This window comes from Chrysemys picta, chromosome 7 (assembly GCF_011386835.1).
Source record: "Chrysemys picta bellii isolate R12L10 chromosome 7, ASM1138683v2, whole genome shotgun sequence".
Classification (NCBI taxonomy): Eukaryota; Metazoa; Chordata; order Testudines; family Emydidae; genus Chrysemys; species Chrysemys picta.
The window spans coordinates 74,780,715-75,030,420 of NC_088797.1; the positions used below are offsets into that span (position 1 = coordinate 74,780,715).

Here is a 249,706-nt window from a genome sequence, read left to right on the forward strand (position 1 = left end):
TTATTGGAAGAGATGCATAGTATTAGAAAGATCTACACACATACCCAGGTGAATGCATTCACACACAGATGGTTTCCACCTTGGAGCAATAAAAATTAATAATAAAAATAATTAAACCTTTGCAGCCTCCGAGCACTTGGAAGCCTCAGAGTCCCAGTGTCAGATGCTGTTGGAAATGCAGCTTCCTCATGAGAGAGATTTGGGTTTGGCTGTAGGAACCATTCAACTGCACTGATCACAACACTAAGTGATAGATTATACAATGGTATCGACCTCCAATTCCCTGGGTTAATTCTTTTAATTGTCTCTGCACATCTTTTCCCATTAGGCTGATATAACTTGTTTAAGGATACAAGAATTGATTTATGACAGCACTGGGGATGGCAATCAGAATCCTGGTATCCAATTAATGCACTTTCTGTAAGAGATACATAGGACAAAAGTCTCCAGCACAGGAGTACTAAATTTTGGTATTGAAGTCAAAGGGAGATCTGCACAGGAAGAGCAGAACCAAGACTGTGCAGAGGAGAATTTTACCCTAGCAATAGATGGTAGAAAGGCAAAATCACTGCCTCCTCTTCTTAATTCTCAAGTGCCATCTTCAGAAAGTGGTAGAGACATTTTTAAATAGATCAGAGAAAAGGAGAGGACTCATTAAAAGTTCACTGCTAGGAGGAGATGAAAACCTACTGGATCTCATTATGGTCCTTCATCTCACCAGGGTGCAAGGGTGTCCATTAGCACTGATCTCCATTTGTCTCTGTGTAAAAGGAGGCATCCATTACACCATATGTTCAACATCCATTTTATGCTCCCTGCAGTTCTATTGTAATCTATATACTATAATGATGAGCATGGCAGGAATGTTCACTGAAACAGCCCATTTTAAGAAAACATTAAGAGGCTGTTCACAAATAGTGAATTTTTAATTTGTAAACATAAGTCAGAAATCTAATAGTAAAATAATGCTCTTTCAGACAGGGAACAGAAACAATATAAGGCCTGTGTCCAATCAAACCTAGCCAATGCAGCACATAATTCACATTTCAGATATTGAATATTTGCAGCAAACTGTGAACAAGCTACAGACCAAGAATGATTCACAAAATTCTCAAATAACGAATGTGAGGCAATTGCAAAGCAACCTCAGACAATTCATAAGCAGAGAATGAAGATAAATTCATCTAATGTATTATTAATTATGAATTATTCATTCAACACTATTCAACAGTATCAAAGGCTGCTTTGATAGATCTAAAAGAACCAGCATGTACACCTGACCTTTGTACATCACTAGGAAGGGCGCATCAGCCAATGAGAACTGCACATTCTCTGTACCATATGCCAGTCTGAAGCTGGATTGACAGTTAGAAAAGACTTAACCAAGACACTTGAAATTACAAAGGGCAGAGTGAAAAATGCTCATCTCACTCTTTTTACCTTATCTAGAGATATAAGAAAAAGGGAGTTATTTAATCAAATAAAAGGGAAGTTTAATTAAGAACAAATAAAAGGAAATATTTTTTCCCACACCATATAGTCAACCTGTGGATTTCTTGGCTATAGTAGGTCATGGAGTCAAATACTATGCCTAAATTTAAAAAAAAAAAAAAAAAAAAAGAATGCTACCAGGGTAGATTGATTTAAATAAAAGTCATTAAATCAGTTATTTAAATCAAGGTTTCTGCTTGATTAAATGCGTTAAATTAAACCATGATTAAAACTCGTGATTTAAATCTTGTTTTCCATTTGTACTTTTTAGTTACTTTCCTAAAGAAAAGTTGATTCCCACTGGTTGGTAACCACGTAGATTTGCAACTAAATGTAGCCTTTATACTAAATTTGATACTATTTTTTGCTAATCAGGAGGATACACATTTATTTAAGCAATCAAATAACTTAGACATTTATTCAGATTCTTAATTTCTACATTTTTGACTGTTAGAAAATGGTGAATGATGCATTTCTTATTTATTAGATAATGATTAACTTTTTACTTATGATTTGTGTCACGCCCTGTTTGTTTTGAAAAATTGGAATTCAATTAAATATGTGCAAAAACAGCATTTTACTTTTTTATTAGTTAAATAAAACTATTTTAAATGTACAGAATAAATAAGGAAAATAAAAGTTTATTAAAACATGTTTTGTATTTATAACTAACTGATTTATTAAACAAATTAACATTATCTGTAGCTAGTGAATCAAAGCAATTGTTTCTGGTCACCATGTCCTTCAAGATTTTAGAATAGTAGATCTCAACCGCCTACATCCAGTTTTTACTCATAGATTGGATGAGGCAAGCAAGCTTTTTCAACCCCCAATCAGTTTCTTAGCTTCGAATGAACTAGTCATTGAACTGAACTAGTTGAATAAACTGAAATGAAGATGATATTCTCTCTGCACCTGCAGAAGAAGCTACTACTGTCAAAAGCTGGTTTAGCACTACCAGTTTAGCTTAGCCAATGACTTCTGCCTGTTCAGTGGTTTAGCTTTCTTTAAAACTTTGGCAACAAACATGGATTGATTCATATGTTTTTTAATTTAATTAAATCATTTGTATAGCTTATAATAAGTTTAGGCCCTAACACAGGCAGTCATATTTCAAATTTAATTTTAAATAGGTTCGCTTTTAAAAGAAAAATGTATTTCATTTAAATTTTAAAAATCCAATCTAAATTTTAAAAGGTTTTTTTTTAAATCATTGATTTTTATCCACCCTGAATGCTAGTACCATTTGTGCAAGCTAAAATGAGGGACAATAAATCTTGTGCTTAGGGGCATAACATGATCACCTAAAAGGTCAGGAAGTAATGCACAATTCATCTGCCCCCAGTGCTCTTACTTGCTGCATTCTATTCTGTCATGTAATGTTGATAGAGCAAGGGAAGAAACTGAAGCAAAATGGTGGATATTACCCCATAGACTGAGAATCTTTTCTCTGCCCTTTTGCAGGGCTGCCCGGGTGGGGGTGGGCAAGTGGGGCAATTTGCCCCGGGCCCCACAGGGGTCTCCATGAGAATGTCAGAGGCTCCCCCCTGACTCCTCCTTCCCCCATCCCCCGGCGCCTCAGCACGCCGCATCCAGGAGCGGCCTTGGACAGCGCTGCAGCCACATGGCCTGAGCTCCTCCCGCTCAGAGCCGTGTGGTAAGGGGGCAGGACTCCGAGCTCCAGACCGAGCGGCGGGAGCTCAGGTCCAGTGGAGCCACGCCGCTGCAGCGCTGTCCAGGGCCGCTCCTGGATGCTGCGTGCTGAGGCTCCGGGAGAGGGGGGAGGCGGGAGTAAGCAGCATGGTAAACCTCTCTGAACTGAACACTCCCTTGACCTCTCCCACAGCCCTGACCCACAGCTCCGAGCCCAGCCCTTCTGAGCCAGGCACCCCCCTGACCCCACCTCCCCACAGCCCTGACCCCCAGCTCCGAGCCCAGCCCCTCTGAGCCGGACACCCCCTGACCCCATTCCCCCCACAGCCCTGACCCTCAGCTCCGAGCCCAGCCCCTCTGATCCGGGCACACCTGAACCCATCCCTCCACAGCCCAGACCCCCAGCTCCAAGCCCAGCCCCTCTGATCCAGGCACACCCGACCCCATCCCCCACAGCCCTGACCCTCAACTCTGAGCCCAGCCCCTGTGAGCTGGGAACCCCCCGACCCAGAGCCCAGCTCCCCACCCAGCCCTGGGCAACAGCAGCGCCACCCCCAGGCAGTGACAGCCCATTGGCACCAACCATCACCCAGCGACAGCCCATTATGTAATTGCAAATGTATACATGCCATTAAAGCATTTAATGTTTTTAAATAATGTATTTCGTGTATTTACAAATTATTAAAAATTAATTTTGAATATATATCACTGGTTATTTTTTATATTTCCAAATACATTTACTATAGTATTGCAACTTTTTTTTATGGAAGGGGCCACTGAAATTGCTTTGCCCCAGGCCCCCTTAATCCTCTGGGTGGCCCTGCCCTTTTGTTATTCAAGTTTACAACCTTACAAGTCAGTTAAATTTTTAGATTATTAAGCAGTCCAGATAGCAGCAGTGATGAAGAGTGCTATTTTCCACTTACCCTAAGCTACAAGTCTGTGACCATTCTTTTCGGACGCTGTCTTCATCACAGTAACCAATGCCTTTGCCATCTCCAAATGAGACTATCGCAATGTGCTCTGCTTGGTGCAATATTTGATGAAAACCCACAAATTCCAGCTTATGCAAAATGCAACAGCCTAGTTACTTAGAGGAACTTTTCACAGGGAGCAATGTTGGGGGCTCTTAGGCTGGGAATGTTCAATGAGGGGTAAACAACTCTGAGATTCAACCCTCTGTTGGTCCAGCAGAGTCTGTTTGCTAAGCTTCTGGTCATACTGCAAGGCACGTCTCTTTACCCAGGCTCTTACTGGAGGGATGGTTTAAAAAGGTTTGTGGGGTTTTGATGAGGGAGATAACACATTGTATTAATTAATATAATCATTTAGATGTCATTCAAAGATCTTTGTTTATACAGTAAAAATCCCTACAGGCTGCTCAATAGGCTTATTTAATGCATAGAAAAAGAAGCAAATTGCTCATTACTTGATCAATACTTTAATGGCTTGAACATAGTGTAAAGCAGAAATATTTGGTTTGCATCCAAGATAAAACAGCCCCATGTGATGCTAGACAAGATTGTCACACTTTCCCAATGTTTATCCTAACCCAAGCCCAAGTTCCTTACTAACCCTAAACCTAGCCTGGATCCATTAACTGTCCCCAACCCCTGCCTAAAACAGCCCCAAACTGACCTGAGTCTGCCCCAAACTGACTAACCATTATATTTGGCCTAATGCCAGACCCCACTCTAAACTTAGGCTAGGCCCACAATCTGGCCCTTCTCTTCTACCTAGCCCAAGGGCTTGAAATGGACCCCAGCCCATATCTAACGTTTCACCCCTAAACTGGCACAACCCTGAATCCTTGTTTGTGCCCATGAACAGGCCCCAAACCCAAATGAGTTGGTTTTATTCGTAGTGGGAAAAGGGGCCTTTTTCCCCACTCTCCACATTCTTAGTGTTTTATTCAAACTTGTCATACACAGACAGGGCCAGCTCCAGGCACCAGCTTGTCAAGCAGGTGCTTGGGGCGGCAGCTCCGGAGAGGGGCGGCAAGTCCAGGTATTCGGCGGCAATTCGGCGGACGGTCCCTCACTCCGCCTGGGAGCAAAGGACCTCCCGCTGAATTGCCGCCGCAGATCGCGATCGCGGCTTTTTTTTTTTTTTTTTTGGCTGCTTGGGGCGGCCAAAACCCTGGAGCCAACTCTGTACACAGAATATTTATTCTGAAGCAGAGAACAGCTATGGAAAATTTCAGCTCAAAGATGAACATTTCGGAATTATGAATTACTGTAAATAGGGAATTATAATGAAAATGTATAGGCAACATTAGCTGTAGATCCACATATAGCATATGCATATATTTAACATACACACACATACAATGTATGCACACAAGTATGTGAATTTGTATAATTATTTCTTGATGATCTAGTTTTACCTTGCATTTTTGACCAATGAGTCATAAAGGAAAGCATTTTTGTCACTCTAAAGGTGCAAGACAACATTGTTATGTTTATCCCAGGGACATCAGGGCCCATCTATTTATGTTTTATTCATAATTGTGTTTTTAATTGTAATTTTGTAGTAGAGCATTATAAAAATCACTGTGTGTGATGCTTTCTTGGCAAAAAATGATCTGGACAAACTGGAGAAATGGTCTGAAGTAAATAGGATGAAATTCAATAAGGACAAATGTGAAGTACTCCACATAGGAAGGAACCATCAGTTGCACACATACAAAATGGGAAATGACTGCCTAGGAAGGAGTACTGAAAAAAGGGATCTAGAGGTCATAGTGGATCACAAGCTAAATATGAGTCAACAGTGTAATACTAGTGCAAAAAAAGCAAACATCATTCTGGGCTGTATTAGCAGGGGTGTTGTAAGCAAGACACAAGATGTAATTCTTATATTCTACTCCGTGGTGATTAGGCCTCAATTGAAGTACAGTGTCCAGTTCTGGGCACCACATTTCAGGAAAGATATGGACAAATTGGAGACAGAAGAACAACAAAAATTATTAAAGATCTAGAAAACATAACCTATGAGGGAAGATTGAAAAAAATGGGTTTGTTTAGTCTGGAGAAGACAAGACTGAAAGGGGACATGTGTGACGTTATCTGATTAAAATATGATCATGTAGATCATTGTTGCTACCACTGTTATATAATTGCAAAAAATCTTGTCCAAGTGTGACGTAAGAGGTCTGTGGAAGAGTTATGATTTGCTGAATATGATTATGCTATTTGTATACAATATCATTTTTGTATCTGAAGTTATGAATATTAATTATGTACCTGTATTTCAAATGTTTGCTCATGTGGTAATACCCATAAGGTATTTAGCCTGCACATCCTGAAGGGACTATTCATGTTAAATAGCCCATCAAGAAACACTTAACTCATAATGGCCCATGGGAGATGCCTATAAACTTGTACTACTGTGGGTATTCTAACCAAGAGACTGAGGACCTTCCAATGATTTGGAAGCAACGAGAGACTTAACAAGCCAGCAGTTTATTCCATCACTGCTACAAGCCTGAACCAAGAACTTTGCAATTGTTGTATGTATTTGATTCCTTTAACCAATTTTAACTCTCACTTTTCTTTTTTCTTTTATAAATAAACCTTTAGATTTTAGATACTAAAGGATTGGCAACAGCGTGATTATTGGGTAAGATCTGACTTCTAGATTGACCTGGGTATGTGGCTGGTCTTTTTGTTTGATTAAATTGGTTTTAAATAACCACTCTTCATTAAGTCTAGTTTCTGGGTGTTCAATCCAGGACTGGAATACCTAAGGATGCTGCATTTCTGACTTCTTGTCACCCAGTGTGGTGAGACAGAACAGAAGTTTACTTTTGTTGCTGGTTTGGTATATCTCATGGAAAAATAACCACCAGTTTTGGGGTGTGTCTGCCCTATTTCTCAGCAGTTTGTCCTGAATTTGGTATTCTCAGTTGTGACCCATGGAGGCACGGTGACAACATGATAACAGTTTTCAAGAACATAACAGGTGGTTACATGGAGGAGGGCAAAAAATTGTTCTCCTTAACCTCTGAGGATAGGACAAGAAGCAATGGGCTTAAATTGCAGCAAGGGAGGTTTAGGTTGGACATTAGGAAAAACTTTCTAGCTGTCAGGGTGGTTAAGCACTGGAATAAAATGCCTAGGGAGGGATTTTTTTGTTTGTTTTTGTTTTTTCCTGGGAGGTGGGAGGGCACAAGCCCGCCCACTTCTAAAGGCCCCTCCCCGAGCCTAGTGGGAGGGACCACTGGGCCTGGGAACCAAATGAAGATGGGGGACAACTAATGAAAAACAGGTACAGGAGTGAAGGTCACAGGTTCAAAACTAGGGATCCAGAGGGGGGACACCGAGCAGAGAACCCTGGCCAGCGCCCACTGCTCCTCAAAGCTGTCAAGGGAGCTAGCGGATGCTGCCCAGTGGAAGTCTGTCCGGAGGCGTGAGACCAGGGAGGACTGGAAATGGGCCCCACAGTCACAGAGCACCCTCTCGTCTAACATCCTCCCCCTGGTGTTATAGATGGTGACTTTGGCCAGAGCCAGGAGGAGGTTGACGATGAGGTCTCGCAACTTTGTGGGGCCATGGATAGGGTGTGTGGTTGTAGAATCTCCATCATTGAAGATTTTTAAGAGCAGGTTAGACAAACACCTCTCAGGTAATACTTAGTCCTGCTATGAGTGCAGGGGACTGGTATAGATGACCTCTCAAAGTCCTACGATTCTATGATTCTGTGAAAAGGAAGCTTCAATTTAACAACTTGAACAGAAGCTGATTGGTACCATGCACACTAGAATATATTGCATGAAGTATGTTCTTCAAGCACTGGAATGCTGTTCATTTTCCTTTCCAAGACATTTGCCTTTCAGTTTGGGAGGACGAGCAATTCATATCCGAATTGTTCTCTCACTTCACTGATCCCTAATGTGACATTCTGGATAGCTTCATCTAGATACTCTTCTTATGCAGAAAGCATGGTGCAAATACGTAGCATATTGAAAATTTTCAGGTAAAATGCCAGCAAAGCGGATTGTCAAAATGCTAAATACAATTTGTAAAACAAAAACACTCTTGACATTTCGTGTGTGTGTGTGTGTGTGTGTTTTCTTTGAGAGACCAAGTGAACTGAGAAAGGCACTGAAGGAGGAAGAAAGAGTCCTAATAAGAAGGAATTTAATCCGAGTGGGAGTACAGTACTAAGAGGTGAACAAAGCTGAGCGTTCAGCAGAGATGAGAGTTAGAAACAATGTCATTGAAGCATTTGCAGTCTTCCCATTCACACAATTTTTCCAATAAAATCTGTCAGATCTGGTCACGCTCCCCCTCCTGGATACTCAACAGATTGCTGTGAGGGGATCCAAATGTTGAATCCCATGTGCCCTTCCCTTTCGAGGGCTGGGCAGAGATTAGATGCTGTCTCTCTGCTTTTGGGCCACTAGAGATGCACTCCAAATGCAGGCCTCGTGTCTGACACCCTTCTTAGCAGGGGGGACCCCTCAGTCCAATTGCTTAGGTCCAGAACCAATGCAGTCTCCACCAAGCCTCCATGACAGTTCTTGGATGCTCCCCAGAATGAACACCCAGCCAATCAGAGCCCCACCCTCCACCCTGTGTCCCCGATACCTCATTGCACATACACACACCCCGGGAGGGGTGCCCCCACAGTTTGAAAACCAGTGATGTAGAAAACAACACCACACTCCCCCCTTGAGAGTCACCCTTCCCTTGAGAGTTCATCTGTGTTCAGGTAGGCAGGTTTTCCCTGCCTCATCATCATGCTTTTGAGCAGCTTTCCTCTGCTTGAGCTGGTGAAAATGGCCAAAGACTCAAAGCAGGGCAGCTTCTGCCCTTTAATAACCTTCCAATCTCCTCTGTTATAGGACCTCCTGATCAGCCTTAACAGGTGACCCCAGACGCCTACTTCAACAGGTGACTTCCCTGCCAGGCAACCTCTCCCAGTTCCTGGGCAGGAGCTGGACTTTTGTCTAGGATGATTTTATATGAATAGAGGACCATCCTGATTTAATAACCCGCTAGTATTAGCCCTGTGTCACTTCCCCTTAGAATTCCAATCCAACATGGAGAGCTCTCAAAGGCAAACAAACCGCATGTTCAAAATGGAGTCTGCAGTCTGACACAGATACACATAAAAAGCACCCAACATCTAACAGAATTAATAAGCTGTGCATAGACAGAGTCCCCAAATCATCACACCATTGGCAGTCTTCCTGCTCACTCAACTCCTGTTTACTCCAATCTGTTCAGCTGCTGGCCTCTTACTCCTACTCCAGATTTAATTCCTTCTTATTAGAACTCTCTTCTTCTTCCTCATTCTGTGGCTTTCTCAGTTCACTTGGCCTCTCAAAGCTAAAGAACTTAGATATGTATCTTCTACACAAACATGCACACATATGTATTCTTGAAATGTCAGAAGTGTTTTCTGTTATCTTAATCAGATGACAGGTGAGTTCTTGCGCAAATTATTATTGAGGATAGATTCTGTATTTTTAGCATTGAATGGCTGAGAAAAGAGGACTTGGTGAGGTTGATGTTTTTAGAGCTGGTTGGGGAATCTCTTTGACAAGTTTTGTCAGTGAAGTGAAGGGAGATTTGATAGAATAAGGATGACAGTGGGGCCTAGAAAGAGACTTGATGGTGGGAATGAGCAGATGATCTCCTTGAGATCTTGCTGATGCCATGTGTAGCTCAAGGAAAGAGAAGACTGATACAGGAGATCAATCAATGGGTATGCCACTGGTGTAAAAGGCATGGTTTGTGATTGACAGAATAAGTATTTGAAGGATGTAAAAACCCAGGAAGGGAAGGAGATTGTTTAATGTGATACAAGGGAATAGAACTAGGATTAATGGGATAAAACTGAACAAAGGAAGTTTAAGGTTGAATATCAGGAGAATATTCAAGCAGTGAGCCCTATTAGACTGTGGAGTTTTCTCCCAGAAGTGGTGCAAGCCAAGTAGCTTGAGCTGTTTAAACTAATGTGAACAAAATACTCAATAATATATTGTAGAGAATAACCCTACTGTTGCAGGGGGTGAGTAACAATCTAATCGCTCTCTTCCAATTTCAACTCTGATTGTATTACCCACAAGTATTAACAAGAACATCAACAGTCACTAAACTAACACAAACTTATACCATAATTTATAAACCAGGAGTTTCTGATTGCCTGTTGTCTCCTATTTGTCACCTGTTTTACTCTCTCTCAAAACACTATTTGCAAAAAATTCAGGAAGTATGATAGCAGTTTTCAAACTATATGAAGTACGCAGTATAAAAAAATTGATGATTTACTACTGTCAACAACTAAGCAGTAACAGTATTTCCAGAGATAAACGATACAATTTAAACACTGGTTTTATGCAAATAGTAAATATGCTATAGTGTAAAGCCTACCTCTCTGATTTCCACTGTATTTTGCCTGAAAATTATCAGGGAATTAAAGTTACCAGTCCGAGGATGCATTCCAAAAGATGGGTGTAAAATGATTACTCTGATTAAGTCAATGGCAAAACTCCTATTGACTTGAATGGGATCAGGATGACACCTTAGGTATATCAGTGATGCAAGGGAAAAAATATTATTGGCTGATGCAAAATATTTGTATTTACTCTTAAATTCTGCATACAAAAATAATATACATCCTTCCATTGTTTATCATACAAAGGGATACTTGAAACTGAGTTTACTGAAAAATTAACTTGAACTCTCCTCCCTTTTTTCCCTGCTCTGTCTAAACAAATAATACAGTATTTGGCTAAATAGGTGAGGTTTCTCTATTTGAGAGAAATAGACACACAAATCTTGGTGAAAAATTATCTAGAAAAGGAAACACATAATTTGCTCTGTGATGGGTGCCAAAATGTATTGCCAAGTCCTTAAGAGGATGAGCTCTTTATTACAAATATTAAGTACTAGGGCTATTAAGGGGATTAGTTTTTTGACGATGTGAAGTGGCTCAACCTTCTGAGTCATTGTATTTAGTCTCCTTATACCAAGAAGTTTTTCTGTTGTGCAGATTCTTAAACACCTTATAACTATCTCAAATCCATTCTTTACAATACTGTCTTATCAAAAGTCATTTCTCTATTTATAAATTTGCACTAATATTACCTTTAAAACAACTCTTAATCCAAAGCACAAGTGTTTTCTTTGAGTCACCAGTAATTCAGTGAGGTGAGTGCAGATTTTGCAAGGTCATTGCCTCTGTTTTCCTATTAGAATATGTAGGTTGAAATTTTTCATTTTCAGACATTCCTAAGGATTTTCACTTCTTACTTTTACTGAAGTGAGTGTTACAAACCTGTGGGTTCTGCTACAAGTCACTCCCACTCATAATCAAATCCAACTTGTATTCTAGCCTTTTGTGTGTTTATTTATATGAATGTGTTAAATTCTCTCCTCTCTGGAAATCTGATTATCCTAAACATCACTTCCACTAATTGTTTTGATTTTTAAAAAATCACAACATTTTGTCTTACAGATTTTGGATTGGTCTATCCTAAAAAGTGCATCAGTGAGGTAGATACAATTTTCTATTATGAGTATCTGGAAACTGAAAAGCCTAGGAGATCTGAAGGCCATGAGAGCTGGAAAGCTCATTAGACATAGAAAATATAGGTGATGAGAAGTCCGGTGTTTTCCTGATTCTTACCCCTTATGTAAGTGCCAAGGTGGATGGCAATGAATAAAACTATGATAAAATGAATATAAAGACTCTTCAACAAAAGCAGCCTTTTTCCAAGTTCCTTCAATGTCAGTTTGCCATTGAACTCACTAGGAGGACAGAATGCTCATTGCAGGCTTCCCTTCCCTTCATCTACAACCTTTAGAACAAAGGAGGTAACTAATCCTAGCCCATACCATTTCATTCCCTTTACAAATATAGAATCTTCTTACTTCTCTTGATATCCATGGTAGTTTTCCAAAGAGCTAATGTACTGCAATGTAGGACAAGTGAAGGACATCTGCTTCTCAGCATTTTCCCCTTCAACCCAAAGTGAGTGTGCACACTATTGTCTTTTGGGCTTTGGGAAGAACAGAACCTAGGGACAAAGGGTTTTCACCTCACCTTACCTTAGAGTTCTATTTATAATGTATTATTAGTTTTTAAACTGACCTTGTGGAGCTGCTTTTTACTTCATTTCACTGTAGCTCCATTAAATTTGACCATGTTTGAAGGTACATACTCTGCCTATTAGTTCTGTCTAGTCATTGAAGTTCACGTAGCTATGACGCATCTGTCGTAGATAAATGAATCAACTGATTTGATTTACTAAGAAGGCTAAATTTATTATATGACATTTTACAAGTATAATTCAGCTTACCCTTGATGGTAATAAATGAGATATCAGCTCCCCTGAGACAAGGGAACCAGTCTCTGAATTTCCCCAGCCAGATTCCATTTTAGAGACGGGAAATGGCCATATCTTTGATTAAAAGGGAACCTTTAATCAAATAAAGTGCATCATCAAGCAAGAGCCAAGATTCCAATACTCTTGACTATAGCACAGCAATAATCCAAAATCAAATCCCCACCACACACACAACCCATTACCACTTGGTGTAAACGTGACATCCATCACAAGTAGGGAGAATGTCCTTCAGCATTTTTATTCTTATCCTTAGATTCATTTCTCTCCTCTCCCTCCCCCAGCCCAGTTATGCTTTTATACATTCTTAAAATCCTCCTCCTCAGCCTGATCCCCTAGGGTATTTCTGTGGAAGCCCCAGTCTAAATATTCTTTGTCCAAAGAGCAGTGTTTCCAAGGGGAACAACTGACCTGGACTGTGCATCCAGGAGCAACTGCAATGGCCTTTAAGTAACTTAGTAGTAACTAGTTTTCCTCCTGGCTGCTTTCTTTTCATTCTGAAAATAGTCATTTTGACTAATGTTACATCATCCGCAGGGTCTCTGTTTGGGATCTTTATCACTAATGTTAGTGTTACTGGATAGAATAAAATAAATAAATAATAACAGTGAAAGGGTATCATTTTACATTTCTTTTGCTTCTCCATTTCTGTATATGCACAATTGCATCTATATACCTCTCTCTCTATGCAGGCACTCATCTTAAGAGTCTTTCTGGTCATCTAGACTGTTTTGTTTGAATAGTGCAAGACACAGCAACTGACAGAATGAATGACTTTCTCTTTGGCCTCAGAAGCCCAGCAGAGTGCAATGCAAGCAAATGAAGGCGCCTTGCACTCCATATCAATGAAAAAACCATTTTTCATTCAGTTGAGAGGTCTGATTATTTTAAACAGCATTTGCAGAACTATCTCCTTGGATTAGTCTACACATAATTCTGCTATATGGAATGTTTGTTTATTTATTTACTGTATGCTCCCAACTCCACAGGGCACAATGGGGAGCAAGGTCTCTGCTACAAGGAGTGTATCGTTGAAGTAGTAATTCTAATTGTATTTGTTTTAAAACCTAGTCTAAAATGTCTGAAATCCATATATTTGAATAAATTTCATTTTTCTGGGTATTTATCAAAACTGGTAATGTGTTATATACAGCATTCAAAAAAGACTTTGCAGCCTTAGTATCTCTACTTCACTGATTAAAAATGCAGGAAATTTACACATCTAATGTATTTTTCCTCGTTTATTCTGTTGGTTTAGTTTTTGCATTTCTTTCATTTTAGGCAGTGAAAACAGACTAGTCAATTTCATACTGCTCTTGGGTCAATTTCACTTCCCCTCTTCTAAATTAGCACAAGGCTGCAGTGTTTATGCTGTAAACACTGCAGGAGAATGTTTAAAATCCAAACAAGCTTTTCTCTGAATTTTAAAATAGTCATGAAATTGTTTCTCTTGACTTTAATTTTCTAAAACGTCTTGTTATTAAAATCTAAACTCGAACTATCCCTGACAGTGTCCCTTTCATGGATGGGCTCCCAGAAAGTTACCTGTTTTAAGGGCTGCAGGGTCAAGCGCTTTTTCAGTTATTCTCTCCTATTATTCAGGCCAGATTTAATGAAATCTGAAACAGATTTTTAATGTAGAAAGTTAATCCTCTTTTAGTTGTTATTTGAATATAGAGTATTTTTGTTTTCCATTTCAGCAAAACTAAATTGCTCAGACAAAGGACAATCTAATAAGAACCAGCGGCGAGGGGATTTTCAAAGCATGGCACAAATTGTTCAGAAAGTGCCTCCCAAATGTCCTTCTGTACCTAACTCGGGGGTAGGGCCATATCGCGTATGGTTAATTTATAAACAAATTTAGCCATTCTCGCTTATACTAAAAGGAGTATCAAGAGACGGCAGAGCCTGCATGAAGCATTGCCGGGGTATCATTCGCTCCTATTTGAAAAGGCAGAGAGTCAAGACGAGCTCCTTAGGTATGTTGTTGGGGTGGGTGTGAGGATGTAGAAACTGTGTGAACGTGCCAATTCTCAATCGCAATGCTCTTTCCTGTCATAAGTTACACCAACATGTGGCGCCTAAGAGATCAAGTTAATTCTTCCGGAAAATGACAACAAAAGTCAGAGCGATCTGACAGTCGGCACAAAGCTGAGGGGGAAATCGTTTTACAGATGACACAGCACAGGATCCAAAGAGTTAATCCCCTGCTACCTAGCACCGTGCCTGAAAGCCGAAAGGAATCAGCGCTGCTGGAGACTGGACTGAGCCCGAGAGCATCTCTCCTAAGCAAAGGCAGTTTCAGTCTGGCCATATGAGCATTTCACCTGCTGCCCCTCTAGGGAAGCAGCACTAATTAAAACTCCGTGAACAATCGTAAGCCCTGTTTGGAGAAAGACTGCTGACATTTTAGGGACAGGATCAGTGAGGTCTTAAGTTCTGCTTCTTCCTTCTCCTGTACCTCAAGCACAGAGGATCCTGTCAGAGAAATTATTTAGAAATGGGCTTATTTAGATAGCGAAATGCCAGATTCCTCAAGCATCGGGAACGTGTCAGCCCAGCCCTCCCGCTCTGCCCAAATGTTCGCGATTGGACTTGGGGATTGTAGCGTGTGCGCTTTGAAAGTCTCCGCTGGACGGATAAAACGGGAGATAAAACAGAGTCTGTTCCTCTCTATAAGGTCTGTGCCCTGTTTGTTGCTCTCCCTTGAGGATCTGAACCCACCTACATAACTGGGGGGAGACAACCCCTCTTTCTTCCTTTGGGTTTGGAATAAACTAACGGCATCCTTCATTTACATTGCCCAAGAAGTGCCCCGAGACGTGCCCAGCTCGCAGAGTTCAGTGAATGAAGGATCAGATTTAGCCACACTCGCTTACACTTTACACGGCCCTGCTGCTAGATCTGGTTCGTTTTACAACTGGGTTACTGCTGCGTCTTGCAAGGTCCCGTCCCAAAAACTTTCTGGCGGATTCTTTGGCTTCCTTAGCTTCAGGGCGTAGCAGCGCAGCGCTGCCTCCTCTCTCGTGGGCAGTGTGCTAGTCCCTGAAACGGGGAAAACTCCATTCCGAGGGGCTGCGCTCAGGAAACGGCTCTCTCCTCAGTAATTGGCCACGGCTCCTCCATGTGTTATATTAGCATAAAGAGACGCAGCTGGCAAAGTAACCACTTGGGGGCCAAAACGGACTGTGCGTCAGAGCCCTGGCTGGGGAGGGGAAACGGGATTATTTTGGGGGAAGAAAAAAAATAAGAGTAAGACTCGAGAAGCATGCAAGTCAATTTGCGCCAATGGCCCCCAAAGCCGGCATGCCTGCGCTGGGCTGAGGGCAGAGCTACCACGGGCTGGCTCGCGAGCGATGGGACTGAGACCTGGAGGCACCCGGCTCTCCGAGGCCTTCTGAGCTGGGGAGGGGGGGGGGGCGTTATTATTGCTGGCCTCGCAGCCTTGGCAGGGATGGTCGCTGCAGACTGGGAGTGAGCTACGGGCAAAGCCAAGCGAAGTGAGCGGGCGCTTTGGCAGCCCGTCCGTCAAGGGGTGGCGAGGCAAAGGGGAATCAGCTGCCAGCGCGCGTCCGGACCCCGCGCCACTGTGAGAGCCGCCCTGCAGCTTTCACTGAAGACGTGAAAGGCGTCCGGGCATGTGAGGAGCAAACGAGCAAGAGCGCAGGGCACAGCAGAGCCGGGGCGAGAGGAAGGAGGGCAGGACTGGAGGAGGTGTGTCTGGAAGGAGAAGGGAAGGAGCCGTGTCAGCAAGGAAGAAGAAGGCAAGAGGGAAAGGCCGGAGGAGGGGTGTGTGGAGGAAAGGACCGGAGCTTCAGCTTTCTCTGTCCTCAGAGTGATTCTCCCCCAGCGGCCCCTCATGCACAGATAGCGAAGCACCCGCGGAGCGGAGAGGCTGAAGTTTGAGGAGGGCAGAGGCTGTGTTGCCGGGCGCAGGAAGGGGTGTTCCCCGGATCGGAGGATGGCGACCGAAGGGGGAGCCGGGCTGGCCAAGTCCGCCGTGGAGAAGCTGTCCGATGCCATGGGCGAGAAGACCAAGCAGCTGGGCACGGCCATGCAGGACGTACACCGGCAGCGGCGGCTGATCCTGGTCATCGTGTGCGTGGCCCTCTTCCTGGATAACATGCTCTACATGGTGATCGTGCCCATCATGCCGAGCTACCTCGCCATGTGGGAGGCCGAGATCCCCGCCCGGGAGAGCAACGCCAGCGGGGCCAACGCCAGGGGGGCCAACGCCAGCTGGGCCACGTCCGTGCTGGGGCCCGGGTATCCCCCGGAAAACGAGGACATCAAGATCGGGGTGCTCTTCGCTTCCAAGGCCATCCTGCAGCTGCTGGTGAACCCGCTGAGCGGCACCTTCATCGACCGCGTGGGCTACGACATCCCGTTGCTGATCGGCCTCACCGTCATGTTCCTCTCCACCATCATCTTCGCCCTGGCCGAGAACTACGCCACCCTCTTCGCCGCCCGCAGCCTGCAGGGGCTGGGCTCGGCCTTCGCCGACACCTCCGGCATCGCTATGATCGCCGATAAGTACACCGAGGAGTCGGAGCGCAGCCGGGCCCTGGGCATCGCCCTGGCCTTCATCTCCTTCGGCAGCCTGGTGGCGCCCCCTTTCGGCGGCATCCTCTACCAGTTCGCCGGCAGGCGGGTGCCCTTCCTGGTGCTGGCCAGCGTTTGCCTGCTGGACGGCCTGCTGCTGCTCACCGTCATCAAGCCCTTCGGCAGCCGGACTCGGGAGAACATGCTCGTGGGCACCCCCATCCACAGGCTCATGATCGACCCCTACATCGCCGTGGTGGCCGGCGCCCTCACCACGTGCAACATCCCCCTGGCCTTCCTGGAGCCCACCATCGCCACGTGGATGAAAAAGAACATGGGCGCCTCGGAGTGGGAGATGGGGGTCACGTGGCTCCCCGCCTTCTTCCCTCACGTGCTGGGCGTCTACATCACCGTCAAACTGGCCGCCAAGTACCCGCACCTGCAGTGGTTCTATGGGGCCCTGGGCATGGTCATCATCGGGGCCAGCTCGTGCACGGTGCCCGCCTGCCGGAACTTCGGGCAGCTCATCGTCCCGCTGTGTGGCATTTGCTTCGGGATCGCCCTGGTGGACACGGCCCTGCTGCCCACGCTTGCCTTCCTCGTGGACTTGCGCCACGTGTCCGTCTACGGCAGCGTCTATGCCATAGCGGATATCTCCTACTCCGTGGCGTATGCCCTGGGGCCCATAGTCGCCAGCCAGATCGTGCACTCGCTAGGCTTTGTGCAGCTGAACCTAGGCATGGGGCTTGCCAACGTGCTTTACGCCCCGGTCCTCCTGTTCCTCAAAAACGTCTGTCAAATGAAAGCCTCTCACTCCGAGAGGAACATCCTGCTGGAGGAAGGACCCAAAGGGCTCTATGACACCATCAAAATGCAGGAGCGCAAAGGCAAGGGGAAAACCCCCCATCCAGCAGGGGGGATGGAAGGAAATAGCGTGGACTCTTACCACAGAGACCTGACAGGGCCCTCGGAAGAGGACTCTTCAGACTATGAATACAGTTAGGCTACACGGAGCTGGCAGAACAAAGGTTAAAATGGGCGGGGGGGTTGTGAAAACATTATTGCCATCTGTTTATGTACCAATGTGCACTATATACAATTTAACCTTTGTCATGCTGTAATGGCTTTCGTCTTCTTCTCGACTTGTTGTAAGTTGGTATTTCCTTAGACACTGGCAGGGGAAAAATCACAAAGAAGACTAATTGAATGATGTATTTACATAAATCTGTGGTGGTCCTTCCAAAAACTTTTAGCTGAGGTCTCTTGTGCAAAAGTTTTCTCGAGTTGAAACTCTGTGTGGCATACTGTATATCTCTGTATTAGGGAAGTTTGTAATAAAATTCAGATTGTATATTCAGGGACTTAAATTTACTAAATCTTGTATATATGTACTGACACTTTCACTTGGTTTCATATTTAACAACAGCAACAAAAATCACATCGTATTATTTCTTCTTTGGGAAACAGCTGAAGCGCTGTAATATTTTTTCTGTTGTGCTGCTACCTGGTAAATGCAATATACTGTATCATGTGTAAGTCCAAATCTACAAGGATAATATCTGAATAAATGAAGTTTGAGGGGTCCATGGTCTTTGTTTCATTGTTTTTGAGAGCAAGGATATTACTCTAACAAATATCAAGAAATTCCCTATAACATCAACCTCGTTTATTTCTTAAGACCGATTCAATAAAGATAAAACCCTGGGGTGGAATCTCTGTCAATCTTTGAATTCTATGTAAAAATATTCCGACAGAAAATGTATACTGAATTGCAAACACGGCATCAAACATCGCTGCGTACAGTGTCTTGGTATTAAGGTATTGGGGTTTTTTTGTTTGTTTTTTTAAACACAGCACTTTTCCAATAAAGACTTTAAATACTCAGATGCTTCCGAATTTTGCATTTTCCGCAGGTAGATTTACGGTAAGGAAAATGTACTTTGCCCAGAATGTAGTCCCGTCTATATCACATAATTATAATCTATGGGGATAAAATACACAATAATACCTAGCTCTTATACAATGCTTTCTATAGATCTCAAAGCGCTTCACAAAGGATGTCAGTATCACGGGCTGAAAAGGGCGCAAGTGATTTATTCAAAGGTATCCGAATGATAGAACCCTTTGGTCCAAACGCAAATATGAAACCTAAGTTTACATTTTTTCCCCCTATAAATTTCCCCCTGGCTTATAGGTCGCTATAATACATCGTTTATTTAAATGTCCATCCATCTATTAGACAAAACAAACGGCTTCTTTTCTAAAAAATAAAGAATCCACTATGAGAGTGTATATTAACTGATGTAGTTCCTTCTAGGTTCCTAGAAAAATGAAGAAGAAACATAGCAAACCATTCATCAATTTCACTTGGTCATCAAGGTCTCTGATTGACATAGGGCGTTATGATAGCAGCTTTCGGAGCCTGAGAGTCCCTGCTCAGAGGAACAAATAATGAAAACGCTGCTTTGTAGTGGCATTTCGGTTTCGGTAACAAAGAATCAATAATGACCGTAGGACCAAGTTGAGTCCCACATTTATAAAATAAAGCTCAACTTTGGCAATTGCCAAAAAGAAGAAGATTTAAGGATGTAATAAATCTTTTCGCTCAGAGTCAGATAACTGAGATTTCTCTGGCATCCTTCCATAGTGCTATTGGTAATAGAATAAATCTTATGACTTTTAGTTCCTGTTACTGAAAACTTACCTTCTTTACAGTGTGCCTAGATTCAAATGATCATTTGCGTGTGTGTGTGCGGGTAAGGAGGTTCAGCCAGTTTAGCAATATTTACAAACCCAGGGACTGCACACTAATCAAACACCCACATTCTGATTTCATTTTAAACCAGCCGAAAAAGAGAGGGCTTACCTTTTTCAGGACAGATAATTCGTAAAAAAAAAAAAAAAAAAAAAAAAAAGCGCCCGCTGACTTGTCCCGCTATGACCCAAGGGGATCAAATAATTTCTCTACAGAACTCCTATTCTTATTATTCAAAACCCTTTGATTAACCATCTCCATCAATAGACTAGTACTACTTTAAACACTGGTGCAGAGGGTACTTAATAAGCTCTTTCGAAATGCACTGCCAATTGCTCCTTAGAATGAAACCCGCACCCCCGGGGCTAGCGGGCTAGAAATTTAGAAATAAGACGTGACTCCATTCTAACGAACGCGGGGAATAAAGACCTGACTTGGTCAAAGGAGAAGCGTAGGGTGACCAGATGTCCCGATTTTATAGGGTCTTTTTCTTATATAGGCTCCTATTAACCCCCACCCCCGTCCCGATTTTTCATATTAGCTGCTATTGTTTAAGGGGTGGGGGGCGGAAGAACTTGCATTACAACTGAATTAAAGGCAGAAAAAATGGGGAACTGAATTTTTCCTTGGAGTCAGAGCTGTTTATTTCCCTCCCACTCCCCTACCCCCAGTAAAACCGTTAATCATATAATGAACGCCAAAGAAAAGAACTTTAATTAAAGCTTGGAAGCGTTGCCCAGGAGAGGCGCTATCCTTCAACGTGCTCCTTTAAGGGCTGGAGAGTATTAAGGATTCCCAATGGGGCCGAGGAAGCAGATCAGGAATCAGGAGGGGTCAGTGCACATGTATATTGCGTACCCAGTTGCGTGTCTGCCCTTTTCCCTTCCCAGACAGCCGCACGTGGCAGGTTAATCTGCGATCCAAGCAACTAATGGCCTAAAGAAAATGTGGCTTTATCAAAGTCAGCGCAGAAGGGGGACCCTGCCTCCCCTGCACCAGTTTTCCACTCGGAAAGAGGCGCCCTCCGTTTGAAATACACGCCACGAGGCGAGGCCCAGTAACTTCTGACAACAACCCCCTCCCGGGCACTAGTCGCTGAGAGAGGCTAGTGCCATGTTGCTTTTAAATGCACAGTCTGCTGCTGGGCTAGGGACAGCAAACAACGCAAAACCCCTGCCGCTGGCCCCGGAGAGGAGGATGCTCTCCTCGTGTCCAGCCTGTAGGAAAGCTGAACTCTAGCTGGAGGATGGTTTGAGGTTGGGTTGGGTTGCTTTAGGGGAGGCCACTCAGACTGCACGAATAGGAAGGGAGGGAGGGAGGAGTTAGCCAGGCAGACCTGGGGAGGCTGAACGAAGAGGTTCTCCCAACGCCAGTGTGTGTGTCCAGAAGGAAAGGGAGACATGAAAGTACCTTGGACAGAGCAAAAGCAGGCTCCAAAGCCTCCACATTGCCCAGAGCGCTTCTGAGCCCGCAAGAAGCGTTTTGAAGCCTGAAATATCCACCCCCCACGTTTCCCTCTGCTCCTGACATTTGTGTTTGAGACTTTGACTTCAATCAACTCGCTGGAACAGGTAAGGGGTGTTCAGCCGCTCGCTGGCACTGATGCACTCAAGAGCTGTTCGCACTCACGTCAGGGGTGCGTGTCAGAGGCTCTTTAGCTTCTGCCTTTTCCTACCTTTGCACCAGCCAGATGTGCCTTTCTCACACCAGTGTGTGTGCGCGCGCGTTGTAATCATTTTGCAGCAGACACTGTTCTGTAGAATGACACCCTGCGAACAAACCCAATCTCCAGTCCCTGCAGAATGGCCGGGGAATCGGCTAAAGACATTTGAACCAGCTCGTTCATTTAGCCGGGAGGCGACTAAAACCAGAAGAGGGGGAGGAGTGGGAATATTTACATCCGTTTTTACACGTTGTAGACGCCTCCAGATTATAATCAATTTAACACCTCGAGCGCAGAGCAACGGTAAGGGGAAGATTTGACTTTTATTGCTGTTATTAATTTGCTCTGCTGCTAACCATTTATTATGTTGGTGTAGTTGGCAAGTTCCATTAATCCCTGTCTATTCCAGCGCGTTAAACCATCTCCTCAAAGGGGCTGGCTGCAGGCAGCATCTTTGCTGTCCCTTTAAATATTTATACAGGCTGCCTCCTCCCATCAGAGCTCAAGAGCTTGGAAGATCGGGAAGATTGTCAAGGTGTCCGAACCAGGGCTGGGTCTATAACTCAGTGCTCCGCCCTTCCTGAGCGCTTCCTTGGGGACACCAGTGTCTCTGTGAATGGGTTTGTAACAGACGAATCCGCCTCCAAGTGGTGCCAGCCCCAGAGGTGGCTGCACTAACACCACCGCGGCGAAGAGGAAAGGCTGGGACCAGGGGCGGGTTCTGGACTCAGGTGGAAGATCCAATCTCGATAGCAAACCCTTTCCCCAGGACTCGGGGCAGGTGGGAGTTTGCCTGGCTCCCGAGCAATTCCAGGCTTTCCGCGCCCAGCAGACACAGTCAGTGACAGCAGCTTAGTCCAGTTACTTTCAGCACAGCTGGAGCGCAATAACTTTTTATTCACTTTAGAAACTCAACGAGGGTGTTCTGCGCCTGCCCCCGCCAGCGCAAAGCCTAAGGTTTATCTCCTGCTTTCCGCGGTCACCCATTGCTATAGCCTCCCTCGGGATCGCCTAGAAAGAAACCGGGGAAGGAGGGTGAGAACCGAGAAGGGATGGACGCAGAAGCCCAATGGATGGAAAGGGGATCAGCCAGGGGCAGGGCCAGAGAGGCTCCAGCGGAGATGGGAAGGGGCAGAGGAAGGAGGAAGCAGGATAATGCCGGCTGCGGGCAAAGCGAAAGCTAAAGGTAACCGCTGGCTTGGGAGAGCAGCGAGAGATCCGGGCTCCAGGGGCTGATCAGCTGGAGCGGCCCTCCGCCCTGTAACCCGGAGCGGTCACCCGCTCCCCCTTCCAGTGCCCCCTGCGGGAGCCCGCACCCCTCACCCGCACCGCCCCCTGCCCTGGAGCCCAGCCCAGCGCGCAGCCCTCTGCAGCAGCCCGAGGCACAGAGCTCTCCGCCCTGTGCTGTCCAAGGGATTGAGGCCTTTGTGCGGAGACCTTCCAATGCCTCCTCTGCGCGCCTACTCCCTAGCCAATATTCCCTCTCTCGCTTGCTCTCGGGCAGCGGCAAATTTGCTGTTTGCCCCACTGCCTTCCCCAGCCCAGCGGTGGCTGCACCCCAGTAGCGCTGGGCAGCTTGTCGGGATCCCACCCAACACTGCCAGAGAGGAAGGTTAGATGCTGGGTTCGCACTAGTAGCTCTCATTCCGTCGTGGGTAGGTATTCCACCCACGGGCTATAGCCCTCGAAGTCGTCTTTCCCCTCCCCAGCTGACTTCGCGGATCCTGGAGTTGTTCATCTGGCATACCCTGGGCCTGGCTGCGCAACCCTTGAGAGGCCTGGTTAGCACGCTAGAAAACAGGGCCTAGGAGTGCTGAGGGTCTCTCACAAAGTGCTGAAAGCCCTCAATCCCCATTGAGGTCATTGGGAGTTGAAGTGGATCAGGACCTTGTAAGAGACACTTGGCATATTGAGGGATCAGGCCCATTGCTCATTGAGACACATTGTAAAAGACCTACTGGGTCAACTTGATCTATCTCATAGCAAATCCAGGATTGTTGCCTGCCTTGTGTACTATTTCTTGCAATGTAGCTATAAATGTCTCAAGGGATGAAAGCTTAACGACTTCACTCTTCAATTTCTCCTAACATGGTGCCTAAATGTTCCCCTTCATAATTTCATCCCAGTACTTATATACCCTTCCACCACATGAAATAGTTAAAGAAGTCTAATATGAAAAAGAAGAGCAAAAGATTTAATTGTGATTTCGTACTAGTCATCATATATCAAGCAATGGCCATATGACTGGCTGAGACTTAAATTAGGCATTAAATAGCCCTGACTTTAGCCTTTCCAAACATTTAACAAGCCATAGTAATGCATAGCTCAAAGTGCATACTCTTGATAACAAAGAGACTAAGCATGATTGGTTGTGAGCTGCTTGTGTAAAACTACCACTACAGTATAAATTGCAAGAAGTAATTTTAACTGATAGCTAAATCTTATCTATTGACTCCAATAATGAGTTGGAAACAAATCCAAATAAGTGGATTAGATGGGTCAGTCTTTCTCTGTTATCTGCTAAAGAAGATGTCAGTCCTCTCTGTTGTGGATTTTTGCTGCTGTTTTGAAGTACGATGAACGAACACTACATGATTCCTGCAAATGTCAGCATCCTGCTGAAAAACATGGAGTTAACTGAAGGAACAGTGTGAGTGTACTTCAGCCACCCATAATCAAAGACATGAAAATTAATTTTTGGTCCAATAACTTTGACAATGTTCCTTTCAATCAGAGAGAGTAACTATAAAGTCATCTTGCTTTTCTCTGGGATTTTCCATCATTGGGGCAACATTTGTCTTCTTTGTACAACAACATTTAAGTGAAGTCAGGATTTGTGAGAGATGCTAGATTGACAGCATTTGCGACTGAAAGTGAGACTCTATCCACAGAAGAGACAAAACAAAAGCAACTACAGTGTCAGCTTTCCCATATTACTCCAAGTCCTTGTACATGATACATATTGTTCTTCATGTCCACTGAAGGAAGGACAAGAAGTAATGCGCTTAATCTGCAGCAAGAGAGTTTTAGTTTAAATATTAGAAATAACTTTCTAACTCTAAGGGTAGTTAAGCACTAGAACAGGCTTCCAAGGGAGGTTGTGGAATTCCCATCACAGGAGGTTTTTAAGAACAGGTAGGACAAACAACTGTCAGGGATGATCTACATTGACTTAGTCCTGCCTCAGTGTAGGGGACTGGACTTGATGACCTGAGGTCCCTTCGAGCCATACATTTCTATGATTCTATGATTTTATTAACCCCAGGGGCTTTGCCTTTGCTAGATTTTTCCACAGACAAAGAACAAACATGTACTTTGAGATTGCATGACATTTATTTCAACTTAAAGGAAACAATAAGGAAAGAAGGAAAGTCTATCTGCAAGAGCACCACGTGTGTACATCCTCAGCACAGGCTGCAGCAGTTTCAAAGATAAACTGGCTGCTCTGTCTTTGAACATAGGTTTTTACGAATTTAAAGGCAGTACACAGAGAACTAAGGCATCACAGTTTCACACGCCACAGACTTCAGTGAGCATTACAGAAAGTTTAAATTCTTTTGTTTTTCGAGTTTATGTTGTTCGCTTAATGGTTCGCAAATACTAGGGAGCTGAGTGGTACTGTGGGTTAATGCAGCCTTTCAAATCATAATATCTATGATAAAGCACATCACAGATCAAAAAGAGTTTGATATGCTTCATTCCAGTGCCCTGTAGAGATCCACCAGTGTTTTAAAACCTATCTCACAATACGGCACATGTGTCAGTCTGTTCAGCAAAGGCTCTCGACTGGAATCACAGAAAGGGATGCAAATGACACTTTTTTGGCAGAGCTGTGCAGAGGCCAAAAGACTGGAATAGCAAAGATGACATAGAACCATCGGGACCTCAACAGGTCATCAGGTCCAGCCCCTTGCGCTGAAACAGGACCAAGTAAACCTAGACCATCCCTGACAGGGGGTTGTCTAACCTGATCTTAAAAACCTCCAGTGATGGGGATTCCACAACCTCCCTTGGAAGCCCATTCGAGAGCTTAACTACCCTTAGAGCTGGAAAGTTTTTCCTACCATCTAAACTAAATTTCCCTTGCATAGAGCTGTGTGAGGGAAATAACCCCAGTGCCTTCCACAGCATGCCCAGTTATTCATCCCTCACTTTCATACACAAAAATTCTCCTACCAATTTTTTTAAAACCCCATTGTAGCAATAATGCCACTACCTTGCATTTGTATAGTCACAAGTATTTTATAAACATTGAAAGTTCTCTATCTACTTGATCAACATCTATTTATTTTACTTGTGGGGTGGCATCAGAGTTTAGGCAGCTTTGCAAATGCTGGCTGGCAGAAGTCTAGGTGTCCAAGGGATTTAGGTGCCTACCAGGTTTGGCAGCTGCTGAGCAGCAGCTTTGAAAATGTCAGTGACACCTGAATTGAGAGGAAGCATCTGGGCCTGTCTGCACACAAAAGTTGGACTACCTTAACTATACCACTATAGCTAAAGCAGCCCAATCCACTAATGTGGATGCAGCTATACCAATATATCTGCTTATATTAGCATAGTTTATTCCTGAATGGGAAGGAGAACAAGCTATACCGGTATAAGGCTGTGTCACAGGTAAAAGAAAGGATGGTCCAATGGTTAGGGCACTCACTCGGGGCTCAGGAGGTTCAATTTCCCGCTCTGCCACAGACTTCCTCTGTAACCTTAGGCAAGTCACTTGACACTTACTTACCTCACAGGTGTGTTGTGAGGAAAAACACATTAAAAGAGTGTGAGGTGCTCTGATACTGTGGTAACAGGGGCTCTGGAAGTACCTTGGATAGAATATACTGGCATAACTGCATCCTCAATAGGGGTTGTACTGATATAACTATGTCAGCAAAAAGTCACACCCCTGACTGACATAGTTATATTAGTACAAAAGTTGTCTGCAGACCAGGCCTAACTCTGAAATGGGGTGACATACTCCGAAGCAAATTAGACCGACAAAATAAAGCGCATCAAACCTGGCAAAAGAGAACCCGTTACGTGCATGGGATATTTCTATAAAAATGAATTTATAGAGAAATGCAACAAATTGAATGACAAAGTAATATCCAAAGGATTCGATTCAGTTTACTTTAGATATTGTAGTTCTGTTTCTCTTCAGTTTTGCATTCTTAAGCTTCAGTGTATGTTTGCAAAGGGAACACTATCTATTGTGCACATTTTGGTAATAACTGTCACCTACTTGGCTTTAAATCTTTTCCATTTCCAGAACCGAGGTGTGCTGTTCTGTAAGTGCCCCCAACTGGCTTCAATTTCTGGCCTCAGTAAAAGATATCAAAAGAAATGCAAGGATGCCTGTGCTAGAGAAACCCACACAGAAGGAAAAAGGTGCATGCAGCAAAGATGAGACAGTAAGTGACTGTTTTTGGACAAAAATAAAACAGAGTTGGATTAAAGAAAGATGATTTTTAATTATTATCAATAGGAGCAGTGTTATCAGTGAAACTCAGTGGTAAATACAAACACTATTCCTGACCTCGTTTCTTGATTTTTGGAAAACAATGATCACTTGCAACAGTCTAGTATCAAGACCTTAAACTAGTCTTAGCACTTTTCGTATTCAAAGTGCAAACAATTCATCCTCACCAGGCCCCTGTGAGCATTACTAGGTAGTTATGTATTATTATCCACATTCTACAGATGGAGAAACAGAGACCAACAAAAAAAAATAGAGCAGATTCTTTACAACAGAGTCTGAAATGGCCAATGTTAATTTCTTACTACAGGCCACCTATCAGTTTCACATACAACTCGTCTGTGAGACAGATGAAATATGAAAAATATTAAAGAGTTAATGCATTGATCTAGGGAGCTTAGGCCAGTAATTCAGATGAGTATGCCCAAAATTAGTTACCTAAGTCCATCAAGTGTGAAACTTTTGGCCTTAGTAAAGACGTGGAACTAACAGCAATGTTACTTGGACAAAACACGATGGAACCAGAGTATCTAACATCATCAGGACATAAACATTTCCATGCCCATTACCACTGAACTGCTCAAATAAATTCCAAAGGAGGTTGTATGCCTGTATTGTGCACCAAATGGACAAAAATCACAGTGAGACCGCTTAATTACTTTTTCACTTATGATGTATATAGATGCATTACAGGCTGAACTGGCCCTTCATCTTCATCAATTAATTCATCCCATCACATGTTTCATGGGTAGCTAAGTATTATCTCCATTTTAGAGATGGGGATATGCTCAGATGAAAGCCAAAACAAAAGAATGAATAGCTATTATAAGAACTGATCCACACAAACATCCCATTGTATGAGAAATACTAATGGGTGGGTATGGATGGTTTCACTAGGTGAAAATCAATTTCAGGACTCTGAGGCCATCGTACACCTTTCTGGGAACTACACTTGTGCTTTCTGATAGACTCAAAATCCTTCATATTTTTCCATCCTTCCATGGATCTCCACTTTATTTGTCCCCTCCACCATACTTCTCTGCTCTTTTTATTTTTAATGAAAGCTCATATTTGTTTGGCTTAATTCCAACTTATAAAACAAAGTGATAATGTCCAAAAGTAATGCATGAGAACACTAAGGAATGCTGTTTGAGAGCCACCATTGGTTCATTATTGCATAGACAACTAACTATGCTCTTCATCAGAGATCTTACACACCCAAGTTATCTTGGGTCAACATCATCACTGATCCAACTCCACTAAAGTGACGCAGTTACACCCACAATGTTCAAAACAACAACTGCTACGAGATACCGCTAATGTAAAATATACAAGGATCCCATTGGAATTCATTGATACTGCACATGGCATGCAGATTTATTAGAAAGATGAGCCAGACATAGACAGTAGCTACTAAAGGAATCTCCCCAGGAGAATTAAAGGGGTCCAAAAGGGAAGTTTTCTTAAGGTGGCGGAAACCTTTTCTAGAGAAATAGGTCATGTGGTCCTCCAATATTTCCCCTTTTAGTCGCCCTAAAAGAAAAGCTCTGTGCATGTATCCCTGAAAATCAGTCTGCATGTTGAAGACAGCACCAACTAATTCCAAAGGAAACTCTGCATATTTTCAGATAAACTTGGTAAGATTCCAGTGCCATCAGGAAGGCTTCCCTTAAAGAGAACTTTACCTCTTCCTGGGAGATTTCTTTAAGCATTGCCTTCATCTGGCTCATCTTTCTAATACAAAGAAGAAAAAACATTTTCATGCTATTTCTATAGCACTTAGCGCAAAAAAATGTGTGATAGAAATGACATTTGGGCAAAGCTAGGAGTATGGGCTTGGTCTCAGATAATAACATCTCAAAACCAAGATCCAATCCAAACCTATATATTCCTCTAAAATATTCACATCATCTGTTGTAACTCAACCAAAACCAAACAAATACTACAAATGCATAAAATTATTTACTGCTCCATCTTTTTATGATTAGACACTGCCCAAGCTTCCAGTGCCTCCACTGCAACAGACCTTGCACATGTACCTACAATGCGTGAAACACTTGATTCCAGAGGAGCAATTTAGGAAGACCAAGGCCATAGTAGAACGATTTGGAGGTGCAGGAGGCCTAGGAGAATCCTTACAGCAAAAACTTCTAGATAGAAGGGAGAAGACTGGAAACTGGGTAAGCAAATGCACATTAGAAAAAGAATGGCTTGTGTGTGAGGCTGCTCATTTATAAGTTATTTGTGATGTCCTACATGATTTACATGAATAACCTTTATATCAGGTTGCTATAAATCAGGTCACCTTTTTGGATCAAGTCCAGGAGTCAGACTAGATTAAAACGTGCTCGTGCTTTTACTCAGCTTCTATCCACAATCCCAGAAGGTTAGACTGGAATGTTTCTAAAATGACTAGCCACTGACATAGTTAAAAATGTAGATATTTGCAGTGCCATCATTAGATTTCAGGGTCAACAACTCAGTAGGATGGATGAGGGCAGTTCACATCTCTCAGGGCCATCGTTTTAAGCTATTTGCACACGCAGGCAGAGAGCGCTATATCCCTTTTGGAAGGCTCTCTGGACAGCCTTGTGCACTAGAAATTTTTTATTTAAAAAAAAAGTTTAAATTCTTCACAAACTGATGGGGCTACAAAAGGAATGTGGGCATGGTGTACTATTGGGTACCATTTCCGGCTGAACTCTGATCAAATCAAATTATTCTGGGCTGTATACATGGGGAACATGGTTTTAAAGAAAACTATTATTTGCTTTTCTGTATAGTATGTCAAAAGGTTTGCCTAAAATACCCTCTCTGCAGAAAAAAAAATTGTATGCTCCATGCTGAAGGCCTCAATCTTTAAACAATCTAGGTTTCTGCTCCCTAAAGCAGGAAAAGTTCAATACGTTATGGATAAATTGTGTTTGATCTTTGCAGACAGTTACAGGCCATCCATTCTGAAGCTGTCTCTACTGGCCAATCTGAAAAATGGCAGTAGTGACAGCATATTGGATAATGAATGAGTGACAGAAATTGTAACTAAATGGTATGTATTAAGGTTTATCCATATCATCTAGGAAGAGGATGAAATCCTGGTCCCACTAAAGTCAATGGAAGTTTTGCCCTTGATTTCAGTGAGGCCAGAATTTCCCCCCAGCTTTAGTGATATGATGCACATGAACCTTTGAACAATTAAAGTGTTCCTATATTCAGACCTAGATTGTAATGATGACATGACAGCTGGATTTCAAAAGCCGACACATTCCAAGTAAAAAAATCTCTCCCTGCTGTACAGACTACACATAGATATCATCTGCAAGTTGCACTGAATGGTCAAATCTCCTTTTGTTATTCTGTTCCTAAAATAATAATTAATCTTCTTGGTTGGAGAAAAAATACATTTATTAAATAAAAAAGTGTTTCTAATAACTATTTAAGGAGGGAGCTGATCATTCAAATAAGAAATGTGACCCGCCTGAAGGGTACAAGAATTATAGATGAGCCACATATAAGGCTTTTCTGAAATATCACAACATCCAGTCTGTCTAGTAAAAATAATCATTCAATTGTTAAGACAAACTAGAGTTATTTTAATTTGGAATTTAACTTCCCAGGAATAAAGCTTTGGCCTCTTCTCCTGAAGACTCCAGGGAATGTGGGGGAAGGAGTTATTTTCCGCATCTGTTCCAATAATGTTGAAAAAAATCTCAAAGGAAATCTTTTTCAGCAGATGCATAAATTCATAATTAGTTTTGCATAATTTCTCTGTTTATATTTACTGTACTCAAAGTGTGTCTGCTAAATTCAGACAGACAACTTGATTTTCCAAACAACTCTCTGTCTTCCAAAACATGGTGATCAGCAACAGCATGAAATAGTGGCTGGGGATATGAGAATGTCTTTGTTGTACTTTCAACTTCTGTACACAAATGCTTAGGAGGTCATTACTTGTGCTTGTATGGGCCAAGTACTGATAACAATCACACTCCGACATGCCAGCAGTTGATGTGCTTCTCTCCCTACCTCTCAATGGCATAATCCACCTACAAATTTGTTAAATTAAAAAACAAGCAAACACGCCATGCTGGAACTGCTTTGAAATTTTGACCTTCACATGGTCACGTGGACATAAATTTTCAAATGACTGGTGTTTTAGATGACTCAGTTTTGGAGGTTCCCACTTCAAATAGTCCCGATGATCAGATAATGCTAAGTACCATCCCCCTCTTAAAATCAGTCCCTTTGAGGTTTCTTACATTGGGCATCCAAAAACTCAGGCACCCAGAATCACTAGTCACTTTTGAAAATTTAGGTCCTGTTGTTGTTTGTTTTTAACTACATTGCCTGTCTTATTTGGGCCCTGATCTTGCAACTGATGGCATGTAAGTGGACTGCTGCACATGCATGAAGCCCCATCGACTATTATAGGGTTCTGCGTAGGCTCAGAATTCCACCCATCCACTATTATCTGCAGGATCTTAGATTATTAAGTTCGCTGGCGCTATGTATATCTCTACATACTGCACAGCAGTAAATACACTGAAGGTGCTTGATAGATAATAAAAATAGCATCTGGGCAATATCAACCAACATTTGTACCAACTATCTGCAAAAGGAAAGCCTACACTGGTTAAATTCTATCCATCCTTGAACATACAGTTGGTGTCATTAAGAAATAAACACTTACCATTGTTTCTTTAAAAATACTTTGCTGTGAACAAATATATAGGTAATAATACAATAAACTTGTTTATTTTTTTATGGTGCACCCTGTAAATTACCATAGATTGAATGATAGGATAATGGATTTGTGGCTGATTTAGAGTGAGCTGAGACCACTGAGCCCAGACTGAAAATGATTAATGGCCCCATTAATCAAAGCCCACATTTGATGCATTGTGCCACCAACCACTTACACACACACACACACACACACACACACACACACACAATTTTACTTGGCTGTAAGATGTTTCCTCCCCTTCCCTTAGGTGTTTAACTACTGGTTGGATGACATGTACCTCAACAACCGGTTGGCTCTTCCAGTCAATTCCAGCCCTGCAATTATCTTTGCCCGTCAACATTTCAAGGATGTGAATGACCAGCTGAGGTAATGTATTAAAGACCACAGCTTTTGCCTCTGAAAAAAACCCTTTAAATATGCTACTCTGGCAAACAAATAACTAGCTTGTTTAAACAAATGAGGGTGCCAGTCATTAAACCGTTCCCTATCGTATATACTGGCTATAGGCAGCTTCTAATTTCACTCACGCAGAAACCTTAAGTTAAGAATTATACTTTAAATAAAAAATTTTGCCATCACATTTATCATTTTAGACAAAATATACTGGTGGAACTTTTAAAATTAGGGATATCTGTGAAGCATCTTAAACTTCTCATCAGATACTTCCCCAAATCAGAGCTCTTTGCTGGGAAAAGAAATCCTGACTCCATGCACGCTGTTTAGAATGGAACAGTCTCCAATATGCTACAGTTACAACTCAGCAAGCTGTAGCAGAGCCCTACACGTCAGCCACCCTAATTTGAGGTCTTTGTGCCATGCAGGAAAAACATTTGTGCTCAGTTTAGCATCTCCTGGGAACTGATGAGTATAAGCCCCAAAGTTAGTATACTGCCCAATCTCCCACCCTGTACCCCAAGGCTGCACAAGTGCTGGAAAGTGGGCACTAACTTTGCTAGTGTCAAAACAACCTGAAAGTGCAATGGAAACAACTGGGTTACCAAGAACTAGTATAGAAAAATCAACACCCTCCGACAATACAATAAAATTCATTCTAAAACAACAGTCAGTGCTTTGTTGTCATTGATCAGGATAACAGATTAATGGAGAAGACTGCCGCAGAGCCCAAAGAAAAGAACTTGGAGATACAATATTAAAACATGAGCTAGAAGAAAAACATTTCTGGGACTCATGAAGAATTAAGCTATGTACAACCAGAAGAACAGATAAGAAAACAGGGTTGGGGGGGAGAAGGGTCCCTTTAACAGACAGTGTTTTCAAAAATTACTTTATATCAAAAAGTAATTGCATTACTCCTGATTATACCTGCTGCTGCACATATAATCAATGAATTCTGGAGCCCTGCTGCTAAAATCACCAGCATCCAAAGAACATTTTTGGTGTTGACCATTTCCCTATATGGATATAAGGGTGGCTAAATTTATTTTAAAAAGTGAAAACATAAAGAATAAACAAAGTTTATACAAGCCAAGTACACAATATACATCTCCAGATGCTATTAAAAAAGTAAGCTTCCAGTTCTCAACCTTTGCCAAATCATTTCCCCCTTTTTAAACAGCAATACAAAGCAAATCTACTTTCAAATATTGCAGATTTCCTCTTTGCTTTTAGCACTTTCCAGCTGCACGTTGTTGAAAGAGTAAATTGCATATGAATTTATGCTATTATAATTAAAAAAAAACGGCCAGAACCTTGAAGCTGATCTGTATTATATTAAAATTTTGCATAGACAGAGCACCATGTCTTTTTTTAAACCTACTCTAAACATTAGAATAAATGTGCTTCCTCTTGTTACTGAATAGATTCACTGTGCACATTCTGTTCTATGAAACTACGTTTTGCATTTCTCTAATGCATATGACCTGTAACAAACAAATACTTTTAACATAGAGAATCCCATTCAGAAACATAGCAAATGGGCGGTCTGAGGAAATAATGTTCCTGCCCCACAGCCATGGAGCAAGAGTATATATTTCAGGACAGCAAGTACTTCAGTACACCAGGTAGTACTTAAGCATTTATATTGCTGAGACTCCTATCAAGGATGCAACCCCCATCCCGTTCTGTAAACAACTACTTCCAAGTATCCAGTCTAATTTTGTTTAATTGTTAAATAAGGATCATCACTACATGATTGTAAACTCTGTGGGGCAGGGACTATCATTTTGTTCTGTGTTTGTATAGCACTTAGTACAATAGGGTCCTGGTTCATGACTAGGCACTATGCTCATAAAAATACATAACACTAATTATATACACTAGTCAACTAATTTTTCCTCTGCATGTGTTTGTTAAAATTAATCATAGTTTTTTTCCCCGGTTCTTGCCAAGAGACAGACTCTGTCATGCTGTAGAGCAGAGGTTCTCAAACTGTGGTCCGTGGATCACCAGTGGTCTGCAAGCTCCATTCAGGTGGTCCGCGGATAGTTCTCTCTAAAGGTGCGCGCCTGGATGGCTGCACACGAGAGAATGAAGGGTCACCCACCTAATTAATGTAGCCAGGCAGGTGTGGTTCCACTAATTAGGTGCCTGGACCCTGGAGAAGACACACATGTAAGGTGAGGTGGTGGCCTTGGGGGGAATAGAGGGTAGGTGGGAGGGGGCAGTTGGGTGAGAAGAGGGGGTGGGGGGAATTTGGGACATGCAGGGCTGCAGCGGCTAGAGAAAGAGGCAACTTTCCCCAGCTCCAGGGCTGTGGCTGCCGGGGAGAGATGCCCCTCCTTCCCAGCCCCACCTCGGGGGCTGCTGTGGTGGGGGAGAGAGGGAGAGACCCCCCTCCTTCCCAGCCCCAGATCGGGGGCTGCCATGGTGGGGGAGAGAGTGCACATCCATCACATTAGAAAGGTAAGACTACTGATATTAAAATATGAGTTGTGTGCTTTTATCCAAAGCGCATTACAATAGTTAGCTAACGGTACAAACAACATTTGGAAAGATCATTAAGTGGTCCGAGACCCTCAGCAATTTTCAAGTGATCTGCAGAAAAAAAAGTTTGAGAACCACTATTGTAGAGCATAATTGATCTTTATAGGCCTTCTTGGGCTCAGACTGAACTCCCAGAGTGCATGGCAAAAGAGTGAGGTTATTTCTATGTTTTACTTACAGGTTTGCTGCTAATCTCATTTCAGGAGTGCTGGATTATAAAGCTTTACTGGATGGGTACGTATTTTGGAAATAGAATCACTGACTGACTAAAAATATAAAGAGGTCTGATTAGGAATGCTTGGAGGTGTCCAAAGTCACGCTACATTAGGCCATAATTCATTGGACCACTCTAATGTTAGGAACTGAAATGGTTCAGGAATGGTAGCTTTGGCAACACCATGGTAGCTTTACATGCTTCTCCTTTATTACTACAATATGAGGTGCCAGATGAGGATTCTTCATAAGTCATGTCAGTCATCTGTCAGATACACAGTTCAATCTACAATACAACATAAAAATCTGACTAATGTGACTGTTTCAGACCTACCTAAGGAGTCCATCCTCTCCAACTGCAGATCAATGTGTGGCAGTGTCATAGCAAAAATAAGGAAGAGTCCTTGTGGCACATTAGAGACTAACAAATTTATTTGAGCATAAGCTTTTGTGGGCTATAACCCACTTCATCGGATGCACGGAGTGAAAAATACAGTAGGTAGGTATAAATATACAGCACATGAAAAGATGGGAGTTGCCTTACCAAGTGGGGGGTCCGTGCTAACAAGGCCTATTCAGTCATGGTGGATGTGGCCCATTCCCAACAGTTGACAAGAAGGGGTGAATATCAGAGGGAAAATTACTTTTTGTAGTGACCCAGCCACTCCCAGTCTTTATTCAGGCCTAATTTGATGGTGTCAAGTTTGCAAATTAATTCCAGTTCTGCAGTTTCTCAATGAAGTCTGTTTTTGAAGGCTTTTTGTTAAAGAATGGCCACTTTTAAGTCTGTTGTTGAGTGTCCAGGGAGACTGAAGTGCTCTCCTACTGGTTTTTGAATGTTACAATTCTTGATGTCTGATTTGTGTCCAGAGACGGTCCGGTTTGGCCAATGTAAATGGCAGAGGGGCATTGCTGGTACATGATGGCATATATCACATTGGTAGATGTGCAGGTGAATGAGCCCCTGATGGTATGGCTGATGTGGTTAGGTCCTATGATGGTGTCCCTTGAATAGATATCTGGACAGAGTTGGCAATGGGGTTTGTTGCAGGGATTGGTTCCTGGGTTAGTGTTTCTGTTGTGTAGTGTGTCATAGCAAAGTTTGCCAACACCCTTGTGTATTACTTGAGAACCACCAGTTTGGTAAACTCCCTCACAAGTATCTGTATAATTTTCCATATTTCTGATATTTGCCTCTCCACCATGGTTAATTTGTTAATAGACATCCCCTACCCCATCCCAAAACAATAAACCCCACAAGAGGAAGCCTAATCACACCCAGGTTCTACTGCTGGTATTTAACCAAAAAAGTTGTAATCCGTTTTTCCTGTTGTACATGGAAAATGTAAATGTAGGAAAATATCTCCAGCAGTCCTTGAGAACTGTACTATTAATAACAGTATTTTACATATATAGCACCATTCATCCAAAAGAATTTCACAAACTACATTCCAGCAGTACCACTGAAATGCATCCACCCAAAGAGTGGAATGTGGCAGACAACCAATGCACAGTACACTGCACCATAGTGGAGGAACGGAACATTTTCAATCATGGGATAATGAGAGCCCCCTTGTCACGCATCCTGACCAGCATTCATTTGGGCCAGGAAAAGGCAAAGTCGATATTTAGCCATCTGAGGTCTCACCTAGGGTGACCAGATAAAAAGTGTGAAAAATCGGGACAGGAAGTGGGGAAGGGGCAATAGGTGCCTATATAAGAAAAAGCCCAAAATATTGGGACTGTCCATGTAAAATCGTGACATCTGGTCACCCTAGTCTCACCACCTGTGAATTGACTATAAGAAAAGAAATTGGAAGGAGTTGTTGGATTTTTTTACTTCAAAGTCTGAAACTATTCAAAAACTTATCACACTTGGTTGCTCAGGAACGTGTGCTTTTGTCTAAGATAAACTATAGAACTGTATGCCATATCTGCAGATCTAAAAATACAGATGTTGACATGTTATAAACTACTTTGTCACTACATCTTTACATGACAGCATGGTATGCATCTGTGAAGAGCTAGGAATACATATTGCTTAGCAAAGTTGTAACATTTTATCTTTAATATTTTGACCTGGGTTCCTTGATCTAAAGAAGACTCGTCACAGTATTCCTAGCCTCACTTTAATAATTATTTACTCCCTTTTCTATAAATTCTACTGTTGTTGCTCACCTTTGGGTACCAACACTAATATTTCCTCATTATAACTATTAATATTCCAGTATCCATTGTTGCCCTGTTACAGCCGTAGGATAGTCAATGTAATCCTAGCATCTTTTGAATCACTACATAGGCAAACACAATAGGCACAAAACTAGTATGCAAAAGCAGTTCATAACTTTCCAAGGTACAGTAAAGCTTTGCTACCCGGCATGTTGGGGGAATGGTGGTGCTGGTTAGTCAAAAATTCCGGTTACCTAAGAGTTATACTTACCAATGGAATACCAATTTTCAAAGACATAGAATACAATAAAATATAAAATAGTATAAAGGTGCTGTACTCACCAATCCAGTAGTAGTAGTGCACAGCAGAGTGGTTGGTTTTTTGAAGTACTTAGGTGTATACAGGTAAAGTTTTCTATACAGTAGGTTATCTTATGACACAACATATCACTATAAAACTATACTGAACATAATTTAATCTTTGATGATTCAGAAGGCACTTCAGGATCTTGCAGTGCCTTGGCATCATCATTATCAACATCAATTATCATTGTAGATGTAGAAGGTGTAGGAGATTGGGCTGAATCTGTAATGACCCTATGACATACCCTGGACGCTGGTGTTTTGAGTAAATTCCTGGTATCAGTTTGCTTACTTGTCTTCTGCCTCTTTTGCATAAAAGTAGAGTGCAGAATGTGCAGTTGCATAACCTCATAGACTCATAGACTCATAGGCTAGGTCTACACTACCCGCCTGAATCGGCGGGTAGAAATCGACCTCTCGGGGATCGATTTATCGTGTCCCGTTGGGACGCGACAATCGATCCCCGAATCGACGCTCTTACTCCACCAGCGGAGGTGGGAGTAAGCGCCGTCGACAGGAAGCCGCAGAGGTCGATTTTGCCGCCGTCCTCACAGCGAGGTAAGTCGGCTGCGATACGTCGAATTCAGCTATGCTATTCACGTAGCTGAATTTGCGTATCTTAAATCGACTCCCCCCTGTAGTGTAGATGTAGCCATAGACTTTAAGGTCAGAAGGGACCATTATGATCATCTAGTCTGACCTCCCGCATGATGCAGGCCACAAAGCCGTCCCAACTCCTGGGCAGTATACTAGTCCCGGTTATTAGATTGAAGATTTGTATTGGGAAATATCAGAAATGCCGGTTAATAGAGCTTTCTGGTTGATAAAGTGCCAGATAACACAGCTTTTACTTGTATGTAGTTTTAGCTATGTAGATAGCCCAGTTGCCTAGTTAAAGTATTTCAAACAAAGCCTAACTTAGACAGAAATATATAACACAAGAATATAGCTTAACATATTAAATCAGTGCAAGTTTTGTTGTCAGAACAATATAGTATAATGTCCCCTTTCTAAAATCATTATAATCACGGGCTTTCTTATCATCATTGTTATTATATACTATTCTTGTAAAAATAGGCGCAAAACGAGAGTGGGAATCCATTGGGCTTTGTACTACATCAGAACATAAGAGACTGTCTCTGGCCCAAAGAGCTGACAATCTAAATAGACAAGACAAAGATGGAGGGTGGAAAGAAAGGAAGTATTATTATCCCCATTTTACAGATGAGGACCTGAGGCACAGGGAGATTAAGTGACTTTTCCAAGGAAGTAAGTCATACAGGAAGTCTATGGCAGACCTGGGAATTAGAGAACTTTCTCTTGGTCTAGTATCTTAACCACAAGACCAGCAATTTCCCTTTGCCCCCCGCCTACAATGACAACTACATTAGTTTCTACTGCATTGACAGTACAATGTCCTACAATTTATAATCAGAAAAGAAAACATTCCACAGCAAAGTAACCAGATTTTGTTCTGGTCACTAAAGAGGCATTTTAGTGTGTATTGTTGCCAGACTCCTAGCAATTAAAAAGGATCCAGCTGCAAAATTTCAGCATTTACTTCCCCCATTTGTCACTCTAAGTGCCAAAATTGTTTGGTAGGATTAAATTAACTCCTCACTGTCCAGATGATTCCCCTCCATCCTGCCCATTCTACTGATTTCCAGAGATGGAGATGTTTCCCTTAAACATTCTAAGCAACTCTAGCCTGGACTTCCAGTACAAAGCACACATGGCCTTCTATGCATGTCAGCTTCAGATGTTCAACTGATTTTCATTTATCCTACAGAGTTTTGAGGGTCCCTTCTAAGCAGGCTCCCTACTCCTACCTCAGGACTCTTGGTGGAAAGCAGGCTTTTTTTTTTTTTTTTGGATGGGCAGGGGATACATATGTGAAAGATTTTATACTCGATGATGAAAAGTGCAAGTGTACCGTATATTCACAGATGAGGAATATATGTTGCAGTCACTGATTTGCATGCCCTGCTATTGTTTGAGTCTCTAACACATATTCATTGAATGCAAATACAATTCCTTAATGAATATGCATGAATCTGCCAGGAATGATGTATTTAACTTTGGTATGGGAATTCATCTATTTCCTTACACTGTAATCTTGTTTTTATTATTCCATTTGTATTGCACCTAATCTAATTGTAACAGAACAAAGGACAGATTAGATTTCTTTTTCTTTCTGTCTCTCTCTCTCTCTCTCTCTTTCTACTTTTCTCTGGCTTTGTTTCTCTCCTCTCTCTCCAGCAATGCTATACCTGTTGATTTTGCTCGTGGACAGCTGTCTGGTCATCCTCTCTGTATGAAGCAATACTATGGACTCTTTTCTTCCTATCGTCTTCCAGGCCATACCAAAGATACTCTTGTGGCCCAGAAAAGCAGCGTAATGCCAGAACCAGAGCACATCATTGTTGCTTGTAACAATCAGGTAAGTAGGCATTTTGTTTTTAAACCTTTTCCTCTTTCCTTCAGAAATCGGGTATGCATAAATTTGCTTGATAACAATGTAATACGATCATTGCTCCAGGATCTCACTGAATGTACAATAGATGATGGCACTGAACTCAGTCCTGAAGCCCATACTCAGTTCTTATCAGTGATGTGCTGCCAACATTTTAACAAGAAGCTCCCATAGTTTTTTTTCCCCTTCCTAGCCCAGCTTACATTCTGAGTACACTGCTACAGCGATGAGAGATGTGGGACTGGGGAAAATACTAATTCAGTTTCCATTCAGATAAAAACACTTATTAAACAGGGAAGCAACACCACAGGCAAAAAAAATTATACGAAGTACATTTGCTGAAGTGTTTATATTTTCACCTGAAAACTCTATTGGATATATTGGCATACCACATAGTGTTCAGCCTGTATAATTTAGAGTGAGGGTGGGAGGAGAAGAGACCTTGTACAGTACCCCTTCCATACAGCATTTGTTTGCAAGTCCCTGACATTTAGTACAATATGGTGCATTCCAAAGGCAAAGATTTTGCTTTTTTTTAATGTATTGTAAGGAGCAGAGCTGGTCATAAAACAGCATTTCTCTTCCACAGAAATTTCTGACATTTTGACATGTTTTCTTTCTAAATCGAGATGAAAAGCTGAAGTTTCAGAATCATTGGCAATGTCATGAGAAATCCTGTACTCATGAAATTTTCTGGATGGATTAAGGCATCCTTGGAATCCCTGCCTGCCAGCCTGTGTGGGCTTAACAGAACAACAAGCCAATCAAGAGTAATAATCGGAGGGCAGAAGATTAAGGAACCTATGGGTAGTGAGAAGAGTGAGGAATGACATGTTATGGGGAAGGAACTGGCAGTGAAAGTCTATTTGTGGGGGCAGAAGAAGGATGATAAGAGTCAGGAATCAGAGGGAAAGAATCTGGGTAATCTTTTTTGTGGTGTGGGGTTTTTGTTGTTGTTGTTGTTGGGGTTTTTTTTTGTTTTGTTTTGTTTTTTGGCAGAAGGAGAAGTTCTGGTAGATCTAGGTCCCAGATGGTCTTAATCTGACCCTGTCAGTTCCTCTATCAACATGGTTTGGATTAATCTGGAAAAGCATCCAGACACCTGGCTGTTTATCCATCCACAATAGATCACTGAATCTTCTACAGTTTACTTATTGCTAATGGTCAGCTTTTGAATGCTGGCAAAACTTTAGAGAGCAAGCAGCGTAACTTAGCACATAATAAATGGGTTATAAAAAGCTCTGTGGGTTCCCCACGTAACAGTATTGTATATCCCTATGCTATTTTTAAAAGAGCTGGGACTATGGAAATTATTAACATGCTTCCTAGTTTTAATTGCTCAGGTGTTTTTAATCTTATTCAAACAATGTAAGCCAGACTGTGAAGAACTTCAAAAAGATCTCACAAAACTAAGTGATTGGGCAACAAAATGGCAAATGAAATTTAATGTGGATAAATGTAAAGTAATGCACATTGGAAAAAATAACCCCAACTATACATACAATATGATGGGGGGCTAATTAGGCTACAACTAATCAGGAAAGAGATCTTGGAGTCATCGTGGATAGTTCTCTGAAAACGTCCACACAGTGTGCAGCGGCAGTCAAAAAAGCAAACAGGATGTTAGGAATCATTAAAAAAGGGATAGAGAATAAGACAGAGAATATCTTATTGCCCTTATATAAATCCATGGTACACCCACATCTTGAATACTGCATACAGATGTGGTCTCCTCATTTCAAAAAAGATATACTGGCATTAGAAACGGTTCAGAGAAGGACAACTAAAATGATTAGGGGTTTGGAACGGGTCCCATATGAGGAGAGATTAAAGAGGCTAGGACTTTTCAGCTTGGAAAAGAGGAGACTAAGGGGGGGATATGATAGAGGTATATACAATCATGAGTCGTGTGGAGAAAGTGAATAAGGAAAAGTTATTTACTTGTTCCCATAATATAAGAACTAGGGGCCACCAAATGAAATTAATGGGCAGCAGGTTTAAAATGAATAAAAGGAAGTTCTTCTTCACACAGCACTTTAACCTATGGAACTCCTTGCCTGAGGAGGTTGTGAAGGCTAGAATTATAACAGGATTTAAAAGAGAACTGGATAAATTCATGGAGGTTAAGTCCATTAATGGCTATTAGCCAGGATGGGTAAGGAATGGTGTCCCTAGCCTCTGTTTGTCTGAGAGTGGAGATGGATGGCAGGAGAGAGATCCCTTGATCATTACCTGTTAGGTTCACTCCCTCTGGGACACCTGGCATTGGCCACTGTCGGTAGACAGGATACTGGGCTGGATGGACCTTTGGTTTGACCCAGTATGGCCATTCTTTGTTCTTATGTTCTTATTCTGCTCTCACTCCAGTGTAAATCAGGAGCCACTCAACTGAAGTCAGTGGAGTTACACTGGTATCAAACCCAAACATAGGTGAGAGCACAGTATCAGGCCCCAGCATGTTAGCAGACCACTTCCCTCAGCCATGTAATTCTCACTGTGCAGAGCTGCAGCACCTCCAGGCAATCCCACACTGAGCGAGATGTTTTCTTACAGAGTTTAGTATAATCTGCCTGTGATCCTTCTGACTTTTATCATTTCCCTGCAGTTCTTTGTTTTGGATGTTGTTATTAATTTCCGCCGTCTCAGCGAAGGGGATCTGTTCACTCAGTTAAGAAAGATAGTCAAAATGGCAGAGAACGAAGAAGAGAGGCTGCCTCCAATTGGTTTACTGACATCTGATGGAAGAACTGAGTGGGCAGAGGCCAGGACAATCCTCATGAAAGGTTAGCAGCGGCAACCCCAACCTTCTCGTCTTCATCCTCATCATCATCACTGGTCCTTGATGGGAGGTGATCCTTAAAGCAAATAGATGGCTAAAATATCAGACCTATTGTTGAATTCCTCTAGCATGAGGAAGTTCAATTCTTGTAAGCATTCAGATGTATCATCACACAGAGGAACCGAAAGTATGATTTTGAGCCAGCTGTGTAACTCCAGGGGCAATACCATGTAGCTAGATTTCATCCCACGCTTTGTCTTTCCTCTGATAAATTCTGAACATGCCATCAAAGTTTGTGATTTGTCTATTTCTTCATGGTCAAACTGTGATAATGAGTACAATGCATCCATAGGCTTTAGAAAGTGTTGGATAGTCTAGCACTTTATGTTTTGCACCATGTTCAAACTGAAGCAAGGTAAGAGAAATTTTCCTATTTATCTTTCTCTCTGAAAAATGCTAAATCATCCCTTTATCTCTGGCTCAGAGATATTAGGAAGAATAGTATTTGTGCTTTAGAAATGCACCAGAGTTTACCAAACAGGTTGTCATTTCAAAATATTTCCCCAGAGGAGTTTCAGAGTAGCAGCCGTGTTAGTCTGTATCCGCAAAAAGAAGAACAGGAGGACTTGTGGCACCTTAGAGACTAACAAATTTATTAGAGCATAAGCTTTCGTGGACTACAGCCCACTTCTTCGGATGCATATAGAATGGAACATATATTGAGGAGATATATATACACACATACAGAGAGCATAAACAGGTGGGAGTTGTCTTACCATCTCTGAGAGGCCAATTAATTAAGAGGAAAAAAAAACTTTTGAAGTGATAATCAAGCTAGCCTAGTACAGACAGACAGTTAGATAACAAGTGTGAGAATACTAACAAGGGGAGACAGATTCAATGTCTGTAATGGCTCAGCCATTCCCAGTCCTTATTCAAACCGGAGTTGATTGTGTCTAGTTTGCATATCAATTCTAGCTCAGCAGTTTCTCGTTGGAGTCTGTTTTTGAAGTTTTTCTGTTGTAATATAGCCACCCGCAGGTCTGTCACTGAATGACCAGACAGGTTAAAGTGTTCTCCCACTGGTTTTTGAGTATTTTGATTCCTGATGTCAGATTTGTGTCCATTAATTCTTTTGCGTAGAGACTGTCCGGTTTGGCCAATGTACATGGCAGAGGGGCATTGCTGGCACATGATGGCATATATCACATTGGTAGATGTGCAGGTGAACGAGCCCCTGATGGTATAATTAATGGACACAAATCTGACATCAGGAATCAAAATACTCAAAAACCAGTGGGAGAACACTTTAACCTGTCTGGTCATTCAGTGACAGACCTGCGGGTGGCTATATTACAACAGAAAAACTTCAAAAACAGACTCCAACGAGAAACTGCTGAGCTAGAATTGATATGCAAACTAGACACAATCAACTCCGGTTTGAATAAGGACTGGGAATGGCTGAGCCATTACAGACATTGAATCTGTCTCCCCTTGTTAGTATTCTCACACTTGTTATCTAACTGTCTGTCTGTACTAGGCTAGCTTGATTATCACTTCAAAAGTTTTTTTTTTTCTCTTAATTAATTGGCCTCTCAGAGGTGGTAAGACACCCTGTTTATGCTCTCTGTATGTGTGTATATATATCTCCTCAATATATGTTCCATTCTATATGCATCCGAAGAAGTGGGCTGTAGTCCACGAAAGCTTATGCTCTAATAAATTTGTTAGTCTCTAAGGTGCCACAAGTCCTCCTGTTCTTCTTTTTCCCCAGAGGAGGATACCCATTTCCCTTGCAGATTACTGATAATGGCTTTTCACACAATCCACCCACCCTCAACCCTCATTACAACTAAACAAGAAAAATGGAATTTAAGCATTAACTTTTCTATAAGAATGCATAGTATAGAAATGATGAGTTTCTGGAGACCTTCTATCTATAAATTACAGTGTTAAGTATAGATTGGAAAATTCTCTATCTTTCTTAGAATCAACCTTATTGAAGAATTATTGGGCTCATTTCTTATAGTGTTTTCTTCTTATTCAACCTGATCGTCAACTGGTGTGATCAGTGTAACTCCATTGACTTCAAAGGAAGTTAAGCCAATTTTAATCAGCTAAGGGTCTGGCTCATTGTGTTTTCATCCACTCAGGATCCCCAGAACATTGCCTTTGTAAGAGGGCTGACTCTGCAGCTCACTGCAGCCTACCCTCTGTTACAGCAGTGGTATCTATTCTGTGGATAGAGAATATCTGTATCAAGGAAGTGCCAATCTGATACCATTGTCCTGCACTAAAATTACTTGTGCTTAGGAATGTCATCTTCTGCAAATTCTACTGGGTTGGCAATGTGCCAGCTTGTTGGAATGCCCAAAGAGCTAATGTTCTTGGCTCTGATTCGATACTTGGATATTCTGATTTTCCTTTCAAGTCGGCTCAATACTTTTGGCTAAGTATTCAGTTGCTTTCATTGTTGAGTCTTGTGTTTGCAACACCCTTTCACTCTCTGAGCTCCATTCCTACAAGTTCCTGAGCAGCAAGCAACATTTCTCTTGATGTGGTTTGTAAATAATCACTATGTAAACACAGGTTTCAGAGTGGTAGCCATGTTAGTCTATATCAGCAAAAACAACAAGGAATTCTTGTGGCACCTTAGAGACTAACAAATTTATTTGGGCATAAGCTTTCATGGGCTAGAACCCACTTCATCGGATGCATGAAGTGAAAAATACAGGAGGAGGTATAAATACATGAAAGGATGGGGGTTGCTTTACAAAGTGTGAGGTCAGTCTAATGAGATAAATCAATTAACAGCAGGAAACAAGGGAGGAAAAATAATTTTTGAAGTGGTAAGAGAGTGGCCCATTACAGACAGTTGACAAGAAGGTGTGAGTAACAGTAGGGAGAAATTAGTATTGGAAAAATTAAGTTTAGGTTTTGTAATGACCCAACCACTCCCAGGCTTTATTCAGGCCTAATCTGATGGTATCCAGTTTGCAAATTAATTCCAGTTCTGCAGCTTCATGTTGGAGTCTGTTTTTGAAGTTTTTTTGTTGAAGAATTGCCACTTTTAGGTCTGTTATTGAGTGACCAGAGAGATTGAAGTGTTCTCCTACTGGTTTTTGAATATTATGATGCCTGATGTCAGATTTGTGTCCATTTATTCTTTTGCATAGAGACTGTCCGGTTTGGCCAATGTACATGGCAGAGGGGCATTGCTGGCACATGATGGCATATATCACATTGGTAGATGTGCAGGTGAATGAGCCCCAGATGGTGTGGCTGATGTGGTTAGGTCCTCTGATGGTATCTCCAGAATAGATATCTGGACAGATTTGGCACCGGGGTTTGTAGCAGGGTTCCTGGGCGGTGTTTTTGTTGTGTGTTGTGTAGTTGCTAGTGAGTATTTGCTTCAGGTTGGGGAGCTGTCTGTAGGCAAGGACTGGCCTGTCTCCCAAGGTCTGTGAGAGTGAGGGATTGTCCTTCAGGATAGGTTGTAGATCCTTGATGATGCACTGGAGAGGTTTTAGTTGAGGGCTGTAGGTGACGGCTAGTGGCGTTCTGTTACTTTCTTTGTTGGGCCTGTCTTGTAGTAGGTGACTTCTCGGTATCCTTCTGGCTCTGTCAATCTGTTTCTTCACTTCACCAGGTGGGTATTGCAGTTTTAAGAATGCTTGATAGAGATTCTGTAGGTGTTTGTCTCTGTCTGAGGGATCGGAGCAAATGCGGTTGTATCTTAGCGCTTGGCTGTAGACAATGGATCATGTGATGTGGTCTGGATGAAAGCTGGAGGAATGTAGGTAAGTATAGCGGTCAGTAGGTTTCCGGTATAGGGTCGTGTTTATGTGACCATCGCTTATTAGCACTGTAGTGTCTAGGAAATGGACCTCTTGTGTGGACTGGTCCAGGCTGAGGTTGATGGTAGGGTGGAAATCATTAAAATCTTGGTGGAATTCCCATCGGTCCAGATGATGAAGATGTCATCAATGTAGTGCAAGTAGAGTAGGGGCGTAAGGGGACGAGAGCTGAGGAAGTGTTGTTCTAAGTCAGCCATAAAAATGTTGGCATACTGAGGGGCAATGCGGGTACCCATAGCAGTCCCACTGACTTGAAGGTATAAATTGTCCCCAAACCTGAAATAGTTGTGGGTGAGGACAAAGTCACAAAGTTCAGCCACCATGTTTGCCATGATGGTATTGGGGATGCTATTCCTGATGGCTTGTAGTCCATCTTTGTGTGGAATTTTGGTGTAGAGGGCTTCTACATCCATAGTGGCCAGGATGGTATTTTCTGGAAGATCACCAAAGGATTGTAGTTTCCTCAGGAAGTCAGGGGTGTCTCGAAGATAGCTGGGAGTGCTGGTAGCGTAAGGCCTGAGGAGAGAGTCTACAGAGCTAGATAATCCTGCTCTCAAGGTGCCAATGCCAGTGTATTTCTGAGAGAATTCTCTGGGCTAGATACCAGGAAAGAGGTCCATTGAAATCAACAGAAAGATTCTCATTGGCTTCAGTGGGCTTTTGTTCAGGCTTTTATAAAAATATCACAACATTTGAGGGTACAAGTTTGCATACAACAAAATGGTGGCTATTTTTGTATGAATTTGTAGAAAGAGAACATTTTCTTTAAAACATTCCTACTTTTTTTCTGTTTTCCAAAGTTCCTTTAAATCCATTTTTCATTCTGCTTTGCAAATGGTCTGCTCCTTGAATTTCTACTTGCCATACATTTTGAGCCTGTGCTAGAAGGAAATACACATTTTACTTCTGCATGTATGCAAGGGATATAAGTGTACATATTTGATGCCCTCTTATTGCTCCCCTCTCATAGCAAATAGCTTATCCTTTGATCAGAGTATGCTTCTAATAAGAAAAAAAAAGTGTGTCTTGTGTTTACAAAGGATACCAGATTCACAGCACTGGAAACTGAAGTCAACAGATCAGAGACAGCATAAGATGCGTCAATAACTTTCTCAAATCCCCAAGCTATCAACCCATGCTACATTCATACCAGTAACTTTGACATGAAAAGTTTTCTATCCCAATACAATTATCTGAGTCTGTCGGTCTCATAGATCTCAATGTTCTAAAAACAAATAAAATATCAACATGGCCATGGCACTCTCATGCTGTTGGAGTTTGGCTAGACTTTCAGGAAACACCTTCATCCAGTATCAGAGGGGTAGCTGTGTTAGTCTGGATCTGTAAAAGCAGCAAAGAGTCCTGTGGCACCTTATAGACTAACAGACGTATTGGACCATGAGTTTTCATGCATCCATGCATGCATCCGACAAAGTGGGTATTCACCCACGAAAGCTCAAGCTCCAATATGTCCATTAGTCTATAAGGTGCCACAGGACTCTTTGCTACTTTTACCTTCATCCAGGTGAGTCAAAGCAGATGTTGAGATATAATAGCATTAAAATATGCTTGCGGGGTTGACTTTGGACCCTTACAATTTTATTGCCACTAGTGGATGGAGATCCATAGCTGTACTGATGTCACGGGGAAAAAAATAATTGAAGGGACATAAAGATTAATAGTTAGATATAAAAAAAATCATAGCTACTGAATTAGTGAATTTCAGCAAAAGAGGAAAGACAAACCAGTCAGCTGAGTTGCTTCAAACATTTGCAGAAAGAGCTAGTATAGCTTATCCTGATTTTGTTATTTTAAAAGTAATTATTCCCATTTTCTGGAAGATAACAGAAAACCGTATCGTCAATCCCAAACATTAACAAAAAAACATGTCAGACCTCAAAAAAAGTCATGAGATTGGCTTAAAAAGCATGAGGTTTAAAAAAAAAAATCTTTGCCTTCTGGTTACTGAGCCTGTAGAGTACACTCATACCACTTTTTCAGGCTTTTCTCTGCAACCATGAGGCCAGAAACTTTTTTTTAAAATGAAGCTGAGAGTTTTCAGCTAATCATCTGTTTCCAGGAACTGTTGCTTTAATAGTATAATAATACCTAACACTTAGATAGAGCTTTGCATCTCAAAGAATATGACAATCATTAATGTATTTATCCTCACAACACCCCTGTGAAGTAGGGAAGGGCTACTGATATGGTAAGTCATTGCTACAGATGGAGAACTGAGGCACAGAGAGGCTAAATGACTTGCTCAAAGCCACAGAGGAAGGCTGTGACGGAGCAGGGAATTGAAGCCAGGTCTCCCAAGACCTAGCCTAGTACCCTAACCATATTGCAAAACTTGCAATAAAAACACAATAGTTGGCAACAAACTCATCTAGGCACAGGTGATGGTCTACAATGGGAGATGGGGCAGACTGAAAGTGTCAGCCAGTGGCAGTTCTTCAGTGCAGGGAGCAAGGGAGCGAAGCAGCAGGAATGGGTTTTCTACACTGGAAAGGGGTATTGTGAGAATAAACATATTAGAGATTGTGAGGCATTCAGATATGATGGGAATGGTAAATGGGTATTTAAGAGGGTGAGGGTACAAAGGAGCTATAGGGTGTCATACTTGGACACCAGTCACCATTGTTATACACACAGTCATTAATTGTGAGTTCATATTGCAAAGCTAAGATACAGAGGTCTAAATTCAGATCTGATGTAAGCAAGTGCAAATCTACTAAAGTCATTAGAGTTGCAGTCTCACCTACAGTGTCTAAATTAGGCCCATGACTCCCTTCCCTTCTTTTCCTATTAAAAAATAGTTCCTCTAGAAAGATTGATTTACCATATTAAATGCAATTCTGTATGTTAGATAAGGGGGTAAAAAGAACAAATTGTTCATGCAGTTTTTGTTCTCTGCTAGCCCCTTGTTTTCATTCCTTCTAGATTTTTTTCCCCATCCCAAGTCAAGGTACATGAGTTCTTGTTCAGTTCATTTTCTGCTTACATGATAAACTTGTCAGTGTTTGACTGATTGGTTCTCTGGACATGTTCTGGTTCATTTGTAAGGGCATTTTCCCATTGCTTTGCTATTTCTAGCATGGGAGTCTCATTTTATTCACTTTAAAAACCGAGGTTATCGCAGCCCTGAATCCATATGTCAGAGTGAGGGTTGCTGGTGTGTAGGCAGCAGCTGTAATAAAATGTATAAACCTGTGAGGTAACATAAGCAAAACATTGAACAAATAGTAAGCAAACATGGACAACAGTTTTGTAATTCACTATGCAACCAGTTTTTGTTTCCATAATATTAGGAGCATTCTGTATACAAATAACAACATTAATCATTTATATAGCATTTTCCACCTTAAAGAATGCTAATGGATGTAACAATAATGCACACATAGCACCAGTGAAATATAGCCATCTCAGGACACCTCAAAATGGCACGCACTGGTGAAAGAAGAGCTGCACGGGTAAGGACACTGGGACAAGACCTACTCTTATAAAAAGCGCTGTGGTAGCTTTAAAGCCAATGCCCAGCAACAAAGCACTCTGTATTTATGGCGTACCATGCATGCTGCAAGGGAACCAATTAAATTTAACAGAAGCCACGGCTTGTAATCTAAGAAAGATAAATGAGTTCTTCAAGCTCATCTTATCTATTAATTTACAGGTCCCCACTAAGCCCCCACTTCGGACTAAGGTACGCAAATTCAGCTACGTTAATAACGTAGCTGAATTCGAAGTACCTTAGTCCAAACTTACCGCGGGTCCAGACGCGGCAGGAAGGCTCCCCCGTCGATGGAGCTGGAGTACTGGCGCCGACTGCGAGCACTTCCGGGATCGATCCGGGATCGATTTATCGCGTCTTAACCAGACGCGATAAATCGATCCCAGAACATCGATTGCCTGCCGCCGGACCCTCCGGTAAGTGAAAACAAGGCCTAAGTGTAGGACCACACAGGAATTCTATGAGTCAGACTATGAGCCCTTTACTTGTACTGGTGAACAATAGGTCTGCTCCTGTGGGTAAACTGAGGTCAGTGAGACTACTCCTGTAACTGTTCACTGCAGCAAGCAAGGGGCTCACAACCTGGCCCTATTCATCACTTTAAACCAATGGATCCCAACTATTTCTTGCTGGAGCTGCCCCTTAGATTGAGCTAGTGGAGGAGTGCACCTCCTCACCCAAACTCCCAGAATAGTTCTTCGCTTTCATTTTCTCACATGTCCTTTTCTGTTTGTTTTCTTTTCAATCTCCCATGTAGCCTTTTCTTTTCTGTGCATTTTCTTTCTCCTTTTCACTGCACGGTGACTGAAGAGATAGTGTAAATGACAACATCCCCCACATGAAGCAAGAGAGCAGAAGCTAAGCTGTGAAGAGAGATTTTAAGGCAGTGTATGAAACTGTTTTTTGTTTGACTTTGAGAACAACCATTTAATGTCAATCACTGACTAATATACCTTGGAATACAAGCACAGACTTTGTTAAAGATGCCACACTTTTATCTTTTCAATTAAGGGATTAAGAGCTAACAATAAACATTTCTGACACTTCCTACTGGCCTTCCCAGGGAAGACTAGACTTTACATTCCTAACGTTTTGGAGTTAAAACCCATACAGAAAATAAGCAAAGAAACCATTCATGCCTTTATCCATCACCAAGAAGAAAAAAGGAGCGCAAGCCCAACTGTTAAAAAATCCTATGCACATCACCTTTGAGTGAGAGAGAGACAGACAGACATACAGAGACAGAGACAGAATCGGGGAGAGAAGCATGGACTGAAAACCAAAATAAGTGCATTTAGTTCAAAGTGTGTCAGAGACAGAAAGGGATGGAGGAGAAGCGGAGCATGGATTACACAATAAAATGTTCATGAAACAAACCTCACAACCATAACTTCATATTTTTCCATTTTCAAATTATAATAATACATAGCTCTTATCTGTCATTTTTATCAGTAGATCTCAAAGTGGTTTGCAAAAGGGGATAAGTATCATTATCCCTATTTTATAGATGGGGAAACTGAGGCACAGGAAGTCCTGTGACTTGCCTAAGGTCCTCCAGCATGCCAGATTTGGGACCAGAACCCAAGTCTCCCATTTGCCAGTCCAGTGCTCTGTCCTCTAGATAGTGATTTGAAACCAGCTGAGCACTCAACTGTAGAATTATCTTCTTTATTGACATGAAGCTGGCAAAGTTGGAGACTCTTTTTGTTTTGTTTTTTTACAAGAAACTTGAGTTTACTGACTAGGCAGATTCTCTTCAATGCTCCCAAGTTGAGAATTTTCAGGCTAAATGAGAGAACAAATAAATGTTTCTTTGTTCCAAAAGGATTTTTACTGTGAAAACTACTTAAAGAAAGGGGGTGACGCTGAAGAGATCCAGTTATTTCATCATGGAATGTTTGTCAAGACACATCTCAGGGGTCACATCTGCTTTGATAAAATCTAGTTGCACATGTCCCGCCTGGAACTTTTGTCAAGCAAAAGCCCAGTTTTACTACACATGAGACTTGGAGTGAAGAAGCCCAAAATGGAAATTCTCACCATATAGGACTAAATATTTCTTATGAAAAGCAATGTGATAGGAATAAAGCTAACAGATGTCATTTTACTGCCCAAATATGATGTGATGAAAAAGTCCAAGGTGAAGTAAATTGGACCTGAGTTCCTACATGGTTACTTCAGGAAAACCAAAGGCCTGACTTTGCCCCATGAGTTATGGTAAGGTGGGTAATTTTTGGAGATTGATACTATTGAACTACTGTAAAAGAAAGACAGTTATATTGCAAAATTAACACAAAAGACTGAATTCTTTGGAGTAAGAATTGTCCTCCTACTCTATACATCTGATCCTTCAATGAGTTCTGATGGCAACAGAGCTCTGCAGGACAGAGGAGCCCTTCTGCCTGGAGCTCATTGCAGGATTATGGTCTATAGTTGCACACCACCTCCTTCTATGGAGCCCTCTAGGTGCTATTGTAATGCAAATAATAAGATGCAGTTGTAAATGTGTCAATGTTTTATCCATAGACTCTACTAACCGAGACTCCCTGGATATGATTGAACGGTGTATATGCCTGGTGTGTCTGGATGGCCCAAGTGGGGTGGAACTCAACAATACAAATATGGCTTTGCAACTTCTACATGGGGGAGGCTATGATAAAAATGGTGCCAATCGCTGGTATGACAAACCCATGCAGGTAAAATCTTACTGTACTTGGACATGTAATTGCTCTGATACACACTAACAATGACATACTCAAGTCTCATGTGTCAGGGCTGATCATCACAGGGGTCCGGATGGATACCCATCTGCATTCCATAGTAGGCCACGTACATCACAGAGGGTTTTCATTTCCTTTGGAGTATCAAACATAGACCACGAGCAAAGGCAGGATAGTCAGATGGGGAATCAGCAGAGTGAAGGGGCGGGGGTCATAGCAGCATGTCAAGCAAGAGGCTGGGAAGCACTGGCACTGAGACCAGAATGGCTTCCTGCCCATGAGTGACGGCAGACAAGGGAAGCAAGACCTACTTGGGGAATAGGAAGTGTTGCAGTGTATAGTGTGTCCTTTTTAACACTTAATCACTTGCAGAATTCATAATGCTACTTTTACCCTTGCAGCTGAGAAGAGATCTATCTCATCTACATTCCAGAAGTGTCTTTACCCCAGACTAAAAGAAAGAAAAAAGGTTAAATTAGGAAATCTAGAACAAGAAAAAGGATGAGAGCAGCTGATATTTCCTCTCCTTTTCAAGTCTTTCACTTTAACCTCAAGCTCTCCCAACTCTGGTCCTAGTGGACCTCTGGAGGTAGCAGGTTCCAGACATGTGCAAATAACACAGCAGAGAAATAACAATGTCATCCTGCTATGTTGCTGCCATCAGCATATTTGCTTTTTCCTATCCAAAGCACAGTGCATTCAGTACATTATCCTATGCTTATTATTTATGCGATGGCATTTCCCTTGCTAGTTTGTTGTGGGAAGAGATGGAGTCTGTGGCACTGTGTGTGAACACTCCCCTTTCGATGGGATCGTCCTGGTACAGTGCACCGAACATTTGCTCAAGCACATGTGAGTCCTCTTTCATTATTAACTTAACAGGACAGCATCCAGGTGTTTTTTTACTCGAATGCATTAACTGGGCCTCTTAAGTGTTAAAAGAAATGAATGTACCTGAAAACAAAAAATGCGGTATCTGCTCTAAACATACTGGGATCCTCTTTCAGAGTGAAATTCACCCCTATGGCTTTAGCCCCACTTCACGTTTCCCACCCCCGCCCCCCCGGAACAACTTTCACACTCTTAATTATGGTTCTTTATAACTGGAATCGCAGTTTGCACATTAGAAAGCATTGAAACAGTTTAGGACGTTCATTTTCCTCCGCTTTTGTTTAACGGACCAAATCCTTGATATCAGTGGGAATTTCACCCTTGGCTTTGCCCCAACAAGTGGAAATGGACCCAAATAAAAATCATGTGTCTAAAGACAACTCAAACTGATCGGCTCTTTGGAGTTACTCTTGCTTTACACTGGTGTTAAGTGACATTAAAATTAGGCCCATTGCATTTGTGTGTTTTTCCCAGCAAAACAGAACATCTGTAATATCAGAGCTTACTCTGGTTTCTCCAGCATGTCAGGAACTAATGATTTACCAAGAAAACGGCTATCACACCATTCGTAAGAAATAGGTTGTTACCATGTCCTTATGTATTTTCTCTGATATGTTTACAGGAAGGAAAGCTCTAAGAAATTAGTCAGAGCTGATTCAGTGAGTGAACTTCCTACTCCAAGGAGATTGAGATGGAAATGCTCTCCAGAAATTCAGGGACACTTAGCATCATCAGCAGAAAAACTTCAGAGGTACGGCAGATTCCTGGACTTTTCTGAACTGCTTCAAGTTGTGAGCCACCTAACAAACAACTAATTTATTATACAGCTCGATCCCACCCAGTGCTGAATATCCTCAACTCCCATGAAAACAAAAGGTGCTCAGTGCATCACAGGATCAGGCCTATAAGGCTGTACGGTTAATACAATGCAGTAGGAACTGCACTATCATTACATTCCTTTCATGTAAATATAGGAGAAGCTAATGATAACTACAAATACCACTGGAAATAATTTTGATATAGCATTCATTATTTACATAAAATGCGAACAATGGCCTCTATTTGTACAGGTATATGGTTTGATCTGACCCAGACATAGCCACGCCTGTGGGGGAAATATATTTAGGGGAATTGTAAACAACTGGTTTGAATAGACAATTTGAATTCAAGCATTTAATTTGCTTGTACCTACACTGTTACTACAAAGGCCAGTTCTTTGGAGCTGGATTTTCTAGATCACAATGGATATGCACAGAATTTTTCACGGTGACTTTGAATGACAAAACTTTTTGTAGAGATATTTAAGCTTATTGTTTAATTTTCATCAGAAAATTAACATAATGTACACATGACCAATTTTAAATCTTTGCCTATTGTGATCCCATTAGGTAAGGCAGCACTGGTAACAAAGTGTTTAAAATCTAAGATCTAATATGAGAGGCATTAGCTCAGGCCAGATACCAAAAAAAAAAAAAGATTGGTTTTGTTTCTAAATAAACAAAAGGTGACATTTCTTTGAAATGGGAGTTCATAATAAAATTAGGGCCTGCATTAGACTTTTAATCTATTCATTATTTAAATACAGGTGCTTCACTGACATGTAATCTAGAACAAAGAAGAGCATGTTTAACCTTCAGGAGCAGAATCGCTGGGAAAAAAAGTGTTGAACTCAAATGAGCACAACTACATGAGTGTCACAGCTCATAAGCAGTGCTGAAGATTAAAGTTGCATGTTGAATAGTGCATGATTAGAGACTGCTAGTTGAGAACAATTTACTGGTTGCCAAGTGCCAGACATTAGACTGAAAACGTCTACCCAATAGGTGCTAGTTGAGATATGTGGTGAATAGTACATGGGAAAAATGTTTTCTAAATATTGCTTGCAAACCACATTATATGGGAATCTTGCATTTTCCTCTACAACAAATGCCCCTGCTTGTTTTCTAGGATAGTAAACAATCTAGATTTTATTGTTTATACATTTGAAAACTATGGAAAAGAGTTTATCAAGAAACAAAAGACTAGCCCCGATGCCTACATTCAAGTAGCACTTCAGCTGGCATTTTACAGGTATGTTTATCAAATCATGGGATTAATATATTGTGAGCACAGATTTACAATTAATCAGTAAAACAAAGGGCTCAGTTCTGCACCCAGACAAACTTCCATTGGCATAAAGGGGTAGACCTGCTGGATGGGGTCCTTAAAAAGCAGGATGGAAACCCATAATAGTAGTCACTTTGTTCTGACATATAGCACCCTCTCATATGGTACATGTTTGTTTTACAATTATAATGGAACTTTTAAATCAGTTAGAAAGGTAAGCAAAACATCCACCGTTACTGCAAAGTTACAGGGCCTATAGTTTAAAAAGCTGAAGGGAAGCAAATTCTCATTTGCAGATAAATCAGAGAATGGTTACAGCCTCTTGTCTGTCTATTATAATCCAAGTTGTAGCTCAGATTCAGCATATAAAATGTAATGAAAACAAACTCAGTCCTGGGCTTCTCTAATAATGGTGTGTAATTACAGGTCACAATCAAGTCACCCAAAAGCTTGAAATGAGTAAGCACATGACTGAGTAGACTCTTTAGCATAAAGGAAGTCCTGGGGAAAGAGTACAACCTGTCTAAATAGGCATAGGCAGGCTGCAGCTGTTAATACATAAACAAATGATACAGACCCTGCCAGGAATAGTAGACCCAGGTGCCACTCCCCTTCCTATATGGGTTTGGGCCCAGAGTTTCTGTGCAGTGCACACCAACATCACTTCTAATTTATTTTTCTGTGCAAGGAATCAATGACTGATTGAGTCATAGTTAAAACCCATGAGCACAATCTATTCCCCTCCCATCCCCTCGCCTCTCCATCTTATTTTACCACTCCTTCTCTCCTCATTCATCCCATACCCCACATTCATTATTGCCTTCTCTCCACCACTCACAGTCCCCCTTTCACTCTCTGTCTCTCTCACTCTCTGTTTCACTTTGTCTGCCCTCTCTCCCACCCCTTCCTCTCCCTGTCCCAAACAACCTCCCCTCCATTTTCACTGTGTCGGGGGGCAGCAGAGAGGATGGGCATAGAATGTGGCAGGAGCTGCCCACCCCTCCATAAGTGGCCAAGGGAAAGTGAAGCCCTAGACCTCTGTTGGAAAGCAACAAACAGTAAGCACCTATCTGTGCATGGCATCTGCCGGTAGGGGGTGCAGCTTGAAGCACACTGCACAACCTGCCATAATGCCCTCAGTTCCCCATCCACAGGGAACAACAGAGACCTTCTGAAGAGATCTCAGCAGCATATAGGGTTGGAGCTCCACTGCAAGGTAGTAGTTACTGTTTATTTCCCCCTGGACAGCTGTTGTTGGGCTTCCCCCAGGCAAAATGGGCATCCCAGGGTTTGACACTAAGAGCTGACCTTGGTTGCTCTTTTTACTCTACTAATCTCCGTGGCATTCCCATTGTCACAGGCTCTCTTATGGACTCTCAGGACACTTAATGTCCCAGGGTAGTGACCACTTGTGGGGTTTCTTACAGTAGACCCATTACACCAACAATCCCTAAACTTATCATATTACATCCTGAAATAGTCTTTCACGTGACCAGATGCCAAGCTTGTTTCACCCACTTTGTTAGCTGAAATCCAATAATGCCAACAAAGGACTGTCTATAGCCTGGTTATGAGAGCATGGTGGGTCCCAACTATAATACAAATTTCAACTCTGCTGCATAGATTGGGGGACAACTGAGCTATAAGACAGCCCCTGATTCAACTGTAGTATAGACAAGCCAAAGTAATTTGTAAGTTATTTTCAGTGGGGATACCAGTAAGTTCACTGGTTGCAAAAGCAGGGGACAAAGGACTGTAAACAGATGGTAACATGCTAATTTCCATGTAATCTGCTTGTAATCTGGGTTTTCACCTTTGGCTCTAAATCTGAAATGGCATTCATTTCCTCTTTTAATTTTCTGTGACATACACACACACACAGAAAACATGCAATGCATTTCTTTCTTGTTTTAAATAAAACATGTTCCAATCTTGTACGTAAATGATTAATCACACAATTATTTTATCATGTGGCACTAATAAAACACTCCTTGAGATCTTTCAGTAAATTCTAGTTTTATTAGCCTTGTTTTTACATACCAAGTAATTTTTTACTAGCACTCCATAAATAAAATATATTCAACTGTACACAGCTCTTTGTATTGAAAGGGCCATAGTATCCATCTTTTGGCAATTTCTTATATAATTCTATTAACATTAAAATGAAATATTACACAAAAATAAAATCAACCTTGTAAAAATAAAACGTACTGAGCCTATTTTTCTTTTTGCCGTTATGATTCCCTGAAACAATTACTCTCTGCTTTTCCTATTTCATTCTCTCAGATGCCACAGGAGACTTGTTCCTACCTATGAAAGTGCTTCCATACGCCGATTTGAAGAGGGAAGAGTCGACAATATTAGGTCTGCAACCCCAGAAGTTTTAGCTTTTGTAAAAGCAATGATTGATGACAAGTCATCTCTACTGGTACGTTAATCTCTCTCTTTTGCTTTTATTTAAAACAGAACCAAAAAAATCACGCTTCTCTTACCTATAGACAAAAATGTAGACCTCGTAGACTATAGTCAGGTAGAAACTCATTTCTGTGAGAACCAGACCTTCGTGCTAAATATGAATATTCATTTTATTATTTGAGCACCCAAAAGCATGATACAGATAATTACACCATGAGAAACAGAATCTGTCTCTAAACTTACTTAACAGAATCTTTTGTAATTTACACCCGCAGAGCCAAATTCAGCTCTTTGGAGGATTTCACACTGAACTTGAAAGTTCAGGGTCATATACTGCACACTGGATTTTAGTTGGTTTGTTTGTTTCTATAGCCATGCTTCTGCCAAACATATATAGTGTTTATCTAATATGCCCAGTCAGGCTAAAACTTCTGAGATTAGATGTTTATGTCTTGGTCATGCTTAGGAAACAGCTTTCCATAATGCACTGATAGCCACTTTCTGGAACTGCACTCTTCAGCTGCCTCATGTGCAGATTCCTCCTGCACACACTCCATCCGCCTACCAGGAATATGAATAATTTGCACTGGCGGGTGGGTGTGTGGCGAGATGCAATTGCCAGGTCAGGGAGTGTACATGCACAAACAGGCTTACCCTAAGTTTTGTCCCAGGCTCTCCCCTTTGCAGTCTGCAGGAAAGCCTCTCTGTACATCTCTCTGCAGGTTTTGTACGGGAGTCATCCACCTCTGCTGTGCACAGATTTTCTGGTGGGTGCCTGTATGTGTCACTCTGCCAGAATTTGGACATGTTTGTACAGAGCCTCTTCTAGCATGTGATAATCAGGGTAGCTGCTTCCAAGTTTCTATCAAAACTTGAATAGAAACATTGCAATGCAATGAGGCATGGTGATTTAAGAAATCTTAGTATAGTACAGACCTGGGTACAAAATTTCAGAGGCTGCATGAGAACTGTATAAGGAGGTGACAGTTTCCATTCCCCCACCACATCTTCCACCTCTGTAAGCCGTCCAGTTCAAAACCCATCTTGTGCTGAACAGAGCTCTCAGAAACTCCATGTCAAAAATCCACTGACAACATGAAGGCTGAGGTGGTTCCTGAACAGGACATAACTGTGTGATAACTCTAGGAAAATGATGACTTTTTAATGGTAATCACTATACTTTGGCCTGAGCTCTCCTCCAATCTGGCCAACCCATCCTACACAGGACTCACTGTCATGCTGAAAATGGCCTCTGCCTACCGGTAACCTCTCTGGTGATACAGTGCTACTGTCAACAATGCAGCTTGCCTGGGAAGAAGATGAAGTTTGTCCAGAGCGGGCAAGCCCTGAGGTACTTCCCCAGAACAGTCCTTTCTCTGCGCATCAGTGCCTGCCCCTGGAAAGCACGCAGTGCCTGGGCGCCACACCAGTGCATGCTCTCACTCTTTCAGAACCTCTAGTAGAAGATAGATGCCCCAATCAGTTTCCACCCCCAAGTTCTCTTGCCCCTTTGAACCACTGCTGGTGGCTCTTATCCCTACCTTTGTCCACTCAGATTCAACCATCTGGCTTCTCCAGCACTTGCAAAGCTTCATCATCTCCCAGTACTTTACTGCCTCAGCTCTGAGACAGTGTACCCACCAGTGATATCCTAATGGTGTTGCATCATGTGAGTGAGCAAGGGAATGTCACATGTGACCACACAGTCCTCATTTCTCTAGAACCACCTCTGCCAGCCTGTGCCTCATTTTGTGTGCTCCAACCTTCCAAATCTTTATCTCACCCCTTGGCAATAATAAATATGGAGGATAATGATGTCATTATTCCATCTAAAGAATCTTGTAAACATCATGCAGTTCTGCCCAATGGAATTATGGTTTTCCTGGAGATTATAAAGTATGCATATTTTGTTAGAATATCCATTTGGAAAGGTGCAGGTATCTGAATTACTCTGTGGCTATTTCACGCATAATTTTTGGAACACAAACATTTGTTCAGATATGACCATTCCTTTCCAATCTAGACCCATATATACTATAGTTACAAAATGAATTAGAAACAGGATTCCCTTAGCTGACCTACACTCCACCAATGGAAGGAAAAAGGGGTGTGTTTTTTGGTTGGACTAAAAGACATGTCTTTTGATTTAAGTAGTCTTGAATTCTCTGAAGTATTTTTTATTAGTAGCCATTAGTCCAAATCAAATCAGAAAATATTTTGCTTCTGATACCAAAGAAAGTGATTTTCAAATGACAGTTTGAACAGTCACCAAAGATTGAGTCTGAGTCAGATTGATTATCTAACACAGGAGATATATATCATACACTAGACACCATCTTCACAGGAAAGAACCTCTGACACTGCAGAGAATGCTTGAGAAACTGTAAATCAGATTTAAAGACTGCATTTTGTAATGTAATCTACATAAAGGACCCGGCGCCTGGCTCTAGTCTCATGAAGAGATATCAGATTCTGTGCTGTGAGGGTCTCTGATGATGCCCTTGGATTGCTTCTAAAATGAATTCTTTATTCAAAAGATCATTCATTGTCCATGCAAGCTGAAGCTTCCCTGTTCATTTAGAACTACACAAAAGAAGCCAGTAACTTTTGGCTGTTTCAGGATCTCCCTAATCTGAAACATCTCGCTTGATATGCAGTAGCAATTCTGCCTAAGATTGATCCCATGACCTAAAGTCTGTTATTTGGCAGGAGACAAAATTTACAGTTCTGTAACCAGAGATGTGAAGTAACTGTAACTGCAAAAGTTAAAGCAGTCCTCGAAAATTCTAGTTGCCCATTCACTCAGGGGAATGATTTTCTTGAGCAGCTGGTAAAATATCAATACTTTTTTTCATTAACATCACTGTCATTGTCATCATGATAAAGGACGCTCAACAGATTTAGTGCCTGGTCTGGTAAATTTCCATGATGGTTTTGTAAGGCTGGATTTAACTATGCAATTATTGTACCTTTTAAATTTTAATTACTCATACCTTCATCTGTTGCAAACTTTACTGACTGCTCACAGGGACCTACATTGACTGACCCTGTGTACAGTTACTGAGAATTTTCTTCACCAGTTCATCTCATCTCTACTGATCAGATTTTAGTTTCAGTAAACTGGTTCTGTTCACTAATACAATACATGTAATGGCACAGTTCATTCTGCTTTTAATTTATTAAGTGATACCTGCTGCCAATCAGATAAGAGTATGATTAAAAATATATTAGGCATTATGTTGGCTATGGACCTGATACGAACTCTATTAAGTTAATTGAAAGTCTCTCCATGACTTCCATTGGCTTTAGATTAGGTCCTATGACCTATTTGATCCTAAAAAAATAAGGCAATACCAATGAGCATAACTTTGAACCATAGTGGCCTTCCATTCATTCAGAATGCCCACAACAAAGTAGGAATTTTGGGGTAACCGGGGGCATTTGGGTGTACTGACTATTGGTTGTTGGCTCATTGCCAGTAGAAGTTATTTCCTGCAGAAATTTTCAGTAATAGTTATGTTTCTATTCCACCAACAGGAATCTGAGAAGATGCAACGATTTAAAGATGCAATCGCGGCACAGACTAATTATACTATTTTGGTGAGTAAAATGTTGTTCTGCCTGGATGAAAACCAGTCAGTTTTATACCAAAAACATGAAGACATAATCACTAAGTACATGAACTTCAAAAACTTTAGATGCCTCTGAATATGGAGGACCACAGTGCCTCACACTATCTTGTTGACTACCTGACCTATCATCCAAACAGCCATATGGCTCCAACTTCTATGATCTCACTTCAAGAAACACTTTCCAGAAGCTGATATTGCAAAGTTAAATGTCTGCATAAGACAGTGCTCGTTAACTTACATAATAACCTTTGGCCATAACACTCTTGGACATAACCTGTCTAAATATGTTAGTTCTTATATAGTGTTGTCACAGAAGATGGCCTTGTGTAGATGACCTCTCCAGATGGACACTGGGCATTTGTGTGACACTTATTATTAACATTGTTATTAATTATTTGTATTGCAGTAGCATCTAGGAGTCCCAATCCTGGAACCTATTGTGCTAGGCAGCGTACGCACACAGAACAAAAAGACATTCCATGTCCCACAGAACTTACAATATAAGTATACAACAAGACGCAATAGGTAGATACGGACAGGCAGGCAGATGCAAGAGTACAATGAGACACCTACCTATATTTCCTTTATTCAGCACAGTATTTATTCTAGTGTCCAAAAACTCCATGAAAAGGTCTGTTTACTTTTAAAACTTTAGACCAAGGGAAACCAAGTGATAGCAATATGTAATGTGCTTTTGTAACTTCTCTTTTTGATCATCAATAAACAATAACCATGCTGACAACTGGGGAAAGGCAGGGGGCGGTGGGGTGAGGAAATGGGGCACACTAAGGCTACATCTATATTTGAGCTAGAGATGTGATTCCCAGGTCACACAGACATGCTCGCAGTAGCTCTCTTCGAGCTAAAAATAGTAGTGAAGCTGCACTTAGATGGGCAGCGGCAACCTGGGCTAGCCACCCCAGGTATGTACCCACAGGGTCCAGATGGGTTTGTACTCAGGATGGCTAACTCATGCTGCTGCTTGTGCTACCATAGTTACCCTACTACTTTTAGTGTGCTAGCTTGAAGAGACCGAGAGCAAGTATGTCTACGCGAGCTGGGAATCACACCCCCAGCCAGCTTCTAAGATAATGTGGTGAGTGAATGTTAAAGGGTCTCATAGGGAACAGAAGCAAGCATGCATAAAAGCAATCAGCAAAGCCTTTCTGTAGCCCTACCCCCTACACCTACACACCTACACACACGGATGGAACGGCAACTGCAAAATTCACATCTCTCCCAGAGTTTACAGGGATTTAGATCCAAGGCTTTTGTTCAAGAAGGTCTCTACTATACCAGGGGTTACTTTTCTAAAGCTGGCTACTGATGTATTTTTATATTACCCCTTGGGGGAAGCAGCTATGACTTTAGAGCCCAGTCCTCCACTGAGATAAGTGAGCACACTTTTATTGACATCAATGGAGCTGCATTCATATACTCCAGCTGAGAATCTGGTCCTTAGAGTGAAATGTATTCGAAACATTGACCTAGAACTTGCATGGTTATTAACAGCAAATGAATGATTGTATGATACTCCCTTTAAAAGATTATTGAACGTGCTCGACAATAAAACAAGGGGAGCCCCCCAGTGAAGAAATCACTTTACTAGTAAAACAACCCATTTTCTGTTGATTAAATGTGAAGCAGCTCAGTCTTGGTAACACTTCATAACCTGCTGCGTCAAGACAAAGTGCTGACTTACAATACTAATAACTTACTCAAGTCACTCATGATGTTAATAATTGTTAATAACTAGTTTTGTTGGAGAATTTACCACCTTTAGTTTTGCCTTAGTCCAATGCCTAACAAATTCACTGTAAGCTGCTGGGCATAATCATTGCTGATTACTGCTTAAATAGCAGTAATAGACAAAAAAGCATTCTCCACTAGTACTTATCCCAAAGCATGTGCAGAGTGTGAAGGGGAAGACATGTAAAAGGAGGTATTCTTCGGACTGTGGAATGAAGAAAGGGATGAGGAATGACCGTTTGTGGTGAAGGCACTGCACTGGGACATTGGGGGATCAGATCCTGGTTCTGCCACAGATTTTTTTTTTTCTGATCCTTAGTTCTCCATCTCTAAAAAGGGAATATTAACACTTCTTTTATCACATTCTGGGTCAATCTTTGTTTATGCAGATTTTAAGCTCTTCAGGACAGGGACTGTTTCTCACTGTGAGTATGCACAGTCCCTAGCACAAAAGGGCCCCAATCTCAGTGGGATCTCTGGACACTCCTTTCCCTAAAATTACCAAAAATATGCAGTAGTTCATTTTCAGTCTAATGAAACGTTACAAACATTAGACCTTTGTGTAACCCGTGGGGCAGAGCTAAAATTGCTTTGGGAACTTTAATTCTGGCTTTCCTAGCTTACAAGAAATTTAAAATCTCAACCTTAATATTTCATTAGCTCCCCCCTCCCTGCTTTTTTTGAGGACAGCTTAATATTAGCATGCACTTGAAGAGACAACGAAATTCAATTTTAGATGTAAAAGTACTCCACCTAGTTTTGATAATTGGGCATTCCCTCATTCTCATAAAAACATAATGTAACTGATGTGCTTTAAACTATGGGAAAATTCAAGTGAAGATTTACACAATCTGACTAAACTGTATATGTTACAGACTGAAATGTACCAGCCCTGAAGAAAATAAAACATCCACCTCATAACACAAACAGCAGTTTAGTGTGATTTTATTTTCCCTAGTTAGGGCTTACCAGCAACATTGCTATCTTAAACTTGGAGCCCTAAAATTCAATTTAGCACAATTTTTTCCTACGTGTTGACTCACAGTTTATTTCGTTAGCCTGTCTCGGTCTCTCTTCAGACATGGCATTGATCTATGTTGCAAAAATGTCATTGTTAAGAGCCTTATAAATCTTGTGTAATAGCAAAATATGTCCTTTGATCATCAAGTCAATTTCCCTCGATAGGAAAAACCAAGGTAATCACTGTTATGTTGCACAATCCTTTCTCCAGTGTTTCTGAACCATGTGTGCTGATGGGCGTACAGACCATTGACCAAAGGGTGCGTTCTCCTTCATGAGCCAGACAAGGTTATTTACTCCCTGCCCCTTGCATCATTCATCTTAGATATTGGGACAATTCTTTTCTTGAGAGAAAAAACAAATTGCTGCCTTCTTACTCTTCTCCTTCCCTTTTAGAGCATCTTGTCTTAGCTATCGGTTCTATTTTAATTGCCGTTTGAACTTTCTTGTTCTACATCTAAATGATCTGCCCTTCCCAAATGATTTCATCAGAGACGAACTCTAGCTTTCTGTCCCAGATAAAGTCTACATATTCACCAATTGATTCACCAGGAACTTGAATATGTACCAAAAGGGTTTTTGACAGCATCCATGGCTGGCAGTTGTGGTGAATAAACTGAAGGAAAAAGTTAGATTTAAATGTGTCTTTTAATCTGGAGTAACCTTCCACCCACTTCAGAATAGCCAAAACCTAGGCTGCTGTGGCCAAGATTTTTTAAAATAATTTTAAATTCGATTCTAGTCTCTTAAAGCACAGGAAGGTTGGAACAAGTAAGTGGTTATGGTTCTTAGGGTTATCTCTTCAACATTCCTGATAAGGACTTTGGAGCAATCAGAGGAGAGCTGACCCTAAGAGAATTCAGCCCAGGCCAATGCATGGCAGGATAGGACTTTGGAAGTTAAGTCAGTGGTCGCTTCAAACACTAAGAAGCAGAGGGAATCCCCACCACCTGGCCCCATTCTTCTCAAGTGACTGGGAACCCTAGATAACTCTGTGGATATAAAGTCTGTTGGACCCTAAGCCCCTTATCAGCCCGGACCCAGATCCACAAGCAGTGAAATTTCTGAGAATAATCTGCTACCGTTTGGAGAGGTTTTGGAGCTTCCTAGAAAATTTCCTTGAAACCAGTAAAAGTACTGTGAAGTAAGATTTTCACAAGTGCCTAACAGAGTTTCATTGGAAATTGGATGTCTAACTTACTTCGTCTCTTTTAAAAATCCCGCCCATGATACTTACAGGACCTGATTTTCAGAGATAACGAGCACCCATAACCCCAGAAGGAGTTGTGGGTGCTCAACATTTCTCAGGATCAGGCTCTTACATAGCACTTAAAAGTACCTTATGAACTTTTATTATTGATTATCCACAATGTATATACGCTGAGTAATTTTAAAATACATTTGGGCCTTATTCCACACAAAGTCCCCCAAGTCTAACCAAGGGAAATGACAGCAACAGTTGGGAGTTCTGTAGTTCTGCATACTGTCAGTAAAACCGTGTGCTTTCTTTTATATTTTGCTAGGCCATTACTGGAATGGCAATTGACAATCACTTGCTAGGGCTCAGAGAGACAGCACGGGAGCACTTCAAGGAACTGCCAGAGATATTTACAGATGAAACATATTTGACAAGCAGTCGATTTATCCTCTCAACCAGTCAGGTGAGTGCTTCAAATTCATGGGTCGTCTTGTAGCAAGATTCCCTGTTACAGAACTAATTCATTCCTAATCAGTTGATGATATAGTTCACAATGAGAATGGTGGCTTTGAAATATTGTGACAGTGACACTAACCGCCATGCAAAATTCCTGATTTTCATTCCACAGTATTTTTCTCTAGTCAAAATACACATAAAAATTGGCTGAAGCCATAACTTCCCTTCTCTATCCCAAAGCTGTACCCCAACTGACAGACAAACTTTGCGAAGCCTAGTCTTGAATACAGAAACAAACAACAAAACTTGTATGAGAGCCTTGTGCTTCCTTCCCTTCCACTTTAGGTCTCCCTTCCTCCCTTGCCCTTCTGAAGGTATTCTACAGGTATCCTGTAGTAATTCTGTTTTCCAGAGACAGCACAGCCATCAAGCCAGATGTGGTGACATTGTGGAGAGAGAGGTCAAGAAGCATGAACAAATATTTCTTTTTAAAAGCAGCTGTGTTTGAAATTTCAGGCTAGTGCTAGCTTAGGTTTTGCAAGGACCTATGCATGCTACTAAGAGGTACAAGGCCTTGCGCAGCCTTTCCTCACCTCTGAATACCCCCACCTCTTCACACTTAAAACAATACTGACTGGCTGTTACATGACTGTGACACACTTCCCGTATACCTGGTTGCAAGACTTTAGTCTACAGTCTCTGGAATATACCAGATGGGAAATTCTACTGAACAGTAACTTAGGAGAAAGGCAGCAGCAGAGAAACACATTCAAGAGCTTTAATCAGAAGGTGAGATGAAAACTTGTCAAGACAACAACTAGAAATGAGGGTGTGCTATTCAGATCCTGTGACTGGTGGGTTGGATATGTGTGGAGCCCAAAGGCAAGCTCATAGTTGGCACAGGCTAGGACCATCACTGGCTCTGCCTGTCCAACATGTACAGGCAGTAATAACCTGAACAGATTAGGGAATGTAGAGTGTAAATATCCTAACTGTAGCCTTATTCATCCTTCGAATAGTCGCAAAAATTGTCAGAGTTGCAATTCCTGATGTGCAAATGAGCTTTTGCATTTACAGATGGTATATGCTGGTAACAAGATGATTAGCCACACCAATATTTCCTAGATTCAACATTTTGAACGATAATACCAGGGTCATCAAAACTTACAAATTAAATGTTTCTCTACATACAGTAGCAGGTTTAGTGAAAAAAGAAATCTACATAGTAATTCATTTACTGACACTCTACCGCAACTATATAGGACTGGGACTGTGCAATAAAAAGGACTGATAATATTGTGCTGAAGCATAAAAACCTTAATAAGTAATTTGATCTGGTCATAATGTTTGTGGGCTTTCAGACATGAGTGAATGTAGCCAGAATACACTACATAAATTCTCCAAGAAACCATCCATGAGCAAAAAAGTGCTTCTGAATAGCTTTATGGCCTTCGGCTGTTGCACAGCAAATTTATCTGACAATTCTATGACTCTATTAGCAGGACTAATGGCTTGTTCTATGCCATTAAAAAGCCAAATGTCACTTTTGAAGGCTCATGTACACAAAGTCTGAAACATATAGATTTCTAACAAATCTTAAATTTCCTTCAGTAGGAAGTATTTTATCCAGCATTATGTCACAATTAAATTTGAAATGTAACAGAAAAATTGTTTCAACTAATAACTGAATGATTTAAAATATACTGTTTTTTTTCCTGGCCTCCTGATAATAAATGTTAAGAGCTGCAAAAGTAATTAAACTTTGCACATTACAAGTTTAAATTAACATTGAGATAAGCTGAGTGAAATCTTAGGGGAATTTTAGGCAGCATTATTGTTGATAGGCATTCTGTAGAAATTGATAGTTATTCTGTGGAAATCAGTATGCAAAGCTAATAGCCATTAAAGGTCTATTTAAAATGGTAGAATAAGTGAAATATATGCATTTCAGTCTTAGACAATGAGCCCAGTTTTCAAATATAGCCAACTGAATAGAACATCCAAAATCTGCATTTGGACACTAGATCAGTGTTTAGAGCCATACATCGCTGTTTTATCTGCCAAAATGCTGATTTTGGTGTCCAGCTCTGTGCTCCAGACTTCCTATTAAGGCAACCATATTTGGTAAGGGGATCCTCTATGTTTAAAATGTTTGGGGCTTTTAAAAAAATAATTATTTAATGTTAACTAGATTTCAGTGGCACTGTTAAACTTGAAATCACTCTTTCCCTTTCCCCATCATCAGGTTCCAACCACCATGGAAATGTTCTGCTGTTATGGGCCTGTGGTCCCCAGTGGTTATGGTGCATGTTATAACCCACAGCCAGAGCATATATTATTCTGCATCTCAAGCTTTAAAGAATGTAAAGAGACCTCCTCAGTCATGTTTGCTAAAGCTGTGGAAGAAAGTCTCATGGAAATGAGAGATTTGTGCAGCAAATGCAACTCTACTACGACAAAATCACTGTCTAAACAAGAAACAGCTGCAAAATCTCAAAATGGACGCAAGCTCTAACTGTCTGTGTGACTTATTTTCCTGCAACCTTTCCTTTCCCCCACTCTGCAAATCCTTATGAAGAAACAATGATACAACTGTTCAAAGGCAAGGTATAATGAGAAATATTTTATTGTAGAACAAAAATGCAGCTTGTTTTAGGTCTGAGTATCATTTATCAATATGAAAGCTAGAATACTATAACACTGAAGTATCAGAGGAGTAGCCGTGTAAGTCTGGATCTGTAAAAAGCAACAGAGAGTCCTGTGGCACCTTTAAGACTAACAGATGTATTGGAGCATAAGCTTTTGTGGGTGAATACTCACTTCGTCAGATGCATGCTCCAATACATCTGTTAGTCTTAAAGGTGCCACAGGACTCTCTATAACACTGAAGTTTCAGTTTTTTTGCTCTAGAGTCAGCAATAACGATTGGTTTAGTTGAACTGAAGATGGCAATAATATGGAACCATACTGTACCACCATTCCTATCAATATGCAAAAGTAGTTTTAACATCCATCTTTATTCTGACCTTGACTAGCCCCAAGCACACATCTGTTCCTAGTAAAGCCAAGAATAATCTACATGGGGTCTTTGCATCAGAGGAGCTCCGCATGCATAGCAGTACATCAGAGTCAAGTGAAGCAGAGAGAATTTTGCCCTAAATTAATTCATGTACTTATTTCCTCCTCTTACTGGGTGAAATACATCCCTTTATAGAGGCCCAGCACAAGGCTTATATGCCTGTCCCACTAAATCCTTTTGTCAGCTTTCTGCAGAGGAATGAATTTCAGTCACATGACTAACAGTAGAGCTGCATGCAACCATAAGAAATTCAAGAGTTACAAATACCTGGAGTAGAGAGGTAGGCATTTAAATGTGCTCTACAAGATGCAGAAGTCCTCACTATAGAAGTAACAGACATGATCCATTTTTAAGAATACTTTTCACTGGTTCTAACCTCTGATTATCCCGTTTGTTTTGTTTTTAGATGCAGACAGTAGTGATTCATACACAATAGATACTGTAGAGCATTTTAGTCTTGCATTGAGTATGTGTCTTAAATAAACCATTTGCTTCAATGTTATTTAATATAGTTAACTAAATGGTAAGAACAATATACCACCAGTACAACTTTTGGAACAATATATTTTGGGAGTGGGGGAACCTGAGCCTCTCCCCCCCTCCATACTTTCCATGTCTGTTTCAGTGACTCTCTGACTGAAAGACACAGCTAGTTCAGCCTAGAGATTTTCAATCCTGATTCCTACCCAACTCTCAGCGTAATCAATAGAAAGACTCTTGTTAATTGAATTAGGAGCAGGAGGAGACCCATAGTTAGCCAGAAAAGTCACTCTCAGGAGTTTAGCCAGGGATGTTTAGTTGGACAAGAGGGAGTAGAGATCTGTGCTTTCTCCTCCCATTGAAATGAATGCCTGTTCTCATCATTCATAGCCCTAAGAGCATGGGACCAGATATGATTCTGTACATCAAACTAACTGGATAGCTGTAAGGATAATTATAGTTTATTTAATTAAGTTTAGAAACCAACCCAGTAAAGTGCATATGCGCATGCTTAGCTTTTAACATGAGCAGTGTCATTAACTTTATTGGAACTATTCATGTACTTCCAGTTAAGTACATGCTGAGGTACTCCGCTGGATGAGGGCTATAAAGGGCTCTATTACATTTAAGCACTGTGGGCCTATTCCTCAACTTGTGTAATTAATTTACAGTGGCTGAGGATGTGGTCCCATATTTTAATGCGTATTTGCTGCTTAAAAAAAGCAGTTTCATTACAGCACAGAACTGCCTTCAGTCAATAGTAGAAAGGGAGACTATTTTTAAAGTATTAAATAATACTATGGCATGATTTTGCTCCAAAATTAATATAACAAAAATTACATTAACTATGTAGCAAGTTTGTTGTCTAGCAATTAACCTTTTTTATTGTTTTAATTTGCTGTTTAAAATGTGACTTTACATTTTGTTTTCATACTGCTGCTATGAGAATTACCTTGAAACATTCTCAATATAATCTTGCTTTGTTCTATGTCACTATGAAGGCAGTCTGCACTTTTAATACAAACTTGACACCAAAATATCTTGATTTTTTTATCACAAAATTGTCTCTGAGTTTTTTGAAACTATGACCATGTTCCAAGTTTGCTAATTTATAGAAAATGTGGTTATGATTATTTCTGATTAGAGATATTTAAGATTGAAATCTGTCAAAATGTAAAATAATTTTTCCAATGTGTATTTCAAAGTATTACTTGTACACCTTTTTTGGCACAAGCAAATGCCATAAAATAGCTCAGACTAATTATTATGTACTCAGCATACAACTGTATGCATTGAAATTCAGATTGGATAAAAAAATCATAGCACTTTATAATATTCATTTACTATTAATTGACAGGCAGAAAAAACTGACCACAAAAGTATGCATCATTCATCTGCAGATGCTTTTATTTTCCTCGCTGCAAACTGATTAACAATGGAAGGTTTTTTCATCATCCTTTCATTTGAATAAGAAATCAACAGCCACCAATATTTACTGATTGCTGAGTACCACCAATTACTGAATGATTCCAGGCTTAGATATATTGACCTGTTTTTCCTATTCATCTGCTTTTCACATCACTAAATCCTTATATGCCACCATGGATGATGTAGCAGAGCATTTAAGTACATACTTAATATTAACTACTCATATGCTTAAAGTTAATCATGTACTGAAGTACCTTACTGAATCAGGGTCTCTGTGCACAAGAAATGCAGAGTTTGTACTTAATGTATGCAAATTGGATAAAACTTCATAGCAACTGTGATGTTACAGTCCAGCCTCTCAGTTAACTAATCACCATGTTCTTTGAAACTGTGTTGCAGTGGAATATTTTGTGGCTTTCAGGAAGTGGTTAGTTTTGGTTAATGTATTTAAAATTAGTTGTTTTAGACCAGTAGAATAAAATGTTGTTCTGCAGCTTTAAAACACAATCTCAGCATATGCATCTATGCAAAGCAAACCAAAAACTATTACATATTATTCAACTACAAAGCTGTGAATAGATCACTCATACCAAGTATTTTGAGAATGTTGTTTGGCAGGATCAATTCAATATAATTACATTAATATAACAAGTGGCAATGATTTATTATAAACATGTTGATGACACTTGAAATCCACCTGTTAACTGCAAAATGGTTTAGGATGGTAAGGTTTCATGCAATATATACCAACATATACTGTATATAGGCTTGGCAAAATTATTTTTTAAATAATTTTGATTGATATCTGCTTATTTTAAGCATTTTGTCACTATTAATTTAAATTTTCACAGTTGCACAAAATTATGGGTTTTAAGTATTTTTAATTTTTATCTATTTAAATTTTCAGAGTTGCAGGAAAATGGGGGAAGTCAGACAATTATTTAATGACTGTAGAAACAGATTCAAAAAGTTAAAGCTATATAACGATTAAAAAATAAACTGTCAACATCAAATGTCAACATATACAAAATAAATATCCATAAATCAAACTCTAACAAGTTCTCAGCAACGTTTTTCGTCCTTTGCCTATATTTAAATTTTGATTCTGATCATCCATGGAAATATTTTTTCATCAGTTTGTGTGTGTAAGGGGAAATCAATGTTTACTGATAAAAATCTAATCCTCCCAAGCCTATACACATGTTTACCCACCCACTCACCCAATGCTGGACTGTGCTCAAAGATATTTATGGACTGATATCTCACTTAAAAAGAGGATTCTCGTGAATATAAAAATCCACAATGAACAAACAGAAGTGGGAGAAATCTTAATGGCGATGCATTTGAAGGGATAAAATACTGCTGGCATTACCCCTGTGAGTAGTCTCAGTGACACTATGCATGTAAGTTCAGCAGGAAATGGCTATAACAATGTATCTGAACCTTTTATGGTATGTGAATTACAAGAATACAAAATTAATATTTTAGTGACATTTTTATTTTTATAACATAGTATAGATTTATGGCAAATGTAAATGTGTATTTATAGCATCTTAATTTTGTTTCTGTTCTAAGTTTTATGCTTTAAGGAAACAAATATCTATATCTAGATATATATATATATAATTGAAGTAAACTGTATATTGGTACTATGAACTCAGAATATTTAAATAGTAAAAATCTGTGTCCAATAAAAAGTATTGCAAGAAAAGACCTGATTGTGTTTATTTAAATCATACAGACAGCAGTTATTTTAGCCTCATTTCTTACTTAAGCAAATATGTTAAAACTATATGCTATGATGTCTTCATCTTTTCCATCTGACGTACTTTCAGTGCTGCCAAGGTATGTGAAATATCAGACCTCTTCTATGTTAGTCCCAGAAAGCGTTATTGGTGTTTCTTGTTGTGTGTTGATTCCTTGGTTCTAGTTTTCTCGGTGTTGATTTTGAACCCTACTAATTGTGCATAGGCTTGGAAAGCATTTGTTTTGGCTTTAACGTCTCTATGGATATGGGATAGCAAATTGATGTAATGTGCAAAGTCAAGGTTGTCAGGAATCAGGGCTTGCAGCCAAGCCTGGGACCAGCTAAACACCCTGATTGACCACACTCCCTGACTGACTGAGAGGCATCACCAGGCTTGCTCTTTAGCCCAGAAGCAGCACCAGGCCAGCGGCTGCTCAACGCTTATGCCTGCCACTGTGATTGCTCCAATACATGCCTTGCTCCTGTTCTGCTCTGTTCCTGACACTGATCTGACCCTTGGCTCTGATTGCGGCTCTGATCCTTGGTACTGTTTCTGGCCTCTGCCTCCAATTCCGACCACTAGACCTGGCCGCCCACACCCCTGTCTGTGACAAAGGTCTTCTAACTTCTGTGTAAAAGTTCATTGTATGCCCCTGGGTTATTCATAGAATCATAAGGTTAAAAGGGATTGCAAGGATCATCTAGTCTAAACCCCTGCCAATATGCAGGATTTCTTATGTCTAAACCATTCTATAGTCTCTCATTACCTACTTACTACCAGTAAAAAGATCATGGGTTAAATAAGACATCCTTGTCTGATGACAGTAGTAACCTCAAATGGCTTAGTCAGTTAACAGTTATGTATTACTTGGCATGCCATGTTTTCATAGAAGCTCTGAATGAGGTTTACAAATTTCTGATGGATTCCATAGTGGTTTAGCAACTTCCATAAAACTGTTCTTTCCACTGTATCAAAGGCTTTTGGAAATCTATAAAATGAATGTAAAGTGGTGACTGGTATTCGATTGGCAGTTCTGTGATGATACACAGGATTACTATTTGATCTATACATACATAAAAATATTAAAGCCAGAACAGCGATAGCCAGACATGCCTTCGTAACTTGAAAGTGGATCTGAAGAAACAGACTTAGTCTCCAAATGAAACTTTGAATATTGAATACCATTCAAGAGTTGGTTTTACTATACAGCACTGAAACTTGGAGACTTATTAATCCTTATTATCTAAGCTCCAAGTTTCCATAAACAACTGCCTTAGACAAATTTTCAATATTAGATGGCCAAAAAAAGCCACAAATGAAGAATTATGGAGAAGCAAAACCTATGGGACAGGAAATTACAGAACAAAAATAGAGATAGCTAGGACATATATGGAGATAAGACCTGCATAACATAACACAGGCATTGGACTGGAATCTCCAGGGCAAGAGGTGACGAGGTAGACCAAGGATAACATGGAAAAGCACAACTGAAGCAGAACTGAAAGCTATCAAATTGACATGGGAAGAAGCTGAGATTGCATCAAGAGACTGTCAAAGATAGAAGGCAGTGAAGGCCCTATGTTCTGTATGGAAGGTAGAGACCTAATTTCAGTCAGGTTAAGTGACTTGCCCATGATCACCTCCCTATATAAGTAGCAGAGCCAAAAATAAAACTTGGAAGTGCACATTCTAACCACTACATGGTACTCCTTCCCTTATAGGTTTCAATCCTGCTCCTACATTCCAGCAATACCAGTATAAAATACCGACAATATTTCCATTGGAAGCCCTTATTTTCCTGTCTAGGAAACGTTAGAGAATTCAACTGCTATCCCAGACTTTTCTTTCCTTAAATAATGTCTCAAAACAAAATTACCTTTATAGTCAACATGACATTAGTCAGTAATGAGGACTGCCTACTTCTCTGTGTTTGTCCAGTGCCTAGCATTGGACAATGGGTCCATTTTTGGTCAGCCCTTATGCTCTACCATAATAAACACGATAAAAGTGTGTTTCAGAAATAACATTTTAGCCTATGGCATCAGGACTGCAGTGCTTTACACAAGTGCACGTTTCATTTATTCCGTAACTGTATTTTCAGAATGTGCTCCCATGTGGTTATTAACATGAACATTCATGTTTATTGGTTATAAAAGGGAAAATGACTGCAAAATACACAAGGCCGGGAAACCCCTTTTTCAAATGAAAGTGAAACCTGGTCAGACATGCCAAACCTGCAAAAAACCACTGCAATTGAGCTTGGTTTTGGCTTAATTGGCTTGTGAGTTGCTTGTTGGCTAGTTTTTGGCTCATAGCTCCTTGCTTGTTTGGCTTGTAGCTTCTTTTTTGTGATCAGCGCCCGGCAAGCAGGGGGGGAGGGAAGCGGGGGGAAGAAGGGGAGAGAGTCAGGGGTGCACAGTGGGCCCACCAAAGTCCCAGACTGCAGGGGGGGCGGAATCTAGTCACATAGAATGTTGGGTTCTTAGTAGGGTTACCATATTTTAATTTTTAAAAAGGAGGACACTCCATGGGGCCCCGGCCCTGCCCCAACTCCGCCCTTCCCCGCCCCGGCCCCACCCCAACTCCGCCCCCAGCCCCGCCCCAACTCTGCCCCCTCCCCTGAACGCTCTGCCCCCTGCTCCTCCCCCTCCCCTGCTTCCCGCGAATCAAATGTTCGCTGGAAGCCTGAAACAGGGAGGCAGCAGGTAAGATGGGGCGGGATGCGGCCCAGCTCAGTCCGGCCCCCCTGGCCGAGCGGCTCCCTTCGGTGGCCGGCCGGCCCAGGCCAAGAGGCTCTGGCCCCGGTGTCTCCCGCCCGGCTGGGGCCCCGGCCCCCGGCCAAGTGCCCGCACCCCCAGCCGAGCACCGCACCGGCCCCCGGCCAAGTGCCCGCGCTCCCGGCCCGGCCCCCGGCCCAGCACCGCGCCGGCCCCCCCTGCCCAGCACCACGCCGACCCCGGTCCCGGCCCCCGGCCAAGTGCCCGCACCCCAGGCCCAGCACCGCGCCGGCCCCCGCGCCCCCGGCCGAGCACCGGTCCCGGCCCCGGCCAAGTGCCCGCACCCCTCGCCGAGCACCGCGCTGGCCCCGGCCAAGTGCCTGCGCCCCAGGCCCAGCACTGCGCCCCCGGCCGAGCACCATGCCGGTCCCGGCCCCGGCCCCCGGCCAAGTGCCCGCACCCCCGGCCGAGCACCGCGCCGGCCCCCGGCCAAGTGCCCGAGAACCGCGCTGGCCCCCGGCCAAGTGCCCGCGCCCCAGGCCCAGCACTGCGCCCCCGGCCGAGCACCGTGCCGGTCCCGGCCCCCGGCCAAGTGCCCGCGCCCCTGGTCAAGCACTACGCTGGTCCCAACCCCGGCCAAGTGCCCGCGCCCCCGGCCCGGCCCCCGGCCGAGCGCCCCCGGCCCGGCCCCCGGATAAGTGCCTGCGCCCCCGGCCCAGCACCGCGCCGGCCCCACACCCCCGGCCGAGCACCACGCCGAGCCCGGTCCCGGCCAAGGGCTCGCACCCCCGGCCCGGCCCCCGGGGCGGCCCAGCTCCGCGCCGGCCCCGTGCCCCCGGCCCCAGTCCCTGCCGAGCACCGCGCCGGCCCCTGCCCCCGCACCGCCGCGCCCTACCTCCCTATTTTCCCGGACATGTCCGGCTTTTTGGGATTTCCCCCCGGACGGGTATTTGAGGCCCAAAAAGCCGGACATGTCCAGGAAAATCCGGACGTATCGTAACCCTAGTTCTTAGGGATTCGCTTGTTTTGGCCTTGTTTTAACATGGGCTTAACTTGATTTTTGGCTTATTGTGAAAGTCGGGATGCTTATTTACCATGTGAAAATTGACAACTGTGAACCTGGGGGGGAGTGTCCCACAAACAGTGCCAGGCTCTGTGCTGGTTTCAGCTTGCACTTGAGTGACACACAGACTGTGGCAGGCTGTGTGTAACTGTGTGCGACGCACAGAACCTGCCAGGCTGTGTGGGATTGCGTGGGACCCGCGCGCAGACCGTGCCACTGCCAGCCACGCTGTCACCTGCAGCCCGAGCCCGACGCCCAGCCAGCCCTTGCCCTATGCCAGAAACTGGGCTGCAGCCAGTGCCCGGCCTCGGTGAGGCAGGTTACGGTCCCCGCCCGTCTCCACACGCCGCCGCTGGGGAGACTGGAGCCCGGGCGCCCCACCCAGCAGGGCGGCCCCACTCACGTGACCCGCAGTTCCCTGCCTTAGCAACCGCCCGGCGCGGCGGCTGTCGCGGGGCCGGGGCTCTGCGCTCGCCATGCCCCCGCGCGCGCTGGTGACGCTCCGGTTCGGCCCCTACCGGAGCTGCGGGGTGTTGGAGCACAGGCCCTTCCGCCTGCAGGGCCTGCAAGGTGCGTGGGCGGCTCCCCCGGCCAGGCAGGGACCCAAGTCCGGCCCAGGCACTTAGCGGGACTGATGGGGGTGGTCAGCTCTTACTTCCCCCCGCTCCTCCGCGCTCCTGCACCAGTGTGGGGAGGGGGAGCCGAGGGGTCCGCGACCCGCCCCTGCCCACGCCTCGCGCAGCAGCTTTCACACGGAGCCTGCTTTAGGTGTTAACCTCGGTTACAAAGGTGGCGGGAGATCCCCGCCGCCAGCGGGGCAGTGCCAGCCCTAGGCGCCTATTTAAACCTCTGCGGGGCCTCCCCGTCACGTCAGCCGCTTCTCCGCACACCCCTGAAGTGCTCGGTCCCGAGTTAGGTTCAGATCTTTGCAGCTGCTCTCCCTTATCTATCCCGTGTACGGGCACCAGCCGCGCTGCCCCGAGGAAATGGGATAAGGACACAGGACAAGCAGCTGCAGCAAAACGTTTCCAGCGGGGCGAGAGGAGGAAATGAAATCCCCTGCTGGAAGGCAACTGGAAATCCAGTTAGTTAAAAAGAAGTTGGACTAGGTTCATGTACTAGGTGGATCTGAGGCCCCGGGTCAGTTTCTGGGGTTTTACATCAGCTCTTCCTGTTTCTTTAAAAAATGCTTTGTCAGGGCTGTAACTATGTTACCTAAGTTGTACAAGTGCTAGCAGGATTGGGGCCGAGATGTCTATCCACAAGGGACTGTCAACATACAAGAGAAGTTTGAAAACCCTGAAAAATATTTGTCTAAGTTTTCGGTTATAGTTAACTTACATGTTCTATATAACACTAGATAAACAGTGTTCACATAGAAGTGTGACTCTTAAGTTGATCATCCTTCAGTAACTATTCCTCAGTTTTAAATACACACCTTCCACATCTCACCTCCACTAAACTTGAAAGCAGTGATGGCCATTATAGTTATTTGGTCACTCACTTGAATACAAACACCTGAAAATTACAAGTATACATATATAAATCAAATTTAGAGTGAATATTCCTTTCATCCCTATTAATAAAATACAGCAGCAGCATTTACATTTTCAGTTCACTGCTTGTAAACACTGAGGATAGTCTGTTTCTATATATGCCAGGGGAAAAAAATCTTTCTGCTTTATTCCTGCAGTTCTTTACACAGTGCAAATGGTTACAAACTACCACTCCAATCATCAGATTTTGTTTTTTGGGGAAGTTAGAATAATGGCTCAGTAAGATAACATCTCATAACATCTATGTAATTAATGTCAACTGGCTGTCAAGAATAACTTCAATTATTCTCTCCTTTGTTTTATACAGTGATTTATCAGTTGATCTACCAAATACATGTATTTGACATTTAAACTGGCCCTCAAAAATATAACACCTTAATTCAACTAAGGCACATATTAGACCCAGTTCAACCCTCATGTAACTGTTGAAATCAATGCAATTAGGCATGCAATTTCCATTATTGGAAGTTATATAGTGGTTCTCATCCTTTCCTGATTACTGTACCCCTTTCAGGAGTCTGATTTGTCTTGGGTACCCCAAGTTTCACCTCAGTTAAAAACTACTTGCTTACAAAATCAGATATAAAAATACAAAAAAGTGTCACAGCACCCTATTACTGAAAAATGGATTACTTTCTCATTTTGGCTGTATGAAATTTTAGTTTGTACTGACTTAGCTAGTGCTTTTTATGTAGCCTGTTGTAAAACTAGGCAAATATCTAGATGAGTTGATTTACCCCCTGGAAGACCTCTGTGTACCCCTGGTTGAGAACCGCTGTGTTGGAGAACAGAGTAGATCTTTAAGTCTGACGTAGTAAGAATGACTACTTAAAATCCTTTCTAGCTCATAAAGTAAGCAGAATTGGTAAGTTATGTTTATTTCCATTAGGGTTACCATATTTCAGCAAGCAAAAAAGAGGACGGGAGGAGCCCCGCCCTAGCCCCGCCCCCTCCCACTTCCCGCCCCCCCCAGAACCCCCAACCCTTCCCCCGTTCCTTGTCCCCTGACTGCCCCCTCCTGGGACCCCTGCCCCTAACTGCCCCCCAGGACTCCACTCCTTATCTAAGCCTCCCTGCCTCTTGTCCCCTGACTGCCCCAACCCTTATCCACACCCCCACCCCCAGACAGACCCCTGGGACTCCCATGCCCCATCCAACCACTCCCCACCCCCTGACAGCCCCCCCCCCCAGAACTCCCAACCCATCTAAACCCCTCTGCTCCCTGTCCCCTGACTACTCCGATCCCTCTCCCCACTCCTGCCCCCTGACAGCTCCCCCCCAGAACTCCCAGCCCCCCACCCCCCCGCTCCTTGTCCCCTGACTGCCCCCTCCTGGGACCCCTGCTCCTAACTGCCCTCCAGAACCCCACCCCCTACCTAAGACTCCCTGTTCCTTGTCCCCTAACTGCCCCCTCCTAAGACCCCCCCCCAACTGCCCCCCAGGACCCTACCCCCTACCTGTACCCTGACTGCCCAAAACTTTCTCCACTCCCCCCAAAAAGCCCCCCCCTGAACTCCCGGCCCCCCCCCGTTTCTTGACTGCCCCCTCCAGAACCTCCCTGCCCCTTCTCCTGCCCCCTGGCCCCCTTACCCTGCTGCTCAGAACAGGGTGTTGGGCTCTGTGCGAGCCGGACATGTGGCTGCGCTCCCCAGCACAACAAAACCCGGTCCCTGGCCCTGCACAGTGCTGCCGGAGCCGGGCTGCAGGGGAGAGCTGCCGGCTCAGAATGCAGGGCGGAGCTCCTCTACAGCTGCTCCGGAGTCCAGCCCGTGACTTTCCTGCAGCCCTCCCAGCCGCTCGCTCTGCTCTGCCAGGGGAGGGGGGAAATCCCGGACATTTTGAGTTATTTACAAATTCCCCCCGGACGCTATTTTTAGCACAAAAAGGAGGACATGTCCGGGTAAATCTGGACGAATGGTAACCCTATTTCCATGGTTTTTATTCTTATAGTTTTCCAGTTACACAAAAATCCATTAAAAACATAAGCTTTGCTAAGCGTGAAATAAACTTAAATTCTATGTATTTTCATAGTTTACATAGATTCATGATAAGATAGCTGTAAAATAAAATACTTGGAAACCAGCAAAGTAATCTTATTTAGTCTTCCTTTTAACAGATCACTGACAACTCACAACAACTAATAGAAAGTAGACAGAAGGATACCTTGAGGCTAAAGGTGAAATTCTGGCTCCACTGTAATCAATGGCAAAACTCCCATTTATTTTAGTGGAGCCAGGATTTCACCCTCAGTACATAGCTGAGACCTCTGAATTGGGAACTGAGCTGGAGGTGCTCAGTATATTATGCTTGAGATGTAAATAGTATAAAGGTAGCAAAAGAAGCTTTTAACCCTTTAGTGCAGTGCTGAGAGAAGTAGAGTAGAGTTGTCTATGGCTAGAAGAGTTATGTTTAGCTGTGGGAAAATATATTCATTTCAGTGTCCCAAACAAGAGAAGAATTGTAATTAAAATGATTTATATTAATATGGCTGCAAAACTCTTCTCTGATGTACACGAATATTGAGTATTGTTATTTCTATTTACAATAGCTTATACACAAAAAAACCCTCTGCCTATCCACACCTGGAAATGCACCTAAAATAAGTTGTCGTATAATAAATTGTATAGCTATTTATTCTATTGCAATATCTTTATTTAAACAAAAGAAAAAATGAACATTAAGGGTCTGATTCAGCAAACTCTTACTTGTGTATGTTGTGTTTAATAATGTAAAGATGTCCACTGAAATCAGTGGAACGTGTAAGAAACACACATGGGTAAGGATTTTGCAGAATCAGATCCTAAACTAATGAAATTGTTTGAGTATGTCCCTCATTGAGCTCCATGCCTTTCAGAAATTAATTTAGAGGACATTAGATAAATGGTGGAGTGGACGGTACAGAAGTGCAATACCACCTGCTGCAAGTAGTTTATATTTTGTAAATATGAACTTTATAGAGCTAATTATCACAGATGACCATTAAAACTCTCCAGAAAGCATTCAAAAGTATCTAATGAAGCCTCTCCCAAACTGTCAGACTGCTGGAAACTCAAGGAGCACTACCTTATTAAGTGGACTCCTTGCTGAGCCACTTTCTGTAATTTCACAAGAAGTTACATTAAAATTCTGTAATCATATTTTTCACAGTTGGCTCTAGTTATGCTAAACTGATTAAACAATGAAGTGGACACATGCCAATACTTAAAAGTCATAACAACTGTAATAGTAATTAGATGCAAAAAATTGATACTTCTCTCTATTTTTCTGAAAGAAACATTGACTGGAACACTGAGCTGAAAAGGACTGTTTTGCATTAGTCTTAATCTTAATATTAGCTCAAACTCTTTTCGTTTTCTACTGATAAGTAATTAATGGTACACTGCTACAGGATTTTGCTTAGACTACCAAAAACACACACGCACATAGCGTAAGATGTCATTTACAAAGCATATGAAGGTCCAACCCAGAACAATACATTAATTATGAATTGCTAGAACTATATTAATAATCAGTCCTCCTATTTCCTCAGTTTTGCTGAATTTAAGTCAGCACTGTACAATGTGCTGCAACAAACTAGTTCCCTCCTACTTTGTGAAAGCAGGTGGCCAACATGGATCAGTCTGTTCAGAATGGATCTCAAATCGAGTTTTGGAAAAACATACAGAGGACATGTTTGGTCAGATTCTCCAACTACTTTAGAAAATCTCCAAAATATTAAATTATATTCAGAAATAATTCTCTAAGCACTCTTTCAGAAACAAGATGAATGTGTGCGCCAGTCAACAGTACAGTTAAAGGTTGATTGCCTGCTGCTCCAGTTGCACAATAGCACTGTCTTAACGTTTTATTGGAGATTTCTTTTGAAATTACCTACAAATTAAGTGTGTTCCTCATGGCTGTTATGCCAATTAATAGCATATTTAAGTGCATAGTGAGCTTCTTGCCTTTCTTTTAATGCAAGACTATAATAGAGAAAGAGTGGAGTTTTTCAATCAAAGCAGGCCCATTACTGTAATAATAGTGAAGCTACAAATTAGAATAGGTAGAATTTTGTGGGTAATCTTGCACAGTGCTTGCCTGCACTGTGTCTTATTATCAGATACTTGCTCTCATGAATTCCAGAATTTAGAAATACTAAAAGTTCATGGAAAACCAAGCAAATGCTCTTTTTCTGCTCTTTTTGTAGCTGTGTTGCAAGCGGAGGGTCACCAACTTATTCTAGAAAAGATACCAGATTGGAATAATGTAGAACTCATAGTGAATGGAGAGACTGTTTTCCAGTGCAACATTAATGACCTGGACTTTGGTAAGTATAGGAGTTTCTTCACTGTATCTCCTCTTTAAAAGCTATTTAGTTTTGAAATAGTAGCACTTCCTAAGGCATAGTAAAATTTCTGACAATTTTAACATTAATACTTAGACGTTCTAAAATGCCTTATACATGAGGCATCTTAAAGTGCACAGTAAGAAAAAGGATGGCTCAGTGGCTAGGGCAGTAGCTTGGAGCTTGACGACCCAGAAGAATATCTCTGCTCCATCACAGGCTTGCTGTTTGACCTTAGGTAAGTCACTTAGTCTCTCTGTATGTTAGTTCTCCGTCTATGAAATTAGGAAATAGTACTTTCCTATCTCACAAGGGTATTATGAAGAAGAACTTCATTAAAGACCTGAAGAAGAGCTGTGTGTTAGCTCAAGGCTTGTTTCTCTCATCAACAGAAGATGGTCCAATAAAAGATATTACTTCACCCACCTTGTCTCTCTGCATTAAAGATTGTGAGGCTCTCAGAGTCAACAGTAATAGGGCCATATAAGTATGATACATAGTTAATTTATCCTCACAGTTATGTGAGGTAGGTAAGATGATATATAACAGGGTCATTTCAGAGTAAAGCCGCATTTGGTGTGGGGCACAGCAGGTTAGGACAAAAGGTGAAGCGTGTCTCAACTGAAACTGCACGTGGAATTTAGTATACCTGCATCTAATAACCTATACTGGAGTTTGGCCAGAACACTAATTAATATTAGAACTGATTGGGAGTTTTCAGCACATGATTTTCTAACAGAAACTGCCCTTTTTGCAAAATTTAAATTTTCCCCATCCAGTTTTGTCAAAATGACACCTCCCTGGTTGCTCACCTGGAAGGTTCTTGCCAATTTCACTTTCAGCCTGCAGGGAGAAAGTGAAATTGGCAAAGCCTTCCTGGGAGTCTGACTTTTCACCTCAATTTGGGACTTTTTTCCCCCAAAAGCATGAATTTTTTTGCCATGAGGAATTTCCATTTTCCAGCCAGCTCAAATTAACCTCTATCTGTTCAAAAATGTCATAGAATCACTATCGATTACATGTGGCAAGAATTTCAGTTTTTTTATCTGAACGATGTCACTGCCAACAACACTTAATTCCATGCTGGTGCACTGATTAAATACTGGCTTATGGAGAGGAGGGCTATCCATCTACTGAATCATCAGCAGTGTACATCCATTGCCTGCAACATATCTGTATTCTTTGAAGTTCTTCACTCCAAGTACTGAGTCCAGTGTCATCAGATTATTCAGTTCACCAAGATCTGTCCTGGTTGTTACTTGTGTAGGGATCCCGGGAAAACCCAGATACTACCATAATTCCATGACATCAGGATTTATGGTGGTCTGAAGATTTAACCGCCTTTTTGGGAATCCTGTCAGATATCACACAAGAGGCAGGGTTGAGTTGGGTTCCAGTACTTGAATGGGAGAACTTAAAGAAATATATGAATGCTATGACAAGGAGGAGGAGCATGAGATGAAAATTTATTTACTCTGCATATCCTTTGTAAGTGTTATCTTTCTCCTTTAGGAGGTGATGGCAAATTGGATCCACTATGTGAAGAAGCCAGAACAGCCGTGCTAAATGCCTACTGATTAGCAGACACATGTTCTCTCACACTGGTTTACTGTAGGCCAAGGGATTATATTACAATGGCATCAGAAATGCCAGGATAAAGGTCGTTCTGTACATTTTCACATCTCTTAGTATTTCTCTGCATAATTTAATAAAATATGGTCATGTCAAATAAACAAGAATGTATTACCTTCTTACAGAATCAACTATATATTCATTTAATCTTAAATATATTACAGATTCATATGTAGTTTCTATATGGTTTTAATAAATTCTTTTAAATTACAACATTGGTATTCTAGAGTTTAGGTTTAAGTCACCTTTTCTTTCAACACATTACATCATCACTGTGTGTAACTATTTCTGCCATGAAGAAAATCTAGGGAGAAGCTTTTCAAGTTAAGACCATCAGTTAAGAGTTAAGGTTAATTTTAAAAGAAACAAAAACATTTGACAGTATGGAAATGTGGTTAAGACACCTAAATGATAATATCTCTGAGCCATAATGCTCTCCTAAGAAAAATCAGAGTCCATACTAAATAGTTAGTTTTATCAGTGACCACAAAACTAGGATCCCATACTCACTCATACAGAAGTTGTGCTGATTCTAGCCTCCTTTGTGAAGTAGTACTTCCTTTGGTTTGTTTAAAATCTGATGCTTATTAATTTATTTGGGTGATCCCTGGATCTTGTGTTATGTGGAGGAGTATATAATACTTCCTTATTCACTTTCTCCACACCATTTTATAGACCTCTATTATATCCCCCCTTAGTCGTCTTTTTTCCAAGCTGAACAGTCCCAGTCTTTTTACTCTCTCCTCATATGGAAGCTTTTCCATACTCAATCATTTTTGTTGCCCTTTTCTGTAATTAGACAAAAGCTGGAGTATTTAGCAAACATCCTAAGGGAAGAAAGATGAGAGAATGTTATTATCATGAGGTCAGGGTTAATGTTGTTTGGGTAACCTTAACTGCTTATTAGCATACTTTTAAAATGTTTGTGCTTCTTAAAATTTTAATTCTGAATTTGCTGGCTCTCTAATGCTCTAACTCCAGGGTTTTTTTATCCTTAAGTTATTAATACATACTGTCAACCTTAAGGGAGACAAAGTAAGTGAAGTAATATTTTTTATTGGACCAACTTATGTCCAAAGGTGAAGTGGCCTTAAAATGTGTTGACTACTTATGCTCAAAAATCTATTCCACCTTGTATTTAGCTGTGACACCCTGAGTAGCTTTCCCAGATGTGAAGAAGAGCTCTGTGTAGTTTAAAAATTAGTCTATTTCACCATCAGAGGCTGGTCCAATAAAACACATTACTTCACCCATCTTGTCTCTCTAATATGTTGGGACCAACATGGCTACAACAATACTGCAAGCAACTGTCAACCTTAAGTCCATTTTAACAATTTTGCTCAGGTTAATGCAGTAGTTTGAAAATTATCATTTTGCTGGCATTTTTAATAGCTTATTCAGTTCAGGTCTTGGATACATTTTTCAAAAATGATAAACTGGAAACTGATCACTTCTTTCCTGTGAAACAAGAAGACTCCTTGGGTCAATCTTTGCACCTTAGTGCCACTATTTGAACGAAGGAGCACGGTGGTAGTTACCCTAAAGTAGTTTTAGGTAGTACAACCACAATTTCTAACAACATGTCTACAGGAAGACAAAAGCTCACCGTTATAGAGCAAGAGATAATCAAACGCTACCCCATAGAACATCTCCTATCAACCATAACCTGCAGGGAGATAGTTTCAATTACAAATGACCAAACTGCATTTACTGCAGCATGGATCTGAAGCAAAGTAATGAAACATTGTCAGAATAATACCATCAGTATGCCCTGCTATGGTCTCTTACTAATAAGACAAGAATGCCAGAGGCGTTTAAGAACCCATCTTCAATAAGTGGGAAGAACTAAGCATACCAGTAGCTAAAATTGTGTGAAGCAGGAACTTTATTGTCCCTTCAGAAGACTGAAACAAAATAATAACTTTTTTGCTTTCTTCAAATAGAATGCTTCCTGACTTACTCTCAGAGTAAAAGAGGGAGTAGAAATAGCCTTCTCTATATAATTTTATCTGAGTATTAAAATTAACATTTACACCAATGACAAAGGTGTGTTCTGCACTTAGAAATGGTCCCTATTGAATACAAAAGACAAGGACAGAGATTCTCACCCACTCTGGTTTGTATATGTTGAGTAAAGGGACCAGAGCAGCATAAAGGGCTCTAAAAACCCCAGATAATTCCCCCAGCACAGGAACTGAGGAAGACAGCCACAGATTGTCTTCAGAGGACTGTTTTCAAGCCCCAGCATAGGGATGTGTCAGCGTGAAGCAGCAGCACATAGCACTGCAGGGATTCTAGATAGCACAGCTGCTCATAGCCAGCCCTCAAGAGCTGTATTAAGTTATGCCAGAGACCATTCCAGCCCCTGGAACAACGCAGAATCAGGAGAGCTCAGTGGAGGCTTAAAACTACTTGAACCCTCCCCCTCTGGGCAGCAAGTTCTGTGTTGCACCTCTTAGATTGATCGATCTAAATTAATGATTTAAGCCAAAATTAATTAATCTTAATATTGGGAACATTTTATATCCAGGAATGGAAGACTAGGGGCCCGTTAAGTTCTCTGTATCTGGAATGCCAACTGAAGTCAATGGAAGAGATATGCAGAGAGCTTGAAGGAGTGAGCCCTATTTCTAAACAAATTTAAAAGTTTTTAGTTTATACCAGGGGTGGGCAAACTATGGTCCATCAGGGCTTTGGATTGCCACCCCTATGGCGCTGCAGGCCCCACACCACTCCCGGAAGCGGGTAGGAGCCGGGGCAGAGGGCTCCACGTGTTGCCCTCGCCTGCAAGCACTGCCCCCAGCAGCTCCCATTGGCCAGGAACGGGGAACCACAGCCAATTGGAGCTTCGGGGGAGGTACCCACAGGCGAGGGCAGCACGCGGTGCCCTCTGCCCCTCCTCCCCCCAGGGGCTGCAGGGACGTGGTGCCAGCTACTTCCAGGAGCGGTACAGGGCCAGGGCAGGCAGGCAGGTAGGGAGCCTGCCCTGGCCCCAGTGTGGGCCGCTGCCACCCCGGAGCTGTTCCAGGTAAGCAGCACCGGGCCAGAGCCTGTACTCTGAACCCCTCCTGCCCCCACCCCCTGTCCTGAGCTCTGTGCTGCACCCTGATCCCCTTCCTGCACACCGCACCCCCTCCCACACCCTGCACTCTCTCCCGCACCCGAACCCCCTGCACCAGCCCTACATTCATGGCCCTGCATGCAATTTCCCCACCCAGATGTGGCTCTCGAGCCAAAAAGTTTGCCCACCCCTCGTTTATACAATACACAAGGACATGACTTCTTTTTAATTTCTTACAAAGAACCTCTCATATTTGAATGAATGTATTAAATCATTCAAAATATTGTACTAAATTCAAAGTTGAATAGAATGCCTCTGATCGATACTGTGATCCTTCAGGAACATGCAGATGTGAATGATTTCAGAAGATACTCACTGTTAAGAATCTATAGGAACCCCAAAGTTATTAATTAAACAGTTGGTCAGGAGCTACATTTTTTAGATAAAAACTCATAGTGGGTGGCCTCACCAATAACCTGCTGAGGGTCTCATTCTGCATTCTTTGCACACCCAAATCTAGGGTGAGCAGATGTCCCGATTTTATAGGGAGAGTCCCAATTTTGGGGTCTTTTTCTTATATAGGCTCCTATTACCCCCCACCCCCGTCCCGATTTTTCACATTTGCTTTCTGGTCACCCTACCCAAATCTCCCATTGATGCCATGTGGCCAAATTCATCTCTGCTATTAGCAGCCACTGCTCTCATTGACATTAATAGAAGCTGAGTCTGCTTTTGCCAGGATAGAGTTTTGGGTCTGGAAAGAATGTGGGATAAGAGTCTGAATTTTGAATTCAGATAGAGGTAAATCTTCCTTTGGGTTAGAGCAGTGGTTCTCAACCACAGAGCTGTGACCCATGTGACATCTTCAGGGCCATACAGGTAGTATTGGAGGTGGCCCATATAACACATTCCAGGCCGTATATGTGGCCCACAATGGTAAATAGGTTGAGAACCACTAGGTTAGAGTAATATCATCACTGTTCTGCAGCACCTCAAACCAAGAAAAGATTCACTACTATCAGAACGAGTAAGACAAAAACTAAATCCATTGAACCCTTAGGCAGCCTTGTTAGAACTTATTAGTCAGATCTTAGGCCCGATTTGCTTAATTCTGCCCCAGCATGTGTGGTGTCTCCTCTACTGTTTTATTGTTACAAAAGGAAAAAATAATGTTTAAAATACAAATTTAAAGTACTACTTTGAGGATTTCAACCCCTCCACCCAAATGTTAGTGGCAATTAGTTGCCATGGTGTCTTTAGATTGCTAAAATCCAGTGCAATAGGATATCCAGCCAAGAGATTTAATGTTTAAAAAAGTTTTAAAGTGACTACTGTAATTTCAAATCTTCATGTTTAGCATGTCCTATGGTTAGAGCCATATGGGGATGACTGAACAAGGAAATCTTACTTGTAGATTCTCTCTACAGTGACTTCCATACCATCTATTGTGAAAGTCAAATCATAAGGAACACTAAATTGTACCAGTAGGAGCCCAAACTAAATTGCTATGCGGCCTTTATGTCTTGACTAATTGTCTCATTAAGACACATTTCTGATCACTGAAATGGATCTCAAGTATTCTTAATCACTGAAGAAATTGCCATTAGGTGCCTTTCTCCCTTCTGTCCTCAATACTATTTACAATGGAAAACACACAAAGATCCTTGTTGATTGCAGCCCCTCTGTTGCACAGTTGGCAGTCAAGTGGTACTAATGGCAGAATAACACAATATAACTAAAATAGTTTGCCTATTAGAGTAATAATCTTGTATAAGATGATTATGCTGTATTGCATGATTTTCTTTATACTTTACCCATGCTTCCAAAAATCTGACTATTTTCCAGTCATTTTTTAACAAGTGGAAAGGAGGGAACAACCAAACTGTCGGTTTTCACATATTTGTAGTTCTGAAAGAACTTAAAGACATTTCATAAGTTCTTAACATTTGGTAAATAAAGGATTAAAACAACTGCAGCAAGCATAGATCACAATAGGGCTATGGTTCTGTGGTACCCATGCCATTCCTTTTGCAGAATGGACACTAGGAGAGCAAATAATCTGAGTCTTTTCAGTCTCTGATGGGTGTGTGATGTTTTTATCTATAAAGCATTACATAGAATGTGCACCTGAGCTCCCATTTTAAAAAGTGTAATCTAGCATCACACATTTGCACTGTTAGGTCAAAGTCCTGGCTATTATTTCCAGTGGCTGCATGAACCATGCCTTGATACAACACATTTTCTTTGCAAGATCTAAGAACTGCCATGAGCAGTTTTATTGCATATATGACAGGATGAAAAAGAGAGCGACGCTCTGCAGGAAGAGTAGCCAAATGGATAAAGCACTGGTCTGGTGTGCAGGAGACTTGGATTCTATTCCTGGCTCTGCAACTAACTTGCTGTGAGACTTTGGGCAGGTCATGTCACCTCCCTGTGCCTCAGTTTCACAGTCTGTAAAACAGGGATAATGTCACAGCTGTCCTTTGTAAAGTGCTTTGAGGTCTACTGATGGAAAGTGCTATATAAGAGCTAAGTACACTTCTACCCCGATATAACGCGACCCGATATAACATGAATTCGGATATAATGCGGTAAAGCAGCACTCCGGCGGATCAAAGCAAGTTCGATATAACACGGTTTCACTTATAACACGGTAAGATTTTTTGGCTCCCGAGGACAGCGTTATATCGAGGTAGAGGTGTATCATTATTGTTATTTCACTTCATTTTTTTCAGGCTGTGAATTCTCAGGACTCTATCACAGCCATGGCAAGAATAACCACTGGTAAAAGAGTGTAATTTAATGGAATTCAATGACATGGAGAGGACTAGCAAAAGGCATGTGCACCATTTCATTGAGATTTACGCGACGCATAGGCCTTGTGTAAAGCAGTAAATATCTCCCCACATGGATAAACAGAATATATCTTGTTTGCTCACAAGCCTCTTCTGCTTATTTTATACATTAAAGTTATAGTATCCCCCATGATAATCACTCATTTCCCATAGGTGCCACAGTCAATTATTTACTTGGAAGAATAAAAATAAAAGGCTGATGCTAGCACAGATCTGGGAATACTGTTTAATCAATAAGAGGTCCATCAATGGGTATTAGCCAGGATGGGCAGGGATGCTTAAACATGCTGCCTCTGTTTGCCAGAAGCTGGGAGTGGAAGAAAGGATGGATCACTTGATGATTGCCTATTCTGTTCATTCCCTCTGAAGCATTGACCACTGTCGGAAGACAAGATACTGGGATAGATGGACCATTGGTCTGATCCACTATAGCCATTCTCATGTTCTTATAGGGACACTTGTCAGGATGTTGTATTTTTAAATGGTCTGTTATCTGTTACTAACAGCACCTAACATTATTAAAATCCAAAATAGTAAGAAGTCTCATTTACTTTTCACCATGTATGTTGATTTAATATTTATTTTTTGTGCTGCACTTATCTAGGCAGTGAAACTAGAAAAGGCTGAATGTCAGTTTTATTCTTTTGTTTCTCATGCACTAAACCTCTCTCTCTTTCCCCCTGCCCCATCTGAAATGGAGATAATCCTCACCTACATCATAGGGCTGTTGTGAGGCTTAATTCTTTAATGTTTGTGAAGTGTTTTGAGATTCTCTGATCAAAAGTGCTGTAAAAACACATACTACAGTACTGCAATAATCTGGGTGCAAATACTGCAAGGGAATGTTTAAATAGAAAAGTACAATTTAGTTTCACAGCTTTTAACCAATGAACAAATGTAAGATTTTTGTGCTTTAACTAATATATTTGAAGTATCTCTGTAATTGCTAATAATGGTTTAGGGTTATTCTGAGATGCTATATTTAGAATCTTGGAGAGCATTCCCTATCAAATTATATCTTTTTTTTTTTTACTGGAAAATAACTTAACACAATATAGAAGTCAGATTTTTCTGTTCTGGCAAGGAATATATGATTCAAGATAGCTAATTACTCCAAATAGGCTCATGCAAGAAATGGTGAGCTGCTTTACTAACCTGCCAACTGAATGAAAAAATGTTTAACTTTGTTACCTTGCACAGTATGTTAAAGATAAGGAACTATTTCTCAGTCATACATACATGTATGCGCAGAGGCACTAAACATATACAATGTTATATATACATATGCATGTTACTAGCAAGGAAATTTGAAGTACAGTTTGAAGTATCATGAATTTGTAAGGTTGGTCATGTGCTTACTGATTAATGATAGGGCATAGAACATACCAGAGAAACTCAGTTTGCTCTCTCTTGGGTTTCATAACAAAGACAGATACCATAAAATTACTACAGTTCTCTGCATAAATATATTTATTGAGCTCATGAACTTTCTAGTAGTGGGTCCACTATAACAAATAGTATTGTATTAGTATGTCTAATAAGGGAATTTCATGGTCTTTGAAAGAAGACCTAAAAATAACCACCCCCAGTCTGGAATTTGCATCTCTTTTTTTCTCGTACAAATGAAGATCACAATAGTGGCACCCAAGAGAAGGGGAAATATCCAAAGAATTTGATGACAATCTCTGCAGGAGCAGTTTTATTTATATGGGACCATATCCTGATATCCATACTTAGGTAGATCTTTCACTGAAGCCAGTGGAAGTTTTGCCTGAGCAAGAGCTTCAGAATTTGACCCATGTATAACAAAAGAAATCTCTTGCCATTATAAAATCTCAGTATATTGTAGTGTAAAGATTCTGGGTTATTGTTAAATAAGAATTGATAGAAATGAGCAAAGATATTTTTCAAATAGCAGTATTCACATTGTAAGAGAAATTAGTTACCCAAACACTGCATAGGAATCTGTCTAGCTACTGTTTGAAACCACTGGAACAGTGTTAAAATGCCACTTCCTCTATTTGATTAGTCAGTACACTATTATCAGAGAAAAAAGAATCTGATTTAAAAGCATCAGAAGGCAACACATAGCTTCAGCTCTGAATTATCTCAAACCAGAATTAGAACTGTGTCAACAATAATTTGAGATTTTGACAATACAATACATTTTCTCAGAGTAATTTAACAGTATATGTCATGCAAAAATTCCTGTGAAAGGCTACTTGATTAGTAAAGCTGCAAAATATTTATGACTCTTTTGGTACCTTAAGGTGGAAAATAAGGAAATAGTCTTACACCATTTTTGTATTTCACATATGTGTATTTGTCAGATATATTGCACTGAAAAAAACAGACAAACTCACACAAAGACTGCTTTACAATTGATTGTTAGAATCAGAGAATATCCCAGGAGTCATATGCAACTCAGCCATATTAATAAGATATTTCATGCTTTGAAAAGCTATTCTGCTTCAGTCCAGATGCCAAATTGCTGATCTGATGCCAGCATCTGTGCCATAAAACTCAAGAGCAACTGTCAACTGTTCACAGTGCAACACCACAGACTGAACATTGTAAATATTGTTTAATTAAAAGAGGACTGAATGAAAGTTACATTATTTTAGCACCAAGAACCACCGACACAGGAAGGTTTAACTGCACAAAAATCCAAAAGGGATCAACCTTGTTTGCCCCTCCCTTTTTTTAAATTATTCAATCACTGCTGTAAAGCCTTAATTAATGTATAGTAACAAATATTGCATCTCTAAAATGCCTATTGGGAACAGTTTGTTAAACATTTCTTTCCATTCGTTGGGGGTTATGTACCACCATTTTATCCAGTTGTATTCATTATATTGTTTCAAGAAAACATGTTATTTTATTTCATCCTTCTGAATAATAGTATCAACAGAAGTGAAGCTACTCATCTGAGGAATAAGCATAATATAGACTGGAAATTAATGTTAAAAATAACTGGGTTATTAATCAAGTTTCCTTGTAAAGATCTGGCTGATCTACAATAAAATTATACATATACTTAACTGTGAATGAAGATAGTGAAATGACTTACCATAGGTAAAGTATCAGAGACATAATTGCAAATACAGTGGAAATTACCTTTGCAGTGACATACAATATAATCTTCCAAATCCTATGGTATAAGAGTTTGTATCTGACCATTCAGAATCCTCAAGTTATAGATGAGTGATCAATATTTATCTATTGACACTATATAATCAACAGAAATAGGCCCTAGACTACCATTCTTTCCCCATGCATAGTTATCACAACTTGTATACAAGATGAAGAACTTCTTATGTTGTGTTGAAGGGGGGCTTAATAAGGACTTTGTGGAGTTCAGATGTCCACAATCTCCTGTGTATTGCGGTGGGTTGCTTGTGGAGATGAGCAATGTGGAAGTAAATGGTGTGGGTATTGCACATAGTATCTATGATAAATCCTTACCTTGCGCTAAAACACACAACAACTTAATGCACTGGTGAGGATGCAGGCTTAAAATGCAGAGAGTTACAAAATGAAAAAGTTGAGGTTCCTACAGAAATGGTAACTTAGCCACATTGCATACATATAGTATTGCATTTAATATTGCTACTATTCCTGGTGTTTAGTTAACTGTGTATCATATACGATAACATATATAGGACGTGGGTGCTAAATCAGGAATATCTCCCAACTTATTGGCAACATGGAACGTAAAAGCCCTGTGCTTACCTCAAACAAAGTCCAGTTGCTCTGCTAAACCTGAGGAAAACTAGGCCTTTGTTGGGGTGTAGTTTGCCTTTCCACTGGAGGCGGGTGTCTTGTCACTTCCTGTTTACAGAGAGGCATGTCTGGACTGGAACTAGAAGAATTACTCTACCTAAATACACCTACTACTTGGGATAAATGGGCAGTTCCTAAAAAAAAAAAAAAAAGCTTGGTCTTTTGGTGTGGGTCTCTGGAAAGAGCAGACCTATGGAGACTAAGTCTTCATTATGGAGAGAGGTTGAAGATAAAGAACATTTCCTTGCCTCCGCAGCAGGATGAAAGGCTTTGCTATCAGCATGTTGCTATTTTTGATTTCAATAACCAGGAGGAGACATTTAAAAATAAGTACATGGGAGTTATAGGTTATAACTCTAGACTCAAACAATCTTGTCCTTCAAACCCCACAAAGGAGGATCCCAGTCCAGGATACAAATTGCTGTAGGAATTTTACTATTTACACTCTCTTTTTTATTTTGACTGTACAACCTTAATGTTTTACGAAGTGAAGCTTTTCCAGTTAATACATATTTCATTCCTGTATATAATTCACAGGTCCAATTATAATGTAACTTACTGAAGATGGAGCCAGGGATGGTGCATGGCCCTTACTTCCAAATCTATGTACGCAGTAACATTTGGAGTGTGTATATTGTGCCTCGTAATATTAACTGGGCTTTAATGATCTTTTAATGTTTTCTCTCTATTCACTCACAAAATAATTCAGTTGAAAGAATGAGAGTACTCAGGAGGAGTGAAATGAAGATTAAATTTAGGAAACTATTACAAATTTACTTAAAACTTTACAGCTACCCAATCAACTTTAGTTGCCCACATGTATCACCTTCCTGTGAATATCAGAAAAGATTGTGCTGGGGTGTGCATGCCACAGCAACCCTGATAAGGTTAACGAGGGCCCAAGAGCCAGGGCACCAATTGGGGGGGGGGGAGGCTGGGGAGGGCAGAAGTTTCATACAGGAGGTGTGCAAGCTTCCAGGTGGAGCTCTTAACTATAGCACAGCATTAGTATGAAATGTAAGTTCTGCAGAGGAGAGGTGCCCCTGGGACAGGAAGTCAGTATTTGGTTTACAGATGCAGGGTGATTAAGATAAAGGGCTGGTGATTAAATTAAGGATATAAATTAAGGATATAGCCTCTAAAAGAGGAATCCCTCTGTAGGGGGGAGAGGGAGGAGGGGTTGTTTTAGAGAGAACATAGGGGTCTCAGAAAAAATACAGCAAAGCACTGAGCCTAGGTTACATTCAGAAAAGGGGGACATTTGGGGGCATAGGTGAAAAGAAGGTGTCAAACCCAGGGAAGAGCTAGCAGTGTACAGAGAAGTTCCCACACTACCTATGTGGCTCCCTCACCATAGTATCTGAGGCTGCACCTCACACACAGATTTCTCCTCGGTGAGGTAGAGCAACGCTATTATCCCCATTGTACAGATGGGGCACTGAGGCACACACAGATTAAAGGCCAGATTTTCAAAGGTATTTAGGCACCTAGTGAAATTTTCAAATGCACTTAGAAGGTTTGGCGCTTTGTAAACCCTACTAGATATCTTTGGGTGCCTAAAAACCTTTGAAATTTTGTCCTTAAAGCACTGGCCTGGGGTCAGACAGGAAGTCCCTGAGGGGAGTAGAACCCAAGTCTTTCAGGGCTAGCTCCCTATCCAGCAGACCAGCCTCTCTCTCTGGTGCATGCTGCAAAAGAGGACTCTGTTAGATGGGAGCAAAACCAAGGCACCCAGTTCTCTGAGATTCCAGCAAAAGGTCCCAAGATGGATGTCATGGTTGACAGCATGAAAAGCAGCACAGAGGTTAGGAATGATGGAGAATGAGCGTCAGTTGAGAGGGGATCATCTAACTCCCAATGGATGGCAGGTTCTGTCCCATGCTGGGTTGTAGAACAATGGCTGCGGTGCAATTTTACATTTTAACTGAAAACCATTTTGTTCGGTCATTTTTTGTTCCAAGTTTGAGAAAAGGAAGGAATGAGAAAGTGTCATATAAGTATCAGATGTGTTTATGCCTCAAATTCTTAGGGTTTCAGCTGTATTCAGGCCAATTCTAGAACAAAGAAAAGAAACTGAATCCACAGAGTCCATAAAGTTGACAATTATTGTCATGATTTGCATTATTCACTGGGCACCATCTGTGTGCTCAGCACTGTTCAGAATATGCCAGAAAATCCAGTCTCTGAACCAATGCATATAATAAGATGTGTAACTCTGGATAAGATGGCTCAGATATTTAACTATGACGTGTATAGTTATTGACCACACATGTTATCACATGTTCACTGTGATGTTTATATCTGTGAGTGGCAATAGACGTTTTTAGTTGATTAAGGACTAGAAGATTTTACCCTCCAATTTTCTTTCTAAAGGAAGAGCTGCCCAGAGCTCTTGTGCCTCTTTATTTTCCTTTCCTGCCTGCAGTGGCCCTGATATACCTCAGAAGTCTCAGGTTTTTTTTCCTCAACTTTAAAATACAGAATTTTCTTGGTGTTTGGTTTAAAATAGTCTCCTGTGAGGACTGCAACTCAATCACTGTAGTGTTGTGTTTAAGACCCTTCTGGAAAGTAACTAGCAGTGTTGCTAACAGAAGTAAAAGCAGTGTTGCCAACTCTCATGATTTTGTCATGGGTCTCATGATAATTATTGTTTTCCTTAAAGCCCCAGTTCCTGGAGCCAAGTGGATATGTGATGATGTCAGCCTTTGTTCTTAAAGAAAAATGAAGTTTCTAGTCCTCGTGGCTGTGGAGAAAGGTTCAAAATTTGACCCCCATGCACCCTAAAGGCTCAAAGGCAGAAGGCAAATAAAATACCAGCTTTGGGATTATTTTTTACATAATTTCATGATTTTAAAGCCAATCTCGTGATTTTTGGTGAGCCTGATACATGATTTTTGAACATTTGGGATTGGCAATACTGTGAAAGTGACTTGAAAGTGTCAGTTTCACTCCTGTTTAAAGTCAGTTTCTAGTTTATTATTTGTAGTGAGGTGACACCTCTAGAGCCCGAGGCAGGTGCAGTATAAACTCATGGGGCCTTGCCCTAGTAGGATGTTTCCAAAGTTAAATGATCTATTCCACGCTTGGTGAACTGCAAAAAAGTGATAGAAAGTAATCTAGATTTTTCTACAGTTGTTTCAATTGTTGTATTCAAGAGTTAGTAACAAATATACATTAACATTTTAAACCTAGCCAGTGTTACTTAAGTGATTTGACACAAGATGTGAGAACATGTTAGTATTAGGAGCTGAGTGGGTCTAATATTTATTAAATCCTCTTTTTTTATATATAGGAATTAGGTACAGTGCTTCTATCAGATAATTTCTAAGTTATCTGGAAAAAAAAGAAAAAAAAAACCTAGAGTTTTCAGGTGCCTAAGTAGTCCTTGGAATCACGGTTAAAGTTGCCCCTCCCCCCAAATCTGAAATAGGGCCCCTGTCCGAGAGGCCAGTTAGGTCACTTGGCATCATCTGAGAGAGGGAAGGCCCAGGGTTAATTGAGAGTGAAGCCCAGCTGGGGAAGGGCTGGAACAGCACTGCAAAGACAGGAAGCTGAGAGCAGAACAGGGGTGCAGGGGAAAGTCTGTTGTTGCTCCCTGGGGGGCAGTAACAAGGGGAAGTCCGGGGGAGAGTAAGTCCTGAGAACCTGTCCTAAAATAAGGAGTCTGGCAAAAGAAGCTAGAAGTGGGTGAAGTAGCCACAGGGAGTAGAGTAGGTGCCCATGGTAAACCCAGAACCAGGCAAGAGACAATAGTGAGGCTTGGTAGGAAGGAGCACAGGGAAACAAGAAGAGGGGCCTGGATTTCTAATTATGGGGTCCCTGGGCTGGAACCCAGTATGCCAGGTGGGCCTAGATTCCACTGGCAGTCACTGGTAGAGTGGCATAGAACCCTGAGCTGCGGTTAAACATTGTCTGGAAACAGTATTTGGACAGTTGTCCTGCTGGACTGTAACCCTGGAAGAGGTGGACTAAATGGTGACCTGACCAGCAGGCCACATTACCAGAAGAAAGACTACTGCAGAGCAAGTAATGAGCAGCAAGGGGGTACCTGGAGTGGCAAGATGGTACCTGATGCAGCAAGTGCTACATTCCCAGAACAAGATGCATGGAGGTGGGCTAGCAGTTAGGGGTAACTCCATTACAAAGACAAAGCAATTTTACACCTAACATTTACCAATTAAAACAGAAAAACATATCCTGAAAATTTTGCTCTGCCTCATATTCTAGAACAGTGGTTCTCAACCAGGACTATGTGTACCCCTGGGGGTACACAAGGACTTCCAGGGATACATCAACTCATCTAGATCAGTGTTTCTGAATCTGGGGGTTGTGGGATGGGTTTGGGGTGAGGGGTTGCAAGTGTAAGGCTGGTGTTAGGGGGAGGCAAGCAGGGCAACTGCCCAGGGCACCACGCCATGGGGGGCGGGGCCCACGAAGATAAGTTACATGACTCAGTCTCTGTAAGCAGAAGATGCATGAAGCAGGTACATGAGGGCATATACCCATTTGGAGTTCAGCTTTCAGACTGGCTCAACCATCTGCAATGACAGAAGATTGCTGTCTACTACTCATGGAGCTAACCTACCTTTCAGGTGTCACAGATGTTGCATTTTGGATGTTTATTCTCCCTGTTGTGCAGCACCACTGTCAGGTGATGTTCTGTGGACACAAGTAAATTTAAAATCTTCCCTATAGGCTATCCTATAGCCTAGGGGGAGGGTGCACTGGTCCAGGACCCAAAGGTTTTTAATTCACCTCTTTCATACTGACTACTGTTTAGTTTTGATGCACTTCACAAGCTAGGCTACTGAGAATGTCCTCATATCTCTACCTTAGGAGGGAGGCAAGCTGCATTCTTCCCATTTTACAAATAAGTTAAGAGGTTGCACAAGCTTACTTCTGGCAGAACTCAGGTCTCTACTATGGCACATCCAAGTTTCATCCACAGTGCCTCTCAGACAGCGTGTGCCAAATGTATGTGCTTATAATTGTTCTAACCACTAGCCCACACTTCCCTCAGGGCCAGGAACAGAACCCAGGAATACTGTTCTTCAGTCTATCACAGTTTAGCAAATAGTTGTATAACAGCCTGGCAAAAAATGTGTCACATCCCCAGTAGTGGCTGATCCCCACCCCAGTAGATTGAGTGAAAGAGGCTTACACTGTGGAGATGAGGGTCTAAACACTACTGGTGACCTGCTGGGGTGTGAGCATATGTTTGCAGGTGATGGGATTTCGGGTTTTCCCCCTTTTAAACAACTGATTTACTTAATTCACAAAGCAAAGAAAACAAAGTTAAAACTCTTTAATCTGGCAGGTGTTGCACAAATCAGACATTTGAAAATAGATTTCGATTGCTTCCGTCACAGATGGGTAGGTTCAAAGGTTGAGAGGAAAGACAGCAATTCCTATAGGTTCTGCTAGTTATTCCTACATTTGCAGGAGTCTAGAAAGTGCCCTTTTTCTGTGGAGAAAGAGAATGCTAATCTGCTAGGAGCAAAGTTAGTGGAACACAAATTTCTCCTACTCCTGAACATGGGTAAAGGGACTCAACATATTTATGGGCCACCTAATAGGGTGCGGAACTAACAGGATCCCTGCAATAGAAATTCTGTTTCTGTTTTATTTGAGAAGGTATCTTCAATGATTATTAAAACTGGTCCCGTCTCCCCAACCCACCACCAGAGAGACAAGATCTTAATTTACCTTTAATGACTACATCACTTTTAAATAGCTCAGAAAGCAATTGACCGATGCACTTTATCAATAATTAAACAGCTTTTGAGAAATTCTGCAAAACATTTTCAATGCAAAGCAACTAACCCAAACACATTTTCCTTTCCTGTATAAATCCCTCTCCCCCCCCCACATTTTTTTTCATCCTCTCTTTTAGGTAATAAACCACATTTTAAAATAATGGAATGACAAGATTTAAAGCTTCATCTGAACTAAGTGTCAGGAAGTGTTTAAAATCAAAAAGGTTAAAATAACAAACGGGAAACTAATGTCAAGTGTCAGTATGTGAAAAAAAACCGCTCTTTGCTCATTGCAGACAAATATGTTCATTTTGTATTTCAGTCTGCAAGGGATTTCCGCTCTTATTTTTTTCTGAAGACTAAGGAAAGTTAACCGAGTCTGTGTCCTTGATCTTTAATTTTACCCTGTTTCTTAGCCAGAGAATCAGCCTTATATAATCCATGGGCTCCATCAAACCAAAATTCCTGGTGCAATGCAACACCCTACGTGCTGAAATACAAAATGACTGAGGGCGGATAAAATAACACTTAAGACCTTTGATTAAAGTGGGTAGAGATCTCTAGGATTTCAGGCAGTGAGATTTAAGGCATTGTAAGACACATGTAATTTCTCTCCTGAATTGGCCTTTGCTACTACTACACCTAAAGAAGTGGCAGAACGGGAAACAACGTACACAAGGCACCAGACTCCGCTGCAGCGATTTCATTAGTCTACGTGATGCATCTGAAGAAGTGGGGGTTTTTACCCACGAAAGCTTATGCCCAAATAAATCCGATAGTCTTTAAGGTGCCACCGGACTCCTCGTTGTTTGTGTGGATACAGACTAACATGGCTACCCCCTGATACTAGTCTACATGTTTTTCTGGTTTTGGAATGAAATTGGTGTTTGTGAAAAGTGCTGGATCAGGAGTCCAAGATCTGAAACCTTTTGCCTACAGAAAATAGGCAGCCCAGAAATCAACAGTGCAATCTTCCCTTGCCTGACCTGCTGCCATGCCTCATGTCCCGTAGGGACCACTTCAAGGGCCAGGGAAGACCGGTCATTCTTAGCCTCCTCCAACACAGGTGCCACTGGGGATAGTGGAGTTTTAATAGGTTTTATGGAAGTGCAAATTTTTTTCTCAAAACACTCTACAAAAGGAACTTCAGCACACTCACGAGGTAGGTAGCACTATTTTACAGATGGGAAAACAAACACAGAGATGTCTTCTGCATGGCCACACAGCATGCAGGTGAAAAAAGCGATACATAAAACCTGAGTGATGAAATCAATTAAGCTCCAGGGGGGTGCAGTGATTTGAACTACAGGTCAAATGAAATGTTTTGGATATTTGTACCTTTAAAAAATAAAATTGAAGTAAGATTTATAGAAGTCATTTTAAGCTGAAACATTGAAATGTTTCAAAAATGCCAAAACAAAATGTTTAGACTTTTTTGGGTCCCTCTGAAATCAAACAATTCAGTGAATTGACACAAATTCAGTTAACTTCTGCTTCTCCCTCACCCGAGCTAAATGCATCACCCAGCTGTGTGTGTAATGCGAAAGCATGGTGTTGTTCTAGTGAAGATTATCACCATGTTTGCAATATCTCTCAAGTAAATAAAGTTTACAGCAGATGTCTAAAGGAAGTCTTTTCTTCCTCCAGTTATTTCAGAGACAAGGTGGATAAGGTAATATCTTTTAAAGAGCTCTGTGTAAGCTCAAAAGTTTGTCTCTCATCAGCAGAAATTGGTCCAATAAAAGATATCTCACCCACCTTGTCTCTCTAATATCCTGGGACCGCCATAGATACAACATTCTAGCTATTTGAACAGACCTGCTACCAAAATGGTTTGTGTCCTCTTTTCAGGATTAATGTGTATATATAGGATTTAGGATACCTTCAGGATTTCATGTGCATACATAGTCTCACACTAGGTTTGCTATTTGACTACATTCTAGTCAAATGTGCCAGTAACAAGTTGGAAAAATCAGGGACTTTTAGCTTACTGAATGACACTTGGATATCATTAGTTTCAAAGAAAGAAAGATAAAAGTTGTTGGGTTTTGCATAGTCTCTTCTCTGGATAGTTCTTGAAAAAATCACACACCCTAAAATAAAGATTTTTAGAGGGGTGGGGTTTTTCTGTGTTTTGGGAGTTTGTTGTTTTTAAAATAGATAATCAATCAACAGGCTCTGCCATTTCTTTTCCAGTCATAGATGTTACCTCCCATTGCCTTAGGATGAGTGCAAACAAAGTTTGAAAGGTCCCATCATTCTAAGAAAGTGATTTTCCTTTGTTATGGCAGATTGGTGATGCAGACAACATAGAAGGCAAAGCAGAAAGGACTCATTCAGCTAACACTGTTAAAAATAATCAAACTCTTAATTTTCTTTATTACAGACCAGAAACAAAAAATCCATATCACAGGCTGTTCACCCTAGCAATCTGCTGTGGATACACATGGTGAGAGATCTCACTGGCAAATATGACACACTGGATACATTCTTATGCTGTGGTGGTTTGCATTTTTCCCCTCTTAATTGAGTGAAGAAACACCTTGATATGTCACTTAATAATGACTCGGATTTCAAATGCACAAGATTTGCAGGATGGCGCCTATAATACTTGACCTCTTTCCAAGCACTATACAAATATTAACCACTTCTGTTTTACATAACAGATATACTAGCCAAAATACTGCATGTATTAACAGCCTTCTGTTTCAAAGTTTTCAGGGAGCCATCTAGCTTATTTCATGTATTTAAAAAAGAGTGGGAAATGTCAACCCTCTGGCTCTCAGTGGAAACTTGAGTTTGGAATTGATGCACAAGCACGCATTTTTAGGAGCCTTCATTCAAGGTCCACAAATCTTCTTTTATTCAGAAGTCATGTTCCGGCACCGCAGCAGCATCATATATTAATTAAACTAAAACAGAGCTTGGGCAGTACTGGCAGGATTTTAGCTATTCATTGTCATGCTTTATTGCAAACTGTGAATCTCAACTGAGAGTTTTGAAAGTTTACTGTCCAGTGAGTGGAGCCAACAGCAAACGCCTAAGCAGTAGAGACTCTCTAGGTAAATAACCTTTTTGTACCAAAATGTACTCCCAAGAGACCTCTAACAGCTGTTTAAAAGAAGGCTCTGATAGTTTATAAATCTGCTTTAAATTGGCACAGAGTGATGTACTCATTTAACTGCTCTAATTTTTTTTATTAGGTAAATATTTTATTTTATTTTAACCTCAGTGTCATGCAATTATTTTTAATCAGATTGTTCAAAATCATCTACTCCTTTACTTTTTTCTACCTTATCAAATGGCCCAATTCCTTCCCTTTTACTAAAGTGAAATGACCTCCACTGAGGTAGAAAACAGACAGAGAAAGCAGAAAAAATGAGAGATGCCAGCACTTTTATGAATGGGATGCTAATACCAATCCCCAAAGGAGAAACTGTCAAAAAACAGCCATAAGAGAATTTATATATTTTTTACATTCTTGGATGGATTCTTTTTTTAAACCATAATGCCACAATCTGAAACACAATGAAAATGGAAACCTGTCATTCACTACTTTTATTTCTATGTTAATTTTGTTTTCTACTTTTGTGAATACAGAGCCATGCGTGCATCTATCACAGAAATGAAGACTGAAATATTTCATGTTGTACTGAGATGGCACACAGAGTACAATAAATAGTCCCACCATTATTTAGCTGCACCCAGTTCTTGCCACTGAAATATACATTTATAACAGCATTGAAATAACAGTCAGTAGCCACGATCCAAAGCAAGACTAATCATGTTCTCAGCTACAGGAATGAACAGGAGACAAATTTGACTAGTTTAAACTTGCAGTAATTTCACAGCATCTATAAAGATTGTTAAACTTCAAAGACTGAATCAACTATAATGTTTCAGAGGTGAGAGGAGAACAAGCAGCCCAATTTAAAAGGGACACTAAGGCTCTTGAATGTACTAAGCTTGGTTTTGGCTGCCAGGGATAGGTGAGCATCTCATCACATTGTCCATCTGCTCTGGCAGATGGATCATTCCACTAACCTGCTATCTCGCAGGCAGAGGGGACAGATAGGAGGAGATATACACCCATTTGTGATGCTGAAGAAAGCTAGTGTCCTGGTTGTGTTCTTGGCTGAAACTCACAGCTGCAAAGTTAAGTTTTAACAGGGCTACTGCTCACTTTGAGGAGATGATGGACTTTGAAATCTGAAGGACAGTTAAACATCAATCAACTATTTAAGAAAACAGTAGGATAAAGTCTGGGCCATCAATCCTAGTGACAACACAGGCCAAATGGCAGCAGCAGCAGCAGCAACAAAGGGGCAGACCTTATTGCCCAAGGACCAAGCACACCCCAGCGCCGCAGTACACAAAGGCTGAGTAAGCATGCTTTGGACAGGGAATCTAAGATGGGTTGAGGGAAGAATTCCTTCAATTTGCTTCCCAGTGGCTTGACATGATGTGACTGAATAACTGCTTAGCTGCTACCACTGCAGCCCATGGACTGTAGCAGCAACAGGGAGGTACAGTCATGTGGTGGAATCACTGGCCACACTTCCTCTCCAATATATGATGCCTGTGAAGTACCCCATACAGCCTGTGGCCTCCTACCCCGCACAGCTTACTGTTCGGATATAGATATTCAGGCCTGTCTGTAAAGACTTTAAGAATTTAGGTATATGTTTATCATTTAGCTAGTTATAGAGGTATAAAAGAAAGAATCAAAATCACTGTCTGCCTGAGTAAGGGCCTTCTCTCACTGACAGTCTGAGGCCCTGTTCTTAAGAGAATTATGTTACAATATGTTAGGATTGGTTAGATAGATTTCAGTAAAATGACTGGTTAAGGTAGGGTGACCAGATAGCAACTGTGAAAAAAAACAGGACAGGGGGTGGGGGATAATAGGCGCCTATATAAGAAAAAGTCCCCCAAAACGGGACTGTCCCTTTAAAAACGGGACATCTGGTCAGGGCCGGCTCTGGCTTTTTTGCCGCACCAGGCAAAAAAGCCTCCAGCCGCCCCACCCCCCAGGGAGCATGGCAGGGGAGGGCGGCGAGCCTGGCCACGGCCCCACTCTCCCCGACTGGCTGGAGCGCCGGAAGGAGGGCGGAGAGCCCAGCCACGGCCCTGCTCTTCCCGGCCGGCCGGAGCGCCGGGGAGAGGGCGGCGAGCCCGCCACGGCTCCGCTCTTCCTGGCGGCCGTAGCGCCAGGGGGAGGGCGGCGAGCCCGGCCGGGGCTCCGCTCTCCCGGACCAGCAGGAGCGCCAGGAGGAGGGCGAAGAGCCCGGCCGCGGCCCCGCTCTCCCCAAACGGCCGGAGCGCTGAGAGGAGGGCGAAGATCCCAGCCGCAGCCCCGCTCTCCCCGGGTGAGCACCGCCCCCCCTCCAGGTGCCGCCCCAAGCACATGCTTGGAGGGCTGGTGCCTGGAGCCGGCCCTGCATCTGGTCACCCTAGGTTAAAGTATAGCTGAGAATATTACTATATAAATTAGGGGCAAACAGGAAGTAAGTTGGGATTCGAAAATAAGGAAAAAGGAACTTAGATTTAAGCTTGCTGGAAGTTCACCTCAATAAACATTGAATTGTTTGCACCTTCGAACTTGAGGTATTATTGCTCTCTGTTCATGTGAGAAGGACCAGGGGAGTGGGACAGTGACGGAATAAGCCCTGTAACACTTACTATGGTGATTCTGCAGCTGTCTGCACCTGCAGGAGGAGAGGGCTGCATGTGGCCCAAGGAAGGGAAGATTCACTGCCACTGCAAGACCTTTAGGGCTGGAAAATAACAGCTAGAGTCCAGCAGAGGGACAAGCCAGCCATAGTTGCCAGAGAAGAGGATGAGTTGTGGTGTTCCTAGGGAGATCAGCAACTTTCATTATAAAATCTTGCATGTGAAACTAGCTCACCTGAGGTTAGTCTGCCTGCTCCAGATAACTCACTCTGTAGGTTTCCTTAGAGCTGCTGGCCCAGGGCAGGAAATAAGGTAGAGGAAGCCAGGCTTCTGATACCACTAAATCCTATGCTCTAAGAGAGAACAGGAGACGGGGCAAGACATGACAAAGCAGGGATCAAATATATTTTCAGTAGCACTGTGGCAGATGGTCTAACATGCAGGGTCTTTGTGGTAAAACTAGCCACTATTTCCCCAGAGGTGCTCCCCAGGGTTTGACTCTGGCCGGCCAGGCTGGCTCTATCAACAGGTGGTTGGTCCCCTGACCCTAACAAGGTCTTCTAAGGACAGCATGTTTTCCTTTCTTTGGCCACAAGAGGTGCCTATGACAGCAGAAGCAGCAGGGGCTTATTACTACCAGGAGAATGAGACAAAACAGAGGGATCAAATATCTAAAATAAACTGACACTGTTTTTCCTTCTGAGCTATCTAGGTATCTATACTGCACTAATGAGTGCCTTACAGGTTAATTAAGTGTTCAGAAGGTTCTTCTCTCTCACCTGTAGCTTCCCCCCCACACCTCCTCCCTGCTCTGATTCCCCCGTCCCCTCACCTCTTCAATGCCCTCTTTCATTCATCCAGCTTTAAAATGAGGGGTCAGGAAAGAGTCAGTCCAGCTTGAAATGCAAAAGTGAAACTCTGAAGCATAGGACGTAAAATTAGGATGGGTAACATTCTTTGCAACTATCTAATTAGAGCCACATGCAATTATTTTGCCAAGTTGCTGGTCAACATTTTTGTGATTTCACTGCATGTGATTTTGTGCCTTCAAAATGTTTTTTTCTCACAAGGCTTTGAGAACTAATTTTTTTGCAACGCCATGTTGGCATATGAAGTGTGTCTTCATCTGAATACTATTTTGAATTTCAAAACTGGATTATTTATCTGAAAACAGGACTATTTTTTGTATGAACATGAGCCCATTGTCTGCTGAAACTGCATAATGTGCTAACATTAGCATGCAACTCCATTTGCAAGTTGAATCAAGTTAAAAATGTCTGCAAGAAAAAAAGGGATCCTGTTTTCAAGGTAACAATGAAAATTTTTGAAGGTTTTGACTAATTGGACCATTTCCTAAAAAACCCCACAATCAAACTGTCACCAATGTTTTCAGACTTCACTGCAAGCATTTTGTACAGCCCCAGTTTTCACTCTTGGGTATTTGTAATGATTTCAGGTACCTACAGAAACCGAGAAGGAGCACACACATTAAAAACACAAGGTTCTACCTGGCAGCATGTTTCAATCACATCATTTCAGCTTCTATTCCCCTAAGCTTGTAATCACGCTGTATATTAGCTGTTTTAACAGAAGATCGGCCTGGCTGTTGGAAATGGCTAGTTTTTACATCCATATTTCAGATGTCAAGGAAGTCAGTATCTGAGGAGGCCGTTAAAAAAATGAAACAATTACAAGTCAATAAAAACTCAAAAGCCTTGGGTCAGCGAGCAACAGCAAACCCACCAAACTTCAAAAAACAAGAGGCCCAATTCCCTTCTCATATCAGTGTAAATGAAGAGTAACTCCACTGCTGTCAACAGTTACTCCAGCAAAAGTGAAGAGAAGCAGGGTGGAGACTTAGCATTGCACAGAATAGGGAACCATATAGAGAAAACTGACTTTCCATCAAAAGTGAATAAAGGGCCAAATCTTTGTTCCCCTTACCCCAAGTGGGCATGAAAGCACCTAGGAGATAGAAAAGCCACATTCTGGCAGTAAAGTGGAAGAATGGGCTTGTCCAGAAGCAGAGAACCTGCATAGAAAGACTCTGTACTATTTTCTCTGCCATGATGCTTAGAATAGTGGGCAGCCACAGGAGTGGAAATGGATCCATGCATAACCAGCTGATTTCCTTTAAAGTCCCTTACTATCTTCTGCTTCACTGCCTTGTGCTCTCTCATGTCTCTCCAACTGCTCTGTCAATTGTCCCTTTGTGCTGACTCTCTTCTCTCACTGCCAGCATTCCTCAAGGTTCTGTTCCTGGTCCCGTTATGTCCCACATCTACCCCTTAAACTCATGTGACCCCATAGCTTCAATTCTACATCAGAGACTCCTAAATCTACCTTCCCCCCCCCCATCCCTGACCTCTCCTGTTTTATCCAGTCTAACCAGCCCCAATTTAACAGAAAAATTGACCTTATCTTTCTGCCTAAACCCTTTCCCCCCTTTCTCCCTGCTTCACTGCGGCAAAGGGCACCCCTATCCTCCAAGACACTCAGCCTTGGAGTCAAATGTAAACTCCTCTCTCCAGAGGCCATCACCAAAACCTAGCTGGTTCTCTCTCTACATCATTCCCTCTATGGCTTTGCACCTCCTCACCACCCTCCAATGTATCCAAATGGCCGCTGCTAAAATCATCTTTCTTGTGTGCTGCTAGGATCATATAATTCCCCTCCAATTGCTTCCTCTTGTCACCATGTTCAGGCTTCTTGTCCTCAGCTTCAAAACTCTGCATGACTCCACCTGTGCCCACATCCCTGCTCTAATTATGTATTATCTACTACAGCAATGCTTACCAACCCCAAAAGAGATTAAGCCCCGTTGTGCTAGGCACGTTGATACACATAAAAAGAGACAGCTCCTGCCCTAAAGAGCTCACACGCTAAGTAGACAAGATAGACAACAAGTGGGAGTCATTATTCCCATTTTACAGAAGGGAAACTGAGGTGCAGAATAGTAAGTGACCTGACCCATGGTCACACAAGTAGCATGTAGCAGCAGAGAACTGAACCACACATTTCTAAACCCCAGTCCAGCAGCTTAGCCACAAGCCCACCTTTCCTCTCCATGTATTCTTATTTCCTTCACTCCACCCTTCTTGCCTCATTATTCCCTTATGCTCCCAGGCTTGTCTTTGGTTTTTCATGCTGCTCCGTGAGTCTGAAAATTCCTCATTTCTCCCTCTTCATTCAGAACTCCGAAACTCATTTCTTCCACAGATCATTCCAACATTATCCCACCAGAGCAATGCTACCATACCTCTGTCACTATACATACCAAACCTGCCATGCTCTATGATGGAACCAATCTGCTGGCCATCTAGGGCATTTCCTGTCTGAATGGCCTTCTGTCTACTGCGACTGTAAAGGTCGGGGATCATGTCTCCCAAGTACCAAGCACACTGTTAGTGCCTACAATAGCTATGTAGAGTTGGTCAAATAATAATGTTGCTTAGAAAAGGAATTTCTTCAATGCAACTTAAGGTGGGAATCGGGTGTCCTGTGACTCCAAGAGGCTAATATACTTTCCCTTAACTCCTCACCCCTTTACTTTTTTCCATTGTTTTGGCCTTATTACTCTCAGAGCAGCCCTATACCTGGAGTTACCTCTTACAGACATTTGTAAAGATTTTACTCCTTCATGCATTCCCCAGTTTGCCCTACAATGCTTTAGAGAGGAAGATCTACTCACAACCTTTTATCTTAGAAAACCAAAAACCAAAATCCTCAAGAGTTTTCCCATGTGCTTTTATTTACTCTTTGGAAGTGGGGTTTTATAACAATGCTGCATGGAGATGGTGGATGGTGTCTCAGAGTCAGAACATCTTTCCTTCAAAGGCCTCCAGGTTGAAAACTGTGTCCAGGAATCTCCGGAGCGACACCAGGTGAGCATTCTTGTTACCCGTGGCAGGAGCAGCGGCTGGTTCTCGGCCAACATACCTTTGTAACACAAGAGACAATGGGGTAGACAACAGCGAGGAGAGAAGAGACAGAACTCTAAAACTAACAAGGATGCGTACATGCAATGTAGACAGAATATACTGCTAAACAACAGCTTTAGACAACATGCAATGTAAGACAGGAAAACTCTCCTGTCTTTTGCCCATGAGAGACTTGCTCTCATGCCTCCAGTTCTAGCTCCACTGGAGATTTGAAAGGATATTGCAAGTTTCTGGTTATAGAGCAGACTGTCAGCTGGTGTAGATCAGCATAGTTCACTGGCTTCAACAAAGCTATGACAATTTCACCAGCTGAGGACCTGGCCTAACAGATCAATTTGATGTCTGGGTCTATGTGAGTGGAGGAAGGGGTGGCTTTCACTAATTAGATAGGCTGCTATTGGTGAGGAAGGGACCAGAATATTATTCTTGCACCAATCTCCCTACAGTGATATAGAAGCAAACAGGCTGGAAAAATAATTGTGAAGGAAGCTTAGTGGCTCAGATATTGTTCCATTCAATGGTTGTTTCCTCCAGAGATACACAATTTGGAATGAGATTTTTAGAAGGGAAAAGTAGCCCATTCAGAAGTACAAAAGATAAACATAAGGCATGAAAGTAGGATAGGGCCAAACAATATAGACAGTGGTGAAGAGGGTGTAGGCTTGATAAATTGCTTTGGATTTTTATTTAACTAAAAATGAAGTCACCTGTTAGACTCTGGTTTGGGATGATCCCCAGGCTCTCTCTATTTACAATAGCAGGCATGGTTAGAATGCACTGCTGTACTGTTTATGTACTGACCCACCATAGTAGGTGAGCAATGCAGGTGCAGACCAACCAGAGCAAAGGAGTTTGGTGTGGACCACACATTGGGAACATAAAGACGAGGTTGAAACAGAAGGAGGAGGGCGATGGAAGCCCCCAAAATCAGACCTTTCAAGGTCTGTGGAGTTTGACTTTTCTGTACATGCATCACCCCATCTCAAAGTAACAAACCAGTATGAAGCCTGGAAGGCAGATCATACCCGTGATGCAAAGAAAACACGAAAGTAAGTTTCATACCATATGGGCCGAGTGTGATTAACAATGGTGCGGAAACGAGGTTTGACGTAGTCATAGTAGCCAATGTTCTTGTGCTCTTCCTGACACCAAACTAAGTCAGCTCCAGGATATTTCTCAAGCTCTTCCTTTACCAGATCAAAGGGGAATGGAGAGATCTAAAGAGATAATACACTGAAAACAAATGGCAATGCTTTCTTTTACATGGACAGATATCACGTAAAGCAAGGTTGTCGCTGGCAAATATTGGGCACTACAATTGTTGTTATCCATTTACTACTAAGCTACCTAGTACCTGTATGTTCTTGTAAAAGATTTACTCTGCTAGAATGAAGTGCAATAAAAGTAACTACAATGTAACCTCCACTCTAAATTAAAAGACAAATAACCACATTCTGCAACGTCACGGTACTCACTACCATTGGGAACAGCAAGTATAATAGCACACTTTTCTGCTACTCTGTAGTATAGTTGTTCTGCACAGGGCTTCAGGGAAAATGTCTTCTGTAGCGCTGAATTCTTTGGGAAAACTAGAGAGCTGTACTATTTGGTCATTCTTGGCATACATGACTGTTTTCAAGCCACACTTTGATCTAGCAGATTGAGCATGGGGCTAGGAGCCAGAAGCTACCAAATTCTAATCCTGGCTCTGCCACCACTGATTTGCTATACAGCCAAGGCATTTAACCTCTCTGGGTCTCATTATCACTACAATAAAGATAGGAAAACTAGTCCTTCCCTAGCTGACAAGGGGGTTGTGAGGAACAGTTGATGTCTTGGAAGATATAACATGCTATACAAATGTTAAGCATGATCATTATCATCATGTCTTGCAACTGCTAATGATTTAAAAGCTGGCTCAGTCACAGTCCTTGGTTGAGACTCTTCCCAAAGTCTGAGTTTTCAATGAGGTTCAGGGCACTCACCTGCTCCAACCTAGTTATAGCCACTTGTTTCTCCAAATCTTGATTCTTTCTCTCTTTAATGAGATCATAGTACACCTTCCCTGTGCAGAAAATCACCCGCTTAACCTCATTCGGTGCGTGTGCTGCAGCCCCATCCTCAGGAATCACACGTCTGAAACTGGTACCTAGTCATACCAAAAATGAAAATAAAAATGCATTCCTCTAGTGATGGTCACATTCAGTCAAGAAATTCTACTGAGGCCGGCCCAATCTTGACTGATCCACAGAGTAATTGTCACAGTGCTCTGTACCTAAGAGACTATCATCCCATCCTCTGTATTCCTAGATCTTTTCAGACGCCAGGTTTTGACATAGGTTATTTAAATACAATTCTGTTTAAAGAGGGAGCCCATTAAAGGGTTTCTGATAAACAGCTCTTCACAACTTAATGGGAAGGAGGACTTCAAGACTGGTATCTTTCTTGGCATGCCCAGGTACTAGGCTCACGTTATCACAGTTCAAGGAAACTGCACCTGTATTTCCCCTCAGTGGTCCAGCAAGGGCACCCACTCTCGTGCTTCCAGCACCCCAGCCATTGCCTTCCTTGGGTGGAGACCCCCATCTCACCTCCTGATGAGGGTATTTCCAGGCTGCACAGTTCCCTGCCTTCACTGTTTTATTCCCAGGAAAGACAGGCTACCCAAGCACTTCTGCTTGCTTTCTCTTCAGAGACAGTTAACAGTGTGACTACCCACAATCACAGATACCACACAGCTCTTTCTATGCAAGCCTATTTTATTCTTGAGGTAAAAGCACTTCAGAAAAACAACAGAACCTACGCACATGCTAATAAGCTTACCTGAAATCACCCTCTCACTCTGATAAGGGTTCTGGTTGGTGACACATCCTTCCAACCCTTCCCTAAGAACTGAAGCTCACCTTGGACCAGGGATTCTGTCTGTTTGTTGGACCAGAAAGGTGACCCTGAACCAGTTTAAAACCAGGCTATTTATCAAAAATACTTTCTTTGTCTATTGGTCCCTGGAGAATCCAGTTTGAATTAGTATACACAGACCTCTCAAGGGGATGGAATTTCTCTGAGGATGTTACAACATGAGTGAATTTACCTAATCACCTCTTGCTGTTCTCCTATGTACCCTTCCAATGGAAGTATCCAGTCCCTCAGTAACACACAGATGATTGCATTTGTAATGCAATGCACTCCAAAGATATTAAAAACTCAATTCAATAAGGTTTGTCCAGGATATTACCGGATATTGTTAGTCTGTCACATACATCACCTATTTAGAACCTGTGGTTTTGGTGTTGAGGAGCTGGTTTAATAGCACTGCATAGCTGACTTATATACTGATATATTTTTAACAACTAAACATGCCACCTAAAAAAAGTCTTATTTCCAAAATAATCTTAGCTACAGAATTAAGTAAATACCTTCTAGAAAGCCTGCAAGCATGCTTGGTATATGCCATAAATTTGCTTTTCATTCCAGTAAAATAGGTTTTTAAAAAGATGTGTTTGTATATTTATTACACCAGCATAAACCTTCAAGTAGCCAGAATGGATGGCTATAATGGAGCTTCTATTATGTAAGCAAGTACATAACTAGCATCTTTGTTGTACTGTGTGATCAAGACCTTCTGTTTGAGACATTAAAACAGAATTATCCCAAAAGAAGAATTAATACGGTACTTGGCATATAGCTTTGAGTACCGGGATACAATTTAGACTGCTTATCACAAAGGACTTCCTGACAGTGGGATGTATTTTCCCTGTGGAACAATCTCCCAAGAGAATAGGTAGAAGCCCTTTTGCTTGGGACACAAAGCTAGAATGTGCAATAGGGAGTAATTCTAGATGGTCTAATAGGTCTCATCCATCGCTCGCTTCTATGATTGATGTAGAAATAATTTTAATCAGCCAACTGTGAGGTTGCAAATAGCAGCATGACCTCCAAGTCTGAACCAACACAACACACCCACTTATCAGGAGAATAAATGTGTCATTCATCTTAGGGAGTAAAACAGGCATAAATGCATGAAAGAAAAACTGATTTATGTCTGAATTATCCAGTCTGACTGAGAACCACAGTTCATCATTAAAGACGACTCAGAATCAGTGCTTTATTGGGTTAGCTAGAGTTAGACTCCTCAGCCTTCACAGATATAAAAGAAAGTCATCTACAGCAGTAACACAAGTACATCTGAATTAGCAATTAACTAGGAGCTTTGGCCGCTCTTGTGTGCTAACGTAAAATAGATGGGGAACCCAGTAAACTAAGAGTGGACAGCATATAAGGGAACCAGACCACAATTATTAATGAATCCTGAATTTCATTAGTGTGAGGTTTCCAGACTGACTAATTCTAAGGGCTACAACACAATCAAATCCAGGAAAATCCCTTTGATGATCAGCACTGCATTCATACAAAGGACAAACTGTCTTTTCCTAGTGACAATCTCCTCAAGAAGAAGAGAATAGAACAAAGTTGAAACCAAGCAAATACTAAATGGCAACAAATGCTTCATTACCATGGAGGTTGGTGCAAATGACACAAAGGTTACAAACCTAAGCTCTAAGGAGATGAAAATCTGACCAATAATTCTTCCTTTAAACACAATGCTAGAATACCAGTGTGCCCAAGGACTCAGCCTTAGGCAGAGGGCCCTGCTCTTTTGTTTACACTTCCTGATCACTCAGCTATTCTGTACCTCTCCCTGCATGTGCCACACTGGGTGGCAAATTCACACCCTCTTTCCTTTTTTCCTGGCTGCATGGAGATGGTGGGCTTGCCGCCATTGCTTCCTGGTGCTGTCCAGCACAAAGAGCAAAGGTTCAGACTGTCAAGCACTGACTTAACGTCTCACTTTTACTAGCTAGGATCTTGCTTTAGGTTAGCAGTGGGATAAGGCAGGCCCAGAACTGGGAGTGGAAGGAAGTGACAAGTCAATGGAACCAGTACCACTCCTGCGAAGGGAAGCAAGGGGGAATGATTTAAAACCATGGAGTTGTCAAAAGCAGTACAAAGAACATTTCAACTTTTTAAATGAAGACAAGTGATGAAAATGGATCCCTACAACCTTAGGAGGATGGGAAGATCCCTGCAGAGAGATGAACGCCACCCTCCACCCCACCCTCCCGTTAAGAGAACAATTGGCCATGAGATATGCCACTATATACTGAAACTGAAGTCTAAGAATTCTCATTATTTGGATGCAGATTATTTTGGCACAGAATTATATTTCCAAATCCAGGCCAGATCTCTCCCACCCTTGCACACAGCAACTCCTAGGGAAGTCAGTCAATGAGAGGTGCATGCGAGATGCTCAAGGTGACGTTAGCTCTCTCTCTGGACTGGATACTCAGCATTCTGAATATATAGTTTGGCACGCTGACTGCATACAGATGCTTGCGAGTTCACGACATTTGTAACTTGACCTACCAGATACCATTTCGTCAAAACTGGATTTAGCTTCAGGATGTCTCAGCAGCGACTTGGGTGTAAAGATAATAAGCTGTAAAATACAGATTGTTACAACTCTCAGAAGCTGCTGCTTGATCCACTGCCTGCTGTACATACACAATACTATTCTTGACACACAAATGGATACTGCATGGGGTACTCTATCACAGATTCTTAATGGGGTTTGGGAATAAAATTAAACAGTGAAAAAAAATCTATATTTTTTTGAAACTTATTAGACACAAGGAATCTCTATGGCTTGGATTTTCAAAAAGCCCCAGAGCAACCAGGCACCCAACTCCTACTGAATTCCCTAGCTCCTTTGAAAGTCCCAGCCTACATAACTATTGACCTCTGAGGAAACAAAAAATTAGTGTGAATTATAAATTTTTGAGCTGGACTATGGTAGAGAACCATCAGAAAAACCTCTTGCACTTTTGTTTAATGATAAACATCCAACTAGTGTATTTTAGGTTTCAAATTGTATAGAATCCAAATTGCTTCAGAAACTTGCATTGAGATTCCTTAAAAACACTTGTGGTATTCAGTGCTCATGGGATGGCATCAAACAAAGCTTAAGTCACATTAGGATCTGGTGTAACTCAAGGCAATTGCCCTTGGAAAGGGTCTCATTCTTAGCACAAATCTTCCCAGAGTGGAGAAGTAATTAGGTGTGTGCTAACTTGGCCTTAAACCTGAACTAGAGAGGATGAGAATCTCAAAATGAATGAGTGCTTAGACAAGCCCTTTGTCAACTGGACCATAAGGGCATCAAAACTTAATTATATAGAGACTAGGTTCAACTTCATCTTTAATGCCTTGTCTACATTGTGGTTTTAGCGACCAGTATAGCTATACCAAAGCAAATCCCTAATGCAAATGCAATGCTAAGATATGAATTGTGATATACTATACAGTTTACCCCAGTTGAAATGTGGACTACCCTGCACCAGAGCAAGTCGTGATTTACATCAGAGCAGCACATTAGCTCTAAGTGTCTGTAAGCGTGACAAAAATCATTGCAGATAAGGCTAATAAGAGCCTGTTTTGCAGAAGGTGGCCTTCTTTTGTGCACAAACACACACACTTTTCAAGCACTGGTACCTATGTCCGTAGGTGACAGAATTTACAAAAGCCATTTGAGCAACACCCAGGCATTAGTACTAAAAAAAGCATGTAGGTGGGCATCTCCATGGACAAAAGGAAGCTAGGCTAAAAACCAGGCCTTACAATTCTAGAAAGCAATGCTGAGATTTCATTAATCACGTCCTCAGTCTCCAATTTGAGTTTCATTGAGAAATACTAAAATGCACACATCTTCCATTCAGTCGTATGTTATATACAAACAAAACCCTGCATGGAAGTGGTTTAGTATTATAATTAGACAACAGTATCAATTAAACTACTTACTGGTTTTCTGAATGGCAGCAAGATCTGTCTTCTGAGGACATGAAAATAATTGGCTGGAGTTGAACAATTCACCACAATCCAGTTGCATTCATAGAGCTGGGAAACTTCAAAGTCTGCACTGAACTCCTAATAAAGACAATAAAGGCATCAGAAAAGCTGCCTCCTTTCTCTTCCTCCAAACTCTGCCCCCAATTCACTTTTTTAGGCTCTAATATGTTACGCATTTTGGGGCACAAGAAAAGAACTATAGTAACCTTGGACGCACCTACCACTACCAGTGAGTAAAACTGCAGACTCTCCATTCTTGAACTTCAAGATTGGTCTTCCACACTTACCTGAGCAAGAGCTCGGCAGGCTTTGGATCATAATCACTATGTACACCCAACCCTAAAGACAAGAAAACCAGCATGCTCCCGTTTCCTACTCCCTATAGTCCCCTTTCCTGAAAGCCTCATCAGTAGATCTCTTTTCTTAATGTTTTGTTGTATATAGATAAGTGCCGCAGCAACTCAATGTCGTCTCTTTCTCAAGTCAAACTTTCTCCCAAGCTTTACTTCACCTCAAAATGTATCTTTAAAGCAATGGTTCTTAACCCGGGGTGCGAGATGCCCTTTCTGGGGGTGCGAGACATGCACAGGCACGTAAGTACAACTACTTTGTTTCATCAAACCTATGTATTTATTAACATTTATTATTATAATTTTTAATGATTACTGTATTCTTAATTTTACTGCAAAATATATATTTTAAATTCTCTCTCTTTCATTCTATAGTTATGATATATCTAGGTTTAAAGAACTGATCTACTTCAATGATTTTTGATGGGGGGCGGTGCAGGCTGCAGTAAAGGTTAAGAACCACTGCTTTAAAGGGACAGTCAAGTAGGAAAATAAAATCACACTTGGATCTGAAAATGTTGTACCTATTATTTTTACAAATCATGCGTATGATTATTCTAACAGAAAGACTAGAGCAGGGGTCGGCAACCTTTCAGAAGTGGTGTGTCGAGTCTTCATTTATGCATTCTAATTTAAGGTTTTGCGTGCCAGTAATACATTTTAACGTTTTTAGAAGGTCTCTTTCTATAAGTCTATAATATATAACTAATCTATTGTTGTATGTAAAGTAAATAAGGTTTTTAAAATGTTTAAGAAGCTTCATTTTAAATTAAATTAAAAAGCAGAGGCCCCCGGACCGGTGGCCAGGACCTGGACAGTGTGAGTGCCACTGAAAATCAGCTTGCGTGCCGCCTTCAGCACACGTGCCATAGGTTGCCTACCGCTGGACTAGAGCGTATAAAAACCTACCTCTACCATGATGCCTACAGTTATCTGGTAACAACATGTAGGCAGGTGATGAACTGTGATCATGGAGATTGCTACTAGTCAGCTTATTACATCTACCAATTGTGCACACAGCTAACCCATACTAAAACATCCTATTATTATCCGAGCAGCTGAAAGTGCCATTAAGGTTTCCCATAACTTTTTATAAGACCCTATTTTCAGTTGTTTAGAATTTTGCCAAACTTTAACAGTTTGTGCTAAATGTTTCCATGCTGTGCGTCTGCCTCAGGCTGATTGAGTTATTTATTTATTTTAATTTCAGCCAAAACAGTTGAGCCATTCCTAAGAAAGAAACTAGGGGAAAATGTTTTCCCCATGTTAAAAAATGCTGGCAACCTTTCTTTTGAACAGCTCAAACACAGTATGCTGTGGAGCGGGGACTTCATATTTGGTAGGAGGGTGGCCTTTGTTTAAGGGATGCTAGTCCTGTAAAAATTTGCCAAATTTGCCAAGATACAAGCTTTTGAAAAGAAAAAAAAATTATCAGTTTACACATGCTTGTCTTTAGCATTTAGCAGCCAAAATGTCAGAGGATTCCATCCTCACCGAGTGTGCTCCATTCCCTCACAGCTCCTTATCTGACCAGACTGCATATGCACCATCTCCACATAGTGACTGAGCATGCTCTACCCCAGGGCCACAAGGGCAAAGCCAGACTTCCCCTATAACTGCTGCTCCCAGCACGAGTGGGGCTGAGCACTGGAAAAAAGTTACCCACCTTTCCATAACTGCTGTTCTTCAAAGTGCGTTGCACATGTCTATTCCACTGTAGGTATGTGTGCGCCTCATGCACAGTTGTTGGAGATTTTCCCCTCAACAGTACCCGCTGGAGCAACATCAGCACCCTCTGGTGCCTTGCGCCACTGCAGGTATCAAGGACTGCACTGCCCCGACCCCTCTCAGTTCCCTCCTCCAGAAAGGCTCGGGGGGGGGGGGGGAGGGGGGGGGAAGGAGGGGGGGTCATGGCTTGCCCATGTGCAAAACATCTCAAAGAACAATAGTTACAGAAAGGCTGGTAATAGTTTTTTCTTCATGTGATAGCACAGGTCCATTCCACTGTAGGTGACTCAGAAGCCATTTGAACTCTAGGTGGGCTCGGAGTCTACAGCAAGGGGCCTTCATATCGGAAATCTTGAATGGTTTGTTGCACCTCCAAAGGAAGACCTGAATACTGCGGCTAAGATGCACACTGCATAATGATGGAGGAAGCCATAGCTCTAGCTGTGCGGGTTGCTGCATCCAGGCTTGCTTGCAATGCTGTTCTGGCAACTAATTTGTCCTCCACCACCATAACAGTGAACTCCTGCTTTGCTTCATCAGGAAGCTTGTCTTTGAACTTCAGAACATTATCCCACCAGCTGAAATCGTAGCAACCCAGCAGAGTCTGCTGGTTCGCAACACTAAGCTGTACAAATCCTGTGGAGAAAAGTTCCCTGCTGAACAGATCTAGCTTGCTTGCTTCTTTCCCTTTCAGAGCAGAGGCTTGGGGTCCCTGTTTTGCTTTTTCATTAGCCACAGTGAATATGAGGGAGCCTTGAGAAGGGTGGCTATAGGGACATATCTTTTCTCCACCCTTTTAGCAGTGGAAGGCAGAGAAGATGGCATCTTCTGCCATAAAACCATGACTGGTTCCAGGATAGCCTCATTAATAGGGGAGAACTACCATAGTGGGTCCTGCAGAGGCTAAAACATCCATGAGCTTGCGAGATCTTTCCAGCACCACTTCTGGTGGATATCCAGAGCTATAGCAACCCTCCTCAACAAGTCTTAACGACTCTGAAATCATTGGGGGTGAAGAGGGAGAAATAGTCTCAGTCACTACCGCCTCATCAGGTGACAAGCAGCAGCTAAGAGTTATTGAGGAGGTCCCTCCTCCAATTCCTCCACAGGAGAGTCCTGAGAGCACTTTCCCCCTGCACGGTATCGGTACTGGATGAGGAAAAATGGTGACCTTGCTGGTCCCAGCACCTAGCCAATGTAGAAGGGCAGGAAGATAGAGGAGAGGCTCTCCAATGTGGAGGGAAACCCCGAGGGATCCAAAAGGGCCACTGATACAGAGGGGGGACCCAGCTATGTGAAGGCAATTGGCCCATACCATGGTGGGCAGGCACTCCACTGGGGCTGCTGGGCACTGTCAGGTTGAGTCACAAATGATCCCATCTCAGAGTCCTCTTCCTCAGACCATGGGGAGTTGACCCCATCGGTACCAGGGAGACCATGCTGTTCAGGAGTCTCCCCAATAGCAGGATTGGAAGTGCTCACTCCCACAGTCCCGGTTCCAGTCCCAGAGCACAGTTCATGTCTTCTACAGTTGTGGCACCTTTTCTGTAGGGTTCCATCCAGAGAGGAGCCAGTGATGATCTCACTGGAACCCCATCTCAAACCCATGTGTAGTGACATGAAGCACCAGTAGGAGCTCATGTTGCCCCACTGGGTACTGCTGAGGGGGAAATCTCTGACAACTGTGCACGAGGCACACGCCCCCAACCTCTCACAGTTCAGCTGAGGTAGCATGGAGGAAACTGACTTCAATGCAGAGAGGGATAAGAGCCATACTGTGGGGGATGGAAAAGACTTGACAGACACAAGGATTCTGGGGATGGGGGAAGAAGACACTCAAACTGATTGGTAAAAAAAGACTGGGAGCTGGAACAGGAGGGGAGGCTGGGATTAACTGAGCAAGGAGATTGGGACTGGCTGGGGAGGATGCTGGAACTGAGAACTAGAACACATGGGAAGCAAGGACCTGCTCAGGCCAGGAGACTGGGCCTGGGAGCCAGGTGGAGAGGCTGCAACAGCTTAGGCAAGGCGACTAACTGAGAGCTGGTGAGGAAAACAAGGGGGTAGTGGGGATGACCCTGACTTTGGATGGGGAATTGGAAGGCTGGAAAGACTATCATGATGCACATTCTGGCATTTCCTAACTTCTGAGTGCCTGACTCTGCAATCTTAATAATGTTCTTTTAACATATGTTTTTTGTGAGTAATTATTGTTAACTCACTCTAACATTCCCAGCCTATATTTTTTTGTCATCCACCTGTTATGCTTTGGTTTAGACGGTAAGCTCTTTGGAGTGGGAGCTGATCATTTACTCTGTTTGTACAGCAGGTCCTGGTCTATAACTGTGGCTCCTGGGCACTACAGGATTGCAAATAATAATTTTCAGTTTGCTTACTATGTACATTTGGCAGTGCTGAATATATAATCAGTCAATTTCCCCTGTTCGGGTGGGTCTTTCACACACAAAGCAGAGACAATAATCATTTAAAAAAAATGAAGACAATGGGGCTGTAAAACCATAAAAACTAGCACCCAAGACTACTTTAGCCTATTTTTTTTTAACTGGCTGAATTTTAAGTCTATGTTTAATAGTTGACCTTGGAGAAGGGGAATATCTAGTTGATCTTTAGAATTACAGTTTAGCTGAAAAAAATATCTTGATCAACTTTTAAAGCACTTAGATTATTCAAATATAGTAATAAAAAAATTTATAGGATTTAAAAAAAAAAAAAAAAACACTGAGAACTGATCACCTAAACATAACATCACACACACTCGGTGCAGATATTTTTACACTGCATCTGCATTCTGAAGTTCCCAGCTGGACGGTTTGCTCTGTTACAAGAATACTGGGTTTTAGTGCCATCTGATCTTCCTTGGAAATGTGTTACAGACACTGACTTGTGGTACATCCAGCTATATAAAACTGAAGAGTTACTGTCCCCTAGGAACACCCATAAAGAAATAATACTACCAGAGACAAATTATATCTGACCTCAGCTTTCAAATGAAATGCAGACTAGACTAGTCATCTTTATTATTTTTATCAAATGAGCTGAAAGTTAGAGCAAATATTTGAGATAAACATTAAAATACACCAACTAGCGGTCTTAAAAGGTGACTTCCAATCCTGCAGGAAAATATTCAAGCTGTTGGGGGAAGACAAGTGCTGGTTGGTGGCAATAAATTAATTTCTCAAGCAATAAACCCAACAAAACCTGCTTTAAAATATGTCTCTGAAAAGCCCAGAGCAGGAAAAAGGGCATTTGTGTTGACAAATCTACTTACTGGATAAGCGTCGGAATCATCATTGCTCATCTGCAGAAACCTCTCCGGCCTGGCTGAAGAATGCTCTGGACCCTGGTAATCACATCATTTAAAACAAAACCAACAACAGTTTAGATGTCTTTCTAGATCACTCCCTGCACAAGTGCTTCCTGTCAGCCTAATCATCATGGAGCAGCCTCAATACAGGCTGCTCACCCCACCCTCCCTGCCAGAGGATAAATGCTGTAACAATGACAATCAGAGAAGAGGGAAAGCTTTGAAGAGGGTAACATGGTGGTGCCCCTGAATAAAGGAGCTGTGATCTTGAGTATCCATCCGATCAGATGGAGATGGGTTACATAGAACGCCAATGTCACTACCACTAAAGGTTAAATACTCAATGTGGTTGTTCAAGGTGATGCAAGAGACCGAGTGCTTGGGGCACTTAGCCATCCTGCCAATCCAGGACAGAACGGTGCAAGATGAAGTTAGGTGGTGTGGTGCAAATCTGTGATCATTTAAAAATGAGCAGCACACATTCACAAGCCAGTAGGTCTTGCACACTTGAGACCAGGACCGGCTCCAGCTTTTTTGCCGCCCAAAGCGGCGAAGAGAGAAAAAAAAAAAAAGCTCTACCATTCTTCAGCGGCAATTCGGCGGCCGGTCCTTCCCTCTGAGAGGGACTGACAGACCCGCTGCCGAAGACCCAGACATGCCACCCCTTTCCATGGGCCACCCCAAGCACCAGCTTGCTGCGCTGGTGCCTGGAGCCGGCCCTGCTTGAAACCATGGATCACCTGCTAAGGCAGAAGCTGGGTCCTCCAATTATTTATGTCTTGAGCACTAGGTTACAGTCCTACCCTACAGCAACATGAGTGTGTATGGAAGAGAAGGGAACTTCTCTCTTCTCCCACTAGCACACCAGTTTGACACAAGACAGGATGCTCTAGATGGGTATATGTACTTTGGCCAATTCCCTGCAGAATCATTGGTAACCCATGTTAGGTTGAGTAAAGTTCAACTGACATAGCTAAGCCAATTACTCCATAAAACCTTTTAATAGGAATTTTATGTTCTGCTACAATTAAAATATCTATCACTCAGACAGCGCTTTTCACTAAATCTCAAGGCACTTTACTGAAGCGGGTAAGCATAATTGGCCCCCATTTTACAATGGGGAAACAAGAACAAAGGTCACAGAGTAAGTTAGTGGTAGGGAATGGAACAGAACCCATTGTCTCCCGACTCCCACTCTTCTCCCTTATTAATAAGGTTGGAGAGAGTTAATTGCAATCAGCAAAATAATATGGTGTGTGGTTTTATTTATTGCTGATGCTGGGTGTCATTGTTTGTAAGGGTGACAAATATTTATGATTAAGGGGGGCTTTCATACCAGAGAAAACCATAAGGTATCTCATCCTAGAGATATAACTGCATTTAACCTTTCAACTCGTATGTTAGTTAATTCCACTTACAAACCAGGGCTCACTCCCTTACACACCACCTTCTGTTTAGTATCAGAGGGGTAGCCGTGTTAGTCTGAATCTGTAAAAAGCAACAGAGGGTCCTGTGGCACCTTTGAGACTAACAGAAGTATTGGGAGCATAAGCTTTCGTGGGTAAGAACCTCACTTCTTCAGATGCAAGTAATGGAAATCTCCAGAGGCAGGTATAAATCAGTGTGGAGATAACGAGGTTAGTTCAATCAGGGAGGGTGAGGTGCTCTGCTAGCAGTTGAGGTGTGAACACCAAGGGAGGAGAAACTGCTTCTGTAGTTGGATAGCCATTCACAGTCTTTGTTTAATCCTGATCTGATGGTGTCAAATTTGCAAATGAACTGGAGCTCAGCAGTTTCTCTTTGGAATCTGGTCCTGAAGTTTTTTTGCTGTAAGATGGCTACCTTTACATCTGCTATTGTGTGGCCAGGGAGGTTGAAGTGTTCTCCTACAGGTTTTTGTATATTGCCGTTCCTGATATCTGACTTGTGTCCATTTATCCTCTTGCGTAGTGACTGTTCAGTTTGGCCAATGTACATAGCAGAGGGGCATTGCTGGCATATGATGGCATATATAACATTGGTGGACGTGCAGGTGAATGAGCCGGTGATGTTGTAGCTGATCTGGTTAGGTCCTGTGATGGTGTTGCTGGTGTAGATATGTGGGCAGAGTTGGCATCGAGGTTTGTTGCATGGGTTGATTCCTGAGTTAGAGTTGTTATGGTGCGGTGCGTGATTGCTGGTGAGAATATGCTTAAGGTTGGCAGGTTGTCTGTGGGCGAGGACTGGCCTGCCTCCCAAGGTCTGTGAAAGTGAGGGATCATTGTCCAGGATGGGTTGTAGATCACTGATGATGCATTGGAGAGGTTTAAGCTGAGGACTGTAGGTGATGGCTGGTGGAGTTCTGTTGGTTTCTCTTCTGGGCCTGTCTTGTAGCAGGAGGCTTCTGGGTACACGTCTGGCTCTGTTGATTTGTTTCTTTATTTCCTTGTGTGGATATCCTAGTTTTGAGAATGCTTGGTGATGATCTTGTAGGTGTTGGTCTCTGTCTGAGGGGTTGGAGCAGATGCGATTGTACCTCAGTACTTGGCTGTAGACGATGGATCGTGTGGTGTGACTGGGGTGGAAGCTGGAGGCATGAAGGTAGGCGTAGCGGTCGGTGGGTTTTCGGTATAGGGTGGTGTTAATGTGGCCATCGCTTATTTGTATGGTGGTGTCTAGGAAGTGGACCTCCCGTGTAGATTAGTCCAGGCTGAGGTTGATGGTGGGGTGGAAGCTGTTGAAATCATGGTGGAATTCTTCCAGGGTCTCCTTCCCATGGGTCCAGATGATGAAGAGGTCATCAATATAGCGTAGGTAGAGAAGGGGCATGAGTGGACGAGAGCTGAGGAAACGTTGTTCCAGGTCAGCCATAAAAATGTTGGCATATTGTGGGGCCATGCGGGTGCCCATAGCGGTGCCACTGGTCTGGAGGTATATATTGTCACCAAATTTGAAATAATTGTGCGTGAGGATAAAGTCAGAGAGCTCAGCAATAAGTTGTGCTGTGTCATCATCAGGGTATGAAAAAACACCACCCCGAATGACAAAAGTTTTGCCGACAAAAAGCGCCAGTGTGAACAGTGCTTTGTCAGCACGAGAGCTTTCCTGCTGTAACGACACGGCTGTGTCTCTAAAAGGTGCATAGTGTAGACATAGCCTTAGAAACTGTTGCTAAAAGAACAGGGGAAAGTGATGTGTACTGCTCGACTCCTCCCTGTTGTACCGGCAGAGAGAGCCCCTAATAAAACACTCAGTATCTTCCTTATGCACAAAAGGAACACTAAGATGGAGGAGCTAGCATATCTGTGTCCTGTATAACTTCTCTTGCAAACTGGCCTCAGTTTTGTGGTGCAAACTTGTCTTCTCATTAGTGGATGAGAACCATAAAGCCACACAGTTCTGGCACATTGTGAGTCTAATACTGTTAGTACCACTTCTGTTGCCATCTATTCATGTCCTGCAAATCATAATTCTTACACACACACACACACACACAGCAACCTCCTCCTATTTTAAAAACATTTAAAATGGTTTACAAATGAATGTAGTATTCAATAAACATGCTAAATTCACTGCACTGGAAACAGAAGTGTATCTACAGAGGAGACAGCAAAGATGAAAGCTTCCCCCCGCCCCCCCACTGCCCCGCCCCGAGTTTCAGTGATAATCCTCAAACCAGACTCCGCTCATTGTCTATGTTTAATGTCTTTGCTGAAACTGCTAACAAGACTGCCAGTTACTGGAGGGGGGGCAGGGTAGAGGGAAGGTTTCAGACCCCTGTCCAACAGGACCTGTACAGAATCCATTAGCTAGTTGCACATGAGCCACCAAGGAGCTATCAGTCAGCAAAGTCCTTCAATCACAACCAGCCAGAATGTATGTTAGCTAGTCACTTAGAGGTGAAAGGATTCCCATCCCATTACCAATACCTCGCCAAGCCATCCTGTCCCTAACAGATTTCATGCTGGAGTCTTTTTGTTTTTGAAGAGTCCTTAGGTTCCATCTTGGGCATGATCTTACAGTCCTTAGTCAAACAAAGCTGAATTCACTAGGATATTTGTCAACAGGACTGTGCTCTTGTATAAACAGAAAATCCATACAGAAAATCACCCAATGGACATGAACCAACAGCAGTGTGCCAGGAAAGGTTATAATTGCATGGAATTAAATGTATAGAAACAGAATAGGAACAAGAAGAAATGCCTTTATGTACACTTAAAGTGAATGAAAGAGAACATTTACAGCTATGGCAAGCACATCAGTATCATGGTAGCATGTATTTGTTAACAGAAATACTGTAAACATACATTAAATAATACACGGAGTGTCCGTGCATTCTAAAAGGAAATAACTATTTCAAATAGCACAGGGCAGAATGCTTATGTCATTTTTAAAAATAATTTAAAAGATGCTTAAAAGTGATCCTACTGTTTCCTCTGTTCTGAAGTTGGAGTTAAGTTACATGCAGAGTTTATATAGATCTGGTTCCAGACCTTCTGTGGCTAGCTCACTAGGAATTACGGAGAAGAGAAGTGGGCAGCCATTCAAAGGGGCTCTCTCCCTAAAAGAGCAGATTTCTTATTTCCTCCAAGTCACCCAAATCATCAACATTTTTAAAAGAATTTATTTGTTTGCAAGCTGCATAAAAACCCCTTGGAACAATGTTCTAACTTAAAAGTAAAGTTTATACAGGTAAAACACATGTATCTGAGGTTTGTTTCATGTCATAAAATAAAGTGAAACAAGTGTTGTAAAAACCTATTGAAATTTTAACTGTACCCGAGAATCCCAAGCAGCCTCCTTTATACTTTGCTCTTTCTAGGAACTTTTCATTTTAAGTTAATTTTTCATAACCACAAAGCTCTAATGAATAAAAAATATTTTTTTTGCATTGACACACGTTGTATTGACCAAATAAGTCTTTCAAATAGTAGGGTAACAATGGCAGATACCACTGCAAAATAACCCATTCGGAGGAGGGCACAAGGAGAGGGAGACTGAATGTTCAGAAATATATCAATGCTGTTTTCCTTTTGTTCTCGTTCCTGGCCAATTGTCAAAACTGGTCACTGCAAGCACATTTATTTTTGAGATAGAAGAAGTCTAACGTATGTCAGCAATAAACTTTTTTTTTCATAAAAGTTATAAGATCCTGAAACTGCATTTGTATGCTGCAAAAAAGGAACAATAAAAGGTTCTGTAGTTTCTATTCTACTACTTTATGCCAAAGCACATTTATTGTTCCAATCAGTGAAAGCCTTACCATTCCTTCCATTCCATGTGGCAAAAGCAGCACAATCCCATTGTGTCGAACCCACTTAGCCTGTCCTGAGCTGATAAACTGGTCTATTATGCACTGTGCAGTGTTGTGGAAGTCGCCAAACTGCGCTTCCCAGCACACCAAAGCATTGGGACTTGCCATGGCAAAGCCAAGTTCAAAACCTAAAAACAAACAGGTAGAAAGAAAAAGGAAAAGATCCTTATTAGAATTATATTCTATTTTCCATAATCTAAGACACCACCTACCTTTCTATTGCAACTAATTAAATAAAAGAGAGCAGAATATGTATCAAGAATATTTACTCATGAAGTGGAACAGTGTTTTCAATAGGACCACTTCTGCTAGAAGGATTAGCAGACAGTTGTTTATACATATAGGATCCAATCCCTGCAAACTCTTCCTTACGCTAGTAGTCCCAGTCAACGACATCATGTGGAAACTTCAGTTTCATGAAAAAGTTAAGGTATTAACACTATTTTTTTCTCCTGGTAGTAAACATTTTTATACACAAATCTAGATAGAAGCCACCCTTTTAATAAAAGTAACTATAAATATATTTATAGTTAATATTTAGGATTCAGTTCAACAAACTATTTGTCCACCTTCTGCATTACGCAAGTCTGCACAATGCTATGAATGTTCCTGTACATTTATACAGGTGCTGGTTGGAATCATTTGCTGTGGCTGGTCTTTTACATCTGTAAACTGGATCTTTCTAGGATCTTTTAATATACGTTTTATTTACCAAATGGTGACTGGATAATGTGGTGAATGGCACTTTGGAAATGCTTATTTATTGAATAAGCATTTGGCTGTTAACAGTCATTCCCCGTTTCCTTTCCTTGGTTACAGAATCCTACATGTTCTTGTCCTGTGTAACTTTAAGCCAATGCCTAAATTTTCAGAACATTTCAAGAGATTCTAAAGATGTGATTATTACTACAAAGTCAACAGGATCTGCAAATCCGTGGATAATTCCTTAGGTGTGCAAAACTGAGCAAAGAAAATAAAAAGTTTTAGACAAGTTATTGGAGGCAATGCAGCAAAAGTGCTCCCTCCTCAGAGATAAGAGGCTAAAACCTTCCTCAAGAGTCATGCCCCTCTGCGTTCTTCACTGACATCTGTCCCAATACTGTGGCGAGGGGAGCAGGCATGGGGAGCACTTCTACTGCAGAGAGGGTATCTCTGCTTAAGCTAATGCAAACAGGAGAATCGCTGCAGGTTTCCAGGAGGATAAGCAGGAGAGAACGGTTCTCTCCCTAGCTCCTCCCAACCAGAAGAGCCAGAACTCCACAGGGTCCATGGGACTGGGATAAGAAAGGGAGGGAGAATGCTGCAAAGTCTCTGCTTTCCTTCTTTTTGGACATCTCAGCTCAGATGCACCTAATCTGGGGCACTTCCAAACACTGTTCCCTCCGCTGTACTGAAGTCCAAGGTAGGCAGGGAACACTGAGTTGCACAAAGGCCACATGACTTTGCCATCAGGTCAGTAACAGGGCTGGGACTAGAGCCAAGGTTTCCCTAGTTTCATGCTATACCCACTAGACAACACTACCTCTCTATACTCAAACAAATGTAAACATGGATTCTGAATACAGACTCAAGTTTTACCCAGGTATTCAGAAAGATCATGGTTAAACGCAGTGGGAAGCACACAAACTGACAGCTGTCTGATTTTCAGTATAAATTACATTTTGCACACTTTGGAATGTAACAGGCCAGAATGCTTGTTGCCTGTTCCTAAAATCTGTCATGTTCCAAACCTAACAGTATCCTCACAACAGGCAATGTGGGCATCACTTAGTAGATGCAGAACAAATGCCTGCTCTTGTTGGAAGAGATCTGTGGCAGTGCTGTAAAGCCCCAATTCTACTGCAGGGACTGGGGTGATAATGACTGCAAAAGACAAAAAACAAACAAAAAGTTATTAGAATACAAACCAGCTACTGTAATTCACGCTCAGCAGCTGTGCTAAGACACATTAATTGCAAACTGCTAGAGTATTTACATCTGCTACAGGGCTTTGTTGTGCAGCTTTAAAATGCAAGATTCAAGCAGTCAGAGTTCATGAAAATGCAGTTAAATACAAGGCATGTAATAATCATCTCCTTTTAATGACCTATCTTAACTTCAAGATATTTCCCCCTACTTATGTCCCACAGTTAATGGCTTATTTGTGAAAATCCAACCCTCCCCCCGCCATCCCAGTGCTCCCACTTACATGGGTCATAAGACTAGTGAGAGCACAAATATTCCTACAGCAATGGAGAATGACACCACATGGGCCTAAATTGCAATACAAGGTGAAGACAGTGGTTATGAGAGACAGACCACTCTGCTAAGTCAAAGGGTAAAATTGAACATTTAAAGCACAGTTCCACAGTATGGAGGGTGTGAAGCTGTAGTGCCTCAGAGGGAGCTACTGGAGGCACTGTACCACAGCTTCTTCAGAGGCCCCAGAAAGTGTGGGCCTGAGACTCTTTTGCTGCATCCTTTGATGGGGGCAGTATGTGTTCTAGCCTGGGTAGATCCAACTCTACTCCATGTGTAAAGGGGTAGGAAGCCAATGGGAACTCTGTATCCGTTATCTTTAGGCAGACTAATATCACAGGCAGTGGTAGCCTCAGGAGTGCAAGCACTAGATTAATGTCTGGGTCCCATGCAGGGGTTGAAGGCTCTGTGCGCCCTCTGCTCCCATTCACACCTGCAGACAGGCCAGGTACAACTTGACTCCAAGTTATTTTCAACAATTTCACATTTAAGTGTACTTGTGTAGCACTTGCCCACTGGCAGCCAACCATAAAAACCAATTGCATCTTAAAATACTGAACACCTACAGCAATTAAAAACCAAGAAGTTAAATTCTACCCTCTGTTTCACCATGGCAAAGCTGGGCCACTCCAGTGGAGCTACTATGGATTTACAGGGCTATGACTGACAAAGAATATGGTTCACTATCTTTAGAGAGGACATCTGTAAGAGTTGTTTGCTTATGCTGAAGTCATGCATTTAAATTTTAAACAGAGCCTAAGCATTTATCTTCAGATAATGGTAGTGTAATATGAAAGCCATCCCATCCAACACATACCAAATAGAGCAGCAGATTGGTATAGTCAGTCTCTGCTGTCCAAAGGTTTTATTAGAAAATTCTTTGGACATGGACACTTACCATTGCTCAGAAACAAAGACCTGAGAAGAAACCAACTGAAAACATGACAGTTTGGTGTGAATTCTGTTCCTTGTACAGATACACTCTCTCTGCAACCTAATTACCCTCAGAGACATGGTGGGTGAGGTAATATCTTTTATTGGACCAACTTCTGTTGGAGAGAGAGAAGCTTTCGAGCCACTCAGAGTTCAGGTCACTGACCTAAGGAAAAATTCTGTGTAGCTCATAAACTTGTTTCTTTCACCAACAGAAGTTAGTCCAATAAAAGATATGACCTCACCCACCTTGTCTCTCTAATAGCCTGGGACCAACACGGCTACACAATTCCACTGCATACCTAATTACATAGTAAGATTTGAAAAGTGAGAGTGCGTCTTTTTCCTGTGAGATCTGTCTATATTGATCCCTGCTTTCTTGTTAGTTTATCAATAAAAAATCCCGACCCCACCCCTTTTTGCCTCATTTTGTCCCCTTTTGTTTTTTTCCTAAGTTTGCTGCATGTTACACAGAGATCAACAAAGGTCATTCTACAATGTAGCCTGCACGCGCCCAGCAGAAAGCAAGCACACCCACTCAAGTTACAGAAAACCTAAATTCATTCCCAAATCTGGATCTTCCCCACTACCACCAGCTTCTGCCACGTTACTAGTACACAATCCCATTTAAAAAAAACAAAGATGCAGAGCCAAACCAACTCACATTTGGAGGCGGTGTGTGTGTGTGTGTCTAAATCTGGTGTGTTAGTTTGACTCCTCTACACTTACAGTTGATCTAAAATACTGGACAAGAGTAAGTGATTGAACTGGTATAACATAAAATTTGTGGGTTAGATTTTCAAAGACACAAAAAGCAGATAGATGCCTAACTCCTGTTGAAAGTCAATGGGCGCCTAACTACCCTTTGACCTCTGAAAAATCTTCCCCTAAAAACACTGCACATGGGTAAAATCCAGGAGCAATTTTTCTTTAACAAGCAATATTAGCTAAGCAAGTGAGAGACCTATAGGGAAGACGTGAAATAAACATACAAAGAAACCTTTGCAATCACGATTTCTGGCTATGATCAAACTTCTTATATCTTTAATTAGAAAAGTTTTAGGAACTCTGCAACTCATGTTGACTGATGGAGACCAACTTGGCATCTTGATATTCTCTGCACACAGTAGGCTACTGCTTCAAACCCATCAGCAAGTGCTCAGTGACAGGCTTCATGTACTTGTCATTTGTGATTTACACCATGGTGACTGGAGGCCCTCCAGGAGCATCTCTCCTATGGGAATTTATTGGATATGCGGATTGCTTCACAGAGTGCTGTGATATAGAAATCAGGCAAAGCATACCTACACCATTGGGGGAGGAAAAAGGGTTTTAGTCGCACTAAAACATTGAGTCTCTGATACTCTTCTGTGTCAAGAACTAGATTAGGATTTAAAATAAAAGGAAACCAAAAACACTACAATTAAGAGCCAGATGAGAGCAGCATGTTGCACTTACAGTATAGGACTATTTAATTTTTAAAGTCATCAGCACATGGCTATAAACTTGGCCCTGTAGGACCAATATAGGATTAACCTCCACTGAAACAAAACCTTTCCCTTTTGTTTAGCTTTTATTCTGTTTTTTTATCTTCCCATTTACATTGCTCTGCGACAATTTCCTACTTATCTCTTTTTAGACCATAAAGTCCTAGAGAAATCAAGGGACTGCAAGAATGCATTAATGATATTACAGAAGCACCTAGAGGCCCAAACCAAATTTGAAGTCCCATCATGCTAGGCGCTATACATACACATACTAAGAGAATTCCTTCGTGAAAGAGTTTAAAATCTAAATTGACAAAACAGGCAAAGGATGGGAGTGGGGGAATCTCCACTTTACAGATTGAGAACTGAGATTACACAGGTAAAAGAGGATGAGACTTGCCCAAGGTCAAACAGGTCATTTATGCTGAGTTGGGTTTTGAACCTAGATTGCCCGAGTCCCAGCGCAGTGCTTTAACCACAAGAACATCCTCTTGCCATATTTCACCTGATTTTTTGAAAGTTACAGTTAGAAATACATAAACCAAAGATATTTATGTCTAAACCTTTAATGGCCACTGCTGCAATCTGAAAGTCTGTCCTTCCACCTGGGAGGACCAGTATATACTCCTCTGGAATGATGATGAATGTGCAGAACAACTGGAATATGTCAATTACGGGGAAAATGAATCCTTTTATACATGAATATATATTGTTTGTATCCACTCTGGAAAGTGACTTTTTATGCACAGTTCCTATTGAAATTCTATTCCAGATGTTTGGAATGGATCTTGATGAAAGAAAGTTGATGAACCACTATGTCCCTGTGGTGCTGAACTCTGTGAACGGCCCATCCATGACTCCAACAGATGCTCCTTGTTCTCTTCTTGCCAAAAGAAGGCTAAAGCCTCAGAAGGACTGGCCTTTTCCCTTCAACTCAATGTCCTTGGATGGTCCTAGCTGCCCATCCTCACCCCCAACAATGCTATCTTCCAAAAGATATTTTAAACCTCAGCCCTCCTTTTCTGTGTGGTCTTGCTGTCTCTAAGAACATTCAAAGAGCATAAAGCCTGTATAACTTCTTCACTGAAGTTCCCAAAGGTATTTACAAAATAGATTTCCCCAGATAGGTTTGAATCCCATTCTAATTTTAAACAAACATTAAGAGACTATTTCTGCTGATTGGGTGACATGGTTGAGAACATATGCAATATGGCTAATTTGTTCAAGGCTTATTTGCACATATGCTGTGCTCTACTAGGACAGGGGTAGTCTAACTTTCAGATGAGACATAAAACTAAAGTCCTGACCACTTGTGGTCATCAACTTTTAATAAGTACCAGGGAGCTTAACCCTGTCTCCTGACCAAAATTTTGATCCAGGTAATTAAGTTCTGTATACCAATATTATCTTGAAATTTCAAATGAATATGGTACCTTTCCTTACTTCCTGTCCTAAACTGTTATTTAATGTAGCTGTTGTGACAAATAAGGGGGGGTAGCTGTAAAATCCCTCTTGGTAGCTGTTCTTTACTTGCTTTACCTGTAAAGGGTAAAAAGTCCCCCAGGTAAAGAAAAATAAAGTGGGCACCTGACCAAAAGAGCCAATGGCTAGAACTGTTTAAAATGAGAAAAGAAACTCTTCCTTGGTCTGTTCTTTGGGCTGCAGGGACACGAGCAGCAATGTGATAGCAGGAATGCTGTGTAAGGTTTGAACCAGATATGAAAAGGTATCTTCTATATCTAGAAGAAATTATTTGGATGGCGGAATGTTTAGTTAGACACAATCAGGTTTATTTCTTATTTTGGCTTGTGGATCTCCTCTGTGCTAACCCCTGATGCTTTTGTTTGCATGTAACCTTTAAGCTGAACCCCCAAGAAAGCTAGTTTGGGTGCTTAATTTTTGGAATTGCTCTTTTAAAATCTAGCAAAAGCCTACGTTCCAGATGTATTTTTTTCCTTTTTGTTTTTTTGTTTATAAAATTTACCTTTTTTTTTAAGAACAGGATTAGATTTTTGGTGCCCTAAGAGGTTTGTGCATGTTGTTTGATTAGCTGGTAGCACAGCTAATTTCCTTTGTTTTCTTTCTCAGCTCTTCCCTGGGAGGAGGGGAGGAGGAGAATGAAAGAGCTTGAGGGTACCCCACAGGGAGGAATTCCCAAGTGTTCCTTCCTGGGTTCAAAGGGTTTTTTTTTGCAGTTGGGTGGTGACAGCGTTTACCAAGCCAACATCAGAGAAAAGCTGTAACCTTGGGAGTGTAATACAACCCTAGAGTGGCAAGTATTAATTTTTCGAATCTTTCCGGGCCCCCACTTCCTAGACTCGGGGTGACAGAGTGGGGATTCAGCCTTGACAGCTGTGCACCACTAAACACTGTTATACCGTACCCTGAAGTGGCTGTGTTAAAGGGGAGGATCAAGTGATCCCAACACATATGTATCCTATACCAGGTTCAAAAGGGGATTGGGTGAGGCTTATTCATTTCAGTGTTTGCAAAGTGCTTTGAGATCCTTAGATGAAAGGCAAAGTAGAAGTGCAAGTTATTAGTTCTGTTCCTGTTGCCTGTGCTCTCTCAGTCATTCTTTTGTCGGTATAGCAGAGACAGAGGTGATGTTAAGCAAAGTGTCAACTTGCACAACCCGTTCTGTGTTTTCCCCCACAGCAGAATGCATGACTGTCACAAGAATTTGCATCTTTCAAGTAACAAAAGTAAGGCTGCAGCTTAATTCATATGATTTTCAAGTTTCCTAAGGCATGAAAATTAAAATAATCTAGCAAGTGTTTTTGAGATAGCCACGCATGACTTTAGTCTGATGTCAGTAAAAGGAAAACCATAAGGAAAGACTTGCTACTATATTTAAAGAAATGAAATACTGGGGACTGGTATTGCGATACACAAGCTCTCTTTTAAATCACTAACTTGAATACAGCCCAGGAGAGCCGTGAAATCATTAACATCTATTTGGTTTCTGAGCCATGGAAATGCTGATGCTCAAGAGGAAGGGGAAGCCCCTTTATGCCCTCCAATAGTCCCACTATATGACCCTGTAAGAACCTGGCCCTCAGTTTTTGCACTGTCTACCTAATTTCCTGCTGCAGTTTTAGTTGGATAATGATATTGGCTCTCTCTTCATCTATAAAAAATGGGGTAGTGCTGCCCTAGTAACAACATTCCAACACAGAGATACAGGTCTGTCGCATCTTAGGCGCATTTAACATGTGCGATTTCAGTTTTACGCGGTCGGCAAAAACAAAACAAAAAACAAACAAAAAAAAAGAGAAAAATAACAATTTAAATACTGTTTCTGTAGTGTGGGCAATTCCGCCCACCATTACACTTAATGTAATTTTGACTATACGCGATTTTCACTTTAGGCGCTGACTGCGGAACGTAACCCCAGCGTAAGATGAGACAGACCTGTAGCTGCATATCAGTGGTGAGATCATTATCTCTACATATACATAGGGATCATTCACGATGAAAGGTACTGTGGACTTTTAGAATATTATTGCTGTAAAGGATTTTTTAATTGGTCACTAGGAAGAAAATGGTTCAGAAAGCCTAAGCACCAGCCTTATTCCAAATGAGAAGATGAATTCAAACCTTTAAGACTTCCAAAAAAGTTTAAATCAATAGATTAATATTCTTCCTTTCTTCCTCACCTTTCCCGGTCAACCATAAAATCATACTGAATTCCATCTCCAGCCCTAAGAAGGTCCAGGAGTCTCTACTGATCCATCTGTTTTCTTCAAATATCATGTGTCTGGGAATTTCCTCTTTTCCCAGCATGAGGAAATACAATCTACTCAGCACTGATGAAGCCTCAACAGGAGTAGTGTGTCCAATTCTGGTCACCACACTTTAGGAAAGATGTGGACAAATCAGAAAGAGTCCAGAGGAGAGCAACAAAAAGGTTTAGAAAACCGGATCTATGAGGAAAGGTTAAAAAAACACTGGGCATGTTTAGTCTTCAGAAAAGAAGAATGAGGAGGAATATGATAAGTCTTCAAATATGTTAAGGGCTGTTATAAAAAGAAGACAGTGAGTGATTGCTCTCCATGTCCACTGAAGGTAGGACAAGAAGTAATTGGCTTAATCTGAAGCAAGGGAGATTTAGGTTAGATATTAGGAAAAAAACTTTCAAACTATAAGGATAGCTAAGCAATGAAATAGGCTTCGAAGGGAGGTTGTGGAATCCTTGTCATTGGAGGTTTTAAAGAACAGGTTAGACAAACACTTCTCAGGGATGGTCTAAGTATGCTTGGTCCTGGCCTCAGTGAAGGGGGCTGGACTATACGACGTCTGAAGGTCTCTTCCAGCCCTACATGTCTATGATTCTATGACTCTGAGGCACCTGAGAACTTGGGAAAGTCTTAGAACTCAAGAAGCAAGTATCCAGCCAGAGCTCAACAGAGAGAACCATAAGGAGAATATCATCAATAAGAGGCCTGTTGGAGGTTCAAGAGAATGAAGAAAGATAGGAGTATACAAAAAAAGCACATTTAAAGTAACAAATGAATATGTATTAGTAGGCTGAGTGTGTATAAGGGGCCTGTAAATTATTTCTGCTCTCTTCCTCTATTAAGATGTCCAGATAAACTGGTGAAACTATATTCTGGCCTTCTGCTCAATATAGGGTTGCCAGGTGTCCTGTTTCGATCAGAACGCCCAGTTGAAAAGGGGCTGTTAAAAGTCTGGTCGGTGGCACAGCAAGGGCCCAGGGCTAAAGCAGGCTTCCTGCTGGCACGAGGGCAACCACAGCACGCGGAGCCTCACTGATGCACCTAGAGGCTGCAGGGACCTGGTGGTCACTTCCTGGGAGCCATGGTAAGCGCTTCCAGGACTCCGCAACCCAACCTCCTGCCCCAGCCCGCAGCCACCTCCTGCACCCCAAACCTCTCATCCCCAGCCCCACCCCAGAGCCCACACCCACAGCTGGAGCCCTCACCCCCCACACCCCAACCCTCTGTCCCAGCCCAGAGCCCTCTCCTGCACCCCAAACCCTTCATCCCCAGCTTCACCACAGAGACTTCACCCCCCACCGGACCCTTCACCCCCTACCCCAGCCCGGTGAAAGTGAGTGAGGATGGGAGAGAGTGAGTGACTGAGGGAGGGGGGATTGGAGCGGGCAGGGCGGGGCCTCAGGGAAGGGGCGGGGCCTCAGAGAAGGGGTGGCCAGGGGTGTTCGGTTTTGTGTGATTAGAAAGTTGGCAACCCTTGCTTAATACCTTCTCAGAGCAACTCAATTATGCTTCCAGACTTCCTGATTGCTGAAACTGAATAACCTAAAATACTCTCTTTATGAGACTTTAATTGAATTGCAATAATCCAGCTGCAACTAAAACAATACACCCAAGTTAACAGAATGGTAATGCCTAGCTCTTATATGTGCTTTTCATCTTTAGATCTCAACATACTTTAAAAAGGTTAGTATTATCTCAATTTTACAGATGGGGACACGAGGCACAGGGAGGGAAGTTATTTGCTTAAGCTCAAGCAACAGACTAGTGAGAGCCAGGAATTGAACCCACACCTGCCAAAGCCCAGTCAAATGCCCTATCCACTAGGCTGTACTGTAACAAATAAAATCTAAAACAGATTTCGAATACAACCCTTAAATGTACACATCCCTCTCAACTTGCATCTGAAAACAAATAGTTTTTTTACAATGAAAAGTAACTAGCCTGTTCTGGTTTTATCACTGAGGCAAATCAGTCTTGTCAGAATATCATTTTAGTGGCGCTATTATACCCCAGGTGCTCCTAACAGAGAAAGCAATAACTTGGTGAAGAGCTCACAGCTCTGAACAGGTGCCAGCTCTCTGCTTCTTCACCTGCCAGGGAAACAATTTGTGGTATTGTCATGCAGGGCTATTCACTCCATTCTTACTTAATGAGCTCTAATCCACAGAAATTTAGGGAATTCCCAAAACGATTCTGAGTTCTTGCATGTTTACACAGACAAATTAAATCCACAATCTTAACTCCTTTTTCCTTCACAGCCACACCGCAATATTAGAGACTTCCAGGACAACCACTCCAAAGCTTCTTGTTGAACAGTGGTTGTGCGTGCAGTAGCAGTAACAGGAGAACAAAATAGGGTGACCACACATCCCATTTTGGCTGGGACAGTCTCTTTTTTAAGCCCTGTCCTGTCCATCCTGACCTTTTTGGCAAAAGTGGGCATTTGTCCCATTTGCTCTTGCCAACTGGTCAAAAAAGTTGGGTATGGAGGAACATGTATGTGGGTGGGATGGGGGGGGATGAGTGGTGATGCCAACCTTACGTGGGGCGGGCGGGGGCAGGCAGGGCTCAGCGAGCAGCAACTCCCAGACTCACGGGGGGACGGGACTTGGGTGAGTGACTTGGGTCAGTCCCCCGCTTGGGGAGAGGGAGGGGCCTCAGGCTATCCCACACAGTGTCCCATTTTCCCTTTGGGAAATATGGTCCCCCCAGAACAAAATAAACTCTGCTCCTCTTTCCATCCTCCTCTCTTGAAGCAGCAAATCCTCAGATTGGGAAAGTTTGCATTTCCCCCCTCCCCCCTTTGTATTCAAAAGAGGACAGCCCAGAAAGGAGAAGTCACTAACTACTCTGCATAGAAAGCCCTCTTTTCCACTACTCTCTAATAATCAAACAAATATGTAGAAACAACTGACACCCAAACAGCATCCTGCGTAAGTTAAACCAAAAAAAGAGTTTCCACATAAGGATTTGTATCAGTTTAACACAGAGATTTAAGTTAAATTGAGGCAACTATCCCACATAGACAAGGCCTTGATTTAGGGGCGCAAATACCATGATGATAAGCAAGATACAATATATCTGTTTTAATACCTGCAGCCCTACTGCAACTTGTGAAGTGAGTAAATAAATCTAGGTATTGTATATGGACTAGAATAATTAATCCTGTGTCTGTGCAACTGTTGTTGTTGGGTTTCTGTCCCATATAATGTCTTTGGTTATTAATGGTTTATTTGTTTTTACAGGAGTGATTTTGTTACCCTCTTGTACAAAATAGTTTTGTTTGAATATTAACCTTTAAAACAGATAAGTTAACACTGAACAGTTCCTATCCAACTATGTAGGTATGAACTGGAACAAGGTGTTGATTTCTCTCCTGAGGAAGAATCTATTCCTTGTGCACAAAGCTTTCTGACCACTTAGAAGCTATGACATTACATTAATAAACTATCCATTCAAAAAAAAACTTTCCTTAAAAATGTTACTGGCAAAATGGATTAGAATGATAAATAAGTTATGTTTGATCAAAGTAGTTAATAAAAGAGGTAAACATCCATTTGGAGCTCTCTCATCTGAAAACTAATTTCTCTCTATAAATACAAACTTGCAAAGGTAAACATTTCCAAGCACCATGATATATGGTAAATGTTAACAAAATTAATTAAAGTAATTACAGCTAAAGAAAGAGGGAGAGGACTTAATTATATTAAAATTTTAACCCATTCATATACAAGATGGTATTTCTAATAAAAAAATTCTAATTAAAAAATCTGGTTTGTCACACTCATCCACTGTAAATTGCTCTGTCCATTTTGTTTCCTTCATTGTTGGAGAATCCATAGCTATGGATTTTTAAAATTATGTTTTTTAAAATATCAATATCAGTAATATTAATTTGTGCTCATGTAGTACCCTTCTTCCACACATTTAAGAGGAATTGCAAAACAATTTTTTTTTACTGCCCTTCTAAAATGTATAGAAAGATTTCCATTATTGTTTCCTTGATGCTTTCACACCCTGGAAACATCAGATTTGACAGGCCACATTATACAAGGCTGTACCCTGATCTGACGGAGTGTCTCAACCTAGATGAGAGAAGAAGCCATGCTAATTTTTAAAAAAATTGCTTCAGTGTTCACTTTTTTCAAAAGCAGACATTTGGCTAAGTATTTGTTGTTTTAAATAAATTCACAACAACAACAACCACCACCACTTACCTAGTTGCAGAATTTGAATTAGTGCACCCATTTAAAAATGCACAGGATTAAAAAAAATAGAGCAAAAATATAGAAGGGGATTGCAAAAAAATCTTATCCCAGATGAAATTGTGCCCTCTTGTCCACCTCAAGTAAGTATCAATATACCCATTTTACAGAGGGACAAACTGAGGCACAGAACACTGAAGTGTTCCATCACTGCTCACACACCAAGTCAGGGGAAGAATATAGAAGAGCCTAGGAACCTCCAGCTCCTAGGCCTGTGCTCTAACCACACTGCCTTGCTCTATCTGAATTTTAACACTGTAGACCTAAATGACATACACACATTAAAATACAAACCTCAAGATGTTTATACAGCCAAATATCCACATAACAGATACTAATCTATTATAAGCCACTGTTATCTATTAACTCTTCATTTTTTCTCTTTTGCTTTCATTTGAGTTGTGAAATAGATATGTAATAGTTCTTCATTATTTATCCACAGAGTCAATAAAACTTCTTGATATATTATTAAATGTATCAGTTTTATTTTGTGCTTCACATATCATCCTCTTGCCACCTACAGCTTGGCTGAGTGAGGTAATCCATTCACCCCCAGCTGAAGGTGAAATGTCTGGCCAGTGCCAAAGTATAATTTGATTCACTACGATTAATGCAATTTCTAACAAAGATTTGTGATCTCAATTTATGTAGTAAATTTGGAATAGCACTCAATACACATAAGGTTGGAACAGGTTTTCATATATATATTCCCAGGCATCCTTGATTTTACTCATAGCACCGCCTCTCATCAAGTTGTTAATAAATTTGCAAAGCCACATTATATAGCTAAAATCCCTCTTTAGCAACTGTATAACCTCAAAAGAACCCCACAGCTCTATGATGTAGAGATGGTGTATTTTCAAAGTGCCAATATATGAGAAGATGGAACATTCTGAACCATTTTAATTTCAGTTTGGACTCTGACTGCTTCACAATTCTTTTCCCCATAATCTTTGCTGATGAATTTCTGCATATGTTGCCCAACATCCTTCTAAAATAGATTTTAAATAGGACTTCACCATTATCATTAGTATTTAACAGAAAATTGTTTAAGATAGATGCCTGGTGTGTTTCAGTTCTATGCTCCTTTAGTGATCAGTGTCAACTATTCTCTGGTAGGATTTCTGAATTTGCACCCTCTTTTTTCCCTCCCCTCACACCATGCACAATTAGGTTTTAAGCAGCTGACAGGAACAGTGGTGGAGAGGAAGGGGGGAGGAAGCATTTTTATAGCATGTGTGTAATGATGCTACAGTTTGAGCAGACCTGCATGCATGATATTGTAGGCATGGTCATCATGGTCGCAACATTTAAAAAAAAAAAGACACTTTTCCAGTCCATTTTACATATTTAGTGTCATTTTTTTAAAAAGACACAATGGACCCAATCATGCTGTGATGGGTTGGATCGCAGAACCCCCCTTGGGAGCTGCTACCTGATCTGTCAAGACTACTTCTGCCCTTGCTTTCCCTGCCAGCTCGGGACCCCAGGACCCTGTCTTGCTGAGCCAGACACACCCGTCTGCTCCAGCACAGACCCAGAGTCTGAATTACTTGCCCCAAAGCTGCAGACTTAACTGAAAGCAGCTTACAGAAGTGTTCCTGTCTTTAACACTTAGATGCCCAACTCCCAATGGGGTCTAAACCCAAATAAATCCGTTTTATCCTGTATAAAGCTTATACAGGGTAAACTCAAATTGTTCGCCCTCTATAACACTGATAGAGAGATATGCACAGCTGTTTGCCTCCCCCCCACCAGGTATTAACACATACTCTGGGTTAATAAATAAGTAAAAAGTGATTTTATTAAATACAGAAAGTAGGATTTAAGTGGTTCCAAGTAGTAACAGCCAGAACAAAGTGAGTTACCAAGCAAAATAAAATAAAACATGCAAATCTAAGCCTAATACAGTAATACAATTGAGTACAGATAATATCTCACCCTGAAAGATGTTTCAATACATTTCTTTCACAAACTGGACACCTTCCTAGTCTGGGCACAGTCCTTTCCCCTGGTACAGCCCTTGTTCCAGCTCAGGTGGTAGCTAAGGGATCCCTCATGATGGCTCCCCACTTTGTTCTGTTCCACCCATTTATATATCTTTTGCATAAGGTGGGACTCCTTTGTCCCTCTCTGAGTTCCCACCCCCTCCTTCTCAATGGAAAGACACCAGGTTAAAGATGGATTCCAGTTCAGGTGACATGATCACGTCACTGTAAGACTTCATTATCCACTTGCCAGCACACAGTTATACAGGAAGACTTACAGGTGAAACAGCCATCTGCAGTCAATTGTCCTGGTTAATGGCAGTCATCAAGATTCCAAACCACCATTAATGGCCCACACTTTGCATAATTACAATAGGCCCTCAGAGTTATATTTCATATTTCTACTTTCAGATACAAGAGTGGTACATTTATACAAATAGGATGATCTCACACAGCTTTGTAATGATACCTTACAAGAGACCTTTGGCATGAAGCATATTCCAATTATATTAGCATATTTTCATAAAATCATATAGAGTGCAACGTCACAATGGTCCATTATAGAAGGGCAGAATTTGGATTAGGATCTATATCAGGGGTGGGCAAACTTTTTGCCCCGAGGGCCACATCTGGGTATAGAAACTGTATGGTGGGCCATGAATGCTCACAAAATTGGATGTTGGGGTGCGGGAGCGGGTGAGGGCTCCGGCTAGGGGTGTGGGCTCTGGGGTGGGGCTGGGGGTACAGGAGGATGCTCCGGGATGGGACCGAGGGGTTTGGAGGGCGGGAGGAGGATCGGGGTGGGGCATGGGATTGGGGCACAGGAGACGGTCAGGGATCTAGACGGCACTTACCTCAAGCAGCTCCCAGAAGCAGCGGCATGTCCCCACTCCAGCTCCTAAGCGGAGGCACGGCCAGACTGCTTAGAGCGCTGCCCGTCTGCAGGCACCACCCCTGCAGCTTCCATTGGCTGTGGTTCCCAGCCAATGGGAGCTGCGGAGGCCGCACTTGGGGGCGGAGGCAGCGTGCGAAGTCCCCTGCCTGCCCCTACATGTAGGAGCTGGAGGGGGGAAAATGCTGCTGCTTCCAGGAGCTGCGCAGAGTAGGGCAAGCCCCCGACCCCGCTCCCCGGCGGGAGATCGAGGGCTGGATTAAAATGTCTGAAGGGCCAGATGTGGCCCTCGGGTTGTAGTTTGCCTACCACTGGTCCAGGATTGTCACTATCGGTCTCTCTTAAGCCTAGAATGTCTGTTGGTGATGGAAATAGCTACAAGCATAGCTGAGAGCTCTTTTTGTTTAGAATATCACCTAGTTCAATAAATCACTGGATTTCAGTCTGTTATCACCCAGTTTATAAATTCTCAGACATTCTGACTTTACCAATTACACCCATGAGGTGTACAGCCACAGCAAGGAATGTGTCTATGCCACACCAAGAGACCTAGACCCCAGTGATATCAGAGGTAATTCAACCAATGACCACCCTTATTCTGCAGCTAATTTGCATGTAACGATTGCATTGGTTGTGAGAGAGAGAAAGCACAGATGGAGGATTACTACACCCACTGCCAGTGCAATAGCAAGAGCTCTTAGCTACTAGTTGTAATAATAATTTTTATAACCCCACCTTAATCAAGGAAGGACAAACGATAAATAAAATTACTAGAGTAAATTTGACAAACAATATTTTTCAGGTAGTTCAATAAAAAGAAAAAACTGATTAGCAGTCATACTATTTCATTTTCATGCCCTTGCCCTGCACGTTCCTACTAGAACAGAAGCGCTAAGATATAACAAAAAGCTGTTTTTATTGCATTTCTAGCCTGACAGCCGCAGGAAGCACCAGAAATCTAAGGGAAGAGCTAAGAGGCTCAGATAAGAATCTGAATATCTGAAATCTTAGCAGAATAGAACCTTTCAATATGTGCAGGTTCAACCAGCTTTAATTTACAATTTAAACAAAATTGCTCCTAATTAGCAGTCATCAATTCCCAAATCTCATTTGAGACAGCTTACTGCATAAGAAAACTTACCAGGCATTTTCTGAGACTTACCTAAAACTCCATACTCCGAAAGGGAGCTATTGCACACAGTGTAGGGGGCTTGCTGTTCCCAGAGGTGATTCATGGGAACACATGTCCTCTTGTCGACTTCTTGATCATGGAGTACATGGTGGCGATGGCTACAAATAGATGTAGACACAAATGATTATTTGGCTATAGTTTTTCATATGTTCCCAAGGATTAATTTATCTTAAATCTTAGAAACTATTTCCTGGCAACTGTGACTTCAATGGAACTACCCCTTCTATACACCATTGTAGCTCCTGTCTGAATCACAGAAGTACCACCGTACATAAGGATAGAGTATTCACATGAAAATGAATGTTTCTTCACTGGCTATTCACGGTTGGTTTTTCGACACCAGAGGGATTAAAGAGTCGTGAAAATGCATCAGAATCACTGCAGTTTTTGCTAAAAATATTTGTAAAAATAATAAAAAATTAGAAGATCTTTTACAGTTAATACTCAGTTATTAAAATAGCATTATGCCTTCTCTATCAGACAGAATACCGTAGTTTTGTTGCTAGGTAATAGGTACGGAAGTTAGATTGATGTATTTCTGCACTCCACACAACATGAAAGATGGAGACCATTGCACAAAAGGTAGCCATTTCACAAATTACAACGAGCTGTGAAATTCTATTAGTCCTCTTCCTAAAATGACTGTGGTTTGTCTTTTTACAGCAAAATCTCAACAATTGAGTATTTTTAAGGACCAAGACTTAGAACAGTTGCATCCTCTTCTTCACTTTGCACTGCCATTCCCACCTTTTACAGCTCTCCAGAACTTCATTAATCAGCATTAGAATGGTGCACCAAGGAACATTATCAAAACAGAGATGACTGAAGTAATTACTGTAATCCATTAACTCCCTGAGCAAGACTAACTGAGTGAATCACACCAATATGTTCAGCTCTACAACCACTAAGGTAAGGAGGGCTATTACACTGATAATAGCTATTATGTGCTGTGTAGCTGCCGATCCTGAACAAATTAGAGACAGACTCTTTCTGTAGATCCCTCTGTTCTAATGCATCTTAGCAAAACAGCTCTCAAATCTATATAGAAATTAATTAATAGCATAAGATCACGGACAGGCGGGATTATTGAAGAGCAACACTAAAAACAGGAAATAAAGGGTAGCTCTGAGGCAGGAATGCCTTCTTGATACTACCTCCCTTCCCCTATCCCTCAAACCCACAAGGGGAAACTAAAACTAAAATGTGGCATACTTTTTGGGAAGACAATTAAGTTCCCTAGTAGATGTTGACTAGAGTAAGCATAGCTGGAGAGCCACTTCATCAGAATGATACAGAGACACAAAAATCACATCTTGATGTTGCACTGACCCTTGGCAGTCTCTCTGCAACTCTTCATGCTGATGCAGATTCAGGTTCCCTCCCTCCACCCCCTGTCCTCCCTCATTCCTAGGTGCTGGAAGAGAAAGGGACTGTACTTTTACCTGCAGCAGTATCTAGCTCCCTTTCTACTGCTAATTATAAACAATATGGAGTGCTGAGGTGGGAAGTAAAAGGCTCATTATAAATTCTACACTTTTAGCTGATCTTTGTGTGAGAGCTAATGGGGTAGTGTCCCCTGAGAGAAGAAACAAGACTCTTAAAATTAACATAATGGGGATCCTGAGTGGAGGCTGCTGGATACGGGACAGCCTCCTGTATCTTGCGCCAGATCCCTGACTAGCCTCTGTTGCCCAGTGTCCCCACAAAGATATGGCTGAGTCCTGGTGTGAACCAAACAGTCATGGAAAGTACTGCTGACTACACTACTGCTAACACCTTAGGAAGCTACAAGATAGCAAAAACAATAATGAATAACTGACCTGATGTTCTCATTATGACAGTACAGTACTTCTAGCACTTCTAAAATACTAATTGCTTATCTCTCAAATTTTACTTCATTTGATTTTTACAGTAATCACAGGTTGAAGCAAGGGTACAGTGGATATCATCACAGTTGCCAACTTTCACATGGTAAATAAGCACCCCAACTTTCACATGGTAAATAAGCACCCCAACTTTCACAATAAGACAAAAATCAAGCTAATCCCATTTCAAAACAAGGCCAAAACAAGGCCAAAACAAGCCAATCCCCAAGAATCGCAACACTCTATGTTACTAGATCCCCCCAGCGGCGTGCAGTCAGGGACTGTGGTGGGCCTGCTGTGCACCCTGACTCTCTCCCCCCCTTGTCCCTGCTTGCCCTCCCCCCCCTTGCCGGGAGCCGATCCAAAAAAAGAAGCAAACAAGCCAAGAACTAGCCAACAAGCAACTCACAAACAAATTAAGCCAAAAACAAGCCCAATTCCTGCGGTTTTTTTCGCGGGTTTGGCAAGTCTGGATATAATGTTCATTCCTCAGTCTCTTGTAGAAGGACTTGTTCTAATATCAATGCATGGGAATTTTGAGTAACTCCTGTTAAGGATTATGGGAGTGACACACATTTATTATAACACATCAGGTCACATAATCAGTGAACAGCAGACAAGATTTATTTAAAGCTACACAGTCTCTTAGTTGTGCCCCCATGCTGAGCAAATGTTTCTGCCACATTCCCCTGCTGAAATCAGTCTGAATATTACACGTTAAGCCTTACAAATTTCTGCAGGGATTTTTTTCCCCCCACTTCTTTTTAAATACCATCATTTGATATATTAGGACCGAGCCTGATTTTTGCGAGTAATTTCTAATTTCATTCCATATTGTCCAGTTGTTCCTAACCAATTGCAATTAAGATTTACAGTCATTCCACTCTAGCAAAAGCACTTGGCAGATCCTTTACACTGCTGCAGGCAAACATAAGCAGGCTACCATAAATCAAACAGTTATGATCATGGAAGACTTCAGTGTTCAACTCCACAAGCATTTATGTTATTTCATTTTTACTAGGACTGTCAATTAATCGCAGTTAACTTACACGATTAACTAAAAAAAATTGCAATTAAAAATATTAATCATGATTAATTGCAGTTTTAATCGCACTGTTAAACAATAGAATACCAATTGAAAATGTATTAAATATTTTAGATGTTTTTCTACATTTTCAAATATATTGATTTCAATTACAACACAGAATTCAAAGTGTACAGTGCTCACTTTATTTATATTTGATTACAAATATTTGCACTATAAAAGTGACAAAAAATAGTATTTTTCAATTCACCTCATAGAAGTACTATAGTGCAATCTCTATCATGAAAGTGCAACTTACAAATGTAGATTTATTTATTCTTTGTTACATAACAGCACTCCAAAACAAAACAATGCAAAACTTTAGAGCCTACAAGTCCACTCAGTCCTACTTCTTGTTCAGCCAATCACTAAGAGAAACAAGTTTGTTTACATTTACGGATGATAGTGCTGTCTGCTTCGTATTTACGTCACCTGAAAGTGAGAACAGGCATTTGCATGGCATCACAGATCAGCTAAACATTTATGCGCCTCTCCATGCTTCGACCACCATTCCAGAGAACATGCTTCAATGCTGATGATGCTTGTTAAAAAAAAAATGCATTAATTAAATTTGTGACCGAACTCCTTGGAGGAGAATTATATGTCTCCTGCTCCATGGTTCTGCCCACATTCTGCCATGTATTTTGTGTTATGGTTGTCTCAGATGACGACCCAGCATATGTTGTTTGATTTAAGAATACTTTCACTGCAGATTTGACAAAACACAAAGACGGTTCAAATATCAGATTTCTAAAGATAGCTACAGCACTCGACCCAAGGCTTAAGAATCTGAAGTGCCATCCAAAATCTGAGAGGGACAAGGTGTGGAGCATGCTTTCAGAAATCTTAAAAGAGCAACACTCTGATGTAGAAACTACAGCACCTGAACCACCAAAAAAGAAAATCAGCTTTCTGTTGGTGGCATCTGACTCAGATGATGAAAATGAACATGCTTCGGTCTGCACTGCTTTGGATAGTTATCGAGCAGAATCCATCATCAGCATGGACACACATCCTCTGGAATGGTGGTTGAAGCATGAAGGGAAATAGGAATCTTTAGCACATCTGGCACATAAATATCTTGTGACGCTGTTCTCACTTTCAGGTGATATTGTAAACAAGAAGCGGGCAGCATTATCTCCTGCAAGTGTAAAAAAAATTGTTTGAGCGATTGGCTGACAAGAAGTAGGACTGAGTTGGACTTGTAGGGTCTAAAGTTTTACATTGTTTTGTTATGGAGTGCAGTTATGTAACAAAAAATAAATCTACAATTGTAAGTTGCATTTTCACGATAGAGATTGCACTACAGTACTTGTATGAGGTGAATTTAAAAATACTATTTCTTTTGTTTGTCATTTTTACAGTGCAAATATTTGTAATAAAAATAAATATAAAGTGAGCACTGTACACTTTGTATTCTGTGTTGTAACTGAAATCAATGTATTTGAAAATGTAGAAAACATCCAAAAATATTTAAATAAATGGTATTTTTTTAAACGCGCGACTACTTTTAACTGTGCAACAGCCCTAATTTTTTCTGATTTTCCAAAAGGCTGATTAATAAATTCCAGAGCTATAATCAGATAGCATAGGAGCCTCTTGCTAACTAAGCTAGTTTGAATGACTTCTCTTAAATGGCATGTGGTTTTGTGTGTTCCCTATAGGTAGGTCTACACTGCAGCTGTCAGGTGCGATTTCCAGTGCGAGTACACAGACTTGCACTAGCTCTGCTCAAGCTAACACACGAAAAATAGCATGGACATTGCAGCTCAGGCTGGCATCCAAGCTTGGACCCAGGGGGTCAAGTGAGCTTGGAGTCAGGTGGCTTGTCCAAGCTGCTACCTGTGCCATAATGTCAAAACTGCTAATTTTAGGGTACTACCCGAGTCTGTGTACACGCACTAGAAATCATACCCAACAGCTGCAGTTTAGACATACCCTATATGGCTATGCAGCCTCTAAGTTATTTACTTCCTTACACATACATTGAAATCAGGCTGTTTGTTCTAAAAAGAAAATTCTCCCACAACCTATATTATAGAATCAGGATGTTGCCTTGTTGCAGGTCTATGGAAGAATGCCACTATATTAATCAATCACTTTAAGAGAGCTGACTAATGCCCTGATTCTACAAAGAACTGAGCATCCTTAACTCCTACCTGAATTTAAGGAGAGCTGGGGGAGCTGAGCATCCCCCTGGATGTGCTGAGCACCTTACGAAAACAGATCTTAACACTGAAGCTAGGAAGATAAATCCATTGAAAGTACCTCTTTTTAAAAAATGCTTGTCCCAGTGATTCCGTTAAAATGGCAGTAAAAGATCAAGGGGGAGAAAAAAGCCTCAAAGGTTTGATACTAAATGAAGTTAAGCAGAAACATGTTGAGCTGCATACCAGAAGAAAACAGGCTAACAGGCCAAATTGGTTCATCGTGAGCTACTGTAGGCAATCACAATCAAGCATAGGGCAGCTGCTAGTTCATCCACTACCAGAAATGGGCTTTGCATCAAAGAATTCAATTAAATACATCATTAAGATTTTACTCCATTGAGAGTCAGATCGGGACAGTGGCACCACTTATATTTTGTCAAGCGATCAAATTCTGTATTCATTCATGTCTAAGGCCCTGCGTAAACCATGATTCTGCCTCCCCGTTGTTGGGGGGGGGGGGAAATCATAGTATTGAGCTAATTCGACTGCTTGTGGCGGGGACGGGAAGTAGGGGGTATCACTACATGCCACCATCCATCTGGCTCAGCTGCTTCCTGCCTGTTCGGTTGGTTGGTGGGGCGAGAGGAGTGGCACTGAAAATACGCAGTAATTAGGAGCCCCACACCAGCTCCCAGCAGGCCTGGGAGAGAGACCGCTTGAAGCATGGGGATAATATTGCTCCATCTTGTCTAATGACATAGTGCAGAGCTACAGTATTGTCTGTCTGCATTTGTATTGTGGATCCCTGAAGGAGGCGGAGGAATGCTTTGCATGCTATGTAGCTGGCTCTGAGCTTTAAAACATTTGTATGAAGGAGAATTTCCTGAGAGGACCACAAGCCTGAATTTGAAGCTGATATAGGTAAACTGCCCCCATCCCTGCGTGGAAACATCTGTCACCAGAGTCTTGGCAGGTAGAAGTGCTTAGAAGAATACAGTATTGTGCATCTGAGGAGATCCTTCCACCAGTTTAAATGAGGAAAGGATTTCTTGGGGGACCCTGACCACCACATGCATGTGGTGTTTCTTAGGTAGATACAGATTTCAACGACTCTTGCATAGAGCATAGGTGAAGTCTGGCATGCTGTGTAACAAGTGCATGAGGTCACAGAAATATGAGCCATGTTTCACTGATGTTCTTCGGTGGGCTTGGAGCTGGTTGATGAGAGCTACTATGATATGAAATCTCTGCTGTGAGAAGTAGGCCTTATTGTCCTGGAATTTAACACCACTCCTATGAGCTACGCTCCGAGTCTGAGTGGATTTCTCTCTCTTGACTTAATGGTAGACTTGGATCTCTTGTCTCTTTAGATGAGCTGCCAGAATTGCTGAATACTCTTGATGCTGTGGAAAAGACCAAAGAGCAGGACCTGTTCTGGTAGCGAGATGTGCCTACCAGGAATCTGAGGTTTTTGCTATGGGCCAGATGGATTGATATATGGAAATAGGCATCTTGCATAATGAGAGCAGCAAACCTGCCCTGAAGATCCAATAAGGGGATTACGGAGGCGAAAGTCACCATCCTGAAGTTGAAATGTCAAATGAAGATTTTGAGATGTCAAAGGTCCCGGATGGGCTGCAAATCCCATCTCTCTTTTTGAATAAGAAAAAAAAATAGGAATAAAAATCTCTGCTCCTGAACTCCAAGGTTCCATTGCTCCGATTTGTAGAAGGGGTCCACTTGTTTTAACAGTCAGAAGAAGGGTACGCAAAAAGAGGTGCAGAAACTAGGGTGAGGTGGGAAAGAACTGGAACTGAATAGGATACCTCTTGCTTATGATCTCCAGGACCCAGCGGTCTGAGGTAATCCTAGCCCAAACTAAAAAGGTCTTTCTGAACATAAAAAAGGCAGCTGTCCAGAGGTGGTGGAAAAGGTGTAAGAATGCAAAAAATTATCTGGTAGTTCTATCAGGTTCTCAATGATGGCATCAAACCTGCGGCCAGGGGGAAGCCCTAGACTGTGGGGGAGCAGAAAAGACAGCAAAGCGTTGTTCATGATGGATATCTGTCTCACCCTCAGTGTCTCTGAAGTCCTCTATGCTGATGGTAACGTTAGATATAGGAGCACGGTCTAAAAGTCTGCTGCTGGGGTGATCATTTTCTCCTTGTGATTGGGACACAGAGGCCCTGTAACAGGGTGCTTGGAGGGCCAAGCAGCCTAATTGTTGGTGCACCTGACCTCTGGGCGAGGTGCCAACATCTTTTATGTGGAGGGTAGGGAGACCCAGGCCCTTCCTCTCCACCGGGTCCCATCTGAGTCAATCCCTGAACAGAGGGACCTCTCAGCGGAGAGTCTAAATCCACTGCCCTGGGCTACTTCTTACCACTGTCCCTTCAGTTTGGGGTGTGGCCCTTATAGTCCAAGTCACTGGAGTGACTTGCCTCCAGTAGCGCCCCCTCACGGACCTGGGGCAATGCTGGGGTGACCAGATGTCCCGATTTTATAGGGACAGTCCCGATTTTTGGGTCTTTTTCTTATATGGGCTCCTATTACCCTCCACAACCCTGTTCCGATTTTTCACACTTGCGTCTGGTCACCCTAGGCAATGCCCTGCTGTGGTCCCAGGCTCCTTTGGGTGAGGCAGCCATAAGTTTGGTGAGACCAAACTCCACAATGTCTCTGTACTTCAATCACCCACCTACCTCAGTTGCTGGAGGCTCCTCCACAGTCTCCCTTGGCTGGGAAGACAGTGCTTACTCCCTGGTGGCAGCTTTGGCTGGTAGGCTAGTGACCCTCCCTCTCAACTAGGGAGGCAGCTAGTTCATGCCTCTTCACCAGTCAGATTCAAACTGAGACAGGTTCTCTCTTATTCTCTCCCCTCCAGGCCTGCCATTGGCTACAGGTATAATGGTGCAGGGATAGCTGGGCCCAAAGGCTCTCTTTAACCCCTGCCATGCTGATGGGCAGTTTCTCCATTCCATCACAGACCCAAAGAACTCAGAACCATCCTTGAATCTTTTGAAGGAATGGAGGGCATCATCTGTTCAAATCTCAGCCTGGCTCTCCAACATTCCCACCTAGATGTCTTGTCATCAATTTAAACTCCACTCAGCCCTCTAACCCTACACCATCCAGGCTGTGTCCAAATCTTCCTTCATAACATTTCAAAGATGCATCCTATTCTTTCTAACCTGATTCACAAAACGCAAACCCTCCTTACTTCTCGTCTTAATTACTGAAACCACTCTCTTTCCAGTCTCCCTAGCTGCCCTTTCCAATCCATTCAAAATTTAGCTGCTAAAAATCACTTTCCTCACACACTGCTCTAACTATGCCATGCTCAAGTTACTTGTCCTCAGGCAAAAAGCCATTTGTAACTTTGCCCCTCCCTGCTTTTCCATTTGTTTCTTATTGCACAGCCTCCTCTGTCAGTTTTCCCCATAATTATCAATGCCTTCTTCCACAATGTCCTAAATGCAGACACCCTCCACCACCACAGCCACCATCTTCTCCACAGTCAAACCCCACTTTACTACTTAACTCTGCTGTAACAGCTATAAGAAATTAGCCGGTTACTGATGGTTAATTTGGGGGTGGGGGCATGTGAGGATAGCGGACATACCTTTAGTTAGAAAAAATACAAATGTATATAAAAGTTGTATACACTGGGTTGTACCCATTCCCCTCCCCTCCCCCTTGGTATGTAACTCATCTTTAATTTAAGCTCTTCAGGGAAAGGACTGTCCCCTCATACAAGTTTAAAGCACCTAGCACAACGTAGCCCCAGATCTAAACAAGTCCTCTGGACACTGCTGCAATATTAATATTAAACAATAATTACTATTATTAAATATTAATAAAAACAAGTATTCATTTGCTGCTAATTTTATATCCTTCCATCCTATGGAAGTTATCTTTAAGTATATAAATAAAAAACATACAGACACCTGATTGATTGATACACACAGCATACAAAACATATAGGTAATCATTTACTGTAAGCCTATAATTCCTTCCAGAGTATCATAATCCATAGGAGAACCCCAAATTGTATTTCCAGGCAGTTTTTCATCCACTAGTATTTGGCAGCAGCCAACTTGGTACTCACCTAAAAGTGCCCCTTTCAACATCCTGCCCACTCAGTCGGACATGTATCCCTTCTTTCAGCAAAGATCCAAAAGCCATGTATTCTCCCAAGGCCCAGTCAACTACTCTGTTCTTGGTCATTTCCAATCGGCCTTTCAAGATCCGAGAAAGCCCTATATGGGGGTAACAGTTGGGAATTAATGAGGCTAGGTCACAAATGTTCCACATGCATATTATATCCACATCTCTCAGAATGCAGAGGCTGAGCCAGGGAAATGTGTCAAGTTTGAATGGTTACTCCCAGCTAGATGCTCACCCACTGTACTTGGCAAATCAAAACCAGCAGCAGCACAAGTTAAAAAAAACAAAACACACAGATCCTAGTATATCTAAGAACACACAACCATGCTTAAAATACAGATCAAGATGAGGGGGCTAGAAATAACTAGCTTCCTAGACAATATCTGACAGAACCAACACTTGATAATATAAAACTACACAGTTATTTATACCATGGTTTAGTGAGATGGAAATAAGGTGAGATACGGAGTTTGCCAGGAAGATTATTGTGCAGCAATACAAAAGGATTTTTTAAATAGATTTGGTTCTATTTTGTAGAAGATTGAAATTAAGAGACTGGGGTTGGTTCGGTTTTTGTATTTTACACTAGTAGACTTGTCTCAATATGGACTTTTGTTTAATTTGAAATGGATATGGATTTTCAGTTAGCATATGGTTTATGCACCAGCTGTTTTCCACAGGAAAGATCTTGTAATTTCTTCATTCTTTACAATTGCACGGAAATTTTAAATAAAAAAAAAGCACAAGGTGCACCCTCACTGACTTTCACAGAGAACGAAACTGAAAACTCCTTATGTCAGTGTAAATCAAATTGTGAGAATACAAGCCTCGCAAACTAGGTGTCATATTTTACTCTGTTCTCTATTTCTGCCTCCATATTGATACTGTTACTAAATCCTGTCATTTGCCCCCTTTGCAACACCTCCAAAATCCTTCTCTCTGCTTCTTCCCTTTCCTAGCACAAAAACCCTTGCTCTTGATACATCTCATTTCAATCACCACAACCTTCTCAACTCCAGCCCCTTGATTCTTTCCTCTTTAGCCTGCTTTGAATCTGTCCAAAACATTCATCTACACTTTCCATTTACCCAACCTTTTCCAGCCCCACTTCACATTCCTTCACTAGATTCCCAACACTCATCCTCATCTTTTAAGTTCTGTACATTTAGCTTCTGCTTCCACTTCCAGTCTACTCTAGTCTCTCTTCATCTGACCCGTGTCCCTGCCCAGGTCACCTAACTAACTACTTCCTTCACCTTTCCAACCCATGTCTCTAATTAGTACACTGACTGGTTTTTTATACGGTCATCTCTTTGCAGAGGATTCTTGTCTTCAGACCTTTCTGTAAAGCACAATATTGATGCTATACAAATAAACAAAACATGCCTTCTCACCAAGTGACCCAAATTGTACTGATGTGGATTTTACAAGAAATCTGTATGTTAAACATAGCAAAGGATTGTAGCAAATGTATTTGAGGACTGACTGCTACACTGTGTACAATTGGAATCTCTCTCCTGATTGATAATCGTAGTTAGACTTAGACAAATTATTTATGTTAATTAAATGCCATTTGAACACAAACACTGAAGATGTTTAATTGAAAGCATTGCCGTAACGCCGTCTAAGGAATTTTAATCACATAAAACACTCCCAACCAATAAACTCAAGGTTCAGTCACCAAAAATTACTTCAAAATTTTAAACAGCTCATCTGGTGGTTTACGATTAATGCACTACAATGGGGCACCTGGGGAGGTTCATTCCTCAACTTGGATCCCCAGTCAGAGATTTGCACAGTAAAGTTCTATCAATCTGTGCAAGGCAGAACCACAGATTTGCCACTTACTCCAGCTACAGCCACTGCCAGACAATCTGAGCAGTGGCTTTTGCTCTGGACAAAAAGCACCCAGACATCTTCATGGAGCACCTCCCATTCCAACTCCCCAACCCCTTTCCTTCTCCATCTATTCTGTTGGCCTTTTGAAGCACCTGAAAGAGTTCTGTGGACCACAGTTTGAGCACTACTGCCTAAGGCTACATCCAGACTAAAAGCTGTGGGTATATGAGCAGGGGAAATCACACTCATAGTATACAGATAGTCTTAGAGGAATGCCACACCACAGAGAAATAGAAAGCTATGTTTAATTAGAAGGTGTAAAATCCACACCTAAAATTATTCTTCCAGTAATATTAATTTAAAACTAATAAAAGTGTCACAGCAATCCAGTGCCTCTTGCACAAATGCACACCAGATTTTTAAAGTTAATACAGTAATTGCTTCAATAAACATGCTAACATAATTAGGGATCCCCTTACCACTGCTTGTTACATTTAATATTCCTGAAGGAAAACGGATGACACGAAGCTGGGAGGTATTGCCAATTTGGAGGAGGATAGGGATATTCTGCAGGAAGACTTGAATGACCTTGTGAATTGGAGTATCAGAAATAGGATGAAATTTAATAGTGAAAAGTGTAAGGTGATGCATTTAGGGATGACCAACAACAATTTTAGTTACAAGCTGGGGACGCATCAGTTGGAAGTAACCGAGGAGGAGAAAGACCTCGGGGTCCTTGTAGACCGCAGAATGACTATGAGTAGACAATGTGACGTGGCGGTGAAAAAAGCCAATGCGGTCTTGGGATGCATTAGGCGGGGTATATCTAGTAGGGATAAGGAGGTGCTGCTTCCGTTGTATAAGGCGCTGGTGAGACCTCATCTGGAGTACTGTGTGCAGTTCTGGTCTCCCATGTTTAAAAAGGATGAACTCAAACTGGAACGGGTGCAGAGAAGGGCGACTAGGATGATCAGAGGAATGGAAAACCTGTCGTATGAAAGGAGACTAGAGGAGCTCGGGTTGTTTAGTCTGACAAAACGAAGGCTGAGGGGGGATATGATTGCTCTCTTTAAATATATCAGAGGGATAAATACCAGGGAGGGAGAGGAATTATTCCAGCTCAGTACTAATGTGGACACGAGAACGAATGGATATAAACTGGCCGTGGGGAAGTTTAGGCTTGAAATTAGACGAAGGTTTCTCACCGTCAGGGGGGTGAAATATTGGAACAGCCTTCCGAGGGAAACGGTGGGGGCGAAGGACCTGTCTGGTTTTAATATTAAGCTAGATAAGTTTATGGAGGGAATGGTTTAATGGAAAAACATGATTTTAGTCAAAGGAATACCGTGCCATGTCAAGTAAACAGTATAATGGCTAACGAGGGTCAGGCTGGAGACTCTTGCCTACATGCTCGGGGTTTTACTGATCGCCATATTTGGGGTCGGGAAGGAATTTTCCTCCAGGGTAGATTGGCAGAGGCCCTGGAGGTTTTTCGCCTTCCTCTGCAGCATGGGGCAGGGATCGCTAGCTGGAGGATTCTCTCCAATTGAAGTCTCTAAGCCACATGATTTGGGGACTTCAACAGCAGAGTCAAGGGAAAGGGTAGGGACGGCTTTGTGGCCTGCATCATGCAGGGGGTCAGACCAGATGATCATAATGGTCCCTTCTGACCTTAAAGTCTATGAGTACACAGAGAAGGTCCTATTGCAGCTGCTGACATTGAGAGATTTCCAGATGTATATTGACATTTCATTTTTTTGAAGAGTGGTTATAGAGGGGAATGAGATTCTCTAGAGAGGATCCTATGCTGAAGAACAGCCCTCACACCCAGGTGAACTTCCTTCACCTGATATGGACAAGGTGATTGGGGGTTACTGTGTCAGGTGATTCCATTCTTCCCCACAGGCTGAGCATACTGCCTCCAGATTCCACCAGCCCAGGGAGAAAGAAATTATGCTCAGACCGTGGCATGTTAGTGCAGACCACTACCCATTGAGCTAGTCATATGTTTAACTTTTAATCATTAGAGTTACTAGTTCAGAATTAAGCCCCTTGATGCTAAGGGTTAAGATTTTTTTTTTCAGAAAGCACTTGACTCTCAGTAGCAGGACTTAATGTAGTCACTGGACTACATGTGTCATGTCTGCCCACAAGCTGAAAGAAAGTTTGACCAACCTTCCTCACACTAAGCACAGTACAATGATATGCCATGTGGTTGTACTAGAAAATTATTCCTTGAAACAAGCAGTATTGTCTGACTGGATGAAGCTGCATCCTCGTAGGAAGAGGAAATTATTTACCTACAAGGAAAGCATCATAAGGAGTGGTCTCCACAATCATAACTGTGCCTTTAGTATTTTAAAAACATGCTCAGATTTAAAATTTCCATTTCAGGAAGCAAGTTAGATTTGTACTTGTAGTACAGACATCTTTTCATACTATGCATTAAAGAATACAAGCACATGTCCATCTGCACAAGTGAAGACATACATGCATTGCACATCCGGAAAAGAACAGATGCCTTGATTAGTCTGGGTAGTTACAGTCTTACCCTCTTCGCTAAGAAAGATTTAGCCAGCTGCATGTTATAAAGATGTTTTCACTTCCCTCCACATTGTAAGACCACAGAGAAAAGGAATTTACTTTAAATGAGGTTAGGAAAGAGGTGCTATGATAACAAAGGAATATTAAATTCTTGATGGAGAATAGTTCGGTAGGATGTTCACTGCCACCTTCCCACCTGTCAGTAAGGTGGCATATGTGAATTGTGAAGGCAGATCACCAGCTCCTTCCTCCCCTTTACCAATGTACCTCAGAAGAGCGACTACCCTGTGACTCACGTGCAGAAACAAACAAAGCAAGGACAAAGAAAGCAATGTCTGACATTTCAGAAATAGCAGAGAATCCAGCTGACCTCCATGTATTTTGAAACCCTCGAGGGGCACAGAGCTAGCTCCATTGCCAATGTGGTTCAGCATGTCTTCTGGGATGCCTGTTGGAGGACAAGTCATGCTCTTTGGTTCTCCATTCAAATTAAAGAACCCTGGAAGGAGAAATGTTATAAGGCATTCTGGATGAATAGAGGCTTCTAATTATTAAGAGAACCACTACATTATCTGTAATAAAAATAAAAACATAAGAATTTTACTGTTAAAAGAAACACTCTTAAAATATCCTAATGTTTTCAACAGCCATTTCCACACCTTTTAAATTAGGGAACGGATTATTTCCAGGCCCCTATACAGAACAATTATTGATCTCTCACACACACACACACACAATATGGCTCTTTCGTTTGCTGTTTTACTTTAACTGATTGAGAGTGAAATTCAACCATGTGCAGAGAGCTAGCCAGCACAAGGCACATGCATCATTTCAGACCTGCTTAAGGCCTGAAAATAGAGGTCCACAGAGGTGGAATTTCCCTCTGAAGGAATAAAGGCAGGTAACATTACAGATAAATGACTTCTCTATTAATAGTAGACTGAAAAAAACTCTTTTCCAAGTGATAAAGTGTTGCTTTTGCCACATCCATTTCTAAAGATGTACTGACAACTGCACCTCTGCCAAACTGTTTTGGCATCCTTTCATTCCGGTAGCATATGCAAACCAAATCTTTCACTTCAAAAGGATTTGGTGCCTGACAAAGGGCTCAATAAAGGTGGCAGGATTTTGGTTCAAAAGGAAAGCACAAAAGGCACCAGTCTCACTGGCATTAGGGTATTTGAAGAACACTTACCAGGCCAAGGTGAATCAAGCCAGTGTTTAATGTGTAGAATTTTCTTATCCTTAGACCTAGTATAAGCTTCTTCACAGATTTTATCATACTTTGCAATTTCTTCCTATAGAACGAGTTTCCATATAAAAAGTTAGAGATTAAAAAAAAAAAAAAAATGACACACTGCTTACAGAAAGTGCATACCATTCCAAAAAGTGATGAAACATCCACATTACGGCACACAAAATTCCAGTTTTTAATCTCAGTTATGCCAGTGTAAATCCAGAGTAACTCCACTGATTTCAGTAGAGTTACGGGAGTTTCACTCAGCTCAAAAACTCTTAAAACATATTTGTCCATTTCTTAAAACAAAACCACCCTGCTATTTGGTTCTTTGGGCAGATTCTGCTGATGAAAGATCCAACACTAGAAGAGCAGGTGGTATTCCAGGTCAGCATCAGAACAGCACACGTAATTTGTCATATGTATGAAGATTAAGGTTATCCAACTGGCTTCTAGTGTCACTACAGGGATCAGGAAGGAATTCCCCATGCACCTATGTAGCTTAGCTGTATAACTGTCTAGATGCATTATTTGTGTACTGTGGGAAGACTGGCTCAGAGCCACAAAGGTATTTAGACTCCTAACCTCCATTAATTTCAGTGAAAGTTAAGAGCCTACACGCCTTTGTGGATCTGGGCCATCTCATTAACTATTAGGCACAGTTTTTGCCTAAGGCAGGATACCAGACTCAGTGATCTTTGGTTCAATCTAGAATTCTACGTTCCTAAAAAGTTGGAACACAGTCTCCCCATGCAATGCCTTGCTTTACAGTGCTGCTACTACTATGTCCACTTCCACAAGCATAAAAGTACAATATAAAGAGTTAGCCAGTTTAATAGGAATAACTATATAGTAAAAAATGCAGATTTAATTTTTATATGGTAGTTCAGACTTATCTCTTTGAACTCTGAGTGCAACAGATTCAATACAATTGAGGCACAAAACTAATGAGTTTGTTATCCTATTCTAAGTAAACATTAGCATATTGCCTACAATTGCCAATTACATAAGATGCTCCAACAAGAAGCTCCCATGATTAGAGATGCTGTCGATATAATCACGAATATTCAGACACCTCTGAATTGGTGTTCCCACAGATCCAAGGCAGGGAGGTGAATTCTGATTCCCTGTATCTCCCCTCCACTTAAGCTCTTTAAATCATACTAATCTGCAATTTTCAAAGGCTGCTGAAGCACTGACACAGCTAATATTAAACAGTCTTAACAGCCCTACCTTATCACTGTATCAGTCTAAGAATTGAGGAGAACCTGTTTTTCTGGGTACCATGTATTATTTTAATTACTACACAGCATTTCCAGTCCTCCTAGGTTCCAGTCCTCCTAGGTTGACATAGCATATCAACACAAGTGTCTCAGCTTCACCAGTTAGAAACAATAATCAATTTTTCTCCATCTTTAAGCCTTATGTCAGGTAAGCAATAAAAATTAAGCTCATCTCCTGCCACACATTTCTCCAGTAGTACTATTTTCTATTTTATGTAAAACAAAACAAGACAGTCAGAAAAAGGCATAGAATGAAGGCAACAAAGTAGTGAAGCAAAAAGTAGTTAAGGAAACAGCATGCAGTCACTTCCTTCTGCAAACAGCATCACAAACAGCCTTCTAGTTCTGCTGACATACTGTACCTCAAACTCCTGTAGTGTTACAGTCCCATCTGCAATCAGTTTGTCAGCATACTTCTTCAGCACTGGCACCTGCTTGTGAATCTGCTTATACATCAGGGGCTGGGTGAACATGGGTTCATCCATTTCATTGTGGCCTCTCCTTCGGTAACAAACCTACACCGGGAAGATTCATATCTGTCAATAATGAGAGACATGAAACTAATCCCTTAACATTTCCTGCTTTCTAGAGATTTATAGGCTTAAGGCATTAAAGTTGTTGCTCAAAGAGACATTAAAATCAACATAAATCTCTTTGGGGTAAGGGCTCCCTCTTATTTTGGGTACAGCATCTAGCACAATAGGGCTTTGGTTCTGGTTGGGTCCTCTAGGCCAGCGTTTCTCAACTGAGGGTCCACAGACCCTGGGAGCCACAAACAGGTTTCAGGCGGTCCACCAAGCAGGATGAAGCCACAGAGCCTCACCGCCTGAAGCCCTGAGCTGCGCTGCCTGGGACTGAAGCCTGAGCAACTGAGCTTCGCGGGGGCCCTTGTGGCATGGGACCCCAGGCAATTGCCCTGCTTGCTACCCCCTAATGTTGGGCCTGGCTTTTAAAAGAAGAAAAACAGTTGTTGTGGCACATGTAGGCCATGGAGTTTTTATAGCATGTTGTTGGGGGTGGGGTTCAGAAAGAAAAAGGTTGAGAACCCCTGCTCTAGGCAGTACTATAATACAAGTAGTAATATAAGGTAGGGAAAACTGCTTAAGTGTCGCATTCAAGCCAATAAATGCAATGAGTGCAGCAATGTTTATAAATACTTAGTAACATATTTGACATTACTGACTTATTTTAAAAGACTAGCATAAAATATGCAAAATGAAGAGTTAAGATTAACCCAGTACTTACTAAATCTACAACCACATCTTTATTGAATGTGTTTCTCCATTCTACAGCTACATTGCACACATACATCACTGCTTCAGGGTCATCAGCATTCACATGGAATATGGGTGCGTTGACCACACGGGCAACATCTGTAGGGTATGGAGATGAGCGGGCCATTCGGGGATCTGTGGTGAAACCAATCTAAGAAAAAACAAGCTTCTGTTAATATGTGGGAGAAAGGGTGTTTTTTTTTTGCTTTTGTTTTGAATGCCTGAAGTCTTAGTTTAATACATAGTTATTTACATGACAGTAATTATAGGCTTTTCACTTTGGAAGGTAATTTCTTCTTTAATTCATCTAACACAATGCATCATTTTTACATGCTCATTGGGGTTCCACAAAATCCGTGTCCCCTACGCTGAGCACAGCCAGATGTGCTGACCATTTTCAGGCTATAATCATTCTAGTCAATGAAAAGAGGGCTGGTATATACAATCTATCATGACAAGAATAAAACAAAGGAATATATGGGAAATCATTAGACCCAAATTGCTTAAGAAATTCTGTTTTTCACCTGGTTATTGACCACAACATGAATAGTGCCATTTGTGGTGTATGATGGGAGGTCACTGAGATGAAAGGTTTCATAAACCACTCCCTGTCCAGCAAAGGCAGCATCTCCATGTAGTAGTATGGACATGACCTAAGATAAGGGAGGAATGAAAAAAAAGCATTAGGTAACAAGAAGTGTAATTGTCAGTTCCTCAGGGCATGAACTTTTTGTTATGTATTATTACAATGCCCAGCACAGCACCATAAGCACTGGTCTATGACTGGGTTTCCTAGGAAGGACCACAATTCAAATTAAAAAAAACATGTAAGAAATCATAACATGCATGCTTGTCTGCATTCAGACTGCTTTGTTTGATTCCCAATTGAGTGAAAGTTACAACCTATCTGAGGTTTCCAAGTTCAGGAACTAAGTTAATCAACCTGGTAATCAGTCAGAGAATTAGGAAGTTTTACCCTGTGCTAATTTAAAATTATTAGTTTAGTTCAAAGGCCATCATATCCAATTACACAAAGAAAAGTTTCAGTGTCTTGAAGTACCTCCCACTTCTGCAGCTCAAAACTTTTGTAAATTGGGCTATTAGAAAAACATAAACACACCAGCAAAAGTTATCCTAGCATGCTTGTAATTTTACCTTTTTCCCCTCTGTATCCCCTCTGTAAAACTGCTCAGCTTTGGTCTTCCCCTGAACAACAGGGTTTACTGCTTCCAAATGAGATGGGTTAGCCACAAGCGACAGAGTGATGTTCTTATTTGTTGCTCGGTTGATCCTCTCATGGTACATTCCCAAATGATATTTTACATCCCCAGACCCCTAACATACAGAGACAGTCAAGGTTCATGTACACCAGCCATATAAACTACTTCTAATTCAACATTTAAAATCTCCACTTCATACTGAAAAATGAATCTGGCTAGCTGTTACGTGTCATGCTGCATGTTATTTTTATTGAAAATAATTTCAAATTTTAAACATTTGTTTCTGTTTTAATACCTCAGGGTCAGAACACAACACTTAATATTAACTAAGCACTGACAACATGCTTGTCTCTGCAAAATAGAGGAAGATGGTTGGAGCTAAAACAAACTGTGTTAGAGAGATACCCTGTGACTCGAATTCACTGTTTAGAGTTAATGACTAGGAATCTTTCTGCATTTGACAGATGTGCTATAGTGTTTTGTAAAGAATAAAGTTACCAATGAACCCCATTGATTCTGATCACTTTACAAAACAAAATTATGCATTTTAATAGTTCCTAGTACTGTGTATTTACATGGACAAGAACATCCAGAACAATTCAGTACTTATTCTCTATCAGTAATAAAGTTGCATGTTACCTCATCAGCTGCTTCAAGTTTTGGATCAAACTGACAGAAGATCTGCTCCAACTCCTTTCGGATGACATTGGCCAGTACATTCAACCTACCTCTAAACAACAATAGAAGGTTCTTTGATGAAATCTTACCATACAATTTTGGAAATTAAAAAAAAAAAAAGTATTTTAAACATCTAAAATACTGTCCCTTAATCCTCCAACCACTCCACACACCAGTGTGTCCCTACTGCATCTCCATTGGCCCTCCATAGTACCTAGGTATTTAATCGCAAGCTAGAGATTTTTCTTTTGTGGGTTTCTATCACAACCCTAACATGCCATCAGTAGAGTGCTATTATCTAGACCAATTACTTGACAATTATCACAGATGAGAGACTGGGGGAGTTTTACTTGTTTTGGCTGTTTGGGGGGAGGGAGGTACCATATTTTGCCTTCAGATACATATGCAGAGCTACTCTCACGCACACCCAAGTGCAGGCAGGATATGACCCTTTGAAAATATATTTTAATGAATGGTTATAGCAATAAGCTACAGTGGGCTGTGTATTAATTGGCTATTGTTGCTTGCTTCAGTCATGTTGCAAGGCAGAAGGCCAAAAAAAGCACCAGTAGCCAACTAACGCCCCCTAGAGTGGCTTATTGCTACCACAGTATAGCTCCTTCATTTTACATTTCTTGATTCTTAGCTTAAAAATCCCCACAATTTTATGAAATTAATATAACATTCTGTGAGTATGAAAAGTAGCTCCTAGTACAAGGTTATGAGAAAATAGCATGGAATAGTTATGAACCCTTTCTCCTACTATGATAAATATAATATATTGTTTGCTAATTTTTCCTACCCCTTCTTTTAAGGTTCCCTGAATTATAAGGACCCTTTCTCCCACCTGAGAAAACTGACGACCCTTTCAACAAGAATCAGTGGCTCAGCATCTATGTTCCAAATACTAAAGTGTTTTCAAAGTTGATTCTATTGCCACCTGTAGCAGATTGAAACCTGGGAACCAAAGAAATCCCAGAAGCAAATGTGCATCTCACTTTTTAAATAAAAGGATGTTTATTTCCCCTTTTTAAATGACTCTGCCCCTGCCTGTTTAAGATCTTATTCGTCAATAGTGTCCCCATTCCTGGCACTGCCTTCCAGAGTATAGATAGGATGTACCAATTTCCCACATCTCAATTCCAAGCTCTCCACAGTGGGGAATGAAGTAGAATGCCTGCCAGACTCACTTCCTATTTCAAAGCAGATACTTGACTAGTCTCCCATGATGAAAGCTTTAGCCCGTCACTGAGAGATAGCTCCCTTAGGATTCTGTGATATTGATACTCAATATATCTTTTAGCTGGGATAACTAACCTGTTTTACCAACCTCCCTAATAACATCACATTCCCAGTCTCTAAAAGTGGCCAGAAACCTAAAGCAGCATATACCACACTGTGCAAATGAGTCCATTATTATTTGCCTTTTTTATTTTAAATGAACAGTTACCTGTGAGGCATCCCCATTATTACATATTCAACCCCCATTTCACTGGATTTGTCAATGATGGTTTTAAGAGCAGGAATCATTACTTCACACCCTTCTAAACCAAAGCGCTTCTCTGAGGACCACTTGCGGGCAAGGAAGTCTTCAAATCTTGCCAAAATAGGGAGAGAAAAGCAATAAGTTAAGGAAATGCATCAGATGGTGATTTTTTTTTTTTACACAATCAACTGAAGGGCATTTGGAGAAGTAACATAAGATGCCCACTGTAATTTTAGAGGAGACTTCTCAATACATACTCATATTTCTCAGAGCACTAATTTTATTGGAGGAAAATAAGTCTATAAAAGAGGAAGGATCTCTCTCTCTCTCCCCCCTCCCCCTCCCCACCTTTAAAAGTTCTCACCAGCACTTTGTGAATTGATCCTGATACTTGGAAAATATTATGATGAACAAAATCAAACCATAGAAATTACGGCAAAAATCTCAGGTCAGATTTTGACTTTTCTAGTCTGCTCTCCCTACATGCATGAAGTTCCCACTGACTACAATGGGGAAAGCCTCACAAGCAGGCAGAACGTCAGAAGGGTAAACCACCCTGCAGATCCAAGAGGAGACAAAAGAGAGTCCCATATCTTCTGGAAGTAACAATGAGTAAACAGTTAAGGGAAATGGCAGCATAAAAACTTGCAGCAGAAAACATGTAATTCCAAAGGAAATCTTGGAAACCCTATTCAGTGGCACAACTCCTGAGACTAAGTGATGTAACAGTTGGTAATTTGCCAGGAACTGCTACAATGGAATCTATGCCTCAGGAATCAGTAACTACAGACATAAAAATCTGTCCTTTACTGACAGTTCTACGTTGTTCCATCTTTTAATGGGTTAGGGCCAGAGGCACTGCACACAGTTAAAGTGGCTTTTAACAAACGCTGAAAGGATCATTTATAAAGCCTAAAGATATTGAACACAAAGAAAAATAAATCTCCATGAAATAACATTAGTGGTTACATCATCAGTGTAATGCAAGGCCTAATAATGTCACAATGCCCATTAATACTCAGCTCCAAGTATAATGCTGAAGATTACCTCCCTTCTGATCTAAAACTTAAAAGCCATAACAGCAGTGAAATGGAATGTTGCCAGAAAACTCTCCTAAGCTCACCCAACAGTTTAGATCTAAGGCAGTGTAGAACGTTAAGAACAATGGACAGATCCTGAACTGATGTTAATTTGATAGCACCATTGAAATCAATGGAACCACATTGATTTACAAAAAGTAGAGGGTCTGACTCCTTGAGCATAAGCCCTCTAGACCAGGGGTAGGCAACCTTTCAGAAGTGGTGTGCCAAGTTCACTGTAATTTGAGGTTTCGCGTGCCGGTAATACATTTTAACGTTTTTAGAAGGTCTCTCTCTGTAAATCTATAATATATAAATAAACTATTGTTGTATTTAAAGTAAATAAGGTTTTTAAAATATTTAAGGAGCTTCATTTAAAATAAAATTAAAATGCAGATCTTATCAGTTTAGTGTGATCCTTGCCCTCACTTTTCCTTGCTGAGTTTTCCAATGTGGGCTACAGCAGAGGGTGACTGAAGAGCACTGGGTCGAGGCCAGGAGCAGAGCCCTGGGCTGGCTGCCGGTACCCCAGGCTGGCAGTGGGCTGAGCGGGGCCGGCAGCCGGAACCCCAGACCAGCAGCGGAATGAGCCGCTCAGCCCACCGCCGGCTCCACTCAGTCCGCTGCTGGTCTGGGGTTCCAGCAGGGGTGAAAGTAACTTAAATTTCTTACAGGTACTGTCATAATGCAACCCCCCTCGGGTGCAGGAGCTCATGGGGTGGGGATGTGTGGGTGTGGTGGGGAGCACTTAGGGCAGGGGGTTGGGGTGTACGGGGGCTCAAGGCAGGGAGTGGGGATGTGGATGATGCAGGAGTCAGGGCTGGGAGCATGGGGGGTGCAGGAGTCAGGGTTGGGTGGCATGAGGGGCTCAGGGCAGGGGGTTGGGGTGTGTGTCTAGCGGGGAAGTCCGGGGGGCAGGGGGAGGCGGGAGCTTGGGGCTGGCCTGGGACAGTCCCGGTTGCAGCCGGGTTACCTGGATGGTGGATCAGTCCCTGCTCCATGCTGTTCCTGTTCCTGTCAAGGGAGCTGTGGGCCAGCTGTGTGGGGGCACTGCATCTGCAGGCAAATGGGGGGCAGCGGCAGAAGACCCCCTGGCCTGCTGCTCCCTTCCCCTTCCCCCCCAGGGGCCGCAGCTGTGCATGCCGCAGGGATGACACATGCCTGCACTGCCCTGGTATCCAGCCACAGTGGCGAGAGAGGGCAGCAGGACAGACTAGGACGCGGACACCTCCACCGCGCCTCCCGCTGGCCCCTTTCACTTGCCTGACTGCCTGCTGCTTAGTCCGGTGCACAGAGCCGCCAGCGCCAGCCTGCAGGAGAGTTCCAGCAGCCAGCAGGACTCCAGCTGGGAGCGCACCATGCGCCGTGCCTCCACCTGCAGCGGAGCGCCCCAGCATCGGCTGGTTCCGAGCGTGCATGCGCCGCCTTACTTTCACTTTTAGGTTCCGGCTGCTGGCCCCTTGCCAGCTGGGGTCCCAGCGGCCAGGACCCCGGCTGGCAAGGGGCCGGCAGCCAGAACCCCAGAGCAGCGGCGGGCTGAGCGGGGCCGGCGGCCAGGACCCCAGAGCGGCAGCGGGCTGAGCGGCTCAGCCCACTGCCAGTCTGGAGTTCCGTCCGCCGGCTCCTGACAGCCGGGGTTCCAGCCGCTGGCCCCGCTCAGCCCGGGGTTCCGTCCATCCAGGCCAGCTGCGGGCTGAGCGGGACTGGCGGCCGGGACCTTGGTGTGCCATTAAAAATCGGCTCGCGTGCCATAGGTTGCCGACCCCTGCTCTAGACAATGGGGTGAATTAAAATGGCAGCTGTATCTGTGATTTTCCATCCTTTTGGGGCTTGATGTTAACCCAGTAGTGCACAGGGTAACTTCCCCCTTCCCTTCCACTTAGCAAGTGTATTTACCAGAGCACATTGCCACGGACTTTGGAAGCATTTTCAACATTTCAAAATGCAATTGAATTTTGAAATTCAAAATTTGCAATTGGGACATCTTGCGTCAGGGTCAAGGAGATTCTGGTTATATATGTTTAGAAATAGCTGGGTATCCTAGTTTCCTTACCAAACATAAGTTGGAAATGTTCACTAGCAGGCAGGCAGTAGGTGGACAAGGCTGATAAGTTGTGTTCACCATGTATTAAAGCCTTGCATGTGATAGAACAGTCACAAATTGATAACATTAAAAGGATCTCCTCACAACCTCCTATCCTTCCTGTCTCCCTTCATCCACACATGGGAATATAGAAAAAAAAGGTTACGAACCTTTCCGTAACTGTTGTTCTTAGAGATGCATTGCTCATGTCCATTCCATGTTAGGTGTGCGCGTGCTGCGTGCACTGTCACCAGAAATTTCCCTCAGTGGTATCTGTTGGGCTGGCTTTAGCATCCTCTGGTGCCACATGCTTATGTGCAAGTATAAGGGGCACTGCTGGCCCTTCACCCTCTCGGTTCCTTCTCAGAGAGAGAGGCAGGAGGTGAGTTGTGGAATGGATATGAGCAATAAATCTTGAAGAACAACAGTTACGGGAAGGTTAGTAACCGTTTTTTTCTTCTTCAAGTGATTGCTCATTTCTATTCCACATTAAGTGACTCACAAGTGGTACCCAAGGAGGGGGACTTGCAGTTCATGGACATGAGAATTGCAATACTGCTCTCCCCGGTGTCATCTCGAGCCTGTTGGGTGATGGCATAGTGGGAGAAGAAGGAATGCACTGACAACCAGATCGCTGCTCTGCAGATGTCTTGGATCGGGACCTGTGCCAGAAACTCTGATGAGGCCTGAGTTCTCGTCGAGTAGGCAGTCAAGATGGCAGGAGGTGGGACGCCTGCCTACTTGTAGCATGCACGAATACAGGAGGTTATCCAGGATGAGATTGTCTGGGCTGAAACTGGTAGGCCTTTCATCCTATCTGCTATTACCATGAAGAGCTGACTGGATTTACGGAACAGCTTGGTCATCTCAGTGTAGAAGGCTAGGGCATGTCTAACATCCAATGAGTGGAGATGCCGCTCCTCTGAATTCCTGCATGGTTTTGGGAAGAAAACTGGCAGGAAAATAGCCTGGTTACTATGGAACTACGAGACTACCTTTGAAAGAAATACCAAGTGAGAGCACTGTTGAACCATGTCCTTGAAGAATACCGTGTACGGTCGTTCTGACGTAATGGCCCTGACTTCCGAGACCCTTCTGGCTGAGGTAACGCCACCAGGAAAGCAACCTTCCAGGAGAGATACAGCAGCGAGCACAATGCTAGCAGTTCAAAGGGAGGGCCCATGACTCTTGACAGGACTAGATTTAGGTCCCATGGCAGAATCGGTTCGTGAATTTGAAGGTAAAGTCTTTCTAATCCTTTAAGGAAGAAAATGGACATCTCATGTGAGATGACTAATTAACTATGCTAAAGAGAAACCACTGAATAATGTCTTGCCAAAGCACAAGGACATGTTCCACCAATTGTCATGGCTGGTAAGAAGGAACTGAGAGGGTGCGGGGCTGACAGTGCCCCTTAAACTGGTGCATAAGCATGCGGCACCAGAAGGAGCTAGAGACAGCCCAACGGATACCACTGAGGGAAAATTTCCAACCACAGTACACACGGTGTGCACACATCTAATGTGGAATGGACATGAGCAATCACTCAAATAAGAACAAAAGCTTTCTCTTCCCCTTCCCCTGGTAACATCTGGGTTCTAAAATAGCAAACCAAATCCTCTGTGGCGGTTCAAGAGGGCAGTATGCTTGTATGTGGATAGTAAGGAGATATCAGTGCACCTCACCTGAAGAATTGCCTGTAACATCTGAAGAAACATACGACTTGGTTACTGCCACCAGAAGGGTGTTCTATGGCTTTATTAGTATTTTGATCAGATTCTGACCAGTCTATATTCTGAAGAAGAGAAAAGAACATGTTGCCTAGGGCCTGACATCTTAGATGTAACCTCCGGTGCCACAGGATATTTGAACCAGCCAAGTCAGAAACTTCCCAAACAATCAATTTGGTAGTCTCATCACACCCTTCAAGGGACAATGGCAGTTAATTCAGGCCAAGGTTGTTAAAGTTGAAGTTTCACCAAAGGAAAAAAAAAATATCTGTCAATAATTATATATATAAAATCTATGCAAAACAAACTTTAATAACCTAAAATTTTCCCTGAATTAGCTAAAATTCAGGTTGAACTTTCACAAAAAATGTATTTCACACACACACACACACACAGTGATTTGTTGTATTTTTTTTTTTTAAGTAGCAGCTTTCATTAGATTTACACATCCTCCCTGCCAGACTGTGAAACTAAACACCAAGGGAACTTGTACATGAGAAGCAGGGCGGGAGAGAGACAGACATGCCTAGAAAGGCCTTGATCCCGCCAGCTGGTGTGCAGCCATTAGAGTCTGGCCACATGAATCAGACTGGAGAATCAGGGCCTAACATTGCCTGTGTTTATCATTTGTGTGAGTCTCCAGAGATATACAATGGACATATTTTCTAAAATAAAAAATTGAGTTAGGTGCCATTTCTACATCTACAGGTAAACAAATGAGAAGACGTTAGATTATTAAAACTGAATTTTAAAATCTAAGGTGATATTAGCAACACGTGAAGGAATAAACATTTAAAAATATATATGATTCTTAGCATGATAATGCCCCGAGCTACAAGACTGCAAACTCAGAGTAAGAAGCAGATTTTGCACAGCAATAGATATAGCACTTTCAACCTTTTCCAGTAGGAATTGTGTCCACAGCTGGCTGGGACAGTAATTCATCTAAATACTTCTTTCTGTATTTTCCATAGACAAAACAAATTTGGTAAAGTGTTTGGCTCCTTCCTGTTGGCCAAAATCAGGTCCCTCCACAGCTTACACAGGCAGAAGTAATGCAAATTTCTGCATCAGGAAGATAAATGAGGAAACATCACACAGACAAGTTGTTTAACAACCTGTCACTCAAATGCCATGTTCACCTGACTATTAAGTGTCTGACTAAAATTCCTTTCTGTTTCATTAACATTTAAAATTGGACAAGAATGATGCACTGCTGTCTCCCCAACTGAAAATATTGCCAAACACCACAGACAGTGACAAAAACTTCAGTACCTTCTGTTGAAACTTCATTTGTAATAGCTTTTGACTGCCTCTCACTCCCTCTCTTTTTTTGGGGGGGGGGGGGGGGAAGGAGGAACAATCTAGTAAAGAAACATATTCCCATTAATTACTCTCTAAATCAGTGTCACAATCTTGTGCTGACTGCAGTGTTTGTCAAAGTCGCCAGATGGCCAGCACTGAGAAATGAAGTCCTGTCCTGTGGATAACCATGTAGAGAATGGGCAGCAAGCCTCGCTCCTCACGCAAGAAGGTAGGGTGGCCTTCATACTCTATGACTTTGCCACAGACACAGTCAACATGGGTGCCAATGGGGGGAGTGATTGTTGAGATGGGGATTTCAGTGTACTGGAAACTAGACACCTCCTTCAACTTGCTTAAAATTCAGGTCACTAAACAGACAGGAGATGAAAAAAGTCTGTGGATTCAGACAGAGTGCCATGGTAGAGTTGAATTTGGCATAGCTCAGAAGAGGCGAAACAGACATGCCTTTAAGTTACCTTTATGCTTCCAAATCCTGTTCTCTCCTGGTACAGCTTTCTGAAGCCCGGGAAGTGCGCTAAGTTAGTGGTTTTCGAACTTTTTTTCTGGGGACCCAGTTGAAGAAAATTGTAGATGCCCACGACCCAGTGGAGCTGAGGATGAGGGGTTTGGGATATGGGATGGGCTCAGGGCTGGGGCAAAGAGTTGGGTTGCAGGAGGGGGTCAGGGCTCTGGGCTGGGGGTGCAGGCTCTGGGGTGGGGCTGGGGATGAGGGGTTCAGAGTGTGGGAGGGGGCTCTGGGACAGGGGGTTGGGGTGCAGGAGGGGGTCTGGGCTGTGGTCTGGGGGTGCAGGCTCTGGGGTGGGTCTGGGGGGTTTGGGGTGCAGGAGGGGCTCTGAGTTTGGGGGGCTCAGGGCTGGGGCAGGGTGCAGGAGGGGGTCAGGGCTCTGGGTTGGAGGTTCAGGCTCTCGGGTGGGGCTGAGGAGGGGGGGTTTGGGATGCAGGAAGGAGTTCCAGGTTTGGAGGGGCTCAGGGCTGGGGTGGGGGATTGGGGCACAGACTTGCCTCCAGTGGCTCCCGGTCAGCGGTGCAACCGGGGTGCAGAGGCAGGCTTCCCACCTGTCCTGGCACCATGGACCGCGCTGCGCCCCGGAAGCAGCCAGCAACAGATCTGTCTCCTAGGCGGAGGTGCACAAGTGGCTCTGTGCGACTCTCGACCACAGGCACTGCCTCCCCAGCTCCCATTAGCTGGTGCTCAGGGCAGGGGCAGCAAGTGGAGCCCCATGGCCCCCCTGCCTAGAAGCCAGATCCGCTGCTGGCCGCTTCCGGGGCACAGCGCAGTGTCGGAAAAGGTAGGCACTAGCCTGCCTTGGCTGGGCAGCACTGCCAACGGTACTTTTAACATCCCAGTCGGCGGTGCTGACCAGAGCAAGATGACCCAGTGCCTTACATGCTGTGACCCAGTACTGGGTCGCAACCCACAGTTTGAAAAACACTGCGCTAAGTTATGTCTGGTTGTCCTGACCCCAAGGGGCCATTCTGGCAGTAGAGCATCAGTTGGTTGCAGGGATAACCTGGCCATGCCACCTATGTCCAATACAGGATGAGCACATCTACTCTACACACCACCTGGGGATTCTCCTCACACCAGGGAAATTCTGAGAGGGCCAGTTACAACGGCTTTTCAGTTTTGGGGCACCAGAGTGAGGCAAAGTACACAGAGTATCGTGGACAATCACGTACTTTAGAAGGTAAGACTGGCTGGGAAAGCTCAGCAACAGCATTCAAAGCCACTCTTCATAGTTTGTCTGAAAAGAACGCTAACCTATTTATATGGATTGGTTTATTAAAACATTTGCCCAAACCTCCAACACAAACCAGTGAATTTGCTGCTAACTGTGTTACAAAAGCCATGGAAATATCCCAGAATGTGACCTATCCCTTCCTCCCCTCAAAAGAAACAGAAAACAAAATGTTGCTGGACAAACCCCAACATACCTCATGGAGCGCACCAGCCTAGCCAACAATGTCCTTTTTTCCTCATTTGTAAATTTCATGACACCAGGAGTTTCAAACTTCTGCCGGATCCACTGGCATTGCTCCACGTCATTGATGAACATGAATTCCAGTCCAATGTGCTGACAGTACGTATTCTAGGAGGTGAAACATGAAGTCCAGAAACTTACAACTTTGGGAGTTCATGGATTGGGAGAAGTAGAACAGATATTTTAAAATTAAAGCAAATAGTTTATTTACATTATCATTCCCACCACCTCCCTGTATTAAAATGCAATTTCCCTCCTCTTTGTATTAATTCTTCCTAGGGGCTGTAAGCAATTCAGTTCTTTTACTAAATCCTAAATTTGCCTGTTCCCAAGTCCCACAAACTTTCAACACAGAAACTAATATTTCAGACACTTGGAATCTGGAAGATTTTTCACACCTGGTAATAACCATTAAAAGTAGGTCAATATATATGCACTAAACTAATTGATGAAGTTCATCTAACTGACAAAAAAAAAAAATCAGTCATTGCTTTGGATGCTCCAGGAAAAAATTCAAATCCGTTATCAAAATATATCCAAAGGGTTTAAAAAAAAAAATCACCTGAAATCAAGTAATAAAGACAGTGAAAAGATATGTATGAAGCCCCATGCAAATTGTTTGATAGCTGTCAATTCTTACAAGGCTAGAAATCAGTTTCAGATTTCCAACCACACTGAAAGGGTAAGGGAAGTTACCTAATTTTGTCTTTGATAATGGAAAAATCAACATATTTTGGAAGTAACTCCTTAGTTTGGCATTGTGTGTATTTATAAGTTTTCTATTATTTTAGAGGATATGTTCACTGGACAGATATATTATACATAAAAGAGGAAGTTAATAGGAGCACCAAATACAGAGATTTTTACAGGAAAAAAAAGCACCAAATCCAAATATACAAGAAAGTCTGATTGTGATAATGTTGACAAAGCCAATCCAAACTTCTGCAATTAAATGATTTCCCCCCCCCTTTATAGCATGTTTTGTTTCATGAATATGTGATGTACAAATAGATTTTAAAAGCCTGGTATTTTTTAAAATTGCCACACAAATAGCAGGGAGATAAGACAGACAGGCACAAAGCAAATTGAAAAGATACATTCCAAGTCTGCAATGTAGAAAATGACAATGGATCCCCTACAATGCCCCTGTATGTGCTATGAGTCGGATCTTGCAAAGTGCTGAAGAGCCAATGGTGAGAGCATTCAGTACTTCAAAAGGAGCATCCGGCAAGATCAGGCACTGTATTGCTTCATTTCTAATGTTCTTTTTTCTCATTTTGGGTTCTTCCTGCATTATTTTGTTAAACATTTCGAGTTTCACTGAATTCATACGGCATAATTACATCAGCTATTGGGAAAAAAATATAAACTATGCAAGAGTGGGGGGGAAGCCACTATCATACAAACCGTTTCCAATCTGTATTGAGGTGAGTTTAGGGCCCAATCCCAAAATCATTACACAGGAAAAAGTCACACTGATGTCAAGGCTGCAGGATCGAGCTCACAATGCATCCTGGGGAAATACATGGAATGGAAGCTAGTGGCCTACAAGGAGTTTGTCTCTGACAGACCCAAAGAAAACACAAAGGAATGTTTTAAGGGCCCTTATCCTGCAAAGCGATCGGCTAGCATGATCCCTTTGCAGGAATAGGGCCTATGTTAGTATTATGCTGCATGGCCCACTACCACCTCCTCCATTACTCTGATTATTTGGGGCATTTGAAAGATGACACGACGGCTTCTACCATTTATAAAAACTCTAGGGCAGTGGTCCTCAACCTATTTACCATTGAGGACCACATATGTAGCCCACAATGTATTATGTGGGCTGCATCCAATACTATCTGTATGGCCCTGAGATGTGTCATGGGCTCTGTGCTGATTGGGCTGTGTTGAGACCCACTGCTCAAGGGTCACCTTTAATGCCATTTGACATTCTCTTATGTGTCCTATTATCAACTGAAGTGGGATGGACCAATTTCATAATATACAAACTGACAACAGCAGCTCACTTCCATCTGGACGAAAGCAGTTACACAAGATAAATCACCACACTGACCTCCAGCCGCTTGATGATCTCTCGTAAAGAAAGAGCAGTCTCATCTCCTCCTATGAAGGTGATTATAGGCAACCGAAAAACCTTGTCCAAGTCAGATTCATGCAAACCATAAAGCCCTACAGTGTGTCAATTGGTGAGAGGGGGCGGGGAGACAAAAAGCACAAGCTGAAGAGGCAGTATGTCCTGGTCAAGACAATACACAGTGAAAGTTTAAGCAGGCTGTAACACACCTTACCCTTTGGGAAAAGGGAAAATATTTTGAATTGCCAGATTGTAATGCACACCACACATTTGGAGAAATCCATATTTAACAAGCACATTGGCAGAGTTTTCAAGATGTTTATCAGATGAAGGAGCAAATCTCATCTATTGATTGGTATCTGCTATGCAAGCAAGTGGTACAATATTCCAATGGAAGGCTGCACGTGACAGAAAACCTTCAACATGGGGAATAATATGGCACCTTCACTATGTTCCAAGTTCCTATTACTTTAGGGTTTTTTTGTTTTGTTTTTTTAATTTCATCTTAACTCACTTCTGCCATGAAATGTGGCAATACAAGAAAAAAAGAGTTTTAAACAGATTCAAGATGCATACATAGGTTAACCCATCACACCATAACCCTTGTCCTACCTTCACAAATTTTTACTTTATGATCTTCACTGATGTAATTTCTAAATTTAAACTGGAAGCTTTTTCAGGGAGGGACTGGACAATACCCTTACTACTATTATTTTTGTGTGTGTGCCCAATGCATTTTTGGGAACACAAAAATACATATTATATTTGAGTTCATTCCAGGTACTTCTGGCAATTCTCCTCTTAAAATCTCTCTTTATATTCTTTTGAAAACAATGATAGGTCCATAAAGTTGTATTCCTTGAAACTCTTCCTACAACCTAAAAGTGTAAAAATTAGAAAGTCTATAAGTAAGATCATGACAAATAAAATAATTAATAGCCTTTTAGCCAATAGAATGCTTTTATACAACCACTGGGCAATACAATAAATTACTGTTCCCATTGCCTAAAAATAGCAGCCGCAGCAAAAATCAGAAGTAATTATACAGATTGAAGAAAATCCAGATTGAAGGAATAACATACGTGTTTATCAGAGATGCAACAGAAGCTGGGCTATAATTGCATTAAACACACATTCAGTCCTTGGCTTTTGAGACTGCCAACTAGAATGCCAATTAGTTTACAAGATGGGGATATTCACTGAGATTATCAATTTATTTTACACCTGCCATCAAACAGCTTATCTATTTTACATTTGACCTGGAAGCCCACAGGGGAAAACATCTTAGGGTCTCATTTTAATGTTAGGAGGTGAATTGCCCCTGGCTTTGCTATTAGTAACAAAAGTCCTACCAATAACTTCAGATTTGAACCAGATGGTTTATAAATCAGAGTTTCTCTCAAGGCCAGGTACTGTGAAAAGAATGCATCATCTCCACCCTTGATTTAGGGATCTCTGAACCTGCCAAGCCAAGAAATCAGTTTCTGCCAATCTTTAACCTATCTTTTGCAGTTCCAAGAAATGAGGTATGAACAAGACAACAAGCATCACAGCGTGGCTCAAAGTACATGGTGAGGGTTCTGCACGAGGAAACTCAATCTTAACCCACTACAGATTGAACACAAACTGTAAGCAAGTACTTTTGCATTCATTGACTGACAGCCTGAATAATACCCAGAGATCTAAGAGTTAACAAGGAAAGAAAAAAGGGATCAAAGTTCAAATTCTAGAAAGGGGAAGAGAACTAAGCAATTTAAAGACCAAACCACTATGGAACTCAGTGCACTACTTACCATGCAACAGTGTCAGTTCATTGATATTGTTATTACCAATACGTAATCTTTTCATTTAAAAGTAGTAAAATAAGTAAAAATGGTAACTGTAGATAAATAGCACTTCATTTTTCACTTTAAATTTGAAAAAGGTGCATATATAGACAGACACACACAGAATTGAATCAGTTCAGTTTACTAGTACTTAGGAGATTTAGAAAGGTTTCAGAGTAGCAGCCGTGTTAGTCTGTATCCGCAAAAAGAAGAACAGGAGGACTTGTGGCACCTTAGAGACTAACAAATTTATTAGAGCATAAGCTTTCGTGGACTACAGCCCACTTCTTCGGATGCATCCGAAGAAGTGGGCTGTAGTCCACGAAAGCTTATGCTCTAATAAATTTGTTAGTCTCTAAGGTGCCACAAGTCCTCCTGTTCTTCTTTTTTTAGGAGATTTAGTTCGGAGTCTGTAACACTAAAGCAAAGAACGAAGTGCCACCAACTTTACTTTTATTTGTTTCTTTGCTGACTCACTCTCCAACTTAGTAGGATTTTCATGTGCTGTCATGTGAACAATGGAACATGTAATAGAAGTGATGTGGACACAAATAACACAGCTGTGTCTTTTATCTCAGCACTGCATATTTATTACAGCATCACTTCAGGTTTAAAGGGATAGGGACCTTTGAACTTAAGCCTCACTGAAGGTATTTTTAGGCATTAGTATTTTGCAAAATGTGTTCTCGCAACTAGCTATATTGTAAATATAACTCCTAAAGGGAACTGATGCATGATGGGACACTACATACAGGAGATATGTATTGCTGGCCATGATATTCAAGTATCTTGTGTGGTCATTAGAGGCTCTTCGTAAGTTTCCTTATTGGTCTATCAGGAACTACTGGGGAACACTTAGCAGCGAGCCTGGGAATCATCCCATCATACACCCTCCAACTTCCTTCTTCTGCTAACATATTCATATCATACATCCCACCAGACACACACTTACATGCCACCATCACTTATAAACATGCCATCCCTTCCTGTTTCTTGTGATGTCACGTTCCTGTTAGTTTTTCCAAGATGCCCAGGATTTCACATAGCATTATTTCTGAGGTTCAGAGAAGCCATGCCAATAGTCTGAATTGAACTTGAAGCTTAGCATGACTTTAAGTACATGTATGCTCTGGATACCCTGAAGCAGGGGTTCTCAACCTCTCTCTTTCTGCCAACATGCTATAAAAAACTCCACTCCTCACCTGTGTCACGACTGTTTTTCTGCATATAAAAGCCAGGGCCGGCGTTAGAGGGTAGCAAGAAGGGCAATTGCCCGGATACCCTGAAGCAGGGGTTCTCAACCTCTCTCTTTCTGCCAACATGCTATAAAAAACTCCACTCCTCACCTGTGTCACAACTGTTTTTCTGCATATAAAAGCCAGGGCCGGCGTTAGAGGGTAGCAAGAAGGGCAATTGCCCGGGGCCCTATGCCACAGGGGCCCCTGCGAAGCTACATTGCTCAGGCTTCAGCTTCAGCTCTAGGTGGTGGGGCTCAAGGCCTCGGGCTTCAGCCCCATGCAGTGAGGCTTTGGCTTTCTGCACTGGGCACCAGAGAGTCTAATGCTGGCCCTGCTTGGAAGACCCCCTGAAACCTGCTCACAGCCCCCCCAGGGGGTGCCAGACCCAGGGGGTGCCAGACCCATGGTTCAGAACCACTGCCCTGAAGGACTTTTGTGCTCTCCCTGCCATCTCTCTTCCCAGCAGGCTGAGAATGAGAACATAAACTAATCTCTCACATGCAATGCATGAGTCTGGGAGCCAAATTCATCAGGGTTCTGATGGTGTCTCATATTGGAGGAAATAAAGACCTCTCACTTTTGATTAAAGTGCAGACTATTTTTCACAATGAAGATAATACAGCTGGGATCCTGAGTGCCTGAGGCTTTCCTTTTATAGAAAATGTAAACAACAAAGAGAAATTAAATCATCCCAAGAGGGGGAAAAACCCTGCACTCCCCTCAAGGCAACATGTGTGTCACTTTACCGAGAAGGAATCACAGAATGGCTCCTTGACCTGCATAAGGCTAGCTAATAGCATGCACCTGTGAAGCCACTAACCTGTGCCACTGACAGTGACAATGCATGCAATGCACCTTCTTCACCTTGCCCAAGTATTGAGCTCTCACATAAAGCCACCAGAGGTCAAGTCACCTCTACTGTCATCTAGTCTGTGATTAACATGACAAAAGATATAGACCACGCCCCTGCCTGGTAGGTCAAAGCTCCATGTCCTAAACATTAATATTAGGGGACGCTAAGTATTTCTGCCACCTCTGTTTTAGGTTGGAACCCTCCTCTTTTCCCACAATCCCTATGACAACAGCCCCTCCCCATCTATAGCTGCTTTTTGTGCCTTGCATTTCTAACAGGTACCATAATCAGCAGTAGCAGACTGCACATAGCATAAGGTGATGCAAGGATTTTAATTTTAAATTACCTATATTTTGTTAATTTTATATTAATTTAATAATATAGATATTATTACTCCTCAGCTATTAGCATATCAATTATTTTACTTGTACCAGAGAGCAGACAAAGGGTACGTCTACACTACTCGCCGGATTGGCAGGTAGTGATCGATCTATCGGGGATCGATTTATCACATGTAGTGTAGACGCGATAAATCGATCCCCGATTGCTCTCCCGTCGACTGCTGAACTCCAGCTCGGCGAGAGGCAGAAGCAAAGTCGATGGGAGAGCCGCGGTGCGCCGCAAGGACGCGAAGTAAGTAATTTTAATTCAATCTAAGATAAGTCGACTTCAGCTACGCTATTCTTGTAGCTGAAGTTGAGTATCTTAGATTGATCTCCCCCCCGCCCCCCAGTGTAGACCAGGCCTCAGATAAGGGAGCCTCCCCAAGGACTAAGAATGGGTTTTCTTCAGCTCTTACTGCTCTAGCAGAAATCATGCTCCCCTGGAGAAGCTTAACTAAAACTCCCTTGCAGGGCTGCAGTTATTTTGGCATCCTCCATGCTTGGGTTACCCCACGAGTTCTGCGTAACCCTTTTTAAGAAAGTGATTATAGAGCCAACTTCTGGAATTCTCTTATAAAAGGCACTGGGGCATAGATGAGTCCAAATTAAAGAGCACTTATACACACAACCTTTGGCCAAGCAAATCTGAAAAACTGATCCAGACAAACTGAATCTCCTTAAAGATGATGATCAAATGAGGAAAAACAAAATGAGCCAAACTCACTGGAGTTATGGAGAGATTATACGGACACACTTGCCATGAGAGGCAGCGAGAGCCATGCAATAACCTGCATTTAACATGTAGCTTTGACTCCCTCATCTGCACTCTGCCCATTAATCCATCCCCTTAGGACTTGTTTTAACACTCCAAACCTCCAAGCAAAATCAAACAGCTACCTTTTTTTTTTTTAAGAGTGCATGAAATATTTCCTGCTTTGATCCAGTATATGAAATTTATACACAGAAATTACACTCACCTAAGGCCCAGGATGGACAATATTGAGCCCTGGACCAATAATTGGTTTCAAGTCCAATAATCTTATGACCCATGAGGGCTAGGAATGAATGAAGCAGGAAAAGGGGCTTTCTACATAATGTAACTTCCACCCAGATCTTGTCACTGTAGGATTTTTTTTTTCCATTTATAGTGTCACAAGAATGAAGTAAGAAAACGTATTGCAAATATTTTTTCCACGGAGGTTAAAGTCATGTCCGTTTCTTTCTCCAGATGGTCACTTACACCACTAGCGTTAATCATTGCTTTGGTGGAGGAAATGGACCTTGAGTTCTCTGCAACACTAACTCCCACATAATGGATCCATTGCATTAGTATTGCATCAGGTTTCTTGATGAATTTTAGCAAGACAGACATGATTTTTTGCCTTCCTGCTCACCTTTTTAATTTTTCATTATTAAAGACAGACCCATTTTAAATAGATCAGCACCTGTCTCTCCCTGTCCTGAAAGGGGACTGGGAAGGAAAGGCTCTCACCCTCACAAGATGATCATATCACCCAGAAAACTGGGAGTCTCTCTGTTCTGGGGTCTCATCTCAGTTAGCTTTACATATTACATGACTTTCTGGGCTTTAAACTCAGTCCAGTTCTGCTTCCTCACAAAGCTTTCAACATAGTGCTGCAGTTGTCAGTGCCCAGCAAAGCTCTGTGCAGGGCAGGTGCAGGCCTTTATGAAGTGCCCTCAAGCTTCTTGCTGCCACCCCTGGTAGCAGAAGGGACTACAAGAGAGAAAAAAACGGACTCTCCCAATAGCAACACACAGACACACACACACACACACACACACACACACACACACACACACACACACACACACAGACTTCAAAGAGGGAAGCAAAGGTAAAGTGAGGGGAAATAATGCATCAACCAGAGAGAATAGAAATCCTTTGACAATTTAGGCTCATAGATTGACTGTAATGGCTGGGCACATGACAAAAGGTTTGGCCACCCCAGAATGAATCTTAGTCATGCATGAAACAGTGTCATTAATGAAAGCTAGAACTGGGTACTATTCTTTAGATCTAAGAAAAAAACATCTGAAGTATCTGTTTGCTCTCCTTAGCCTAGAGTACTACAGGGTTTTATCTATCTGGCCTTTGGAGTGCAGAGCTAAGAGATATCACTGACTAGCAGCATTCCTCCTGCACATCACTCTAATCAAATTAATGCCATCTGCTTCTGACCCTCTCCCTAAGCTACATGGGTCACTTAAAAAAAAAAGAGAGGGGAAGAGATATAAAGTGTAAGAAAGAAAATACATGGAGATGGGAATGTGCACTGCATGGCTCTTCTTTAGAAATTTTGTGGGCAGGCCAATGTTGGCCAGCTCTCCCCCCACACTCGAAGACAGCAGCACCAGGAAAGCCCCACTCTCCTCCAAAGAGATGATGGGCTAGAAGAGGAAAGGGCCAAGAGGATTACAGATGTAAAATAAAGTAGAGATCTGTTAGAATGCTGCTTATCCACTCTTTGCACCATATTTGATCTCCTGTCCAAATTTTCCCATACAAAAAAAGAAAGATCAGAAATTAAAGGTAGATAGGTAAGTTGAATTTAAGACAACTAAAGATAGATTTTAGGCTCCAATGATAGAAGATTTTTTTTTAGCAGGTGCACTTTATTTTAACATTTCTTTAACTTTTCAAAACACTGGCTACTATATTGATCATGTTGCTTCATCTCTGAAACAAATGCCATCTAAGAAAGCTAAAGCAATTCCTGGAGAACCAGGACACACTGCATTATTCCTCTAAGACAGGATTTCTCAAGCTGGAGTCCAGGTCAGGGAGTCATGTCCAGGGCCACCGGCCCCACTGATCAACTCCTCCCTCTCCCTCCCAGCACCTCCTGCATGCCACTGAACAGCTGTTCAGTGGTGTGCAGGAGGCTCTGGGAGGGAGGGGGAGGAGCAGGGATGGGGCACGTTCAGAGGGGAGGGGGCAGAAAGAGGCAGGGAAGAGGAGGGGCATGGCCTGGGGCTGAGCAGGGGGCTTGTGAAAAATTGTAAATCAAAATGGGGGTTCTTGGGTTGCTAAAGTTTGAGAACCGCTGCTCTAAGACACTTTTAAGTGATGACTGCAAGACTGAGATTTACAATCTGTTCAAAATTTTACAATCTCTATTACAGCTTGGACAGATTCTTCTAATTAAGAAAAGAAGATGAGATACATATTGAGACGACTAAGACACTAGTTTGGGTATCTCTTCATTTATTCAGAAAACGTATCAAAACTATTTTTAAAAATATGTAGCTCCTGTATCGTTCACGAAAAGATTCATTCATGGAAATGCAGTCTGCTATTCCACAGAAGTATTAATCACTGAACTATTGTATTAAGATTTTAGCATGTTTATAATATCACTCTTCAGGCCAATATGTTTTTTGGAAATATCTAAGTCATAACAATAAGACCATATGACTAAAGATAATAATAGAAACTAGCCCTTACATAACAATGAATAGGATGCATTTTGAATTTGATTCAGTTGACAATTAAGATCTCAGCCACATAGCACTCAAACCAGAGTGATGTGCAATTATAGAAATGTCTATATCTATTAGTTGCTTTAGATGTGGTCCAGAACCATGTACTGTGTATGATTGTTTCCTATCCTTTTAATACAGTAGGAAGATACCATGGGCATTGTGTAACTGTTCATTTACTATGCACTTGTTCTTAATTCCATTGTCCCTCATGCTCCCCTCCCCCCACAATAAAAGTTCCAACTAAATACCATGCAGTGGCAACCAACTGCGAAGGGAGAAGCTTCACTGGAATGATTTAGCCATCCTCTTGCAATATATCTGTTCAAATTGCCAAATTCACATTATATATTACCATCTCATCAGCCAATCCACACTCTATTCCCTAATGTTCTAAAAGCATGCTTGATCTCCCCAAGCTTGAACAATGAGCTACAGCTGCATCTACAAATAGGTAGTGCAAGAATGAGGGAATGCTCTATTTTCAAATTTCCCTGAGGAGTGGTCAATGGTTAGATTCACATAAAACGTATCACAATCAAAGCAAAGTCACAGTGATTTATCATAAAATAATACACAAGGTTAGAGGAACATTTCACTAATTAATAGTTGTCCTATCTAAGGAAAACAAAATACTCAGTTGTAATTATCTTGCCTAGTGACTCCCTCCAGAGGATACATTGTACCACGAGACATGCCTCTGGCCAAACATATTGATTTATATAAAGTAGTTTGAAGTTCTCACCCAGTTTATCAATAGTAGTGATTAAATCAGATGGAACAAATGAATCCAAGTCTGCGTCCAAGATTCCTAGGGGATCCAGCTGAGCCACATGATGTCCACGGATCTAAATGGGTGCAATTAGGTAGGAAGAGGGAAGAGAGACACCAAGACAAAAAAAATCATGATAAATAAAGTCAGTAAAAAGGGAGAACTCGCCAATATTTGTGCCCCTGACACACAGATAACTCATGGAATCACCAAACATATACACACACAAAAACCTTGCGAACAGCCATACTGGGCCAGACCAATGGTCCATCTAGCCCAGTAGTAGTCAACAATCCCTCAGAGTTCGAGGATGATTATTTTCCATAAAACGATAGCCAGTTAGACCAATCCCTGATCCACAGCTCTTGTCACAGTTGAGGCAGGCATTTCCCAATGGAAGGGCAGATTTGAATTGTTGAGTCAGCCTGCGGTGCATTCTGTCCTCCTTTCCCATTTCTCTGCTTCCTGTTGTCAGTGGCCAGTGCCAGATGTTTCTGGCAATTGGAGGTTTAGGGACATCCAGTGCATGGTGTTGTGTTCCTGACCATCTTGGCTAACAACCATTGATGGATCTATCCTCTATGAACTTATCGAATTCTTTTTTGAACCCACTTATACTTTTGGCCTTCACAACATTCCATGGGAATGAGTTCCACAGGTTGATTGCGCATTGTGGGAGGTACTTCCTTATATTTGTTTTAAATCCTGCTGCCTATTATTTTCATCAGGTGATCCCTAATTCTTGTGTTATTGTGAAGGGGTAAACAACACTTCCCTATTCACTTTCTCCATACCATTCAGATTTTATAGATCTCTAACATATCCTCCTTAGTCATCTTTTTTCTAAGCTGAACAATCCCAGTATTTTTTCTTCCCCCTTGTATGAAGCTGGTCCAAGCCCCTAAGCATTTTGTTGCCCTCCTCTGGCACCTCTTCCAATTTAATAATTTTTTTTTATGGGGTGACCAGAACTGCATACAGTATTCAAGGTGCAGGCATACCATGGATTTATATAGCAGCATTATGATATTTTCTTTCTTATCTATCCCTTTCCTAATGGCTCCTTACCTTCGGTTAGCTTTTTTGATTGCTGCTGCACATTGAGCGGATGTTTTCAGGGAACTATCCACCATAACGCCAATACCTCTTTTTTGAGTGATAACGGCTAATTTAGATCCCATCATTTTGTATGTATAATTGGGATTATTTTTCGAAGGCGCAATACTTTGTACTTAACATTGAATTCATCTGCTATTTTGTTGCACAGTCACCCAGTTTAGTGAGATCCCCTTTGTAACTTTCTGAAGTCAGTTTTTGACTTAACTGTCTTGAGTAATTTTGTGTTGTCTGCAAATTTTGCCACTTTGCTGTTCACCCCTTTTTCCAGAACATTTATGAATATGTTGAACAGCACAGGTTCCAGTACAATTCCTCTGGGGACCCTGCTGTTTATGTGTCTCCACTGTGAAAACTGAGCAATTATTCCTGATCCATGAGAGGACTTTTTCTCTTATCTCAGGTCTGCTTACTGTGCTTAAGAGCCTTTGGGCGAGGGACTTGTCGAAGGCTTTCTAAAAGTCCAAGTACACTATATCAACTGGATTACCTTTGTCCACATGCTCGTTGACACCCTCAAATAATTCTAATAGATTGGCGAGGCATAATTTCCATTTACCAAAGCCATGTTCATTCTTCCCCACTGTATCATGTTCACCTATGTGTCTGGTTGAAACTATAGTAAAGAACAAAAGTATCAGTCTGCCTAGTACTGATGTTAGGCCTACTGGTCTGTAATTACCAGGATCGCCTCTAGAGCGTTTTTAAAAATGCGTGTTATATTAGCTACTCTCCAGTGTCGTGGAAAGAATCACCCACGCATTGATTTTAGTTCACAGACTCAAGCCCGAGGCTTTATTTATTGCAATACATACCAAACGCGTTGGGGTGACAGTCCGAGAACTGACACACCTAGGACCGCACAGAGGCGGCATTTATTCCGTCAAACCGCAAGCAAAGTACAAATTATACGTCATTTGCGAGAAATTAAAGCTGGGGTCAGCCCCCCTATTCCTGGTACCTTCCTTATTATTTTACGAGAATTGGGTACATACTAGGTAAGGGGTCACTTGGTGTTTTCCTTTAGGGGTGTTACTTGGCACCAATTTAGGGGTATTTCTCATTAGAGTACATATCATCTTTCCACGGTTTTATGGTTATGGGCATAGGGGGTTAACACAGGACGCTCAAAGAAAATATATGATTGGCTGAATTTGCAGATAGCTGGAACTACAGGAGGAGTTAGCCTTTGCAAAGTAATTTCTTCATATTAAGTGGTTATTACATTTCATAAACAAGCGGTTATTATGTTGCTAAAGCAGTTATTAAGTGCAGAGGTCTTTTGCATTGTTTACTCCCCCTCCCTTCTCTGGCCATAACCCTTGACCGAATTTGGCAGAGAACTGTGCAGTTCAGTCTTGTTCAGGCTCTGGCCTGTACTGCTTTTTGTAAAGGCAGTCAGCATAACAATCCTCTGTTAGAGGGTCTGAATTTGGGCCTTTAGAATCACTTTGATCATTAAAAGGAAGGCCCCCTAGTTCTTTTTCCCCACACCAGTCATCTGTTACTCAGGCTGATTTAAGTGATAGGTTACATACAACAGTTAGTAGTTCTGCTATTTCATATTTGAGTTCCTTCAGAACTCTTGGGTGAATACCATCTTGTCCTGGTGACTTCTTATTGTTTATTTTATCAAATTGTTCCAAAATCTCCTCTACTGATATCTCAATCTAGGGCAGTTCCTCATATCTGTTACCTAAAAAGAATGGCTTGGGTGTGAGAATCTCCCCCAGCTCCTCTACAGTGAAGACCGATGCAAAGAATTCATTTAGCTTCACTGCAATGGGCTTGTCTTCCTTGTGTGCTCCTTCAGCACCTCAATTGTTCAGTGCACCCACTTACTGTCAGGCTTTCTGCTTCTGATGTAAAAAAATTTGCTGTTAGTTTTTTGCATTCTTAGCTAGTCGCTTTTCTGATTCTTTTTTAGCCTGCCTTATTGTACTTTTACACTTTACTTGCCAGAGTTTATGCTCCTTTTTATTGCCCTCAGTAAGACCAAACTATTAATTTTTAAAATATGCCTTTAACCACCATTTTTTCCTCCATTATTTGGCCATGGTGGCATTATTTTGGTCCTCTGTTTTGTGGTTTTTATTTGGGGGTATATATTTAGTTGGAGATACACACCCCACTAAATGTTAAGTTTCACAACGTAGTGCCCTATGAACAGAAAATAAGGAGTACTGTCGCTGGCTATATACCCCAATAATCCCTATTATGAACACTGACCTCAACACTGGGGTCATAAGCAATTATGTTCTCTCTATCTTGCTTACCTTTCAGTTTAATTTTTGAATTGTACATAAGCAGCAATTTCTGATAGAGATTACAATTTACCTATGTTCCGTAAAGCTCTGGGCAAATTTAAGGAACCATGTATATATTTTATAATAGTAATTTGACATTCTTTTCATTTCCCTTTTCAGGTACCAATATAAAACTTCCATACACAGCTTATTTTTTAAAATAATGGATAAATTATGAGTCACTTGACTACAATTTCATTCAATATACTAGTATCCTAAACTTCAGTGAAAATAAACTATAATACCAAGGGCTGAACTAGAATGTTAGTTCAAGAGGTAGCAACTGTGAACATTTCTTAAAATGCAGTTGTACTCTTAAAAGTGACTGTTAAAATGCCATCATTTTCCATATGACGTGCTGTTTACAAAGAAAAGAAACTAAACAAAACATCGTTCTACAATTGCCTGTCTTGTAAATTTAGCATTGATCAAGCCAGAGTTGTCGTGCGTCATCACCGCTATTAAAAGTTCTGCAGGTCACATTACGCTCTTGATGACACCTGTGCAACCTCACTGTTTACAATGGTTATACAAGGGTATTTGATTAGAACTGAGCAAACAATTCTGTTGATGCTCAAGATGGAACAGAATCTTCAGCTTCATCCGTGTTTAGGTAACTCTACACTCCAGAAAGAAAATTCAGCATTTCATTTCTGCAGCAGCTATATATGCATACACATAAAGTGCCCAGTATTCATAAGTCTATTTGATGATCACATGGTTCATTGAAAGCACAAAAGAGTAACATTGTCTATTACAATACAAAATGCTTGATATAGCATATAAGTTTTCTTTTTTCAATTGCTACTTCACATTGATTTAGTTTACAAGATACAAATAGAGGGGGGAGGGTGGCAAAGAAATTCAGGTTCAATGTTGCAGCAGTGTGGGAGAAAATATTTTTTAAAAAGTCTTCTTCCCCATTCATGCATCTTTCCCAAGAAAGAGCCAAATAATAGAAAAAACATGTTCTGATTCCAGAATTCTAATCATTGCCCATGATAAATGAAGCTAAAAGGAAGACAAATTGATCCCCATATGACTGGTTGGACCAATCAGGGCTGAGAGCTTCAAGGCTGTGTTTAATTTTTAAAATTAAATATGACAAGTCATGAGCCTGGAAACTGCCATGTGAAAGGAGCCATAATTTGCAAGCAAATCTGGGATTCTTGCTCATGGGTTCAGCAGAAATTAGGCATATTGTAGAGCTGATTAAACCTGTCACCTTGGAATCAAGTTTAGAGACTATATTTTCCCTTTGTCCTTCAAGAGAAGTCCCCCTCTCCAGGGCTAGTTCCATGGAATAGCACAGAGTTCCCCTATATCAACATTTACATTAATACTATTTATATCAATGTTTAAAATATATATACACATGCCCTCGCTACAAAATAAGTGGGATATTAAGGTTCCTAAACTCTACCCTATGCATATAAACTTATGGCAATGGCATGCAATAGAGTTTCTCAGGAAAAAAAAAGTAGCCCAAAAGAATGGTGTGGAAATTCAGCTGAGACAGTCTGAAATGAGAGCCATTAATAACTGGCTACTGACTAACCCACCCCCAGACTTTGGACAAGAGGTAATGGTGCTGGGCAATTGTTACTAGAACTGTGATGCAGGAGTCAATAAATGTATTAAAAGTTAAATGTAAATTATGCTTACGCAGTCCCTCCCTAGTCATGGGAAGTTCTTGAATATGCTACTGACTTTGAGCTAACAGAGCTAAGTCTTTTAGCTCAGGCAGTACAGGTTCATGCTTTTATGAACAGAGGTCCCAGGTTCAATCTCCGCTATTGATGATCTAGCAAGGATGCCATGTTACACTAAATTGCTTATTATTCTAGTACTTTAGATTAAATTAAAACGTGAAAGAAGGCTTTCAAAGCAAGGAATGCATGAAGTGCAGCAGGACTGCCACTTATAAAGGCTTTGTAGAAAACTGAACAAGAAGGTAAAACTCCATTGTATCCTTTCTAAACAGGAACACAACTGACTAGGACTCCCACTAATAAAATAGGGAAAAAATATACATTTTTAGATGTACAAGATGTTTTGCAGTAATTTTTAATTCTCACCAGAGCCATTTAAAAGTAAATTAAGAGAAATCCTCTTGTAATCAGCTAAAATGGTGCAAAAAAGAAAAATGTGCCCTGTTGTGCCCAGTTTTCATGAGATAGTGTTTAGACAAACTGAAAATTTCAGCTTCTGCTCGCTCTCTCCCTGCCCTTTGATTCTGACTTCCTGAAAGCAAGGAGATGCCAGTGCTTTAAGCTGGATCAGTTAGATGGATACAGCAATTTCCTAGTTCAACAGTGTTCCCTCCCCTCCTTCACCATGGAGCATATCCACCCTCCTCTAGGCTAGGATGACCTCTCCAAAGTCATGCTGGTCTCTGACATGGTAGGGTAATAGTCTAATATCCTGATCTCACTGAAGTAAGTGATAAAATTCACCGATTAAGACCAGGATTTCATCTTCAGGACCCAATCCAGCAAACACTTCTGACTGAAACCTAATACTTATTACTGCGAGTAATCTCATCTGAACTCATGGTAGTAAGCAATATTTCCTATAGGTAGAGCTTGCAAGATTGAGCCTCTCAATATATTTCCATTGGGTATTATTTTTATTTTCTGCCATTTACAGGTTTTATCCTGATCAACTGCACAAACTCAGGAAAGAGGGAAGTAATAAAAAGCAAAGGGAAACAATTTTCTATGGATATTAACATTTTCAATTATCTTCTGTTAATTAATCTCTGTAATAGATAGCTATTCCAAGACAACATAACATAAATCACATGAGGTATAACAGTAAAAGTCTCACAAAAAGCCATCTGGCTAAAAAATATTTAATTATTACATTCAGTGACAGTAAATGTCAAAAGAAGTACTTCTGCATCATACTTAGATTTATCATTTGAAGAATATTTGCCACTCTTGGCAAAACAATTTCAAGACACATTTTTAGGGACGCATGTAAATCACAAGTCTGACAGTGTTTCTGGTTTTCAATATTAATACTAAAAATAAGCTAAATTATTGAAATAGAAAAAAATTTGTGATAATGCTGTGTGAAGAATAATGCATACAAATTTACAATGTGTTATGAAATGAGTTAATACTTTACATACTAGTGCAAGGGTGAATGCACAGAAGGGAATTCTTTTCAAAGGTGTTTTAATGTTGTCAAATATTGGTTTCCTCCTCACCCTATTAAGGAAAATTCCAACAATTCCAATAAGCTTAATTGTCTCTATGCCTTCAAAAATCAGGGGGTTCCCCCAACTGTTTTGTTTTGCAGACCATTTCATAAAAAAACCAACATTTAATTCTACAGACCACTAGGACAGGCTGCTTCGACCACTCCACCCAACATAGCTTGAAAACCTCTGTTTGAAATAATAAAAGATATAACAGAAGAGGATATGGAAGCAGTTTGTTTGTACATTTTATTTTCTTATTGTGCTCATTACTTTTTTTTTAAAAAATAAAGAACCCAGCTGATTTCTTGAGATCACACCAAAGTTCAGCCTGTGTTTAGAATCTGCTGTGTCAGTGAGGACAAAACTCAAACCTGGGGTAACCAGATGCAGGTTTCAATGGTAGTCTCTGGGGTAAATTGTGCAGTGAAGTGAATGGTAATATAATTTACACATCAGGCATAAGTAGTACAGTGGTTTTACCTGCCTCAATTTGGCAAAATGACTAACTCACACCTCATAGGTGATGGGGAGTGGGAGTGGTAAAGAGGTGCAGCAGATAGTAACTGATGGGAATGTCCAAGATACAGCAAGTCCCCTAAATAAACTGGTATAGGTTGCATTACTTTACAATTTACACCCATTTTCTTACTAATGTACATCACATAGGACCACTGCTATATTTGGCCCTACTTAAGAATATACATTCATATTCAATCTTTGAGCTTGCTCTTCCCAGCAAAGAGCTCATAACTTTGTAATGTTCATCATATTCCAAGACCCTTAAAATTATGAAGCTTCAAAGAATCACAGCTTGCAAGCAGAAACAATTGTGCAAAATTATTGCTGTAAACAGTTATATTTATTAGCGACCTCACGCTGGACTAAAAAAAATTGCAGTGTAAGAGTAAAATCAATTTTTAAAAATTAAGTGGCTCATTGTTCGGAATAATTAACAAACAACCAGGAAGATATCATCTTTAAGATGAGCATCTGAAGATTTATAATATGACTGAGAAAGTACAACTTCCATTTCAACATAGATTAAATCAAATCTTTCAAAGTTCTCTAGAACAAGTTCCATATTTTTCAAAACTGATTTACCCATTTTTTTTAATGACTAGGTTTTAAACTTCGTTAAAATTCAACCACACATTTAAAGAAACAGAATGCATCATACTCCAGTTTTAAAAATCCGTTTTACCAGATATTCAAATAGGAGCTGAATTAGGTCAGTCTGACTCTACATGGTTTCCCGGAAATCATGCTAGGAACAGTCTGTACAAAAGTATAGTTTAGAGACCCATTTATAGTTACAGGGAAAGAAAGAAAAAGTGATGAGGCATTTCCATGAACTACATTAAAATTAATGGTTAAGATAGCATTGTAATTTAGTAAATATTAAGTAAGGTTCTATAATTAATCACAATGTAAGGCATTTTAATCAATCATTTTAATGGAATTGTTTGTCACCCGTAGAGAATGAATACCCAAACACTAAAGGGCAAAACACAAAAACCTCATATAAGCCCCTTCAGATTACCTGGGGCAGGAATGCTCCTATTCAAAACTCAGGATCAAATAATTTTGCACTGGATCCAAAATTTGAACAGTCCTATTTTTCAGTTCATATATGGCTGAAATTCTTGAAATAATGTTTCTTGCAAGATTTCAGCCAAAGGTAGTAAAAATCTCCTACTTAACTGTTCTTGAGAGATTTCCACTATTTGTGCCTCAAATTACAGGCAAACAATGAATAAGATTTGGGTGTAATTACAGAACACTAGCTCCGATTTGGCTTCAAACGTAAACGTAATCCCAATCAAGAACAGAAGGATATACAGTATGACTCTGAAAAAGGAGGATGAAGTTTGAGCAGGGCCGGCGCAACCCATTAGGTGACCTAGGCGGTCACCTAGGGCACTACAATTTGGGGAGTGGCGACCGCGGTGGTATTTTGGCAGCAGGACCTTCCACCGCCTCTGTGGGGGGCGGCATTTCGGGGCGGGACCTTCCGCTGCGTAGGGCGGCAGAAAAGCTGGCGGCGCTCCTGAGTTTGAGGTGATCACAACAAAGATTCAAGACTTTCTCCCTCTCCCCACATTGGTTTCAGAGTGTGGCAGCAGCAAAATAAGAAAAATAGATCAATACAGATATCATCCCTGTCAACATCTATGTATAGTAACAGATCCGAAATTTGCATCAATATTCATATACAGTTTTTGCATACATTTAAGCACAGATTATCAGAAGCATGTGCTTTAGATTTATTATGCCTTGTAGAGAGATAAGGAATCTTATAGTTGATCTATATTATGAGAGAAATCAGAAAATTTACTTGGAAACATTTTAGTGTTTTTTGTGGTGAGTGGGAGTGAAAGGATTAACAACATAAATTACTATCTGATTTTGTATTAAGTCCTCCTTCACAGAATCTAGACTCCAGTATTAGAAAAAAGCAGTACATTTATTGAATTTCCCAATAGAAGAGCCACAAAGCAGTCTACTACAAAAGCACAAAACTAGCAAGTCCGAGAAATCAAGTTTTAGATCTTTCTCCATTATATTTATTTAATTATCTGACAGAGAAGCATTTACAATTGATAGCATCTCTTCAACGCAATTTATAAAGAGGATTAGATACATCTATAATCACCAAAATGCTTTTAAATAACCCTTTCATTATTTTGTCATGGAGATGCCTACAACACACAAAGACACCTCTATTGCATCAATTAAGTCAGGAAATATATAGTCCCAAATAAAGGAAAGTTGTGTTCTCTGGGTATTTTGTTTCCAACTGTTTTTTTTTTAGCATCAAAGCAACCAAACGTTCTGTAATTCTTGCTGCTACTTCAACAAAATTTTGCTATAGATTTCACACAAGTGAAGGAACAATAGGCCGGTGTGAAACTGACCATGCTTTCTGCATAGACTACTTTTATTTAAGTGACTTCTATGACATGACTATTTACATAGGTCTTTGCACCTATTTACCATACTGTAGTATGTGTTAATTTAACACTGAAACATATTTAGCATCGGGACAAGGATGCTACTTCTCAACCAAATGACACCATAGAATGAACTGAAAGGAAAATAAACTAAACAAGTCACAAAACTATTTTCTCCAACTCTCGTATTCACAGTCATTGGGATTCACATTTTGCTGAATTTGCTCACTCAAAGTGTACTGCTTCCTTTTTTCCAGGGAAAGAGAACTCAGAAGGTAAAACTGATATAGATCACAGTGGCTTTCCCTTGTCTGAAAACAGATTCAGATAAAGCAAAGCACATTGTGGAGAACAATGAAGAGTTTCATTTCACTGCACATACCTTAATGAAAAAAATAAGACATTAATTCAGCTACAGTTTAAGCTACTGCACAATATGCAACGGATTGTATTATCACTTATTACACAGGAAAAATCTGCTCAAGCGAAAAAGCTGGATTTCAGAATATTTCTTTATTCTGATTCAGTTCTCCATCTGGATGGAGTTAGATGAGCAGGTAGAGCAGAGGATCAGCTGTTTTGGTGAAGAGGCAAAACCCTAGACGTGCTCCAGTTCCACAGCGATACGTGAAATAAAAGAACCAAGATAAATTCAACTGTCCCTGCTCTGATATGGATACCCTTTGCGGTACTGTCACTTAACCTCTGTGTGTTCCAGTCTGGACAACTGGGATAAAGTTATCAGTCTCTTGAAAATGTTATGAGGATCAATATGTATTGCAGTACCACTTAGGGACCCCATTATAGACCTGAACCTCACTGAGCTACACACTGTACAAACAGTATAAAAAGACAGTACCTGCACCAAAGAGTTTACAATTTAGGCATAAAACAGATGGAAAAACACAGACAGGGGAAAACACAAGAAAGCAATCAGTTAATATTTGCAAAGTGCTTTTAAAAGGAAACTCCCTCCCTCATATAATGCTAAGTAGCAATAGTACACTTACTTGATATGCTCTGATCAATGACTGCACAGCCAGGTGGTCCTCAACCAGTTTTTCAGCTTTACCTGGGGTCTTTGCCAATCCATGACTCTGAAACAACAACGCTCTGCTTTTCGAAAGATCTGGTAAGTGCGTCTGGTAAGCTTGACCAGGAGGAGCCCCAGCGTTAGCATTTCGGAAAAACAAATCCCAAGACTGGACAAGGTTGCAGAGAAGAGGGATGAACAGAAAAAGGAAAGGAAGGAAGAAAATTGATTTATTAGATCAAATAAAACCCATGATTCAAAGCAGTAACTTTCCACGTGACAGTGAATGTGGCAACATAAGAATGGCCATACTAGGTCAGACCAATGGTCCATCTAGCCCAGTATCCTGTTTTCTGACAGTGGCCAATGCCAGATGCTTCAGAGGGAATAAACAGAACAGGGCAACTAAACTGATCCATGCCCTGTTGTCCAGTCCCAGCATCTGGCAGTCAAAGGTTTTGGGACACCCAGAGCATGGGGTTGCATCCCTGACCATCTTGGCTAATAGCCATTGATGGACCTATCCTCCGTGAACTTTTCTAATTTTTTTTTTAACCCAATTATACTTTTGGCCTTCACAACATTCCCAAGCATTGAGTTCTACAGGTTGACTGTGCGTTGTGGAAAGAAGTTTGTTTTAAATCTGCTATTAATTTCATTGGGTGACCCCTGGGACTCTTGTGTTAGGCAAAGGGGTAAATAACACTTCCTTATTCACTTTCTCCACACCATCCATGATTTTATAGACCTCTATCATATCGCCTCTTAGTTGTCTCTTTTCCAAACTGAAAAGTCCCGGACTTTTTAATCTCTCCTCATATGGAAGTTGTTCCATACTAATAATTTTTGTTGTCCTTCTCTGTATTTTTCCCCATTTCTAATATATCTTTTTTGAAATGAGGTGACAAGAACTGCACGCAGTATTCATTTGGGTGTACCAGCGATTTATTCAGTGGCATTATGATATTTACAGTCTTATCTATCCCTTTCCTAGTAGTGCCTAACATTAGCTTTTTCAACTGCTGCTGCATACTGAGTGCATGTTTTTCAGAGAACTATCCACAATGACTCCAAAATCTCTTTCTTGAGTGGTGACTGCTAATTTAGTCCCCATAATTTTGTATGTAGAGTTGGGATTATGTTTTGCAATATGCATTACTTTGCATTTATCAAACACTGAATTTCATCTGCCATTTTGTTGCCCCAATCGCCCAGTTTTGTGAGTTCCCTTTGACAGATCTTTGGCCGCCACATGCATTTTGTGCCACAATTTCAGACAAGAGTACATATACACTGCAATGTATCCCCTCCCTCCCTCATGTTCTGTGGCAACTCCATGGTTCCAGCTAAATGTAAACTATTATTGCTGTTTGATTTCTAGGGTTTTTACTTCTGCCATGCTATAGAGCTTTCCATTATGTCACTGAAGAATGAAAAATAAATTCCAGCTTGCTAACCATACAGATAAAGATGACTTGTCAGACGGGCAAGTCAAATAGTATACGTTTTTTTTGCAGGGGGAAGATGAGTTTGCTATTTTAGAGAAATCTAAAGTGCAACATTGCTAAAAGCATAACATTATCCATCCAGTCCATTTACCTATGATGTTAATGCAGGCAAACATTAGATATATAACCAGGAGAGTTCTATTATTGCATCTATAAGCTTTAAATCTGAAAGCCTTGATTAATAAAACAGGCAGGTTTCTTTAATTATATTATAAGGGTTTTTGGATACTCCAGTAGTCTTCTCTTCAGGCCCAATCCTTGAGCTGTTCACTCAAGCAGAGGTCTTATCAACTACATTTAGAGTTTTGTCTGAATGAGTTCAGGATTAGGCTCTTTTCTTCAGCATCTCAAGATATTACAGTCAACCAGACTTCAGGGCTGTGATTTCAAGGTTATGTAAGTGGCTGTGACGCATAATTTACAAGGCTACTCATTTCAAAAGTCAAAATGTCACAAACAAAAGATCCACCTATTTGTATCAGTTAATCCTATTCAAATGTCTCCAGATTAATCATAAGCATTTGAATTTAAGTCATAATATCCAGTTCCCCCTACAATTAACAAGCCTGGAGCTAATCCCTTCTCTGGTGTTATATTTATTTCTCAGGCAAGACATACAAACTCCGTGAAGTACAACACAAATGCTGGCTTAAATGTAATACAATGAATAAGGAAAAAAAACCAAGATAACAATCCCCTTCTTTTTCCATCACCACCCAGGTTCTGAGCTGTATCGTTTCGGAGGAGAGTGTTGCTCTTCTAAACACACATGTTGCCGCACATCATTAAATGCTTTGATGATGACAGAAGTGGACAGCAGAACAACAGGACAAAAAAATAAAAACAAAACAAAACAAAAAACAAGAACAATCCTGCATCATCAGGGGTTGCCTAGTAAATCTGTTCCACCTCTGATTTCCATCACTGGATTGGAAAAAATTGTTAATACTTCCCTCTTTCCCCCTTGAGCTAGCCAAACTGGGGAGATTCTATGGCAAGATTTTTGTTTTAAAATTTTAAAACAAAAATGAATTTAATTAAACAAATGCCTAATTAGAACCTGACTGCTTAAAAAAAAAAATCACCATCAGAAAAACCCTTCTATACTGAACCCCTGCAGCAAAATATGACATCAGCCATCACATTTTAAACCCTTTGTCAGATATAGAACTACCACACAACTTGTCCTCATTGTTGAAATAGGAAGATGACGTAACAACATTACTGGAAACCAAAAAGGACAATTGTGATTGCTTTCAAATAGATAGTATTTTCAGATACAGTAGAAGGTAAATGCCATGATGTAGAATTTAATTGCGATGCAGTCTCACTAGGCCAACTGTTAATCTTTATTTAAAGAAAAACCCTGAAAAGTTAGAACGACTTCATTTTTCCCTAGTGGAACCAGAGCCCAAACACATGGGCTACAGAAAGTCAGAATAATATTGACTAAGTTGGAGACAGGATCTCTAAACTCTTTTACAGCTAATGGATTTGATTGTCCGTTGTAACCAAGGGCAGAAAGTCTGCCCAGTGGGGCCCAGCCAGTACAGTCCCAAAAGTGGGTCATGCTGACAGGAAAGATGACAGGACAGGGCACCCAGGATGCACTGAATTAGCATATTCCAAGCTAGCCTCAGCCCACAGTGCTCCAAGAGGCTCCAAATGCAAGGTACAGCTATTCTCTTTTCATGGTACCCTTGGAGAGGAAGGGGGCCTCCACTGGTGCAAGTACACACAACAGTAACCAAGTTCCCTCCCTACATATGGCGGCCCAGGCCCATGTGTCAGTAGGGTTCCATTCTTGGGTCTGACACAAATTGGGTAACCCATACAATCCCTCTGTGCCTGAGCATTCCCATCTGTAAAATGGCAATACTGTTTCCCACCTCACTGGGATTTATTTGATATTTGTGAAACACTGAAATTCTAGGACCAGGTATTATTTCAGTGGCTGGAGCTGACAGTGTTATTTGTGGTTTAGATTGGGTGTTTTAAGAGCCTCTAGGCTCTAGAGTCTCTGGTGTTCTTTATTCTTATTTACATTAATTTTAAAGCTATTTGCAAACAACTTACAGGATTGTGTTCTCTACTATGTAGTTGCTTCGCTGTATTGTTCCAGGGAGCCTGAGTGACTGAAAGTTCTGCACTGTATACACATGGCTCTGAACTGGCATAAATCAGAGCAGCTTGTTAACCAAACAGACTGGGCTCCTCTATTCCCTCCATCCCCCATCCACACACATTAAACTTGAAGCAAAACACTTCTCTAATACCTTAGAATGCTTTGTTTCATCTCCAGCCACCGGATAGGTTTTAAATGCACCACTTTGGCTAAGCAAAAGCAGGATGGATACCTTCCTCCCCTCCCCCCCATATGATTTTTTCTTGAAGTTATTTGGTATTCATGCTCATTTTAAGCTAGTAGCAATAACCCACTACTTTTAGACGCTTATTCATTCACAAGAGGAATTCGGTTTGTAGTCTCAACATTAACTCTTCTTGAGCACACAGTCAATTGCACTATTGCTGAGCTGCAGTGTCCCTTCACTTTTCTCCCCCCTTTAGCCATCCCATTTACCTAGGGAAATTCAGACTTCTTACAGAGTCATATTTTGTCAACTAACTCGGTAGTTTTGGAGTTTTTAATTCATTATTAAAAGTTTCTTTCTGAAATGCACAGGATTCAGAGAAACCAGGGGAAATGAGCTAGTCTTTCAACCAGATGTCACTGGCCATAGAGTTCTGCCCAGCAGGGTACTTGTACCTAGGGGCATATTGTCAAACACCTGTACCTTCAAAAATGGTGCCACACAGACTGTCACTATCTATTTATTCAGGATTTATATTTAGTCCATTAGGAGTTTTCCCATCTGATGTTCATTGATGCTGCTGGTTATGTAGAAGCTCCTTCTCTACAACACAGCCTCCCACGCAATGCCCAACAGCTTGATACACACCTCATCTTGCGGGGAGGAGAAATATTTTAGTGGGGATTCAGTTGCTCGTCATCTCCCCTCCTCCCCCACCCCACATTTTTCCTGCATATGGGAATATTTGAACCCAAGAGATGGAAATCCTTCAAAAACTATTCTGAAATCTGAAAAAGAGGTTCTGTGCTTCCCCCTCAATTAGGTGTGGGTACAAGTAGATAGGTTGAACATCTGCATTTAATGCTTGAATGCTGGGCCTCCACTGTATCTTAGGATAGGTACTAAAACTGTACGACTATTCCAGTGTAGTACTGAGTCCACATTTTACTAATATCTTAAAGTTATTCTGACTCTAGTGTAGGAAATCTGAGACGGGATACCGCCTTGGGTCTTGGAAGTGCATGTCTCTAGAGTGATACCACATACATCAGAGTAGAAGGTTATTCCTATAATTCATGGGATACTACCCATTTGAAATTCAAATTCCCTATAAATGATTCCATGTCAATTTTAAAGACCTAGGCCCTGATCTTGCAAACACTTATGTACATCTTAACTTCACTAAATCCCATTGATTAGTTAGCATCCAATCCCATTTGATTAATCCCCTCCTAACTAAACCCTACCCAAACAATTTAAACAACAAAATCCAGACAGGTATTTGGGTTATTTGAACTTTTTTTAAAAAACATAGTTAGCAACATAAGCAAAGCATTATCACGAAATGCATTGCTTCAAATCAGACACAACACAACCAATTTGACGTTGTGATGACAATCTCTTTATCCAAGAAAGTTTCAGCAGGATACCGAAACTAGATCTTCAGAGTACATAGTTAGTAGATTCTAGATGACTGGAGTTGAGCTGGTAGACTGGACTGCTCACCCAAAGTACTCCGTAATCACACTTGTATTAAGAAAGGTTTCCTGAAAGAGTACTTCCATATAGTTACACAGAAAGGAAGGTTAAAGATTCACACATTAGAGTACACTGAATGTTACTCTTCAAGTTTCACGTAGTGAGAAATGCTGTATTATGCTACCTTATTATTAGTGTCCTTTCTGAATGTTTTTAAGGTTTATAACCACAGTCCCTGTTCCCGCTATGCAAATTCAATACAACAAAAGACTTCAGAAATAGCTTCAGAAGATACAGGCAGATGAGGCACATGGGGGTATAGTTCGCTTTTGCTATTGATGTTCTTGACTGTATCGATTTGTTGAGCAGGTTTGACATTTCATCAAAGGGGAGGGGGAAAACACACCATTTAGCTAAAGAAAATTAGTTTTTCCTAGACACACATCCATCAAGACCTTCAGAAACTTGTATAGTATCAATCTTGAAAGATATCAGAATGCAGTCTTCTGGAGCTCTTGTGCATCAGAGTCTCTCTACCAATAAAGCTTGCCATGTAATGAATGGATTGAGATCCACCTAGTTCCATAGCCATTCCAAACTGAAAGAGTAAAATTCTTTAAGACAAAAGTATCACCACAGATCTGGTTATTTAAGTTATAGTAATAGGAAGAAGAGACTATCAATGGAATGATGACATTAAATGCAGCTATATAAAAAGGAATTAAACCTTTAATAAGTTTTGTTGTGCCCTGTATTTTCAATATTTCTTTCCAAAGCAGCAAATCTATTAAATAAATATGTGCTTTTATTCTCAAACAAATATAAACAGTTCAAATGATTCAATGACAGTGTTTTGTTATCTACTGCTTTACGGTAAGTAGTATCAACATACATAAAAAGGTAGGCTACTTGCCATTTTATATTCTAGCATCACTCCAGAAAAATCTAAAGTAGTTTTATTCTAAAAAGCCTATTTCCATGTTCTACTAACATGTACTTTGTCCTATCATGAAAAGAAGGCACAATAAAGCCTTAGAACATGATTCCTTCAACTTACTTTTTAGTATCACATTCATACAGCACAGTCTCTCTTTTATAGAGACTGATTTCTAAGCTTACAACAAAAGGAAGCAATTACACACTCACGGTAGACTGGCTGCATACAGGAAAATGTGGTAACCATTATGTACTCAATATCAAACCATGCAGTTCTGTAATTAATCTTGTAATAGTAATAACTGAGCCTTGACAAGCCCCCTCCCTATGATCTATGTCCCTGACTCCACTCTGTGAGCAGAAATTACACCTTGTTCAGAGCTCATGTCATTTTATGACCACAGCTGTTTTAGATACTACTTTCAGGAGGAGGAAGATGAACCAAAGCAACTCAGAAAAGGATCAACCAGGGAGGAGCGGTGTAAGGGTGTAAAATAGTTTCCAAGAGAAATCCCATCCCACCTTCCACTTCCCACTCCCCTGGAAAAATTATCCTTATTCTCTCTTCAATCTTCCAAAAAGTTCCTAACAATCTGCATATCAGAGTGAGATCTACAAGTGCCGACAACGAGAATGTCAAGTTCAGATTATATATACATACATACACGAGCAGCCACACCTTCTAGCGCCCTTCTGAGAAAAATAATGTAGGGAGCAGAGATTCATGGAGATTTATAGGAGTTTCCAGGAAGAAGTGAGTGGAATCAGCTTAAAAATCTTACCACCTCCCAGATTTCCAGCCTTGCAAATCCCATCCAAGTCAATAGGACATGCAATGTTAAAATGCTGTGAAACACTTGGAAAAGTGTATTAATCATTATAAAAAGATGTATGATTCCACATCATTTTGTAAACAAAGTAAGGCATATCCTCTGTCCTGATGATCTTAAAGTATAAAGATCTTATCCTGAAAATCTTTAAGAGAATAGTCTTTAGCCCTTTTCTTATGTTAGTCATCCTCACACGTATACAGGATCAGATTTTAAGATAGAAAAGACAAAGACAAGTTGCCGCACAATTTACGGCAAGAAATCTTCACTCCTTAACATATAATCAGAAAAATGGCTTCCAAATTACTACTAGCAAAAAAAAGTTAAAAGGCCACATTATCAAATTTACTGTGTTGAATGATGTTGTACATGTTCCTTTTGATTAGTTGAACGCCAACACACATAAAACCATTTGTCAAATTACATTTTGTTTTCAGCCTAATTAATACAAGAGGAAGAGAGGAGTAAGTTCCATGGAGCAATCAGGGATAAAAAGAGTAAACAATTTCCCTTCTTTCTTAAAAGAGATGCTAACAACAGCCATATGCCCCGGCAATCTAGATGAGAAAAAATGAATGCCCTTTAAATACCTTTAAAACTGTCCATGTCATTAATAACCAAAAATTGTCACCACCTCAGAAGTGTTGAATTACATATGTGAAAAAAGGAGATGGTCTCAGGACTATATCCACTGAATTCATAAACCCCCCCATCCCATACAACACTTGTTGGGGTAATTTTGCTGACAGTTTCTTCATAGGAACCAAGGCCAGAAAGAACATGGAAACTGAACTCTCTCTCTCAGCCCTGGAGATGGGCCCTCCAGCTCAGAGGTAAGGTAAAACAGGGACGTTTGCACAGTCTGCGCTGTACTTGTTCTGTGAAGAAACAGGCTTCAGTCACCAGTGCGATCACCTTTCACCAGAACTAAATTCACACATGGACGAACCAAAAGAAAAATCATAATTGCTCATTTTGGCCTCCCTTTTAATTATTTGTATGCTTCATTTTACTCATTTCTAGATGATTTATCAGAGTAGAACCAAGTTCTAAATAAGACACATTTATAAAAATGTGCCTTAAGCACAAAACACAATAGCAGTGTTTCACCAAACACTTTATAAGCAGTTTGCACTATTTCTTACAGAGAAAGATAGGAGAGTAATTTTCTGTAACTAAATAAATTGTAAAGATTCCAATTCATGCAAAAAAAATTAATTCATAAAGGCAAATACTTAAAGTGAATTAGCATCCTCATACAAACAAAAAAAAAAGTCTTGATAATTGACAGAAAACATCAGAGTAAGAAAAACAATTAGGGCTACCAAGCAATTACAAAAATTAATCACAATTAATCATGCTGTTAAATAATAGAATACCATTTATTTAAATATTTTTGATGTTTTCTACGTTTTCAAATATATTGATTTCAACTATAACACAGAATACAAAGTGTAAAATGCTCACTTTATATTTATTTTTTTACAAATATTTTCATGTAAAAAACAATATATTTTTCAGTTCACCTAATACAAGTACTACAGTGCAATCTCTTTATCATGAAAGTTGAACTTACAAACATAGAATTGTGTACCAAAAAATAACTGCACTCAAAAATAAAACAATGTAAAATTTTACAGCCTACAAGTTAGTGCTACTTCTTGTTCAGCCAATCGCTCAGACTAGCAAGTTTGTTTACATTTCCAGGACATAATGCTGCCCGCTTCATATTTACAATGTCAACTGAAAGTGAGAACAGGCGTTCGCATGTCACTTTTGTAGCCAGCATTGCAAGGTATTTACATGTCAGACATGCTAAACATTAGTATGCCCCTTCATGCTTTGGTCACCATTCCAGAGGACACGCTTCCATGCTGATGATTCTTGTTAAAAAAAGGTGTTTAATTACAATTCTCTCCCAAGGAGTTCAGTCACAAATGTAATCAAACACATTTTTTTAACAAGGATGATCAGCATGGAAGCATGTCTTCTGGAATGGTGACCAAAGCATGAAGGGGCATACTAATGTTTAGCATGTCTGACATGTAAATACATTGCAATGCTGGCTACAAAAGTGACATGCGAACGCCTGTTCTCACTTTCAGTTGACACTGTAAATAAGAAGCGGGCAGCATTATCTCCCGTAAATGTGAAGTAACTTGTTTGTCCTGGCAACTGGATGAACAAGAAGTAAAACTGAATGGACTTGTAGGCTCTAAAGTTTTACATCGTTTTGTTTTTCAGTGCAGTTATGTAAACCAAAAAAAGATATATACACTCTACCCCGATATAACGCGACCCGATATAACACGAATTCGGCTAGAACGCGGTAAAGCAGCACTCTGGGGGGCGGGGCTGCGCACTCCGGTGGATCAAAGCAAGTTCAATATAACGCGGTTTCACCTATAACGTGGTAAGATTTTTTGGCTCCCAAGAACAGCGTTATATCGGGGTAGAGGTGTATCTACATTTGTAAGTTGCACTTTTATAATAAAGAGATTGCACTACAGAACTTGCATGAGGTGAATTGAAAAATAGTATTTCTTTTGTTGTTTTTACAGTGCAAATATTTGTAAACAAAAGTAATAGAAAGTCAGCACTGTACACTTTGTATTCTGTGTTGTAACTGAAATCAATATATTTGAAGAAGATGTAGAAAACATCCAAAAATATTTAATAAATTTCAATTGGTATTCTATTGTTTAACAGTGCGATTAAAACTGAGATTAATCATGATTACATTTTTTGAGTTAATCATGTGAGTTAACAGCGATTATTCGACAGCCCTAAAAAAAATTTTCATTAACAAAAATACAAAGTATAGAGCAGGGGTCGGCAACCTTTCAGAAGTGGTATGCTGAGTCTTCATTTATTCACTTTAATTTAAGGTTTTGCATGCCGGTAATACATTTTAATGTTTTTTAGAAGGTCTCTCTCTATAAGTCTATATATTATATAACTAAACTAGTGTTGCATTGTAAAATAAACAAGGTTTTCAAAAATGTTTAAGAAGCTTCACTTAAAATTAAATTAAAATGTTGATCTTACGCTGCCGGCCCGCTCAGCCCGCTGCTGGTCTGGGGTTCTGTTCACCTAGGCTGGCAGCGGGCCGAGCGGGGCCTGCGGCCGGGACCCCAATTGGCAAGGGTCTGGCAGCCAGAACCCCAGACCGGCAGCAGGCTGTGCAGGGCTGGCGGTCGGGCCACTCCGGGGTTCCACCTGCCGGCTACTGCCAGACAGGATCCCGGCCGCAGGCCCCGCTCAGCCCGCTGCCGGTCTGGGGTCCCGGCCCCACCCACATACTGTGGGTATGTACTTCTCCCTGGTTCTGGCCCATTCTCTTCCTCTCTCTGCACTGAACTGAGGGTGGGAGTGCACTGAGCACAGGGCTGGGGGTGAAGGGTCTGGCCAGGAGCTAGAATTAGGGAGGGGGCTCAGGGTTGGGACAGGAGGTTTGGGTGTGGGGCACTTACCTGGGCAGCTCCCATTTGATGCGAGGGGTGCAGGAGCTCCCATTTGGTGCTCAGGGTGGGGCTGGGTATGTGGGGGGGGTGCAAGAGTCAGGGCAGAGGGCTGGGGGTATGTGAGGAGAGTGCAGGTGTCAGGGCGGGGGGGCTGGGTATGTGTGGGGGTGCCAGAGTCAGGGCTGGGGTCGTGGGGGGGGGGTGAAGGAGTCACACAGAGGGCTGGGTGTGTATGAGGGAGGTACAGGGCTCAGGGCAGGGGCCTGGGGGTGTGTGAGGGGCTCAGGGCACGGGCCTGGGGTGTGTGCGGGGCTGCGGGGCTCAGGGCTGGGTGCGTGTGCGCACCTATTCCCCAAGGCCCTGCCCCTGCTTCTTCTCTGCCCCGGGACTCCCATGCCCCATCCAACCCTCCCTGCTCCCTGACTGCCCCCTCCAGAGACCCCCTGCCCCTAACCACCCCGCCCAGGATCCAACCCCCCCTGCTCCCTGTCCCCTTACCATGAGGCTCCTAGCAGCATGTTCTGCTCCATGCAGAGCCAGACACGCTGCCCCGCGGGAGTGGGCAGCCCCGCCCCTCAGAGCGCTGCGTGCGCGGCAGCAGATGAGCGGGGAGCGTGTCTGCCTCCCCGTGGAGCCAAACACTGCCCCACGGGAGCGCACAGCCCCAGCCCCCACAGCGCTGTGCGCGCAGGGCTCCAGAGAAGGGGGGATGGCGGGGGGAGCGGCCGGTGGCTTGCTGCACTCGGCTGGGCACTCCGGCCCGGGAGCGTGGACCCTGCGGCTTGCCACACCGGGAGAGTGGGGCCATTTGGCAGAGTGTTCATGGGCACACCCCGTGCGCACACCTATGCTTCTGCCCACCTGCCCCCGTGGGCAGGAAAAAAAAAAAAAAAAAAAAAAAAAAAAAAAAAATCAGCTCGCGTGCCGTCTCTGGCACGCGTGCCATAGGTTGCCGACCCCTGGTATAGAGGTAGCAATTAAGAAATATCTAGCAGGTGTTTAGAATTTAGAGACATGTACAGAGTGAAATATTTTCCAAACTATAGGCAGAAATTTAAAGAAGGTAGTTTTACAAAACATTTAAGGCTGGAATTTCCAAAGCCAGCATGGGGAACTGAGCACTCAACTCCTTTAGGCAGCTGTAAAATACCACTCTGGATATATATATGACTTAAGTACAGCAGAGGACATGTTTTGACCCTATTACAAATATTAGAAGCTTGAAATTTCTGTAAATCATAACTAATTTCCTTCAATAAACTGATTAAATAATCATATTGCAACAAAAAATTCTGAAAATCAGATGTTTGCTTCTGTTAATATTTTCATAACACAAGACATCCCATATTCTTCAAACCAGTTCACCATATTTGGGGCTTCCTTATATTTTTATTTTGCTGCAATTTCGTATCTTGCAATGATCAATATATACAAATTAGTTTCATATTTTTCATTTAATAAAAGACCTTTTACGAAATAGTCAACAAGAGTGGAATCAAGATTTATACTTTTTATCTTAACAGTAGAATTTTCAGTTAACATTTAGACTTACCTTATGCACACTTTTAGGGTTTTCAAGCCATGTGTAGTACATTTCCTCTACATAATTTGAATTACTTCCACTCAGGAATGGTTCTGTAGCTCCTGATGAAACATATCGTTGGCGCTGCAGAAATACCTTTCTGGCTACATCTTGCTTTACCAAAAATTGAATGCCATGAGGTTTCAAGGTAGCTACAAGAAACCTCAAATGACTCATGTTTGTTCATTAGGTAGAAGATCCAAGTCTATTAAAAAGACAAAATAAACATAATCAGAAGAATGTCCAACATACTATGATATCTTACTACAAAATCTAGCCTTATGCCATATATTTCCTCTTGAACAAAGTTCAAGCTTAAATATAAAATATCTTCAAGACAGTGGAAAGCCCACTGATCAGTTATGAACCTATGCTCCGATATCCCTGCTGTCTACAGCTGTGAAGGTGCTGCTAAGGAGTTGCCCATTACCGTACCCAACAGTCCATCTCCCAAACAGCTGACAGAACCTGGAACTGATGATTCTGAGGGCTTCTATGGCTATAAACCGGGAATTGCTTGAGCTATGTACCCCAATGTCCTGGATTCATGAACAAAACAGAGACTCACTCATTCACTCACACCCCTTGGTGATATTGGCAGCTGTAGTGGTATTTTTAAAGACCAATCCCCTTAGAGATATCCTAGAGGGCTTCCTCCCACATCTTGCGCCTGAGAGAAGATGGAACTGTTGGTCCCAAATTCATAGCTCCATGTGTTATGGAGTGAGTGCATGGAACATTAAGAGGGACTTGAATAAGTGCTCATGTTGGCTTTATGTTTAAATAAGACAACGTTACTGTAAGGGGTGGCTTGTCCATGATCACCTAGGTTATTTGATAATTTATAATTATAAATGAGCACTCCTGAAAAGTGAAGAAGATACACTGTTACGCCCAACGACCACTTAGTTTTTTTACTTCCTTGAACTGGACAAGTGAATTTCCTAGAATTTGAGGGGAAGGAGGAGAAAAAATCACACACATGCAAAGATTTTCATCTTCATCTGAGAAATTCTGAGCATTAGAAACTTCCAGTGATGCCAGTTGAGGATACACAGCTCTCACTCAGAATTAGAGTTCCTAAATGTAAACTACAGTTTGAAACCTAGACAAGAATCCAACTACACTATTAGACAAATCAAAATGCAGGAAGACCAACATTAATGTTAGGGGAAGATGATAATTTTGTTTCCACTTTAAAACAACACCTGAAAAACTAAAAGAACGTAACGATATTATATAAAGCAAGAATATTCAAAGTTAACCCCGACTTGTCATCCCTGACTTGTGCTATTGTGCATAAGTATTGCAAACATGATGATCAAAGCACAGTAATCAGCTACATTGATCCACTGAGACTGGTCTTCGTATGGATTATCTAGTTATGCTGTCAGTTTTAGCTGTGAATTTCTTTACTTGGGTCCAGGGCCAGCTCTACTATTTTTGCCGCCCCAAGCAAAAAAACAACAAAAAAAAACACAACACCGCCCGGACTGTGCCGCCCCGAGAATGGACGGAATGCCACCCCTTAGCATGTGCTTCCTCCGCTAGTGCCTGGAGCCAGCCCTGCTTGGGTCACTAACTAAACAATCACTAAAACAAAGATTTTAAAGAAGCATATTCAAGTTTTAAATACACTTAAAGATTCTAAAAGGACACCAACTTAAAAATCACCTGTCTGATTTTTATTTTTTACTTACTATAGTTATCTGCAACATCTATGATGACTACAACTGACAGATTAGAGGGAAAATATTTTTCACCTTGTGCATTTGAAGAATTGGCATGAAAATATTTCTGAAGACATCACAATCACCACCACCTGGAGGAAAGAAAAATATTCTCTCCCATTCTCACAGGCAACTTTTTTATTTCTAAACATACTATTAGAAAGTACATAGAAGGCACTGGTTAGGACTCATTTAAGAAGCTTATACCCAATCACTGCCCAAACTGGGAGCACTAAACTCATTTGAAAAGGGCATTTTAAATGTGCTCCTACTTCTTACCATAGACAGATTCAGCCCTGTGCACTCAGAAGGTAAGTGTTGACAGACATGTGAGTTAATGAAAGACCTTACTCCTCTGCGCATCTGGAGAACACACACAAATACCTGCTTTGTTCCTGCTCAATCAGCAGATCATCTCCTCATGCCAAAAGAGATCTGATAAAAATGCTGGGCATGAAAATCCTCCCCTCATTTCTCTCAGATCTTCTCCTGATTCCAGATGTCTCTCCCTCTGCTGCAAGCAGCCCCAAGGTGTTATCCTAAGTCACGCAGGTCAAGTAATTTACTCTTAGGAGATGCATGCTTCTAGCACAATTGCTATTAAATATTTAAAAATCTTTTGCATTTTGGTAATACTGAAGAGCTAAAACAAGTAACACTGTGTGAAAACCTTTGGGGCAAAATTAATGCCTTCACCTCAGACCAGAAAGAGTACAGAAGGTTCAGCTCCTAGAAAAAGTGTGTGGATTTGGGGGGGGAAGAGAGGAGGGGAGAGAAGGGCAGAGGAAATCATTCAGGAACATAGTGCAAGAAAAATATAAACATGCTAAAATCTCTACAGTAAAAAAACAGAAATAAACAATAAAGAAGCAATAAAAATGGCAAAATATGTAAAACAAAATTATGAACACAGGAATATGGAAAGTAAAGGCTAGCCAATGAGAAAGCAACAATCATCCAGCCTGATCCTCTAAATCCTTCAGCCAGTACAAAATACATTAACCAGCAAAGCAGAGGAAATAATTTTGTACAATTAGAAAAGGCTCTCTACAGTAGAGCAGGAAGAATCCCCTGACGGAATCACCAGCATGCAAGGTGGTTTAGCAAAAACTACACCAACTAATCTCACTGAAGTTCAGGCAGCAGTACTTCTAGGACCACTAAAAAGGAGAGGCTTGTAACTGCTGTGAAATCCCTTATGATGTACAAAACACCAGGCTCAGATGGGCTTGGGTCAGACTTCAATAAAATTTTCCTCAAACAAATATACAATCCACTGTAGAGAGTACTCACACAGATAGCCACAGGTCAACTTCCTCCAGCTTAGATTCAAAGATTATAAAGCCTGAAGGAATGTAACGGGTTGGCACCCACCCCTCATAAGCACCCCTTCTGGTCAGGTGTGTCTGAAGTTTCTAAAACAGTCCTGGCCCTGGTCTGAAGCCATACCCCCAGGGCTTCCTCCCTGGAGGCAATGTTTTTGCCCTCTCTGAGCCCTTCTCTCAGGGCATAACTACTTCCCCAGTGGCTGTTGGGGGGCAGGAGGAGCAGGCCCTCCCACGACTCCAGGCCCCAACCAAGCGACCCTTTAAGTAGCAGCTACATGCCACATCCCTTTAACTAACTACATTTCCCTGGGACACTTCTCTGCAACCCTTAGCTTTGTTGAGTCCCAGAAGCCAGCCAGGAACACCTTCCTTGCCCCCCAGTCTCTGCCAGCAACTATCTGCCTTAGCTAGGGTTACCATATTTTAAGTGTCCAAAAAGAGGACACTCCACGGGGCCCCGGCCCCGCCCCAACTCCGCCCACAGCCCTGCCCCGGCCCAGCCCCAACTCCGCCCTCTCCCCTGAACGCTTCGCCCTCCTGCTCCTCCCCCTCCCCTGCTTCCTGCAAACATTTGATTCGCGGGAAGCCTGAAGCAGGCAGGTAGCAGGTAAGCTGGGGCTGGGGGGGCGCAAGGAGGCGCGACCCAGTCCGGCCCCCCCAGCCGAGCGGCTCCCTCCGGCGGCTGGCCCCGGCCAAGAGGCTCTGGCCCCAGCATCTCTGGCCTGGCTCGGCTCAGGCCCTGGGGCTCCGGCCCCGGTTCCGGCCAAGCGCGCCAGCCCCAGCCCGGCCCCGGCCCCGGGCAAGCGGCGCCAGCCGGCGGCCGAGCAGCCCCGCTCCCAGCAGTTCCAGCTGGGGCCCGGGTTCCAGCCGAGCAGCTTCGGCCCGGCCCCGGCCCTGGGCGAGCGGCGCCAGCCAGCGGCCGAGCAGCCCCGGTCCCAGCAGCTCTGGCCGGCTCGGCTCGGGCCCTGGTTCCGGCCGAGCGGCTCTGGCCTGGCCCCAGCCCTGGCCCCGGCCCCGGCAGAGTGAGTGGCGCCGGCTGGCAGCCGAGCACCCGCCGGCCTCAGCATCTCCGGCTCCAGCCCCAGCGGCTCCAGCCTGGACCCAAGCGTCACAACCCCTCCCTCCCTATTTTCCCAGACATGTACAACTTTTTGGCAATTCCCCCCGGATGGGGATTTGAGGACCAAAAAGCCGGACATGTCCGGGAAAATCCGGACGTATGGTAACCCTACCTTAGCACTTGCAGCCAGCTAGGAGGCCCTTACTTGCTTTCCTGGTTCCTGCCAGAGCAACTGCTCTGTCCAGCCTTTCAGCTCCTGCAGCCAACCAGGAGCACCTCTTCCTACCTCCCCCACTCCCTCCTAGCACTGAGCTGTCCATGGTGCTGCAGTTCCCTTTCACAGCAGGAACACCATTTGCACTCCTCTGGCTCCAGCAAGGAGCTGACTCTGGTCTGCACTGCCGCTCCTTTTATGCTAGCCTGCAAACCTCTGATTGGCTAGCCCCTTCCAGCCTCCCGCATAGTCTTTCTAGGCCAGTTGGAGGACTTTGCTCCATTGCTCCTGTCCTGGGATGGGTGTGATGGGGGCCTCTGGGCCTAGTGCACCCTATCACAAGGAACCATTGTGATCCTCTAGTCTGACGTTCTGCATAACACAAGCTATAGGACTTCATTGTATTAATTTGTTTGAATTAGAGCATCTCTCTTAAAAAACATCCAATCTTGATTTACAGATTTCTTGTGATGGAGAATTCACCACACCCCTTGGTAAACTGTTCCAAAGGATAATTACCCTCACAGTTAAAAATATTTTTTTTCAGTCTGAATTTGTCTAGTTTCAGCTTCCAGCTATTGGATCTTGTTAAACCCTTCCCTGCAAGATTGAAGAGTCCTCTATTATCAAATTTCTATTCTCCACCTAGATACTTAGACACGGATCAAATCACCTCTTCACTTTTTCTTTCATTAACTAAACAGAGGGAGCTCCTTGAGAATATCACTATAAGGCACGTTTTTCCAATCCTTTAATCATTCTCATGGCTCTTCTCTGAACCCTCTCCAATCTGTCAACATCCTTCTTGAATTGGGGGCATGAGAACAGAACACAGAATTCCAGCAGCAGTTGCACCCGTGCCAAATGCTGAAGTAATACAACCTCCCTATTCCTACTCAATACTCCCCTGTTTATATATCACATTAGCCTCTTTGGCCACAGCGTCACACTGGGAACTCACATTCAGCTGATTAGCCACCATAATCCCCCCCAAGTCTTTTTCAGAGTCACTGCTTCCCACGTCAGAGTACATATGGCCAGCATTCTTTATTCCTAGATATATGACTATCATTTTTATTAACGACCTGAAAGAAGACACAAAATAATGACTGATAGAGTTAGCAGATGAGACAAAGATTGGGGGAGTGGTAAGTAATGAAGAGGACAGGTCACTGATACAGAACCATCTGGATCACTTGATAAGCTGGGTGCAAGCAAACAATATCAAAGAAAGACATAGGGGAAAATTCCCTTATCAGGCAAACATATATCAAAGAAAGACATAGGGGAATTTAGTCCGGTGTGCATGCCACACCATCATTTTTCCTTTCATTGTAACAGATCTCACAGTTCTCAGATACTGCCACCTCACACATAGAGGGCAGCAGGCAACTGGGATATACATGCTCTCTGGACCGACAACTGTGATACACAGTTTCTCCACATTGCCTGAGTGCAAAGAATACTCCTGGGGGAATTCTGCGCCAAAAAAATTACAAATTCTCCACATGATATTTTAAAATTCTGCATATTTTGTTGTCAAAATAACACAATATAAACATGCCAGTTACAATTATTTTGGAAATTTATTTCAAAATACCTGTGAGCAAGTATGTCTGTAACAAAAACAGACAACAAAAAAGATTCAGGAAATATTTTTTGACAATTAGATTTCTTACTAGGCATGTTAATACAGAACTTTGAGTAATAATTCATTTAAACTACAATACAGAAACGTATTTCCCGCACCCCTCAGAAGCAGTGCAAAGGCTTGGGGGAGTCAAGGGTGATGGAGGAGCTGAGGGAGAGGGAAGTAATTGCTAGGAAGGAGCCGGGGAGTGAACATGGAGGGTTGTTGGATATGGGTGGGAAAAGCATGGAACAGGTTGGGGGTTTTTTGGGGGAGGAGGAGAAGGGGAGTGGAATTATTAGGGAATTGGGGCACCTCCCCCATGCAGACCTTGGCTGACCCCTAGCCTCTCCCATTCAGTGAGGCATACCTGACCCCATCCAACCCCTCCTCCCCATTCCCAAGCACTCCCTCACCCCATGTGCCCTTGCACTTCCACTCATGCACCCCATCCCCCTGTGGCCCTGCACCTCCACTCCCAGTCAGCACCCGCTGCAGTGTCTCCCCCACTAGCCCTTCTGAACCCCAGTCTATGTGACCCCCCCCAGCAGCCCATTGCTGACTGTCTCCACCATATCCCATGACTCCTCACCTGGTTCCACAGGCAGGGCACTGTGAAGAACGCAGCCTCTCCACCTCCCTGTCAGCTGCTATGACCAATGAGCTGGCTGCCCTGTGTTCTGGCACCACAGCAGCCACTGGTGAACACAAGGCATAATTGTAGTGCCTCTCCAGCAGAATGTATTTTCTGCAGAGAAAAAAAATCTCTGGGGGACATAAATTCTGTGCATGCACAGTGGTGTGAAATTCCCCCTGGAGTAAAAGTAGTATGTGTTTCAGCCTGATATGGGCATACAGAAGGATATCCCTGTGCCATACTGGAAACAAATAAGATATGTGATTGCCAAATACCCCCCTGTACTACTGGTTTCAGCTAGGAAGAATATAATGCAAAGCATGCACCTATTACCCATATGGAAGATCAATAAGGAGAAAAGGAGGACATGCTTACAGAAATACAAGATGAAATGAATAGAGTCTCCTCAGTAAGATCAATATGCCAATAACGACTGAAAAATATTGGCAATACTGTCTAGGGAACTAAGCATGGGTCTGGAAGCCAGGAACTTCTGAGTTTTAACCTTGATTTTGATTTTGGCTGGCCATGCACAAATCATTTAACCTGTTTCCATTTCCTCCCCTTTAAAATAGATAAGTAGCAATTATTTCACAAGGTTATGGCAAAGATGAGTTAGTGTTTGAACCATGCTTTCAGATGTAAGTCAATCCAAAAATCTTATTACTAGCAAGGGACACCACTTCCTCCAAAGTAAACGCTGAAACTAGTTTCCTATTTAAGCCTACTTTTAATTATTACTACACAAGTGCATCTAAAAGAGTAGCATCATCACTAAAAGACCTACTGTTACTGCCTCCTCTGTCATGAGGCACAAACATGCCCTGCCAGTCTCAATCTCAAGGAAAGAAAAACTATTCTAATAATAATGGATCAGAAATCAGGAAAGATTACATGCAGGATGCTGAGTCACTATGCAAAGACTCTGAAATCAGAGTCTACCAGGTTCTCAATATGAAACATGAATATAAGAACAGCAACTTGACTTTGTGAAATTACAGCCATCTTGAAAATACAATCCTTATCCCAATGTACTTTGTCACTGTTCACAGTGACCACTAAGCTAATATGATCATATTAAAAGGAACTGCTAAACTAGTTATGAGATTCTAGTCCTACAATATGTAGTGCATGTGCTATGATATCTATGCCTAGAGCCCTCAGCATTCATTGAAGTCAATGAGCGTTGCATATTCCCAGTACATCTGAAAGTAATGTCAATTCTTTCATAACATTGCTAGATACAGCCTTTCCTATTCCGCCACAAAGCTAAAACTCTCATTCAGGCTCTCATCTCAGTTACTGCAACATCCTTCTCTCTGGCCTTGACAAATACAATCTTGGTCCACTCATATCCATTCAGAATGCTCTTGCTAAAATTGTTGTCCTAGTCCACCACTTTGACTACATCACCCCTTTCTCTGCATTCCTCCATTGGCTCTCCCCCTCTCTGTTGCATCAAACATAATCTGCTTGTCTTTACTCTCATGGTATGCCCACACTGCAGCTGGGAAGTGTGATTCCTAGCACGGACAGACAGACTCATGGTGGCTCTGTTCAATATAGCTCAGTTTAGCTGCCCAAGTCCAAGCCCGCCTGACCCCCTGGGTCCAAGTTCGAGAGGCTAGTCTGAGCCACTGCCAGTTTTGCAACATCCACACTGCTACTTTAGCATGCTAACTCAAGCTGAGCTAGTGTGTCTGTCCACCCATCCTGGGAATCACACCTCCCAGCTGCAGTGTAGACATCCCCTTAAGGCCCTTCATGGTCTAACCCCACACTACCAATCATCTCTTAATTCACTATCGAGATGTTAGCTGATATGCCCATAATGCCAACCTCCATCACCAACTTGTTACATCTTCAAACAAACATCTTTGTACCTTTTCCCATGCTGCCCCTCACACTTTGGAGGAGCTCCAAAACATCTGCCAAGCTAGTATTATCCTCCTTCATATCCTTCCTTAAAATTCCTTTTCCGTGAAGACTACAAAAAAATTAACAGTTATGGCCCTGGTATGCTGAGATGACTAGCTATCAAACTAACTAACGCAGCCTCTTTGTTTCCTTGTACTCCCATCTGTCTATCTGTTTCCATCTGTTGTTATATACTTTGATTGTAAGACCTTTGGGGCAGGGACTGTCTTTTTGTTTTGTCTTTGTACAGTGCCTAGCAAAACAGAGTCCTGGTCATGACTAGGGCACCCAGGTGCTATGGTAATACCAATAAATAATAAATATTTTTGAAACAGATGATAGTCATACAAAAATCCAAAACCATTTGGGATCACATTGGCAGAGTTAAGAATATATAGTTTTGACCTCTACGTGATATTTTCTAGTATATAGTTTATTTAATATAATGGCATTAAAAGCAATTATGTGCATATCATATCATATCATATCATCTGCCATAGCATAATATAAAAGTCGTCTATTTCTCATGTCAATGTGTTATCAAGGAAAGAACTGAGACGTCACAATGAAGTATATGACTTCACATCAGGAACAAGAAAGCCAAGAGGTAAATGGGTACAAATCCTTGCTTATACAACATCACTTTGCTCACTGGCAGGCAGGCATGCATGCATAAATAAAGGCATGAAAAAATACAGGGATACAAAGCATGAACACTGAATTAGTCCTTAAAGAGTCATTGTCAACTTAAAAACCATGCTTATATATTGGATGATGTTCCAACTACCTATGCTACAAGTATTGGTAATGTTGTTATGGCAAAGAGTTGAGAACAACTAAAACTGCAGAAGAGAAACATTTAAAAAACAAGGAAGTGATGGTAAAAGCACAAAACTTGACCTGGGTATTCAGGGCAGATGCAACACCAAAAGCTACTTTTACCTCATTTTTAAAAACATGGACTAGATCTCAAGTTGATTGTATCCCTTAAATATTCCAGCAGAGAAAAAAAAACAGAAGCAAGGTGACTCCAGCCATCTTCCACTTGTTCTGCTTAAATTTCAAAAGAGGGTCAGTGTCCCATTTTAAGAGATAATTGAACTATTAAATATATAATCCACAAACTCAAAGACACATTAGTTGTCTTCTATGATGGTACAAAGATTATTGCTGAGGCAAAATTTTACCAGACATATTATCCCTGACTAACAAAAAAAGTGATACCTCATTTTACACAGATACGAAACAGAAGTGGACAAAGCCATCTCTGATGTAACTCCAAAGTCAACAGGTTTACATTAAGGATTAATTTTGCTCAACAAATCTAACTTCCTCCTGGTTCCTCCCTTGTGTTTGCTGCTCTCCTGCACAGACATCAGCTGTCAGCATCAACACTTAGCAAATCAGAGACCACAAGTGTGATCACAGAGCATTCTGGCCTACTCAGCCCATCACTCAAAAACCAGCACAAAGGGCAACAGACAGAATCAAGCAGCAGTTAGGATTATTCCATTTCACAATGCCTCCTAAATCAACCTTGAAATGAAAACAGTGACTGGCAAGGGAGCATGCTGAGCAACCAAAAGGAAAATATTAATTAAATCTCTACTAGGGATTGAAAAATGAGAAGGGAGTACTGAACTGGAAGGAAAAGCAAACTTGATATTTATTAAACAAAATAAACCACGCCAGCATTAAAATAGTGGAGGAAAAAAAGACAGCATTAGGGGATTTAAGTCTGAAAGCCTATATCTCTGTACTGTAGTACAACTTAAGATAAACTAGTTTTCAACTCTGCACAAGAAACTATCTTTTGACATTGACAAGATTGTCACTTACCACAGCCCCGTGTCTAATCTTCCTTTTAGAGGAAGCGGAGGTGGAAGGGAAAGGTTGTGGCACAGTAGGGCCAGTATCAATGGTAATCTTCTGATACACTGTAGCTGATTCTTTTAATTGCTCATTAGACTTAAGTATGGCATGGAGACTGTACTCACCTCATTCTCCTCCTAGAACACCAGGTGTATATAGTGGGTCTTTTAGATCTTTGTGGTATAAAGTCTCCATGAAGAACATTAACAGTCTGGCCCAACCTTCAGAAAAGGTCTGTCCCTTAGCATGGCTAATTTTCAAAATTCATTTCATGCAACTCCCTCTTAAGAGTTTCCTCAACAGCATAATTCTCTATAACATATGGTTGGTGCAGAAGAATGGATAAAGGTAGAAAAACCCATAGAAGCTGGTGCCTGATGGATATTTGAATTGAATAAGGGAGGTATGAATAAGTAGCCTTGGATCACAGAAGCAGACGGGAGAAGGGAAGGAGGATTGCTCAGACATCACTACAAAATAAATCCTTGTTTTTTCCTGCAGAGAGGAACTGTACTAAATGTAGAAATATCCATTCCCCTTAATGGTTTTGTTTTGGGTTGTGTTTTTTGTTTTGGTGGGTTTGGTTTTGTTTAGTTTTTGGGTAGCCAAACGATTTATTCACACACAATAAATACTTGAGATTCTCAATATGCAAGCAAAACCCAATTAACATATAGTGAAAAAATAAGTCAGGAAATGAAAATACAACCCTATCTTTTACAAACAAACACAAAGCCAAGTCATGCTTTAGTGGAAAATAAAGTTGGTAGCATCACAATAATGACTACCATCACATTCAGTTTCCTGGAGTAGTTAGAACAACTAGTTGAAAGGAAGGAGAAGGAAAGTCACTTTTGTTCTTCAAGGCTTGTCTAAACTACCACCTAAGTCGATGTAACTTATGTCATTCAGGGGTGTGAAAAAACCACCCCCTTGAGCGACATAAGTTACATCAACTTAAAGTGCTGTCTACTATATCAGCGCAAGACGCTCTCCCACCAACATAGCTTCTACCTCTCGTTGAGGTGGAGTAATTATGCTGACCGGAGAGCACTCTCCAGACAACATAAGCGCGTCTTCACCAGACATGCTATATCGGCACAGCTGCTTCAATGTAGTGCAGTAGTGAAGACAAGCCCTCAGCCTCTTGTGTGAAATGTAAATGCATCAATCTACCATGACCACGGAATACAAGGATGTTATCAGTCTGTTATTCACCTTGCCCAAGATGGGATAATTACAGCTAATCAGATTGTCAAGACATTCATAGTGATGTATCTAAATTTTGCATAATAATGAAGGCTTAACAGACTTCTCTAATTGTTTCAGCCCTGCAGGCCTCTCACTCAAAGGCCCTCACTTTGGAAAGCTAAAAGAAGAACAGATACAGACTAACACGGCTGCTACTCTGAAACCTTTGGAAAGCTAGTAATCAAGTTAGGATCAGCATTACCATTCTCTTTTGCTTTTCAGTACAATTCCTGGATGAATAAGAGAAGGGGAAAACTATACATTGAAGACCTTCCTTTACAGATTCAGGATGAAATGAATCCTAAGGGCACAATTAAAAATGTATTTCCATTCCAAGTGCCAGATCATAAATACCTAGCTCTTATATAGAGCTTTTCATCAGTAGATCTCAAAGCACTTTACAAGGAAGGAAAGCATCGTTAGTCCCATTTTGCAGATGAGAAAGCAAGCACAAGAAGGTGAAGTCACTTGCTGAAGGTCAGCCAGCAGGTCACACTGAGTCCAGGTCTTCTGAGTCCCACTAGGCCATACTACCTCCCATAGAAGTAGATGGTATTATGTAATTACATATAGTATTCTAATCATGAAAGCAAAAGAATGCTTTTTTTTAAACTTTAGAGAAAAACTTGAATGACCATTTAAGTCTCCATCTCTTTGCATAATAAAGTGATTTAGTATTTAGTATAAAGTGTCAACACTATTAGATTGTCTTTTTCAATTTACTTACTCTTTTTCATATTTGTGCTACTGCAACCCATAGGGAGGTCACACAATGCAACAAAGAGTAGTCAAGGATTACTTGAATACATATTAATAGCCAAATTACATTAGTCCAAAACATATGTACAGTACTGTCTAAAGCAGAGATGACCCTATTAATTTGGATTACGTGCCCGGCTAGACTACAACAACTCAAATCCATCATCATAAACACCCAGCTTAGCCACCATGGTCCAGAAGCAGCCTACTGTAGGAAGTCTGCTGTGCTTGGTACTACACCAGCATAGCAATATTAACAAACAGGCACTTATCCCTAAAATGCCTCCCCATGCCCTAAAGAGCCTTTGTTGGGCGAAGAATTCTGAAGAGGATTTTTATTCTTCATCCAGCCTTTTCCCACCCCAAGGGCAAACCGGGAAGCCCTACCTGTGCCCAGAGATGCCCAGGCCTTGCCCATTAAAATCACTAGCCTGCTTTACAAAGATATTGTACATCCTTCTCCTCCAGCCAGGCGGCATTACCTGCCTCTTCTCTAATGTGCAATGCCCGGCTGATCCACGCCAGCCCCTGTCCCCCTCTCCCCACACCAGGCCGCCTGCCCCATCTGGGTGCACAGTCTTGACAGACGCCCCTTTGGCCCAGGGCACGGTCTCCCCCGGCCGCTCCGGCAGGAGGGCGGGTGACAGACCTGCGCGAGGGGCGGGGAGGCTCCAGCAGGTCCTAGAGGCGGCGCGGCGCAGCCCCCAATTGCCGGGCCGCTACTGAAGAAAAACGGCCCTGACGGTCGCAGCGCCAAAGTGTGGAGAGGACGGGATGTGGGGCGGGGGTCTCTCATCTGTGGGACGGTCGGGGAGGGGACAATTACCTGTATCACGTGGGAGAAGGATGGCCGCGCGCTTGGAATCTATACGCGGCGTCCGCTGGGCGCGGTGAGGTCATCATACGATGGGTGGGAGGGGCCGCGTGGGGAGCGAGCGAGCGCCTGGCGCTGTCCGCAGGGCGGTGCTGAAGAGAGAAAAGAAGGCAGGAGAGCTGGGGGCGCCCACCTGTCCTCCGCCGCACGGGACCCTCCCCCGCCAACCGCCTCCCCCTCCGCTCCATGGGACCCCTCCCCCGCCAACCGCCTCCCCCTCCGCTCCACGGGACCCCTCCCCCTCACGGGACCCCTCCCCCGCCAACCGCCTCCCCCTCCGCTCCACGGGACCCCTCCCCCGCCAACCGCCTCCCCCTCCGCTCCATGAGACCCCTCCCCCTCACGGGACCCTCCCCCGCCAACCGCCTCCCCCTCCGCTCCACGGGACCCCTCCCCCTCACGGGACCCCTCCCCCGCCAACCGCCTCCCCCTCCGCTCCATGGGACCCCTCCCCCTCACGGGACCCTCCCCCGCCAACCGCCTCCCCCTCCGCTCCACGGGACCCCTCCCCCGCCAACCGCCTCCCCCTCCGCTTCACTGGACCCCTCCCCCGCCAACCGCCTCCCCCTCACGGGACCCCTCCCCCGCCAACCGCCTCCCCGTGCGCTCCATGGGACACACTCCCCCCGCAAACTGCATCGCCCCAGGCACTCAGGATCATCTCGGGTGTCCCGGTTTTTTTTGCATCTCAGAGGTGGCAACGCTACCAACTCTTGTGGGACCCTCTCCAACGCACGGCCCCCTCTGGCCCAGGGGACCTCTCTTTCCCTCCCTTGCTTCTCTCCGTGAACCCGCTTCTCTCAGCTGTTCCCTCTCTAGTGTCCTCTTCCCCCCAGCTCCCTCCCTCTCCCCCCTGCACGGCCCACCTCACTGTCCTCAAGTTACTCACCCTGTCTCTGCCTCCTCCACCTTATGGCAGTGTCTTCACCTCCTTCTCCACAAGGTCCCCTATAAACGGCCCACTGGCCTAGATGCTGCTGTAACCCCACATCAGTCTCAGCACTTGTGGAAAACCCTGTTTTTCTTGGGATGTGCACTCACACTTACTTACTGTTCTCCAGCTGATGGGTTTCAGGGTTTGCCATTTCCTCTTCACCAAAACAGCCATGGCAGAACTCTGCTCCATAACCTGTGGGGTGGGGGAGACTTCTCAAACATTAGGGTGCTGTTTGCTAACATCCATCAAACTAATAATAATATTACAGTGCCTTGTCAAGCCCTTCTCATCAAAGGATCCCACAAAGATCCCACCTTGAAGAGAAGTAAGTACCACATAACTGATAATCAACCATACCAGTTCTTCACCATTTGCTTGTATGTTTCATCCCCTATCCTTTGTCCATCTGTGACTTTAGAATGTAAGACCTTCAAGGCAGGGACTGTCTCTTTTCTGTGTTTGTACAGCACCCAGCACAATGGGGTCCTAATGGGGCACTACAGCAATATATGTATTTACTACTGCTAATGAGATAATTGACCTGAGGCACAAAAGTAGGGTTACCATATTTTGTGCCTCCAAAAGGAGGACACTCCACGGGGCCGGGGCCCCGGCCCCGCCCCCAGCCCCGCCCCCGCCCCAACTCCACCCCTTCCCCAAAGTCTCCGCCCCCTCCCCTGCTTCCCGCGAACATTTGATTCGCGGGAAGCCTGAAGCAGGTAAGTGGGGTGTGGGGGGAGGAGGCGCGGCCCGGTCTGGCCCCCCCCGGCGTCTCCAGCCTGGGTCGGCTTGGGCCCCCGGCCGAGCACCCCCGGCCCGCCCAGCACTGCCGGTCCCCGGCCTGGCCCCCGGGCCCCCGGCACCGCACCGCAGGTCCCCGGCCCGGCCCCCGGCACCGCACCGCCGGCTCGGCACTGCACCGCTGTCCCGTCCCCCGAGCCTCCGGCCCAGCCCGGCACCGCCGGCCCGTCCCCCGAGCCCCCAGCCCGGCCCGGCACCGCCGGCCCGTCCCCCGAGCCCCCGGCCCGGCACCACACTGCCGGCCCGGCCCCGGAGCCCCCGGCCCGTCCCGGCACCGCCAGCCCAGCCCCGGAGCCCCCGGCCCGGCCCGGCCCCGCCGGCCCGGCCCCCGAGCCCCCGGCCCGGCCTGGCACCGCCGGCCCGTCCCCCAAGCCCCCGGCCCGGCACCGCACCGCCGGCCCGGCCCCGGAGCCCCCGAGCCCCCGGCCTGGCACCGCACCGCCGGCCCAGCCCCGGAGCCCCCGGCCCAGCACCGCTCCGCCGGCCCAGCCCGGCCCGGCCCGGCCCGGCCCCCGAGCCTCCGGCCCGGCCCCCGGCCCGGCACCGCTCCGCCGGCCCGGCCCCCGAGCCGGCACCGCTCCGCCGGCCTGGCCCCCGAGCACCCGCACCGCCGGCCCCGCATGTCCCAATTTTCCGGGACATGTCCCGGACATGTCCGGCTTTTTGGGATTTCCCCCCGGACGGGGATTTGGAGCCCAAAAAGCCGGACATGTCCGGGAAAATCCGGACGTATGGTAACCCTAACAAAAGGCTTGGTTGTGTCAGTGTGTAGTTCGGATCACACCAGTGTAATTTTACTGAAGTCAATGGCCCAGATTTTCTGATGGGCACTTCAGAGCAAGGTGACACGGCAAGGGAGGCAGTTGTGCACTTTGATTTTCAGGCTAGCTCTACACCAGCACAGTTTATACCAGACATGAGGCTATGCCAGCTATTGACAGGTCTCAAAGTGCCATCCACTAGTTCAGGATTACCAGGATATTGCTTGCTTCAGTCACATCCCCTCTTCCCTCCTGTCTTGCACCTATGCTGGGGATTGTATGTGAGGTGATGTAAGAGCAAACTCTACACTGGTTGGGGACTCCCTTACAGTGGAAAAGTCCTTAGCTATGAACATCCAGCAGTTTCTTTGGCCCCTTTACTCCCCAACAGCAGCACAAAGAGGCAGGAGCAGGCCAGAGAAGTTGTCTCAATATGATTGATTCTAATCTCATCCAATTGTAAATCAAGACTGTCTCCCTTAAATTAATGGAATTATGCCACTGTAAAAAACAGTGTAAGAAAGATCAGGATCAGGCCCACAGACTTCAGTAGAGCTAATCAAGATTTAAAGTGGGGCGATCAAGAGCAGCATCTATTCCAGTAAGGTTAATTGCCCAAGGTCAAACAGCAAATCAATTTCAGAGCTGGGAGTAGAATTCAGATGTCTAACCATCAGTCCTGTATTCCTATATTTAATGTATCTAGTTGAAAACTTTATAAGGCAGTATTGCTTATGTATCACACTCTGCTGTCACTACCCGTTACAGTCATGTAAACGACAACATGATAGTATTATATGTGAACAAGCTAGGAAAACCAGGAGCATAGTCCTCATGAAGGAGCCCCAGCTGCTCAGTTGGATAGAACAAAACATAAAATCAATACATGCAGCTCAAATCAAAGGGTATCTAATAGAACAGTCAAGAAGGCAAGACATAAATTAGAGAGAAAGTAGTTTCAACCTGGAGCTTTTCAGGTGGTTAGCAAGAGATGGACCTGTTTGCATTTACATAGAACAATGAGGTCATAAAGTACTTCTTGAGGCAGCAAAATCCTAAGGATACAAGGACTGTTATAACTATGAAGTTGCCACTATATGCCTTCTTAACAACACCAGTTAGCTTCAAAACACATGGCAAGAGCCAAATATTTAATTTGGTCTTAGTCCTCATTCAAAACACAGAACACTGTTAAACTAACAGATGGCATAGAAGGGTCCTTTGATCCTTACCCAGCAATATTTCATTAAAGATAGAATACAAGTGTATGTGCGACTAATGAGTAGATAAGAAATATAGCTGGAAAATGGGAGGAAGGCAGGAAGATTTAAAACACAAGGTCTTTACTGGAATAGTGGGAATGAATTACCAAAAGCTACATAAAAGAGATATAAAATGTTTTGAGGACATTTATGCTTTTCTATCCAATATTAGTATGGGAAATGGACTGAAATGAGACAGTTCTAGACCTTGACAAAATGATTGGAAACATATCTAAGTCCTTATAATTATATGATTAGCCCTGTTCTATGTGCCTGAAAATACAGTATAGGACAGTATGGCAACAACATTTTGATTTTTCCTCCTGCTGTCATTATTTTTGAAGAATATGTTCCAGGCTTCTTCTCTACTGGATTTCTTCAAGCTACAAATATTTATGTACTTTCCTTGATTATATGTAAAGTTGTGTATTTGTTATTTCAAAACTTGATAAAACTACAGAATAACATGCAACCAAGGTCAATCAACTATAGAGCCAGCTAAAATTGTTACCTCAGCTTACAATTGACACCATGGCATAAATATCCACATGCTTCATAATTTTCTGGGCAAATTGAGGTAGGATGGAATAATGGAAAAATTTGTACCTGGATAAGAAGGGAAGGAGGATGGCGAGGGAGTCATAAGTTATTCTATGCAAAGAGTGTGTTACAAAAAATGATTTAATCAGGGTCAACTTGACTGCAGTAATAAGCAAAATCTCAGACAGGAAGGAGCACTGGCAGGTTTTATATGAGTCTCTCTACTGTAATGTATTTTAAATGACCCCAGAATCAGATTAGGCCCCTTGGTTATTACAGCAATTGATAGTTCACTCTAATTTTGCTGATTAGAATACAGGAACATATTTTTTCCTTGAGATAAAAAATTTCTTGGTCCTCAGAATCAGTTAAATTAGATAAATTAGAAATCTTCATTACTATCTTACTAGTTCTACCAACTATGTGAATATTTTTCAAGCAATTGTCATATTTTGAATAATATTAGTATTGTTAATGTAAGTTAAAAAGCTCTTGTGAAAATGATTTTTAGAGCTGGGGTAGAGTTCTTAGGGGTGAAGCACATGGAGCAGCTCATGAAGTGATGCACTCAGTGATGTTCTGCCACACGGATCTGGGAGGAAGGTGGACCAGCCAAACTGGTTAGTGGATCCTGTTGTCATTGCAAAACAAAAAGTTTGCTGACCAGTTACATGAAAACAGCCATATGATAGTCTACTCTGCTGGCAATGAATGAAACACTGTTAGCTGCCATAGTTACTAACCAAGTTTTAATCTTATTGCAAGCAGGCACAAGCCTTGTTTAGAGGGAATCATGTTACACTGATTATAAACTCAATTAAAAGATGTAGTGTCGTCAAAGCCTTACAGAACTCCCATTTACTTGAAAGCAGGTATGACTAATAAACATTTAGATACTATAGTGATGAGCATGCTATATATGCTTAGAGAAACATACCATCCTCGTCATCTTAGCATCTAAGACCCAGGTCTACAAAGGGATTTAGGCTCCAAACTTCCACTGATTTCCGTGGAAGTTTGGAGCCTAAATATCTTTGTGGATCTGGGACGAAGTGTTTATTCTGCTCTCTGAACTCTGCACAATTTTTGCAGCAAATTTCCTTTTTCATGGGTTTTTATGTAGAAAGATGATCTAGCCCTGTGTTGTAAGATCAGGCTTCTACATTTAATTGTTTCAGTTTGCCTTGGGGCACAAAACAACCTGTTTATACTTACTGTAGCTATTTGCTTCCCCCTTTGCTTCTTTATAGCTCTCTCCTTTTAGGCACCGGTTTCTTTCATTGCCTACCTCTACCCCCCACAGACATTGTCTTGAGGTTTTGGGGAATTGCTTGCTTCCACTTTTTTTCCTGTATTTCAAGTCCACCAATCTGGTCCTTTGTGTGCCTGTAATGTTACTGATCCCATGCTTTCTAATGAACTCCTGTGAAGCCTTCTGGACTATTTTCTTATGACTCAAAATCTGTGTAACCATTGACCTACTTCATCAGACATCCTACTTGCCCACTGAATAGGATACATACTTATCTTGCTTTGATTTCTACATAAAGCTCCAGCTGACTTGAATAGAGGTTCCATGTGCAGAACGATAGCACACAAAAATCCCAAGTGTCAGAAGCTATGGAGGCAGTTCACAAGTGGTGTAAGTCCTTTGAAGTCACCCAGTTTCAACTCTATACTGCAATAAATGAGGTTACACTGAGGATGAATTTTGCCCATAGACATTAAAAAAATCAGCAGCATATGACTGCTGATTTAACCTCTGAGGATAGGCCAAGAAGCAATGGACTTAAATTGCAGCAAGGGCAGTTTGGATTGGACATAAGGAAAATCTTCTTAACTGTCAGGGTGATTAAGCACTGGAATGAATTGCCTAGGTTGTGGAATCTCCTCACTGGAGATTTTTAAGAGCAGATTAGACAAACACGTGTCAGGGACCGTCTACTCTGGATAATCTCAAGGTCCCTTTCAGTCCTATGGTTCTATGGCAGCCATGCCAAATAGCTATTGTTAGAGATAACAGTCTAACATTTGTAATTGCATGCTGTGTAGGCTAGAAGTGGAAGATATTCAGCCCAAAAGATTTATTTTTCTTAAGACCAATTATCCCGGGGGCTGGGGGAGAAGGGGTTTCTAGTTGTAACTTCTAGATGTTCTTTCTAATGAACAGTTATCCATTTATTTTCCCTGTACGTCCCCAATTCAGTTCCATTGGTTGACCAAACTAGGTTCAAATTCTGTCTTTGGATATGCACCATAGCTCCCATCGACTTCACTGGGAGCTGCGTTTGTGTAAGGGAAGGCATAATTCAGCTCTTTGTTTCACTGTATACTATTCATTGACTATGGGAAGAAGTGCCACTTGGTAGCTGGCATTATTCCAGTAGTCTGTTGATGGCACCTCCTTTAACTATAAAAGCAGACTCAAAATGAATATCCATCATAGAATATAAGATACTATAATTCCTCACAACTATCCTTACTTGCTTTCTTGTATATCAGTTCTACCTGCCAGATTGACAACTACTTGTGTCACCATTGCAGTTCCAGTAGTTAATTGCCTCACACAACTCTTTTTTTAACACAGCATGACTTCTCCATATGCTTCTTTCTTCAAAGAATATTCTCATTAGAGGTAGTCTGGATTCAGACTACTCTGAGAAGGACAATCTCATTAATAACTTCCCCTCCTGAAAGATAGATATTTTATTTTCTAAGACACTTTATTGTTTTTATATTCCTATTTCTACTACAATGATTGACAGAGTTTCCTGAACTCCAGCATAGAAATTCCATTTTAAATTAAAATATAAAAATAAATAAAAATATTTATTTCTCAATTTGTTTGTTACATGTAATTACACTATGAATACAATCTAAAGTAAGTTAAATATTCTTTCTCATTTAAAGCAAGGCACATCGCCAAATGGGAACTGCAAACACACTACAGCAGTAAGCCTAACACTAAGTTTGTAAATATACCAAATAGCCCTGGAGAGGCTGGTTTAGAGATCTAAACTACAGGTTGAAGAACAGATTCAAATGCTATTAAGGCCTTAATTCTTCATAGGTAGTTCATTTGAATTCCATGCTGTTTACTCTGGATAGATCTTTAGAATAAAAACCAAAGACCTGTCTTGTCTGTATAAATATTAAAGAATCCATGGCACTTTTCTTAAGAGCTGGGGTTTGTGCTAATTGTATTAGCCAATATTTCTCCTTTCAGACAACCCAGCTGGAACATAATGAAATCAGAAACTGAAGGACAAATCCCTCACAAATCCCTAACTTAATGCAGGTGGGACACTATAGTTTAGGCATTCATACACACCAGATGCAGTCTCAAATCCTCACACACTCTTACGTTTCTCAACCAGCTCACTCAGAAAGTTGACTGCCATCCCTCAACAAAACCCAAATAGATCACAGCAGAAACCTTTCCTTTGTCATCTGCCACCCTAATGTCACACATTCTGCTGTCATTACATTCTACACTGTGTTGCTACAACAGCCAACATTCTCCCTGTACTAAGGGCCCTGGAGTGTGTATATACATTAGGGTGAGAATATATTGATTGTACACATACTTATCACCCTGCAGTTCATACCATCAGTTTAGAAAGAACCAAATTATACTAGAGTACTTGTGGCACCTTAGAGACTAGTTAGTCTCTAAGGTGCCACAAGTACTCCTGTTCTTTTTGCGGATACAGACTAACATGGCTGCTACTCTGAAACCAAATTATACTGAGCAGCAACTGACAGGTTCTTAGTGAAAGCAAGCCATTTCTACGGTATGACAAATACCCAATCCTAACTCCGTGTTTTTTTCACTACAACTTTAATTTTTAGTCTAACAGACATATTTGTATATTCATTGTTTCCATTGTGTAGCCAACACATCCCCTTCTTATGTTTAGTAAAGTTGAGTGTCCCTAGAGTGGAGTCACTTTAGGATCTAAGCAATTTTGAAATATACAGTCAAGTTCAGTAGGCATTCCTTACCACAGTAAAGTCAAAGGCCAAACTCCTAGTGATTTAGTGAGCTCAGGAGTTCACCCCAATGTCTTTTGTTTGCTTTGGGTTACTAGTTTTATAGTTATCAAGTTTTGCCATCCAGTATAAAGGCATAATGGCTCAGATATTTAAGTTCCTAATTTTTATTGATTCCAATGAAATCAAGTAAGGAGCCTAAATACTTTTGAGGATCTGGGCCAATATTCCTTTAATTATCTCTAGTATTTGAGTTAATTAAGGAAATACAGTGAGTTTCATAAATTAGTTACTTTTATTATCCATATGTTTGATTACATTGGATCCTTCAGTCCTGACTTTGTCATACAGGTAATAAAATATCTGACTTCCTAGAATTTACCTTCTTTTCTAAAGGCTAATTTCTACAGGAGATCTGGATTTCCTGGTTATCAGAAGATCCCCAACAAAAATCAGTCCAGGCACTTTACTGCTTACAATGTGACTCTCATGCAAATTTAACAATGATGATGGAGTGTGAGCTATTTGCTGCTCAAATGTGTGGTCATTTTTCAGCCAGTAGCTAGACTCATATCTGTGGCTAGATTTAAATGTGGTGTTTGTTCACGGTATCTTTATCTAGTCCCCAAAAGAAAGTTACTGAACTGTTCTCCATCCTGAATTTGCGGACTGTACCATTCCAGCTGAAAACACCGTTGTTAAAAGTACATTATGTTTGCAGTGGAAAATGAAGATAACAAATCTGAAAAATTCCTTCCCCCTTAAGTGGATTACTATAAAAATTAGGTAACTTATCAAGCAACTGTTGTTCTGAAAATGTGTTTCCTATGCAGAGCCACACTGTAGCAGTCATGACTCTAGTCATTAATCCATTTAGAGTAGAAAAGTCAAGAATGTATATCCCTAAAATAGGACATTCCATCTGGTTACTCAAGTCTACTGCAGTAGCCTTGCCCAGTGTTTCTCAACCTTTTTGATACCAGGAACCCAGCTTGCTGCCTTCCTAAACTGTGTCAAGGAGATCTCAGGGACCGGCACCGGTCCACAGGCCGGTTGTTGAGAAACACTGGCCTACCCCAAAAGCACTGTGAGAACAATAGCAATTTTAACCTGAATAACTGCTAAAACCAGCTACACTACAACTGACTAGAGACTCTAACTATTTTAAAAATGCAAATGCAGAACTACTCAGAAGAGAAGAAGGGCATACACACACCTTTGGTGCATGAAATGTGAGGTGCAAAGTACACACACACACACACATTCCTACTCCTGATGGTCTTACTGCTTTAAATAGCTCTGTGGCCAGGCATGCAACTCTCACAACATGGTTCTGTGAAGACAATGTCATGAAGGAAAACAATATTTTTTTAGATGTGCCATACATTAAAAAAAAGAAACCAAAGTTCATGCAACTCTTGTGCTGGTCCTTCTGTCAAGTTTTAGTCACTATTTGTCATTAAGGATTAAGCTCCAAAAGCACAAATGTAGATTGCAGCATTTTGTGATGTGCATGCTACTGAGATTAAAGGCGTGTCACACACTTACATTTTGACTTTGGCAATCTTTATCTTGTTAAGTAACTTAAGTTCAAAATTTGACTTCTTCTAAAATAACTCTAGTCTGATGGGGAATGTCCTCCACCTTCCAAGTAACTATTTATCTTAAGTATCAGAGATGTAACCATGTTAGTCTGAATCTGTAAAAAGCAACAGAGGGTCCTGTGGCACCTTTAAGTATTGGGAGCATAAGCTTTCGTGGGTAAGAACCTCACTTCTTCAGATGCAAGTCTTGCTTCAGTCTTGCATCTGAAGAAGTGAGGTTCTTACCCACAAAAGCTTATGCTCCCAATACTTCTGTTAGTCTTAAAGGTGCCACAGGACCCTCTGTTGTATTTATCTTAAAACTCTCAGGTTTATAACTGAGAAGTTAAATCAAAAACAGTAACCAACAGTTTACACAAAGCCAGCCAACAGAAGCAGCATAAGTTAGCAAACCCTCTTCCCAGAAATATGCTGACATAATTGAAGACCCCTTCAGTAATGCAATAGGCAGAGTCATGCTGGTTGTTGCTCCATAATAAAGCGAAAAAACTTTTTTTACAAATTGGTATGGGAATAAATGTTTTAAAAATTTGATAGCGTGTCATGAACAATTGATAGTAAAAAACTGGAAATACTTGAGCACTTCTTTTTAACTAGAAATTCTAAGTTGAACAACCTCTGTGACAGCAGGAGTGGAGAAAGGTTTTTGGCCTACATGGTTTTGGTGGAGTTACTGGGTGCTTCTGCTTGGGGTGCAAACATGTCTAATACTAGTGCCATTCACAACAGTTCCTTATTCCTTAAGAAACTCTCAGGATGCAAGCCTTTAGTACGTGTGCACTTTTACTCATATGAATAGTCCCATAGAGTTCAGTGGGCCTACTCACAAGTAAAGTTATGTACACACATCCTTAACTGTTGTAAGATCAGGGCCTAAGAAAGATAAAGTTGCCATTAATCAGACAGCCCTAACAAAAACATGGAATTATCTCATGTTCTTTACTGAGTGTTTCTCCAGTATTCCCCTAAACAATGTCTAAATGAACTTTCATTTTTCAGATTTTACAGTTTCTTTTAAATAATTGTAAAACATCAATGCAACTCCTCACATTCAGAAAGATTTTTTTACCCTTTTATTCTATATCACATGCTTCATTTATTTTCAGGATTCAGGGATGGGCCATTATGATTTTTTATTCTTTATGAATATGTGTAATTATATTCCTAAATTTTAATTTAAAAGAAAATAACCATACACAAATAATAGTATGCAAAAAAGTTCTTGAGCAATTGAATTTTGAGATTTTTAGCTCGCTTTGGGAGAGGGTTTGCTAATGAAGCTTTTGAAGCCCCAGTGGCAATGTCTGATTGTAATTGCTGAAAGGTGCTTCTCTTAGAGCTTTATTTGCACTAATCAACACCATGTTGTGCCTCAAAGCTAAAGTTCTCTTAGATGCATTGCTCCTACTGGGTTATTCTGCAATAACTAAACAGCTTCTTCTGTTTACTTTTGTTCTGGCTCCATATCTATTTTTTAATGGAATCCTTTGAAGCCATTCTCCAAACTTGTTATACAGCAGAAGGTTTATAATTTTTAAACACATTCCTCCCACGTTCACCCCTTTCTCCTCCTCAGCCCCCCACTAAACAAACCTTTAGCAAAAGCATTAATGTAAAATATCCAACGTCTTACAACAGCTTTGAAAACCACATGGTGCTTAGGTATTGAATCCATTAAGATGACAGAGTGACTGGATATAGGGGTCATTTCTAGTAACAAACTGAGTAACAATCAATTCTTTTCTTGGTAGTGGCCATTTGGAAACATTGCATCCACAATGCTGAAGAAGTATGTGACAGTCTTGGCAGGTGATTCTTGTTCACAGTATAAGTGGCTCTGCACTTCCCTTAAACATTCATTGCCTGGATTTTTCTATTTCCTACCATACTGAGGAACTATAAGGGTTCATGGGTTTAATTCTGAGAGTTTACATTGTCAAGGGGAACAAGACTGGTTTCCCATTTATTGTTCACATTAACCATTGATCCACTGGCAGCCAGAATTCCATTAGATAGTTTTCAAGGAAATTAATATTGGGGATTTGGAAAGAAGGTGAACGATTGATCTGAGACTCTGAGCAGCTGTCTGTTCTTGTGTTCACTTGGCCATTGCCATCCACATTGTGCTGTGCTCCCCAGCTCAGGCCTGTGCTCATTATAGAAGTCCCCCCATTTCCCCAACTCTCCCTCCCATTCATGCTTTGCTAGGTGTCGGAAGACCTAGGTTCTTTTCTGTCCTAGTGCCTCTCTGTGTCCTGTGTTTTGCCATCTGTAAAATGAGGATAATGCTACATAGCCTTCCCTGTAAAGAGCTTTGAGATCCTTGCATGAAGAGCTCCATAAGTAATAAGCAGTATTATTAAATATCCCTTCAATATACAGCTGTGCAACTGGGGAAGACAGGTGGAGATGGTCAGAGGGAACCTGAGTTCTGACTGCATAGCACCAATCCTAGAGCAGTTCCTAAGGTAATTACATATCCTACTTGGTATAATGAGAGATTTTCTGCATGTGTCTTAGTGCTCATGGATTTGCAGGGTGTTTGTCATATTATCATTGCTGGTGATTGAAAAAAATCTGCCTGAGGCTTTATGAGAAAGTTTGGGAAAGTGTGAAATTTACTCCTGGCAAATCCTACTCATAGGTTCCAGCAGGGCCGGCTCTGGCTTTTTGGCTGCCCCAAGCAAAAAAAAAAAAAAAACCGAGGCTACCAGAACGGCAAAGCAAAAAAAAAAAAAAAACCCTGCGGCACAGGTGCAGGGGGACCGGCTAGCAGGGCGGAAGGGGGAGGGAGCAGGTGGGAGAGAGAGAGAGAAGGGGGGCGGCCAGGGCTACAGCGGGGGTGCTGCCACGCGGCCCCTCCCGCCATGCCGCCTCCTGCCGCCTGCCGAGAGGGCTCTGCTCCAGTCGGTGGGGAGGGAAGGACGAGGACTGCCCTGCCGGACTTGCTGCAGGGCACTCCGGTCCTCTGCGCTGCTGCCCCCTACAGGGCGGCCGAGGTGGAACAACAACAAAAAAAGCGGCCATGCTGCCCTAGGATTGGGCGGAATGCCGCCTCGAACAATCTGCCGCCCCAAGCACCAGCCTGCTCGGCTGGTGCCTGGAGCCAGCCCTGGGGGCCAGAGCCAGGAGAGGAAAGGTAATTGCTTGGTTTCCTCCTCACACACACTCTTTTTAAACAGAGGGGCCCATGACCCCCACTGAGAACGTGAACTTGGCAGGGGTGCAGTGCTGCGGCAGGGGTCCCAGGACCCCATTTGACCCCCAACCAGAGCTGTGTGGGGTAATGGCAGAGTGTCTTCCCTGCAGCATGACAGGAGGGTAGCTATGGCAAGTTTGAGTGAGTGGCATTGTGGGCTCGTGCTGTGCCCCCCACTTTTGCAGTCCCTTCGGTTCCCCTTACCTGCTGTCCTCCCATTGCACTATGTTGGATGTTGCAGTAAGAGGAGATCTGGATCAGAGAAGAAAGCATTCCATATGCAGTTTTGGGAGTATGGATCATGATCAGCCTACATACTAAATAAAATGAGTTTGAAGCTGACATTTCATTCAATATTATAAAGCCACCAAGCATAACTGGCACAGTTTATCACTACTGGCAGCCACCATGCTTTAGAGGCTTAGACCTAAACTAATAGGGAGACTGAATTATGACTTTCCTTCCAGACAGGGTGAGCCTTTCAGGACAGAGCTGAGATCACTGACTAGACAGAGCTGAAGAGCCTGAGCAGTGATGAGCCCTTTTACCATAGTGCAGAGATATACAAAGAGAGCTTATAAAAATATTTTTAAAGCAACATTAACACTTTAATGAGCACAGGACAAATCATAAACCTAGATTTTATGGGAAGGTTTCAGTTTTGTGGTTGCAGGAGTTTCACCTTTTGAAGAAAATGTCACTGCACAGGGGTTTTCAAAAGCAAGATCTTTTATCGAATGTGGCTAAGTGGTCAGGCAGGGCACTGGGAGCCAGGCTGCTTGGGGTTCTATTCCCAGCGGACATTGACTCATTGTAGGAGTTGGACAAGTCACTTAACCTGTGGATGTCTCAGTATCTCTATCTGTACTATTCAAATAATGCCACCTCACAGTGTGTTTTGAATATTAATTATTATTCATAAATGCTTGTAACATGAGAACCATTGTATTCTTTGCCTGCTAGTGTCTCTCTGAACCCTAGGGAGATGCTAAGGTAAGGTGTTTGAAAACATGTGAAGGCTGTTTAGAGATGCATTTCCACATCATCCACAAAACATCCAATTAAGAATTCAGTCAACATTATTAGAGCTCAAAACTCAGATACAAATTTAAGATTATGTTAAGTTTAGTAACCCCACTGCCTTCTGCATTTTCAGAAAAGCAGAGCACTCTGCCATCAATTTCCTTGGTACATAAGTACTTAGCTTTGGTCCCGGACTATGGGCTTTTCATTGGTACAATTTTATTGACCTGTCAAAAGCTTTTGCTACAGTACCACAGAGGCCAATTAAGACTCAATTTATTACTTAATGATTTGAAGCTGTCTAAAGCTAATAGGTATATGTAATTCCCCAGACTTATTAAGCTTTGCAGAAACAAAGATGGGGGCTCTTGATGAAAGGAAACAGAATTTGAGCAGTATGGAATGGGAATAACAAAAGCTTGCATCTCATTAGCAGCCATTGGAGGATCCTGCTGTCTATTATAATAGAAAAGTTCCAAGAACAGACAGCTATTGTCAGGGCCGACTTTAGGAAGTGCGGGGCCCAATTCGAACATTTTTGACGGGGCCCTGGCAGGGATGACTAACACACACAAAAAAACATGTAAAAAAAAGCCTTTCATTTCTTCCATGTATTATTTACTTTCCATAACTATATAAATAATAAAATGATATATTATGTACATTGCGTCATATATGCTGTTGATCGGTTATTAATGAGCTCCATTTCACATGTATGGGTCCCCACCACTCCCTAGGGGTGTGCACATGTGTGGGTCCCAGCTGCTCCCTGCCCCCCTCATTGAAGCAGGTGTGCAGGGTTACTGCCCTGGGAACTGCAGGGCACCAGTGGACATGGGGCTGGCTGGAGGCAGGGCAGGGGCTGACTGGAGGTAGGGTCTGGCTGCAGGCAGGGCAAGGGGTGCGGGGTTGGCTGGAGACGGGTGTGGGGCAGGCTGGCTGGCTTCAGGCAGGGTCGCAGGGGTGTGTGGCGGGGTTGGCAGGGCTGGAGACAGAGGAGTGCGGGACTGGCTGGCTTCAGGCAGGGGGGTGCAGCAGGGGTTGGCTGGAGACTGGGCAGAGGGTGCGGGGCTGGCTGCAGGCAGGGCAGGGCTGGCAGGGCTGGTGCGGGCAGGGGTGGGGGGGGGCCTGGCTGGCTTCGGGCAGGGGTTGGCTGGAGACAGGGCAGAGGGTGCGGCAAGGGTTGGCTGTGGGCAGGGGGTGCGGCTGGGGCTGGCTATGGGCAGGGGCGCAGGGCTGGCTGCAGGCAGGGCAGGGCTTGCGGGGCTGGCTGCAGGCAGGGCAGTGGGTGCAGGGCTGGTGCAGGCAGGGGGTGCGGGGCTGGAGGCAGGGCAGGGGGTGCAGGGCTGGCTGGAGACAGGGGCTGACTGCGGGCAGGGCAGGGGGTGCGGGGCTGGTGCGGGCAGGGGGTGCAGCAGAGGCAGCTGGAGCCCCAGCACTTTAAATAGCCCCCAAGTCCCCACTATCCCAGGGCACTGTACACTGTACTGGGGCTTGGGTGCGGGGCCCTCTTAGGCCCGATTCAGGGGAATTGGTTGAATTGGCTTAAAGCCGGCCCTAGCTATTGTGCTAGATCATCTGATTGTTTCTAAAGCTCACATGTGAGAGGCTGGGAGAGGGGAGTCTCAGTGTTGACAACTCTCTTGACTTTATCACGTCTCATACTTTTTGGAGGGGGATTTTAAAGCTCCAGATTCTGAAGTCAGCTGATTACCCAAGAATTAGCCATGATGATTGCAGGAAAAGACTTGAAAATGTGATTCCTACAGGTTCAAAGATCATGAGGCATATAAAAAGTACCCCAAATGTATTATATTTTTAAATCCCATGATTTTTAATCCAAACTGAAGCTATTTTAGGGCCTGACTCATAATTTTTGGGCTGGCAGTACTGACGAATGACAGATGCACTGAAGCAAGTGAAATGGGACCATCCATTATTATTACTGGGATTGCAGTAGGGCAACATACACCCACGTAACCAAAAAACTATCCACGCCCCAAACATCCTGCATGTGGTTGGACAACACATGGAGAAAATGAGCAAAAGAGGAGGGAAGTGGACTGTGACATTCCCCAGGGTACAATCTAGATGGTTGAACAGCTGTGTCCCCTAACCTCTCCAATTGGCGTGCCTTTTACACTTCTTTGCTGTGAGAGAAACCACTCCTGGTCTGTTCACACACAGCCTGTAGCATGCAAAATACTCTTAGCTGAATTACATGAGTGCTTCTAGACAGCTACTCCTGAGAGTGACACCAGCAAATTCCAAGTCCCAGACTTGTCCCCAGAAATGTGGGTTTTGTACTGCCTACTTCTTTCCTTCTGGACAATACAAGCTGATAGAAAGTCTGTCACTTTATTAATAGAAAATTATATGCACAAACCCTATTATCTTAAGTGAAGGTTCCCAAACACTTCAATCCAAAACACACTGGCTTAGATGAAATACTAAAACAAGTTCATTAACTACAGAAATATAAGATTTTTAATGATTACATGTAATGACGGATAAAAGTCAGAATTGGTTACAAAGAAATAAAAGGTAAAACGCAAACTAATACCTAACTTAACTATGAGTATGTCTACACTATGAAATTAGGTTGATTTAATAGAAGTCGATTTTTTAGAAATCAATTTGATACAGTCAATTGTGTGTGTGTCCACTAAGGCATTAAGTCAGCGGAGTGCGTCCATAGTACTGAGGCTAGCATCGACTTTAGGAGCGTTGCACTGTGGGTAGCTATCCCACAGTTCCCGCAGTTCCGCCGCCCATTGGAATTCTGGGTTGAGCTCCCAATGCCTGATGGAGCAAAAACATTGTCGCAGGTGGTGCTGGGTACATGTCATCAGGCCCCCTTTCCTCCCTCCCTCCATGAAAGCCACAGCAAACAATCATTTCTCGCCTTTTTTCCTGGGTTACCTGTGCAGATGGCATACCACAGCAAGCATGGAGCCCGCTCAGCTCACTGTCACCATATGTCTTCTGGGTGCTGCTGGCAGACGCGGTACTGCATTGCTATACATCAGCATCTTCTTGCCTTGCCGGCGGCAGACGGTTCAATACGACTGTTAACAGTCATCGTCGTCTCGTGGGTGCTCCTGGCCGACCTAGGTGAGGTTGGTCGGGGGCGCCTGGGCAGACATGGGGGCTCCTGGCCGACCTCAGTCATTCTCTTCTTTAAGTTTCATCTAATGGAGATTCGGTGACAAAAGGCTGCTCTCCCAGCTGGCAGCACCGTGCCATCGCACCTACCCCAGCCTAACCCTTGCTCCCATGGCTCATGAAGCCTGGACAGTAGTAAGGAGCAGTTCAACTATAGGCTGAGCAAGTGCAGAATGGTTGTAGAATGTGCCTTTGGATGTTTAAAAGCTCTCTGGTGCTGTTTGCTGACTAGGCTGTTTGCGATTAGAAGAGCACAGCAAGGCGCGTTGCGCATCACAGAGGCTTTGAAAACCAGTTTCATAACTGGCCAGGCTTTGGTGTGACAGTTGTCTGTGTTTCTCCTTGATGATAACCAGCCCCCTTTGTTGATTTTAATTCCCTGTAAGCCACGTCGTCAGTCGCCCCTCCCTCCGTGAGAGCAACGGTAGACAATCGTTTCGTGCCTTTTTTCTGCGCAGACGCCATACCATGGCAAGCATGGAGCCCGCTCAGATCACCGCTGCAATTATGAGCACTGTAAACACCACGCGCATTATCCTGCAGTATATGCAGCACTGGAAACTTCAACAGCAGGCGAGGAGGCGACAGCAGTGCGGTGATGAGAGTGATGAGGACATGGACACAGACTTCTCTCAAAGCATGGGCCCTGCCAATTTGGACATCATGGTGGTAATGGGGCAGGTTCATGCCGTGGAACGCCGATTCTGGGCCCGGGAAACAAGGACAGACTGGCGGGATCGCATAGTGTTGCAGGTCTGGGATGATTCCCAGTGGCTGCAAAATTTTCGCATGCATAAGGACACTTTCATGGAACTTTGTGACTTGCTTTCCCCTGCCCTGAAGCGCAAGAATACCAAGATGAGAGCAGCCCTCACAGTTCACAAGTGAGTGGAGATAGCCCTCTGGAAGCTTGCAACACTAGACAGCTACCGGTCAGTTAGGAATCAATTTGGAGTGGGCAAATCTACTGTGGGGGCTGCTGCTATCAAGTAGCCAACACGATCCAAGTAGCCAACACGATCACTGAGCTGCTGCTATCAAGGGTAGTGACTCTGGGAAATGTGCAGGTCATAGTGGATGGCTTTGCTGCAATGGGATTCCCTAACTGTGGTGGGGTGATAGACGGAACGCATAGCCCTATCTTGGGACCGGAGCACCAAGGCAGCCAGTACATAAACCGAAAGGGGTACTTTTAATGGTGCTGCAAGCACTGGTGGATCACAAGGGATGTTTCACCAACATCAACGTGGGATGGCCAGGAAAGGTACATGACGCTCGCATCTTTAGGAACTCTGGTCTGTGTGAACAGCTGCAGCAAGGGACTTACTTTCCAGACCAGAAAATAACCGTTGGGGATGTTGACATGCCTATAGTTATCCTTGGGGACCTAGCCTACCCCTTAATGCCATGGCTCATGAAGCCATACACAGGCACCCTGGACAGTAGTCAGGAGCTGTTCAACTATAGGCTGAGCAAGTGCAGAATAGTGGTAGACTGTGCATTTGGACGTTTAAAAGCGCGTTGGCGCAGTTTACTGACTCGGTTAGACCTCGGTGAAACCAATATTCCCATAGTTATTACTGCTTGCTGTGTGCTCCACAATATCTGTGAGAGTAAGGGGGAGACGTTTGTGGCGGGGTGGGAGGTTGAGGCAAATCGCCTGGCCGCTGATTACGTGCAGCCAAACACCAGGGTGGTTAAAAGAGCACAGCACGGCGCGCTGCGCATCAGAGAAGCTTTGAAAACCAGTTTCATGACTGGCCAGGCTACAGTGTGAAAGTTCTGTTTGTTTCTCCTTGATGAAAACCCACCCCCTTGGTTCACTCTACTTCCCTGTAAGCCAACTGCCTTCCTCTCCCCCCTTTGATAACAGCTTGCAGAGGCAATGAAGTCATTGTTTCAAATTCATGCATTCTTTATTAATTCGTCACACAAATGGGGGGAACTTGGGGAGGAGGGCGGTGGTTACACAGGGGCTCCAGTGACGGTCTTTGCTCCTGCTGCCTTTCCTGCACCTCAACAATACACTGGAGAATATCAGCTTGATCCTCCAGTAGCCTGAGCATTTCTTCCTGCCTCCTCTCATCACGCTGATGCCACCTATCATCTTGATCCCACCACCTGTTCTCGCATTCATTTTGTGCTTTCCTGCACTCTGACAGTGTCTGCCTCCACATATTCTGCTGGGCTCTTTCAGGGTGGGAGGACTGCATGAGCTCAGAGAACATTTAATTGCGAGTGCGTTTTTTTCGCCTTCTAATCTTCGCTAGCCTCTGGAACGGAGATGATATGGGGAGCGTTGAAACATTTGCAGCTGCGGGAGGAAAAAAAGGGAGAGTAGTATTTAAAAAGACACATTTTAGAGAACAATGGGTAGACTCTTTCAGGGTGAACCAAGCTTTTAACATTACATAGCACGTGTGCTTTCTTTACAAGGTCGCATTTTGCCTCTTATATTGAGGGCCTGCCTGTTTGGTGTGAGAGATCACACACGCAGGGCCGGCAGGCAACAGAATTCGGCTTGCAGGCAGACATGGTAAGCCACAACCTTTGGGTTCTTTAACCTTCATAACATGTGGGAATGGTTTCAAACAGCAGCGCCCTCATTTCCCATATTAATCACCCATTGGGTTGGCCATTTAAAATGGGTTGGCCATTTAAAAGGAGGGGCTGCGGTTTTCAGGTTAATGTGCAGAACAAATGCAACAAAACCACCACCCCCCACACCCAATTCTCTGAGATGATCACTTCACCCCTCCCCCCACCGCATGGCTAACAGCAGGGATGATTTCTGTTCAGGCACAGGCAAACAGCCCAGCAGGAACAGCCATCTCCGAATGTCCCCTTAATGAAATTCCCCTATTTCAACCAGGAGACCATGAATGATATCACTCTCCTGAGGATAACACAGAGAGATAAAGAACGAATGTTGCTTGAATGCCAGCAAACACCGGGACCATACGCTGCTATGCTTTGTTATGCAATGATTCCAGACTACATGCTACTGGCCTGGTGTAGTAAAGTGTCCTGCCATGGAGGACGGAATAAGGCTGCCCTCCCCAGAAACCTTTTGCAAAGACTTTGGGAGTACAGGAGAGCTTCATTGAGATGTCCCTGGAGGATTTCCGCTCCATCCCCATACATGTTAACGGACTTTTCCAGTAGCTGTACTGGCTGCAAATGCATTCCAAAACTTCAGGGCAAATTAGTCATTAAACACGCTTGCTTTTAAACCATGTATTATATTTACAAAGGTACACTCACCAGAGGTCCCTTCTCCGCCTTCAAGGTCCAGGAGCCCGCCTTGGGTGGGTTGGGAGGGTACTGGCTCCAGAGCTCTTTTGCGATTCTGGCTGGTCACCTGTGCTGATGAGCTCGCCACGCTGGCCAAACAGGAAATGAAATTTAAAAGTTTGTGGGGCTTTTCCTGTCTACCTGGCCAGTGCATCTGAGTTGAGAGTGCTGTCCACAGCGAACACAATGGAGCACTCTGGGGTAGCTCCCAGAGGCCAACACCATCGAATTGTGTCCATACTACCCCAAATTCGACCTAGCAAGATCTATTTCAATGCTAATCCGCTCATTGGGGAGGAGTACAGAAATCGATTTTAAGAGCCCTTTAAGTCGACAAAAATGGCTTCGTCGTGTGGACGGGTGCAGGGTTAAATCGATCTAACGCTGCTAAATTTGACCTAAACTTGTAGTGTAGACCAGGGCTATGTGAACTTAAACCAAAAGGATTTATCTCACCATATGTTCACAGCAGTTTGGCTGGATTCCTTCAGTCAGGACAACTCCTGTTCAGTGATGCTTCCTTTTTCTTTCCCATGTTGTTGATGCCGTGAGTAGAGATGAGGGAAGAGAAGTGCTAGGGGGCCTCTGTTCCCTATTTTTATATCTTTTCCTGATCTTTGAGAACCATCTCAAGCTGGGGTTCAGGCAACATCAAGTCTGTTCCTTTGCCAAGATGTAAATTTTTTTACTCAAATCTTTCTTCCTGCCAAAGAATCACCACTTAACTAGCTGATAGTTTATTTGATTATGTTGATACCTGGCTGAGGTATTGGCTAGCCTTTTGTCTCTGGGGAACTGGTCTGAAACTGTTTCCCCAGATGTGGAACATGCCTTATACAGTAGAATTTTATAACTTTACATGCAACGTTGGTACACACATTTTGCAACGACAATAATGATCAGCAAATTATGCGTTTTCAAATGATACCTCACAAGGCATATTTTGTACAAGATTTATCATACCTTTTGTAAAAAAGGATGAACATGAGGGTACAGACTGTCACATGGACAAAGTAGCAACCTTGTGAAATTGGAGGACAAACATAAGCCTGTAAGGTTGACTGCAGCTGCAATAGAAACACAGCAAAATACAGTGTTTACCAGATCTCAAAAGAACCCTTTGTGACAGACCCAGACCAGTGGGGTACAGGAGTCTGGTAGAGGGCAAATATATTAGTCACTGGATGAGTAGTTTTCTGTTCCCTGAGTGACCAGAGCAGGAGCTGCACTAGAGTTATCAGGAACCTGCTAGAACCAGTTAAGGCAGGCAGGCAGGCTAATTAGAACACCTGGAGTCAATTAAGCAGAAGCTGCTAGAATCAATTAAGGCAGGCTAATTAGGGCACCTGGGCTTTAAAAAGGAGCTCACTTCAGTTTGTGGTGTGAGTGCAAGGAGCTGAGAGGGTATGCTGCTGGAGGACTGAGGAGCACAAGCATTATCAGACACCAGGAGGAAGGTCCTGTGGTGAGACTAAGGAAGGTGTTTGGAGGAGGCCATGGGGAAGTAGCCCAGGGAGTTGTAGCTGTCATGCAGCTGTTACAGGAGGCACTATAGACAGCTGCAGTCCACAGGGCCCTGGGCTGGAACCCAGAGTATAGGGCGGGCCTGGGTTCCCTCCCCCCCAAACCTCCCAATTGACCTGGACTGTGGGTTCTTCCAGAGGGGAAGGTTTCTAGGCTGTTCCCCAACTCACATGGTGAATCTCTGAGGCAAGAAACACTGTCAATAAGTGCAGGACCCACCAAGATAGAGGAGGAACTTTGTCACACCTTCATTAGAGATTTTTTTTTTTTCAAACTTCCAGTAGGATATTGCAAAGAATAGAGAGAGAACCCCCATATTAATAGCACCTTCTTGCACTTCAGTTTAGTTTCACAACTTGCCAGCTACTTGGAAGAGAGTCTGTTTGTTCTCCTGAACTAGCAGAGTTGAGAGTCTTTCCAATTTGCCTTGTTAGAGAAACCCATTTTCAACACAATTGAGGGGGAGAAAGAGATGCAAAAAATCTTGCTGCCCTACATTGGACATTCCAACTAAGAAGGCAGCAAGGAGGGAAAATGAGTGGCTGTAGCACTCTTCTCACCCAACAAAACACAGTGGGGATGGGTGTTTAGCCAAGCTTGAGGATTCACTCCACTTACTAATAAATAACAGTAATGCTTTTCTTTAAAGAACTGCAAAATACTTAAACATTCATGAATAAAGCCTCAGCTCTAAACACTTTATTGGGGGCAGATAGGTGTGATTAACCCAATTTTATACATAAACAGATACAGAAAGATTAAATACAAAATGCCCAAAGTAGCATTGTAAGTTAGAAGCAGAAATGTATAGGAAAAGAACACAAAATATTTATTCCCTGTCCCTGTCTCTAACCTCTGGACTACACTTCCTTCACTCTCATTAAAATAAGTTGCAATCTGACATTTCCATGAGAAATTTCCATTGTAAGTTTTGAAGACTCCTCTGCTGAGACCTTCTCAGGGGGAAAACTAAGTAGATGCCCTTTTTGATTAGAGTTTGGGATGCTCGATTCACAGTGGATGTTGGATTTTTGCCTTTCCACCTTGAATTTAAAGTTTTCCATTTAAGTTGAACATAAAAATCAAACTCTCCCTCATTCTTGACCCAGATCTGCAGAAGGTCAAGTAATTATGAATGAAAATGCCATTTTGTTTATACAACTTCTGTTTCATGACAGAGATGAAGTTAAGAAATTCTTACTCCTGGCATCTTATTAATACTGTTCCTCTGTAAAGTTCCTCAGGCAACTGTGGAAATAATGACTTAAAACTTCAACAGGATAATTACTTACAGTGTAGGCATTTCTAAGATAGAGTTAGCACAGGATTTGAAAATACAATTTGTTCAGGGCCTTGTCCTTTTTTTAGAAAAAATGTGAAACATACACAATTACCCTAATTTATTTCAATGACATTTTGGTTTAAACTCAATCAATTCCTAGTACAATAAGGAAAATTGTGTCATTTAATTACAGAATGCAGCCTTCCGAAGCAGTTTTCTCACCATTTAATTCTGGAAATGTAAGTCTCAAATCTTCCCCTGAACAATATTAGGAGAATTAGAATTGGTCAAACTGGGATTTATAGTAAATTTGTATTTGTATCTGGTGTGCCAGGATGTCCCGATGAGTCAAATAAATTGATGTATTGCAAATAAATTGACTGTATTTCTGGTTCAAGTGCAGTTTTAATCTGAAAAGAAACTCTGTGAAAATAACCATTTTACTCAACAGGGGGTGGGGGGAAGTGTATGCTGCTTTTTACTCATACTAGCCCTACAGAGCCAATACAGGTAAGAGGGAACAATCTGGTTTCTCATCTAGTTCGTACATCAAAAGAATTGTTTTCTTACACCTCTGCAAAACTATTAAAGACAGTATAAGAGTGAGACAGATGTCACCTGCAGTGGGAAGCAGAGCGCCATGGCTGGGAGCTGGCAGAATGGAGCGGGCTGGGGCCGGGCTGCTCCGCTTCCGCTGCTGCCAGTGAGTGGGGGGGGGAGGGGAAATCCCTTCCCCCAAGCCCCCTCCCCCAAGTGACATGGCTGGGGACGGAGTGAGGGAAGCAGAGTGGGCTGCTCCCGGCCCCCTGCTAATCCCCAGGGCCCTCTGGGACTGTGGGCCCCCCAAAAGTGCCCCCCCCACAGCTCCTGCCTCCCAGACCCTGACCACCCCTGAGACCCTTTGCCCCTTATCCAACCCCTCAGCCCCGGCCTGGCCTGGCACACTTAACACGCTGCTCAGAGCACTGTGTCAGAGCTTTACCGCCTTGTATGCGAACCAGCCTTATATCGGGTTGCATTATATCAGGCTAGAGGTGTAGTTTGCCACAGACACTCCTCTCACTTGTGGTGGGGGCCAAATCCTCCCCCAGTAGCTTCAGGAGTAGGGAAGCATTAGGATGGCTTGCAACTACCTTTGCCCCCGTGGGTCCTAAAATGAGCATCTCCAGGCCAGAGCTCAGGTTTGTATTTGTAGACATAACAATGAGAAAAATGCCATTTTTTTAACTGTAAACTGAGCCATTTTGATTCAAGAACTGATAATGCCATGTTAGAGTAGAAATATGCCTGTCAATCTCAAGAGTGCTCATACAAACACTTCAAGAGGCCTACAAAGGAGGCCACTATATGTTGAATATAAACTTTGCTGTATTGTTCTTTGACATCAAGACCACCTTGTGGAGAAAGGATAGCTTAGCAAATGGGCAACAATGCAAAAAAACACTTGTCTAAAGTGTATCCCCACTAACAGGGTGGTCTGCCCCTTTAAGGGCCAGGAGCCCACTCCTCCCATTCAGAGACAGACTCCCTTTAAGAACAGGTATTTGGGCCTGCTAGAGGGGATTATAAAACCCATCTGGAAGGGATTGGGTGATTTCTATAAAGAGCTGAAAGAACTCAGTTCAAAGGCGAGCTGTTAGAAACATCCTGTGATAGGCAGACTGTAGAGCAGTGGGGAGAAATGTAAGAGGAAAGGCCTTTAAGCCCCTGCTGCTGATTTTAGTTAGGGCAATACCTTTGTGTTACTTTTTGAGTTTTGTGTTTGAAGAATAAACTGGCCTTGAAAGGAAGGTCTGAATAGACTTTGGCTTCACATTTAATCCTTCCTGGAGTGGAGATAGGCCAGCAACACACCAACTTAATTCTGAAAGACCTGAATGTTAGATAAAGGAGAGGGTGCTCTAGAAATAAACCAGAAGAAGGAAGACCGTTGAGAGAAATCTAAACACACATACACAGAGAATACAGGCATATTGATGGTGTCACTCTGGTTCAGAACTCTACACTCCATTACAGCAACACATGAAAACCTTTTTATTGTATTACTAATAATTTGACAAACTTTAAAAAAAAAAGACAAGGAATCTAAATTTTCCAGGCCCAGGAAAGGAGTGGAAAAGAAAGGTGAGGAATGTATGTGGAACCTGTGGAGAAGATTCAAGCTTTCCCTTTTCCACTTCTTTGGCATGGCCTTGTCTTGGAGATAACAATTCTGGGTGGACAACTGTGGCTGGCTGGCCAGATGCTCCTTCTCCTATACAAGGACACAACCTTGATTTGGAGGTGGTTTCAATTTCTCACCCCTAATTCTGATGTAAAACAGTTGTTCCTTGTGTGAATTAGAATTCCTGTTGGCCTTAAAGGGTAATGGATACCCTAACAGTCTGATACTTGCTATGTCCACACCTCCGCTTGGAAGTGCAATTCCCAGCTCCAGTAGACATACACACATTAACTCTGCTCAAGCTACTGTGCTAAAACAGGAAGTCTGGCCACAGCAACACAAGTAGCAGCTCAGCTAGCAGCCTGAGCACAATCCCGCCCAGCTCTTTGGGTATTTACTTACGCACTTAGTCTGAGCCAGTGTGTATGCTGCTGTGAGCACACTGCTCTTTTTAGCACGCTAGCTCCAGGAGAGCTACTGCATATGTGTCTACCGGAGCTGGGAATTACACCTCCCAGCTGTTGTGTAGACATACCCTTAGACAAATTTCCCTGCTACTTTTTTTGTCTTGCCTGAATGTAACACTTTAAGGAAATATTAAGAGAGTGATTAGTTACCTACCTACAAAAGTCTTTAGAAGGGCAGTTCTGAGCTACATGATTACCACCCCTCGTTTGTCTGTTTTAAATATAGTGGAAAAATGGCAGTATCTCAGTCAGTCAGTGTGCTGACTCTTGGTAAATGTGGACTTTTTGACAACCACTTTACCTGTCTCTATTTCATGGTCTCCAGCCACTGAATGGGATATTTTTGTCTCAGTGCAGGATGCTGTTTTGATGACCCTTCTCTGTATAGTAAGTGGCACAATGCTAATAAGTTCCAAACAGTAGATGGCATCTCTTCAATAGTAGCTTTTTTTAGTTCATTAGACATGGCTGCCTGCTGGGAAGCAAACTGAGAACAAGATAAAGTCACCATTGAAAGTACAAATAAATCAACAAGGTGGCTATGTGGACATCTACACATGTTCTCCAAGCACTACAGGTGAGGTGTACAGGCTTCAGAAGATGCCACCTGTGGTAGAAGGGTGCCATGCACTGTGGTGCCTCAGTCACCTGTGTCATTCAGGCTCTTCTTTTCTATCTTTGTGCATAGTTATGGGAACCCTCCCTTGTGGTTCCACTGCTCTAAAAACGCGAGTGTTGGAATGGTGAGCCTGAAAGGAGACAAATCACTAGATAAATCTATTTTACAGTCCAGTTTTCCCTTTCATTTGTTCCATCCATGCTAGAGACAATACTGGGGCACGAGTTTTGTAGATTAGACCAGCTTCATCTTTTTCATAATCTGTTTTTGAAATTAAATCCTTTGTCTGTCTGGTAGGTAGGACAGGTGGGATTTCTAAAAACGCATAGTAACATTTAGAGAATATAGACAACTTTAAAGAGAGCCAGGTAGTAAATTCAGGTCAGCCAAAGATACTACAATGAAATGGTTATTGTATATAGGAACCACTGCCCTCTACTAGATGGAATTACAACTGATCAGATGTAGACCATATATCTAGTACTGCTAACCGCTTGTGGCAATTCTTGTTTAGCTTTTGGAATAGATCTAATGTATCCCCAGTGATACCAAGCAGCCACGGATGTTAATGATCATTGTGTGTCCAAGGACCTGTCACAATACCATATCAAGTATGCTTAGAACATACTGTGGCTTCCTTTAACCATGTACCAAGTGTCACTTATCAGAACCACAGTTTTGTATCTCCAGCTGACAGCTCAGTTAACCAGGAAGTGATGTCTTACTATAATGGAGTTATCAATGAGAGACTCCTCCTACATAGCTTCCAGGTCACACTCACTTAAGCAATGATAAAGGAGTATGAAATACCGTTAATCACAAAACAAGACCATAAGTATACAGTTTTTAGTTTGTGAATCTTCAGACAGTTACAGTATCTGAGAGCCTTCTAAGGTTTTATGGAGGTTTTTAATCCTGTTAAAAACATGCCAGATAGTATCAGGTGGAAAATGCTGTTAAACATTTTTGAAACATTTTACTACTGATATTCATAGCAAGTATTAGAGCTTACCTGTTTTGGGGTGATAAAAATATTAAGCTGGTAAACATGAAAGTGTTTGTTGCAGCTTGTTGGTATCCCAATATCTACATAACTCCATCCTTAATCCCATTCCAAAGCCCAAGCAAAGCTCTGTGAAATGGAAAAACACTTGGAGTGTAAATGTTGGCAGTTGTGAAATCTGTTTGCCTGAGGTTCCTATGAATAATGACAGATACATTGACTGGGAAACTGGAGGCTTGCATTTAAGCAAGAGTCAAAACCTGACTAAATCCATGGGAGAGCAGCTCTGCAACTCAGGTTAGTCCCCAGTGTTATTTACATAAATTCCTTTCTTGGAATCTTAATTTCTAGTAAGAATTAGCTGACCTTACTTCCCAAGGCTGCTGCCCCAGGGTACCATAGCATTACATCACTCTGACAGGGAGTGATGGCTACTTTAGGTCTTAAGATGTTGCAGGAGCAGAGTGGAAGAGTTCCTTCTCTCATACGTACATGCCCATCTAAAGTTTGCAGCATATTTCTCCCAGCTAGTCACGGACTGTCTAGGGCCCATGGGGCTGCGGTAGCTATCAATCTAGTAATCTATTCTGCTTTTTAGTTGGATGGCCAACACCAATCAGCTCCAGGTGATCTCCTCTGGTATGCTGCAGTAAATGATATTTGACATTTGCAAGTAATAATATGCTTTAGTGGCCATTTGCAGAAAAAATAAGTGTCCAAAGAAAACAAGAATGATAAACTGTCATGTGTGCTTGCAGATAAACAGACCACAGTATGGGGAAATTGACACAAGTGGTAACTGGTGAGAGAAGGTGGAGGGCTCTCAATTGGGCATCCTGCATGTTTATGGCTAGGCTCTTTTTAAAAATAGAAATGCATCCAAAGAAAAACACAAAACAAGTTTTCAGCTACGAGTGGATTTTCCATGTTCGTGTTTGCCACTACAGGTTAGCTGTGTCATCATGCAAATAGTACTATCAGCAGAGAGAGCAGATGCTTCCTTTAATAAAAATATGATGAATGAAAGGGTGAATTTCTTTGAGTTACATTTGATACATATGGCCGCCGGGCTATGGCATTTACTTTTTTTAAAAGGTTATAAATAAACAAGGAAGTAGGGGACAATTCTAGAGAGGAGCAACCACTGATAGCATCCTGACATGTAGGAGCTGCGCTGAGGGGCAGCCACTTCAACCTGCCTTTGATGCTATCTGGTTTTAAAAGATCAACTCTGCATGAATATTTACATATGCAAAATAGGAATCCAAGTTCATGTGTGACAGGCTGAAGACAAGCTACAGCAAAATATTTTACCATTCAATTAAAAGGCAAATTGTCATTCACTTTCAGCAAGCTTAATCTTTGGTCCCTCATCACCCAGATAATCAAACACTTTTTCAGATGCTGTGATTTGCTGGCTACTTCCTGCTTTAATTTGGAATCGCATTCCTATTTTTGCCATAGCACTTCTTAAAAGCAAGCAATAAAAATTAAGATTCCATTGCTACATCTATAAGAAAATAACCTCCCTATATGTACAGGACCACATTCCAGACTGATCAATTGGGGTAAGACTTAGATGAACAGCTACATGTAATAGTAATACATTTGGGCTTGATTGATGCAGATCTTAAAACAAGTTCTAGATAGACAGACAAGTTCTGCAGGGATGGTTGTTGCCTGCTAGATTAGAGAATCTAAACCATTTTATATCAAACACTAAGCCTGGATGACAAAATATATATATATTCTTCTGTAAAGAAGAAAATTGATTTTAAAATTCATTTAAAGATGACTTTACAATAATCAGTTCTCATAGCTTTCAGCTAGTGGGAATCTCAAAGTGCTTTTACAAATTGATTGGGCACACACAGGACATATACAGCATTTGCTATTTACATTTTCAGTTTTTTTTAATTAATGCTACTGTAGTATTTCCTACACTCATTTTAAAGCAATGTTGTGAATACCATAATACTGTTAATTGCTTGCCAATGGAAATTAAATAATTTAATAGCCACCTGTATGTGCACTTGCACACTAACACACACTATTTATTCAGTTAGACGCCTATACAAAATCACTTAGCTCATCCTTGAAATGTATAGTAATCATCTTTTTTAAAAAATGTAGCAATTGTTCAACACTGCTTAGCAACAGCACACAACAGGCAAAGAAGGTTTAGCTGGACTACTCTTTGCTACAATTTAATTTAAGTCTGTTATACTACCTGGTAAATAGTTCTACATAGCTAATATTATACAATGTAAACATACTAGAAACCTCAACCCATCTCAAATTTACCTAACATGATACATCAAGATTGTAAATAATGAAGAGGACAAAGTTCTGATCATCAGATTTTTTTTTATATTTTATTCCTACAAAAATCATGTAAACATTAGCATCCAGAAAAATCAAAATATGATGCATCAACTGCAAGTTTAAGAATGTGTCAAGAATATTTCAGCAATCTGTAAATTAATATATTCAGCTATTGGTACACATAACTGGATAAAAGCATCTCCTGACTGAGGAATTTAGGTGTAAGAGCTGTAAAGTGAACAGAGACACTCCATCCCCCTAACCGGATTATAAGACCACACTCCAATCTAATAGACTGCCCACCATTGTTACATATTGATCATTCTATTTTGCAGCTAAAACACGGTATAAAACAATTGTTGGGGTAGGAAGTTTAATACTTCTGTTTATTTGAACATATGTAGCAAACACGCCTATAAGAATGAAGAGAATAGAGCATTCCATAAACAGGTTTCTAGAAGAGTAAAATTC

General features: G+C 42.2%; 4 protein-coding genes and 1 long non-coding RNA gene across 9 annotated transcripts; 3 read left to right on the forward strand and 2 right to left on the reverse strand.

Annotated features, from left to right (window-relative positions):
• Positions 1-15,686: 15,686 nt before the first annotated feature.
• On the forward strand, positions 15,687-18,628 carry SLC18A3 (solute carrier family 18 member A3). The gene has a single exon (XM_005294018.4). It carries the CDS (start codon positions 16,464-16,466, stop codon positions 18,045-18,047), a length of 1,584 nt encoding a protein of 527 aa, XP_005294075.1. The 5' UTR covers positions 15,687-16,463; the 3' UTR covers positions 18,048-18,628.
• A 2,564-nt stretch (positions 18,629-21,192) lies between these two features.
• Positions 21,193-68,807, forward strand: CHAT (choline O-acetyltransferase). Its single transcript, XM_005294017.4, has 15 exons — positions 21,193-21,370; positions 26,720-26,861; positions 28,915-29,106; positions 31,918-32,036; positions 34,794-34,847; positions 39,618-39,798; positions 42,437-42,614; positions 52,505-52,674; positions 53,450-53,550; positions 54,212-54,340; positions 55,537-55,659; positions 57,982-58,123; positions 61,648-61,710; positions 66,035-66,172; positions 68,411-68,807. Exons 2-15 carry the CDS (start codon positions 26,802-26,804, stop codon positions 68,678-68,680), a joined length of 1,920 nt encoding a protein of 639 aa, XP_005294074.2. The 5' UTR covers positions 21,193-21,370; positions 26,720-26,801; the 3' UTR covers positions 68,681-68,807.
• An 8,230-nt stretch (positions 68,808-77,037) lies between these two features.
• C7H10orf53 (chromosome 7 C10orf53 homolog) lies at positions 77,038-103,373 on the forward strand. 3 transcript variants are annotated; one of them, XM_065551801.1, is made up of 4 exons: positions 77,038-77,250; positions 82,423-82,542; positions 102,034-102,096; positions 103,248-103,373. In XM_065551801.1, exons 1-3 carry the CDS (start codon positions 77,157-77,159, stop codon positions 102,072-102,074), a joined length of 255 nt encoding a protein of 84 aa, XP_065407873.1. In that variant the 5' UTR covers positions 77,038-77,156; the 3' UTR covers positions 102,075-102,096; positions 103,248-103,373. The 3 variants fall into 3 exon arrangements, with proteins under 3 accessions (XP_065407873.1, XP_023962725.1, XP_005294072.2); XM_024106957.3 differs by lacking the exons at positions 102,034-102,096; positions 103,248-103,373 and adding an exon at positions 94,429-94,559 and having other exon boundaries at positions 77,041-77,250; XM_005294015.4 differs by lacking the exons at positions 102,034-102,096; positions 103,248-103,373 and adding an exon at positions 84,073-84,311 and having other exon boundaries at positions 77,056-77,250.
• Positions 103,374-109,048: 5,675 nt separating this feature from the next.
• Positions 109,049-219,407, reverse strand: OGDHL (oxoglutarate dehydrogenase L). 3 transcript variants are annotated; one of them, XM_005294012.3, is made up of 23 exons: positions 219,225-219,407; positions 205,971-206,205; positions 193,867-194,058; positions 183,249-183,351; positions 174,682-174,797; positions 172,576-172,730; positions 164,387-164,533; positions 162,898-162,988; positions 162,194-162,373; positions 161,563-161,691; positions 161,010-161,189; positions 160,127-160,279; positions 158,440-158,542; positions 157,615-157,743; positions 152,803-152,953; positions 143,566-143,693; positions 126,810-126,988; positions 121,532-121,603; positions 116,117-116,242; positions 114,686-114,758; positions 111,247-111,410; positions 110,324-110,478; positions 109,049-109,259 (listed from the first exon to the last, which is right to left on the reverse strand). In XM_005294012.3, exons 2-23 carry the CDS (start codon positions 206,175-206,177, stop codon positions 109,136-109,138), a joined length of 3,057 nt encoding a protein of 1,018 aa, XP_005294069.1. In that variant the 5' UTR covers positions 206,178-206,205; positions 219,225-219,407; the 3' UTR covers positions 109,049-109,135. The 3 variants fall into 3 exon arrangements, with proteins under 3 accessions (XP_005294069.1, XP_005294070.1, XP_023962724.1); XM_005294013.5 differs by having other exon boundaries at positions 219,048-219,226; XM_024106956.3 differs by lacking the exon at positions 219,225-219,407 and adding an exon at positions 218,881-219,020.
• Positions 219,408-238,451: 19,044 nt separating this feature from the next.
• On the reverse strand, positions 238,452-239,940 carry LOC135972728 (uncharacterized). Its single transcript, XR_010589215.1, has 2 exons — positions 239,822-239,940; positions 238,452-238,871 (listed from the first exon to the last, which is right to left on the reverse strand). It is a non-coding gene; the product is annotated as an uncharacterized LOC135972728 (long non-coding RNA).
• Between the last annotated feature and the right edge of the window lie 9,766 nt (positions 239,941-249,706).

Bases quoted from the DNA above. Each gene is read 5' to 3' on its own strand.
- SLC18A3 (XM_005294018.4), top strand. From the start codon at position 16,464: ATGGCGACCGAAGGGGGAGCCGGGCTGGCCAAGTCCGCCGTGGAGAAG.
- CHAT (XM_005294017.4), top strand. From the start codon at position 26,802: ATGCCTGTGCTAGAGAAACCCACACAGAAGGAAAAAGGTGCATGCAGC. The intron at 61,711-66,034 runs GTGAGTAAAATG...ATATTTTGCTAG, and splicing joins AGACTAATTATACTATTTTG to GCCATTACTGGAATGGCAAT. The intron at 66,173-68,410 runs GTGAGTGCTTCA...CCCCATCATCAG, and splicing joins TTATCCTCTCAACCAGTCAG to GTTCCAACCACCATGGAAAT.
- C7H10orf53 (XM_005294015.4), top strand. From the start codon at position 77,157: ATGCCCCCGCGCGCGCTGGTGACGCTCCGGTTCGGCCCCTACCGGAGC. The intron at 77,251-82,422 runs GTGCGTGGGCGG...CTCTTTTTGTAG, and splicing joins CCGCCTGCAGGGCCTGCAAG to CTGTGTTGCAAGCGGAGGGT. The intron at 82,543-84,072 runs GTAAGTATAGGA...TTTCTCCTTTAG, and splicing joins CATTAATGACCTGGACTTTG to GAGGTGATGGCAAATTGGAT.
- OGDHL (XM_005294012.3), bottom strand. From the start codon at position 206,177: ATGAGTCATTTGAGGTTTCTTGTAGCTACCTTGAAACCTCATGGCATT. The intron at 152,954-157,614 runs GTCAGCTGGATT...ACCCCCATATAG, and splicing joins GGGTTTCAAAATACATGGAG to GGCTTTCTCGGATCTTGAAA. The intron at 114,759-116,116 runs GTAAGTAGTTTA...TGTATTTTACAG, and splicing joins TGCTGCCATTCAGAAAACCA to CTTATTATCTTTACACCCAA.